The sequence below is a fragment of the Pseudophryne corroboree genome, chromosome 1 (assembly GCF_028390025.1).
Source record: "Pseudophryne corroboree isolate aPseCor3 chromosome 1, aPseCor3.hap2, whole genome shotgun sequence".
In the NCBI taxonomy this organism is placed as follows: Eukaryota; Metazoa; Chordata; class Amphibia; order Anura; family Myobatrachidae; genus Pseudophryne; species Pseudophryne corroboree.
This window is the reverse complement of record NC_086444.1, coordinates 364,528,553-364,760,196: the sequence shown is the minus strand read 5'-3', so window position 1 is coordinate 364,760,196 and position 231,644 is coordinate 364,528,553. Positions and strand designations below refer to the sequence as shown.

The 231,644-nt window shown below is 45.4% G+C and overlaps 2 protein-coding genes and 1 pseudogene across 4 annotated transcripts; 1 reads left to right on the top strand and 2 right to left on the bottom strand.

Annotated features, from left to right (window-relative positions):
* Window positions 1-1,844: 1,844 nt before the first annotated feature.
* Window positions 1,845-135,869, bottom strand: MMP11 (matrix metallopeptidase 11). Of its 3 annotated transcripts, none has more exons than XM_063912984.1 (12): window positions 135,746-135,869; window positions 135,434-135,539; window positions 127,880-128,217; window positions 88,345-88,550; window positions 56,669-56,812; window positions 54,436-54,569; window positions 54,031-54,275; window positions 42,690-42,894; window positions 12,931-13,188; window positions 7,619-7,671; window positions 7,430-7,486; window positions 1,845-7,097 (listed from the first exon to the last, which is right to left on the bottom strand). In XM_063912984.1, the coding sequence occupies exons 3-12, from the start codon at window positions 127,967-127,969 to the stop codon at window positions 6,960-6,962; spliced, it is 1,530 nt and encodes a 509-aa protein (XP_063769054.1). In that variant the 5' UTR covers window positions 127,970-128,217; window positions 135,434-135,539; window positions 135,746-135,869; the 3' UTR covers window positions 1,845-6,959. The 3 variants fall into 3 exon arrangements, with proteins under 3 accessions (XP_063769054.1, XP_063769055.1, XP_063769056.1); XM_063912985.1 differs by having other exon boundaries at window positions 135,434-135,474; XM_063912986.1 differs by lacking the exons at window positions 1,845-7,097; window positions 7,430-7,486 and having other exon boundaries at window positions 7,527-7,671; window positions 135,746-135,866.
* On the bottom strand, window positions 11,128-11,247 carry LOC134949264 (5S ribosomal RNA; annotated as a pseudogene).
* Window positions 135,870-204,942: 69,073 nt separating the features above from the next.
* On the top strand, window positions 204,943-214,439 carry CHCHD10 (coiled-coil-helix-coiled-coil-helix domain containing 10). Its single transcript, XM_063912983.1, has 4 exons — window positions 204,943-205,061; window positions 205,421-205,634; window positions 206,549-206,702; window positions 214,244-214,439. Exons 1-4 carry the CDS (start codon window positions 205,018-205,020, stop codon window positions 214,261-214,263), a joined length of 432 nt encoding a protein of 143 aa, XP_063769053.1. The 5' UTR covers window positions 204,943-205,017; the 3' UTR covers window positions 214,264-214,439.
* Window positions 214,440-231,644: the final 17,205 nt, after the last annotated feature.

Here is a 231,644-nt window from a genome sequence, read left to right as displayed (position 1 = left end):
ACTGGCCTGTCTCCTGGTAGCACCTCCATGCTCTGGACACTACGCTGACAGACACAGCAAACCTTCTTGCCACAGCTCGCATTGATGTGCCATCCTGGATGAGATGCACTACCTGAGCCACTTGTGTGGGTTGTAGGGAGGTCATACAGGCACGTGGAGGCCACACACACTACTGAGCCTCATTTTTACTTGTTTTAAGGACATTACATCAAAGTTGGATCAGCCTGTAGTGTGTTTTTCCACTTTAATTTTGAGGGTGACTCCAAATCCAGACCTCCATGGGTTAATAAATTTGATTTCCATTGATAATTTTTGTGTGATTTTGTTGTCAGCACATTTAACTATGTAAAGAACAAAGTATTTAATAACAATATTTCATTCATTCAGATCTAGGATGTGTTATTTTAGTGTTCCCTTTATTTTTTTGAGCAGTGTATATTTTTTTACATTTCCTGATAGACAATATAGCTCAAACTGTAGCATGAGCTGTTTCGCCTGCCACAACCACCTTCATTTTCCTGCCATTTTTCCTGGCCAGTTATCCATATATCTCAATATTTGTATACTTTTATTGTTATTTTACTGCAGTTTGACCCTTAATAAATCTTCGAATTTTAAAACTAACTGCAAAATAAAATCGCAAAAAAATTACAGTTTACTGAAACTCCTGCTCTGACATTTATTGTCATTGTAACCTTGTTTATACCAATGTTGTATACTAGCATGTAGCAACTAGAATGCACTTTGCTCTCTAATCTTATTTTCTAGCCTCATCGTCTTCATGTTAGAGCAGGGGTGGGCAATTATTTCTGCTGGGGCGCCGCTTAACATTTCCAGTGAATAGTCGAGGGCCACACACAAAATATCTTGTAAATCGGGTCTGAACTGCACATGCAAGGCAGTCCCTACCCCCCTTCCCCTGAACCTATATGTAGAGATGAGCGGGTTCGGTTTTACTCGGATTTACTCGGTTCTCAAAACGGCACCTTATTGGCTCACGGATGTCACGTGTTTTGGATAGCCAATAAGAAAAATCCGGATAAAACCGAACTGGCGTTAATTCTGGCGTTAAATCCGAACCCGCTCATCTCTAATATATAGCAGTCCCAACCCCCCTTCCCTGAACCTATATAGCCGTCCCTACCCCCCTTCCCTGAACCTATATAGCAGTCCCTACCCCCCTTCCCCCCCTCCCCTGAATCTATATAGCAGTCCCCCAAATCCCGGTCAGCAGACCCTGTGACGTGACTGGGATTCCTCAGCTGCGCCGCGTCTGGCAGCAGTGTAGCGCAATGACAAGCGGCTCAGCCAGTCGGGCTGCTTGTCATCTTACTTGTCTGCTTACTGCTTGTCATCTTGATGGGAGACCGTGGGCCAGGCAGGATCGGTTCGCGGGCCGCATCCGGCCCGCATGTTGCCCACCTCTGTGTTAGAGGGTGACTGTAGCTTAAATTAATTTAACAGATTTCAATTATGTTTTGTTAGATTTTTTGTTGTGACTATAATTGATCACTGGCCAGGGAGTAGAGATAGTAATGGAAGATTTTTTTATAAAAAAAAAACAAGATGAATGTTGGGGCACTAGGTTTGGTTTTGTCTCTTGTGTTCTAAGCTTTATAAAAGATCTGAAGAAAAGTCATGACTGTTTTTGTAATCTCTTACACCATTTAATACGTCTCCACTGTGTTATTGTGTTGTTAGTATGTTACAAATAAATAAGGGTGCATGGAAGAAACAGATTGACAAGACTGAATGGAGAACAAGACAAGTAATATTTAGAATCTGTACAGTGTGTGGCGGTCATCAGTAGCTAAAATTAATAAATGAAAATAAGTACATAAGAGTTTAAAAAACAATGTTTATTACCGATCATATAAAAAGTTTATATACAACACTTAAGCATAACAAATTCACATTGCTTATTTAAGTAATAACGTACAACAATAACACTGCATAATGGCTCGATTTTTGACAGGGATACAATATAAGGCCACCTTCTGAAATATTCCTAGAATATCAGTGCTCTGTCCAATAAGTGAATGATTATTATTTAACCAATAACAAGGCTAAACTGATGCTCCTGACATATAAAATGATGACGACATTTTGCACTTGTGTATTTAAGACATAACAATACCAGAATAAATTAATTGCAGCTGAGACACATCAGTGATACCTGACAATGCTTGCTGCACCCTGCTATTAGTTTGCCATTTTCCATGGATGTTTTTTTTATTAATTATTTATCTTTGTTCCTCATTTCAATTTACAAGCAGATCTTATGTAATGGCTGTGGTCTCTACAGCATGAAAGTATGCAGATAGGTGCAATAAATGCTATTATATCACAGATCAGGACTTTTTTTTCCAGATTCCAGGAGAGTTGGGAGATGCTGGCTGCCCCTTCAGTGCTCTATGTACGTACCTTCATGTGCACAGCTTTGAAGGGATGTTTTTGGTTGACGGGAAGAAGGCTGGCAGCATAACCCAATGTAACATGGCCACACCCTGTGTAGCATGATCATGCCCCTTTCTCGTGACCCATGCTGGGATACCAAAAGTTGGCAAGTATTTTAGCCTCGTAAGACAAAAATATATTACAGTATTTTCTGTTTCATATTTGTTAAACAAGAAATACAGATTTGCCCATTCGCCTGCAAAGAGCATACACAAGTAGACACCCCATTCCACCTTTTTAAGTACCTCCATGCAGATCCTTTGAACAACCACATGACCAATTGCAAAATTACATCTACTACAGGATTGCATATGCCGGCTAAAGTAAAAACATGGCTTTAAAGTCCTTTTGGAACCATCTATTACACCTTTTTAATTTATCTCTTAAAATCTTACATTGTCTTTCAGAGTTAGGGAACTCCAGGTTGCCTTTATTTAATTTGTCAAATTTCTACATATTAAACTTGTCTTAACATTGGTTATTGCACATAAACAAATGTGCTTTCCTTTGACTGGATGATGTAAAAGGTCCAAAATGCACAATCTCTACCCCAAGAATTTAATAGTCTGCATTTAATAATTTAATAGACTGCATTCATCAAAGAAATACCTGATCCTGACAGTTCTGCCCTACTCTTCTGATTAGACAGATTAAAATGAAGATACCCCACTTGCCATCACCTTCCCATGTGCTTACCCATGAAGACAGGACTGATCCTTTAAGAAAACAGATGCATGAAGTAACCAGAAAATAGAAAACAGCATTTGCGTTGTATGTCAGCAATTCTGTACATTCATAAGTGACCAAATGTTTGTTTTATATATCTTTATTAATGCTGTTTTATGTTGTCTACTGTAACAGTATTATTTATGACCATTTTATTTTTATACTTGTTTGTTAACGCAAATCACTAGATCAAACTGGCTGGTTCGCAGTGATTCTAACATGCACTGCAATTCGTGCAAGTGGGCCTAGATTCTGGTAAAGCCCATGGGTTTGTGGAGGAGCGGGTTCATACAGGGCGAGGGGAGTATATGGCCAGGGTAAAGGCGTTCCTTGGAAAGTACAAAGTAGACAGACATACAAGGGCAGCCTATTGTAATGTAGCAGTGTTATTTTGCAAGCAAATACAGATTAAGGGCCTGATCCCGCGGTGGACACAGTAGCGATGTCAAGTGGCTGTTGTTTCAGTATGCGCATGCATCACACTGTGCTGATGGTTTCTGCTCAAAGATGCAGATTGAAGGTGCACACAGAGAGGTGCAATTTCAGTGGGTGTTTCTTGGTGGTAACAGAGTGGTGGCAAGCCAGGCGCAGGTGTGTAGTTAGCGGCTGCGCCTAAACATGGACTGTGATTTGACTTTTGCACCGTGCACATCTTGAGTTTTGTCTGCCTCTCAGCACACTGGACAATAGGCTTACATTTAACTCTATCCTTAAGTACACTCCATAAGTGACACCCATTACAGGAAAGTCATCAAACAAGCAATTTAGTTATAATTGTCATTCCAAGGTAATCTAGGTTTACATTCAAACAACATGGATGCCTTCTATTTGTTTTATGGATGGGAAAATAATGAAAACGCAATATTACTGATACATTGAGTATGTTGGCCTCTAGTAACTGATTTCTTGGCTGGGTACATATTTATTTATTTTGTCTTTTCAATCTCTTGATTTCCTCCAGCAAAATGGGTGCCTTCTGTTTGGTTTGTCTTTTAAAGAATAAATACCAATGAGGGATAGGGGCAAAGAAAACCAGACAGTGTTTGCTATCTTAGTCACTTTTCTGAATGAAAACACTAGAGGCTGCTTCTTCAAGACTTATTTCAAATATCTGTGAGCAGAGTTTCTGATATGCAGCACTAATAGGTGATTCAGAAATGATCTGCTAGAGATTATTCCCCTGGCACATACCACGATTATTAAGGTTACTGGGTGGAGGTAATATTCATTCTAAAATTTGAAAGGCAATGCATTTGGTTGAGGTATGAGTGGTATGTGACCCTTTCAATGAACACTGTGATGTAACAAATACCTAAAAATAAATGTCTAATTTTTTTACAATTATTTTCTGCAAATACCATTTTCATGCTTCTTCCTCAATGGATGTGGAACTATGATAATCAGATGCTATTTTATTAAAATGATTGCTCATTTACCTGACTAGATTGTATTATTATTATTATTATTATTATTATTATTATTTTTTTAAATATATTGTATTATTGTTTTTTAATAGATTAGATTTTATTTTCAGCTAGAACACTAATTCTCACTTGCCAATATAGATGCCATAATTGTTTTCTACAAGATCCATAAATCATACTTACCTACTCTTCCGAAATGTGCAGGAGAATCACGATTTTTGGGGTAGTCTCCTATACCCCCGATAGAGTGGGTGGACGTCCTGCATCTCGCCCATTTCCTAGTGAAGTGAGCAGGATGAGAAGATAATACCTGGAATCGCAGGTCTGTATGGAGGGGACGGGGCCTAATGACATGAAGAGCCCATTCCTGCCCCCTAAGTGGTCAGCTGATCTGCTCTCTGAGCTTCTTTCGAAGAGCAGAAATCAAATTGGCAAGTATGCCATAAGTGTATTCAATAACAGCAGAATCATAAATCAAATAAATACATTTGAAGATCAAAGTGAATAATATAGATAATCACAATTACTCAGCATTAGCTTATTTTCAAAGTTTTCCCTTTTTGGTCATACATTTGTGTGACAACTGTCCTGGCATTGTACCGCACACACATTTCCTGGCACTCCGGCTGCAAATCTCAGAGCTAGTGTTACCCCATGGGGGAAGTGTCATTCACTTGGACAGGCAACATTGCTCATGGCTTTAAAATGACACATTCAGGGGCCACATCTGCAGCCTCTAAGATTTTAAAAGGACTGCATATTACAGTGTAGCTCTGGAAACAGGAAGAAGTCAGTGAAATCATTTCACAAATGGATAAAATAGCATCTGAAGTCTTGTGCAGAGTATGGAAGATATTAGAAATCTTGTATCAGCCTGTAACTGTAGGTGAGTACTGGTATCTTTTTACTGAGTACCAGTACCTTCATGGGAAAAAAGCACTGGCTATAACAATTTCATTATAGAAAGAGACACCGCTCTATAGAAACATATCAGCAGGCATTTTAAACAAGGCAATCTGACAATAAAGCAGGAAGGAGCTAAGGGCTTGTAGATGAAGTCTTTGAGGGTCACATGTGGCCCTTGGGCCGCCTCTGTCCAGCACTTTTTTTGGTTGATTCATGATCATTGGGTTATGTGACTTTGATCAAGTGCCATCAATCCACTTACCAGAACTTACCCATTATGAATTCTACAGGTCCATTCTGATCCCCAGCAGGAAGGGGGATATAAAAATACAAGGCAGAAAACTTGCCTTTACCTGCTAAAGTCAATACTAAAGGACTTCACATGAGCTGAAAATATCAGTTGGGATGTGTACAGGTGTACATGTGAACCCACTCATCAGTGAGTGCATTGCCATGTGTGAGCGGTGAGCACTCTGTGACCTGAACAACAAGGGCGTATCAAGAGAGGAGGAGGCCCATGTGCAGTCTCCGTCTGTGCCCCCTCCTCTTTAGCCGGCATGGCAATACATTCTGGGCACTAGGGTCACTAGGAGACTCTAGCACTGTCCCAAAGTCTAGTGCACATGCGCAGGTCTCTAGGAAGATTGCGCATCAGCCATTTTCCTAGTGATTTTCCTACTACAAATGTGCGAAACACTGGGAAAATGGCCGCCATTTTCACTGTTTTCGGCAGCACTGCTGCTGCCAACGTTGGTATTCCATAGGGTAAGTACTGCAAATATGGGTGCCGGGTGTACAATACGGGCCCCCCTGGACCCCGGGGGCCCGCGTGCACTGCACATACTGCATCCATTATAAATACGCCTGTGCTGAACAGCTACACTGCACAATCTCTGCAGTTTGAACCACTATATTTGTAGCCATACTGGTCCCCAATCTGGTTGTTTGGTGATTGAGACAAACAACCAGTGGCCAACATTAGGCAGAAGATAATAATTACACTGATTTACTTCAATGTACAAGCTGAGATATGGAATAACCATTTGTAAACTACAGTATCACACCATGGCTTTACACTGATATGAAATCATCTGGCAGTTTTCGATAACATAACATAATATAACAATACAATTAGTAAAAATGCAATTAGTGAGGATCACGTGGTAACAGCTGCTGTTTCCAGACAGTAAGACACATTAGCAATTCTGTACCAAAAACCTGACCATGTCAGTGTCCAGCACTGACAGAGGTATTGTATAGATACAGACGTTAAATAAAAAATAGAAAAGTCTCATTGTTGTAAATCGTATCACCATTCTCATTTTTAGCAAGGTCGAATGTTTTTCTCTTTTTATAGCAATTAATGGTTGCATGTATACTTCATGGTCATACTGCTCAGAGCTCTGTTAGATTTGTCCACTGACTCATGAAGAGCTCCGTAATGCTCTAACAGTGTCTTATTAGTTCAGTGACCCTAGATGTTGCCAGTAGCATTGACACAATGTAAAACAGACTTCTGGAAAATGCAGTAGGCCGTATGCCACAAGATTGAATGCACTCTTGTTCTCTTCTCTTGTAGGAAGGCTGAAATCAAAAGATGATGTATAGGCTCACATGAACCATTCACTGCTTACCAGCAAAAAGTAACCACATTTATTCCCTCGACTTGGCGCAGAGGTTGATACAAACCTCCAAATGCTTTATTCATAGACACGTCATGCTACAGTAGGTGTTTGGCCTTCTAACAAGTCAATGACTTGCAGTATAGTTGCTTACTAAATTGGATGTATGATAAAATGACACTATTCTGCTGTGAGAGAAAGTCGTTACTATACAAAAAGTATAATCAGGCTAAAATCTAATGGAAAAATTATGCTTTTTACAGTGTAGTATGGAACCTGGGGCCGTGGAGTTACCTCAAGGCTCTGGCAGAATGCGTGGACAGAGAGGTAAAGGAGTGTTGCTTGAGAAATCTATTGGTGAAAAGATTAAATTTTTCAGACAGTTGCCAAACTTCATTGTAGTGCGTTGACAGATGAAGATATCTCTGAGCAGTTGAAGAAATCCTTGCTGACCAGATGTGGATAACCCTCTAGTACTCGTACCTGTACTGGATCAAACTTCCAGTAGTATCGTCCCCGCAAAAAGTAAGCAAAACCTACAGAGAGCAAAAGTCAAGGGATTGACATAAAAAGTACTACGAAAATATAACATTAGTATTGTACATAAATATGATTATCATGAAAACTTATATCAATATTGTTGATATGGGACTGTTTGTAACTCATTGAAAAACAATCTTAAGTACAGTTTTGTATCTGTACCAGTGACTTGCCGTGGGGTGAGGCAGAGCCTTTCCTGTCATATTGACATCAGCGTCTGAGTTTTGACTGTAAAAGTACAGTGCATCCAGAAAGTATTCACAGCGCTTCACTTTTTCCACATTTTCTTATATTACAGCCTTATTCCAAAATGGAATAAATTATTTTTTTCCCTCAAAACTCTACACACAATACCCCATAATAACAAAGTGGAAAAAAGTTATTTTTTTTTTGATTTTTGCAAATTTATTATAAATAAAAAATGAAGAAATCACGTGTACATAAGTATTCACAGCCTTTGCCATGAAGCTCAAGTGGCCTCCATCATCCTGTAAACGGAAGAAGTTCGGAACCACCAGGACTCTTCCTAGAGCTTCCTAGAGCTGGCCGACCGTCTAAACTGAGTGATCGGGGGAGAAGGGCCCTAGTCAGGGAGGTGACCAAGAACCCGATGGTCACTCTGTCAGAGCTACAGCATTCCTCTGTGGAGAGTGGAGAACCTTCCAGAAGGACAACCATCTCCATCTCTGCAGCAATCTACCAATCAGGCCTGTATGGTAGAGTGGCAACACGGAAGTAAAAAGCACATGGCAGGCCACCTGGAGTTTGCTAAAATGCACCTGAAGGACTCTCAGACCATGAGAAACAAAATTCTCTGGTCTGATGAGACAAAGATTGAACTCTTTGGCGTGAATGCCAAGTGTCATGTTTGGAGGAAACCTGGCACCGCTCATCACCAGGCCAATACCATCCCTACAGTGAAGCATGGTGGTGGCAGCATCGTGCTGTGGAGATGTTTTTCAGCGGCAGGAACTGGGAGACTAATCAGGACATCCTGGTTGAAAACCTGCTCCAGAGCGCTCTTGCCCTCAGACTGGAGCGACAGTTCATCTTTCAGCAGGACAACAACCCTAAGCTATATCAAAGGAGTGGCTTCAGGACAACTCTGTGAATGTCTTTGAGTGGCCCAGCCAGAGCCCAGACTTGAATCCGATTGAACATCTCTGGAGAGATCTGAAAATGGCAGTGCACCGACGCTTCCCATCCAACCTGATGGAACTTGAGAGGTGCTGCAAAGAGAAATGGGCGAAAAATGCCCAAAGATAGGTGTGCTAAGCTTGTGGCATCATATTCAAAAAGACTTGTGGCTGTAATTGCTGCCAAAGGTGAATCAACAAAGTATTGAGCAAAGGCTGTGAATACTTATGTACATGTGATTTTTTATTTTTAATACATTTCCAAAAATCTCAAAAAAAGTTTTCACATTGGCCCTCCTTCCGAGTTGATCGGTCGCAAGGCGAATTTAGCAGAGTTACACACGCTAAGCCTACGCCTACTGGGAGTGTATCTTAGCTTCTTAAAATTGCGACCGATGTATTCGCAATATTGCGTTTACAAACTACTTTGCAGTTTCTGAGTAACTTCAACCTTACTCTGCCTGTGCGATCAGTTCAGTGCTTGTCGTTCCTGGTTTGACGTCACAAACACACCCAGCGTTCGCCCAGCCACTCCTCCGTTTCTCCAGCCACTCCTGCGTTTTTTCCGGAAACGGTAGCGTTTTCATCCACACGCCCATAAAACGCTGTGTTTCCGCCCAGTAACACCCATTTCCTGTCAATCACATTACGATCGCCGGAGCGATGAAAAAGCCGTGAGTAAAAATACTATCTTCATTGTTAAATTACTTGGCGCAGTCGCAGTGCGAATATTGCGCATGCGTACTAAGCGGATTTTCGTTGCGATGCGATGAAAAATACCGACCGATCAACTCGGAATGAGGGCCATTGTGATTATGGGGTAATTTATTCCATTTTGGAATAAGGCTGTAACATAAAAATATGTGGAAAAAGTGAAGCGCTGTGAATACTTTCTGGATGCACTGTATATGAAAAATATAAATATGTTAGAAGTATCTTCTTTGTATTATTCTATTTTTATAGTCAAAACTCTGAAGTAAAAAGTCTGTGACAGATGAGGCAATGCTTTTTCTGCACTTATCTGATCAAAACTCACCAAATTTCCAAGGGTTTATACCTCTGCACCTTTGCATAACGCCCACATTAACCCTTTGGCTCATATATTGTGTGTAAATCTGGCTCTTGTACTAGCCAGTGCCTCCTGAGCCATTTACCTCACCGCATGTCCCTCTCTGTTAACGTTGCTAGGAGATTAAAATGAATCATTCAAATGTTATAAACAAATTTGGTGAAGTTTGAAATCATATAAACACATTTTACTGGATTGCAAAACTCTTTTATAAAGGCATCTGTAGAATACAGTTACTGACCTCTTGACAAATGCTATTAAGAGCTCTTATTATCATACACAGGGCCATATTCAATTAGCAGTGATAACGGACTTTTCACGTGAAAAGTCCGGTTTTCGGGTGAAAAACCGGACTTTTCACATGAAATGCAATTACAGCCTATTCAATTATCCTGGAAAATTTATCGGTGATCATGTTTTCACTAATTTCACTTCACCTTCTCTGAAGCAGGTGAAAAGTTGGGAAAAGTCACTATTTTAAGGTAAAAATGTTTGGATATGGTACAGAACTCCTGGGACACCCCCCTTTATGACTAATTAGGCACGTTGAAGTTTTTAATTATTTTTAATTGGCCAATAATGACATGTAATTTTTGGGGTGAAAAAGTAAAAAGTGATGGAAATTGGGGTTCAAGGTATGGGACAGGTATATTGGGGTGCTTTATGAGTGGGACAGGTGTTTTTTAGGCTTGCAGATGTGAGTAATCGGTCTGTTTCCACTTTTTTTTTAAAGTACCCTAAAATGACCCAAATATATACTTATACCCATTTTCATGTACCCCAAATTTAGTGAGAGCATTTATTTTGCTCAAAAAAACTTGCTTTCTATCATTTTTTTGCATTTAAAAAAAAAATGCATATAACCGCCATTTCACACAATTTAAGTCCCCAAAAACTCTCTAATGTGATCTCTAACACACTTCTCTTCTGTTTTCCTATGTTAGTTTAGCATTTTTTGGGGTACAGGCTGATTTCCCCATTTTCACCTGCACTTTTCACTGCAAGAATTTTCACGTGAAACCCGGTCGGAATTGAATAGGTCGAAAAATGGAGCGTTTTCGCGGCAATTTTCGGCCGATTGCCGCGAAAAATTTTCGGGCGAAAAATTGCCGCGAATTTGCGGATAATTGAATACCCTAGACAGTGGTAGTAGGGAAAACCGCACAGGTTTAAGAAGATGTAATGTACTTGTGATAATTATTGTCTGGAAAAACTGATTTGTATTAATTAAATTACTTCATTAATTGCCATTGCAGTACAAGGGTGTTCCAAGGTGGTCTCCCATCCAAGTACTGACCCGGCCCTCCACTGCTTGGCTTCCAAGATCAGATGAGATTGGGCATCTCCAGTGGGGTATGTCCGCATACAGTACTGCGCTTAAACCTTTTGTCATGGTATTCGGATACCTATGAGCACTTCAAATCAGTAGGCGTGTGTTATTAAATACATGATCATAACACGTTTTGGGTCTCAAATATCACATTTGGAAAAATGACAAAATCCATATGCCTTATTGGGCCAGGGGAGGGCCACTTAGAGGGAAAACAGTGTGTTTTCATAAACAGTCAAGTGTGTTTGGAGACACGGTGACTTGCTATGTATAACTTTGTTGGTGATTTATAACAAGCCCAGCTGTTTTGATACTAACTTGAGAGATACTCTATTTTGTTAATTACAAGTGTCATATAATCACACATTAGTGTGCACAATTTAAACAATATAATATGCACTTATTGTTATCTCTTCAAGGGCATGCCGTATGTTGTATGATTTACATTATATGAGTCCTGCAATGCATAAGCAACAGGACCTTCTATGTCAGACATTGCATACTTGACAGCTCGACTTTTTCTCTTTCTAACCTGCTGTGTTTGGTTTTCTCACTCTCTCATTCTCCATCCTATACAGTTGGGCAAGATGGAAGAAAAGCAGAAGTGAGATACCAAAATTACACACAGGGACTTTGGTAGATTTCTTTGTGAACTTTCATCTTTGTGGCATTTACTATTACATGTTACTAGCACAGGCTGCTTTATCACACTCCTATTGAAGGAATATTTGAACTGATATTCTATATGAAAATAGCAATGGCCGACTTATCCTGATTTAATTTTAAGGATATAAGTGGCACCTATTGCTTTTTGTGTGGTATCCATATTTTGACTATTTTATCCACAAGGATATATTTTACAGTGTGATTTATCAGTGTTTTGTGAGGCGTATACTATCAGCTCCTGTATTTTCTGCACACTTGACTGTTTATGAAAACACACTGTTTTCCCTCAAAGTGCCCCACCCCTGGCCCAATAAGGCATAGGGATTTTGTCATTTTTCCAAATGTGATATTTGAGACCCAAAACGTGTTATGACCATGTATTTAATAACACACGCCTACTGATTTGGAGTGCTCATAGGTATCCGATTACAGTGACAAAATGTTTAAGCACAGTATTTGCGGACATACTCCACTGGAGATGCCCAATCTCATCTAATCTTGGAAGCCAAACAGTGGAGGGCCAGGTCAGTACTTGGATGGGAGACAGCCTTGGAACACCCTGGTACTGCAATTAATTACTGCATGCTGTACCTAGTAGTCACCAATAGGGAGCACTGCAGAGAAGTCTGATATATCCAGCATTTTGGCTTGTGACCTATGATTCAATCCCCTGCGATAATCTTTTCTTAAATATTTCATGCAGGATAAATGATGGTCATACACTTCCCAATATAAGGATACCTTTCAAGTGAATATATAGTGATATTATAATTTTCTCTATATAAGGAATCCGGCTTATTGTTTATCATAGCTTTTAGCTATACAGTGTGTATTATTATTCATAATTTCGCAATCTTCTTTGAAAACATTGGGACTCACTAATTTTAATATGATATATTTCAAGTTTATTTGATTTTATCAGCATTTATATATTTATATAATATAATACATTAATTTGTCTGGAATAGAGTTCTCCCCAACAAGAGTCTATTACTTTCTTTTCTCTTTGTATTTACCCTTATTATCATAGTAACAGTAGGTTAGGTAGTCTTACCCTGCTCATCCTGGAAGGCAGCATTGATGCCTGTAGGCACCCCTCTCCAATCACCCATACTGCGAGAGTGTCCATCTACTTGACGCATTTCGGTGTTGAGGCGCCAATATTCTGCTCCTCTGAATAAGTATGTTTTTTTGTTCTTATCCGTGCCCCACAGAAAGGTGGCATCAATACTGGGCACAGACAATCCAAGGTCTGAGATCTGGAAAGGACCTGTGGCTTGTAGCTTTCCATCAAAAATCCAATACTGCGAGCCTAGGAGACAATATACAGGAAAATGACAATGTCACTGTATCTGAAACAATAATGCATATCCTTCTTTTGTGTAACACTTTAGTTTAGCACTTGGAGCCCTTTTTGTATATATGTATATTTATATTATATATATATATAAATACGGAAAAGTTTATATTAATCTTAGACTAACCAGATACATTTAGATAATATTACATAAATACTGTCCTTAACTATTGTTTTATATTATTGCTGAAAAATATAGAAGTCAACTATGGGCTTCCAACGACGGGTATTATTTTCTAAATCCGGAAGCATATTAAGAATGGATTAATTCAAGTGAATCTGTATAATATCAACAGAATACAATTTTTCAATTTATTTAAATATATTTATATACAGTAGTGTGAGTGTCTTTCCCTCTGCGCCTTGAGCACCCTGTGTCTACTACCTGACTGTCAGTGCCCGTATCCTCTGCTACCATATATGAAATATTGTGCCCTGAGGTTTGCTGCTTCATAGGGCAGTTGAGTGCAGGGAGTTAGTTGTATCAGGAGTTGAAAGATGCTTCAATATCTGCTGTGCCTCAGGGCTAATATGACACACGGAGGCTCCAGTGTGCAGACACAAAGCAAAGGGCTAAGAATGCAAGCAGATCCACAGACCTGCCCTAGCTTGCAGGGGGGTCAGAACGTTTTTTGGTTGGGGGGTGCAAGATAAAATCTCAGTTTGGCGCCCCTAACTTCTGGACACCTTAGACAGGTCACTTGTACCTGTACGGAACTCTATAGAGTAGCTAGGAGTGAGTGGCACCTTGTACACATTATGCCAGGTAGAGCAGCTTATACACATTACGCCAGGTAGAGCCCATTATACACATTACGCTAGGTAACCGCAGCTCTGTGCTAGAGGTCTTTATTCTGGTAGAGCATCTCCTCCTCTTCTGCTCCTTTTCCCTACCCCTTTCCCCCGGGAAAACAGCTATACTGCTGCTTACCTCTGTTGTCACCGGTGGCAGCACGTCCCTGCAGAGCGCAGACACTACAGTAGATGTGATGGGGGCGGAGCACACGGGGCAGGCGCAGGCTGCTTCAGCACTGCGCGCACTGTATTAGCAGCAGTGCGTCCGGCACCACTGTTACTTTACACCAGGGCCGGTTGCTAGGGTGTTCGGAGCCCCCCTGCAAACTATAAATTTGTGCCCTGCCTCCCATATTTAATAAAGGGATAGTACACGCCGAAGGGGTGTGGTCTCAAAAGGAAGGGGCATGTCCACACAATACCAATTCAAATTACGCCACACATAGCACAATCTTATTCACATTACACAGCACATTGTGAACCTGATTCACATTACACCACATAGTAGTGTCTTCTCAATGCCCAAAGTAGTGCCCCTTATACACAAAAAGCCCACTGTAGTACACTGCACAATAGCGTCTGTTAGTCAGATTTCAACGCACAGTGGCGTCCGTTACTCACATTACAGCACACAGTGGCGTCCATTACTCACATTACACTGCACAGTAGCGTCCGCTACTCACATTTCACCACACAATAGCGTCCGTTAGTCACAGTACAGCGCACAGTAGTACCCTTATACACAGTACATCACACAGCAGAGCCCCTTATACACAATACACCACAGCAGAGGCCCTTATACACATTACGATACAGTAATGCCAGGTAGAGCTGCTTAAACACATTATGCCAAGTACAGCCCAAACACCTCCTACCTGCCACCCAAACCCACCCCCCTACTGTTATTCATTAAATACTTATTCACATTGATGCCGATTTTATTTTATTATATATATATATATTTCTCTATCGTCCTAGTGGATGCTGGGGTTCCTGAAAGGACCATGGGGAATAGCGGCTCCGCAGGAGACAGGGCACAAAAAGTAAAGCTTTACGATCAGGTGGTGTGTACTGGCTCCTCCCCCCATGACCCTCCTCCAAGCCTCAGTTAGATTTTTGTGCCCGGCCGAGAAGGGTGCAATCTAGGTGGCTCTCCTAAAGAGCTGCTTAGAAAAGTTTAGCTTAGGTTTTTTATTTTACAGTGAGTCCTGCTGGCAACAGGATCACTGCAACGAGGGACTTAGGGGAGAAGAAGTGAACTCACCTGCGTGCAGGATGGATTGGCTTCTTGGCTACTGGACATTAGCTCCAGAGGGACGATCACAGGTACAGCCTGGATGGTCACCGGAGCCTCGCCGCCGGCCCCCTTGCAGATGCTGAAACGAGAAGAGGTCCAGAATCGGCGGCAGAAGACTCCTCAGTCTTCTTAAGGTAGCGCACAGCACTGCAGCTGTGCGCCATTTTCCTCTCAGCACACTTCACACGGCAGTCACTGAGGGTGCAGGGCGCTGGGAGGGGGGCGCCCTGGGAGGCAAATGAAAACCTTTTTTGGCTAAAAATACCTCACATATAGCCTCCGGGGGCTATATGGAGATATTTAACCCCTGCCAGAATCCACTAAAGAGCGGGAGACGAGCCCGCCGAAAAAGGGGCGGGGCCTATCTCCTCAGCACACAGCGCCATTTTCCTCACACAGCTCCGCTGGTCAGGAAGGCTCCCAGGCTCTCCCCTGCACTGCACTACAGAAACAGGGTAAAACAAGAGAGGGGGGGCAAAATTGTGGCAAAACTATATTATTAAAGCAGCTATACAGGGAGCACTTATTATAAGGCTATCCCTGTCATATATAGCGCTTTTGGTGTGTGCTGGCAAACTCTCCCTCTGTCTCCCCAAAGGGCTAGTGGGGTCCTGTCTTCGTTAAGAGCATTCCCTGTGTGTCTGCTGTGTGTCGGTACGTGTGTGTCGACATGTATGAGGACGATATTGGTGTGGAGGCGGAGCAATTGCCAAATATGGGGATGTCACCTCCTAGGGGGTCGACACCAGAATGGATGCCTTTATTTATGGAATTACGGGATAGTGTCAACACGCTAAAGCAGTCGTTTGACGACATGAGACGGCCGGACAATCAATTAGTGCCTGTCCAGGCGCCTCAAACACCGTCAGGGGCTGTAAAACGCCCTTTGCCTCAGTCGGTCGACACAGACCCAGACACAGGCACTGATTCCAGTGGCGACGGTGACGAATCAACCGTATTTTCTAGTAGGGCCACACGTTATATGATTTTGGCAATGAAGGAGGCGTTACATATTGCTGATACTACAGGTACCACAAAACAGGGTATCATGTGGGGTGTGAAAAAACTACCTATAGTTTTTCCTGAATCAGATGAATTAAATGAGGTGTGTGATGAAGCGTGGGTTGCCCCCGATAAAAAAATGCTAATTTCAAAGAAGTTATTGGCTTTATACCCTTTCCCGCCAGAGGTTAGGGCGCGCTGGGAAACACCTCCTAGGGTGGACAAGGCGCTCACACGCTTATCAAAACAAGTGGCGTTACCCTCTCCTGAGACGGCCGCACTTAAAGATCCAGCAGATAGGAGGATGGAAAATATCCAAAAAAGTATATACACACATACAGGTGTTATACTACGACCAGCTATAGCGACAGCCTGGATGTGCAGTGCTGGGGTAGCTTGGTCAGAGTCCCTGATTGAAAATATTGATACCCTGGATAGGGACAATGTTTTACTGTCTTTAGAGCAAATAAAGGATGCATTTCTTTATATGCGTGATGCACAGAGGGATATCTGCACACTGGCATCACGGGTAAGTGCTATGCCCATTTCGGCCAGAAGAAGTTTATGGACGCGACAGTGGTCAGGCGATGCGGACTCAAAACGGCATATGGAAGTTTTGCCGTATAAAGGGGAGGAGTTATTTGGTGTCGGTCTATCGGATTTGGTGGCCACGGCTACAGCCGGGAAATCCACCTTTTTACCTCAAGTCACTCCCCAACAGAAAAAGACACCGACTTTTCAACCGCAGCCCTTTCGTTCCTTTAAAAACAAGAGAGCAAAGGGATATTCATATCTGCCACGAGGCAGAGGAAGGGGGAAGAGACAGCAACAGGCAGCTCCTTCCCAGGAACAGAAGCCCTCCCCCGCTTCTACAAAAGCCTCAGCATGAGGCTGGGGCTTCTCAAGCGGACTCGGGGGCGGTGGGGGGTCGTCTCAAGAATTTCAGCGCGCAGTGGGCTCACTCGCAGGTAGATCCCTGGATCCTGCAGATAATATCTCAGGGGTACAGGTTGGAACTAGAGACGGATCCACCTCGCCGTTTCCTGAAGTCTGCTTTACCAACGTCCCCCTCCGACAGGGTGACGGTCTTGGAAGCCATTCACAAGCTGTACTCTCAGCAGGTGATAGTCAAGATACCCCTTTTACAACAAGGAAAGGGGTATTATTCCACTCTATTTGTGGTACCGAAGCCGGATGGCTCGGTAAGACCTATTCTAAATCTGAAATCCTTGAACCTGTACATAAAGAAGTTCAAGTTCAAGATGGAGTCACTCAGAGCAGTGATAGCGAACCTGGAAGAAGGGGACTTTATGGTATCCTTGGACATCAAGGATGCGTATCTCCACGTTCCAATTTACCCCTCACACCAGGGGTACCTCAGGTTCGTCGTACAGAACTGTCACTATCAGTTTCAGACGCTGCCGTTCGGATTGTCCACGGCACCTCGGGTCTTTACCAAGGTAATGGCCGAGATGATGATTCTTCTTCGAAGAAAAGGCGTATTAATTATCCCATACTTGGACGATCTCCTAATAAGGGCAAGGTCCAGAGAACAGCTAGAGATGGGATTAGCACTGTCTCAAGAAGTGCTAAAACAGCACGGGTGGATTCTGAATATTCCAAAATCCCAGTTAATTCCGACAACACGTCTGCTGTTCCTAGGGATGATTCTGGACACGGTTCAGAAAAAGGTTTTTCTCCCGGAGGAAAAAGCCAAGGAGTTATCCGAGCTTGTCAGGAACCTCCTAAAACCAGGAAAGGTGTCTGTACATCAATGCACAAGAGTCCTGGGAAAAATGGTGGCTTCTTACGAAGCAATTCCATTCGGCAGATTCCACGCAAGAATTTTCCAGAGGGATCTGTTGGACAAATGGTCAGGGTCGCATCTTCAGATGCACCAGCGGATAACCCTGTCTCCAAGGACAAGGGTATCTCTTCTGTGGTGGTTGCAGAGTGCTCATCTATTGGAGGGCCGCAGATTCGGCATACAGGATTGGATCCTGGTGACCACGGACGCCAGCCTGAGAGGCTGGGGAGCAGTCACACAAGGAAGAAACTTCCAGGGCGTGTGGTCGAGCCTGGAAACGTCTCTTCACATAAACATTCTGGAACTAAGAGCAATCTACAATGCTCTAAGCCAGGCAGAACCTCTGCTTCAAGGAAAACCGGTGTTGATCCAGTCGGACAACATCACGGCAGTCGCCCATGTGAACAGACAGGGCGGCACAAGAAGCAGGAGTGCAATGGCAGAAGCTGCAAGGATTCTTCGCTGGGCAGAGAATCATGTGATAGCACTGTCAGCAGTGTTCATCCCGGGAGTGGACAACTGGGAAGCAGACTTCCTCAGCAGACACGACCTTCACCCGGGAGAGTGGGGACTTCATCCAGAAGTTTTCCACATGCTGGTAACCCGTTGGGAAAGACCAATGGTGGACATGATGGCGTCTCGCCTCAACAAAAAACTGGACAGGTATTGCGCCAGGTCAAGAGATCCGCAGGCAATAGCTGTGGACGCGCTGGTAACGCCTTGGGTGTACCAGTCGGTGTATGTGTTTCCTCCTCTGCCTCTCATACCAAAAGTATTGAGAATTATACGGCAAAGAGGCGTAAGAACGATACTAGTGGTTCCGGATTGGCCAAGAAGGACTTGGTACCCGGAACTTCAAGAGATGATCACGGAAGATCCGTGGCCTCTACCTCTGAGAAGGGACTTGCTTCAGCAGGGTCCCTGTCTGTTTCAAGACTTACCGCGGCTGCGTTTGACGGCATGGCGGTTGAACGCCGGATCCTAAAGGAAAAAGGCATGCCGGAAGAAGTCATTCCTACTTTGATTAAAGCAAGGAAGGAAGTAACCGCGCAATATTATCACCGCATTTGGCGAAAATATGTTGCGTGGTGCGAGGATCGGAGTGCTCCGACGGAGGAATTTCAACTGGGTCGATTCCTACATTTCCTGCAATCAGGATTGTCTATGGGTCTCAAATTGGGATCTATTAAGGTTCAAATTTCGGCCCTGTCGATTTTCTTCCAAAAAGAATTGGCTTCAGTTCCTGAAGTCCAGACTTTTGTTAAGGGAGTGCTGCATATACAGCCCCCTGTGGTGCCTCCAGTGGCACCGTGGGATCTCAATGTTGTTTTGGACTTTCTCAAATCTCATTGGTTTGAACCACTAAAAACTGTGGATTTGAAATATCTCACATGGAAAGTGACCATGCTACTAGCCCTGGCTTCGGCCAGGAGAGTGTCAGAACTGGCAGCTTTATCTTACAAAAGCCCATATCTGATTTTCCATTCGGACAGGGCAGAACTGCGGACTCGTCCGCATTTTCTCCCTAAGGTGATGTCAGCATTTCATCTGAACCAACCTAGGCGTGTGTCAGAATGGGCGGCTTTATCATATAAAAGCCCTTACTTAATTTTTCATTCTGACAGGGCAGAATTGAGGGCTCGTCCTCAATTTCTCCTTAAGGGGTTTTCTGTTTTTTACATGAACCAACCTATTGTGGTGCCTGCGGCTACAAGCGACTTGGAGGACTCCAAGTTGTTGGACGTTGTCAGAGCTTTAAAAATATACATTTCAAGGACAGCTGGAGTCAGGAAATCTGACTCGCTGTTTATACTATATGCTCCCAACAAGTTGGGCGCTCCTGCGTCTAAGCAGACTATTGCTCGCTGGATTTGTAGTACGATTCAGCTTGCACATTCTGTGGCAGGCCTGCCACAGCCAAAATCGGTAAAAGCCCACTCCACAAGGAAGGTGGGTTCTTCTTGGGCGGCTGCCCGAGGGGTCTCGGCATTACAACTCTGCCGAGCGGCTACGTGGTCGGGGGAGAACACGTTTGTAAAATTCTACAAATTTGATACCCTGGCTAAGGAGGACCTGGAGTTCTCTCATTCGGTGCTGCAGAGTCATCCGCACTCTCCCGCCCGTTTGGGAGCTTTGGTATAATCCCCATGGTCCTTTCAGGAACCCCAGCATCCACTAGGACGATAGAGAAAATAAGAATTTACTTACCGATAATTCTATTTCTCGGAGTCCGTAGTGGATGCTGGGCGCCCATCCCAAGTGCGGATTATCTGCATTACTTGTACATAGTTACAAAAATCGGGTTATTATTGTTGTGAGCCATCTTTTCAGAGGCTCCGCTGTTATCATACTGTTAACTGGGTTTAGATCACAGGTTGTACGGTGTGATTGGTGTGGCTGGTATGAGTCTTACCCGGGATTCATAAATCCTTCCTTATTGTGTACGCTCGTCCGGGCACAGTACCTAACTGAGGCTTGGAGGAGGGTCATGGGGGGAGGAGCCAGTACACACCACCTGATCGTAAAGCTTTACTTTTTGTGCCCTGTCTCCTGCGGAGCCGCTATTCCCCATGGTCCTTTCAGGAACCCCAGCATCCACTACGGACTCCGAGAAATAGAATTATCGGTAAGTAAATTCTTATTATATATATATATATATATATATATATATATATATATATATATATATATATATATATATATATATACACACATATACATACACACACATACACATACACACACATACATGTTATTTGTGTGGTTCTATTTATTTCTATTAAATTTCTTTTAAAACCAACACAGTTAATTCATACTTGCCTACTTTTGAAAAGTAGTTTCAGGGAGATTCTAGATGACCTGATAATGTTGTATGCGGCGCACCTCATCACTATGGGAGGGTCCATGCCCCACCTAGAGGGCGTGTCTAGCTTCACCTAACGGCATGCCTATCGGTACTAGTGCACACACACACACACACACATAGGGATCGGTACCAGCGCACTCACACACACACACACATATAGGGGTCGGTACCAGATCGCGCGCGCACACACACACACACAGGGATCGGTACCAGCTCGCACAAACACACACACATAGGGATCAGTACCAGCGTACACACACAAACAGGGATCGGTACCAGGCCACATACACAAAGGGATAAGTAGTAGACCACACACAAACAGGTCAATGCCTCCCGACACATAGTTCAAGCCTATGGAGCCGCTGTTGGTAGAATCACAGACACCCACCTTGGTATGGGCACTGCTCCTCCGGGCTCCCAGCCAGCTGCCTCCACATTGTAAAGTCTCCCGCCAGAGCTGCTCTCCGCGCGGGCAAGAATCTCTTCCAGCGACAGCTGCTACCTGACATGCTGCTACACTACTTTAACCTCTGTGTGGAGATGCGGGTGCACAGCAATCCCTTGCTCCCCGCAGACCCTAATAGTGAATGCTAGGGCAGGAACATTTGTCTCTATGTGTGCGGGGAGCAGGTGTGCTGCGAGGCTGTCCTGCAGTGACTCACCGCACATCCCTGCTATGCAAGCTCTCCTCCGCGGCCCTGTTATAGCGGGTGAGCTCTAGTTCTGAAGCGCTCTCCTCACTCCTGCAGTCACCGCCAGAGAGCACTTGCGGGCGGGATAGACTGCAAGGGTCCTTCTAGAGTCTGTCCGGGTGTCGGGTGCCACTTCCGGTTAATCAGCAGAGGGGTTGCCAGCACTTAAACCCCCGATTCCAGGTCTCTGCTTGGTCCTGCCCCAAAACTTCCTGACGCGGCAGCAGCAAGTAATCCGGAGTTTTTATGTAATTATCCAGGGCAGCTGGGGCGCCATGCTAGACGCTGACAGCACCGCTTCCTGTCATACCATTTGACAGGCGCTGCGCTTGTCAAATGGTATGACAGACAGCGGCGCTATCAGCATCTAGCAGCAGCTGCGGAATACAGCAGAGTTGCAGAGCGGGGAGAGCGCCTCTCAAGGTCAGTGCCTCCCTGCTTTGCAGACTCGCTGAGCGGTACACAAAGGTCTCCGCTGCAGCTTCTGGGTCCGGGTGGATGGCGCCTCTCTCATGTTTGGGGGGAGCGAACTGCCCCCTTGCCCCCCCCATTCCGACGCCCCTGCTAGCTTGTATGATCACACTAATATCCACAGAAAGATGTGACCACAAAGGCTAAACCCCTCTGTTTATGCTAATGTCTCCAACTGCTATTAGCTTCCCATGTCCGATCAATAGCGCCACTGTTTGTCACATGGAAAGATATTGAGGTTGAATGCATTTGTCTCCAAAATTCACTGGCACACCCTCATGGAACATTTGGGAGACTCTCAAGGATGACCTCATGTGTATGGAAAGTGTACAGACTCATGGAAACCATTGGCGTATCTATAATGGGTGCAGTGTGTGTTGGGCACACGGGCCCCAAAGTCCAGGGAGGGGCCCACCCCGCACACACTGCACCCATTTCTTTAATACTTACCTCTCTGTAGTCCCCCATTGGTGCCATCCATTCTCGGTAGCGCAACAGAGTCTGAACACTGGGGGGGGGAACAAACTGTATTGCGCCTGCTGAAAACTCCGGAAAGATGGCACAGTGGCTGCCGCGCCGCGTTTCCGGAGTTTTGCGCATGCGCAATAGAGTCTGTGCTCAGACTCTATTGCCAGTGCGGAGAAGGATGGCACCACCGGGGGACTCCAGAGAGGTAAGTATTAAAACCTGTGCATCGGTCAGAGAGGAGTGGGCCCCTGCTGCAAAAGGCTGTACACAGTCCTCCTCCTCTCTTAAAAAGCTCCTGATGGAAACCCAGGACTGTGTATGTCTAAGGCTGATGATAGGTGTGATGATGTCACTGAACGATGGAGCTCCAATATACAGTAGCCCATCCATACAGCGAATCACAGAGGACTCCCTGCTGTCTTCCTCTCCTCTGTTTGTGCAGTGCAGTTACTAGAATATCTTTGAGTATACTGCATTTGTTAATTAAGCAGCTATAGTACAGTAACTCTCACATAAGTGCTCAAGCAGCAAGGGGAACTATACCCTAATGGAAGAATTTATACCAGTAGTGGGTCCCAGTCTGGGTACCGTGGAACACTGGGGTGCCCTGGGTTGGTGATCCAGGATCAGTTCAAATTATTTATGGCCAATGTAATAGGCAAAACCAGTGCTTGTGGCTTCTCATCATAAAATATGTGGACAAACAGAAGCGACTCCTGTTTATCACCACGTAGCTAGCTGATGGTGAGGATTACATATAAACACAATTTCTCTGACGTCCTAGTGGATGCTGGGGACTCCGTAAGGACCATGGGGAATAGCGGCTCCGCAGGAGACTGGGCACAAAAGTAAAGCTTTAGAACTACCTGGAGTGCACTGGCTCCTCCCCCTATGACCCTCCTCCAAGCCTCAGTTAGATTTTTGTGCCCGAACGAGAAGGGTGCACACTAGGTGGCTCTCCTGAGCTGCTTAGTGAAAAGTTTAGTTTTAGGTTTTTTATGTTCAGTGAGACCTGCTGGCAACAGGCTCACTGCATCGAGGGACTAAGGGGAGAAGAAGCGAACTCACCTGCGTGCAGAGTGGATTGGGCTTCTTAGGCTACTGGACATTAGCTCCAGAGGGACCGATCACAGGCCCAGCCATGGATAGGTCCCAGAGCCGCGCCGCCGGCCCCCTTACAGAGCCAGAAGACAGAAGAGGTCCGGAAAATCGGCGGCAGAAGACGTCCTGTCTTCAACAAGGTAGCGCACAGCACTGCAGCTGTGCGCCATTGCTCTCAGCACACTTCACACTCCGGTCACTGAGGGTGCAGGGCGCTGGGGGGGGGGCGCCCTGAGACGCAATAAAAACACCTTGGATGGCAAAAAATGCATCACATATAGCTCCTGGGCTATATGGATGAATTTAACCCCTGCCAGAATACACAGAAAAATGGGAGATAAGGCCGCCGAGAAGGGGGCGGAGCCTATCTCCTCAGCACACTGGCGCCATTTTCCCTCACAGCTCCGTTGGAGGGAAGCTCCCTGGCTCTCCCCTGCAGTCACTACACTACAGAAAGGGTTAAAAAAGAGAGGGGGGCACTAATTACGCGCAGTATTAAAAATACAGCAGCTATAAGGGGAAAAACACTTATATAAGGTTATCCCTGTATATATATAGCGCTCTGGTGTGTGCTGGCAAACTCTCCCTCTGTCTCCCCAAAGGGCTAGTGGGGTCCTGTCCTCTATCAGAGCATTCCCTGTGTGTGTGCTGTGTGTCGGTACGTTTGTGTCGACATGTATGAGGAGAAAAATGATGTGGAGACGGAGCAGATTGCCTGTAATAGTGATGTCACCCCCTAGGGGGTCGACACCTGAGTGGATGAACTGTTGGAAGGAATTACGTGACAATGTCAGCTCTGTATAAAAGACAGTGGTTGACATGAGACAGCCGGCTACTCAGCTTGTGCCTGTCCAGACGTCTCATAGGCCGTCAGGGGCTCTAAAGCGCCCGTTACCTCAGATGGCAGATATAGACGCCGACACGGATACTGACTCCAGTGTCGACGGTGAAGAGACAAATGTGACTTCCAGTAGGGCCACACGTTACATGATTGAGGCAATGAAAAATGTTTTACACATTTCTGATAATACGAGTACCACCAAAAAGGGGTATTATGTTCGGTGAGGAAAAACTACCTGTAGTTTTCCTGAATCTGAGAATGTAAATGAGGTGTGTGATGATGCGTGGGTTTCCGCCGATAACAACTGATAATTTCTAAAATGTTATTGGCATTATATCCTTTCCCGCCAGAGGTTAGGGTGCGTTGGGAAACACCCCCTAGGGTGGATAAAGCGCTCACACGCTTGTAAGAACAAGGGCTCTACCCTCTCCTGAGATGGCCGCCCTTAAGGATCCTGCTGATAGAAAGCAGGAGGGTATCCTAAAATGTATTTACACACATACTGGTGTTATACTGCGACCAGCAATCGCCTCAGCCTGGATGTGCAGTGCTGGGTTGGCGTGGTCGGATTCCCTGACTGAAAATATTGATACCCTAGATAGGGACAGTATATTATTGCCTATAGAGCATTTAAAAGATGCACTTCTATATATGCGTGATGCACAGCGGAATATTTGCCGACTGGCATCAAGTCTAAGTGCGTTGTCCATTTCTGCCTGTAGAGGGTTATGGACACGACAGTGGTCAGGTGATGCGGATTCCAAAGAGGGAGAGGAAAAAGGCTGCAGAAATCAGCCAGTTCCCAGGAACAGAAGCCCTCTCCCGCCTCTGCCAAGCCCTCAGTATGACGCTGGGGCTTTACAAGCAGAATCAGGCACGGTGGGGGCCCGTCTCAATGAATTTCAGCGCGCAGTGGGCTCACTCGCAAGTAGACCCCTGGATCCTTCAGGTGATATCTCAGGGGTACAAATTGGAATTCGAGACGTCTCCCCCTCGCCGTTTCCTAAAGTCGGCTTTACCGATGTCTCCTTCTGACAGGGAGGCAGTTTTGGAAGCCATTCACAAGCTGTATTCCCAGCAGGTGATAATCAAGGTACCCCTCCTGCAACAGGGAACGGGGTATTATTCCACACTGTTGTGGTACCGAAGCCGGACGGCTCGGTGAGACCGATTCTAAATCTAAAATCTTGAACACTTACATACGGAGGTTCAAATTCAAGATTGAGTCACTCAGAGCAGTGATTGCGAACCTGGAAGAAGGGGACTACATGATGTCTCGGGACATCAAGGATGCTTACCTTCATGTCCCAATTTACCCTTCTCACCAAGGGTACCTCAGGTTTATGGTACAGAACTGTCACTATCAGTTCAGACGCTGCCGTATGGATGGTCCACGGCACCCTGGGTCTTTACCAAGGTAATGGCCGAAATGATGATACTCCTTCGAAGGAAGGGAATTTTAGTTATCCCTTACTTGGACGATTCCCTGATAAGGGTAAGATCCAGGGAACAGTTGGAGGTCGGTGTAGCACTATCTCAGGTAGTGTTGCGGCAGCACGATTGGATTCTCAATATTCCAAAATCGCAGCTGATTCCGACGACTCGTCTTCTGTTCCTAGGGATGATCCTGGACACAGTCCAGAAAAAGGTGTTTCTCCCGGAGGAGAAAGTCAGGGAGTTATCCGAGCTAGTCGGGAACCTCCTATAACCGAGCCAAGTCTCAGTACATCAATGAAATGGTTCTGGGAAAAATGGTGGCTTCCTACGAAGCAATCCCATTCGGCAGATTCCACGCAAGAACTTTCCAGTGGGACCTGCTGGACAAATGGTCCGGGTCGCATCTTCAGATGCATCAGCGGATAACCCTGTCACCAAGCACAAGGGTGTCTCTCCTGTGGTGGTTGCAGAGTGCTCATCTTCTAGAAGGCCGCACATTCAGGACTGGGTCCTGGTGACCACGGATGCCAGCCTGCGAGGCTGGGGAGCAGTCACACAGGGAAGGAATTTCCAGAGCTTATGGTCAAGCCTGGAGACATCACTTCACATAAATATCCTGAAGCTAAGGGCCATTTACAATGCTCTAGCTCAGCAAGACCTCTGCTTCAAGGTCACCCGGAGTTGATCCATTCGGACAACATCACGGCAGTCACCCACGTAAACAGACAGGGTGACACAAGAAGCAGGAGGGCAATGGCAGAAGCTGCAAGGATTCTTCGCTGGGCGGAAAATCATGTGATAGCACTGTCACCAGTATTCATTCCGGGAGTGGACAACTGGGAAGCAGACTTCCTCAGCAGACACGACCTCCACCCGGGAGAGTGGGGACTTCACCCAGAAGTCTTCCACATGTTTATAAAACTCGACAAGTATTGCGCCAGGTCAAGGGACCCTCAGGCAATAGCTGTAGACGCTCTGGTAACACAGTGGGTGTACCAGTCAGTGTATGTGTTCCCTCCTCTGCCTCTCATACCCAAGGTACTGAGAATTATAAGATGGAGAGGAGTAAGCACTATATTCGTGGCTCCGGATTGGCCAAGAAGGACTTGGTAACCGGAACTTCAAGAGATGCTCACGGAGGATCCGTGGCCTCTACCTCTAAAAAGGGACCTGCTCCAGCAAGGACCCTGTCTGTTCCAAGACTTACCGCGGCTGCGTTTGACGGCATGGCGGTTGAACGCCGGATCCTGAAGGAGAAAGGCATTCCGGATGAAGTCATTCCTATCCTGATCAAAGCCAGGAAAGATATAACCGCAAAACATTATCACCGCATTTGGCGAAAATATGTTGCGTGGTGCGAGGCCAGTAAGGCCCCGACGGAGGAATTTTCAACTAGGTCGATTCCTACATTTCCTGCAAACAGGAGTGTCTATGGGCCTGAAATGGGGGTCCATTAAGGTTCAAATTTCGGCCCTGTCAATTTTCTTCCAAAAAGAACTAGCTTCAGTCCCTGAAGTTCAGACGTTTGTGAAAGGGGTACTGTATATACAGCCTCCTTTTGTGCCTCCAGTGGCACCTTGGGATCTAAATGTAGTTTTTGGGTTCCAAAAGTCACATTGGTTTGAACCACTTAAATATGTGGAGTTAAAATGTCTCGCGTGGAAAGTGGTCATGCTGTTGGCCCTGGCCTGGGCCAGGTGCGTGTCAGAATTGGCGGCTTTATCCTGTAAAAGCCCTCATCTGATTTTCCATTCGGACAGGGCGGAATTGAGGACTTGTCCTCAGTTTCTCCCTAAGGTGGTTTTCAGCGTTTCACCTGAATCAACCTATTGTGGTGCCTGCGGCTACTAGGGACTTGGAGGACTCCAAGTTGCTAGACGTTGTCAGAGCCCTGGAAATATAGGTTTCCAGGACGGCTGGAGTCAGAAAATCTGACTCGTTGTTTATTCTGTATGCACCCAACAAGCTGGGTGCTCCTGCTTCTAAGCAGACTATTGCTCGTTGGATTTGTAGTACAATTCAGCTTGCACATTCTGTGGCAGGCCTGCCACAGCCAAAATCTGTAAAAGCCCATTCCACAAGGAAGGTGGGCTCATCTTGGGCGGCTGCCCGAGGGGTCTCGGCTTTACAACTTTGCCGAGCAGCTACTTGGTCAGGAGCAAATACGTTTGTAAAATTCTACAAATTTGATACCCTGGCTGAGGAGGACCTGGAGTTCTCTCATTTGGTGCTGCAGAGTCATCCGCACTCTCCCGCCCGTTTGGGAGCTTTGGTATAATCCCCATGGTCCTTACGGAGTCCCCAGCATCCACTAGGACGTCAGAGAAAATAAGAATTTACTTACCGATAATTCTATTTCTCGTAGTCCGTAGTGGATGCTGGGCGCCCATCCCAAGTGCGGATTGTCTGCAATACTGGTACATAGTTATTGTTACCAAAAAATCGGGTTATTGCTGTAGTGAGCCATCTTTTCTAGAGGCTCCTCTGTTATCATGCTGTTAACTGGGTTTAGATCACAAGTTATATGGTGTGATTGGTGTGGCTGGTATGAGTCTTACCCGGGATTCAAAAATCCTTCCTTATTGTGTACGCTCGTCCGGGCACAGTATCCTAACTGAGGCTTGGAGGAGGGTCATAGGGGGAGGAGCCAGTGCACACCAGGTAGTTCTAAAGCTTTACTTTTGTGCCCAGTCTCCTGCGGAGCCGCTATTCCCCATGGTCCTTACGGAGTCCCCAGCATCCACTACGGACTACGAGAAATAGAATTATCGGTAAGTAAATTCTTATTTCTCTGACGTCCTAGTGGATGCTGGGACTCCGTAAGGACCATGGGGAATAGCGGCTCCGCAGGAGACAGGGCACAAAATAAAAGCTTAAGGATCAGGTGGTGTGCACTGGCTCCTCCCCCTATGACCCTCCTCCAAGCCTCAGTTAGATTTTTGTGCCCGGCCGAGAAGGGTGCAATCTAGGTGGCTCTCCTGAGCTGCTTAGAATAAAAGTTTAGTTTAGGATTTTTTATTTTCAGTGAGTCCTGCTGGCAACAGGCTCACTGCATCGTGGGACTAAGGGGAGAAGAAACGGACTCACCTGAGTGCAGAGTGGATCGGGTTTCTTAGGCTACTGGACATTAGCTCCAGAGGGACGATCACAGGTTCAGCCTGGATGGGTCACCGGAGCCGCGCCGCCGTCCCCCTTACAGAGCCAGAAGAGACGAAGAGGTCCGGTGAAATCGGCGGCAGAAGACGATCCTGTCTTCAGACTAAGGTAGCGCACAGCACCGCAGCTGTGCGCCATTGCTCTCAGCACACTTCACACTCCGGTCACTGAGGGTGCAGGGCGCTGGGGGGGGAGCGCCCTGAGACGCAATATTACAGTATATACCTTAGGTGGCTAAAAAGAATACATCACATATAGCTCCTGGGCTATATGGATGTATTTTACCCCTGCCATTTTACACAGAAAAAGCGGGAGATAAGGACGTCGTGAAGGGGCGGAGCCTATCTCCTCAGCACACAAGCGCCATTTTCCCTCACAGCTCCGCTGGAAGGACGGCTCCCTGACTCTCCCCTGCAGTCCTGCTTCAGAATCAGGGTAAAAAAGAGAAGGGGGGGCACGTTTGGCAGCAAATAAATATATTAACAGCAGCTATAAGGGAGTAACACTTATATAAGGTTATCCCTGTATATATATATAGCGCTGGGTGTGTGCTGGCAGACTCTCCCTTTGTCTCTCCAAAGGGCTAAGTGGGGTCCTGTCCTCTATCAGAGCATTCCCGGTGTGTGTGCTGTGTGTCGGTACGCGTGTGTCGACATGTATGAGGAGGAAAATGATGTGGAGGCGGAGCAGTTGCCTGTGTTGGTGATGTCACCCCCTAGGGAGTCGACACCTGACTGGATGATTGTATTTAAACAATTAAGTGATAATGTCAGCAATTTGCAAAAAACTGTTGACGACATGAGACAGCCGGCAAATCAATTAGTGCCTGTCCAGGCGTCTCAGACACCGTCAGGGGCGCTAAAACGCCCGTTACCTCAGTGGGTCGACACAGACCCTGACACAGATACTGAGTCTAGTGTCGACGGAGACGAGACAAACGTAATGTCCAGTAGGGCCACACGTTACATGATCACGGCAATGAAAGAGGCATTGAACCTTTCTGACACTACAAGTACCACAAAGAAGGGTATTATGTGGGGTGAGAAAAAACTACCAATATTTTTTCCTGAGTCAGAGGAAATAAATGAGGTGTGTGAAAAAGCGTGGGTTTCCCCCGATAAAAAACAGCTAATTTCTAAAAAATTATTAGCATTATATCCTTTCCCGCCAGAGGATAGGGCGCGTTGGGAAACACCCCCTAGGGTAGATAAGGCGCTCACACGTTTATCTAAACAAGTAGCGTTACCGTCTCCTGATACGGCCACCCTCAAAGAACCAGCTGATAGAAGGCTGGAAAATATCCTAAAAAGTATATACACACATACTGGTGTTATACTGCGACCAGCAATCGCCTCAGCCTGGATGTGCAGTGCTGGAGTCGCATGGTCGGATTCCCTGACTGAGAATATTGATACCCTGGATAGGGACAATATTTTGTTAACTATAGAACATTTAAAGGATGCATTACTATATATGCGTGATGCACAGAGGGATATTTGCACCCTGGCATCAAGAGTAAGTGCTATGTCCATCTCTGCCAGAAGAGCGTTATGGACGCGACAGTGGTCAGGGGATGCGGATTCCAAACGGCACATGGAAGTATTGCCGTATAAAGGGGAGGAGTTATTTGGGGCTGGTCTATCGGACCTGGTGGCCACGGCAACGGCTGGAAAATCCACCTTTTTACCCCAGGTCACTCCACATCAGCAGAAAAAGACACCGTCTTTTCAAACTCAGTCCTTTCGTTCCCATAAGTACAAGCGAGCAAAAGGCCACTCCTTTCTGCCCCGGGGCAGAGGAAGAGGAAAAAGACTGCACCATGCAGCCGCTTCCCAGGAGCAGAAGCCCTCCCCTGCTTCTGCCAAGTCTTCAGCATGACGCTGGGGCTTTACAAGCAGACTCAGATATGGTGGGGGCCCGTCTCAAGAATTTCAACGCGCAGTGGGCTCACTCGCAAGTGGATCCCTGGATTCTACAGGTAGTATCGCAGGGGTACAAACTGGAATTCGAGGCGTTTCCCCCTCGTCGGTTCCTGAAGTCTGCTTTACCAAAGTCTCCCTCCGACAGGGAGGCAGTTTTGGAAGCCATTCACAAGCTGTATTCCCAGCAGGTGATAATCAAGGTACCCCTCCTGCAACAAGGAAAGGGGTATTATTCCACGCTGTTTGTGGTACCGAAGCCGGACGGCTCGGTGAGACCAATTTAAATCTGAAATCCTTGAACACTTACATAAAAAGGTTCAAATTCAAGATGGAGTCACTCAGAGCAGTGATAGCGAACCTGGAAGAAGGGGACTATATGGTGTCTCTGGACATCAAAGATGCTTATCTCCACGTCCCAATATACCCTTCTCACCAAGGGTACCTCAGGTTTGTAGTACAAAACTGTCATTATCAGTTTCAGACGCTGCCATTTGGATTGTCCACGGCACCTCGGGTCTTTACCAAGGTAATGGCCGAAATGATGATTCTTCTACGAAGAAAAGGCATTTTAATTATCCCTTACTTGGACGATCTCCTGATAAGGGCAAGATCCAGGGAACAGTTAGAAGTCGGAGTAGCACTATCTCAGGTAGTGTTACGTCAGCACGGGTGGATTCTAAATATTCCAAAATCGCAGCTGATTCCAACGACACGTCTACTGTTCCTAGGAATGATTCTGGACACAGTCCAGAAGAAGGTGTTTCTCCCGGAGGAGAAGGCCAGGGAGTTATCCGAGCTAGTCAGGAACCTCCTAAAACCAGGCCAGGTCTCAGTGCATCAGTGCACGAGGGTCCTGGGAAAAATGGTGGCTTCTTACGAAGCGATTCCATTCGGAAGATTCCATGCAAGAACATTTCAGTGGGATCTACTGGACAAATGGTCCGGATCGCATCTGCAGATGCATCAGCGGATAACCCTGTCACCAAGGACAAGGGTGTCTCTCCTGTGGTGGCTGCAGAGTGCTCATCTACTAGAGGGCCGCAGATTTGGCATTCAGGATTGGATCCTGGTAACCACGGATGCCAGCCTGAGAGGCTGGGGAGCAGTCACACAGGGAAGGAATTTCCAGGGCCTGTGGTCAAGCATGGAAACATCTCTTCATATAAACATTCTGGAACTAAGGGCCATTTACAATGCCCTAAGTCAAGCAAAACCTCTGCTTCAGGGTCAGGCGGTGTTGATCCAATCGGACAACATCACGTCAGTCGCCCACGTAAACAGACAGGGCGGCACGAGAAGCAGGAGGGCAATGGCAGAAGCTGCAAGGATTCTTCGCTGGGCGGAAAATCATGTGATAGCACTGTCAGCAGTTTTCATTCCGGGAGTGGACAACTGGGAAGCAGACTTCCTCAGCAGACACGACCTTCACCCGGGAGAGTGGGGACTTCACCCAGAAGTCTTCCACCTGATTGTAAACCGTTGGGAAAAACCAAAGGTGGACATGATGGCGTCACGTCTAAACAAAAAACTGGACAGATATTGCGCCAGGTCAAGGGACCCTCAGGCAATAGCAGTGGACGCTCTGGTAACGCCGTGGGTGTACCAGTCAGTGTATGTGTTCCCTCCTCTGCCTCTCATACCAAAAGTACTGAGAATCATAAGAAGGAGAGGAGTAAGAACTATACTCGTGGTCCCGGATTGGCCAAGAAGGACTTGGTACCCGGAACTTCAAGAGATGCTCACGGACGAACCGTGGCCTCTACCTCTAAGAAAGGACCTGCTACTGCAGGGGCCTTGTCTGTTCCAAGACTTACCGCGGCTGCGTGTGACGGCATGGCGGTTGAACGCCGGATCCTGAGGGAAAAAGGCATTCCAGAAGAAGTCATTCCTACTCTGGTCAAAGCCAGGAAGGACGTAACCGCAAAACATTATCACCGCATTTGGCGTAAATATGTTGCGTGGTGTGAGGCCAAGAGGGCCCCTACAGAGGAATTTCAACTGGGTCGTTTCCTTCATTTCCTGCAAACAGGACTGTCTATGGGCCTAAAATTAGGGTCCATTAAGGTTCAAATTTCGGCCCTGTCGATTTTCTTCCAGAAAGAACTGGCTTCAGTACCTGAAGTTCAGACATTTGTAAAAGGGGTGCTGCACATACAGCCTCCTTTTGTGCCTCCAGTGGCACCTTGGGATCTCAACGTGGTGTTGAGTTTTCTAAAGTCACATTGGTTTGAACCACTTTCCACTGTGGACTTGAAATATCTCACATGGAAGGTGTCGATGCTGTTAGCCTTGGCTTCAGCCAGGCGTGTGTCAGAATTGGCGGCTTTATCATATAAAAGCCCTTACTTAATTTTTCATTCTGACAGGGCGGAATTGAGGACTCGTCCTCAATTTCTACCTAAGGTGGTTTCTGCATTTCACATGAACCAACCTATTGTGGTACCTGCGGCTACCAGGGACTTAGAGGACTCTAAGTTGCTTGACGTTGTCAGGGCCTTAAAAATATATGTTTCCAGGACGGCTGGAGTCAGAAAATCTGACTCGCTGTTTATCCTGTATGCACCCAACAAGCTGGGTGCCCCTGCTTCTAAGCAGACGATTGCTCGTTGGATTTGTAGTACAATTCAGCTTGCACATTCTGTGGCAGGCCTGCCACAGCCAAAATCAATAAAAGCCCATTCCACAAGGAAAGTGGGCTCATCTTGGGCGGCTGCCCGAGGGGTCTCGGCTTTACAACTTTGCCGAGCAGCTACTTGGTCAGGGGCAAACACGTTTGCTAAATTCTACAAATTTGATACCCTGGCTGAGGAGGACCTGGAGTTCTCTCATTCGGTGCTGCAGAGTCATCCGCACTCTCCCGCCCGTTTGGGAGCTTTGGTATAATCCCCATGGTCCTTACGGAGTCCCAGCATCCACTAGGACGTCAGAGAAAATAAGATTTTACTTACCGATAAATCTATTTCTCGTAGTCCGTAGTGGATGCTGGGCGCCCATCCCTAGTGCGGATTGTCTGCAATACTTGTATATAGTTATTGTTACAAAAATTCGGGTTATTATTGTTGTGAGCCATCTTTTCAGAGGCTCCCTTGCATTTATCATACTGTTAACTGGGTTCAGATCACAAGTTGTACGGTGTGATTGGTGTGGCTGGTATGAGTCTTACCCGGGATTCAATATCCTTCCTTATTATGTACGCTCGTCCGGGCACAGTATCCTAACTGAGGCTTGGAGGAGGGTCATAGGGGGAGGAGCCAGTGCACACCACCTGATCCTTAAGCTTTTATTTTGTGCCCTGTCTCCTGCGGAGCCGCTATTCCCCATGGTCCTTACGGAGTCCCAGCATCCACTACGGACTACGAGAAATAGATTTATCGGTAAGTAAAATCTTATTTTTCCTGCATGTAATATTTTCTGAAATTCTAATTTTTGGCCTAGGGCTGCCATGACAAAAATTCTGATAATCTAGGGCACAGTTATTCAAAAAAGTTTAGGAACCACTGATTTATACCCTGTTCTACAATTCTTCAATAAAACATATTGATCTGCACCAAAAAGAATCAGAGGTAAATTATAATAAGAATTTACTTACCGATAATTCTATTTCTCATAGTCCGTAGTAGATGCTGGGGACTCCGTAAGGACCATGGGGAATAGCGGCTCCGCAGGAGACTGGGCACATCTAAAGAAAGCTTTAGGACTATCTGGTGTGCACTGGCTCCTCCCCCTATGACCCTCCTCCAAGCCTCAGTTAGGATACTGTGCCCGGACGAGCGTACACAATAAGGAAGGATTTTGAATCCCGGGTAAGACTCAAACCAGCCACACCAATCACACCGTATAACCTGTGATCTGAACCCAGTTAACAGCATGATAACAGAGGAGCCTCTGAAAGATGGCTCACAACAATAATAACCCGATTTTTGTAACAATAACTATGTACAAGTATTGCAGACAATCCGCACTTGGGATGGGCGCCCAGCATCCACTACGGACTATGAGAAATAGAATTATCGGTAAGTAAATTCTTATTTTCTCTAACGTCCTAAGTGGATGCTGGGGACTCCGTAAGGACCATGGGGATTATACCAAAGCTCCCAAACGGGCGGGAGAGTGCGGATGACTCTGCAGCACCAAATGAGAGAACTCCAGGTCCTCCTCAGCCAGGATATCAATTTTGTATAATTTTACAAACGCATTTGCTCCTGACCAAGTAGCTGCTCGGCAAAGTTGTAAAGCCGAGACCCCTCGGGCAGCCGCCCAAGATGAGCCCACCTTCCTTGTGGAGTGGGCATTTACAGATTTTTGGCTGTGGCAGGCCTGCCACAGAATGTGCAAGCTGAATTGTACTACAAATCCAACGAGCAATAGTCTGCTTAGAAGCAGGAGCACCCAGCTTGTTGGGTGCATACAGGATAAACAGCGAGTCAGATTTCCTGACTCCAGCCCTTTTTCAGGGCCCTGACAACGTCTAGCAACTTGGAGTCCTCCAAGTCCCTAGTAGCCGCAGGCACCACCAATAGGTTGGTTCAGGTGAAACGCTGAAACCACCTTAGGGAGAAACTGAGGACGAGTCCTCAATTCCGCCCTGTCCGAATGGAACATCAGATAAGGGCTTTTTTAGGATAAAGCCGCCAATTCTGACACGCGCCTGGCCCAGGCCAGGGCCAACAGCATGACCACTTTCCATGTGAGATATTTTAAGTCCACAGATTTAAGTGGTTCAAACCAATGTGACTTTTGGAACCCAAAACTACATTGAGATCCCAAAGTGCCACTGGAGGCACAAAAGGAGGCTGTATATGCAGTACCCCTTTTACAAACGTCTGAACTTCAGGGACTGAAGCTAGTTCTTTTTGGAAGAAAATTGACAGGGCCGAAATTTGAACCTTAATGGACCCCAATTTCAGGCCCATAGACACTCCTGTTTGCAGGAAATGTAGGAATCGACCCAGTTGAATTTCCACCGTCGGGCCTTACTGGCCTCGCACCACGCAACATATTTTCGCCAATTGCGGTGATAATGTTTTTGCGGTTACATCCTTCCTGGCTTTGATCAGGATAGGGATGACTTCATCCGGAATGCCTTTTTTTTCCTTCAGGATCCGGCGTTCAACCGCCATGCCGTCAAACGCAGCCGCGGTAAGTCTTGGAACAGACAGGGTCCTTGCTGGAGCAGGTCCCTTCTTAGAGGTAGAGGCCACGGATCCTCCGTGAGCATCTCTTGAAGTTCCGGTTACCAAATCCTTCTTGGCCAATCCGGAGCCACGAATATAGTGCTTACTCCTCTCCATCTTACCAATCTCAGTACCTTGGGTATGAGAGGCAGAGGAGGGAACACATACCCCGACTGGTACACCCACGGTGTTACCAGAGCGTCTACAGCTATTGCCTGAGGGTCCCTGGACCTGGCGCAATACCTGTCGAGTTTTTCCCAACGGTTTATAATCATGTGGAAGACTTCTGGGTGAAGTCCCCACTCTCCCGGGTGGAGGTCGTGCTGAGGAAGTCTGCTTCCCAGTTGTCCACTCCCGGAATGAATACTGCTGACAGTGCTATCACATGATTTTCCGCCCAGCGAAGAATCCTTGCAGCTTCTGCCATTGCCCTCCTGCTTCTTGTGCCACCCTGTCTGTTTACGTGGGTGACTGCCGTGATGTTGTCCTACTGGATCAACACCGGCTGACCTTGAAGCAGAGGTTGCTAAGCTTAGAGCATTGTAAATGTCCCTTAGCTTCAGGATATTTATGTGAAGTGATGTCTCCAGGCTTGACCATAAGTCCTGGATATTCCTTCCCTGTGTGACTGCTCCCCAGCCTCGCAGGCTGGCATCCGTGGTCACCAGGACCCAGTCCTGAATGCCGAATCTGCGGCCCTCTAGAAGATGAGCACTCTGCAACCACCACAGGAGGGACACCCTTGTCCCTGGTGACAGGGTTATCCGCTGATGCATCTGAAGATGCGACCCGGACCATATCTAGGATATCAATATTTCCAGTCAGGGAATCCGACCACGCCAACCCAGCACTGCACATCCAGGCTGAGGCGATTGCTGGTCGCAGTATAACACCAGTATGTGTGTAAATACATTTTAGGATACCCTCCTGCTTTCTATCAGCAGGATCCTTAAGGGCGGCCATCTCAGGAGAGGATAGAGCCCTTGTTCTTACAAGCGTGTGAGCGCCTTATCCCCCCTAGGGGGTGTTTCCCAACGCACCCTAACCTCTGGCGGGAAAAGGTATACTGCCAATAACTTTTTAGAAATTATCAATTGTTATCGGGGGGAAACCCACGCATCATCACACACCTCATTTTATTTCTCAGATTCAGGAAAACTACAGGAAGTTTTTCCTCACCAAACATAATACCCCTTTTTTTGGTGGTATTCATATTATCAGAAAAGTGTAAACATTTTCCATTGCCTCAATCATGCAATGTGTGGCCCTATTGGAAATCACGGTTGTCTCTTCACCGTCGACACAGGAGTCAGTATCCGTGTCGGCGTCTGTATCTGAGGTAACGGGCGCTTTAGAGCCCCTGTATGAGACGTCTGGACATGCACAAGCTGAGTAGCCGGCTGTCTCATGTCAACCACTGTCTTTAATACAAAGTTGACACTGTCACGCAATTTCAACAGTACATCCACTTAGGTGTCGACCCCCTAGGGGGTGACAACACTATTACAGACACTCTACTCCGTCTCCACATCATTTTTCTCCTCATACATGTCGACACAAACGTACCGACACACAGCACACACACAGGGAATGCTCTGATAGAGGACAGGACCCCACTAGCCCTTTGGGGAGACAGAGGGAGAGTTTGCCAGCACACACCAGAGCGCTATATATATACAGGGATAACCTTATGTAAGTGTTTTTCCCTTTATAGCTGCTGTATTGTTTATACTGCGCCTAATTTGTGCCCCCCTCTCTTTTTTAACCCCTTTCTGTAGTGTAGTGACTGCAGGGGAGAGCCAGGGAGCTTCCCTCCAACTGAGCTGTGAGGGAAAATGGCGCCAGTGTGCTGAGGAGATAGGCTCCGCCCCTTTCTCGGCGTCCTTATCATCCGTTTTTCTGTATGTTTTGGCAGGGGTTGTGCAGGGGTTGTGCGCTACCTTATCTGAAGACAGGATCGTCTTCTGCCGCCGATTTTCCGGACCTCTTCGCTCTTCTGGCTCTGTTAGGGGGCCGGCGGCGCGGCTCCGGGACCCATCCAGGCTGAACCTGTGATCGTCCCTCTGGAGCTAATGTCCAGTAGCCTAAGAAACCCAATCCACTCTGCACGCAGGTGAGTTCGTTTCTTCTCCCCTTAGTCCCTCGATGCAGTGAGCCTGTTGCCAGCAGGTCTCACTGAAAATAATAAACCTAAACTAAAACTTTCACAAAGAGCTCAGGAGAGCCCCTAGTGTGCACCCTTCTCGTCGGGCACAGAAATCTAACTGAGGCTTGGAGGAGGGTCATAGGGGGAGGAGCCAGTGCACACCAGATAGTCCTAAAGCTTTCTTTAGATGTGCCCAGTCTCCTGCGGAGCCGCTATTCCCCATGGTCCTTACGGAGTCCCCAGCATCCACTTAGGACGTTAGAGAAAAATGGTAAATCAATACAGTTATCAGCATATGAGAAAAAGAAAATCATTATTTATAATTACACATAGCAATCATGTCACATAGGGGCATAAATAGGTATTTTACATATAGCCTTCTATAATTAAATCAAAACTAAATTAAGGTCACCCGCCATTTATTTCCCAATTTTTCAAACGTAGGCAAGCATGGTCCAAATATGCAATTAACTGTATATGCAAAGTTTGGCAAATCGTAACATACAGAGGCAGATGTACTAAGCCATGGAGAGTGATAAAGTGGAGAGAGATAAACTACCAATCAATCAGCTCCTAACTGTCATTTTTTAAACACAGCCTGTGACATGCCAGCTAGTAGCTGATTGGCTGGTATGTTACCTCTCTCCACTTTATCACTCCAGGGTTCAGAACATCAATATTATTTGTGCCAGGTTTAGGTCTGGCATACTTACATCCAGATACACTTACGAACAACCAGATCATAAACACATTTAACATTTGCATGTTAATAATTATTATTTTTACAAATGCATTTTACATAATATGCATTCACTATTAGGTTTGAATAACATAAAGCAAACCTCGTATAAAGAAAAAACTACTTAACCTAAACTAACCAAATACAGTTGTAGCCATGATCGTGGCTACATCTGAGCTAATTGGGTACTCTCGGCACGGCTAGGCTGCGGCAATTGCCACTCCCATTCATGAGAATGAGTCTTGTGTGCGTCTAAGATGCGCTCGCGCCCCAGACATGCAAGCGGTCGTGCCTAACAAGATATAGCCACAATGATATTCACATAATACATGCATGAGTATTGGATAAATTACTATCAGCTTCAGAGGTCAATCCAGAAGCTGCTAGCTAGTGCTGGTAATGTCACCATCAAGACCGGCGCTACCCGCTCAGTGAAGGGATGCAAAGCAGGGAGGCACCAGGCTGGAGAGGTGCTCTCCCTGCTCTGCATTCCTGCTGCTGCACCTATCTCCCCTGCAGCTGCAGGCTGCTGCACCTGTCACTGTATAACAGGCAGCGGCGCCGGCAGCATGAAAAGCCTACTCCCTCCTCACCACCTGTGACAGCGGCAGTTTGCAGTGTGTGGGTCCAAAGAGTGTGTGGAGCTACACCGGAATGAAAGGGCAGGGCTACACAGGGTGGAGAAGCGGGGCTACACAGGACCAGGCTGCTGTACAGAGGGAGAGGAAACAGAGGTGGCTAGCCAAACTTAGGTAAGTGGAGGGAGAGAGAGAAATGAGTGTGTGTGTGTGTGTGTGTGTGTGTGTGTGTGTGTGTGTGTGTGTGTGTGTGTGTATGTATGGTGGGGGTTTGTGTGTGTGGGGTTTGTACATATTATGGACGCTACTACTGGGGGGCATTATGTATAAGGATGCTACTGGTTGGTATTATATATAAGGATGCTACTGAAGGGGCGTTATGTTTAAGGACGCTACTACTGGTTGGCATTATATGTAAGGACGCTACTACTGGGGGGCATTATGTATAAGGATACTACTACTGGCAGACATTATGTATAAGGACGCTACTACTGGCGGGCATTATGTATAAGGATGCTACTACTGGTGGGCATTATGTATAAGGACGCTACTACTGGTGGGCATTATGTATAAGGACGCTACTACTGGCGGGCATTATGTATAAGGATGCTACTACTGGCGGGCATTATGTATCAGGCTGGTACTACTGGGGAGCATTATATATAAGGATGCTACTACTTTGGGCATTATGTATAAGGGTGCTACTACTGGGGAGTATTATATATAAGGACGCTACTACTGGTAGGCATTATGTATAGGATGCTACTACTGGGGAGCATTATATATATAAGGACACTACTACTGGGGTGCATTATGTATAAGGGCACTACTACTGGGGTGCATTATGTATAAGGGCACTTCTACTGGTGGGCATTATGTATAAGGATGCTACAACTGCGAGGCATTATGTATAAGGACACTACTACTGTCAGGCGTTATGTATAAGGACGCTACTACAGGGGGGCATTATGTATAAGGACACTACTACTGGCGGGCATTATGTATAAGGACACTACTACTGGGGGACATTATGTATAAGGACACTACTACTGGGGGGCATTATGTATAAGGACACTACCACTGTGGGCATTATGTATAATGATGCTACAACTGGGCGGCATTATATATAAGCTGCACAGAGATACACAGGACCAGGCTGCTGTACAGAGGGAGAGGAAACAGAGGCAGCCAGCCAAACTTAGGTAAGTGGAGGGTGAGAGACAAATATGTGTGTGTGTATGGTGGGGTTGTGTGTGTGGGGTGTGTGTATGTGTATGGTGTGTGTGGGTGTGTGTATGGTATGGGTTTGTGCATGTGGGGTGTGTACATGTGTGTGCATGCATTATGGATGCTACTACTGGGGGTATTATGTATAAGGACGCTACTACTGGTTGGCATTATATATAAGGATGCTACTACTGGAGGGCATTATGTATAAGGACGCTTCTACTGGCAGGCATTATGTATAAAGATGCTACTACTGGCGGGCATTATGTATAAGGGCACTACCACTACCACTGTGGGCATTATGTATAAGGATGCTACTACTGGGGGGCATTATGTATAAGCAGCACTTCTGTGGCATTATATATAAGGATGTATAAGCATTATGTATGGGCATTATGTATAAGCGCCACTGCGACACTTCTGTGGGCATTACATGTAAGGATGCTACTACTGGGGGCATTGTGTATAAAGACGCTACTACTGGGATCATAATGTATAAACAGCACTTCTGTGGGCATTATGTAAAAGGATGATACTGCTGGGGGCACTATGTGTATAAATGGCATATTGGGGGCATTATGTATAAGAGGCACTTCTGTGGGCATTATGTATAAGCTGTACTACTACTGTGGGCATTATGTGTATAAGCGGCACTACTACTATGGGCATTCTGTGTATAAGCGGCACTACTACCATGGGCATTATGTATAAGCAGCACTACTACTGGGGGCATTATGTGTATAAGTGGCACTACTACTGTTGGCATTATGTGTATAAGTGGCACTACTACTATGGGCATTCTGTGTATAAGCGGCACTACTACTATGGGCATTCTGTGTATAAGCGGCACTACTACCATGGGCATTATGTATAAGCAGCACTACTACTGGGGGCATTATGTGTACAAGTGGCACTACTACTGTGGGCAATATACAGTATGTATAAGTGGCACTACTGTGGGCATTATGTGTATAAGCTTCAGTACTACCGGGGGCATTATGTGAATAAGCAGCGCAGTGCAGTGTAATGTAAATAAGATTGTGCTACTGTGTGGCATAATTTGAAATGGGATACTATTGTGTGGCCATGCCCTTTCATTGTGAGACCACACCCCTTTTCCAGATGTGTGCCAATGGCCCTTTGTGATGTATGGGAGGGTGCAAATTTATATATTGCAGGGGGGCGCCCAACACCCGAGCATCGGCCCTCGTCACCATCATCAGTGTTTATTTCTACCAACCCCAGGCACCAGCTACTGACAGGTGTATCAGCCTCTCCCTGTGGATATGTCCCACTGATTTATAATAGACATTTTTTTCATAGATGCTTAATAGAGTCAATTTAGCAATGCTTACAATTGTCCTTGTTATACAGTTAATAGATGGAGACCTGAGTTCTGAAGGTGTGAGCCAGATTGTCCACTGACACCTAGGAGGGGTGGTCTTCAGGTTGCCGACTGTCGGGCTCCTGGCGCACAGTATACCGGTGCTGGAATCCCAACAGCCGGCATACCGACAGTTTTTCTCCCTCGTGGGGGTCCACGACTCCCCTGGAGGGAGAATAAATAGCGTGCCCGCTGTCGGTATGCCGGCGGTCAGGCTTCCGGCGCCGGTATGCTGGTTGCCGGGAGCCCGGCCGCCGGCATACCATACCACACCCCCTAGGGGTGTATTTATTAAAGTGTGGGTTAGTAAATATACACCTTAAATTCTTAGGATAGTTCCCTACTGTATTTACCATGGAAGAACCAGATATTCCCAACTGAATCTTCCAAAGCAGCATCCACAGATCCCGGAATCCCTTTCCAGTGTCGGGATGCCAAGGCTGGATAGCCACTCTGTAGTTTGCCTCCTCTCAGACGCCAGACATAACCTAATTTGAAGAAGAACAGCTCTCCACGGATTGTAGATACTGCTTCAAAATCTGTGGAACAGGCGTCTGGCTGCAGAAACATAGAATCAACAATTGTGAAAATCACCAGGTATAGCAATTCAGATTTTCAAATAATCTATAATTATTTATGTTTGCTGTGCAGATGGAAAAATCAGTGAAACATTATATATCTGAAACAATTAGATTATTGGCCTCAAGGGGAAATTCAATTGTTGGCAATGTAGAATGTCAGACAAAACTTGAAATTTAGCTGGAAGTGCTGTTTTGGAATGGCAAATCGAGTCCATATCGCTTAATTAAATTCCCCATTAGGTGGGAATTCAATTCATTGGTACTGATGTGATGTGCCATTTCGGAAATGGTACATCACGTCCAGTGGCGTAAGTTTATCCCAGTTGCCCGGAGGCAAGAAAAATATTGGTGCCCCCCCTCTATATATCATCTGTGAGCCAATAAGATGCCATTTTGAGATCCGAGTAACACAGCGTAAAACCAAACCCGCTCATCTCTAATTCTAACTATATGAAGCTACTACAAAACCATTGCAACTAGGCAGATCTATGTAGGGGTCCAACCACACACTACATAGATCTGCTCAGTCACTCACAATGCTGATTATTTCTCTGACAATTATTTTGAAAGTGTCATATCCAGGATTAGAACCCACAACCTATTACACTGGAAGCATGCACCTTACTGATGGAGATATCTGCATAGGGAGTATGAGAATTCTAACTATATGAAGTTACGTGTAATTGTCAGAGAAATAACTTCATATAGTTAGAATTCTCATGTTTCCTTTATAGGAGCAAAAAAGAAAAGTTGCAGCGCATATAGATTAGAATTATTAAGAGTCTATTTATTAAAACACATATATGAATAAAAATATATATATTCAACAAACTGTGCAATTTATACCACCGGCCGGTCAGTACATTTTTACAATAATTGATGCATGCGTATACCAAATGTAACATATATTGTAACAAATTGCTTCCTATCTGTTCAATATATTTAAGCAATACCTACTAGAATAATTAAAATATAATATGATAGATCTGATAGTTATTCAGACTGAATAGTGCGCTCAATGGTTTATCCTGTGAGGTTATATAACAGTCATTTTTGGTGAAAAGAATGATGATGATAAAGTATATTCCTCACTTCAGGTGCAAATAGATGTGCTATAAATAGCTGCAACCTGTAATTGAGCCAATGCTCTCACTGAAAGTGTGTCTGGCCAGACATTAATATAATGCGGTCTCACCACTCCTGTGCATGGGTAATTTCACCCGAGATGTCCTCCCGGCTGCTGGTGCTCTCAACCCTTTATTGCGCAGTCATCTCTGGGGGATCATATAAGAAAGGTGAAGAATTCCAATCGCATCTTACTGGAGTGTATGGTTTAGCTGTAAAGACCTCCGGGCAGCGGTATATCCGTTTGAATGAGTAATTGACGCGTTTCCCCGCCTCCCTCCGGGTTCAGCGGCTTCATCAGATCGTTCTGATGAAGCCGCTGAACCCGGAGGGAGGCGGGGAAACGCGTCAATTACTCATTCAAACGGATATACCGCTGCCCGGAGGTCTTTACAGCTAAACCATACACTCCAGTAAGATGCGATTGGAATTCTTCACCTTTCTTATATGATCCCCCAGAGATGACTGCGCAATAAAGGGTTGAGAGCACCAGCAGCCGGGAGGACATCTCGGGTGAAATTACCCATGCACAGGAGTGGTGAGACCGCATTATATTAATGTCTGGCCAGACACACTTTCAGTGAGAGCATTGGCTCAATTACAGGTTGCAGCTATTTATAGCACATCTATTTGCACCTGAAGTGAGGAATATACTTTATCATCATCATTCTTTTCACCAAAAATGACTGTTATATAACCTCACAGGATAAACCATTGAGCGCACTATTCAGTCTGAATAACTATCAGATCTATCATATTATATTTTAATTATTCTAGTAGGTATTGCTTAAATATATTGAACAGATAGGAAGCAATTTGTTACAATATATGTTACATTTGGTATACGCATGCATCAATTATTGTAAAAATGTACTGACCGGCCGGTGGTATAAATTGCACAGTTTGTTGAATATATATATTTTTATTCATATATGTGTTTTAATAAATAGACTCTTAATAATTCTAATCTATATGCGCTGCAACTTTTCTTTTTTGCTTGTTTGATTTTATCTAATAGGGGTGAGTAGCCCCATGTTGCTGGCAGCATATTGATTGGAAGTGACAGAGCGCCAGATTCAGCATTTTTTTGTTTTTTCTTTATAGGAGCAAATAGCTTCATCAGTAAGGTATCTGCTTCCTGTGTATCTATAATAAAGAGGGTGTGATTTGTAAGGTGGAGTGACTAGTGGGGGAGTCTGCTACGGAAGAGATACCGGCTGCTGTCAATTAACTTAATGGATTAATGTCACTGAACACACGGAACAGGAGGAGAGGTGCCCCCCTTCAAAGCAGGATCCCGGCGGCAGCTGACTCCGTTGCCTCCCAGAGTTCTGCCTCTGATCACGTCCATTATAGAGGTGCGCATGGAAACTTGCAATGTCAGCACCACTGTATTTACCTGAAATGTGCACAGCTGGGCATACAGCACATGACATGGAATTCCCCACATACAGGGCTGCCATCAGGGGTCCTGGACAGAGAAGGGGACCTGCCCCTGGTTCCTAGCGTCAATACCTGGAGAGCTGCACCAGTCTGCGCAACAACAGCAGGCCGATGTGCAGTGCAGGGAAAACTTCTTAAAGACAAGCTGTCCCTGCGTATCAGGCCTCTGTGTATCGTTTTGCAGATCCACGACAATGACAGGGGACGGGCCCTGTCTATTTTGCCAATCCCTAGCCACATAATTTCTGATGGCACAGCTGCCCCCTTAGATGGATTTTTAAAGCATATAATTGTATATAAAAGTAAAGGAGACAGTTTATGCCTGGAAATTATAATGTATATCTAGCATGGGTAGCTACATTAGCCAGAGCACACTGACATCACTAGCTTTCCCTCTTATGCAACAGCAGAAACCGGACAGCCAGAATGCGAGCAGGACAGTATGTAATGCAGGCAGAGACACAGGAATATCAGATTTCATGAACTATTAACTGGAGCTCCCAACCAGAGGACCGATAGGAGGGTGGAGAGAGCTGTGACACAGGGTGGGATCCCTGTTTCACTTACAGATCTCTCCACACCTGGATGTCTGAGTCCTGTGTAATTTGTTATCTAATGAATGTCTAGAGAGAGAAAGACACACACACACACACACACACACACACACACACACACACAGTCCTCCTGAGTCCTGTCCCAGTGTGTAAGTAGTGCAGAGGCTGCTGCTATTTGTGCATGTGACAAGATAAATTATAGATTTTATTTTTCTATGTGTATTTTAAGGTTGTTTAAGTTGTCTTTGTTCCACTATAAGTACATTTTATAAAATAGTTGTCTTTCAATTAGGTGGAGCTATAAACAACAGTACCCAGGCAATATTAAACTATTAGTTTAAATCTAATATACACCATTGGGCTAAATTTAATATACACAATCCATACATCCCAACATGACCCATTCCAAGAGGGACAAAATTCTTAAGTTATGATTACAAGCACCTGTGTTTAAACACCTTTCTTGTCAATGAAATAGTTCAACACAGGTGACTACAATCATATATTAAGATGGAAGTCTATGTAAAGAGCATTTTTTCACTCCTGGAATAGGTCATGTTGGGAAGTATGCACATTCTTATATACACCCCCACCCCCTTCCACTTGGGCCACCCTGTCTAAGGTGCCCCGGGCACCCCCAAGGCTTAATCCGGCCCTGGGTAGCTAGCTATAAAGAGAAAAGAGATGTGCAATGCACACATATAGCAAATGGAAGAGAGGGAGCAATGAGCCAGGATTCTCTCTCAGATGGCACTCAATTACACCAAACATCAACTGCTCTACTAATGGAAAACATCTGCCTCACATATATTGTTCTCCACAGGCAACCCCCCTACTTAAACCTAATCACCCACATACCCAGGTATTATTATTATTATTATTATTATTTATTATGAGACATATCCACTGAATTATTAACAGAATTTCTCTATCGTCCTAGTGGATGCTGGGGTTCCTGAAAGGACCATGGGGAATAGCGGCTCCGCAGGAGACAGGGCACAAAAAGTAAAGCTTTAGGATCAGGTGGTGTGCACTGGCTCCTCCCCCTATGACCCTCCTCCAAGCCTCAGTTAGATTTTTGTGCCCGGCCGAGAAGGGTGCAATCTAGGTGGCTCTCCTAAAGAGCTGCTTAGAAAAGTTTAGCTTAGGTTTTTTATTTTACAGTGAGTCCTGCTGGCAACAGGATCACTGCAACGAGGGACTTAGGGGAGAAGAAGTGAACTCACCTGCGTGCAGGATGGATTGGCTTCTTTGGCTACTGGACATTAGCTCCAGAGGGACGATCACAGGTACAGCCTGGATGGTCACCGGAGCCTCGCCGCCAGCCCCCTTGCAGATGCTGAAACAAGAAGAAGGTCCAGAATCGGCGGCATGAAGACTCCTCAGTCTTCTTAAGGTAGCGCACAGCACTGCAGCTGTGCGCCATTTCCTCTCAGCACACTTCACACGGCAGTCACTGAGGGTGCAGGGCGCTGGGAGGGGGGCGCCCTGGGAGGCAATGAAAACCTATTTTTGGCTAAAAATACCTCACATATAGCCTCCGGGGGCTATATGGAGATATTTAACCCCTGCCAGAATCCGTTAAGAGCGGGAGACGAGGCCGCCGAAAAAGGGGCGGGGCCTATCTCCTCAGCACACAGCGCCATTTTCCCTCACAGAAAGGCTGGAGGGAAGGCTCCCAGGCTCTCCCCTGCACTGCACTACAGAAACAGGGTTAAAACAGAGAGGGGGGGCACTAATTTGGCGTTAGAAATATATAAAAAAGATGCTATAAGGGAAAACACTTATATAAGGTTGTCCCTATATAATGATAGCGTTTTTGGTGTGTGCTGGCAAACTCTCCCTCTGTCTCTCCAAAGGGCTAGTGGGTCCTGTCCTCTATCAGAGCATTCCCTGTGTGTGTGCTGTGTGTCGGTACGTGTGTGTCGACATGTATGAGGACGATGTTGGTGAGGAGGCGGAGCAATTGCCTGTAATGGTGATGTCACTCTCTAGGGAGTCGACACCGGAATGGATGGCTTATTTAGGGAATTACGTGATAATGTCAACACGCGCCAAGGTCGGTTGACGACATGAGACGGCCGACAAACAATTAGTACCGGTCCAGACGTCTCAAAAACACCGTCAGGGGTTTTAAAACGCCCGTTTACTTTAGTCGGTCGACACAGACACAGACAGGGACACTGAATCCAGTGTCGACGGTGAATAAACAAACGTATTCCTTATTAGGGCCACACGTTAAGGGCAATGAAGGAGGTGTTACATATTTCTGATACTACAAGTACCACAAAAGAGGGTATTATGTGGGATGTGAAAAAACTACCGTAGTTTTTCCTGAATCAGATAAATTAAATGAAGTGTGTGATGATGCGTGGGTTCCCCCCGATAGAAAATATGGGCGGTATACCCTTTCCCGCCAGAAGTTAGGGCGCGTTGGGAAACACCCCTTAGGGTGGATAAGGCGCTCACACGCTTATCAGAACAAGTGGCGGTACCGTCTATAGATAGGGCCGTCCTCAAGGAGCCAGCTGACAGGAGGCTGGAAAAATATCATAAAAAGTATATACACACATACTGGTGTTATACTGCGACCAGCGATCGCCTCAGCCTGGATGTGCAGAGCTGGGGTGGCTTGGTCGGATTCCCTGACTAAAAATATTGATACCCTTGACAGGGACAGTATTTTATTGACTATAGAGCATTTAAAGGATGCATTTCTATATATGCGAGATGCACAGAGGGATATTTGCACTCTGGCATCAAGAGTAAGTGCGATGTCCATATCTGCCAGAAGATGTTTATGGACACGACAGTGGTCAGGTGATGCAGATTCCAAACGGCACAAAGGTGTATTGCCGTATAAAGGAGGAGTTATTTGGGGTCGGTCCATCGGACCTGGTGGCCACGGCAACTGCTGGAAAATCCACCGTTTTTACCCTAAGTCACATCTCTGCAGAAAAAGCCGCTTCTGACAAGCTCTCAGCATGACGCTGAGACCGTACAGGACCCCTGGATCCTACAAGTAGTATCCCAGGGGTACAGATTGGAATGTCGAGACGTTTCCCCTGCGCAGGCTCCTGAAGTCTGCTTTACCAAGGTCTCCCTCCGACAAGGAGGCAGTATGGGAAACAATTCACGAGCTGTATTCCCAGCAGGTGATAATTAAATTACCCCTCCTACAACAAGAAAAGGGGTATTATTCCACACTATATTGTGGTACTGAAGCCAGAAGGCTAGGTGAGACCTATTCTAAATCTAAAAAAATTTGAACACTTACAAAGGTTCAAATCAAGATGGAGTCACTCAGAGCAGTGATAACGAACCGGGAAGAAGGGGACTATCTGGTGTCCCGAGACATCAGGGATGCTTACCTCCATGTCCCAAATTTGCCCTTATCACTAAGGGTACCTCAGGTTCGTGGTACAGAACTGTCACTATCAGTTTCAGACGCTGCCGTTTGGATTGTCCACGGCACCCCGGGTCTTTACCAAGGTAATGGCCGAAATGATGGTTCTTCTTCGAAGAAAAGGCGTCTTAATTATCCCTTACTTGGACGATCTCCTGATAAGGGCAAAGTCCAGGGAACAGTTGGAGGTCGGAGTAGCACTATCTCGGATACTGTTACAACAGCAGGGGTGGATTCTAAATATTCCAAAATCGCAGCTGATCCCGACAACAAGTCTCCTGTGCTTAGGGATGATTCTGGACACAGTCCAGAAAAAGGTGTTTCTCCCGGAAGAGAAAGCCAGGGAGTTATCCGAGCTAGTCAGGAACCTCCTAAAATCAGTGCATCATTGCACAAGGGCCATGGTAAAAAAATGGTGACTTCCTTCGAAGCAATTCCAGTCGGCAGATTTCATGCAAGAACTTTTCAGTGGGATCTGCTGGACAAATGGTCCGGATCGCATCTTCAGATGCATCAGCGGATAACCCTATATCCAAGGACAAGGGTGTCTCTCCTGTGGTGGTTACAGAGTGCTCATCTTCTAGAGGGCCGCAGATTCGGCATTCAGTTTTGGATGTTGGTGACCACGGAGGCCAGCCCGAGAGGCTGGGGAGCAGTCACACAAGGAAAAAATTTCCAGGGAGTGTGATCAAGTCTAGAGACTTTTCTCCACATAAATATAGCTAAGGGTAAATTTATAATGCTCTAAGCTTAGCAAGACCTCTGCTTCAAGGTCAGCCGGTATTGATCCAGTGGGATAAAACATCACGGCAGTCGCCCACGTAAATAGACAGGGCGGCACAAGAAGCAGGAGGGCAGTGGCAAAAACTGCAAGGACTTTTCGCTGGGCGGAAAATCATGTGATAGCACTGTCAGCAGTGTTTCATTCCGGGAATGGAAACTGGGAAGCAGACTTCCTCAGTAGGCACGACCTCCACCCGGCAGAGTGGGAACTTCATGGGGAAGTTTTCCACATAATTGTAAACCGTTGGGAATTACCAAAGGTGGACATGATGGCGTCCCGTCTGAACAAAAAACGGGACAGGTATTGCGCCAGGTTAAGAGACCCTCAGGCAATAGCTGTGGACGTTCTGGTAACACCGTGGGTGTACCAGTCGGTGTATGTGTTCCATCCTCTGCTTTTCATACCTAAGGTACTGAGAATTATAAGACGTAGAGGAGTAAGAACTATACTCATGGCTCCGGATTGGCCAAGAAGGACTTGGTACCCAGAACTTCAAGAGATGCTCACAGAGGACTTATGGCCTCTGCCGCTAAGAAGGGACTTGTTTCAGCAAGTACCATGTCTGTTCCAAGACTTACCGCAGCTGCGTTTGACGGCATGGCGGTGGAACGCCGGATCCTAAGGGAAAAGGCATTCAGGAAGAGGTCATTCCTACCCTGGTCAAAGCCAGAAAGGAGGTGACCGCACAACATTATCACCACATGTGGCGAAAATATGTTGCGTGGTGTGAGGCCAGGAAGGCCCCACGAAGAAATTTCAACTCGGTCGATTCCTGCATTTCCTGTAAACAGGAGTGTCTATGGGCCTCAAATTGGGGTCCATTAAGGTCCAAATTTCGGCCCTGTCGATTTTTCTTCCAGAAAGAATTGGCTTCAGTTCCTGAAGTCCAGAAGTTGTCAAGGGAGTATTGCATATACAACCCCCTTTTGTGCCTCCAGTGGCACTGTGGGATCTCAACGTAGTTCTGGGATTCCTCAAAACACATTGGTTTAAAACCAGTCAAATCTGTGGATTTGAAGCATCTCACATGAAAAGTGAACATGCTCTTGGACCTGGCCTGGACCAGGCGAGTGTCAAATTGGTGTTTTTTTTCTCAAAAAAGCCCATATCTGTTTGTCCATTCGGACAGGGCAGAGCTGCGGACTCGTCCCCAGTTCTCTCCCTAAGGTGGTGTCAGTGTTTCACCTGAACCAGCTTATTGTGGTGTCTTGCGCCTACTAGGGACTTGGAGGACTCCAAGTTGCTAGATGTGGTCAGGGCCCTGAAAATATAGGTTCCAGGACGGCTGGAGTCAGGAAAACTGACTTGCTGTTATCCTGTATGCACCCAACAAACTGGGTGCTCTTGCTTTTAAGCAGACTTTTGCTAGTTGGATGTGTAATACAATTCAGCTTGCACATTCTGTGGCAGGCCTGCCACAGCCAAAATATGTAAATGCCCATTCCACAAGGAAGGTGGGCTCATCTTGGGCGGCTGCCCGAGGGGTCTCGGCTTTACAACTTTGCCGAGCGGCTATTTAGTCAGGGGCAAACACGTTTGTAAAATCCTACAAATTTGATACCCTGGCTAAGGAGGACCTGGAGTTCTCTCATTCGGTGCTGCAGAGTCATCTGCACTCTCCCGCCCGTTTGGGAGCTTTGGTATAATCCCCATGGTCCTTTCAGGAACCCCAGCATCCACTAGGACGATAGAGAAAATAAGAATTTACTTACCGATAATTCTATTTCTCGGAGTCCGTAGTGGATGCTGGGCGCCCATCCCAAGTGCGGATTATCTGCATTACTTGTACATAGTTACAAAAATCGGGTTATTATTTGTTGTGAGCCATCTTTTCAGAGGCTCCGCTGTTATCATACTGTTAACTGGGTTCAGATCACAGGTTGTACAGTGTGATTGGTGTGGCTGGTATGAGTCTTACCCGGGATTCATAAATCCTTCCTTATTGTGTACGCTCGTCCGGGCACAGTATCCTAACTGAGGCTTGGAGGAGGGTCATAGGGGGAGGAGCCAGTGCACACCACCTGATCCTAAAGCTTTACTTTTTGTGCCCTGTCTCCTGCGGAGCCGCTATTCCCCATGGTCCTTTCAGGAACCCCAGCATCCACTACGGACTCCGAGAAATAGAATTATCGGTAAGTAAATTCTTATTTTTAATTTCAATCTATAACAACACATATGACAATGACTAATGATGCCAATGTTTTCTAATAGTCATTTACCTAACTTTTATTGTTCTCTGTGCAGTCTGTTCTGTTCTTTCCCTTTGTGTTTGCAAACCACTCCTGTTGGTGGTAGAACTTGTCTTTTTGTGGTTGATACAAACTTTTTTAACCATGTATCTTTGTACTGTAGGTACCCAAGCAAACAGCAGGAATGGTGACATATAATATGGCACAATTTCAAATACAGCTTTATTTTAGATATAGCGATTGACTTTATTAATTGCCATTCAACTAGAGCAGGGGTGGCCAACCAGTCAGAGGCAAAGAGCCAGAAAAGATCAGTAGCTGAGTGAAAGAGCCATTAACATGCGTGCGCATGTGTGAGTGGTCTATTTGTCACAAAGCCACACCCCATTTGTGTGCGCACCCCTTTCGGTATGACATTTGTAGGAGTATGATCTTGTGTCACAACCCTGTTTCTAGTCACGTTGTACAGTGCCACATACATATAATGACCCAGTACAGTGCCACATACATATAATGCCCCAGTCAGTGGTACAAGTCGAAAAAAATCTGTCAGTGGTACTGTGTGGGCCAAAAAATGGGTGCCTCCACAGTGCCAGATACATATATGCCCCTACAGTGCCAGGTACACATATGCCCCACAGTGTCAGGTACACATATGCCCCCAGTGCCAGATACACATATGCCCCATATGCTTTCCAGTTACACATATGCCCCACAGTGTCAGGTACACATATGTCCCACAGTGCCAGATAAACATATGCCCCACAGTGCCAGTTACACATATGCCCCACAGTGCCAGGTACACATATGTCCCACAGTGCCAGATACAACCCCCCAGGTGCTGCTCACCATGCTGCTGCTCTGTTCAGTCTTCTGTGTGTGAGGGGAGAGATGGCGGTGTGTCTCTCCAATCAGGCGCTAGTCCGTGAGCCAATCAAAGCTTGTGGTCCGGCAGCCAATCAGGACCCTTTGCTGCCGGTCCGCGAGCTCCGATTGGCTCACAGGCCGGCGTGCTTAAAAACGCTGTCGGGCAGCAGGAGGTGGGCAGTGAGCCGACCGAGCTGCATGCGGAGGGAGAGAGAGCTGCATGCGGCTTGAGAGCCGCGGGTTGACCACCGTTGAACTAGAGCATTACACTATTATGAGTTACAGATGGACATGTTTTGTGTATATTGGCTCTTGCAAGCAGGGGTGGATTGTACAGCCATTACTTTCTAGAGTAGCCTGATAGGGTTCAGTATGACTTACCGACATACACAATACTGACGGTTATAATCCCGACAGTCATTGACCTACGGTCAAAATCCCGCATTCATTATGCCGACATGTTCAAAATGCCGACATAGCATACCAACATTTGAAATGCCGACAATTATTATAAGCACTTAATATTTTTATTGTTTTGATTACAGACCACAAAATAATTGGCCCACATTTTTCCATTATTATATAAACTGTAAAACCCTTTAATTCCCTTAGGAGAAGTGTATTGCATTAAACACAATCTTATTGATGTACTGCCTTATACTATGTAAACCCCTTTCTATAAAATGCATATTGCTCTATATTGGGGATACACATTTGTTGATACAGAAAGCAGCATTCTACTAACCTCGGAATATGGTATCTCATTGCTTTCCAGTTCTGGCTGGCGCTTTTCTGTTCTCAGGGTTGGAGATGTGGTCGGAGGCTGTGGAGCTCCATACAAGTGCTGGATACCTTGTTTATCATCTGCACTAAGGCTGAGTGGATAGCGGAAGGTGTAAAAGGGAGACATCAGAGACTTAGATACTGTAGAATGTTGCAAACCTAGCACATGGCCAAACTCATGAGCAGCTACTTGCAGAAGATCTGTTCCTACAATGAGTAATGAGAAAGACAAACAGATAACATGATCTTGAGGCATCTTCTATCTAAATCAAACACATGTTGCAGCTGCTAGTGTGCAGCAAGAAGTTTCTTCTAATTGTGGTCTATGTAGATGTTGAATAATTAGATTTTCCTGGCCAGCACCTACCTAAATTGTTGCCAATGGTCCAAGCTTCATCATAGTCAAAATGTACATCCCCTTCACGGTGTGTTTTTGGAAAGAAAGCATGTGCAAGAATGCCCCCAGGACCATCAAAAGGCAAGTTGTCTCCATGCCAGAACCTGTAAGGTGTAATAGTCTATGTTATGTCAACACTGTTATGATTCTGCTGGTCCCACTGCTTACTTATACTGTATCTCTATTCTGATCTGAGGACCTGATTTTACTTGTCTCTTACACTGCATCTCACTCTACATAATAATTTGACAACATCATACATAGTGGCCTAAATATAATACGCTTTACATATAATGCAATACAGTACCAAAAACAAGTACATTAACAATAGTTATCAGTGGGAAAAGTCTTAGTGTAACTTTTAAAAAGGAACTTGTCAGGAAAAAATAATTGTATTTAGTTGTAAATATATAGTATGTCCTATAATCAATTTTTTATGAAATTAAAATGCAAAGTTAATATATTTTGTTTTAGAGATTTTTTTTTTTTTACGTCTGCAGGCCCATCGTGCCCTCAGAAGAGACTTGCACAGCAGTCTGTCTCACTTATGCAAGCTCTTAAGCTGGCCATAAAACGTCCTACCAGAACATTTGGCAAATGTGACAAAGTTGGTCTATAACTGTCCTGTCTGATCACCCATGTACTATGTCACTTTGCTGAATTCTCCGCTGTGAACAGCACTGTGTAACCCTTCTAGCACCATATAAATGATAAAAAAAAATAATAAATCCAGACTTTTGGTACCTGGTTAAATTTGTAGGATTGGTAGCCAGTGCACCAGTGGACTCCAAACTAAACAATTCAGTGTCTTTGTATGCAAACACCTCAACGACAGGCCTACAACACTCCTATAACATGCCCATAAAATGAACCATCTCCGTGTGCCTGTTTTGCCACATCCATGTTATTGCCCAGCAACGCCCAGTATATTTTCAAAACACTTCTACATGCATCTGAAATCGCAACTGCGACTCTGTGTGAACATTATCGGGACTAGTGACGCCTTCAGAGTTGGGGCAGCAGAACAGTTCAAAATTCAAATAGAGGAGCCACACCAACTGCCACCCCAAATGCTGCCAAACATCGCCGGCCGGGACTCACTGGCAGCTGGTGTGGCTCCCTATTTGAATTTTGGACTGTGCTGCAGCCCCACCTCTGGGGCCGCCACTAACCGGGGCGCATGCATAATAGCACATACTGGAGCTCCTAAATAGATTCTCTGTATCCAAAATAACTATGGGCAGACACCATAATAAGTACTATCATGTAATGGGGGTTAGTGGTCTAGACATATGACTCTTATCTGAGCTTTCCAAATGTCAAAATATTACTGTACTTCTGATGCTGTATCCTTGGGAATTAGAGGGTGGAGATCCTGTACGGGAGACACATGAGTAACTGGAAGGTGTATGCCCTATTCATGATTGTATAGATAATATACACAAGAAATACTTATAACTGCTATTCAGTGCTGACTGCTATAGCTACAGGCTCTGCGGAGCTCTGAAGCTCTGGATACGAGGAATTATCTTTACAGCTGTTGACAGAGTTCCCCCTTTTTGGGCTTTTCTGACTTTCCTCAAATCTGTGCTGATCATAAAGTGAGATAAAAAAATTAAGCTGTGCTGATAAACCTGAAATTATTTAGCCAGTGAGTAAAAAATAATAATAGTTTATTTTATAGATTGTTACAAACATAGAAGCTAAAATGCCTGACATAGCTGGGGTCGTATGATTACAAAAGCAGCTCTATCTGTGTGTAGTGTGTATGTTTTAACTGTGTGTGCATGAGTTGTATGTGTGTGCGTGTGTGTGAGCTCCAAACAGACGGGGGTAACTGTATGAATAGTCATCATGGGGGAGAAGTGGTATCAGCGATGTTATGTGCACTGATACCGCTTCTCCCCCATGCATTACTGCGGCAGTGTGGGCACAGTAGCGCCCCTGTCCACATTGGGGCTGCCGTCTAAAAGATAGCACGCCGATATGAGGGGGCAGTGTATGAACAGTCAGCATCATTGACCGTTCTGACACCTGCAGCTGTATATATTACTGTTATTCTCCTTTCGCAACTAATGATAAGTGGAATATCCTTGTCTGGTGCTTTGCACCTATGCCCACAATCCAGACAGTAGGCCAGCCTGAAATGGTGCTGGTATTGTTGAGCTTCAGAGAAGTATTCAGTACTGATTTACAAACCTACCGAGTGAAATCAACAATGATGTCAGCACGCCCTTCTTGCACCTCCGTGAATGTCAAAGGGGTCACCTCACTCCATACACGAAGTGCTTCAGCAAGAGTTCTTTTCACCTTTACCTTGCTGAGCTGCCATGGGAAGCGGATAATCCTAAAATATGATGATTACAATGTTAGCAAAAGTGAAGAGTGTCACTGACAAAAGCATTTTGTTCAGGAAATATCAATATTGTATGTCATTTAAATAGTATATGGCAACAAATAATTTTCCATTAAAGTTTTGCTGCAATCCTTATTTTGTTATCATCTCAGGATGGCTTCAGCAGGAAATAATGAATGAAATAAATGCTTTACTGATTCAATAAAACATTTTGCAATTGGGAATTCTTAAAAAAAAATATCTTAATATATACAGTTGCGCTCATAAGTTTACATACCCTAGCAGAATTTGTGATTTTCTGGCCATTTGTCAGAGAATATGAATGATAACTCACAAACTTTTCTTTCACTCATGGTTAGTGGTTGGGTGAAGCCATTTATTGTCAAACAACTGTGTTTACGCTTTTTAAATCATAATGACAACAGAAACTACTCAAATGACCCTGATCAAAAGTTTACATACCCTGGAGATTTTGGCCTGACAACATGCACACAAGTAGACACAAACGGGTTTGAATGGCTACTAAAGGTAACCATCCTCACCTGTGATCTGTTTGCTTGTAATCAGTGTGTGTGTATAAAAGGTCAGTGAGTTTCTGGACTCCTGAAAGACCCTTGCATCTTTCATCCAGTGCTGCACTGACGTGTCTGGATTCTGAGTCATGGGGAAAGCAAAAGAATTGTCAAAGGATCTGCGGGAAAAGGTAATTGAACTGTATAAAACAGGAAAGGGATGAAATTAGGGGAGAACATTACTTCCATGACGTAAGCACCAACAAAGCAGGGATTTTTCTAAATTTGAAAGGGGGATGTTTTCACGGATTGCTCAATATCTCTTAGGCCCAATGAGATATCAACTTACAAAGTTTCCTACACAAATACCTAAAAAATTAAATCAGGATTTTATCCTAATTCAACCCCAAAAGGGGCAAATTTGGATTTGTGCGTTAATTATAGAACCCTTTGTATCTTCTGTGTTTCTTGAGTTAGAACATTATTTTTTGGCATATAGGTGCATTTTTTATATTTATTTAAATTTCACCATTTTAGGGTGGAAAAAGGGGGTAAATTTGAAAAGGGCCAAATATTCTCTGTCAAGTGCTGTGGAATATGTGTGTGCTAAATAAATAACTGGTAATAAATAAATAAATAAATACATACATGGGCTAAGTGGTTATAATTATTGTTTTATTTCCTAGCCAAAGCTCTGAACTTCTAATTTCATGAAAATAAGTCCATAAATGAGGTAAATATGACAAGTTTAACTTTGGAGTGGCGCAACTTTCCTCTTAACCGAGGTGATTTGGTGAGGTTGGAGTCCGGTGCAAGCCAACGTTTACCATTGTTACTTTGCTTCTTCCTGTGCTTCTTTGCCACTTGATATCTTACTGTTCACTCTCTAAGGACTAAGAACTTAACACTTTGACTTGGATTTTGGATACTTCACTTGATTTGCATTTGGATTTTGAATACTTACCTTGATTTGGAATGATTTGGAATCTTTTTTTCATGTGAAAAAAGTACTAACTTGGAGTAAACAGGACATCGATAGAGACTATTTACACTCTTTGTGTACACTGAGATAACTTAAATGAAGGGACCATACCACTTTTATTGACCCATATATATATTTTCCGATTGATTTTACCCAGTTATGGTATTGCGCTAAGTGATTATTTTTCTTTGTTTATATCTGCTTGTTTAGGGTGTTGGAGGGACTACCCTTATTATCACTGCTCTAGCAGAATTCCAGTGAAGCGCAGGTTCCTACACTATATATTTCCATTACCTTGATACTCTATTTTAACCGTGCATATGCCAACACTCCAGTTGGATACGGCAACTCTGTTTCACAAATTGAGAAAACTAAAAAAAGTTGATGTCGAGCTATTGATATGTAGCATAGAGATTAAGAGCCTCTATACAGTAGGGTGTGGGTTGATAGACAATGTCTATTTAGACAGTCAATAGATAGACACCATATGTTAGACAGACATCAGGTCGACAGGGTCAAAAGGTCGGCATGAAAAAGGTAGACAGTACAAAAGGCCGACATGGTCAACAGGGTCAAAAGGTCGACATGAAAATGGTTGACACAACAAAGGTAGACACCATGTTTTCTTAAATTTTTGTGGTTTGTGTGGATAGTTTTGTCATCTGGGACCCCCAATTGTAGAAAGGCATACCCTCGCAGGGCTCGCTTCGCTCGCCACGCTTCGGGCTTGGTGGCTCGCTGCGCTCGCCACAAGGTTTATAGCCAACTCTATGCCGACATGGATAGCGAAGGTATGAAATAGTCCTAAAACATGTAAAATTTGAAAACAAAAATCTATCTTTTTTATGACGACCATTTTCGTGGCGACCTTTTGACCCTGTTGACCTTTTGTACTGTCTACCTTTTTCATGTCAACCTTTTGACCCTGTCGACCTAATGTCTGTCTAACATATGGTGTTTATCTATTGACTGTCTAACTAGACACTGTCTATCAACCAACCAACCAACCAACCAACCAACCAACCAACCAGATACCATACAGTATTACTACAGGATATGGGACTCAAAGCAATATATGATTTTATGCAATACAATGCACTGATTTGTGCTTGATTGTGTAATTATTATGCTTAATTCTCACTAGGAATCTCTTCATTTATGATGAGAGGTTTTACCTACAGCGTGTTGGTTGTGCGATGGAGTCCAGTGTGGCCCCATCGTAAGCTAACATTTATGTTTGTAGTGGAACAAGATATTTTCTTTGCCATATATTGCTGACAGGATTCTCTTTTACACTCGTTATATAGACGACATGCTCCTGCTTTAACCTGTGGGGAGGAACACTTGTAAGTCCTACACAGCATATACAAGAAAGCACATCTGCAGTAGCAGGCCTATGTTCAGTAATTAATTTAATTAATCTGAACTTTCTACCTAATGCTCACTTAAACACCAACACTTCTTATCAATATATGTATAGTGTCTTTCATATACAGTATGTTCAGTTTTCTACTCAAATAAATAAAAGGATGCTCTTACCCATCTTTGTTCTGAGACCGGATAGTGCCTATCCCTACATCTGACAAATCGGATTGCACTACAAACTCGCCTTTAAAGTCAGGCATCATCAACACTGGCTGGGTGCTACTTTCAATGCCTGAAAAGCTTTTTGACTGGCTGTTTACCCTTAGTAAGGTCAGTTAAAGGAACAGCAAAATTTGGTATAAACCTTCTGTAATACCTAATTATTCCCAAGATGGCACTCACCTGCTTATTATACAAAGGTCGGGACACATCTCTATTACCACAATTTTATTAAGTTAGAGTTTTATCAAACCATGGCCTATGATGTATCCCAGATACTTCACTTCTTCCATCCCTAAACAACACTTTTTTTGGTTAGCTGTTAAACCTGCCTCACAGATGGAGTCAAACACTATTTGAACCCTGGGAAAGTGAAACTGTGCATCAGGACTATGGAGGACTACATCATAAAGATAAGCAGCAGTATACTGTTTATGAGGCATTAGAATTCTATCCCATCATCCTCTGAAAGGTAGTAGGTGCCGCATGTAACCCAAATGACAACATCTTGTATTGGAACAACCCCTCTGGTGCAGAAAAAACTGTCTTTTCCTTTGCACTATCTGTCAATGGCACTTGCCAGTACCCTTATTGTGCTATCCCCAGCCTTTCAATAAGTTCATGCACCTGAGGCACTGGGTAGGTATCAAACTTAGACACACTGTTCAATTTACGGAACTCATTGCAGAAGCACAAGCTCCCGTCAGGTTTTGGAATGAATACAATGGTACTTGACCACTCACTATGCGACTTTTCAATTATATCTAGCTCCAACATTTTCTTTAGAACTTTAGACACTGCCTCCCATCGAGTTTTTTGTAGTACTATTATTATTATTAATAATATTCTTACCAATTATTACCAGTTATTTATATAGATCGCACATATTTTGCAGCATTTTACAGAAGGCAGTCCCTGCCCCAGTGCAGTTTATAATCCATTTTCCCTACCACATGTACATGCACACACATTCATGCTAGGGTCAATTTTTGTTTGGAGCCAATTAACCTACCAGTATATTTTTGGATTGTGGGAGGATACCCACGCAAGCACAGGGAGAATATATAAACACCACAAAGTTAGGGCCATAGTGGGAATTGATATCAGGTCTGTGAGGCAGTAATGTTAAACATTACACAGCCCATAGATTTATGTTAACCTTAACCTACTGTTTCAGAGATTATGTCATGTTTAATGGGGTATGGGTCATTGGGTCGACACAACTTAGGTCGACAGTAATTAGGTCGACCACTATTGGTCGACATGCATTAGGTCAACAGGGTCACTAGGTCGACATGTACTAAGTCGACTTGTCAAAAGGTCGACATGAGTTTTTTTACTTTTTTGGTGTAATTTTTGTCATAAAATGATGGGGAACCCCAATTAGTGCACCATGTCCCCTCGCATGGCAAGCAAGCGAGGGCAAGGTTACTATTCCCAATTGTAGTCCACGTGGATCGTAAAGTATGAAAAAGTCCAAAAATTGAAAATGTGAAAAACTCATGTTGACCTTTTGACCTGTCGACCTAGTACAGCAGTGGCTCTCGAGCTGCATGTGGCTCTTTCATATGCCGCATGCGGATCGGTCGGCTCCTGGCCACCACTGCCCCCAGCCCCAGACACACGCACACCTCTCCAGCGGCGGTGTCTCGCTTCAATTCTGCGCCGGCCCGTGAGCCAATCAGAGCTCACGGACCTGCAGCTAAGGCTCTTGATTGGCTGCCGGACCGCAAGCTTTGATTGGCTCACGGACCGGTGCCTAATTGAAGAGAGACACCGCCGCCGGAGAGTGAGCAGCAGCAGCACGGTGAGCGAGGCGCGGGGGAGCACTGGGGGACATGTGTATCTGGCACTGGGGGCATAGCAGGGACTGTGGGAACATGTGTATCTGGCACTGGGGGCATAGCAGGAACTGGGGGGCATAGCAGGCACTGGGGGCATAGTGGGCACTGTGGGGACCTGTGTATCTGCACTGGGGGCACAGCAGGCACTGGGGGCATATCTGGCACTGGGAGCATAGCAGGCACTGGGGGCATATCTGGCACTGTGGGGACATGTCTATCTGGCACTGGGGGCATAGCAGGCACTGTGTGGGCATGTGTATCTGGCACTGGGGGCATAGCAGGCACTGGGGGTATAGCAGGCACTGTGGGGACATGTGTATATGGCACTGGGGGCATATATGGCACTAGGAGCATAGCAGGCACTGTGGGGACATGTGTATCTGGCACTGGGGGCATGGCAGGCACTGTGGGGACATGTGTATCTGGCACTGGGGGCATAGCAGGCACTGGGGGCATATCTGGAACTGGGGACATAGCAGGCGCTGTAGGGACATGTGTATCTGGCACTGGGGGCATAGCAGGCACTGGGGGCATAGCAGGCACTGTGGGGGCATGTGTATCTGGCACTGGGGGCATAGCAGGAACTGGGGGCATAGCAGGCACTGGAGGCATATCTGGAACTGGGGGCATAACAGGCACTGTGGGGACATGTGTACCTGGCACTGGGGGCATAGCAGCACTGGGGGCATATTTGGCACTTGGGGAATAGCAGACACTGGGGACATGTGTATCTGGCACTGGGGGCATAGCAGGCACTGTGGGGACATGTGTATCTGGCACTGGGGACACAGCTGGCACTGTGGGGGCATATGTATCTGGCACTGGGGCATAGCAGGCACTGAGGGGACATATGTATCTGGCACTGGGGGCATAGCTGGCACTGTGGGGACATGTGTATCTGGCACTGGGGGCATAGCAGGCACTGTGGAGACATGTGTATCTGGCACTGGAGGCACAGCTGGCACTCGTGGGGGCATATATATCTGGCACTGGGGCATAGCAGGCACTGAGGGGACATGTGTATCTGGCACTGGGGGCATAGCTGGCACTGTGGGGAGATGTGTATCTGGCACTGGGGGCATATATGTATCTGGCACTGTGGAGGCACCCATTTCTTGGCATTTTTATATGTATGTAGCACTGTACTGGGGCATTAGATGTATCTGGCACTGTACAACATGATGAAAACGGGGTTATGATATGAGGTCATACTTCTACAAACATCATACCAAAAGGTGTGCACACAAAAATGGGGTGTAGCTTTGTGACAACTTGGCCACGCACCCATATTTACGCGCGCGCCTTCGGCGTGCGCATGATAGTGGCTCTTGCTCTTGTCTACAGATCTTTTCTGGCTCTTTGCCTCTGACTGGTTGGCCACCCCTGACCTAGTACATGTCAACCTAATGACCATGTCGACCCAGTGACCCTGTCGACTTAAGTGGTGTCGACCTAATGACCGTATCCCGTTTAATGACAGTCGTTTTACCTGGTAACAAATCTCTGTTTCTTATGAGAAATTATTTAGCCTCCTGCTGGTTAAGAGACTAGTCGAGAGGGTTTTAGCTTTTGTCAAAAACTTACTTTCTACTATGTGAACCAATATAAGCACTCTGTCCCCAGGAGCAAAGATGTGTACTTGGTCATTATGATTGTACACCTTTTTTGTGCCATTTGTGCCTGTTCCAAGTGCTGTCTCACTATTGGAACCACTGCAGCTATTCTCTCCTGTATGTTTAATAACCATTTTATAATGGCTGGGTTGCCACTCACATGTCTCTTTTGCAACATCCAGCAATCCGCTTGGGTGTCTCCCATATAATAAGTCAAAAGGAACTTCTGTAGTGGCCAGTGGAATAACTAGAGCAGAACGAGCAGGGCACAAGCCCTGAGCACTGTGGCAGGCACAGCAGAGGGGGGCGCTGCCAGCCAGGGCATGGTAACTGCAATCCTCGCCTGCCTGCCACTATTGCGTTAACCACTCTGCTGCCCTCTTGCCTCAGCATGCTGCCTGCCTAACAGTCCCTGCTGAGTATAATCTATTATTATTATTAATATATATTGATGACCCCAGGCAGACTTTAACAGAGATCCTACCAAATCCATAGTGATTCTTTCAAATGGCACCTCAATAATGGCCAATGGGACAAGCAGACTTTAATAGTGTGGCCTGGAAGCATGGTACTTTTGGCAGGAGGCACAATATTCTTTTATATCTTCATGTATTCCTGGCCAGAAAAACGGCTGTAACATTTTCTCAACAGTATACTCTTTCCCTAGATGTCCTGCAGTTATGTGACTATGAGCCAGGTCTAAATACAGATCTCCCATATATACCTTAGAAACTATCAATTGTTCCACAATATCTGCCCCTTTTTTGGACACTTGGTACAATATAGCTTGATGTAATGTCATGTGGGGGTAGACCAGCCTATTATACAGTTATACTGGGTTTCCAACAATCACTTTTACATTCTCTCTAGCCCTTACCATAGTAGAGCTTTATAACTGCTCTTAAGCAAAGATCTTCAAGGTCAGGCATATAATCAACCGGTACAACATTTCCTACTTCAGTAGAAGATACATCGACTTGCTCCCCACTGCTGTTCTTATTATTCTCAGACTCCCCAACCATGCTTACAAAAGGGAACACTTCAAATTCGGGAGCTACTCCCAATGCCACTGAATCCATAACATTATCAAATCGGTCTGGGTTGTTTACATCCGTAACAAACTGGCTTTCCCACTGCTTCCAGAAGTGGTAAAATTTCCCCCAACTTTGCATCATACATTAAATCATGAACTAAGCCAACAGTGACTATAGTGGGCTCACATGGTGTTTCTATGTTCACTTTCATTGTCCCTTAATGCGAGTATCTTGATGAATGCAGGCTACCCCAAGAGTTTTTTCCTGTCACTTTGAGGGGTTTACCAATTGGTCTTTTATAAGAGTCACCAGACTACCAGAATCTAACAGAGCCTCTCCTCATTTTCCTTCTACAGTGATTACACATAATTGTTTCTTTGGCTCTGCTTGACGTTTTGCTGCGCAGGCAAGCTGAGCAAAGAATGACATTCTACGATTTACATAAGGATGATCACATTGCATGGGTTCAGAGGTAACTGGCGATATGGCTCAAGCCCCCACAACAAAAACATTTGATCATATTATTATCAAGTTTTTATGTGGTGGGAACCTTCCTGGCACAGAAGGCCAGTCTCCACGTTCCAAGCTTTCTGTCTTAAGTCCAGTCAACCGCTCAGCACCCTTGTCCCCTGGAACAGTCTTACCAGAAGTCACTAGAGATCCCCATAGTGGTAATTGGGGACATTGGGGAACACTCAACAGTTCCTCGGTTGACACATACCTCTCCACCGCATCCAAGAATTGGTCTGATGTTTTAGGGTCTGTGTAGCTTGCCCACTTTCGCAGAGCTGCCAGCAGTGAATGCAGATACCGGTCCATAATGACTCTTTCAAACATCTGTGGCCCTGTAAGAGTCTTTGGTTCTAGTTAATCCTTGGTGAGGTGGAAGAGGCCATGCATTTGAGAGCAGGGTGGTTAAGCCACTTTGTATTCCCAGCAATACACTCATCGTGTCCGTACCAACAGTGTGACACTCAAAATTTCAGCTTTTCATTTATCATAGTCCAGAGCATCATTAAGGCTGAGATCATTATAGGCCATTTGTAGCCTCCCTGACAGTAAGGGTGCCACAATTCTGGCCTATCGGACTTTATGCCAACTCTCTATTTCAACAGTTCTTTCGAAAATCGTCAAATATTCTTCTACATCATGACTCTGGGTCATCTTCTGTAGGAAGTGACTAGCCCATATGGATTGGGTAGTAACACCTGTAGAAGCATTTCCAGACTGGGCTGGTAGCTGCTGTACTATCTCTCTTAAGGCCTGTCAGTGTTCCTCTGTGGCCACATCCTGTTGCCTCTGTGCCTCCTCAAAGGTCAATAGTTGCACCCTGGTGGTTTTCCTGCTGAGTTCTGGTGGATTCCTGCTGAATCTTGTTGGTTGTCTGCTGAGCTGACATAGCCTGCAGCAAGGCCTTAATAATGTCCTCCATGTTATCTCGTGGTTTAGAAGTGAAGCAGAATCTGTCTTTCATACTCGTCAATTGATGACATCACCATGAAGGTCACAGGGCAAGTATTTTCACAAAAAAAGGCTGTCTGTCACTTTTAATTTTAAACCTACTTTTTCCTATGGTAGCAATTTCAGTGTAGTGTGATCGCATTTTCCATTATGTATAAGCTGATTGGGGTAAGGATGCCGTCTCCTGGGGTAGACGGGTGCAATTTTTTACAGCAGCACAAATAGTGACAATAGTCCAGGGTATTTGGTGCAAATAGCCACAGCTGTTTTTATTTGCAGTAAAAGTAAAAATAAAACATAATCATAAATCCTAGCCTATCTGGCTGTGACTAGACATAAAGTTCCCTCTCTATGCATGAGAAGGACCTACTATCCAACTCACAAAACAGCAATACAATGCATCACTCACTTCAGGCAGTGCTACTGTCTATCTCTGCAAGTCGGCAGTTTGCTCCCCAGGCAATGAGACCATTCCTAACCAGGCTCGCAAGCTTTTACAAGACCCATGCAGGTCTGATTAGCCTTCTCTAAGGCTCTCAAGTTCCGAACTGGGCCTAATGCATGGAGCCGTCCCTCACTCTCCATCCATAACCCCAGGAACCCTTATCCAGGTTTTACAGAAGCTGAAATAGCTTCTGCCCAACCTTCTTCAAACACATTCCTGGGGTTTTAAACTCATAGAACAGGAACCTTACAATGCTGCAAAATAAGAATGCTTTCAGAAATAGAAGTGTTATTAGTTTACTGTTATCAATTAACAAAATGCAAAGTAAATGAACAGAAGATAAATAGAAATCAATTCAATATTTGGCATGACCACCCTTTGCCTTCAAATCAGCATCAATTCTTCTAGGTACACTAGGCACACAGTTTTTCAGTTTTTGAAGGAACTTGGCAGAAAGGTTGTTACAAAGATCTTAGAGAACTAACCACAGATCTTCTGAGGATGTAGGCTTTCTCAAATCCTTATGTCTCTTCATGTAATCCTAGACTCGATGATGTTGAGATCAGGGCTCTGTGGGGGGGCATTTCATCACTTCCAGGACTCCTTGTTCTTCTTTTCGCTGAAGATAATTCTTAATAACATTGGCTGTATGTGTGGGGTCATTGTCCTGCTGCAGAAGAAAATTTGGAGCAAATCAGATGGCTCCCTGATGGTACTGCAAGATGGATAAGTGCCTGCCTGTATTTCTCAGCATTGAGGACACCATTAAACTGCCTTATGTTATAGCCAAATATTTCAAATGTTCAGTCACCAGTCACCCCAGTTCCTATATTTCGTGCGTAGTTGAGTTGCTTGGCATTGTTTTCACATCGAAGATGTGGCTTTTTGGACGCAATTCTTCCGTGAAGTCCTACTTGTTTCTGCCAATTCTGAGCTGATGATTTCGACAGGAAGTAAGCATTATGTGTCTTTCATCTGAGACACTAAGTTTCCTTAGCCGACCACTGCGTCTATGGTATTCAACATTGCCCGTTTCTTTGTGCTTCTTCCACAACCTTACCTTTGTAGCAGAGTTTGGCTGTTCCTCATTCAGTTTTAGCCTACATATGAAAATGATGATTACTGTCACATGTTTGGTATGATTGGCTAATCATACACCTGACTATAATCCTACAAAATCCCTGACTTTGTGCAAGTGTACCTAGAAGAATCAATGCTGTTTTAAAGGAAAAGGGTGGTCACACCAAATATTGATTTGATTTAGATTTCTGTTCATTCACTTTACATTTCGTTAATTGATAAAAGTAAACGATTAACATTTGAAAGCATTCTTTGCAGCATTTTTTCCACACCTGCCTAAAACTTTTGCAGAGTACTGCACCTTTTTATTTATTCAAATTTAAGGCCCTGTTTTGGCAAGGGGCCATTTTTGATGAAGCAGCCTAAAACAACAAAGAATATAGTATTAAAACCAATATAATATTAACCTACTAAAACACTCATAAATAGAGTGTCCTTAAGTACATATGCTAGTGCATTGAGGTTTTTTTTTAATCTTTATTTGTGTGTTTATTGCCAAAACCTTTGATGGCTGCTCTTAAAATGCCCATCTTTAGGGACAGGTCCAAAAGGACACTGAATAGTAAAAATATTTTTAAAGATGATGAAATGGAAATAGGTGTTAATGAAGATGAGGATGATTTTTATAACCTCAATGGTATGGAAAAACTTTCAGCACGTGAATCAAAAAGTTGGTACGACATCATTACACTTGAAAAGTACTTGGAAGTAGGTAGAGTACCTAGGGGACTCTCACTTTTAAATGCTCCACATTTGGAACTACTAATGAAGAATTCATATCTAGTTGGAACAAAATATTAGAGGAAGGATCCCTTAAATTAGTGGCCTCCTAATCAATGAGAGAAAAAAAGAATTAACACACAATAATGAAGTAGAAATTGCTCAAAAAAGATTAGACACATTATAAATGATATCATAATAAGGAAACAGAGAAAATTCCTTAGAGACAAAAGGGACTATGAAAACAATAAAATTCAAAATTGGATTGAACCAAATGGTACACTTCAAGAAAGACAACATAGTAGATTGCAAGTAAGACACTATAGCGATTTCAATAGAGAGAGACCAAGGGATGATTATGAAAGCCATTATGACAATGATAGATGGCAGGAAGTAAGGTGGATCAATAGAAAAATAAACAGTAAGATATGTTCCTCATAAATATTAATATAAAAACTGGAACAAACCCCTTCTGACTAAGAATAGGTATGAACCCCTAAACACCCCCCCCCCCCCCCCCCTACCCTTCAAGGGGTAATTTTTTAGACTCAAGAAAGGAAACCGTTTCCTCGGACTCAAGAGAAGAATTACACTATATATTATACTGCAGGATACATTCCCCACGGTATAAAAAGGAGACTTCACAACGGTGAAGAGGAAAGAGGGGCAGTGGGAGGCTCGCCAATAACAAAAAAGCACAATTCAACCCACAAGAAGGGAACCGACAGGAGTCTTTAACATCTCAAGTAAACTATTATCCGAACCACATAGTAAGGTATTAGAGAAGAGGCTAAAATTTGATCCTGACTCACATATCAACAAGTTTTATTTATTTATTGATCTGAACAAGTTTGTCTGGAACTTAACCCTACAAAGGCATTTCTTGATAAACCCTATACAAAAAGAAGCTTATGAGCCTGTTAACAAACCAATAGTTTCACTTCCTTCAAAGTATTATCCTGTAGAGTCTAAAGGCAGTTATATAGACAGCTTTTATGATAAATGTAGAAAAAAAATTTAAATAGATAAGTGAAATAGCAACCTTAAACCATTGGAAAAACAAGCAATGAAACAGTTAAAAACAGATAACTCCTCAGTGATAAAACAAGCTGATAAAGGGGGGGGGGGGGGGGGGGCAGTTGTAGTTCAAAGTTGAGAACAGTATCTTACGGAGGCGTATAAAATTCTAAATGATTCTTCAACCTATGATGAGAAACTAACAGAAGATCCTACTTCAGAGTATTGGAGGGAATTTTCTCCAGTTATTGAATACAGCTAAATTAGATAAATTAATATGCGAGACTATATGAGAAACCCACACCTAGCAACATTCTATCATATACCAAAAGTTCACAAAGACAAAAACTGTTCCCCCGGTAGACCAATCATTTCAGGTACTGACTCGCTAACAGATAATTTGTCACATTTCATTGACCTCAAATTACAAAAATATGTGAAGACCATTAAATCATACCTAAGAGACTCCACTAGTGTACTAAAGAAATTAAAAGACCACAAATTAGGTCCAAGTTCCAAATGGGTAACAATTGACGTTCAAGCACTATACTCATCAACCCCTCATGAAATAGGTTTAAAAGTTGTCAAGAAAAAACTCCAACAAAATGAAAACTTAACAAGAAAAGAAAGGAATTTCCTCATCAACAGCATAAAATTTATATTAAATCATAACTATTTCAAATTTGAGGGAGAATTCTTTCTTCAATGCCATGTTACCGCAATGGGTACAAAATTTGCACCTGCGTAGCAAACAAACTAATCGGAGAGTGGGAAAATCAATTTATCTATAATTCTGATTTGGAACTAAATCACATAAAGTTCTTTAAGAGGTACATAGACAACTTAATTTTGGTCTGGATAGGGGATTTGAACAGCCTTAAGAGCTTTATTGAATACATTAATCATAATACTTATAATCTGAAATGTACCTGTAAAAGTGATGCAAGCAGCATAGATTACTTGGATTTAAAACTAGATGGTTTACCATCGGGAAGAATAGAAACCTCAGTGTACTTTAAGGAAACAGATGCCAACCGCTACATCCCAGCAGATAGCTGCCATCATCCAAGATGGAAACTCAATGTCCCATATGGACAATTTCATAGAATTAAGAGAAATTGTAGTATTATTTATTTATTTATTACCAGTTATTTATATAGTGCACACATATTCCGCAGCGCTTTACAGAGAATATTTGGCCATTCACATCAGTCCCTGCCCCAGTGGAGCTTGCAATCTATATTCCCTACCACATGTACACGAGCACACATTCATAGTTACTAGGTTTAATTTGTGTTGGGATCCAATTGACCTACCAGTATATTTTTGGATTGTGGGAGGAAACCGGAGAACCCGGAGCAAACTCATGCAAGTACAGGGAGAATATACAAACGCCGCACAGATAGAGTCATGGTGGAAATCGAACCCATGACCTCAGTGCTATGAGGCAGTAATGCTAACCATTACACCATCCGTAATGATGTCATTGTTGGGATCAATCAGAGACTTTAGCAAAGAGGTTTATTGAAAGAGGATATGACATTAAAAAAGTAGAAGAAGCAAGATCTAGAGCTTTCAATACCAACAGAACCAAACTTTTAAGTCCCAAACCTAAAATTAGAAGAGAAACTCATAACAACAGACCCTTTATGACACAATATAATAAAGAAAACAAACGAATCAAACAAGTTTTAGAAAAGAACTGGAGTATCTTACAAAAAGACCCCATACTAGGTCCATATTTCCCACATAAACCCATGAACACTTTTCGTAAAGCCTCTAACTTTAAAACTATTCTAGCCCCTAGCACATTAGGCCAATAGAGAAGATAACCACAATCCCTTTAGGAGGTTTTTTGCAACAATCAGGTTGTCATCCATGCACTACGTGCATATGCTGCAAGTTTATGGAAATAACTCAGATCATCCATGATAAAGAAAACAATAAACATTATAGGCTAAAAGGAATACATACGTGCAACTCATCATTTGTTATTTATAGAATCACCTGCGAATGCAGGTTGGCCTGCATAACTAAACGTACCGTGAAAATTCGTATACAGGAACACTTGAGGAACATTAAAAATAATATTAAAACCCATAGCCTGCCAAGACATTTTGCTGAGTTCCACAACTCTAGCACAAATGGTCTAAAATTTACAATACTTGAACACATCAAAGAAAGTGAAAAAGGGGGTAGCAGAGAACTTCAACTTTCCAAATAAGAGTCCGATTGGATATTCACACTCAATACACTTACCCCCCACGGGATCAACGAAGACATAGATATTGTGTCATACCTATAAGTAATATGCCTACATTATTTAAGACCACTCTTTAATATAGTGGTGTATCATGAAATGTTTTCTTTTATTAAGAAATGCTTTGTTAACCAATGTAAGATGCCGGTGGATTTAGAGACTGTGAGATTACAATTGAGATTACAATTTAAATATGAAGTTATGTAATAGAACACAACCTACTAAAGTAATCGTCACACTAATATGAATTGAAAATCTACTCATTTCAGTCCCTCCATTGCACTTATCTCACTGAAGAATTAACAGAATAATATAATTATGCACTTTTATGGAATGATAAAATTATTATGCACTTTAAATAATATTAATTCAGTTGATATGTTAAAATCACCATATATAAGATGACATGTTACCATGTTAAATCATCATATATATGATGACATGTCACATGTCACTATGTTAAGACTATCTTATTAATATGTGATGTCACTGTGCTAAAATCACCTCAAGTATATTGATATGTTAATATCACCATATACATACCAATACATAATGTATATATTTCTCACTTTACTATTTGCTATTAATATAATACAAAGGATTACTAATATGACATATACTTAAAATGATTTTGATAAATATAACTGTCACTCACCATGTCAAAAGCAATCATAAAACTGTTGTGATTTGTCACATATAATAATAGTGTTGGTAATTGGACTACCATGTAACACAAAGATAAAGCTATAGCTGTAAACAAATTCAGCAAACAATGAGCATGCGCTCCATGTTGCCATGGTGCTTAACTGCACCATGACAGCGATCACTACATTCACAATTAGGGATCCGTCTGCGTCATTGCGCTGGATGCACAAGCATCATGTGCGCGATACCATCGCATGGCTAAACAGAGGCCTACAATGCAAATGTTGCCATGGTGCTTGATTGCATCTTGACAACGATCACAATTCCGATTGGACCCTGTGCGTGTCATTGCCCTGGCTGCGACAGAGCCATGTGTGCAATGACGTCACGTGGCTGAAGCGAGGGCTGGAACGCAACCAGGAAGCAGGTAAACACCGCTCCTGGAACGCAAACAGGCTATTAAGCCCATTAACGGTGTTCTCTAGCACCACACAGACCACCAATGCATTTTTGGTTACCCCAGCTGAAGAGAAATAAATCCTTTTAATATATAAACACTAAATTAAAGATTAATAACATTTTAAATAACTAATTGAAAATCAACTGATACAGTAGGAAGTGATGCAATCCCCTTGAGGGATAACTAGACCGCCCAGGAAAGCAGTGAATCACTTTCACTTGGACTTCAGACTGCACAGATTTGGGAATACAAATAGCCAACAGTAAGTACTCTGATGATAATATCTTATTGGATTAAGAAAATCATCTAAATTTTATATAACAACAACAACAACAACAACAATAATTTAATTCAAATAGGTACAGCCTTATGCCTTTAGAAGCATCAGAAACTGATTGTCACTAACGAGCATTTTTCCATCAGTAAGTGACACCTTTTTGGTTATTGGTCTTAAGCATGTTGAAAAACTTATTAGATAATTATAAATCTACCAATACTGTTTAGACATAGGAGTCTAGGTGACCACAAAATCGATGCTGTTAAAGTCACGACTTGAAAGACACATTAAGGAACAGTTAACTTTCTAGTAAGTACTGATTACCATTGGTCCATGGTCTATTGTCTATAATTTCTTTGTTAGTAATTTATATTATTATTTAAATAGGCACAGTCACGCGCTATTTAGAAACATCCAGTCCAATTACAGAGTGTAACTAGTAAGCACTCTCCAATCAGTAAGTGACTATGCCTGTCTATCAATCTTAAATATAAAACAATGTAACAATAGATGGTGAACTCATAAATCTTAATGTTGTTTAGATACAAAAGTCTGGGTGACCAAAAACTGATCCTTTAGAGTAATATGATCGGAAGAATGTACTGTATTAAGAAACATTTTATTGTCATTTAGTGAGTACCCTATACCATTGCTTTAATTATTATAATTGTACTTCAAAAACCTAATACTAATATTATTTAGCAGGCTAAACCTGTAATCATTTAATCTATACTACTGTCCAAATATGAGAAGCTCGGTTAAGGATCATCAGTGAGTACTCCCTATTGGGTTTCTTTTCTTCATTAAATTATCACTGATAATTAATTTTAAAAATCAACCATTCAGAGTCTCTCAATTAACTATCATCAATTGACCATCATGGTCAATCACTTGTAACCATTGCTGTTATACAATGTAAAAATAATAACTGTTAACAGCAACAATCTTGTTTTTGATGTTTTACAATGTATGAAAACGCGTTGAGTGAAAACTTTTGTTTGCTGTATAAACTAATCTAATTGGCTAAGAACTACTGTAGTTGTATGCTGATACCAACTAAAGAAAAATCGTACTGACAATATATTCAAATTGTTTTAATATGTTTTATTGATATTAAATTGTGTACAACATTTACATATGTTTAGGAGTCACCAAATTTCTGCCATTATTGAGAATACCCACACATTGCACAATATGAGGAACTTGTGGACAATAGCTTTAGTCAACACTGACCAATCAGTTAACTGAAGCCAGGGATTTCTGGACGATTCTTTTATCAGTGTTTGGCCAAAATGATCATGTCTACACACTATGCAATAAACCAGGCCAATCACCCAGCTGTGTGACTTCCAGAGGCAATGGAGACATCTGCCTCCGGGCTCCAAGCCCTGAAGGGGTATCTGCATTTACAGCAACACCTGTGTGGTTGTGACTGCTGTTCTTCCAACAGGGCTCAATGGCACACCTGCTACTGCAGAATTAATGGGCTCTGTCCCAGGAGCCCTGCTAACACCTACAATAGGGGACAAGATGGCTCCCACCTGGTACTGCTCAGCGTGCACTGCAGCAAGTGATGGTGCACCCCTGCCACTGCTGCTGGGCTGTGAGCTGGGATATATAATATTGCAGTGATCCAGATTTTATTTGCCCCACAATATACTGATCTGTGGCTCCTTTTGGAGCCTGGCAAAACCGAACACCACTGCAAGGGTTTCCTCTCCTTCCCCAGCGGCCTAAGTGTCAAATGCTCATGCGTGGCCATGGCGGGAAACAATCAAAGGCTTTTTGGCTTACAGGTCCCCCATTATCGTGTAGAGGGTAATGCAATCTTTGAGGAAATGAGAGATCTGTAACCATTAATATAGTTATACCTCATTTCCCACATCAACAGAACCTGTTGAATATGTACTTTTTATCCCCATGTCCCTCTATATAACGATCTACATTCAGTTTGTGTTTGTTCATTCCCCATAGCTTGTCCCTGCTCATCCCCATACTGTGTTTTAACCAGTCTTAATATTAGTAATATATGACATTGTGTTATGTTTTCTGTTATAATGTATGTAGGATATTCCTGTTAGTATTAAAGCCTCCTATTGTTTACTTAAGACAAAGGAACAAGTCTGTACACCAATTATTAGATCAGGTCAGGTAGACCAGACTATTGTATAACAGAAGCAATCTTTGTTTACTTAACCCACAGGGGACACTCAAAGGTTGAGTGATTTAAGGTGCCATTGTCCATTCTGTTTACTCCCTATTGTCTAACAGTGAGCTATTCCAGACAGCCAGGAGTCGGACCCATCAGGGTGTCACCTGAAGGATGACACTAGGGGAAGTAGTGGGGGCTGAATATTGTAAAGACCCCACCAATCTGGACCTTTTGTAACTCCCCTAGGCAGGACAGTCCCACAGTGGGATTAGGAGGGTAATAAAAGAGGGCTACTCTGAGAGCTGGGAAGATGAGTCACTGACCCTAGGCTAAGAGGTGATACTCTGCCATGGATTCATTGTGGGAACTTTCGTGTTATATTGTATCACTAAAGAGTGCTGTGCTGTTTGTCACCCATTCTGTTCAATAAACCACCATTGGTTTTCAGCTACTACCATGCCCAATTGATCTGTGGACCCTGTATCTTCACAGTTAGTGGCAAGCAGTGTGGTCACTCAAGTTGCAAGCATAGAAGAAAGATTGGAAGCCAGAATCATAGCAGAATAGAGACAGCTGCACAAACAGAATGCCTGCTGAAGAGGCCGTGGAACTGGCTGGAGTAGAGGTTGCCTGCATGCTCAGCAGTGCCAGGAGAAGCCTGAGCACCACATTATCAGGTGCCTGGCTGTGAAACAAGCAGATTGCCGGTGGATATCAGCCCCACGGCAAAGATGGCATTACATAAGTGGAGAGGGCACCACAAAGATCCCATGAAAGTGGAAATAGTGGATAGAGGAACCCCATTATGCCTCCAGCATCCTGAATGGTTCTGGGCATATGAGCTGGACTGGATCCCATACCCTTAGGCATCTTTTGAGGCCACTTGGGAAGATATCCAAATTGAATGGTGGGTAAATAACAGGAGCAGATGGTAAAGCTAACCAATGCGTTCCTTGGATGCCCAAGGTAGGCTACAGCTCAAGATGTGGACCAATGGCCATCCTTAAAGTCAGCAGAAATGTGATTGGCCCAAAATGTGAATGAACAGATGGTTGCGACAAAACAGTGAGGGCAGAGATCATCCATAAATCAAGACAACCAGCACCTGTATTCTTTTTTCCCATAGCTGATCTTCCAGACGAGGAACTGGGTAGTTATTGCCAGTATGCAGTGGAGGACACTGCCCTCCAGGTAGATGCTAGGAATCACTGTCTGCAACCCCTTCTCTCCTCCCTTGGAGAAAGTCACACTCATACACTCATTGAATGACCTACCTTTGCTGCCTGTCTTGCAGGTCATGTTTACTTGCTGCACTTGTGTCATGGAGCTGATGCATAGATGTTGCCATGTTGGATTTTGCCAGCTGACTGCATCTCCTCTAGTCAGAGTGCTCTTTGCCTCAGATGACTAAAACCTGCGCTGCAGCATTACAGTTATGTTCCCATCTGGTTTACTCAGTATCCAGTTCATACCTACTCAGAAGCACTATAAACTCTAACAGTTCAAGTCCAGACTCCAGCAACTCCAGTACTCAGCAAATCTAATTTCTATCCAGTGCCCAGCATTAAGCATTGCCAGTTCCAGCCTAGTTTCTTGCACAGCCAATTCTGGTCTGACATCGAGCATTGCCAGTTCTAGTCTGGCTTCTGATACAGCTGATCCCACACAACCCAGCATCCAGACATAATCCGGTTACAGACATTATTCTGGTTAAACACATTCTGGTTCCAGCTGTCATGTATTTCCAGCCATCATCCCATTCAAGCTCATTCCAGATCCAGCCGTCATCCAGTTTCAGTTTGGTCTCCAGTGTGTACCAGCTCCCGTACTAGGAAACCCAGACAGACGGCTAAGACCTGCGTGCTGGGTGCAGTGAAGCCCACACCTCTATACCTCTGCACTGAGTTAGTCAATTCCTAGTATGAGTAAAATCCATCTATCCATCTGAGACCAGCCTGAGCTGTGTTACAACTGCCCATTTGCGAGCTAGGAGGACAAGGAATTGGCAAGTGAATGCCAGGTCACAGAAGATATATTTGAAATCCCAGATCAAAGATGTTACAATGACCAATGTGAGTATGGGTTCTACAGCTGGGTGGATGTCAGGAAACACCACCTGCAATTGCTTTTTACAGCTGAGAGAAAAGTAGCCACATAGCCTTTCACAAAGCTACAGTCCATGAGTTTCACTTATGCTGATTTTGAGTATATGGAAGTCATCGCAGAGTGCCAGAGAGACATCGGGGAAGAAGTCACCACGATCACCCTATCAGCACTCGAGCAACAGAACCTCCAGGTGAGCACCAACCAGACCTGGCTACTGAGCCATTCACAGTGTTGTGTTTGGGGAATGGGGAAGTGGCTTTCGAGGGAGAAGACTCACACAGGGATCAGTCAGTCCTGATGGCTTCTCCGCAGCTGTAACAACACCGGGATTGGCAGGGTATGTCTAAGTGGTTGAGGTATCACATGCGTTGGATGGCTATGTGACAGACCTATCTCCTGAAATGTTGTTCCCCGTACCTTGTCTCGTAGTACCATGCTTAGAGAGGTAGGATAGACTGATATGAATCAGACATGAGTTGGTAATTCCAACAGGAAGTCTTTTTATTAATCTGCAATGAATTTTGGATTTGGAATTATTGATTAAAGTACATTACTTTGGTTGTAAATCACAAAAAGAATACTTTGGCATACAAAAAGAATAGGAACATGCAATTCACTATAGGTCACACCACAATAGATCATCCAATATGCAAAAGACATGTAATTTGAATCACAGAAGAAGAGTAATTGGAATCTGGCTAAAGAACAATTGGAATCACAAACTAACATAAATTTATTGGAATCGTGAAATAATATCAGACACTGTGCATTCCATTCTATAATCTGATGGCAAGAAAAATAATAATAGCAGTATAATCAGTAATCCTAAATAATAACTTTCTACTGCTCCCTAGCCAAGGTCACACATGTCTTCACGAGCAAGTACTGTTGGTGCTCTAGTTGAAGTCTACTGCGCCTATAGCGTATCAATGGGGAAATGGGACACACATCTTGGGGGAATCCTGGGTTAGGAAAAATAGGATTTTAATTACCTTTTCTCGTAGTCCGTAGAGGATACTGGGTCCATTTAGTACCATGGGGTATAGACAGGTCCACTTTAAGAATTTGATAGTGAGGGCTGGCTCCTCCCTCTATGCCCTCCTACCAGACTCCGTCTAGGAAACTGTGCCCAAGGAGACTGACATACTTTGAGAGAAGGATATAAAGGATAGTGGTGAGATTCCGAACCAGCACACACAACAAGAGGAAAGCCAAGCTAACCAAACTTGAAACAGGAACAGAAACGGCTGAATCAACATTATTTAACCAAGTAACACTGCAGGAAGAATGAAGCATTGGGCAGGCGCCCAGTATACTCTACAGGCTATGAGAAAAGGATTTACCAATAGGTAATTAAAATCCTATTTTCTCTTAAGTCCTAGAGGATACTGGGGTCCATTTAGTACCATGGGTATGTACCAAAGCTCCCAAACCGAGTGGGAGAGTACTGTTCCTGCAGAACTGATTGACCAAACTGAAGGTCCTCAGAGGCCAAAGTATCGAACTTGTAGAACTTATCAAACGTGTTCGAACCTGACCAAGTAGCTGCTCGACAGAACCGTAAAGCCGAGACACCCCGGGCAGCCACCCGGGAAGAACCCACCAACCTAGTAGAGTGGGCCTGTACAGATTTTGGACATGAGAAACTTGCCGTGGAATAAGCATGATGGATAGTAAGTTTGATCCAGCGTGCAATAGTCTGCTTAGAAGCAGGACACCCAATCTTATTGGGATCATAAAGAACAAACAGCGAGTCCGTCTTTCTGTGACAAGCTGTTTTTTCACATACACCTTCAAAGCCCTCACAACATCCAAGGACTTTGAAGTAGCAGAGGTGTCGGTGACAACCGGAACCACAGTAGGTTGGTTGACGTGAAACGCAGACACCACTTTAGGAAGAAATAGCTGACAAGTTCTGAGTTCAGCTCTGTCCTCATGGAAAATTAAATAGGGGCTTTTGTGAGACAAAGCTCCCAGCTCCGACACTTGCTGAAGCCAAGGCCAACAGTGTTCTTCCACATAAGATATTTTACGTCCACCTCCTGTAACAGCTCAAATCAGTCCGATTGGAGGAAATGCAGCACCACATCGATATCCCAAGGTGCCGTGGGAAGCACGAAGGGAGGTTGGATGTGTAGAACACCTTTCAAGAATGTCTGGACCTCATGGAGGGAAGACAACTGTTTCTGAAAGAAAATGGACAAGGCCAAAATCTGGACTTTTATGGAGCCCAGACATAGGCCCACATCCACTCCAGCTTGTAGAAAAAGCAGGAAACGTCCCAGATGGAATTCCACCGCAGAAAATATTCTGCTCTCACAGCAAGAGACGTATTTATTCCAAATACGATGGTAATGCTTAGACGTTACCCCTTTCCTGGCTTGGATCATAGTCGGGATAACCTTGTTAGGGATCCCTCTCCTGGCTAGAATCAGCCGTTCAACTTCCATGCCATCAAACGTAGCCCTACCGTCCTGATAGACGAACGGGCCCTGTTGCAGAATAGCCACGCGAAGAGGTAGAGGCCACGGATCTTCGAGGAGCATCTCCAGAGGGTCCGAGTACCAGGCCCTTCTTGGCCAGTCCGGAGCAATTAGAATTGCTTGAACCTTTTCCCCTTTTTATTCTTTTAGAATTCTTGGGATCAGAGGAAGTGGAGAAAACACGTACACCATCTGATAGACCCATGGAGTCGTCAGGGCGTCTACCACCACCGCCTGTGAGTCTCTCGACCTGGAACAATACTGCTTGAGCTTCTTGTTGAGACGAGAGGCCATCATGTTGATCTGTGGATATCCCCATCGACTTGTTAAGCACCTGAACACTTCTGGGTGCAGGTCGTGTCTGCTGAGGAAGTCTGCTTCCCAGTTGTCTACTCCCGGAATGAAGACCGCTGACAATGCCATAGCATTTCTCTCTGCCCAGAGGAGAATTCTTGACACCTCTGACATTGCTGCTCTGATTTTCATTCTGCCCTGTCAGTTTATGTACGTTACTGCCGTCACATCGTCCGACTTGACCTGAATGGCCCGGTCTTGAAGAAGATGTGAGGCCTGCAGAAGGGCGTTGTATATGGCCCTGAGTTCTAGAATGTTGATTGGAAGGACGACTTCCTGACTTGACCATCTTCCTTGAAACTGCACCCCCTGAGTGACTGCTCCCAAACCTCTGAAGCTTGTCTGTGGTTAGCAGAATCCAGTTCTGAATCCTGAACCTCCGACCTCGATGAGGTGAGAAATCTGTAGCCACTACAGAAGGGAGATCCTGGCTTTTGGCGACAGACGGATCCTCTAGTGCATGTGAAGATGCGATCCGGACCATTTGTCCAACAGATCGAGCTGGAAGGGTCTTGCGTGAAACCTTCCGTATTGAAGAGCCTCGTAAGAGGCCACCATCTTCCCCAGAAGGCGAATGCACCGATATCTGGGTTGGCTTCAGGACATCCCAAACCATCGACTGGATTACTAATGCCTTTTCCAACAGAAGGAACACTTTCTGCAAATCTGTATCTAGTATCATTCCCAGGAATTGAAGCCTCCGAGTTGGCTCCAGGTGAGACTTCGGAAGGTTCAGAATCCATCCATGATCTGGAGAAGTTTGGTTGAGAAAGCAATGCTGTCCAGCAACCTTTCCCTGGACGGTGCTTTTATCAGGAGATCGGAATTATGTTCACTCCCTGTTTGCGGAGTAGAAACATCATCTCTGCCATCACCTTGGTGAACACCCCCGGTGCCGTGGAGAGACCAAATGGCAGGGCCTGGAACTGGTATTGACAGTCCTGCAGTGCAAACCATAGATAAGCCTGATGAGGCGGCCAGATCGGAATATGAAGGTATGCATCCTTGATATCCAGAGACATTAGGAATTCCCTCTCCTCCAGACCGGAGATCACCGCTCTCAGAGACTCCATCTTGAATTTGAACACTCGTAAGTACGGGTTCAGTGACTTTAGGTTCAAAATCGGTCTTACCGAAACGTCCGGTTTCGGCACTACAAACAAGTTGGAATAGTACCCCTTGTTTAACTGATGAGGTGGAACTGGAACAATGACGTGAGTCTGTACCAGTTTTTGGATGGCATGTTGTAAAGTTATAGTTGCCTCTTGTGAAACTGGCAAGCCCGATTTGAAAAATCTGTGAGGTGGGAGCTCTTGGAACTCCTGTCTGTAGCCCTTGGAAATAAGATTTATGACCCAGGGATCCTGGCACGAATTTTACCAGATCTGAGTGAAGAATTGTAGGCGTGCTCGCACCTGACAGCCTTCCAAGCGTTGCGGCCCACCGTCATGCTGAAGTCTTTTCCTAAGCACCTGCTGTTGCTGGTTTGTGGTTTACCTCTTGCGCCGCTGGAGGACCTCTGGATTTGCCCTTGAGCTTGGCCATCCGAAAGGACTGTCACTTAGAAGCTGAATAAGTCTTCTTGGTTGGGAGGGCTATGGAAGGAAGATACGTAGACTTACCAGCAGTAGCTGTGGAGATCCATTTGTCTAATTCATCTCCGAACAAGGCCTCACCTGAGAATGGTAGGCCTTCCACACCTTTCCTGGAATCCATGTCAGCAGTCTACTGGCATAGCCACAAGCCCCTGCGTGCCGACACTGCCATAGCGGTGGTGCGTTCGTTAAGCACTCCTATTTCCTTTATGGCTTCCACCATAACGTTTGCAGAGTCCTGTATATGCTGCAGGAGTAAGACAACATCCCCCCTAGATAAGGAATCTAACCCCTCAATTAGGTTACCTGACCATTTAGCAATGGCTTTAGTGATCCACGCACGTGCAATCATGGGTCTTTGGTCCACCCCAGCAGCTGTGTACAATGATTTGAGTGTAGTCTCAATTTTATGATCAGCCGTGTCTTTCAGGGAGGCTGCACCAGGAACAGGCAATACAATTTTACGTGACAGCCTAGAGACTGATGCGTCCACTATCGATGGATTTTCCCATTTTTTCCTATCCTCCAGAGGAAAAGGAAAAGATGAGAGCAACCTTTTAGGGATCTGAAACTTCTTATCAAGATTAGCCCATGATTCTTCAAACAGGGTATTCAATTCCTTTGACGCAGGAAAAGTGACTGAGGACTTCTTTTTTACATTAAAATAAGATTCCTCACTCTCTTCTGACACCTTATCGGGAATATGCAGAACATCTCTGATAGCCTCTATAACAGCCTCTATTCCCTGTGACAGAGCTGCGTCCCCCCTACTTCTGAGTCCACCTCTCCCTCCTCCATGTCTGACCTGTAAGCATCAGAGTCAGACTGCAGGATATGGGCCAGAGATCGCTTTTCCGGAAAAATGGGAGGGGACTCAGACGCTGTTTTGGGGACTAAGTCTCTGTTCATAAACTCATCCACAGTTTGTTTTAAGTATTGCATCTATTTCTCATTGCGGGACAATTTTGTAGACAATTTGAGATCATTTCCTTAAGAGCATTAACCCATTCCGGTTCAGCCCCGCTAGCCTGTGAACCCTGAGTACCCAGTAGTGAGCCCCCCCGGTGAAGAGGAACACTCTGCGGTACAAGACACGCACTCTCTGCCTGACATAATGTAATGTGACAGCACACACACACACACACACACACACACACACACACACACACACACACACACACACGAAAGGTTAAGCACAATTAACCCACAAAGAGCCAGCCCTGCAGGGAGACACAGAGTTGTTTGGAGCCAGCCACCACCCCACCATTATCGCTAATGCCAAGCTTAGCCAGGTCGCAGACCAAGTACCCTGATAGGGGACTTAGTACACCAATAATCTCTTTCCACCTGCTATGACCCCCTGGTACAGCTGAGGTAATCTGGAGTCACACTAGAGGAGCTGCGCGTCCCTGTCCTGTCAGTGTCTATGTCTACTGCAGATTGAAAATGGCGCTGGTGAGCTGCTGGATCCTCTCATAGTGAAGCCCCGCCCCTTCAGTGATGCACAGTCTTCCCGCCTTTTTTATACTGGCTAAGGAATCTGGTGCTTAAAATGGAGAAAAACATTTTAAGGCTGTTGTGCCAGTATGGGTACTGTGTACATTGTATGGGGACACAGTCGTGTACTGTGTCCGGAGACACATTCCGCCCCGTGTAGAAGCTATGCGTCTCTGTACCCTCATTCCGCCATAATGGCCGAGGGGCTCAGTACTCACCACTCTTCATTCTTCTGGCTCTGTTAGGGGTGGTGGCGTGCTGTGGGACTTTACGCTCGCCGTGGTGGGCTTGTGAATAGGTCCCTTCCGGAGCGCAGTGTCCTGTCAGCAGGGAACGGAACCATTAACCCTTCAAGAGGTTGGGCCCCCCCCCCCCCCCCTCCTTAAGTCCCACGAATCAGGCAGGCTGGTGCCAACCAGTCCTGCCTGAAAATAACAAACAGATAAAATAAATGCAGAAACTCTTCAGGAGCTTCCATAAGGGTGACCGGCTCCTCCGGGCACATTTTCTTAACTGAGTCTGGTAGGAGAGGGTAGAGGGAGGAGCCAGCCCACACTATCAAATTCTTAAAGTGCCCATGGCTCCTAGTGGACCGTCTATACCCCATGGTACTAAATGGACCCCAGTATCCTCTAGAATGTAAGAGAAATTTCAATGATGCTTAGTCTTTTATTTAAAGAGGCTGTAGCTGCCTCCTTCCAACGACAACTCACTAACTACAGATAGAGCCACGCTAGTCATGGCTCCGTCTGTGCCTGGGCGCGCCTGCCCGTGCGTGACTAACGTCAAGAGCGTCTCCATCCAGGCAGGCGCGCGTGCTCATGACGAGACGCACCCCATGCACTAGAATGGGAGAGCATCTCCGTCCGGGGCGCGCGTGCGCCCGTGATGGAGACACTGATGGAAACGCACCCCATTCAGCGTTTCTGTGCACTCCCGGCGGGGCTATGCAGACAGATCGCCTACTCACACTGGGAGTGCACGCCTGCGATGGAGCCGCACAAGTGCGGCTCCATCTGTGTGAGGGACTCTTGGATAGAACAAACTCTCTCCGTAGTAGGGCTTGATCTGTATTTGCACATGTAACTCGGGGGGTAATTCAGAGTTGATCGGAGATGTGCTAAATTTAGCATATCTATGATCACTTTCACAGACATGTAGGGGGACGCCCAGCAGAGGGCTAGTCCGCCCCGCATGTGTGGCTCTGCCCCGCCGCACAGGTACAAAAACATCGCTGATGAGTAGCTGGCAAAGAGCTTCTCACCGCATCCTGGGTCGCAGCGGCTGCATGTGACGTCACACAGTCCCCGCGGCCCGCCCCCCCAACGGTCCGCACACGCCTCCGTTGTTCAGACCGCGCCCACCAACAGCATTCTAATGCCATTGGCATGCCCCCTCTGCCCCACGACCGCCTCTGCCTGTCAATCAGGCAGAGGCGATTGCAGCCCAGAGATGCTGATAGCATCTCACTGGGCTCCCGTGCGCACTCCACAAAAAGATTCAGGACTATGATCGCTGCCGCTGCAGCGTTCCAGTCTGAATTACCCCCTCAGTCTTAAGCACAAATATATCTTTTGAGTTCACATTAAATTCAGTCTTTAAGCACAAAAATCTCATTTGGGTTCAGGGGGACATGTACTAAGCAGTGGTAAAAGTAGAGAAGTGAGCCAGTGGAGAAGCTGCCCATGGCAACCAATCAGCACTGACGTAACATTTATAATTTGCATACTATAAAAGTATACAGAGCAGCTAATTGGTTGCCATGAGCACTTCTCCACTGCCTCACTTCTCCACTTTTATCACTACTTAGTACATGTCCCCCTCAGTCTTTAAGCACCCCTTGTGCAGGCTTTAACTTGCAAAATATGACACAGCCTACTGTGCCCTTTAAATACTGCTCAGTCTGTTCCAAGGTGGCGGAGGCTGAAGGGTACACTGGACTGTGGCTGGGCTGCCATTTTCTTTCTGTACAGTACTCACTCAGACACAGGGAACTGAGGTATATGCTGGCTGTACCTGCTGGATGTGGCTCCTCGCTGTCTCAAGATGGCTGGAGCATCCGCACCTTTCACCCGGCCTGGCGGCATCTGGTCCCCACCTACGGTATCTCAATGCCCGCTCTCCGGCACTTGGCTTCCCTGCAGCAACCTGCTGCTCTCAGTCAGCAGCGCTGCACTCACCGCCCAGCGTCCTACAGCCGTCTCTTGGACTCAGCTACCACTCTGCTTCGCGTTCCCCTGTCTTCCAGCACCTCCTCCCTTCAACAACAGTGTTCCACCTTCTTCTTCAAAACAACCTTTGCTTCTCCCATCTGTCCTTGTCCAATCAGCTCTCCTTCCTGAAACCACGTGACCGGACCATGGGCTACACTTAACTCATCGTGTACCAGCACTTACCTGCTGCTGCGGAGCTGCGAGTAATACTTTCTTAAAGGGGCACAAACACCATTTTTCCAGGATGCCACACAGCCACATGGTGGATTACCTGAAGGAACAGTGGAAGTGGCTTTTGAGGGGGATGAGCTGAGCTCAGATAACACTACTTCCCTGCAGCCCAAGTTCAATTTGTCTTTGGCACTAGGGCAAGAGCCTCAACATGTTACTGCCATTGGGCAGATTTTGGGTATGTAATCTGGGGAGGTGAAAGGAAAGGCGCACATTGTATCAGGAGCAATGCCTGAGCGTCAGCATGTGCCCATCCTTATGCAACTAACAAATTTATGTTTGGGACAGATGTAGAAAATATACACTCCTGTAGTGCCAAAGGCAAGGGATGTAATGTACCAGCAGAAAGGAAAATGCTCCCAGCCAGCAACCCACTATTTCCTTGTTATCAGGTGGGAGCCCACAGAATTAGTGTGAGAAGCGCCAACATTTACAAATGTGATTTGGGCCCAAAGTTATTTGCTACCAGGGACATGTAATTAGGAATCTAGCGGAGAAGTTGAAAAATTGTGGACTGCTAATCTTAATTTCCACAGACCCAACAGACCATGCACTGGACTCTTTAGGCAGCATGGACCACAGCCCTTTTGACCCAGGTGGGGTTACAGCACCAGTTAATTTGTACTGCCTGGACACAGGGCTAATAAGGGGGGTGCTTTGGATATAGGAACCATTGATATGGGGAAAGGCCTACTGTGTTGTCCCAGCAGCCTGGCTTGGACATTGAGGGCTGTACCCACACCTTGCCTGGACATTGTGTCTAAACTGTGGGAGGAATGTGAGGAAATGAGAGGTCTGTGATAATTAATATAGTTATACTTAAATTTCCCACGTCAACAGAACCTGTTGAATATATACTTTTTATCCCCATGTCCCCCTATATAACTATCTACATTCAGTTAGTGTGTTTGTTCATGCATTCCCCATAGTAGCCCCTGCTCACCCCCATCCTGTGTTTGAATCAGCCTTAATATTAGTAATATATGAGATTAGAATTAAAGCTTCCTATTATTTACTTACAGTATGACAAAGGAACAAATCCGTACACCAGTAATTAGATTATCAGGTCAGGTAGACAAGACTATTGTGTAACAGAAGCAATTTATTTAACTCACAGGGGACACTCAAAGATTGCAAAACAGTGAGCTTTTTCAGGCTGCCAGGAGTCGGATCCAGCATTGTGTCACCTGAGAGAATACACTTGGGGGGGTAGTGGGGCTGGATGTTGTAAAGACCCCACCAATCTGAACCTTTTGTAACTCTCCTGAGCAGGGTGGTCCCACAGAGGGATTAGGTTGGTGATAAAGGATGGCTACTCTGAGAGTTGGAGAGATAAATCACTGACCCTAGGCTAAGAGGTGATACTCTGCCAGGGATTCACGGTGGGAACTGTCGTGTTGAATTGTATCACTGAAGAGTGCTGTGCTGTTTTATCACCCATTCTGTTCAATAAACCACCATTAGTTTACATCTACTGCCGTGTACAAGTGATTTTCGGACCCTGGGGGTAATTCCAAGTTGATCGCAGCAGGAATTATTTTAACAGTTGGGCAAAACCATGTGCACTGCAGGGGAGGCAGATATAACATGTGCAGAGAGAATTAGATTTGGGTGTGGTGTGTTCAATCTGCAATCTAATTTGCAGTGTAAAAATAAAGCAGCCAGTATTTACCCTGCACAGAAATAAAATAACCCACCCAAATCTAACTCTCTCTGCACATGTTATATCTGCCTCCCTTGCAGTGCACATTGTTTTGCCCAACTGCTAAAAAATTTCCTGCTACGATCAACTTGGAATTACCCCCCCTGTTTCTTCACACAATCTCAAGATGATTTTCATAATTTAGTAAATTACGTTAAGCCTCTGTTCCAAACTCCATTTAGTGGAATATGATGGCAGAAGTAAGGGCTCAAAATAGGATATAACAGCAAAAATCAATGATTTATCTGGGGTAAACCTCTTCTTGAACGAAAGAGAAGGTAAGAAATTTCATAAATAGACTTTAAAATGTTTGCTTTTTCCAATATTGTGATTACTGTATGCTGGGGGTCATTCCGAGTTGTTCGCTCGCAAGCTGCTTTTAGCAGCTTTGCACACGCTAAGCCGCTGCCTACTGGGAGTGAATCTTAGCATATTAAAATTGCGAATGAAAGATTAGCAGAATTGCGAATAGACACTTCTTAGCAGTTTCTGAGTAGCTCCAGACTTACTCGGCATCTGCGATCAGTTCAGTGCTTGTCGTTCCTGGTTTGACGTCACAAACACACCCAGCGTTCGCCCAGACACTCCTCCGTTTCTCCAGCCACTCCCGCGTTTTTCCCAGAAACGGTAGCGTTTTTTCACACACTCCCATAAAACGGCCTGTTTCCGCCCAGAAACACCCACTTCCTGTCAATCACATTACGATCACCAGAACGAAGAAAAAACCTCGTAATGCCGTGAGTAAAATTCCTAACTGCATAGTAAATTTACTTGGCGCAGTCGCACTGCGGACATTGCGCATGCACATTAGCGACTATTCGCTCCGTTGCGACAAAAAAATAACGAGCGAACAACTCGGAATGACCCCCGCTATGCTTTGCAAATACTACAAGCAAAGTGCTTACTTCACTGGCACAGCAAAACAATTTCTGAACTGATTAGAGAAGGGAAATACATATAATCCAGGTGCATTGTGATATTGGTGGTGAAACTTTTGCTGGAATCACTTTAATTAAACCTGTGACTTGTTTTGTTCAACATGGCCTGTACCATCTTATATTCTTGTTTTATACCATATACGTTTCAATTGCCCTAAAACACCACATATTTTCATTGATTAAATATGTTTTTGGTCACTAAATAATATGCAATATTAATTACAAGGACTTTATAGGCTTTAATACATTTTCTAATTTCTTTTGGTGCCAAAGCTTGTTATAAGAATGATTATTATTGACATGTGCATAAGGTCTTACTTGTATGTAAGGCTTGCCTTGTCCCAGCGTCCTCCAGAAAGCACAAAACGTTTTTGTCTATTTCGTCCATTTGGTGAATCAGCCGGCGCAGGGATATCAGGTACTCCACAGCGAGGAGGGTTCCATGAATTGCGAGATCTGAGCAGCCCATTTGTATTTGGGTGACGTGTCCATGGTCGTGACTTCAAGGATGGATGCTTCTGGTCCTAAAGGTAACAATAAATTAGTAAACTTTTACTATCCCACCCTTTTATCTCATTGTGGCTTTAGACATTCATGGACCCCATTCAAGAACTTCATGCTAGTACATAATTTCATTCTTGGATAGACTAGTTAGTATGACCTGACACAAACCATTCAACAATTGAAAGATACTGAATTTAAGTAAACCTGTGCATCAACATTTTGTGGCATACAGGTATAATAATAATAATAATAATAATAATAATTTTATTTATATAGCGCTCTTTCTCCAACAGGACTCAAGGCGCTTTACAGATATCAAAAACAGTGCACATGATACAGAGGATTTGAGTAATACAACAATAGACAAGCAACACAGACATAAAAGAAAACCTTAAGCACACAGAAAGCATAATGCAGGATTGGTGTAGGCATTTTGGGTAATAACTTCCAAGGGTTGTGTATTCCACCCTCACAAGGTACCAGGTGCGGCAGCCATCTTGGGCGCTCAGCATAGGATTACCCAGGGTGGAATAGTCCACCCCTAGAAGAGATGACACAAAATGGGGGTGATTTCAGAGTCCTACAGTTCAGAGTAGGGTTCCATCAAAACCACAAGGCCTATGTATTTTTCATCCCATCCACAAGTGTACCATATGGGGCAGCCATGTTGGGGGCACTTTGAAGGTTACACTGTGGGAGGTGAGCCATAAAAGGGCCAAGTTCATATATGGGAAGACTGATGCTTATGTAGTAGTATGATGATGTACCCTGCATGTAGGGCACAATGGAAAGGTGTGCAATCAGTGGGGGTAAACATTACAGGAAAAACACATGGTGGGGTGGAAGTGAGCAATGAAGAGAAGAAAAAAAAAAAAGACACAATAGCAGGTAACTAGTGGCAGAAGTAGGATTGGGATAACATTTTGATCAGACCTTAGTACGGGTGGGTAGGAGAATGTGGGGGGCATACTCCGAAGCAATGGAGATGTCCCTGCTGAGCCTGGTTCTGGTGCTGTGCCCCCACAGTTCCCTGTTCATCTTGATGGTTAGGCCCAGGGGCAGACTTGATGTTCTCAGCCAGAGAGGTGGTAAGCCTGGTCTTGGTGTTCTCATGTTTGAGGTGAGGAGAGGCCACATAAAGTTCCAGTGTTTTTTTAGTGATGTGCACCGGAAATTTTTCGGGTTTTGTGTTTTGGTTTTGGATTCGGTTCCGCGGCCGTGTTTTGGATTCGGACGCGTTTTGGCAAAACCTCCCTGAAATTTTTTTGGCGGATTCGGGTGTGTTTTGGATTCGGGTGTTTTTTTACAAAAAACCCTCAAAAACAGCTTAAATCATAGAATTTGGGGGTCATTTTGATCCCATAGTATTATTAACCTCAATAACCATAATTTCCACTCATTTTCAGTCTATTCTGAACACCTCACACCTCACAATATTAGTTTTAGTCCTAAAATTTGCACCGAGGTTGCTGGATGGCTAAGCTAAGCGACACAAGTGGCCGACACAAACACCTGGCCCATCTAGGAGTGGCACTGCAGTGTCAGACAGGATGGCACTTCAAAAAAATTGTCCCCAAACAGCACATGATGCAAAGAAAAAAAAGAGGCGCACCAAGGTCGCTGTGTGACTAAGCAAAGCGACACAAGTGGCCGACACAAACACCTGGCCCATCTAGGAGTGGCACTGCGGTGTCAGGCAGGATGGCACTTCAAAAAAATTGTCCCCAAACAGCACATGATGCAAAGAAAAATGAAAGAAAAAAGAGGTGCAAGATGGAATTGTCCTTGGGCCCTCCCACCCACCCTTATGTTGTATAAACAGGACATGCACACTTTAACGAACCCATCATTTCAGCGACAGGATCTGCCACACGACTGTGACTGAAATGACTGGTTGGTTTGGGCCCCCACCAAAAAAGAAGCAATCAATATCTCCTTGCACAAACTGGCTTTACAGAGGCAAGATGTCCACCTCATCATCATCCTCTGATTCCTCACCCCTTTCACTGTGTACATCCCCCTCCTCACAGATTATTAATTCGTCCCCACTGGAATCCATCTCCGATCCCTGTGTACTTTCTGGAGGCAATTGCTGGTGAATGTCTCCACGGAGGAATTGATTATAATTAATTTTGATGAACATCATCTTCTCCACATTTTCTGGAAGTAACCTCGTACGCCGATTGCTGACAAGGTGAGCGGCTGCACTAAACACTCTTTCGGAGTACACACTGGAGGGAGGGCAACTTAGGTAGAATAAAGCCAGTTTGTGCAAGGGCCTCCAAATTGCCTCTTTTTCCTGCCAGTATACGTACGGACTGTCTGACGTGCCTACTTGGATGCGGTCACTCATATAATCCTCCACCATTCTTTCAATGGTGACAGAATCATATGCAGTGACAGTAGACGACATGTCAGTAATCGTTGCCAGGTCCTTCAGTCCGGACCAGATGTCAGCACTCGCTCCAGACTGTCCTGCATCACCACCAGCGGGTGGGCTCGGAATTCTTAGCCTTTTCCTCGCACCCCCAGTTGCGGGAGAATGTGAAGGAGGAGCTGTTGACGGGTCACGTTCCGCTTGACTTGACAATTTTCTCACCAGCAGGTCTTTGAACCTCTGCAGACTTGTGTCTGCCGGAAAGAGAGATACAACGTAGGTTTTAAATCTAGGATCGAGCACGGTGGCCAAAATGTAGTGCTCTGATTTCAACAGATTGACCACCCATGAATCCTGGTTAAGCGAATTAAGGGCTCCATCCACAAGTCCCACATGCCTAGCGGAATCGCTCTGTTTTTGCTCCTCCTTCAATGTCTCCAGCTTCTTCTGCAAAAGCCTGATGAGGGGAATGACCTGACTCAGGCTGGCAGTGTCTGAACTGACTTCACGTGTGGCAAGTTCAAAGGGTTGCAGAACCTTGCACAACGTTGAAATCATTCTCCACTGCGCTTGAGTCAGGTGCATTCCCCCTCCTTTGCCTATATCGTGGGCAGATGTATAGGCTTGAATGGCCTTTTGCTGCTCCTCCATCCTCTGAAGCATATAGAGGGTTGAATTCCACCTCGTTACCACATCTTGCTTCAGATGATGGCAGGGCAGGTTCAGGACTGTTTGCTGGTACTCCAGTCTTCGGCACGCGGTGGCTGAATGCCGAAAGTGGCCCGCAATTCTTCGGGCCACCGACAGCATCTCTTGCACGCCCCTGTCGTTTGTTAAATAATTCTGCACCACCAAATTCAATGTATGTGCAAAACATGGGACGTGCTGGAATTAGCCCAGATGTAATGCACGCACAATATTGGTGGCGTTGTCCGATGTCACAAATCCCCAGGAGAGTCCAATTGGGGTAAGCCATTCTGCAATGATGTTCCTCAGTTTCCGTAAGAGGTTGTCAGCTGTGTGCCTCTTATGGAAAGCGGTGATACAAAGCGTAGCCTGCCTAGGAACGAGTTGGCGTTTGCGAGATGTTGCTACTGGTGCCGCCGCTGCTGTTCTTGCTGCGGGAGGCAATACATCTACCCAGTGGGCTGTCACAGTCATATAGTCCTGAGTCTGCCCTGCTCCACTTGTCCACTTGTCCGTGGTTAAGTGGACATTGGGTACAACTGAATTTTTTAGGACACTGGTGACTCTTTTTCTGACGTCTGTGTACATTTTCGGTATCGCCTGCCTAGAGAAATGGAACCTAGATGGTATTTGGTACCGGGGACACAGTACCTCAAACAAGTCTCTAGTTGCCTGTGAATTAACGGTGGATACTGGAACCACGTTTCTCACCACCCAGGCTGACAAGACCTGAGTTATCCGCTTTGCAGCAGGATGACTGCTGTGATATTTCATCTTCCTCGCAAAGGACTGTTGGACAGTCAATTGCTTACTGGAAGTAGTACAAGTGGTCTTCCGACTTCCCCTCTGGGATGACGATCGACTCCCAGCAGCAACAACAGCAGCGCCAGCAGCAGTAGGCGTTACACTCAAGGATGCATCGGAGGAATCCCAGGCAGGAGAGGACTCGTCAGACTTGACAGTGACATGGCCTGCAGGACTATTGGCTTTCCTGTGTAAGGTGGAAATTGACACTGAGGGAGTTGGTGGTGTGGTTTGCAGGAGCTTGGTTACAAGAGGAAGGGATTTAGTGGTCAGTGGACTGCTTCCGCTGTCATCCAAAGTTTTTGAACTTGTCACTGACTTCTGATGAATGCGGACCAGGTGACGTATAAGGGAGGATGTTCCTAGGTGGTTAACGTCCTTACCCCTACTTATTACAGCTTGACAAAGGCAACACACGGCTTGACACCTGTTGTCCGCATTTGTGTTGAAATAATTCTACACATAAGAGGTGATTTTTTTTGTATTTTGACCAGGCATGTCAATGGCCATATTCGTCCCACGGACAACAGGTGTTTTCCCGGGTGCCTGACTTAAACAAACCACCTCACCATCAGAATCCTCCTTGTCAATTTCCTCCCCAGCGCCAGCAACACCCATATCCTCATCCTGGTGTACTTCAACAGTGACATCTTCAATTGACTATCAGGAACTAGACTGCGGGTGCTCCTTCCAGCACTTGCAGGGGGCGTGCAAATGGTGGAAGGCGCAAGCTCTTCCCGTCCAGTGTTGGGAAGGTCAGGCATCGCAACCGACACAATTGGACTCTCCTTGGGGATTTGTGATTTAGAAGAACGCACAGTTCTTTGCTGTGCTTTTGCCAGCTTAAGTCTTTTCATTTTTCTAGCGAGAGGATGAGTGCTTCCATCCTCATGTGAATCTGAACCACTAGCCATGAACATAGGCCAGGGCCTCAGCCGTTCCTTGCCACTCCGTGTCGTAAATGGCATATTGGCAAGTTTACGCTTCTCATCAGACGCTTTCAATTTAGATTTTTGGGTCATTTTACTGAACTTTTGTTTTTTGGATTTTACATGCTCTCTACTATGACATTGGGCATCGGCCTTGGCAGACGACGTTGATGGCATTTCATCATCTCGGCCATGACTAGTGGCAGCAGCTTCAGCACGAGGTGGAAGTGGATCTTGATCTTTCCCTATTTTAACCTCCACATTTTTGTTCTCCATTTTTTAATGTGTGGAATTATATGCCAGTATCAATAGCAATGGCCTACTACTATATATACTGCGCACAACTGAAATGCACCACAGGTTTGGATGGATAGTATACTTGACGACACAGAGGTAGGTAGAGCAGTGGCCTTCCGTACCGTACTGCTATATATACTGGTGGTCATTGTCAGCAAACTGCAAAACTAAAATGCACCACAGGTATAGAATCTAGATGGATAGTATACTTGACTACACAGAGGTAGGTAGAGCAGTGGCCTTCCGTACCGTACTGCTATATATACTGGTGGTCACTGTCAGCAAACTGCAAAACTAAAATGCACCACAGGTATAGAATCTAGATGGATAGTATACTTGACGACACAGAGGTAGGTAGAGCAGTGGCCTTCCGTACCGTACTGCTATATATACTGGTGGTCACTGTCAGCAAACTGCAAAACTAAAATGCACCACAGGTATAGAATCTAGATGGATAGTATACTTGACTACACAGAGGTAGGTAGAGCAGTGGCCTTCTGTACCGTACTGCTATATATACTGGTGGTCACTGTCAGCAAACTGCAAAACTAAAATGCACCACAGGTATAGAATCTAGATGGATAGTATACTTGACGACACAGAGGTAGGTAGAGCAGTGGCCTTCCGTACCGTACTGCTATATATACTGGTGGTCACTGTCAGCAAAACTCTGCACTGTACTCCTCCTATATAATACTGGTGGTCCCCAGTCCCCACAATAAAGCAGTGTGAGCACAGATATATGCAGCACACTGAGCACAGATATGGAGTGTTTTTCAGGCAGACAACGTATACTGGTGGTCACTGTCAGCAAAACTCTGCACTGTACTCCTCCTATATAATACTGGTGGTCCCCACCCCCACAATAAAGCAGTGTGAGCACAGATATATGCAGCACACTGAGCACAGATATGGAGTGATTTTCAGGCAGACAACGTATACTGGTGGTCACTGTCAGCAAAACTCTGCACTGTACTCCTCCTATATAATACAGCTGCTCCCCAGTCCCCACAATTAAGCAGTGTGAGCACAAATATTTTTGCATCAAGAATTCAAGATTAATAAACGGAGAGGACGCCAGCCACGTCTTCTCCCTAACATTTCCAATGCACGAGTGAAAATGGCGGCGACGCGCGGCTGCTTATATAGAATCCGAATCTCGCGAGAATCCGACAGCGGGATGATGACATTCGGGCGCGCTCGGGTTAACCGAGCCATACGGGAGAATCCGAGTATGCCTCGGACCCGTGTAAAATGGGTGAACTTCGGGGGGGTTCGGTTTCCGAGGAACCGAACCCGCTCATCACTAGTTGTAATGCAGTCCTTCTGTTAATTTGTAAGTTTGTTTACCTTCTGTTTTCCTTCGGTTTAACACAGGTATAACACTGCTGTTGTTTTGAGCTGCCACTTGATAACTAGCCACTTCATATACTAGTCACTGCAGCGTCCTATGCTATACTGAGTAAATTAGTCTACAAACACAGGTCCTTTCTGATTACAACCCCCTCCCCCACACAGCAACCCTCCGACCAAAAGGTGTTAATCAACTACCAAATGTGAGGTTTGTAAACCCCAGTCAATCACTATCAGTTTTTGCACACTACAGATATTAATCCACTTATAACAATTTTCTAAACATGCAATGTTATGTGCAATGGTCTGCAATAATTACCAAGTAGATCTTTACTAAAAAAGGAGCAATGGTCTGCAATAATTACCAAGTAGGTCTTTACTAAAAAAGGAGCAATGGTCTGCAATAATTACCAAGTAGATCTTTACTAAAAAAAGGAGCAATGGTCTGCAATAATGACCAAGTAGATCTTTACTAAAAAAGGAGCAATGGTCTGCAATAATTACCAAGTAGATCTTTACTAAAAAAGGAGCAATGGTCTGCAATAATTACCAAGTAGATCTTTACTAAAAAAGGAGCAATGGTCTGCAATAATTACCAAGTAGATCTTTACTAAAAAAGGAGCAATGGTCTGCAATAATTACCAAGTAGATTTTTACTAAAAAAAGGAGCAATGGTCTGCAATAATTACCTGTTGACGAGAAGGAGAGACAGGAGTCAATTTTGAATATCAGTTGAAGATGTAGCTAATGACACACAGGTATAACACTGCTGTTGTTTTGAGCTGCCACTTGATAACTAGCCACTTCATATACTAGTCACTGCAGCGTCCTAATAGGCCTGGCGTCCTATGCTATACTGAGTAAATGAGTCTACAAACACATGTCCTTTCTGATTACAACCCCCTCCCCCACACAGCAACCCTCCCACCAAAAGGTGTTAATCAACTACCAAATGTGAGGTTTGTAAACCCCAGTCAATCACTATCAGTTTTTGCACACTACAGATATTAATCCACTTATAACAATTTTCTAAACATGCAATGTTATGTGCAATGGTCTGCAATAATTACCAAGTAGATCTTTACTAAAAAAGGAGCAATGGTCTGCAATAATTACCAAGTAGATCTTTACTAAAAAAGGAGCAATGGTCTGCAATAATTACCAAGTAGATCATTACTAAAAAAGGAGCAATGGTCTGCAATAATTACCAAGTAGATCTTTACTAAAAAAGGAGCAATGGTCTGCAATAATTACCTGTTGACGAGAAGGAGAGACAGGAGTCAATTTTGAATATCAGTTGAAGATGTAGCTAATGACACACAGGTATAACACTGCTGTTGTTTTGAGCTGCCACTTGATAACTAGCCACTTCATATACTAGTCACTGCAGCGTCCTAATAGGCCTGGCGTCCTATGCTATACTGAGTAAATGAGTCTACAAACACATGTCCTTTCTGATTACAACCCCCTACCCCACACAGCAACCCTCCCACCAAAAGGTGTTAATCAACTACCAAATGTGAGGTTTGTAAACCCCAGTCAATCACTATCAGTTTTTGCACACTACAGATATAAATCCACTTATAACAATTTTCTAAACATGCAATGTTATGTGCAATGGTCTGCAATAATTACCAAGTAGATCTTTACTAAAAAAGGAGCAATGGTCTGCAATAATTACCAAGTAGATCTTTACTAAAAAAGGAGCAATGGTCTGCAATAATTACCAAGTAGATCATTACTAAAAAAGGAGCAATGGTCTGCAATAATTACCAAGTAGATCTTTACTAAAAAAGGAGCAATGGTCTGCAATAATTACCTGTTGACGAGAAGGAGAGACAGGAGTCAATTTTGAATATCAGTTGAAGATGTAGCTAATGACACACAGGTATAACAGTGCTGTTGTTTTGAGCTGCCACTTGATAACTAGCCACTTCATATACTAGTCACTGCAGCGTCCTAATAGGCCTGGCGTCCTATGCGGTATGGCTATTAAATAACAAGACTGGTGCTATAATTTATGTTTAATTATATTAAGTACATTTAACTCCATTCCCCTTCTATGTACTCCCCTTCTGCATCCATACACCATTCTTATTTTCTATTGGTCAAAGTTGTGCTGTAGCTCATTAGCTGTCAGCTGTCTCAACAGCTCCATTGTTTCTTATTCACCTCAGTAACTGATTCAAAATGTGTTCCCTTGACTACAGATTTGACTTCAGGGAAAAGAATGACGTCACACGGTGCTAGGTCTGGTGAGTATGGAGGTATTCTAGCACTGCAATTTGTTTCTCAGCCAAACACTGCTTCACAGATAGAGCTGTATGGACTGGTGCATTGTCCTGATGGAGGTGAAATCATTTTCCCACAACTGTGGCCTTTTTCTTCTGATTCTTTCCCAAAAAGAAACTAGAATATTTTTGTACTAATGTTGATTCACAGGTAATAACTTTTCTTTGTGCTTGGCAGTGAGAGGCTTTGGAACCATCTTAGCACAAACTTTTGTCCTGTTAACATCTTGTCACAAAACTTACCTAACATATTCTGTATCGATGTTTACCATTTCTGCTATCATTCGGATGCTGAGTCGACGGTCAATTCGAACACTTTACTCAATTTTTCCATGTATTGTTTGGTTTTGATGTGCAAGGCCTTCCAATACGTTTATCATCTTTGACATCCTCACGACCATCACTAAATCTTTTGTGCCACTCAAACACATGTGCACATGACATACAACCTGCCCTGTAAGCCTCGATTAGCATACGTAAAGATTCAGTGTTTTACATTTTTAAGTTAACACGTTGCTCTACTTTTGAACTAAGCATTCTTATGAGGCACGGGAAATATGCAACTTCTTAGAACACTGTGTAACAGCAAACTATCTGTGTGAGAGGGGTGAAACTTGCAAAACTGTTTTGGGATAGTCCAAGGTCAATGCTTCTCCACTCCCATTTAACTGATGCAGTATGGTTTATTTTTTACAAGTACAGTCTCATTATTTATAGCCACACTTTGTGAATCAAAACATGAATGAAAACATTATGACCACTCAAATATGAAGTGAATGACGTTGACAATATCGAAACAACAGCTTCTGTCTAGGGATACAATAACCGTGAAGCCTCAAATAGGTTTTTGTATAGTGAATTTATTGAATGCAGGAGATATTTTTGAGAGTGACAATGAGAAGAGCTAAATTGCTGTGGCAAGAAGACTGGGTCAGAACATTTCTAAAATGGCTAGGTTTGTGGGGTGACAACCATGGCGACTACCTATTGAAAGTGATCTGAGAAGATAAAAATCACAAGTCAGCAACAGGTGTTGGGCAGCCAAGACTCCTCCATGCAAGAGGTCAACAAAGGATATCCCATCTGGTATGGACCAACAGAAGGGATACTGTAGCACAAATCACAGAAAATGTTGAGGATGGTAACGCGAGTAGTGTGTCAAGACACACCATTCATCAAACCCTGTTGCAATTGGGGCTGTATAGCCACAAGCTAGTCAGAGTGATCATGTTAACCCCTTTCCACCATCAAAAGCGGTTACAATGGGCATATGAGGGTTAGGACTGGATCTTGGGTCAACGGAAACAGGTTGCCCGGTCTGATGAATCCCATTTTCTGTTGCATCATGTGGATGACGATTACCTAGGAAAGAGATGGCACAGGATGCATTGTGGGAATAAAACAAGTCTGTAAAGGAAGTGTGATGCTTTGGGTAATGTTCTAAAAGGATACCCTGGGTCCAGTCATGCATTTGGATGTTAATTTGATGCACACATGTACACCCTTGAACGGCAATGGAAGTAGCCTCTTTCAACAAGATTATGCGCTCAGCTACTTGCATTTGTAGCAGCTGCACTGATTGTTTTAAAATGGTTTGAGGAGCACGATAAAGAGTTCAAGGTTTTGCCCTGGCCTCCACTTTCCCCAGATCTCAATTCAGTAGAGCATCTGTGGTGGCTCCACCTCCACTTAACTTACAAAAGTTAAAGGATCTACTGATAATGTCCTGGCATGAAATACCACAGGCAGGGGCAGATTTGGATGGAAAAACAGCCTGGGGAGCAGCTCTAATGGGGGTGGGGTCTGTTGAGGAGGGTGGGTTCCATCCTCATAGGGCCTGATTCTGAGTTAGATGCAGTTGCAGCCTTCCTTGCATCTTTAGCTGCAGTTGCATTTTATTTTAATGCCACAACAAACCATTCCCCTGGTGTACATCTGTGCATCTGAATGTGCAAGGATTGTGAAGTCCATTTTCAGTGTCTACAGATGTTGCAATCATGCTTTGTATGTCTTTAGATGCCACCATCAGTTGCACCATTGAAACGTGCACAATACCTATACTAGAAAACGACAGGAAAAGAAACCTAGGCGCTAATTTTGTGGAAATTGTCAATATATTTTTATAGATGTATATATATATATATATATATATATATATATATATATATATACACATCTAAGTTATTCACAACTCTGTTTCTTCCGTTCGCTGCTGTAAACAAACTTCTGTATGTTTGTATCTAAGTATAGAAGGAAAGAAAAATACAGCTGCGCCCGGGATTAACAGAGGAGATGATGAATCTTAGTTGAACAATTAATTACGTATGAGAATGCAAGCCACCGAGTGTCAATAATCAATTAAACCAATCAATATTGCACATAAATGTTTTAATATATAAATGAAAGAATAAAAATATATTTGAAATTAACTGTGCACAGTATACAATTTATATTGCTAAAAAGGAAAAAAGAATATAACATAAAAATGTGTCCAAATATGAACACTAGCACTGTAGCATATCACAGCTGATTGAACATCTCCTTTGAGATACACTGTTGCGTAATTAGTATAAACAGTAGCTAAAATAACCAGTCTCTGGAATCCACATAAATATATAATAATCGCTTTTTGTAGATCCCTCTGTTGTTCAGGTCCGTAACAATATAACTTTTATGTGACAAATAGCAGTTCATGCAATTGTGTACAGAAAACTGTAAGGTGCTTGTTTTATAGAGCAGGTACGTGTGGCGTCCCACCGTGATGTTACCTGGTCTAATTGTAGGATGAGAACCAATATTGGACTGAGCTCACCTCATGCGGCTTCTGGATTAATTGGCAATGTAGAGACCGCTGACCCTTGGTTGATAACAGGCCGAAAACGTGCAGGTGGTTAGTGCCAGACTGCGCTGGCTGCGGTGATCCCCTCGTAGTGCTCTCACCAACAAACCCGTCCTGCAGCAGAGGGGAGCTGAGCCGGGACTGTGTCTCCTCACAGAGACCTGCCGGGTCAGTTGGGATATTGTGACCAGTATGCTGCAGCGGAGGCCGGCTGGCTGCGGTGATCCCCTCTTAGTGCTCTCACCAATAAGCCCGTCCTGCAGCGAAGGGGAGCCAAGCCGGGACTGTGTGTCCTCACAGAGACCTGCCGGGTCAATTGAGATATTTGTGACCAGTATGCTGCTGCAGAGGCCGGCTGGCCGCGTCCCGTATGCACCGAGCGGTACTGGCGTAATTGTTTAGACCTCTGGGTATCTGACCAGAGGGATTGCATATAGCAAGTGTTCCAGGTGGGAACAATAGGGAGGAGTCCTAACGCGTTTCGTCACGCCCACGTGACTTTCTCAAAGTCAACAGAGGGATCTACAAAAAGCCATTATTATATATTTATGTGGATTCCAGAGACTGGTTATTTTAGCTACTGTTTATACTAATTACGCAACAGTGTATCTCAAAGGAGATGTTCAATCAGCTGTGATATGCTACAGTGCTAGTGTTCATATTTGGACACATTTTTATGTTATATTCTTTTTTCCTTTTTAGCAATATAAATTGTATACTGTGCACAGTTAATTTTAAATATATTTTTATTCTTTCATTTATATATTAAAACATTTATGTGCAATATTGATTGGTTTAATTGATTATTGACACTCGGTGGCTTGCATTCTCATGCGTAATTAATTGTTCAACTAAGATTCATCATCTCCTCTGTTAATCCCGGGCGCAGCTGTATTTTTCTTTCCTTCAATACCTATACTAGGTGCAGATCATCCATCTGAGTATGACCTCCAATGTAACCAGTGCAACATTTCTATATGCAACCACTGTCAGCAACATGTCCATGCTAAGTTACATCTGAGTCTGATTAGCCAACCCCCTGTGACTGCCCAACAAATACCTAATACACTGTTTGGTGCGTGCATCTGAATCTGTACTGCAACTCTTTACAAATACATTTGCCCCCACATACAAAAAAATACACATTGCCCACCACATGAAAAAAATACACACTGGTCCTCACAAGAAAAAATAAATAAAACACATTGGCACCCACAGGAAAACATAAAACAGATTGGTCCCAAAAAGGAAATAAATAAAACACATTAGCCCTTGCAGGAAAAATTGAAACACATTGGCCCCTACAAGAAAAAAACAGTGCCCCCACAGGAAAACAACAAACACATTGGCCATCACAAGAAAAAAATAAAACACATTGGTCCCCTGAAGAATAAAATAAAACATATTAGCTCCTACAGGAAAAAATACAACACTTTGGCCCCCACAGGACAATAATAAAACACATTAGCCCCAGCAGGAAAAAAATAAAACACATTGGCCCCAACAGGACACACTGGACCCAAAAGAAAAAAAAACACTTTGTTCCCCACGGTTAAAAACATATATAATGGCCCCAGTCCAACACAGAATACTGACCTGTCTGCAGTACTTGTTGATATGCATTGCTCTGTCCTAGAGAGCATTGTGTATTCAACAGTTAAACTTCTGGCACAAGAGCTGTCAGGAGCTGTAGTTTGTTGTGATCACTGGGGTGCCCCAGCTGGTAATAGTACCAGTGTATGTACCTTGAGTTTGGGGAGGGGGGGGGGGGAGCAGTGTCTAGGGGGCCAGTAAGTAGGGTGTCCCTTGGGCTGGACAGTAGTTTAGGTCTATGGGCCCGGGTTGGGCAAGTAGTGTACAGAGGCTGGCTGGCAATTTTCAGTCCCGGGGGCAGATACAATCGAGTGGCCCGGATTTTCTATCAGTGCATGCAATATATTTGTAGGCAGCATCGAAATAAAAACACATATTAATCCTGATGAAAAGTTTCAGTACACTGAAATGTTGCTCTTTTTGTTATGTTTACCATATAATGGGCCTGATTCTGACTCAGATGCAGACACGGCTGTCCTTGAGTCTTCTGCCGCAGTCATGTCTGCGACTTTAAACTATATACACTACAAAGACCTTCCTTAGTGTACAACCCGTGTCTATTATTATTATTTTTATTATTATTACATTTTATTTATAAGGCGCCACAAGTGTTTCGCAGCGCCGTACAAAGGACAGTACAGGGAGACAAACTTAGCATTACAGTAAATAACAAAAATAGAGTACAGGTAACAAGGAGCACCACACATTATCAAGACATAATACAGCTAAGATGTAAGTATTGAGGAAGTGATCATCGTACTACTAGGGTCTGGTGGCCATAGATGGAGATGAGCCTTTACCAGCAGGAGAAAAAGCGGTAAAGATGGTCACTGAGTAGGGGAGAGCTGCGAGTGAAATGTGTCGAGAAGAGGGCTTAGATAACAACAGGAAAGAGGGCCCTGCTCTGAAGAGCTAACAATCTAGTGGGAAGAGGCGACAGATAGATGACATGAGGTGCAAGCAAGCGGGAGGTAGCCTGATGGCAGTATGCAAGCAAAGCTGAGATGTTCAAGGCATGAGGCAGGGGGATGGAGGAGCGGCCTCAGGACTAGGTTATGCATCGGGATGGTATGCTTTGATGAATAGTTGGCTTTTTAGTGCCCGTTTGAAGCTTTGCAAGGTAGGGGAGAGTCTAATGGAGCAGGGGAGTGCGTTCCACTGAAGGGGTGCAGCACGGGCATAGTCTTGAACTCGAGCATGGGAAACAGTGACCAAGGCGGTAGAGAAGCGATGGTCATTGGTCGGCCGTAGGGGGCGGGAGGGAGTGTGAAGGAAGAGGAGACTGGAGATGTAAGGAGCAGTGGAATTAGAGTTGGCCTTGTATGTGAGGGTGAGGAGTTTGAAGAGGATTCTGTAGGGGAATGGGAGCCAGTGTAGATTTTGTCGAAGGGGAGCGGCGGTAGAGGAAGATAAGCCTAGCTGCGGAGTTCAGGACAGATTGGAGGGGAGCAAGATGGGAGCAAGTGTGGCCAGTGAGGAGAACATTGCAGTAGTCGAGTCGTGAGATGACCAGTGAGTGGATGATAAGTTTAGTTGCACTCTGGGAAAGAAATGGCCTGATACGAGAAATGTTGCGTAGCTGGAACTGACAGAATTGTGCCAGAGCTTGGATGTGGGGTGCAAAGGAGAGGGAGGAGTCAAGAGTGACGCCCAAGCAGCGGAGTTGGGGAACGGGGGAGATGGTGGTGTTGTCAACAGTGATAGAGATATTGGTAGGGGGTGTTACTCTGGAGGATGGGGGAAAGATAATGAGTTCAGTTATGAATGTGTAATATGAATTTGTAATACCTCAGACACCCACTGTTAGTGTCTTTAGACGCTCAAATACAGCTTGGTGTGTCTTCAGACGTGCCATACAATAGGTCGCACACTAAAACTTGCACCAGCCCTATGGCATGTACAGATTATCTGTCTGACCATGACCTCCCATGTGAATGAACCTGTGTCTCAGTACACAACCACCATCAGTGACACACACCATGCATTTGATTACCCACTGTCCTGTTATCTTCCTGTTGCTGCCCAGGAAGGCCCCATATATTTCCAATACAATTCTGCTAACATGCATCTAAATCTCAAAATCATTGCTTCAAGAAAAACATTGCTTCACTGTATTCAACATCGCTGCCACGTCCGACCCAGAATCAGGCTCTATGTGTCCCTATTTTGAGTACCGCCTAATATAGAAAACATGTGTCAATCCGCCACCTCAGGACTTACTTATTGGGAGGGTTCCTGGGAAGCGATATTTATTGAATTAACAAAAAATATAGAGATGCGCTATGCAGTCCACAGATCAAGCCAAGGCTCAATATCATTGAACCACTTTCTTTAAAACGCACTCAAGTCCATTAATAAGAACTACTGCTCCCCTGTACACCTATCCTGGAATCCCACGGATCTATGGATCTGTAGAAAGAGAGACAAGGGGCACCTCCATAGTGCATAAAAGTTTTAATATTGAAAACGGTTGAAATAACAACAGGTACTAGATGTGACTTGTACCAATAAAATGATCACCGTGGACTGGTTACTACATAGTTTTATAAAATCACATTACCAGGCACATTCCATCTCCGCAAGCAGGCTGTCAGTTGGGAAAGCGCATACGCTGCTGGCGCACTTAGATACCTCAGCATGCCGGTCCACGTTGAACACCGCTATGGTCTTTGAGTGCCCTGAGACAAACTACGCCAGCAAGGCCCCGTCCCAAGAGTTTTGTCACAGGCCGGCCTTACTGACGCCTCCACATCCTTTTATATGGTATTATCTACCTTTTCACTGCCAAACATTATTTTGTCATACATGAACATATGTATATATACTGTATCCAGGCATGGCACTCCAGGATGATATGAAAAGGTGTATTCAGTTTGCAAAAATAATTGTCAACATTTCTGGGCTGTGCAGGGCCCCGTCTTCAGGAAGTATACATAATAAAGAAGTAATAGGAGCTTTCATCCTGTCACCTTCTCCCCTGTCACCCTATATATATATAATATGCCACACTATTATATTCCCCCTTTTGTGGTGGCATGGACCACCACCCTAGTGGGAATAATGGGTGGCGGTCGGCGCGCCAGCATTTTGACTGCTATCGGGATTCCAGCGTCAGTATTTCGACCGCTGGGATCCCGACTGTCGGGAACTTAACTGCATCCCGATAGGAGACGGGAGGGGCCAGCCAGAAGAGGAGGTCAGCTCATTTGTTGCTGGTCTCAGAGGAGGGGCCAGCCACTGTATAGTATTGGCACAGACACAGTAGCTTGCTGTGTCTGGCCAGATGGCTCCGCCCCCCAAAACTCTGTCTTCTCCGGCCATGCCGACGCTGTGTGTGTGTGTGTTATGATCAGAGTGGCCCGGGAGCTCCCTCTGAAAGTCTCTCGGCTGCAATCTGTGCGCATGCGCACAGCACTTGGGGCCCCAAATGGCTTTATTTTGCTGGCCTGGGGGGCAGTTTGCACTCTGCCCAATCCACCACTGGTAGTGTTTGTCCCTAAGGAAAGGTGTATGATATTTGGCCAGGTAGTGAATGTCCCTGAGCTGAGGGGAGGGGGGTACTGTATGTGTAGGGAACTGGGTGTAGGGTGGGGACTAGGGAGTGTATGCCCTTGGGGCCGGGGGGAAAGGGGGTACTGTATGTTTAGGGGGTAGGGTGAGAAGTGTATGTCCCTGGTGCCAGGGGGTAGTTTAGGTGTATGGGGCTGGGTAGTGTATGTCTACTCTGCAGCCAGTCACATGCATCCAGTGTCATCAGTGATACTCTGCATCCAGTGGCATACAGGGAGCATTGATACTCTACCCGCTACAGCATGTGAGCAACATCGCCTAGTGTGTCCCCCTCTTGGCTCGGGACACCTGACGTGGGCATACACACAGTGCGATATTGCTAGCGATATCGCACAGTGACGTCATGCCACAGCTGGGCCATCCATGCAGATTTGAGTGATGAGTCCAAATTGAGCTGCCTGGCAAGGCGACAGCGAGCCTCGTTAATGAGGCCGTGCATCATTCATTGTTTACTGCGTACACACTGGCCAATATAGTAAACGATAACGATCAGGAAGGGTCAAAATGAGTGACAACGTTTACTATATCGACTAGTGTGTATGGGCCTTTACTCTTCACGGAGATGGGTAATACTCTGCAGGGAAAGTGGTAATATTGTGCAGGGAGAGGGGGTATGGGGGAAGTGATACCCTGCAGCAGAGCTGCCATCAGAAATGATGGGGCCCGGGGCTGACAAAATAGACAGGGCCCCTCCCTCCCCCAAAAAAAAGATTCTGCCACACTGCTCCACCCTTATGTGATGTCATACACTGTGACGTTACATATAGGTGGAGTGTTGCGGACCTACAGGAACAGTTTACAGAGATCTGATGCGCAGAGAAGGTTTGTTTTAAGAAGTTCTCCCTGCACATCAGCCTGCTGTTGATTTACTGGCTGGTGCATCTCTGCAGGTATTGGCGGTAGGAGCCAGGGGTGGGCCCCCACTGTCTGTAAGGGCCCGGGACACCAGTCCCCACAGTCCCCCTGTGATGGCTGCCCTGCCCTGCAGGAAGAGGGGATACAAGGGGAGTGACACACTGCAGGGAGAGAGGATACAAGGGGAGCAATGCTCTGCAGGGAGTGGAGTGACACTCTGAAGGGACAGGGGATACAGGGGGGAGTGATACTCTGCAGGGAAAGGGGACACAGGGGGGAATGATACTCTGCTGTGAGAGGGAATACAGGGAGTGCAACACTCTGCAGGGAGGCGGGATACGGGGGAGCGATACTCTACAGGGAGAGGGGGTAGCAGTTGATTTGCTGATGGACACAATCCTGACACCCATTGACCAACAGTCACAATACAGACACGTCAAAATACTGACATTCATTATGCCGACATGTTCAAAATGCAGTCAGAATATCGACATGTCAAATGCCGCCATGCAATTTTTTAAGGAATTTTTTGCGCAAAAACAGACTTACTCATACATTACCATCCCAGTGGACCTGGATGGGGGAATCTAATAGTGGGCCGAGCACAGAGAGACACTGTGCCTGAAGCACGCGAGCCATGCGAGGGAACGCGGTACACTCATATGGTGTCCATGTCGACCTATGTCGACATTGACACAAACCCCCCCCAGAAAATTCATGTCGTATGCTGACATGTTGGCATTTCAAATGTCGGTATTCTGTCTATGTCGCCATTTTCAACATGTCGGCATAACGAATGTTGGTGTGTGTGACTATGATATTGCAGTATTGATTGATTGCTCTTTTTTCAATTTAAAAATACACCCGGGCGGGGCGGGGGTGTGATTAAATTGAAGTGGGAGGGGGGGGGTGCAGGGGGGGGTGCGAGTGATGGGGCAGGGCGAGGTAATCGCCAGCTCCAGGTATTCGCCAGCTCCAGGTGATCGTCAGCCCCAAGTGGGATCGGGGGGGGGGGGGGAGGTGCAGGGGAGGCGAGTGATGGGGCAGGGCGAGGTAATCGCTAGCCCGAGGCCCCAGGTAATCGTAGCCCCAGGTAATCGCCAGCCCCAGCATTGATTCCCGGCCGACACAAATCAACATGAGCCATTTTACAGCTAACCACGCCCCCCGGTCAAGAGGTGTCCGGGGGGTGGGCTAAACTCCATAATGGAGTATGCTGATTCCCGGCCGCCGTGCACACTGCACGGCTGTCCCCGGGGTATCAATCAGTAGTATGCCCAGAAATCTTCTAGGGTTGCCAGCGCTGGCTACCGCAGAAGATTTCCGGGCATACCACTAAAGGGGTTAATATTCTTAATACAATACATCTTAGTTTATTTTATGGTACTGTGCCATGATACTCATGATTCATGATATGTCTGAATCCCTTTTTCTCTTTTTCTCTTTACTTTGCTCATGTATTTATTCACAGATAACAGTGTGTTCCATCATATTATCATTTGGGAATGTTTTATTGTTTACATTATTTATTTGTTGTTTCTGTTTAGTGTGGCTCTTCTGCATAATTTTTCAGGACAGTCCAAATTGAGCTGCATGCACGGCGGACAGCGAGGGTCATTAACGACCTGCAGGGCCGCGCATCGCTCGTCATCGCCGGCATATGCACTTGCCGAGAAAGTAAACAACGTTGCTCAGGAAGGGTGAAAATGAGCAGCGTTGTTTACTTTCTCGGCAGGTGTCTATGCACCTGTAATTTGTGTTACATTATCTAAAACAATAAACAGATTTGAAAATTAAATAAATAGTTATTAAAATAAAATAAAATTAGGACAAATGTTGAGACAAAGGCCCTCATTCCGAGTTGTTCGCTCGTTCTTTTTCATCGCATCGCAGTGAAAATCCGCTTAGTACGCATGCGCAAAGTTCGCACTGCGACTGCGCCAAGTAACTTTACTATGAAGAAAGTATTTTTACTCACGGCTTTTTCTTCGCTCCGGCGATCGTAATGTGATTGACAGGAAATGGGTGTTACTGGGCGGAAACACGGCGTTTCAGGGGCGTGTGGCTGAAAACGCTACCGTTTCCGGAAAAAACGCAGGAGTGGCCGGGGAAACGGTGGGAGTGCCTGGGCGAACGCTGGGTGTGTTTGTGACGTCAACCAGGAACGACAAGCACTGAAATGATCGCACAGGCAGAGTAAGTCTGGAGCTACTCTGAAACTGCTAAGTAGTTAGTAATCGCATTATTGCGAATACATCGGTCGCAATTTTAAGAAGCTAAGATTCACTCCCAGTAGGCGGCGGCTTAGCGTGTGTAACTCTGCTAAATTCGCCTTGCGACCGATCAACTCGGAATGAGGGCCAAGGTTACAAGATTTAGGCACTTAGGGGAGGGTTAGAGTTAAACTGCAGAAGGGGATTGTTAGGGTTAGACACCAGGGGGAAGGTTGGGTTAGGATTTGGGTTAAAATAAGAAAAAAGTGTCAACCTTTTGACCCTGTTGACTAAAGCCCATGTCAACCATTTAACTGTCAACCTTTTGACTGTGTTGGACTTTTGACCTTGTCAACCTATTGACTACCAACCATTTGTTGTCAACCTACTGACTATCAGTATCTATATACTGTTAATCAGTATGCTATCCTAATGTTTGATGTTGTCATCTAAATATTCCGACCAGGCAAAATTTTGAAAAGTCTTAAAGTTGTCAGAACAGATAAGTAAGAGGGAAGCCACCACTGAAGAGTGATAGAATGTGAGATAAAGAGGGAAAAAAACAATTTATAGAGCAGGGGAACTGATCCACACAGTTGCAGACCAAGTGTCTGCCACAACGTTGAAATGCCCACCCATGATAATGTTACTATGGTCCTTTTAGGCTAACAGTTAAGAAATGGGGGCCTAAGTGTTTGCGAGTGTATAACTGACTTGAAATATATCAATCACCAATATATCTACTGTTGAGAGTGACTTGTTGATACATTATGGTGTAGGGGAGATGAAAGCAGAAGAGAATGGCCACATTTTGAGCATTGGATTAATAAGGGGCAGATATACTATACAAGTATCAATCCAAAAGGATTGGAAAGTTGAAGTGATTCAATGAGTCTCCTGTAGGAATATAACATCCGTCTGGAAATGCTTAACATGCACAACCACAAGCCGATTGTGGCCACTAACATTCCAGGAGACAACCTTCAACTGTACTGAATGGCTATCAGAAGCAAAAATAATGAACTAAAAGAACGTCATGGCTTACACAAAATTCCAGCAAAGGCCAAAGATCCTGCAGATAGTCGTAAAAGTAAAAATAGAGAAAAATGAAAAATAAAGGAAATGCAATAAATTTAGAGTAAATATCACTATGCCTCCAAAGCGGGATATATGAAAAATTAGATCCATGGGGATTCAAGCCAGCTAAATTCAAACCCCATAATCCCCAGGAGAGACTCAGACAACAAAAACAACCGTAGAAGTAACAATGATAGAGAATAAATGGTAAATGTAGCATTACCTAGATTAACAAAACATAAAACAATTACATTGAAAATAGAAAAAAAGATTATTTTGCTTCAAACCAACATTTTCATATATTTTTTGTAAATACAGTATATTAAATTGAGACAGAGAGAGAGGGAAATGCTCCATATGGACATGCTGTCCATATGGAACAGCATGAGCCAAAAACACATACAATGAAAATAAATAGAACAAAAATAGGATAAATCCAAGAAAATTTAACACCAATATTATAAAGGAAAATGGAAGGGGATTGTCAGAAAGACTGATACAGGAAAAAGAAAGGAAAAACAGTGGGTAACAAACCTCCAATAATATTTTTTTTTTTTAGATAAAGTACAGAAGGAAAGAATAGACAGGGAAGTCCTACATTAGGGAGAAGGAGGAGGTGATCTACAAGACATAAAATGTTGCTTAGCCATGAAGGGGTCATCAGAAAATAAGGTCTGACCATTGTCTACCACTCTTAATTTGGCCAGGTATAACAGGGCAAATCGTTTGTTGTATTGGCGGGGGTGTTGACAAACCTTGGAGAATTTCTGCAACACTAAGAAGAGTTTGTTTCTTAACTTTGTAATCTAAAAAAATGGTTATAACTGTGCGTGGTTTCGTTTTGTTTGCCTCTCTCTCTGGGCCAAGGAGGTGTGCCCTATCAATATGAGGAGCATTTCCCTCTCTCTGGGTCTAGGTTGTGTGCCTGCTTGATTTGAGGAGCATTTCCCTCTCTCTCTGGGCCTAGGAATTGTGCCCACTCGATTTGAGGAGCATTTACCTCTCTCTCTGGGCCTAGGTGGTTTTCCCACCTGATTTGAGAAGCAGAGAGAGTGTCTGGAATGCCCAATGCTAATGGTAGGGATTTGTGTAAAAATCCATTAGGGACACCTATGAAATGCAGGTTGTTCTTGTGTTGACGAGTCTCTAAGTCGTCCATCAATTTCTCTTTATGCTGCATCCAACGGATAGTAACATTCTCAAATATTTTATTCACAATGGGCATAAAATAACTGGAAATTTGTCTTACAGAATCTGCTAGAGAAGATGGAATAGAGCTTAGAGGGAGAGGGAGTAGTCTCGGCTATATCCTGAGATGAATGAGTAGGGGAGCGGAGAGTGGATTTGGTAGCAGCAGACTAAGGATTTAGTTTAGTCATTTTGGAGGCTGCAGAGGACAGAGATGGCTTGATTAGGAATTTGTCCATATAACTCAAAAGCCGGGCAATAGCCAAAGGTCTGGATTGAAAATCACCTTGTTGATGGGAGCGGTCTTAAAAAAATTAAGGGTTTAAAATAGTCAGAATTCCACAAACAATCTCTTGGGGAAGAACAATGGGAGCACAAATGACACAATGATAACAGAATATAAAAGAGAGGATAGTAAAAATGTGAATGTTCCTACAGTATTATTAACCTCAATAACATTCAATTCCACTTATTTCCAGCCTATTCTGAACACCTCACAGTTCACAATATTGCTTTTATTCAGTTTAGGCCAAAAGGTGACGTTCACCAACAGTGTCGCACAATACATGCATGAGTAGGAAATAATAAACTGCGGTCTGGCGGGCAGTGTCACAGTACTTATCAAAATAAAATAAATATTGTATGGTACATCACAAATCAAAAATATATATATTTTTTATAATTATAATTTTAGGCTTTTTGTTTTTAGCTTTTATTTTAATTTTACACTGGGGCGGAGCCCCTGCATGGATGGACAGATCACCGCTTTCAGATACAGCAGACAGAGCACCCCATTTTCAGATACAGCAGACATAGCACACCTAGACTGATACAGCAGACTTAGCACCCCTGGACTGGTACAGCAGACAGGGCACCCCTGGACTGATATGGCAGACAGGGCACCCCTGGACTGACACGGCAGACAGAGAATCCCTGGACTGATACAGCAGACAGAGCACCCCTGGACTGATACAGCAGACAGAGCACCCCTTTCAGATACAGCAGACAGCGCACCCACGCCTGGACTGATACAGCAGACAGAGCACCCCTCCTGGACTGATACAGCAAACAGAGCACCTCTTTCAGATACAGCAGACAGAGCACCCTTTTCAGATACAGCAGACAGAGCACCTCTTTCAGATACAGCAGACAGAGCACCCCTTTCAGATACAGCAGACAGAGCACCCCTTTCAAATACAGCAGACAGAGCACCCGCCCCATGCCAGACAACACAGTACTGAGATGGACACGTCCGTCCAGAACACTCTCCAAAGCTGGAGTGAAGATGGCGCAGATGCATGGAGACTTATATAGAATCCAAAACCCCCAAGAAGCCGACAGCGGGAAAATGACGTTCGGCCTCACTTTGGGATCCGAGTAAGACAGGAAGTCCTCAGCCGGACTCGGATCCTGGTTCGGATCTCAATGTTCTGGTGGGTTCAGTTCTCCGAGAACTGAACCCGCTCATCTCTAAACCAGTGGCCACCGAAACACTGTGTGGGATAAGGGAAAGTTAACTAAAAAATATCTAGACAATATCGTGGAGCACATGGGCAAGATGGAGACCTCAGCAGAACAGCCAGAGACAAAGCCCAGACAATGCACTGAAGCATGGGAGAGACTGGGATATAAAACACAGATGAACCAGTCCAGGAACAGAAGGCTAGGAGTAAATTAAGAATGTTAACAAGAACCTTGTCATCAGTCTGGTCAAGGAAACACTATCAGTTGTACAATAGTACAGTGGGGTTGGAGTCCACAGCAGTCACAGATACTAATGGAGAAGGGTCAAAGGAACCCTTAAGAGTCTGGCAGGCAGAAGGAACTGAAGACTAGTCCTAGATGACAAAGACACAAAGCTCCCTCAGGGTTAGCAACAGGGAAAGGTGTACTGCAAAGAACTGGCCAGCACCACCAGGAAGAAGATTACATTTTTTTGTATTCATCCACTGTATTCATTGCATTCCATTCATTGTATTCACCCACTGCTTGCTTTCTTGCATGTGTAAAGTGCTTTGAGTCCTTCTGAAGAATAGATTTATACAAATAAATATTATTATTATTATTATTATTACTACAGCAGCAGCATATGCTGAAGCTGATGAGGCTTAGGGATGTGTACAGTTTGCATACAGATATATTAGTCTGTGCTCTTTTGTTTAGAGAACATTTTGCCAACAGTTCTGCATCTTCCGCTGTATTTGTATACTGTGCTTTCCGAAGAAGTATAACATATAAATAGAACTGGGATGCTTACAGTGTTAATTCATCCTCTTCGTGGTGTGTTTGTGGCATTATAAGGGAGAATTCTGGAAAGATCAAAAATGATGGGGAGAATTTTTGTACAGAAACATGCAAACTGCTGAGCCCAAATGCTGAAAGAGATGAATATTCCAAGGAACATTTTTCTAAATTTTGATGTTTCCAGATGTTGGTTTCAATTGATGACATTTATGAAAACTGTTGTATGTAGGGTTGCTTAATCAGCTATACAAATTTGGTCACATTCAAAATATGTAAACTGTAGGTCAGTTTCACATTTTGCTAAATGCAAAGCTGCCTCTAGTACAGTGGCGGAACTTGTGAGCAGTAGGCCCAGGCGCGAAAATATAATTTGGGTCCCCCTACTCCACCCCAACCCAAGTTCGCAATATGCCACACAGTAGTGGGTGACAAGCTGAGGCAGAGGGTGACACCGTATGGTAGGGGGAGGTAGAGGATGACAACGGAAGGCAAGTGAAGGCAAAGGGTGACAGCAGAATGCAAGGGGAGGCAGAGGGTAACGGGGAGGCAGTGAGTGACAGAGGGAGTCAGTGGGAGGCGTGCCCGGACCGCTGGGGAGGCAGCCCGTGGCAGCTGTGTGATGTCGCACGCAGCCGCTGCGACCCGAGCAGGAGCTGCACTGGTGGGGAGCTACTGTACCAGTACAAAAGCATCGTCGCTGTGCGATGCTTTTGTACTTGTGCAACGGGGCAGGGCCTGACATGAGGGGTGGACTAGCCCTGTGCCCCCCGCGTGTCAGGGAAGCTGATCGTAGATGTGCTAAATTTAGCACATCTACGATCAGGTCTGAATCACCCCCAATGTCTCCCTACCATGGTAACCAATGCAGCATTACTTCTTGTTAGCAGCAAGTTCTGAGGTGTGTATGTCAGTCTTTCCCTAGAAGCATCATGCAGATACAGTACCCCCCAATTTTTTAAGGAGCGTATAATCTCTGTGCAAGTGTGCGATCCTATTTGCACGCCGAGCTGCTAAATTCACTTTGTGCAGTCTCTGCGCAGCCCAGGATTTACTCCTCTAGGGTGATAGAATCAGGCTGATCGGGGCCGGAGCTGACGTCACACACCCACCCTGAAAACGCTTTGTCACGCCTGCGTTTTTCTGAACACTCCCAGTAAACGGTCAGTTACCAACCACAAACGGATTCCTCCTGTCAATCACCTTGCGAATGCACGTGCGATTAGAATTTTCGCACCATCCTGTCGCTGGCTGGCGATGCATGCGCAGTTAGTACCCGATCGCCCGCTGTGCGAAAACGCACAGCAGTGATCAGATCTGAATGACCCCCTAAGTTGGGGAATTGTGACCAATGTGCTTGAGAAGGGATCTTTCCGATGCACTGGACTGTCCCCCTCCTCCAGCTCTTTCCCCTCCCCTCACCTTAAATCACCTTTTGTATGCGGCATAGTGTAGCGTTAAATGAGAAACCTTACAAACATTCTGGCCCAATCGGAAAAAAATATATTACGACCCCTTTTTATTTGGTTGTTCATATTACATTGCTGTTCTGATAATCCACTGTTGTACTATCTCGATTTGTCAATTTCATTCACTGGAACACTAAAAGAATCACTGAATGGACTTTCACATTTCAGAATAATTAGTTTTGTCATGCTTGACTCTCCATCACTGGATTTTACAGCTTGTCTGTGGTAAATAGTCTGTGTTTGCATTATGTGATCCATAGACTTCAATCTTGCCTAAGGGTTCAATCCATTAAATGCTTTAAGCTCCCAACTAACTTCTCTCTTTTGTCTGTGACTGAACATATCACTGACTCAAATTCAAAGTCACCTGGAGACAGGTATCGGCTAATTAACCTTTCACATACAAAACTGAGACAGGATAAATACCAGACAGTTCCAGGGAACTATACTTTCATATAGTTTTGCAAGAAGCTAAAGGCCCGTACACACTGGTCGATATATCGTCCGTTCTCTTGAACGGCCGATATATCGCGGGACCGTCGGCCAGTGTGTACGGCCGATACGTCTGTGAACTCCGTCGTTCACAGAGGTATCGCGTCGGCCGCGCAGCACAGCTTACGGCCAATATATCTACCGATATATTGGCGCGTCGCTGTGTGTGTACGGGGCGGTCGGCCGACCGCCCGTACACATGCTGCGGCGGCCGGCGGTGATTGACAGCTGAACTGGGCGGGCGTGTGTACACGCCCGCCCAGTTCATGACGTCAGTCCCCGACGGATCGAGCAGTGTGTATGCTGAACACACTACTCGATCCGTCCATAGATATATCTGCAGATCAATTGATCTGCAGATATATCTATTAGTGTGTACCCATCTTAAGGAGAATATCTACCATTATCAGTCACAGTTACACCATAATTGCCTACCTGACCCACTCCATGAGGGAGAAAATGCTCTGTTCCTGGACTTTCCTGGTAATGTATGATTGCTATCACCTGTGGTGAGCTAGTTAATTGATAAGAAAGGTGTTTCACCACAGGTGATGGCAATCATACATTACCAGGAAAGTCCAGGAACAGAGCATTTTCTCCCTCATGGAGACGGTCAGGTAGGCAAGTATGAGTTACACTAAGTAGTATTTTTTTTTTTTTACTTATTTTCGCCACTTGTAAAAAAAAACAACCTAAAAAAATCACCAAAGCAGCTGAGAAGAAATGGATTGGAAGAATGAGGCTATAGGTTTCCGCTCCTAGATAAGTTTGAAAAAACCATTTAGGTCCAGATTTATCAAGCGTTGGAGAGTGATAAATTGCATGTTGATAAAGTACCAACCAAAGTAATCAAACAACAAGCTCCTAACTGCTGTAATGTTTTGAGGACAGCACGGAAGCTGGCCTGGTGGTAGGGTTACCACCTCATCCCTTTAATTTTGGACACATATTAATTACACAGGTTCTGTGGCTGGCTGACTTCAAGACTCCATTTCACCTGGTTTTAATCAGAACCTGTGTAATTAATATGTATCCAGAATTATAGGGATGAGGTGGTAACCCTACCTGGTGGTCATAGTGCATGTGTCGAATGAGAGCTGTGCAGCAGTGCTACCAGCCACAGCGGTTGATGGTACCCATTTTTGTCCCACTGCCGTGCAGTAGGTAAGTTGGAGAGGGTGGGCAAAAGTGCTCATCTCAGCTGCAGCACTTGCTTTGCAGCCACTGCGCAGACGGTCTTCTGACATAAAGGGAGTAATTCCGAGTTGGTCGCTCGCTAGCAGTTTTTAGCAGCCGTGCAAACGCTAAGCCGCCGCCCTCTGGGATTGTATCTTAGCTTAGCAGAAGTGCGAACAAAAGGATTGCAGAGCGGCGACAAAAAATATTGTGCCGTTTCTGAGTAGCTTCAGACCTACTCAGCGCTTGCGATCTCTTCAAACCATTCAGTTCCAGATTTGACGTCACAAACACGCCCTGCGTTCGGCCAGCCACGCCTGCGTTTTTCTTTGCATGCCTGCGTTTTTTCGAGCACTCCCTGAAAACGGTCAGTTGACACCCAGAAACGCCCACTTCATGTCAATCACTCTGCGGTCAGCAGTGCGACTGAAAAGCTTCGCTAGACCTTGTGTGAAAATACATCGGCCATTGTGAAAGTACGTCGCGCGTGCGCACTGCACCGCCTACGCATGCGCAGAAGTGACGTTTTTTTCTTTAATCGCAGCGAACATTTTCAACTAGCAATCAACTCGGAATGACCCCCAATGTTCCCTCATCCCACTCCTGTGAGATTGCAAGTAAATCAGAGAAGCCTGGGGTGAGGTTCCAGCCCACCATGGAAGGGAAGAAAATATAGACGAACATAATCAAAATGCTGGAAGTGAAGAAGAAAGTAATTAAGTAATAAATAAATTAAAGGGGTGGTGGGGTCACTGCATGGTATATTGTGTACTGGGGAGCATTTTGAGGCATATTGTATACTCAGTGGCACTTTGTGGCATATAGGACCTCAGTCACGTCCATTGTATCTGCACAACATGCCGCAAAGTACCGATGTTAGGTACTTAGCATATGCGCAGAACCTGTTCTGCGCATGAGCGAACAGGTCCTGCGACAGAGGACGCAGTATGGTATCAGACTGTCAGTGACTGACAGTCTCATGCAGTATGGGGGCGGGAAGGGAGTGGCGACAGCTTCCATTTGCCAAAACAGGTGTGCCACCACCGTTTAGGGGGAGGGAAGATGCTAGCCTCTTACAAGGATCTGTTATCGCAGTGATCCGATCCTGCGTCCAAGGAAGCAGTAGCGATAGGAACTCCATCCACATCTGAATGAGGCCCATTGTGTACTGGGAGCACTTTGGCATATTGTGTACTAGGGGCATTATGTAACATAGTGTGTCCTGGGAGGAACTGTGTGGCATATTGTGTACAGGGTACTGTGTGGCATATTATATAGTAGGGTAATGGTTCACAAACTTTCTTGAATCACTGCGCCATAGAGTGATTTGTAATTTGATTTGGTCCTAGACCACCAACCTGGGGCAGCCCTGCAAAAGCCTTGCAGCACCCGAGGTTGCCTAGGCACACCATACTAGGGGCATTGTGCGTTATCTTGTGTACTCGCTGTGTGGTATATTGTATACTGGGGCGTACACCCGGGCCTATTGGAGGAACAGCAGTCTCTCTCCCCAGACCAGCACATGCTGCTCAGTGCGGTGTGCTGGGCTGGGGAGAGAAGCAGCTGAAGTGGCAGTCAGTTCTCTCTCTGCCTGCATGGGGGAGCGATCACACCCGCACACCCCGCTGCCTGCTGCCCTCCCTGGATCGAACACACCTCCCCCGTTGGCCACGCCCACTCCCTGTAGCGGAGCCGGGCAGAGCTGTCTAACAGAGGCAAAGTCATTTGTTTCTTCATGCACGATCTCCCACCTAAAATGACGAGAGATTGTGGGGTGATAATCACATGTGGGTTATTTTTCCGCTCCCAAACAGGCCACTTTTTGCACATTTCAGCTCGACACCTCAGGAGGCTGCACCAGAGGCGTATCTAGGGTAGGGCAAGTGGGGCACGTGCCCTGGGCGCCTTGGCAGGCCCAGGAGAGGGGGGCGCCGCCGGCGGCCAGGGCATCATGCCCCACTCGCCCCCGTCAACCCTAAATGTGAGGGGAGGAGAGCACAGCGTCTCTCCCTCCCCTCACCGCCGCTGCCAGCACTAGCAGCGCTGCCAGCAGCACTGCTGTGTCCGGTCTCCGGCGTTAGCCAATCAGAGCTTGCGGACCGGCTCCTGATTGGCTGCCGGTCCGCGAGCTCTGATTGGCTAGCAAACCGGCGCCAGACACAGCCGCCGGAGACGGGACGGGAGACCTGGACAGAGCGGTGAGGGAAAGGAGAGGCGCTGCGCTCTCCTCCCCTCACATAAGCGGCCGGTGAGTGAACGGGGGGGGGGGGGGGGGGGCACGGGCACAGTGGGGCATGTATCTGGCACCAAATGGGGCATGTAACTGGCACTGAGTGGGGCCTGGCACTGTGGGGCATGTAACTGGCACTGTGGGGCATGTAACTGGCACTGTGGGGCATGTATCTGGCACAGTGGGGCAATGTAACTGGCACTGTGGGGCATGTATCTGACACAGTGGGGCAATGTAACTGGCACTGTGGGGCATGTATCTGGCACAGTGGGGCAATGTAACTGGCACTGTGGGGCATGTATCCGGCACTGTGGGGCATTGTATCTGGCACTGTGGGGCAATGTAACTGGCACTGTGGGGCAATGTAATTGGCACTGTGGGGCAATGTAACTGGCACTGTGGGGCATGTATATGGCACTGTGGGGCAATGTAACTGGCACTGTTGGGCAATGTAACTGGCACTGTGGGGCAATGTAACTTGCACTGTGGGGCAATGTAACTGGCACTGTGGGGCAATGTAACTGGCACTGTGAGGCAAGTATCCGGCACTGTGGGGCATTGTATCTGGCACTGGGGGGCAATGTAACTGGCACTGTGGGGCAATGTAATTGGCACTGTGGGGCAATGTAACTGGCACTGTGGGGCTTGTATCCGGCACTGTGGGGCAATGTAACTGGCACTGTGGGGCAATGTAAATGGCACTGTGGGGCAATGTAACTGGCACTGTGGGGCATGTATCCGGCACTGTGGGGCAATGTAACTGGCACTGTGGGGCAATGTAACTGGCACTGTGGGGCAATGTAACTGGCACTGTGGGGCATGTATCCGGCACTGTGGGGCATGTATCCGGCACTGTGGGGCATTGTATCTGGCACTGTGGGGCAATGTAACTGGCACTGTGGGCCATTTTCAGTGGCCACACCCCTTCTGGAGTGTGGCCACACCCCTTCTGGTGTGTGACTACGCCCATTTTCGGCGCGCGCACATGCTTCTTTTTGTGTGCTTTTTTTTTGGGGGGGGGGGGGGGGGGGGCGCCATTTTACATCTTGCCCTGGGCTTCAAAAACCCTAGCTACGCCTCTGGGCTGCAAGCTGAAATGTGTCCCCCAGCGGCCATTTGCATCTTAACGGATACATTTCTCCGTTGGGCGCCATCTAGTGGCAGCCATGTGGAAAAGCAATTGAATCCCCCCCCCCCCCCTTTGTGTCATGTTGTGAACTGCCCTGGTCATATAATCGGCATGCCAGTACGTGTACACATATACAGGTACATATGTCATACAAGCTCTTTCTGCCTCTTGTAAATAGGCAATAAGTTCTCCTATTTCAGTGAAGCTCATTCAAATGTTCTGGCTGGAAGTTATGTTCGGGCTTATAGATCCACAGCTGCAACTTGATTGCCTTTGTATTTGGCACTTGTCAGTCACTATGGAACAGTAGTTTGGCAACAACTCCAGGAGTGGTACGATGGAAGGGTGGGTGATGTTTTCTATCACCCATGGCGCAAAAATGTCTATTTTTTTCTCTGCTCCCCAATGCAGTGGTAGGGGAACCTCTTTGAAGAATTGGGTGAAATTAAGCCCTACCACATTGTCATAAATATGCCATCTACAAACTCACAGGGCAAATTCTATTTAGTAATGTCACATACCTAGTTTTGTGCAAATGTACCAACTTGAACAGGAAAGTGCTTGGATTATCTGCCCAAGACTGTAGCACCCATACCTCCCCACATGTCAGACAGAGAGCATGGACAAGCCAGTATGGAGGCATATTGTGCCCACGGCACAATACAGGAGTGTGCCCACAGCACAGTAGGAGTGTGGACCTATGCTACCCTTATACCCATCTGCTCCCTATCCCCTTGCAAAGTAATATTGAATGAGACATAGCTCCATGACTTCTGACCCACAGGGTAATGCAGTACAAAATGAGTTGGCACCTGCTGAAAATAACACATTTGGGAGATACGGTAGTAGTTGGTTGGACTGATGACTTTCCATGTGCTTAGCATGGGTTAGCCAAAAGAGTTTGTCTAGTTTTGCACTGAAGTGATGTGATTATTGAAGTGGATAATGCACATTTACAGGGGCTTTTCCTTTGTGAGAGGTAGCGAAGCCTTTATTCTCATAAAAGAGGGCTTTAATTTTTAATCACATCTGAGGTGTCAGAAATCTGGTCTTTTCCCTACACTCATAATGAGACACCTCTCAGTTCTCTTGGAAAGCATATTTCTTGATGTACACCAAGCAATGTAATAACAAAAGCTTCAACTGCACAAACAGAGCCGGCCCTAACCAATATGATGCCCTAGGCAAAATTTTGACTGGTGCCCCCTAGCACCATCGCTGGTTCCGCCTCTGACCTTGCACCTCTTTCCCAGTATCATCACCCCTCACCTATAGCAGTCCTTATTTTGGTGTTTGTACCCCCTATATTTTAAATAGGAACAGTTCGCACATTTGGCGCACAGCCAAAAAAGGGGTGTGTTTTTGCTGGCAAGGGGCATGGCCACACAATAGTAACCCCAATTCCAATTACGCCACACAGTACTGCAACTTTATTCACATTTGATCATGCGATAGTGTCCATAATTCAGATGACATCCCAGAGCAGTATCACTTTACCTTATAAATGTTACTCCTCACAGGAGAGCCCCTTATTCACATTACATCACACTGAATTGCTCCTTATTCACATTACACCACACTCTATTGCTCTTTATTCACATTAGATGACACAGTAGTGCCCTTTCTATATGCAACGCCACATAGTAGAGCACCTTATACCCATAATGCCACACATTAGTAATGCATTTATACACCTAATTCCACACAGTAATGCCCCTTACACATGAGACAACTTATTAATGTCCTTATAAACATAATGCGCCTTACACATTATGACAACCTTTATTAATGCCCTTTTACACATAATGTCTCTTACACATATGCCGCACATTATTAATACCCTTATACATATAATGACACACATAGTGCCCCCTACACATTTGCTGCACATTATTAGTGCCCCTATACAAATAATGACACACATACAGTAGTACCCTGTTACACATATGCCGCACATTATTAATGCCCTTATACACATAATAACACACATAGTGCCCCCTACACATATGTTGCACATTATTAATGCATTTTTACATGACACACATAATGCTCCTTACACAAATTCCGAACACTGCACAACCAACCCACTCACATGCACACAGCACTCACACTTCTGCTGATTAAAATGATATGTAGCATGCCAATATACTGTGTGAGACTGTGGCTGTATCTGCATATGAAATGCTACACATAAAATATAGGCATGCCGCATATCATTTTAATCTGCAGAAGCTGCTGATGCCCCTAGGCATACCAAATGCCCTAGGCAATTGCCTAGTTTGCCTATGCCTATGACCGGCTTTGTGCACAAAGACGACACATAAGTACAGTCAGGCTGTACTGTCATAATTAATGGAAGTCTTAGTGATGCATAACCAAGCAGTATCTTAAATGTAAAACAGAAAAGTTTAAAATATTTAAGGGGTATTTCTAAATAAGGTTACATTTTGAAAATATGGTTTTACTGTGTCCACCCTGATCGGACTGGCAGACAAGCAGCTACAGTTGTGTACATCGAGCAGCACTGCAGAGCTGCACTTTTTTTTCCCCAGTTTGCAAATGACCCATATTGCATCATATGCAGCTAAAGGTAGGACATAACAGTGCCATCACCCCTACTGACATAATGCAGTGCTCCCGATAATGAGCTCCCCCTGCCAGTCACTGTGCGGTGTTATCTGTATGTCATACAGCCACTCAGTGACGGCCGTTCTCATATACTGTGGGCTACTTTGCTGTCAATACTAATACCTGTGGTGTAATGGGCATTACTGTGTGGGGCGTAATGTGGCACAATGTGCACTAGTACTGTGTTGCATAACGTGGGGTAAGGGGCACTACTGCTGTGTGGCACAACGGGGTGTAACGGACACTACTACTGCTTGGCATAACATGAATGGGCTCTACATGAGCAAGGGGCACTACTGTGTAATGTATCGTGAATAAGGCACTACTGTGCGATGTAATTTGAATCAAGGTATGCCCCTTCCCAATAAGTTATATTAGTATAACTGACACCTCAATGTCTACCCTACCTGGCACCTCCATCAACTGTCAGGCCCCATCTGTGCTGCTCTGACTCTCATCACCTCTATCTCCCGCTCCCCATCGCTCTGGCAGAGTGAAGGAGGCCCTTTCAAAATCTTGCTATGGTGCCCACAAAGGTTTAGTTAATTATGCACTTGGAATCAGTGATGTGTGGTGGGGTGAGGCAGGTGAGGCAGAGCCTTTCCTGTCATGCTAACGTATGTGCCAGAGTTTTGACTGTATAAAGTATATGAAAAATACAAAGAATATGTTTCAAATATCTTATTTGCATTATTCTGATCATTTTTATAGCCAAAACTCTGGATCAAAAAGTCTATGGCAGATGAGGCAGTGCCTCCCCTCCCTATCTTTTCCGCAAATCTCTTATCAAAACTCCAGGAGTTTATACTGCTGCACCTGTGTATAATGCCCAGATGTACCCTTTGGCTCATATATTGCATGTAAATCTGTCTCTGGTGCTAGCCAGTGCCTCCTGAGCCATTTACCTCACCGCACGTCCCTGGTTGGAACGTGCATATGTTCTTAGTGGGATGCTTCCAAAGGAAAAGTCCTCCCATTGGTCAAGTTCCCAAAGAGACAAAATAAGCTGTGTGTTTATTTTCCCTTACGTACAGTGGAGATACCCATTTGGGAAGAAATATTATGAATGAGAATTCAGAATGATTTCAGTAGCTCAAAAAAAGTTGGATTTTTTAATTATTAAATTAGGTCAAGAACATCTGTTTAACAAACACTATTTTATGGAAAAAAATATATCTCACACACACACACACACACACACACACACACACACACACACACACACACACACACACACACAGTGGCGGAACAAGCAAGCGGTGGGCCCAGGTGCGACAAAATGCTTTGCCCCCCCCCCCCATCCCATCCGAGTCCACCCCATGGGCAGTGCGCGTCGTAGGCGCGCGCAAAAATACATAGTGGCGTGGCTTCGTGGCGAAGGGGTGTGTCCACAAAATAATACCAATTCATAAAATGGTGCACAGTAGTCTCCATTCTTCAAATTACGCCGCACAGTAGCACCACTACACCAGGTAGAGACCCTTTTACACCTTACAGCGAACAGATTCCCCTTTTTACACATAACGGCAGACAGCGTGCACTTTTTACACATAGCGGCAGACAGCGTGCCCTCGTTACACATAGCGGCAGACAGCGTGCACTTTTTACACATTACGGCAGACAGCGTCCCCATTTTACACATTACGGCAGACAGCATACACTTTTTACACATAATGGCAGACAGCGTGCCCTCGTTACACATAGCGGCAGACAGCATCCCCTTTTTACACATTACGGCAGACAGCATACACTTTTTACACATAATGGCAGACAGCGTGCCCTCGTTACACATAGCGGCAGACAGCGTGCACTTTTTACACATTACGGCAGACAGCGTCCCCATTTTACACATTACGGCAGACAGCATACACTTTTTACACATTACGGCAGACAGCATCCCCATTTTACACATTACGGCAGACAGCATACACTTTTTACACATAACGGCAGACAGCGTGCCCTTTTTACACATTACGGCAGGCAGATTCTACCTTTTTACACATAGCGGCAGGCAGATTCCCCATTTTTATACATAGCGGCAGGCAGATTCCCCATTTTTACACATTGCGGCAGGCTGATTCCCCCTTTTTACACATTGCGGCAGGCAGATTCCCCATTTTTACATTGCGGCAGGCAGATTCCCCCTTTTTACACATTGCGGCAGGCAGATTCCCCATTTTTATACATAGCGGCAGGCAGATTCCCCATTTTTATACATAGCGGCAGGCAGTCCCCCCTTTTTACACATTGCGGCAGGCTGATTCCCCCTTTTTACACATTGCGGCAGGCAGTCCCAACAAATAAAAAAAGAAAGAGACAGAAAGAAAGAAAGAAAGAAAGAAAGAAAGAAAGAAAGAAAGAAAGAAAGAAAGAAAGAAAGAAAGAAAGAAAGAAAGAAAGAAAGAAAGAAAGAAAGATTATACTTACCCTCTCTGTTGGCTCAGGCTCCTTGTGCAGCTTCCCGGGCAGTAGAGAAGAAGGAGGAGGGAGGTGAGGAGGGAGCCGCAGCAGCGCTGTGTTATTGGTGGAGGCGCTGCTGCTGCTGCCCCTCTGCTTCACTATAGGCTGTTCTCAGAGACAGCCTTTAGTGAAGCAGAGGAGCAGCAGCAGCAGCGCCTCCACCAGTAACAAAGCGCTGCTGCGGCTCCCTCCTTCACCTCCGTCCTCCACCTTATCCCGTACCGCTGCAGTGCGCGCCGCTCCTCTCCTCTCTCTCCGGGCGGCTGTGCGCTGCAGGCAGCGGTTGCCCGCAGCGCACAGCGGCATGTAATGAGTCAGTTTGACTCATTACATGCTTGGGCCCCTGAACAGAGGCGGGCCCCAGTGCAACGCACTGCCGGTAGTTCCGCCTCTGCACACAACACACACACACAGTGTATACCACAAAAATAGCAATTTTTTATGGTATACTGTCGTGATGGCCTTCGGCAGCTGTACCATAGATGGATGATGGAGTTAAATCATCGTTAGAACCCCACTGATGGTGTAGCCATTGATGGTCGTGTTATGCATATGTTCAGAGTGCAGCCATCGGGACAGCACGGCCAATGGCAAAACCGATTGTCATTGGGGCATAGATCATTGAGAAATGTAATAATAATTTTTTTATTGTTTTCCCGATGGATTGATTAATTGATAACTAGTGAAGGTCATCCCTGGTGGTCGGGGCTCTGCTATTGTTATAGGTCCCAGCAGCTGCTCCTCTCTGCAGCTCCCAGGCAAATAAAGGGGGGCTGTGTGCTGCCTGGCTGCATTTACCAGCGGCTGCTCCTCTCTGCAGCCCCCAGGCAAATACAGGGGGGCAGTGTGCTGCCTGGTTGCATTTCCCCAGCAGCTGCTCCTCTCTGCAGCTCCCAGGCAAATAAAGGGGAACAGTGTGCTGCCTGGCTGCATTCCCAGCGGCTGCTCCTCTCTGCAGCCCCCAGGCAAATACAGGGGGGCAGTGTGCTGCCTGGCTGCATTCCCCAGTGGCTGCTCCTCTGCAGCTCCCAGGCAAATGAAGGGGAACAGTGTGCTGCCTGGCTGCATTCCCCAGTGGCTGCTCCTCTCTGCAGCCCCCAGGCAAATACAGGGGGACAGTGTGCTGCCTGGCTGCATTCCCAGCGGCTGCTCCTCTCTGCAGCTCCCAGGCAAATAAAGGGGGGCAGGGTGCTGCCTGGCTGCATTTCCCCAGCGGCTGCTCCTCTCTGCAGCCACCAGGAATACTCTGGAGGCAAAGGAGCTGTGTGCACACATTTCCCCGGCAGCTGCTTCTCTCTGTGGGTATATACAGGGGACAGTGGGCTGCCTGTTTTAAAATTTTCCCGGTGGCGGCTCCTTTCTGCAGCCACCAGGTGTGGGAGTGTCGCAAGTACTCCTGATCAACAGACAATGGTGGGGATCCAAGGATGCAGAGGTGACGGGTGGTCTCTATGAGATTGGCTACTAGGCATTTTTAACTGGTAGCACCAGATGTGACCGTGTCAGGGAAAGTCCAGTCTGGTGTGGTCACATCTAATGCCACCACGCCAGGCAAGTGGTTAAAGCATGAGTAGAATGTTTCTAGTGAACAGACTGTGTTTTCATGGACATTGGTTCAGCCAACAAAACATCTGTTTCCATTGTACATCAGTAATAGGTACCCTTTACCATGTAATAACCTTTGAGAGATTTGTATCTCATTGTTGAGTACCTTTTTATGCAACTGGGAGGAGTTATACAAAACACCTATTTTATGTCCAGTATTTATTTTTAATTGGGACATTTTCAGAGTGGTGTCTCTTTAACATAAACTCCCTTCAACACCCTCTCTCTCTGTTCTTCTTCACTGAACATTCAATCTGTGCAATGTTTTCAGATCCTGTTTATATAGAGGATAAACATTTCAAAAGATCGGAAATAACGTTGAACAAGAACACAGAATTCATCTGGGCAAGTTGTACACTGGCTCCTGTAGATGCCACCATACAGTAAACTAGTGTTACACTTCTTAGACAATGATACAGACACCAAATGAGAGAACTTGCTCAAACACGGCAGCACTGGGTACCACTGTTTGCTGTGTTGCACATTAGCAGCCAAACTTTCTCTTTGTTCTGGTTATAAGCCCATCCCATTACAATCAGGCTGCATTCTAACCCCTCCTGCTCAAGCTTCTTACATTATTCACTGTGCTTCATAAGAAAAAGCATAAAGAGAAAAGCGCTCTTTGTTCTATACAGAATTTTGGCACACAGGTCTACATGAAGCCAAGTCATTGTGTGACAGTGCAATGCAACAAAGAATCAAGTGTATTCACACCTTCCATTAATGGCAAAAATTTGAATTGTGTGCTTTAAATGTATTATTATGTTTTACATTGATGTATTCACAGTATAATTAAAGAAACTGGGCAAATGCGATAGTACAGATCTTATAGTTCTTTATTGCATACATTATTTTGGTGAAAAAACATACCAGTGAATTGGCATGGTTCGACAAGCAACAGAATATACAGTCCCCATTTTAGCCACACGAGTGCCTTACAAGTAAAATCCTGATGACTGCAAAAGGGTTTAAAAATGAAATGCCGGTTTCTGTACATGTGCGCCTGTGAAAAGCTGTCAGACTGTGCTTATCACTGATATATAAAAATGCCAGCCTGCAGATTCCAAATCCCAGGCAGCTGACAGCACAGAAACACAACATCCCTTATACAAACAGGCTCTGCCAGAGTCATCCAGTGGCTGTCACACTCATCCAATCAGAAAATCATCACCCCTGAACTGCAAGGGGCCTGCAGCACATTCCTCGAAGGTGGAAACATCTGCAGAGAAACTTATGGACCTCCATTATACGCTAAGGCACCATAATAATAAATTAGTCCTATTAGAGAAAGAGCACTATATTATTATTATTATTATTATTATTATTATTATGACCCCAATGGTCCACTGCTTTTAGAAAGCAAATGAAAAAAAGGAAATGAGCAAAGTATTTTAAACACACCTCAAACACATTCGCCATCCTCTTAGATAGTATTACATGTACGGCGTATCTGCACAGGGTCAAATAATAAATAAGCAAAGCACATTTCAGAAATGATGCAACATGTGTCTAAGTGGCCCAGTACATACATGTGTACCCTAGATCATGGCATCATGCACATACACAGAGAACTGATAAGGATGGGCAGAATAATTAAGGAGTGCACTGGGACCTCTAGTCTCAGGGTCACAGGAGAGATGAACAGACTAAAGGTAGAACATAAATAATAGCTACATGGTTTTACAACAAGTTTACATAGCTGATGAAGATAGCTTGCTATCATACCACCATGACAATATCACAATAATATTTGTACCAATGCATTTATGCTGATATTAGCTAGATGCTGAATGTTCTCATAATGACATAAAACAATACCAATGAAATTACAATACCTGGAACTCACCTGTGTTCTATGTTGGTAGGTCTTCTGGGTTAAAGGTGCTGTGTGTGCACCCAGTAAGCATAGAGTAGGCAGGATAACGAGGAGATACATCCTCAGGCTGAGCACAGGTTATATGAGAGAGGTAGTACTACTGTGTATGCAGCAGATCTTTTTGTTCCACTTTCTTAGTCTTTCTTCTTTCTCTCTCTTTTTTCTGTGTGTACTGTATGTGTGGAGGAGCTGGCCGGTGCCTGTCAGCGAGCAGAGGATCCCTGCTGGGGATTTATACTCCTCTGTGCCTTTTGTTCTCTCTCTTCACTTTTATGGCCTGAAGTGACACATCTGAGCAGCATCACGTGCTGAATGTTTGGGAAGGAGAGAGAGGGAGAGAGAGAGAGAGAGAGAGATAGAGGGTTTGACTGAGGAGAGTGGTACAGTTGCAGAGGAGGAGAGAGTCTGAGAGGGGTGATCTTTATAAACAATAAAGAAATCTTAAAAATGTTACTGAAAGTTTATTCTCTGGTGCATTCAGTTCATTTGAGAACTTCAGATTTAGAATAGACAAAAGAGAGTACAACACACACAGTCAGACACACATACCCCCCAAAATATCTCAAATACATAACAAAGGTGGCCCATAATATTCACATAACATATATTCTCATTACTTGGTAGTGTTTTACTTTCATAACGTTGCCTAGAGATTCCCCTAGTTGTTATATAAATAGTAATAATAAAACATACTGTACATTATACAATATATTATTTTAAATGGTACCTTATAAAATAGGCAGAGTGGCTGAAAACTGGAGTTTTGGTGAACAAATAAAAGCAGTTGTATTAGGTGTAGCCAGAGGTGTAGCTAGGTGACATGGTGCATGGAGCAAGGGTATGTTTCAGCAACCCCCTCCCCTGTACTGAATTGGATGCATGTTACATTTGAAAATAAACAATACTGAAAAACTCTAAATTGGTGACAGGGCTGGTTCTAGACCTTCTGGATCTCAGGGCGAAAGTTTCCTTTGGGCACCAAAAATGTTTTAAACAGGGACAGTGCGCCCCGAGTGTGCACCCCCTCTGCTTCTCCTCCTGCTCTGCGGCTCATGGTATATAGCAGACAGAAGGAGGGGTGGGCAGGTGGCGACACGCCCTCTAACTTTTCCAGCGCCGGAGCTTGCGCCCGCCACAGACACCCTCGCAACACCTCTGGGTGTAGCATAACAAATACTACTTTATTTTCACTTTTTTATTTGATATCTTTCATTATAACTTTATTATCATTACAGCCACAAGGACTCTTTTTGAATTGATAATTTTTTAAATTGTCTCTTCCATCTTTTCTGCATCGAAATAAAGATGAAATAGAAAGAGAAATAGCAATCTATAAAACAGTTTGCTGAATCATTAACAATACTAATCATCATCATCATCATCATCACTTTTCGTTTATATGGAATGCAGATTAAAATCAGAATACTAAAAAGCAGTCTTCTGAGACTCAATGCTAATGAAAATCGGGCTCTCTAAGGCTTTAGCAGTTGTCCCAGGTTCCTCTGAGGCACAAAGGCTAAAGTGCAATTCATGTCTCCCCAGAGGCCCCCACAAGGGTTCTTGATCTTCTGTGAAATGCCCACATGTTGTGGCCCTCAAAATGTGTCCCAGCACGAAGCAGCCAAAGGCAATCTCTAGTACAAAATTAAGCCATTGCTCATCTAGGTAGAACAAAGGCATGGCAGGCTAATCAAATTCAATGTAAGAAAGCAGGTGAGGGTCGGGGCTACAAAAATTAGGGAGACGTCAAACAAGAAGCTGTATCACACTATGGAGTCAGAAGTATACACAGGAGGAGCAGAGGAAATGCAGGCAGTATTTACATAGAAAGCTGGTGTGTCATCACAATGCATCTGTGGGCATCCATACAAATGACATAGGGGGTCATTCCGACCTGATCGCTCGCTGCAGTTTATCTTAGCGCAGCGATCGGGTCGGGACTTCCGTCGTTGCCTAGCGATCGTCTCTGCCTGATTGACAGGTAGAGGCGGTCGCTGGGTGGGAGGGGGCCGGGCGGCGGCGTTAAGCCGCCATTTAGGGGGCGCGGCCCGGCCAACGCTGGCATGGCCGGACCGCTGGGGGGGGGGGGGGGCGGGCCGCAGCGGTGGCTGCGTGACGTCACACGCAGCCGCTGCGACCCGGGCAGCGAAGAGGTTCTCCCGGACAGCCGCAGGAGCTGCGCTGGCCGGAAGTTACTCCCCAAATGCAAAAGCATCACCGCTGTGTGATGCTTTTGCGTTTCTGCAGGGAGGGGGCACTAACATGCGGGGCGGACTAGCCCTGTGCTGGGCGTCCCCCCGCATGTCTGAGTGCCTGATCGTAGCTGTGCTAAATTTAGCATGGCTATGATCAACTCGGAATGACCCCCATAGTGGGACTGGCACAGTTATCCGCAACTGTGCCCCAAATCACTGTCACAATTGCATTCAATAAACAAATCGCATCTGAGACCGGATGCAAAGTACCACCTACATAAAGATAGGCATGCTGTTTGACAACAGTAGAATATGCACCTGTTTTACACTTCCAATAATCAAGCATCAATATACTGCAAAGCATCTGAGCACAATGGGCCTAATTCTGAGTAGCACAGATGTGTCCTCATATCTAGGGGTAAATTTATTAAAGCTTCTCAAACAGAGAATTGGTGATGTTGCCCATAGCAACCAATTAGACGCTGTCTATCATTTCTCTATTGCCTTTCAGAAATTATAGACAACATCTGATTGGTTGCTATGGGCAAAATCACCAATTATCTGTTTTAGAAGCTTTAGTAAATTTACCCCCTAGTGTCTATACACCGTGAGGCGCAAGACGCCCGGCATGACTGAGATGAGAAGGGCAGTGTTATGTCTTTTTCTTTCAACATGTGTCTTATTCACATCACAGACGCAGCAAAACACCACTCCAAGTGTTCTAGAGATACTGCACAGTAATTAGTTTTAAACATGTACAAAGTTGCAGATGAAGCACAACGGTACTTGCCATGAGAAAAATCTGCTGCTGCTACATCATAGCACTTCATACACAGATTCAGACTCAGTCACACACCGGTGTACAAATCTGTCAGTGCAATCTAGATAAATGAGAAGTAGAATCTGATTGGTTGCCATTGGGCAACATCCCATCTTAAATAGAACTTGCATCTTGGTAAATTTACCCAAGACTTTGAGCAAGAAAGTCGCTTTGAGCGTGAGAGGAGATGTTTAAAGTGACTGAAGCCACAGTGTATGAGGACACATCTGTACTACTGTACTAATATGAATGCAACTCTCGGCGCCCTCTGCTGAAGGCATGAGAATGAATCGCACAATGCACATGTCCATCTATGTGATCGCACAAGGCACAACCCAATTATTCCAGAACACATAGGCACAACTCAGACTAGTGAGTAGTACCAAACACCCACGAGACGGTCCTCTGAGGTGGGTTCCCTTTGTTGCTATCTAGTGAGCGCGGCAAAACAACTCTGAATTGTGCGCATGTTTGCAAGGATGCATATGCAGCCTGTGATGCATGCACATTATGCAAAAAATTGCTAGATGCGGCCGCATCCAAAGTTACTCAGACTCAGGCCTATATTTTGAAGAAATAGTGTTTTATATGCACACATAGGGTATATTCAATTAAGGTCGAAACTGCAGTCTTGTCGAATATTACCTGAATCGGCGGTATATCTGCTGATTTGCGTACTTCTGCGGGAAACGGGGCCAAATTCGACAGGTTTTGGCCCCGTCTCCGACCATCTCAGTTCGACTTGAAAAAAGTCAAACTGAGATGAGGGACCTGAGAGGAGGAGAGGGGGGAGAGCCGCGGGCAGATGGGGGACAGCAGCGCTACAGCACAGCGCTGCAGGAGGATGTGTCATAGCCGCCGCTCACGGCAGCGTCCACCCTGCTCCAGCAAGTGAGGTCCCGCTTGCTGGAGCCGGGTGGACGCTGCCGTGAGGTCTGGGGGCTGTGCCACATCCTCCTGCAGCGCTGCTGTCCCCCGTCTGCCAGCGGCTCTCCCCCCTCTCATCTCAATTCGACTTTTTTAAAGTCGAATTGAGATGGGCTTTGAATAGCCCTTGTCGGATCCATTCCGACAAATGCATGTTGGGATGGATCCGACCCTAATTGAATATACCCCATAGGGGGTTAGCTGCACACAAATGAGAATATGCGCTCCCCAAAATATACACAGTTTAAAAACTGCAAATATCTCTTTAATGCAGCACAACTTACTCAACGTCTCGTGTAAGTAAAAACATTAAATGTTGCTTAAACACACATAGAAATATAATAATATATGCCCAAAAACGTATTATCAGCCGACATAAGAGGGGCATTCAGAAACAGCCAGTCACAAGTAGTTCGCTAGTGCTATGACTGGCATAATCATAGTTATATGCTACTGAGACCTGACAGTGGTTTGGATAACCATTAGAGAGTGTGCATGATCTGGATCCCTTTATAAATATATTTAATGAATGATGATTTACCAGATTAGTCCACTATAGAAAATACACCAAAGTCATGTGCAGTATAATGTAACATATTTATAATGTATAATTCAAGAGCACAGTCTGGAACCTGATCCCTAGAGGAGGGGGTTGGGCCTCCGGGGGTTACCACTGTGGGCCAGTCTGCCCTGGGTAGTACTCACTCTGCACCATCCCCAGTATGTGGCCAATATATGTTTTTCTTATACACATAGCTAGAAGAACATTCATCACACATGATATGCAGGTACATTCTATGTACAATCAAATACACACACACACACACACACACACACACGCACGCACGCACACACACACACACTGATCCTGTAGGAATTCTTACAAACATACGAACACATTCCACAAAGAGAAGAAAAAAGAATCGTCCCTTTTCAGAGCCATCAAAAGACACCAGTATGAATGAAAACATCTTACAGACCCAAACACCAGGTGTCCGTTCACCGTTCACCTGACACCTGCCCGTATGTGTAAATCCGTATTTTTTTTTTAGACACTTCTGTGGCTGTATCAAGTCTCTGTTTGTATCCATCTATTGAAACCATTGTGTTTGTATGTGTAACATTAATATATAGTTTACTTTTTGAATATAACAATAATCAATAGCATTAATGCAGTGTATCGCAAAATGAGAGTTTTATCTCAAATGTATACTTATTGATGGGAAATTCTGTTAAGATAAAAAAATCAAACAGACTTCTACAATAATTGGAGTGCCAATAATTACACCCACTTTATAAGAGCCATGTAGAAGCTTAATTACCAAGAGTGACAGAGATGCTTAAGTATGGGCACATTGCTCTAGGTGGCTCAAAAACATTTACTGTATCTCCCTCACACCTTACAGCAATATACACTATAGGCCACACTGCGGTGTCTTATGTCTGTGAAGGTCCAAGTTCTGTCACTCGGTGGTACCATGCAGGCAGTCCTGTGGCTACAATATTGTTCTAGAATGAGACCAGTGCTGATTACAGAGTTCAGGCTGGCTAATCTTCATTTCAAAATGTTTCATTTCCACCTTTCCGTCCTAGCACTTTGATGTTGTGATATGGATCATCCTGCTGTGCATGCTGCTTATGCAAATCACATTTATGCTGTTTAAACTCGTGGCGGCCCTACCTACACCGTTGGTACGTGATTCGGGACCTATTTTTTTCCCGAGACCTGTGATTGCCTATTAAATATATACTGATTCATGAACTATGGAGTGCAACCTATGTTCTTATTAATTTCCTATATATATTGTGACAAGAAATCACAAATACAGGATAAAAGTCTAAAGGTATGTACACAAAGGGAGATAAATCTGTAAGATTTGGACTATATAGTCAAAATCTTAAGGAAAGTTAGTGCATATCTCAAGGTATTAGGCAGCTTGCGATACTGATTCGATCCCGATGCGCGTTCCTGTGTATCGTAAGGCTAGATAGACTGTGGAGGCGAGTGTATCTAGTACAAAGTATAGTCAAAATTGGCACTTAGTCAAAATCGTACATAGACAAAATCTCAAGCACAGATAGTCAAAATCTGTACTATCTGTGCTATCTGGGCTCTGGGGGAGTTCAAGGGAAATCGCATAGCAAAAATCGGACATAGCAAAGATCTCACTGTGTGTACACACTTTACACTCTTTATTACCAGCACAGGCAGGTTATAGCTTCATACACCAGGCTTGCAGTTCAGGTTATTAGGCAGTTCTCCAAACAGCATATGTTACAGCAGTACAGGTTTACATCAACTTATAATAGCACAGGATCATATCAGTACAGGAACATATTAGAGCACAGGTTCTCAAACTCGGTCCTCATTACCCCACACAGTGCATGTTTTGCAGGTCTCCTCACAGAATCACAAGTGAAATCATTAGCTCCACCTGTGGACCTTTTAAAATGTGTCAGAGAGTAATTAGTACAACTGTGCACCTGCTGGGTTACCTGCAAAACATGCACTGTGTGGGGTCCTGAGGACCGAGTTTGAGAATCCCTGTATTAGAGGATCAGTGGCTCTGACATCCCCACACACCCTTCTGGATGCTAATCACTATCAAAAGCCCCATTCTGGGCTCTGAACACAATTTTATTACAGGTGCAGTTTAATTAATTAGCCTAGCTTCTGGCTGACAACTGACTGAGGTAACACCTGGACTGGAGCCTTCAGTCCTGCTACTTCTGCCATGCAAAACCTGGGATATCTGGACATACCACATTAACTCGACGTGGAACTATGGTGTCCCTGTTGGGATAAGGCATTCACAGGAGCAGACACAGGGGTGCTGCTCTGGGACTTCCTCCTTTGAGCAGTCTATGTCCCAGAGCAAGGGGTGGAGGAGGTAGTCCATTACCACAGTGGCGCCTATGCTGCTGGGAGCACTGTACTGTATTCCATCTCTCCTTGGCGAAGATGTTTCAAACCTTGAAAAGTGATAAAGTGGAGAAGCTGTCTAGAGCAACCAACCAGCATCTATCATTTATTAGCATAGTCTTTGAAATGACAGTTAGGAGCTGATGGGTTGTTTTGGGCAACTTCCCCATTTTACCTCTCTCCAAGGCTTGATACATCTCCCACCTTGTGAGAGCTGCACAGAGGTATCTCTTGCTCCAAGTGGCATGAATGTCAAAAGTTGTCTTTATTTACCCCAGTCTGATAGCAGGAAAAAAATTACTAGTGACTTAAGCATAGTGCCTACTGCCATCCTTGCCACTTTATGCTTGCCATTTGAAGGGGGACACTTGTTGGCAATCCTACTCTGGGTTCTGGGGGGTCCCCTGGGAGTGGGGGACCCCTGGTGCCCCCTTATTCTGACTCTTGCTCCATTTCTTAAAAAGAAAGTCCTATTCTATGCAAGTGTCAAACACAATGATGCAAACATAGCCACCTCTGCTCCTTCACCAACGGTCAGTAAAAAATAATATAACTAGGGTAAAAAATATTTAAAACAAGTGCTGAAAGATGGGTACAACTCTTCATAAGGGTGATTTATATGCATTTTTTCATGTACCCAGTTCCGGAGCAACATATACCTGATTTACTTCCAATTCTACATCAGGCCCTTCGCGAATAGCTGGAAAAAATATATATGGGGTGGTTATACTACAGAATAGTCAAAAGTTGACAGCACTCCAAACACTGTAAAGAAAACAGAATACAAAATCAGTGTGCAAGCTATTTACTCCCCAAATAAAATCCTAGTAATATTAAAGGTTTTCACTTAAAATCGATTAATCAATATAATGTTCCACTTCTGCTTTTATCAGCAGCTAAAACAGTAGAGCCCATCCTTGTTCAATAAAGTAAACCAAGGAAATAAAGACATAACAAGACATTTCAATTACCTGTCAGCAGTGCTGAAAGTATGGTGGTACGGAGTACCATTAAGAAATATGGTGGTGGTACTCAGTACCACCAGCCCACCACTGGGGCATAATTTATAAGGGGCACTTTTGTGTGTGGGACATAAAATGGTGTCGGTGGCATAAAGGGCCTAATTCTGAGTTGATCGCAGCATCAAGTTTGTTAGCAATTGGGCAAAACCATGTGCACTGCAGGGGGGACAGATATAACATGTGCAGAGATAGTTAAATTTGGGTGGGGTGCATTCAAACTGAAATCTAAATTGCAGTGTAAAAATAAAGCAGCCAGTATTTACCCTGCACAGAAACAAAATAACCCACCCAAATCTAACTCTCTCTGTAAATGTTATATCTGCCCCCCCCCCCCCCCCCTGCAGTGCACATGGTTTTGCCTAATTGCTAACAAACTTGCTGCTGCGATCAACTCAGAATTACCCCCAATATGTAATAGGCATTAGGGTGCGTGGTGTAATATGTAAGGCACTACGGTGTGTGACATAATGTGTAATGGGCATTACGGAGTGTGGCATAATGTGTAATAAGTATTACGGTGTGTGACATAATGTGTAATGGACATTACAGTATTTGGCACAATGTGTAAGTGACATTACAGTGTGTGGCAGAATGTGGCTATGCCCCTATTGTCATGTAGCCACACCCCTAGTTTCATGTGACCATGCCCCCTCATGACACGTGACCACACCCAGTTTTACTATCATTTCTACTTGCACCACTGCATGTCAGTACCTGTATTCTTGTTCTTTAACAGAAGTTTGATAATAAAGCCTTATTACATTTGTCACCAGTTGCTTTGAAGCTGGGATGACAAGCAATGTTTCAAAGGTAAAATATGTATTTTAGTTGAATATATATTTTTGGTAAGTTATGTTGCTCTTTTTCTGATTGCTCAGATCTGGAAAGTAAAATATCATGTTTAGCACAGCACATTGTTATAGAAAATGGCAAAGGCTGGGTTTGCCAAGAGATAATCCTGAACAAGCCTCTGAGACATGAAAGTGCTGTTATTTATACAAAACATACAGCACTTCCCCGCTCTCCCTGCTGTAGCTTTTTAGTAACAGAACTGCTATCTGGTGTCTCTGCTCCCTACATTATTTGTAATAAAGTGCTGAATATAGAGTTTCCACTACATAAAAACTGGCTTTGTAACGTCATTACTCAGTAAGGGCACCAGCTCTGTGGCTTGAGACGTCTTACAAGTGGCTGAGTCAGCTCCATAAACTCCCCAGTAGAGGTGTCTGTTTGTATACAGGTCTCAAATTTAATAAGATGAAACTGGTCTCATAAAACAACAAAGAATCCTATCTTAGCAAAACTTACTACTAATAAAAGTCTGTGGTTTAGATACGATTGATCAGGACTGGGCAGCCTGTGGCTCGCCAGATGTTGTAAAAATGAACAGCCTGCTGGCACTTGTAGTTCCACAACTTTCAAAAAGTCACAGAATTACCATTGTTCCAAAAGTGTTTGCCCTGCCCTCTGCTGGGCAAGTTTGGGATTGTGCCAAGGTATATTAATATGGTACACTCGTTATCACCCTCCCCCACTTGCCTTGGGCTGCATTATTCTGGGGACGTCTGAACATGTTGCTGTTAGGATGGTGAACCTGCAATTTCTCAAGTTTGTTACCAAACACAAGGATGTATCATACAGTTCCAGGATTCATTTATAATCATCTTTTGTTTTATAAAACACATCCAGCGTGTCCAACACCTTTCCAGAGATTGCTGCAATTGATATAGTAAAATAGTATTCTATAACATCATAACAGTAAATTGTTTCAGGGGAAAGACTTGTGAGAAATAGCCATATGGCAGTAATTCAGAACTTCTGTTATCCTGTCTCAGAACCATGTTTGTGATTGTAATGTGTGATGCTTTTTGTCTGTAACCAGGCCACACTTGTATTAGATGTTTCCAGGACATTCTTGAAAATGAGAGGTGACTAATTTCTTCCAGATAATATACTATATAAATAGATATATAATGCTTGGAATGTATAGATGGGTTTACATATGAAAATAGGGTAGGATGGGATGGATATTTGTACAACTGGTGCCGCTCTTTGGGGGTGATTCAGAGTTGATCGTAGCTGTGCTAAATTTAGCACAGCTACGATCAGGCACTCTGACATGCGGGGGGACATCCAACACAGGGCTAGCCCGCCCCGCATGTCAGTCCCTGCCCCGTCGCAGAAGTACAAAAGCATCGCACAGCGGCAATGCTTTTGTACTTCCGGAGTAGCTCCCGGCCAGCGCAGCTCCTGTGCGCTGGACGGGAGCTACTCATCACTGCCTGTGTTGCAGCGGCTGCGTGTGACGTCGCGCAGCCGTCGCAGCCCGCCCCCGGCACGGTCCAGTCACGCCTGCATTGGCCAGGCCGTGCCCTTTAAACAGCGGCATAACACAGCCGTCCCACCCCCTTCCCGCCCAGCGACCGCATCTGCCTGTCAACCAGGCAGAGGCGATCGCTAGCCAAAGACAGCCGTCAGCTGTCTGGCATGTGCCGGCGCACTGCGGTGCTGGCGCAGTTCAGGCCTGATCGCTGCTGTGCGAACACGCACAGCACCGATCAGGTCTGAATTAGCCCCTTTGTCTTGGGAAGGATCAATGACTGGCAAAGACCAAGTGACAAAATAATAGGTACAGTGCTATGGAACCCTAATACAGGTTGAGTATCCCATATCCAAATATCCGAAATACGGAATATTCCAAAATACGGACTTTTTTGAGTGAGACTGAGATAGTGAAACCTTTGTTTTTTGATGGCTCAATGTACACAAACTTTGTTTAAGACACAAAGTTATTAAAAATATTGTATTAAATTACCTTCAGGCTGTGTGTATAAGGTGTATATGAAACATAAATGAATTGTGTGAATGTAGACACACTTTGTTTAATGCACAAAGTTATTAAAAATATTGTATTAAATGACCTTCAGGCTATGTGTATAAGGTGTATATGAAACATAAATGAATTGTGTGAATGTAGACACACTTTGTTTAATGCACAAAGTTATTAAAAATATTGGCTAAAATTACCTTCAGGCTGTGTGTATAAGGTGTATATGAAACATAAATGCATTCTGTGCTCAGACTTGGGTCCCATCACCATGATATCTCATTATGGTATGCAATTATTCCAAAATACGGAAAAATCCCATATCCAAAATACCTCTGGTCCCAAGCATTTTGGATAAGGGATACTCAACCTGTAAAAGGTACAAAGTGGTTGGGTAATGTGAGGATACGGGATTCTTCTAATCACTCAGACACAGATGAAACCAAAGTAAATGGTTTATTTCTCACCGCACACAGGAGTAGATATCACACAGGAAACAGCAGAAAATATAGCCCAGAAACAGTACGCAGGTAGCAGTCCAGATAGTAAGTCCCAGTAGAAGATTTAGATCCACAGCAATTCCACACAGAAGTTACAGATAAACAGGTCCACACTGCAGAACTATCATTGAATCCACACAGCAGTGATAGCAGATTAGTTCACAGGAGAATATTTGTAAATACGTATAAGTAAATACGTATAAGTCGACACAGCACTGGTGATGCGTTCCACAAGGTACCCTGGCAGAGAATCACCCCTTAGCCAAAGTCCTGCGACTAACATGAGGAGCTGACCTGCACAACCTCTTTTAAAACCTTCCAAATGCCCATGATGCCATGCTCACCTGGGGAGGACACAAAGGTTCCTGATTGGTGGAATCCCATTTCAGGTATCTCCCTCCTCCCTCCCACAGCTGGCCTTCTCCTGCTGACCACATGCTGTGTCGGGCTCCAAGTTGTCTGTCAGAGCCCAGATTTTAATAGAGGAAAGTAAACAGAAGGAACAATGATAGGGAAATTGGTTTGAGTCCTGATTGTCCCCTGTAGAGAATTTTCAGTGAGAGAATACCTTTCCCTCATATTCACTTCCTGTGTGACCATATAAGGATAACAAATAGGTTAAGCAGGCGTATCAATGATAACTTGTAACCTCATGCACAGAATGGCATCCTCCTAATGTAACACAGCAGCATGACATTACTATAGGGGTAATTCAGACCTGATCGCTAGGCTGTGTTTTCGTACAGCGGGCAATCAGGTCAAAACTACGCATGCATATGCACCGCAATGTGCAGGCGCGTTGCACTGGTACAAAGCGGAACACCGCTCAGCAATGGGTTTGTGCGAAGGATCCACTAGCACGGGCGTTCGCAAGGAGACTGACAGGAATAAGGTGTTTGTGGGTGTCAACTGACCATTTTCTGGGAGTGGTTGGAAAAATGCAGGCGTGTCCATGCATTTGCAGGGAGGGTTCCTGACGTCAATTCCAGTCCCGGAAAGGCTGAAGTGATCGCAGCGGCTGAGTAAGTCCTGGGCTACTCAGAGACTGCACAAAATCTGTTTGTACAGCTCTGCTACACATGTGTTTGCACACTTGCCCAGCTAAAATACACTCCCCCTGTAGGCGGTAACTATCTGTTCGCAGCAGTGCAAAAATCGTCTGCTAGCGATCAGGTCTGAATTAGGCCCTATGTTCCAGGTTACAACACAGCTGTATGTACCTAAGTTTACAGTACAGAATATACAGGCTAACGTAAAAGTTTTAGTCCTTTGAATAAACACGCACATGGGGTAATAGTGACACAAGCCAGAGAGCCAAGGGGACAGAAGGGATGAAAAGTACATTAATCGCTACAAAGAATGAAACATCATAAATACAGTTTTACCCTATGCCTCATATCTTCACATCCTTCCCTCTGCTTTTTAGTCCTTGTTCCCAGGTGTTCAGGAAACATTACCAACCAGGACCAGTGGGGTGCAGGGGAAAGAATCTTGTGTACGTGTGTAACGCCTGAGTCCCACAGGGTGATGTCACACTAGTCCCATCTTGTAAGAGGTGGCTGTTTTAGAGAACCATGAAGGACAGTATTATAATATAAGTTAACCATTCTCACCAACAGGGGATTTAGCAATTCCCTTACATCAGATGTTGGGTATCCCCACTCCGAACATTGCAAACTTTTACCCCCCTCACATCTATTTGGTGTAGTAATATCTTTGCCTCTGGCACAACGGGGCAGGGAGTACTTTCCACCTCCCCCTTGCACAAGGAACAGCTGCCTAAAGGCAGACCAATGTCAGGGTTCTGCCCCCGGCACTTCTGCAACTCTGTCCAGTCCTTCCTCCCTCAAACCCCAACTAGGGTGCTGGCAAATTTCAGTACAGCATGTGGTCTCAATGTCCAGGTCTGGGGATGGACCCTACCTAAGGAACAATTCATCTGGTGGCTGCAGGGTAGTCAACAGTACAGGCTGGTTCTGTACCAGCTCTCCCTCCCCAAAAGCCAGTATCTCACCTGGATCACAAGTGCTGAGGGCCATTCTGCTGGAAGAGTTTAGTGCAGCCGTTTGGATCTAGTGGAATTATGAGGAGGAGTAGTTCACAGTTTTTGAGTACTCCACCAGATTCCCAGTTAGGGGTTCCTGGTAGCAATTGTCTTTGGTCCCAAAACACCTGTGTACAAGGCTGCCCGTCGCCCACCTTTTAAAACCTGAGCCCCAGTTCTTTCTGCAGACACTGTGGCAGGTATTATGTGGTCCCCCGCAAGTTGAACCAATTTCCTGCTGGGCTGTGTGCAGCCTCTGGCATTCACTTGTTGCACTGTGTTATATTCTCGCAGCCTCTGGCATTCACTTGTTGCACTGTGTTATATTCTCGCAGCCTCTGGCATTCACTTGTTGCACTGTGTTATATTCTCGCAGCCTCTGGCATTCAATTGTTGCACTGTGTTATATTCTCGCAGCCTCTGGCATTCACTTGTTGCACTGTGTTATATTCTCGCAGCCTCCAGCACCAGTCAATTCTCAAGACCTCTGTGGGAAGTCCTGATTTCTGTTTCCAGCAGCTACTCTGAGCCCTACTGCCTGAGTGACATCTCCACTGCCTTTCCATGGTTGCCTGGGGTCCTACCTTCCTCTACCTCCACCTTTCCCAGTTCCCTTCTGCTCAGGAGTTACCCATTTCCCTGGTCTGCATCCACTTATGGATCGGCTTCTTGCGGGAATCCTTCTGCTCCCTATCCCCTACTGGGGCTACTGACAGTACCAGTGCGCAGTCCTCCCAGTCCTGCTGTCTATGCTGCCTACCCTATTATGTCTGACTGTCGCTGATGCATCTCTGTCCTAACTTATTCTGGCAGTCTGCACAGTTGGCTATGTAGCGGTCTACATCCCTTGCTAATCTTAACCACATGAAATGCTACCTGAGCTGGGCTAGTGTTCTCCCTTTTCCCCTGGTGATCGGTACCCACCTGCCCCATGGGCTTGAGCTATGAACCAACCCCGATATTCAGGTGGGACTACCAGCCTGTACCTATGATTTGTTCTAGATACCGTATACAGTAATCCATCCACCCAAGCATAATCCTCTATCACCCCTGTCTCATCTGACATATCTGCTAAACTCTGCATGCCTTCTAGTTCTGGATCTAGTAACTGAGCTTCTTGAAGTCTAAACTTATCTTCCCCCACCAGGACTAACCCAACCTCAGGAGGGTTTTCGCTACTCATCCTCAGAGGTCAGGATAGAAAAAATGGGCTGCTGGTACCTGGTTGTTGCTGGTGTGCAGGGGTGGAAGTCCTTCCTCTGCCTGTTGCTCTTCCTTCCACTGGCCACAACATTGCAAATGGCACACACCCCCCTCGCCTCTGGCGCATCAGGGTGGTAGTGTTTGTTTTCCCGGGGTGGCTCCTGCCAACAACCCTCATGAGTGATGAATGGTCTGATTGACCTTTCTTTCTGGGATACTCCCGATGGAGATGCCCCTATTGTCTACATCGGTGGCACTGCTTCCAGATTTGCATAAAGTGTGGTATCTCTGATCCTCAGTTGCTGGTTCTCCTTGGCCCCTGATTCAGCACACTTTCTGGCTTTCCCCGCGGTGATGGCTTCCACTGGGACACCCAACCTTGAAGGCTGGGTAAAATCTCAAGCATCCCTACTTTTACTGGCTCTAGCCCTTTTGTTGAATCCACCGACCAAGGATTTCCTGCAGTTCTTGACGAAGCTGACCCCAGTCATAGCTTACACTGTGTCCTGCTGACCGGCCTGCGGTGTGGGTGTTCTGTACAGTCATTGCAATCTCAGGAAGCCTTATTATCTGCTCCTGGAAAAGTATTGCAAGGTCTGAAGGCTCCCGTGCTGTCTGCTGCTCAGGCAGTGAAGTGGCATAGTAACTCACCCCAGTCTCCTTGGATCATTCTCCTACCACATCTGGGAAGTTCTCCTGACTTTCCTTAATAAAGTCCATCTCATATGGTTTTGCAAATAGCATGCCCCCATCACTCAGCACCAATATACGGGGTTGCTCCTGGTCCACACCCAACTTCCTTGCTTCTTGGATCTCTGCTACATAAGTCCCGACTTGGGCAACTTGAATACTCCTTGCAACACCTACCTTGTTAGCAGGTAGTTAATTTTTACTCCAATGCTGCTTTCTGTGCTCATTGGTTGGTGACTGAATGATTCAACCACTGCCGCCAAATGTGAGGATAAGGGGATCTTCTAACCACTCAGACACAGAGCCGATGCAACCAAAGTAACGGTTTATGTCTCACCGCACACAGGAGTAGATATCACACAGGAAACAGCAGAAAATATAGCCCAGAAACAGTACGCAGGCAGCAGTCCAGATAGTAAGTCTCAGTAGAGGATTTAGGTCCACAACAATTCCACATAGAAGTTACAGATAAACAGGTCACACAGCAGAACTATCATTGAATCCACACAGCAGTGATAGCAGATTAGTTCACAGGAGAATATTTGTAAATACGTATAAGTAAATACGTATAAGTCGACACAGCACTGGTGATGCGTTCCACAAGGTACCCTGGCAGAGAATCACCCCTTAGCCAAAGTCCTGCGACTAACATGAGGAGCTGACCTGCACAACCTCTTTTAAAACCTTCCAAATGCCCATGATGCCATGCTCACCTGGGGAGGACACAAAGGTTCCTGATTGGTGGAATCCCATTTCAGGTATCTCCCTCCTCCCTCCCACTGCTGGCCTTCTCCTGCTGACCACATGCTGTGTCGGGCTCCAAGTTGTCTGTCAGAGCCCAGATTTTAACAGAGGAAAGTAAACAGAAGGAACAATGATAGGGAAATTGGTTTGAGTCCTGATTGTCCCCAGTGGAGGAGCATTTTCAGTGAGAGAATATCTTTCCCTCATGTTTACTTCCTGTATGACCATATAAGGATAACAGATGGGTTAAGCAGGCGTATCAATGATAACTTGTAACCTCATGCACAGAATGGCATCCTCCTAATGTAACACAGCAGCATGACAGTACTATGTGCCAGGTCACAACACACCTGTATTTACCTGAGTAAGTTTACAGTACAGAATATACAGGATAACGCAGTGGTTTTAGTCCTGTGAATAAACACGCACATGGGGTAATAATGACATAAGCCAGAGAGACAAGGGAACAGAAGGGATGAAAAGTACATTAATCGCTACAAAGAATGAAACACCATAAATACAGTTTTACCCTGTGCCTCATATCTGCACAGGTATAAAATTCCAACTGCAAAAATCCTGAAGGTCAGGATGACAGTCAAAATCCAGATGGATTTAGGTAAGTAATTTAACACAAATCCTCACTCTAACCCACCCCTCCCAAAGCCTAACCCTACCCGCCCAACACACCCTAATCCTAACCAGCCTCTTCCGCAGCCTCACCCTAACTTTCCCAATACCCGCAGCCTAACCCTCCCCCTAGTGCCTAGCCCAAAGCCCAACCCCAGTACTTACCTTCAGGATCCCGTCAGTATCCTGCTGTCGGTATTCTGGCTGTCGGGATCCTGTCTGCCGGGATCCTGACCACATCCTGCACAAAGATAGTAATAAACATCTTAGTGATATTTGGTGGACCCCTTTCTTTGAAAGTAAAGCATTCATAATCATAACCAGAAATAACGACACTGAGACTTGAATTTGGCTCCTGGGTGCCCTGCCGCTGCCTTCCCGGATGGGTGGTCAAGCGGCCATAAGTCGATGGAGGTGAGTGCACCTAAACCACAACAAACTGTAAAACACTACAGTTTTCTCTACCATACGAAACTGCCGTTCTTTTCCGCCAACAGCGAAAGACTCATCCCCAAAGTCTTTCGCACCGCCACCAGAAACCTACCCTAACTCCTGCAAAGCGAAACCTAGATCCTCCAGAAAAAACATCATCTCCTCCTCGGATAGATGTACTCCATCGCACCGGAAAAGGTGGCTGTCTCTGCACCGTATCCTCGGGTGGCGGACCACCCTACCCGCCGTGGGACAGCACCCACTGTGCCACAGCTCCTTACACCATTTTCCGGGCCTCATCAATCCGGCGACCATCCGCCACACCCCTCCAACACAAATCTCGGCACCATCATGGAAAAAACCAACACACAAATTGGTCCATTGCGCGGTCACACTTGCCAGATCCTGTATCATGGCCCACCGCAGCTCCAAGGATGTCCTCTTCCCCTAGTCGCTGCCCCCTAGATGGACAACGAAAACCTTAGGGACTCCATGCTTGCTGGCCTGACTCACTAACCTACTACTCAGCTCACCCCACATCATTCCGCGCCAGCCAAGCCATCTGACACCCTGTATTCCAAACAATGCCTGAGACCCTTCTGAGGCCACAAACCTGGCCGCCCCGTAAATGTAAGAGTGGCCAACCACCCAAATGGTCAAATTGACTTAAAACCATCCTGAAGGGAAAAAGAGGGGTAGGATTGATTACTAAGAGGCTTATTCATTGTTTATACTGAAGGATCTGCCAAAAAAAGAAAACTTATGACTCGCTGTTGCAGCAGTCACGGCCTAGCCGACTGCACCACTTTTCGTTGCCAATTTAGAAGTGCAATTAAAGACACAAAGGGGGAAAATCAAATAAAATTAAACGAAATAAAAACAGGGGGGGGGGGGGGGGGGGTGGAAGGGGGGGGGGGGGTATAAAATGGGAAACACATGTAATAACTCAGCTGGAGGTGAAACGTAAAGACCTGCTGAGGGACTCTGATTAGACCAAATTAGCCGAATTATGGATTAGAATTCAGTCCGTCAAGTCAGGCAAAAAATCGCAAATAACTCCAGACCCCCGCTGCCGACTCATGCCAGCAACGGCGAGTAGCTAATCCCTGAGTAGGATAACAAACAAAAACAAAACAAAAGGGGTAACACCAACAGACGCACAACACCACAAATTCACAGAACTGTAACAGCATAATACATTGCGACTTTACGCAAAGCACCAAGCGCAAACCGACCTCTCATGCGACGGGGCGAATATATCGTCTATAACTCGCTGCTTTCCATCGCCCCACCGCCTGTATATCCGTTCTGGAGTAGCCCGCCGCAGCAGCCGACGTCACTGCGCCTATGCGAAAGGAGTGGGTACCAAAAGCAGTGGGTGGGAGGCCCAGGCCCGCCAAACAGCGACTCAGCATCCATTGAAACTGGTATTTCGTGACTGGCAGCCCATCATAATGCAACAGCCCAGACCCCTCCTTAACGGGTCGCACCCCCACGTATTGCAGTGCCAGCCTCACCGGGCAACGCTCTCTTCCAGCGCTGATACCATTGTAACCCAGCGCCCTCTCCCCACCTGATCCGTCTTGGAGCGTCGTAACCTGCACAGCCAGGATCTCTCACCCACTACCAAGTCCTCGACCAGCAAACGCGAATCTGCTCTCTTGGAAGGCGCTAACAACTCAGAAAATCGAAAGGCTCCGTGGAAAGCCATCGAGAACGCCAAACTAAACAAAAGCGTCTCAAACCTGGACGACTCAACTCGCCCTCCGGCCATTATTACGGCCGGCAACAAAGCCGCATCGATGGCCGCCTCCTATCTGGTGGCGACGGCGCAACTCGCGCCCACCCTTTCACTGCCTTCCGCAGAACTTCGCTTTTCGTTACGTCAGGGACGCCTCGCAGCTTGCAGAAAAAGAAATGCCTGCCAAGTACCGAGAAACCACTGCTCGTGACCTGTCGGAGACGTAGCGCTGCCACCTAACAGAAAGCAACAGCCGATGCCTGCTCTTACCTTGATGTTGCCGCCCCCGGACAAACTCCTCCCACTCACTCCAAGCCTGTCCGTACACCTTGCGCGTGTCCGGCGCGATTGACCGCAACGCTAACCCTTCAGTCCGGTACGGTCACCTGCCAAACATAACCGGGACAGTGAAAACCTTGCTCTTCGGCCTTGGGAGCCAAACCCCGAAATCTCTCCCACTGTCCACGCGACAACGCGTCTGCGATTTCGTTTTCCAACCCGAGCACGTGCTGCGTCCGGAACTATAGGTTCTTACGCAAGCAAGTGAAAAGCAGTTGTACAAGAACCCGTAGTACCACCAGCGATTTCGCCCTTTGGTTATTAATCGCATGTACCACGGCCAGATTAACTCCCTGAACACTATGCTGCGGTTAGCCAACCGATCGCCCCAAACTTCCAGCGCCACCATAATGGGAAAAAAGCTCCAGCAGCACCAGATCCTTTTTAAGACCTTCGCTATGCCACTTCGCCGGCCAAGATGCCGCACACCACGATCCCTACAGAAGACAGCCGAATCCAGAGGAACCCGCAGCATTGGTAAAAAACTGCAAACTCTCGCTGTCAATGGCTGGCGCTTGCCATATGCTCACCCCGTTGAATTCCTCCAGGAATGAAGCCCAAACGGCCAAATCCCTTTTTAACTCAGAGGACAAACGAACGAAATGATGCGGCCTGGCACACCCCGCTGCAGCTCTGTCGAGCTTCCTGCAGAAAACCCTGCCCATCGGTATCACCCGACAAGCAAAGTTCAGCATGCCCCGCACGGACTGAGCCTGCCGCAGCGTGACTTTACGCGAGCCGTTGAAACGGCGAATAGTTTCGCGGAGCTTTGACACTTCGTCCTGGGGCGGGCTACACTCTCCCGCCACGGTGTCAATTTCATTCCCCCAAAATTGATAGACAGGATGCCGCAGTAATCTAAAAGCTGACTCAACATCGATCCTAGCCATGAGGGCCCCGCTCCCGTAGCTGCGGACCATACCTAGCGTCTCGTCGAACGACTGATACACCACCGAGCAATGAGCCGGTGGTATGGCGTCGCTGACCGACGCTCGTGGCGGGTAAGAAAAATGCTGAATCAGCCGAAAGGCGCCCGGAGTCTTCTTTGGCACCACCCGAACCGGGGAGATGACCAAGTCATCCACCGGGATTGACTTAAACGGCCCCTCCATCCTGCTCAACCTGAGCTCCCTATCCACTTTTCCCGCAACACCATCGGCGAAGCTCGGGCGGATTGAAGGTTCTGTGCGCACGCACGGACATCTCGCTTGCAACAGGCAAGCGGAACCCGAACTTAAAAACATCTAACCAAAAATTTGCATCCCGTTTATTAGGATAAAGACCCAACCATTTACCCATAGTTTCCAACTTAACTGGCGCTGGTGCCCTGCTGAGCGGTCCCGCTCGCGGCCTGCTTAGGGTAGGGTTGTTTCCCCCGATTGCCCTGTCGTCCCCCTTTGGAACGAAAGGAGGCTGGTTGGGTTCCACCGCCCTGCTGGCAAGAGTGGCGAAAACGGCACTGTTTGTCAATGAACATGCTCCGCTGTTAAAAGCGAAGCATTTCCCCCGAGGGGCAGACCGCCCGCCCATGCGAACGGCCAATCCGCCTGTTTTGGCAAATGCCCCGTCCGCGCCCGCTCCCTGCGCTGACGACCCCCCGCGGCGCCCCCCCGTACCCTGTTCCTGGGTCTCGTCCTCCCGCTGGGATGCCCGGGTCACTTTGAGACAGACCTCCAGGTCTTTGAACGCGAAGTCCATGACCCGTAACCTGTCCTGCTTCTCCCGAAACTCTTGGTCATATCGCCGCCATTCCGAACCCCAGGATGTGCGCTGCATGTCGTGCACTAGATGAAGGTACCGGGTGATATTCACGTGCTCTTCCGGCCTGTCCTCCAAATAGCAAGCCGCAAACACCCCAATCCGGCCAGCCATTTATCAAAAGACCTGGAAGCTTCCGCCCCCATGCCCTTTGTAGCGGCCGCCGCTTTGTAATCCTTCTTCATGGCCTTAGTCAAACCAAATAGTCTACAAAGTCACCCCTACGTATCTGTTTGCGGCAGCTATCTCGCAGGCCCCGCGTCACTGCCGTATACCCGCAGCGCACTACCCCCGGAAGATCTCGCCTCTTCTTCGCCCTACGCTCCTCTTCCCACATTCGCCTGCCGCTTACGCCTCTTCTGCTGCTTTGCCGCCCTTTTGGCAAGTTTCTCAGTCTCCTTCCGTGTCCTAGCAGTACTATCAGCGTCGGACGTCTGCGATGCCCAAGAGGAGGATGAGGAGGGGGATGAAGAGTTACGCGAACTCGAGCTCGCGGCGGAATTTGATAAAGACTGTCCCAACTCACCGGATGCCGTCGACCTCTCCGACCCGGATTCTTCGTCGTCATCCTTCCAATCATCGTCAATCACGAAGTCTGCCAAATCCCTGTCACCTCGGTCCTCTGTGGAAGATAAAACAAAAAAGGGGGGGGGGGGGGCCGGCCCCCACCTGCGGCGCACGCCGGGCACCCCGCGTGGAATACGCAGCGACCGTGCTCCCCTGCCGTTACCGGTCTGATCCTAGCTTATAAATGAATATATATATAAATCTCGCAGCCTTTTTCTAGTGCTGCATGCGTGATTTTGCGATTCACCTGGAGATTCCATCTGCCAAGTCCTTTGCCATGACCTATGCGGAGCACTGTTTCCAGGTGTAGGGTCCTTGCTTTAGACATGTTGGTTAAAACCCCGTACCAGGGTATTGCACAGCACTGCCACCCTTTTAACTAGGAAGAGAAAGGCTGTGAGTGATGACGGAGCAAGGCTATCGGATCCGGCTGGAATTACTGTTCTCTTCTTTACATAGAATCCAGAACATGAGAAATGTATATATATAAATAAATGGGGGAAAAACGTTTAAACCACCAGCCGACATGCCGATATACACCCTTAACTGTAACTCAGCTACGCGGTAGAGTTGGTATCCGCTTGCTTCGTTGTATTCCTTTCAGGATCTTTATAATAGAAGTCCTTTGGACATACAATAGTCCAAAGGATTATTTTGTAAAGTAGATCCTCACATTTCTGCATATACTTTTTCGCCATTAGAGGGAGCTATTGGCACACATAAAACATCCCTCTGATCTATACAGGGGGGGGGGGGGGGCTATCCCTTCCCCGTAAATGGCGCTCGTTTGGGATATTTAAGATAGCTGACTATTAAGACCTTTTTAATAATTCTAACCATATGGGGAGGCGCGCTATTGTACTGAGCGGCCTCTCCCCCACACAAAGCTGAGGAGAACTTCTCCTACAGCCGCCCGGAAACACTGCGGCGTCTCTGGTGTGCGCATGCGCTACGAGACCGTTTCACACCAAGTCCCGTAGCGGCGCCATACAGTGTCTCCCCGCACGCTGGTAATGTCCCGGACGCGGCTCTCCCCCTGGCCGCTGGTGATTAGCACCCATTCAGTGCCTGCCCGCAGCTGAGTAAATCTCCTCAGCTGCGTGCTCACTGCCGCGTCTCTCCCCTGCTCCCCGCCTCCGGCGGCTGAGGGCATGTGCACCGCCGCACGGCATTGGGATCTCCCGCTGGCTGGGCGCGCTGGGACCGCTCGATCAGGTCCCGCAGGGCGCCTCCCTGTTAGGGGAAACTTTGCGGGAGGGATCCCGGCCGCCTCACAGCGGTGTGTCCGCTGCGATACAGAGGGGAGGGGGAAACTGACCACAATAAATGGTTTCTAAAACCTGTCATATGCAGGAAGCTGTGCTAACTGGCCCTTAATACAACCAGTACTCACAGCCAGATGATTTGCAGAGGATCGCCTGTGCCTCTCCCAGTGATGCAGATCCCTTCAAAAGGGGATCTTTGTCTCCTCTGCATTATCAGGCTTTGTCCCCCTTTTCCTAGGGAGACGCAGCACTGTCTTGCATAAAACCAAATCACCAAGAGACTTAAAATGGCCTCGCCTTCCCTATATATATCAAGCCCTCCCCTTAAAGGCTGTACTTTCCTAACAGCTAGGTCCACCCCTCCCCAGATGTTTAACTCTTTTCTCTCCTATGCAGTCAATACTCTCTTCTAAATAATTTAACTATAAGGTAAATATAAAATTGCATGAGAAACTAGCCAACGATCAAGTAAAACACAAAATAATAATAGGTAGATACAGGGTCAGAACTGTGCATTGCTGGCCCCATAGAAACATTTTATGCTACTCTAGCCTCCTGGGCCCCCTGTTCTGCTTTTAAAAGAGCAGAGCAAGTGCCTCTTCTGAGCATGTTTCCAAGGGCCACTTCTAAGAATGCCCCCAAAGCTTGGGGCCCAAGGGCCACTACTAAGCATGGATCAGAACATACTTAGAAGAGGCCTTTGGTCTTTTGATAGCAGAGTAATGGCTACAGGGAGATTGGACTGGAACCCGGTGTCAGTAGCCCCCTCTGCTGTTGTTTTATTCCTGCTTCTGCTAATAGAATTAGATTGTATCCTTTTTTTCTATTTTAATAAAAAAGCATAATACTTGAAATGTGTTTTAGTCTTTACAGTTTTCTGTTGCACAGCCATAACTCATCAAATGTCACATGCACATAGTATCATGTAGCAGAGCAAACCTAGGGAAGATATACTTCTTTTTACTGTTGTGCTTTAATGTTGGTATTTTGGTATGTTGGTTGCTTTAATGTTGATATTTGAAACAACTGTTTTTGATACAAAGTTTTTTCAAACTACACTATAACTTTTAATATAATTTATCCAACTTCCTACATATGGTCATACTGTGGTTTGTATGATTAACTAATTTGACCCATATGTACTGTGTCTCCCTATTTTTTTTATTATGAATTGCTTAATAAAGTTCATTGTTTACATTTTAAACCTCAATTTAAGCTTACACATTTGTTTGAATATGAAGGGGAGGGGGGGGGGGATAACATATATCATTGGTGAGTGCATGTGGTGATGAGGGATTACAGATTCTCTTTCAATTCAGAAGTATTTCTTAAAATATGAAAAGAGACTGTCGTACTGTCAGTTTAGGACACGCAATGACTGCAGCAACTCCTTTGTTCATGGCACTGTGATTTGTGGGCTTTTTTCCAGAGCGAAATATATTTATAAAGTTTGAGCACATGTACTGTATATGGTGAGAATATGATATTTTGTCGAAAAGCGATTTCACAGCCTGGGACCAATTTATAAAGACTTAAGCTGGGTACACACTAGACTAGGGGTGGGCAACGTGCGGCCCGCGAACCGATCCTGTCCGGCCCCGCTTTCCCACACCACTGTGCAATGACAAGCGGCCCGACTGGCTGAGCCGCTCGTCATTGCGCTACCTAACTCCAAGAAGCGGCGCCGCAGAGGAAATCCCGGTCACGTCACTGGGTCTAAAACCGGGATTTCCACTGTGAGGTCAGGCGCTGGGCGGCACTGGGGGTGGGGCCACCGCAGGAGCGGGCAGCAGGCAGTAGCAGCAGGGACTCCGTGCGGCACAGCGGGCAGCGGGGATCAGGCAGCGGGCCCCGGATCTGCCACTGTGAAAAAAGGTAAAGGAATAAATGCTCAACTTTAAAAGCTGCTATATAGGTTCAGGGGAGGGGAGGGTTAGTTAGGAGGGGAGGGACTGCTATATGGGTTTAGGGGAGGATAAAGACTGCTATATAGGTCCAGCAGAGGGGGGGAGAGGGAGGAAGGAGGGAAGGGTAGAGACTGCTATATAGGTCCAGCGCTATTTTTTTTATTACTGGATTTTTTATTACTGGATTACTTTTTTTTTTTAGACATTTTGTTTTTTGCCCGTAAAAAACTACGTATTTAATGTATATTGTGGTGTATGTTTTTATAGTGTTATATATATATATTTATATATATACACACTATGTTTTTATTGTTATATACATAACTATAGGCCTAATTCAGACCTGATCGCTAGCAGGCGATTTTTGCACTGCTGCGATCAGGTAGTCGCCGCCTACAGGGGTGGGGGTAATCGCTGTGCAGGGGTGTGATCACATCTGCAGAGAGCTGCACAAACAAAAGTTTGTGCAGTCTCTGCACAGCCCAGGACTTACTCTTCCAGTGCGATGATCGAGACCGGAGCGGACGTCAGACACCTTCCCTTCAAATGCCAGGTCCCGCCTGCGTTTTTCCGGACACTCCTCTAAAACGGTCAGTTGCCACCCACAAAGGTCCTCTTCCTCTCAATCACCTTGCGATCACCCGTGCGATCGCTTTGTTCGTACCATCCCGTCGCTGCGGACCGACGCGCCTACACATTGCGGTGCAGGTCAGACCCGATTTACAAGATATTTTGTGTGTGGCCCTCGACTATTCACTGGAAGTGTTAAGCGGCCCCCCAGCTGAAATAATTGCCCACCCCTGCACTAGACTATACATCACCCGATCCCTGCTGATTGGCACGACATATCAGGTACATCGTCTAGTGGGTACCCATGATATGTGTAATCCCGCAGGTCACTAACAACATCCCCTGGGCAGGGCTGACAGAGGATGTCGCTAATGATGACATAATGCAGCATGTTGCGTGTCTTTCCCTGTCGGACCAGACATTGGCAAGTGTGTATGCACATGCTGCATGCTGGGTACTATCGCCAGCTGGATAGGCTAGGTACACACATCGTGTAGTGTGTTCAGCTTTAGTTTTTACTGATTTTCTTTTGTGTGAAATACCCTATGTTTGTGATGCGAGAAACATGGATAGCGTTGGACAGGGGCATGAAAGGGAATGCAGGGATCGGGGCCCATGCTTAAGAGACTTGGTCATCCAATAGCGAGGACATAACCTGCAGACAACAGTGCTTGTGTCCATATATATAAAACTGAAAATATCGCTTGCACGTAAACTGGTAGGTAACCAATTTACCAAACCCAGGGGAATCAAAAGGTCTCAGCAGCAGATAGTTAACAAACTAAGGAGGTAATTCAGAGTTTTAGCACATCTACGATCATTAACTCTGACATGCAGGGAGACGCCCAGCACAGGGCTAGTCCGCCACGCATGTCAGGCCTCACCCCCGCACAGGTACAAAAGCATCGCATGGCAGCGATGCTTTTGTACCTGACAAGTAGTCCCCTGCCAGCGCAGCTCCTGCGCGCTAGCAGGGGGCTAACCGCCTCATCCCAGGTCGCAGCGGCTGTGTGTGACGTCACGCAATGGTCCGTATACGCTTCTGTTGTCTGGACCGTGCCCCGCCAATGCCATTCTAATGCCGTTGGCAAGCCCCCTCCCACCCTGTCAATCAGGCAGAGGCGATCGCACTAGTGAGATGCTTTTGCATCTCACTGGCTGCACATACGCAGTGCGCCCGCCGCGCGAGCGCTATGCACATAGTGATTCAGACTACGATCGCTGCCGCTGCAGCGATGCAGTCTGAATTACCCCCTAAAATCCCTGCACAAGATGTTCACTAAAATCCACGACCATAATTGAAAAACAAAGATAACACCAAATTTTATTAAAAGTGCAAATAATTTATATTTTAAAAATCAAACATTATCTGTCACAGAGTGTAGCTAGTGTGCAGCTGGGAGGAGACCACAAAGGTGTATGCTAACACCTCTTATATGTTTATATATGCTCAGTGCTGATTCTAATTTTTTTTTCCCTTTTGCAGTCTACACCGTTCTGCAGAGAAAAAAAAACCTAACAAATCGGAACAAATGGTGAAAGCGATGTCTACCACCTGGTTGACCAACTGCGCGTGAGATGGACTCTGCGATGCAGGCTCATGAGGGTGCACACTAGCAAATGTTCCTTGAGGCAGAAAGGGAATTGCACCAGTCCTTCATCTCACAGATAATGTGCATGCAAGAAGGCATCACTAGAGAATCCCAGAATATACAAATGGTGTTCCTGGAGAGTCTGTTTGTTAATATGCACAGGAACCCGGCATAACCACTGCACAAAGCACCACCCACATGGGAGGACACTTACAATAAAGGGCATAGTTATTATGACCCTTCTACAACACCAGCAAACCAAAAAACCCTGAACACACAGTCTATAGGTAACTGCCTTAAGTCTGTCTATACATATTTTATCCATCACATACAAAAATGTGTTTTGTGTGTGTTTGGCTCATTACTTTTTATCTTTTCTATACGATAGTAATTTATATAGCATTTTAGGTTTTTCTACATAGTGTTTTAGGGCTATATATGGTTATTTTAAAATGTTTGTACATGATATAGTGTTCATTCTAGGTGCAGTGTCCCGATTACTGGGGAGGGCAGATTTTGATATTGGTGTACCAATTTTTAGTTGTGATCGCTACAGCTACCGTGTGCTATGTATGCTCCAAAATGAATATATGTCCTCCTCTGACATCAGCACCCTGTAACTACGGGGTAATTCAGGCCTGATCGCTAGGCTGCGTTTTCTCAGCCTGCGATCAGATCCGAACTGCGCATGCATGTGCACCGCAATGCGCAGACGCGTCGTATGGGTACAAAGCGGATGGCCGCGCAGCGACGGGTTTGTGCAACGGATCCGTTTGCACAGGCGTTTGCAAGGAGATTGACAAGATGAAGGTGTTTGTGGGTGGCAACTGACCATTTTCAGGGAGTGTTTGGAAAAACGCAGGTGTGTCCATGCGTTTGCAGGGAGGGTCCCTGACGTCAATTCCGGTCCCGGACAGACTGAAGTGATTGCAGCGGCTGAGTAAGTCCTGGGCTGCGCAGAATTTGCACGAAATCAATTTGCGCAGCTCTGCTACACATGCGTTCATACACTTGCACAGCTAAAATACACTCACCCTGTAGGTGGCGACTATCTGATCGCGGCAGTGCAAAAATCGCTTGCTAGCGATCAGGTATGAATTAGGCCCCTTAAATCAACACTATTGGCCTAATTCAGACCTGATCGCAGCAGCAAAATTGTTCTCTAATGGGAAAAACCATGGCCCTCATTCCGAGTTGATCGGTCGCAAGGCGAATTTAGCAGAGTTACACACGCTAAGCCTACGCCTACTGGGAGTGTATCTTAGCTTTTTAAAATTGCGACCGATGTATTCGCAATATTGCGATTACAAACTACTTAGCAGTTTCAGAGTAGCTTCAGACTTACTCTGCCTGTGCGATCAGTTCAGTGCTTGTCGTTCCTGGTTTGACGTCACAAACACACCCAGCGTTCGCCCAGACACTCCTCCGTTTCTCCAGCCACTCCTGCGTTTTTTCCGGAAACGGTAGCGTTTTCATCCACACGCCCCTAAAACGCCGTGTTTCCGCCCAGTAACACCCATTTCCTGTCAATCACATTACGATCGCCGGAGCGATGAAAAAGCCGTGAGTAAAAATACTATCTTCATTGTTAAATTACTTGGCGCAGTCGCAGTGCGAATATTGCGCATGCGTACTGAGCGGATTTTCATTGCGATGCGATGAAAAATACCGACCGATCAACTCGGAATGAGGGCCCATGTTACATATTACACGTGCAAAGAGAGTTAGATTTGGGTGGGTTGTGTTCAAACTGAAATGTAAATTGCAGTGTAAAAATAAAGCAGCCAGTATTTACTCTGCACGGACACAAAATAACCCACGCAAATCTAACTCTCTCTGCAAATGTTATATCTGTCCCCCCTGCAGTGCACATGGTTTTTCCCATTAGAGAACATATTTGCTGCTGCGATCAGGTTTGAATAAGGCCCTATATCTCCCTTGATTTTACATTTTTAAAACTGTATACCTGCACAGGAAACCACATGTAACCCAAACAAAGGGGGTCATTCCGAGTTGATCGCTCGCTAGCAACTTTTTGCAGCGCTGCGAGCAGGTTAAATCTCTGCAAAACTGCGCATGCGTATGCACCGCAATGCGTAGGTGCGTCATACGGGTACAAAGAGGATCTGTGCTGGGCGACGGATTTAATGAAGAATCCATTCGCACAGCCGATCGCAAGGTCATTGACAGAAAGAGGGTGTTTGTGGGTGTAAACTGACCGTTTTCAGGGAGTGTTTGCAAAAACGCAGGCGCGTCCAAGCTTCTGCAGGGCGGATGTCTGATGTCAATTCCGGGACCAAAATGACTGAAGTGATTGCAGCGGCTGAGTAAGTCCAGAGCTACTCAGAAACTGCAAAAAACTTTTTTGTGCCGTGGGCTGCAACAGCGTTCGCACACTTGCAAAGCGAAAAAATACACTCCCCCATAGGCGGCAACAATCTGATCACAGCGCTGCAAAAAGTTGCTAGCGAGCGATCAACTCGGAATGACCCCCTTAAGCACTTGATAATAGGCACTTTTTGGTGGTAATATGTTAACAATGTAAACAGTTTTGGCGAAACAGATCCTGCTTTTCTGGCCCTTGGTACTGTATTTTAAAAACCTTTACAATATCTAAAATGTTCCTGTGTGTACTTTTATTGATGTTTACATTTTAAAAAAAATGTAAAAACATTGCCAAACATGCAGATATGGAACCAAAACCAGTTAGTTTCTTAAAACAAAATAAAGTTTGTTCATACTAGAAATTATTTGTGTCTTCTAATACTGAGGGAAGGTTTGCCAACAGGGTTTCCGGATGCCTTCTGCTCTGGCTCTACCTTCGTCTCCCTCATACAGCACAGAATCAAGCGGAGTGTACAGCTCTCCAGTATCCTGCACAGTCCACTCAGGAGAAAATGTTCCTTCCGTACCTGACAGATATTGTGCAGTATATAGCAGGCAGCTACAACACTGGGCATTAGTTTTTGGTCCACATCATTGTGCTTCAATAGGCAGCGCCAACATTCTTTTAAATGTCCAAAGGCATTCTCCACGACCATCCGGGCAGAACTGAGGGTGTGGGTGAAGTTAGTTTTGTCTGGCGACAACTGTACATGTTGGGTGTAACCCTTCATAAGCCATTGCCACAAAGGATATGCTGTGTCTCTGATCAGGTGTACTAACTGGCATCTCCAACCCATCCACAGTCTTCGATTTCTGTATAGAAATACATGATTATCACTATATTGTATAGGTGGCACACACTGTATATTCATATGGGGGTCATGTAGGTGACTGGACTGTTATATGTAAATCACTGCTGAATTTTTATGTGTTTTCACATATAATATACTTGGGTCTATAGTGCGCATATTCCGCAGCGCTTTACACATACTATTTTGGTCATTTACAACAGTCACAACATCAGCTTACAATATATAATGGCTATTACATGGACACACATATAGCTGTATTTCAGACTTATGGTTATAAACAGTGTTGGACTGGGCCATGAAAGGTCTCCTGGGTCAATGCAGTGGTAAGGGCACATTTTAAGGGTGTGACCAGTCTCTAAAAGGGGTGTGACCATCCATCACATTGGTTTGCCTAACCATTAGAGAGTGCACGGGCTGGGCTCCCTGACAAATATATATATAGTAAATACTGTTGGTGCATGCATGATATATACCAGATGAATTACAGCAATGCACTGTAGAAAATACACCATAGTCATGTGCTGTATAATTTTAGAGCACAGTCTGGAACCTGATCGCTAGAGGAGGAGATGGTGCCCCAGGCAGAAGGAGCCCACCAGGGGTATTTTAAGAGAGGATGGGGCTTGTGTCCAGAGTCTGGGTGGGCCCCCTCCTCTCCACAGCGCCGCAGGCTCTGACAATGCACCAGAGTGTTCTGCACATGCGCAGGTCTCCGGGAACATGCCGCCCACCATGGTCCGGAGAATATTTATCTACTGTGCATGCGCGGTGGCCATTTTGGAGTTGACTTAATGCCGTGGCAGCAGCTCCCGGTGATGGACTCCGGAAAAATGAGTATTAAAACAATATGGGTGCCACACACATTGCACCCATGATAGAAACGTCTATGGTTTCCCCTGTACCCCTGTGGACCTGTCCAACCCTGGTTATAAGTCACAGCATGTACACATGAAGGCATGGTGATTATGTATGAACAGGTAAGTGGAAGTAATGCTGACCATCACACCAACCGTTCTGCCACATTTGCTAACTAGGAGTAAAATAAAAAGAATTAAAAAAGGGAGCTGAACACACTTTGCCTGCTACAGTACAATATTACTACAGTATTGATCAGCGAGATTGAAACAAAAAAGAATCACATTTCTATTTCCTAGCTGTGCAAATTTCTACCTACCTACCCCCCCATTAAATAAATGTAAAGTTTAGGGGAGAAAATTAGAACAAGGACAATATATTCTTACCTCTCTGGCAAAAAAGCCTGCCATAGTGCTTTTCTGTGAGGCTAAATAGATCAGAATTGTCCGGAACTCTTGCATTATGTGTTTGGCCAGGCCATCTGACAAATACATCTGTGAAGCTAAAGTTAAGCCTTATTAGATTTTTTACCGAAACAAAACATACCAACCTGTGCACTGGATATGAAACACACATTGGAATAAAATGCTTACTAGTAGATATGGTCCACTACAGCCTGTAGTACAATAGAATGCCATCTTTTATGGTTGTAGTAATCGCCTGGGTTTTCATAGGAGGCGATGATGGAGGTGTGAGTCCTGTCTTTGGCACCCGCAGACTGGGGATACCTTGGTGCAGCATACTATCTAACACTGAAGATCAGGAAATCGGTACAAAACAGGAAAGTGTGCAAGGTCAAGGGTAAAGGGGCATAGTACCACAGCGCTGCCATATAACTCTATTGGACTACAAAGACAATGAACTCAGTACAAAGCCCCTTTTGGTTGGTACATAAAAAAAATCGGTACTGTACTGGTCAAAAAAGTGTAGTCGGAGGGTATGGGTCCTTGAGGCTAGGAGATGAAGTGGTTGTAGAGGGTATCCAGTATTTCCTACCTCACCTGGTACATGATTTTGCAGACGATGCTGATGCCAACGTCAAACAAACAGGAGAGTGTGTGGTACTCTCCGAGGGTAACTACCATCACAGAGCAATCGCTAGTCTCCATCTTGGGTTGATGTGCTTTCGGAAGTTGGTGGTCTTCTTTGACAGAGCTGGTGTCAGTAGGTCCAGTATATACTGAAATGCAGCATGCGACATCTGGAAGTGTACCATCCATTGCTTGTCCTTAAAGGATTCCACAGTTGTCGTGAACGCCTCTCCATGCCTGTGTTATCTGATCTAAATTCTCAGTTGTTTTGCAGTGCTCATTCTCAATATGGTTGCCAAGCTGAATGAAATCAGGACTCTCCTCCTGCACATATACTGATGGTGAGAATTAGCACTCTCTGTGAGAGATTGCACCCTCCTACTCCTGAAATAACGCTGCACTAGATATAGCATAGTGCCATAAGCTGCAACATGCTCTCACTGGCTGCATCAAACAGCAGTAAAGCACAAATATTAAGGAACTTCGGCTAACACACTGGTAACTCGATGGCTATCATTGCTGTAATGCTGTGAACAGTCCCCACCCCTACCTTTCCTCCCTTTTGTGACTTTATCTTTGTGAGCCTGAAAAAGGCTATTTTTAATGACATCCATAAGTTTTTACAGTGCAAATGGTGCTGACCTGAGAAAGACCCAGAACGAAGGTGCAGTGGAAACGGTGGTTGAGCCGAGTCCAACTAAAAACCATGTCTGAAATGTTGTGATTTTGGCGGAAAAGCGGTATAAGATGTATCACGGATCTGATTAGTTTTGCAAGGCAATGCATTTAGGAATTTAGTAAAAAAAAATGCCTGTGATTCTGGAAGTGTGAAAAGACATGGGGCTAGATTTACGAAGCAGTGGCTTCTATTAGCCGATGTTTGCCAGTGGGTTTCAGGTGAAACTTTAAGGCACCGCTCACATTAAGTTTAAAGCCTGGCATGCTTTAAACTTTATGTGAGTGCTGATGTCAATTTTTCACCTGAAACATGCCAAGAAGCGGTAGCTTAAAAAAGCTGCTGCTTCGTAAATATAGCGCAAGGCATTAAAGTTGTCTCCATCTACTCATAGGCATAGCTATAATGGGTGCAAGGTGTGCAGTGGACATGGGCCACTAGGTCCAGGGGGCCTACATTGCACAGCTGCACCCATATAATTATACCTATCCATCCGAAGTTCCACAGCAGCAGACAGCGTTGCAGACATAAACCCCTGGAAAAATGTCCGCCGCTGCCATTTTCCCGGTGATTTTGCGCATGCGCAATAGAGATGTCCCCGGGAAACAAGGCATGGGTGCCAAGTTTCCTGAGACTTACACAAGCACAATAGACTCTGGCATAAAACTACTACTCAGTGCCAGAGTGGAATGGGCCTGCATGAAGTCTACATGTGGGCCCTCTCCTCTCTTAAAACACCCCTGCATCTACTGTATATTGTGAAAGGAATACACCTCTGTACCATAATCCATGTGGTGCCTAAACTACACAATAATCAATAATGTTATTAATAATAATAATAATAATAATAATAATATTATCATCAATAATGTTAATAATAACTGTTCATAATAATTTAATTTAGACCTATGTTAACAGTAAATATGATTTCCTTCTATTCAATGTTTTAAATTATGCCAGCTTTCCCATACCTTCCAACTATCCCGCTTTTGGTGAGTCAGTACCGGTTTTCAGAGACTGTCCAAACATCAAACTCGTGGGCCACAGTGTCCTGGGGGGAGGAACATAGCATCTGTTCACAGTGCAGGCAATGCCTGAGGGCAGAACAGCATCTCTGGGAGATGAGTGATGAGCCCCTCAGAGTGATGAAAATGGGGCCTGTCTTGAGGCCATGCCACTTCCTGTGAGGCCATGCCCCTGTTTAAGTCCCAAATTACATAATGTTGGGAGGTACGGCCTGCCTACTCATCTTGTAAATTACTTTATGGATTAATAGGGCACAGAGACAAGGACTTAGTAATTGGAAGGACACACATATATCACACTATATGATTCATTAACAGTTATTTATATAGTGCACACATATTACGCAGATCTTTATAAAGAATATTTATCAGTCACATCAGTCTGTTCCCCAGTGCAGCTTAGAATGTATGGACCCCAATGTCAAACTGGGGCAACAAGGGCCGACCAGGGGAATGCATTGGTAGGGATCCGCTGAAGTGTCAGGTGCAGCAATTTGATAGATGTACAGTAGGAGTAAAATGGGGGGTGTAAACCCAACCCCCCATCCCCCCTCAACAAAGACATTGCATCATACTCTACTATGCAGACACAGTATGACTGTGTAAAATGTACTGGTGAAATCTGCCACTTGTGTTATGGTATGGCAATATAGGTGGGTGGTGGCATTATCATCCTGGGGCCAGTAAAAGCCAGGGGGTGGGATCGTGCACCTTCCTCTGGCTCTCTCTATGCATGATGGACACATCTCTCTATGCATGATGGACACAATAGCCCATACTGTAATAGATAATTCTAATTATAATGGCAACATTAAAGATATGAAGAAAGAGTCCATGGTTACTAGCTGAAAGCATTTTTTGCTTTGCAAGTAAAACAATGAGTTTCCCAAGCAGCGCACATTTATATAAACATGTGAAATAAATTATGGGCAGACTAGATGGGCCAAGTGGTTCTTATCTGCTGTCAAATTCTGTTTCTATGTAACTTAAAAGGCTGAGCTGTTAGATCAACAACTGGAAAATTCAGAGCTGATAACATCTGGATCCTAGAGACAGCAGACCTCACAGATGGCCTAAATTTGGTGGGACAGAACTGCTCTTTGGCCATCGTTCCATCGATCTACCTGCAGGCCACAGTGTCCAACATGGGAGCAAAAAGGTTGGGAGAGCTTCCTCTCACCTGCTGCTCTGCATAGCAGCGGTGAAAGGATGATGTGAGCATTTACACAGCATCAATACACTTGGGCACCCCAGCAGATTAGGAAACACTGGGCATGCCCCCCAGTGTGACAAAAAATGGGGGTGTGAAGTGAAGCCATACCCCGTACAGTGATGTCTGCTCTCCTCCTCTCTTACATTGGGAGATAACCCCCCCTTTCCTCCAACAATCCACAGACCAATGGGGTGTGCAGCACACCAAGAAGGCACCTGATGAGGGTGTACTCGGTGCACTGGAGTTGCAAGTTCAGAACAGATCCATTGAATTGCATGGTGTAAAATCAGCTGGCTGGCAGTCATAGATGGATAATTACCCTCCTGATGATCAGATTGGAGCTGCTTACCTGGAACCCACTGGCCAGCTGACATCCTTCTTCAGTCTGACACTGTAAAAAGAGCAGGCATCCGAGATAGCAAGATGGGGAAGTGGCTCAGGTAGGACCCAGGGAAGAAGCAGGTCTGATACATGCAGCCCACACAGAGCCCAGTGGTAAGGTGGCTGTCATGTGTAGTAGAGATGTGCAGTGACCATTGCTACCTTCCCCTCAGTGAAGCATTATGGGGCACTCTCCCCTCCAGTAGACAAGGCTCTTAAGCAGGAGGGCCCACCTGGAATTTATACGGTCCCCTGCTGGGCCAGTCCAACCCTGATTTCTGGGCCAGTTCAACCCTGATGGTCCCTATCACATGGACACACATACACAGTACGGTTATTGTCAGAAGTCAATTAACCTACCTGTATATTGCTTTAGATTGTGGGAGGAAACAGCATTCCCAGAGGAAACCCACTTCACACAGGTAGTGCCTTGGCCAGGAATTGAATTTATAATGTCAGAACTGTGAGGCAGTATTGCCACCCCTTTTTGCATTAGGTCACAGTAGCTCTCCGTACAATTTACACAGCCATAAGCAATGGACATATGGGTGTCTATATCCATCTTCTCATCTGGAGAAGAGATAGGTGTTCATTACCCTGATCTCTGTGGAGGGATGCTTGGGCAGATGCTGGTGCAGGAAACAGCTTTTTTTAAAAACAAAAAATAAATAGTAACTGGAGGCATAGAACTAGTACAGAATCACTGCAATTAAAGAATACATGATAAGCATCAGAATCACTTGAAAATGCTTTGGTGGGTCATCAGGCTGGAACTCTTATTGCTCTGTACTCTATGGATCAGATCAGTGCAACAGATCACCTGCTCATCTTTTTGGATCAGACATCTATATGTGTCACCTTTTCATCAGTATTTGTATGTTTTACTTCTTGTTTTATCTGTATGTTACTACATAACAAAATATACACTGTTAATGGTAATGGTGATGGAGTGCAGTCAATAGATAAAATTAATGAGAAGCATCACAAGTTTTCAGACCACCACTGAACTCAGGGCAACCTGACACTACTGTTGTCTCTCCATCCATATTATGTTCTCTGACTTTCCATGCATAGTCAGTGAGTCTCCTCACAGACAGACCAACAATCTATCTGCCACCCACATGACATTAGCTTGAATGCCCCTAAGATCAATATCAGCTTGGAGCCTGTAGTTTTCTGAGAATCAGAAGGGTCCCAACACCTCACCCTGCTCTAGGTGGGGGTTGTCTAGACAGTATTATTCTAAGAGCACTTGAGACCTGCCTTAACCTTTACCCTGCCAGAAAGGGCCATAAAGCATTGCTTCTTTTGTATAGTCAGTGATAATTATGTGCTACTTGCTTAGAACATTTTTAAACAGTCACAATTTTCTCCTTCATAACTTAAAAGTAGCTAAAAAAATGCTTTTACTAAATATAGCAGTATGGAAAAGAAAACATGAACCAATATGGATTATTGTGAGATTGCAGCATGATTGCCTCGCTTCCAGCCTAGGATGCAGAAATGCTTAAGATGTACAATGCTCCAGTAAATCCAAAGCACCACTGTACAGTCATAATAATTAATGTATAGCAGTCAAACGTTTCATACTAAAAAGATACAAAGAACATACTTAAGATCTTGTGAAGTCACAGGAAATTAATTTTTTCCTAATAATAAACATACTACAGTATAAAGGCCCACTTAGTCCACATCTTCTTTCCTGTTCCCTGCTACAGTACAGTAGGTCCACTAAACCCTAATATGCAAGTTGATCTAATAATACTGAAGCTGGAAACTCGTTGGTGGAAACAGTTAATTGGCCTGCATCTATTTCCTATTTGACACTCATGCCCAAGTTAAACAGTCAGACCGAATTGAGGACTATTAAGGCTTGGAATTATTATATATTATATACACACAGGTTGATGGCAATCATCGGCTGACTGGATTTTTAATACGTCATAATGTGGGACATCACTGGGGCAGATATTTGTGGGGGGTTTTGTTGTCATAAGAAATAAATATTTGTCAATACTGGTAACACTCGTATATAGCAATTCACATTAGGTATTTAGCTCTGTGTTATTTTCATATATGTGTTTTGCCTGTTCCTTTTGAATGTAGTGATTCAACAATTCCACCATACACAGCAACTAGTTTATCTGCAATATAATCAAATATCACTTGGAAAGGATTATTTAATGAAAAATAAATAAATAAAGAAATATGAAACCGGCAAAAGTATTCTTTGTCTGTTGAACAATAGACTTAATGACAGTAGTAATGGCAACCAATATTAGGTAGTCCAGGGCCACCATGAGAAGATTTGGCCCTCTGGTATTATGGCCCCCATTTATCAAGCCTTGGAGAGTGATAAATAACACGGTGATAAAGTACCAACCAATCGGATCCTAACTGCCATGTTACAGGCTGTGTTTGAAAAATGACACTCAGGAGCTGATTGGTTGGTACTTTATTACCGTGCTATTTATCACTCTCCAAGGCTTGACAAATGTGGGTCATATATCACTGTGATCACTCTCTGTGATGCTGGGTGGCTTGCTGAATGGCTTCTACCCAGTTTGTTATTTTACCAAGACCACTGGATCTCTCTACATGGAAAGAAGAGAAGCCCATAGAAGGATTTGGTAGTATAATAACAGTGGATTTGGGATGTTTTTTTTTTTTTAATATAAAAGATGATAAACTGTGGTGTGCAGGTCTTGTGGTCGTCATTTTAACATTTTCTTTGCAGGCAGATTACAGGTGCCAGGAGACCATTTATGTCTGGGCATGTTGTTCCACAATTGCCATCTTGCCTGTGCAGGCTTTTGGGACCTGTAATCTGCCTGTAATAATAAGAATTTACTCACCGGTAATTCTATTTCTCGTAGTCCGTAGTGGATGCTGGGGACTCCGTAAGGACCATGGGGAATAGACGGCTCCGCAGGAGACTGGGCACACTAAAAGAAAGATTTGGTACTACCTGGTGTGCACTGGCTCCTCCCTCTATGCCCTGTCAAAGTCAGAAAAATATCACGCTACACACTGCCATATATGCACCTCATGCGAGTGCCTGCTGCGTGTGCATGAGCCCTCCCATGCGCGCACATACTCTCAGTTGCGTGCACCCGCAGGCGCACGGTATGCGCATTTACGGTAGAGTTTATGTGCGTCTAGCGGGCGACTCAATCGTAACATATTTTAGTCATATAATGTATTTTGTAGATTATGGTCCCTTTGATAGAATCTGAAAGTTTAGTTAATATAGCATGTTCGGGGACAGAGAGATCCCTCTTTGTTTGATACGAAGGGTCAGACAGGGGTTACACAGTGGTGTTTAGTATCCATCGGAAGAGAATATAATTAGCAATATTCCGGTGTTGGTTTGAAGCGGATTACTCGCTCGTGCGTATAGTTATGGACATAAGAAGTTTATGGACATTTACTATATTTGCACTTTATTACCCATGCGGCGGGAAACCCAGTTTCCCTCCCACCTGAGCAGTTTGAAATAGTCACAGCCCACCTGTATGAACCAACCTATGACCTTTTGTTATAATACAGAGACGAATTCCTGTGTCCAATGAACAATAAGAATGTAGGGACCATTGTACTGTACTATGTGTAAGTGTATATAAAGACAAGCCGATCTGGGCCAGCTCTCTATTCTCTTCAACGGTTCTCATTGCTGATAATCGGGAGCTGGATATCCAGAAAGGCGCATGCGATTGTTTCCCCTTGTACGTAAGTTTCTCTGCAACCATATTTTACCTCATGTTTATTGTAAGCCATTCTCTCTCTCTTCCCCCCCCCCCCTTAAATGTAATTGTATCTGTATTGTATTTTATGTGTAGTGATTCGGTTAGGTATTTTACGTTATCTTGGTAGTGTATAACTTGTATTGTATTATTCTTTTGCAATTGAACGTTCATTCATTTCCTTAAAAGGCGTTAGACCCTTAGACTGGTATTGTGTGTTCATTATATTGCAGAGGGTAATAGGAGCGTCTCTATCGCTCATACAGCTTTAGTGTAAACAAGGTTAAGCAGCGTTATATCGCTACAGTGTTTCAGTACAAGGTCTACAGTATAAGAATATCCTTTCTGTGTGTTGCATTCAAGGTCTACTGATTGTTATCTCGTGAGCGTCTGCGCTGCTCGTGATCTCCTCGTGGTCTCGAGCGTCCGCTACGCTGATAGCGTAGCATTACGGTAGTCGCTCACCTATAGTGTGCCCGATACCAACAGCGTATTCTCGCGAGCGTTTGTGTCGCTCGAGCGGCTCGCTTCCGATACAGCGTCCGCTACGCTAAGGGCGTACTCATACGGTATTCCATACGCCAATTGCGTACTGTGTTCTTTAACCTTTTAGAGTGTTTTATACAAGGTATAAAATAGGCATTGTCAATTGGGGACTCGCCCGCTCTTCACATATCTGCACTAGGTAATTCCAGCAGACATTATCGGTCAGCAAAAGGCGGGAGGTAATATTCCTCGTAGTGCTGACCAGATAAGCGTCTGCTTCGCTTAGTAAAGAGTGCTGAAGGAATCCGGAACAAAAAGGTAGGAACAGTACGTTATTGTCTTTTAAAACCTGTTTAGTTTCTGTTTTGCGAACGTAAGCAATAAGCATACACATCTGTATTTCTTGTTTAGTATTGTTTTCGTGCCTCATTCTCCTGATTGCCACATGTGTTGAGACATTTGTTGTTATTAATAGTTAAAAGTAATATTTAAGGGAATAATTGTAAAAGGCACGCACACAATCTCGCCTAGAATACAAGGGAGATTTGAGTGGTGGTCAGTGAAGGATTACTGTTAAAGATCATTCACATTGATAAACGTGTAGTGTGTAACTGTGGACGTACTTGGTCTGTGTACACGTGTCCTTACAAGGGCAGGGCGTACGCAGCAAGGGTCGACGCACGGAGCGTGTATTACGCAACGGAGCGTACGGATACGCCCTCATGATACAAACCGCACGATAGTATTGTTTAGTAAGCGATAAGGAAATAACGCGAAAAATAACACAAATTTATCTCAAATCCAAAAGTTTAAAAGTTAAAAGAAAAAGACTTTCTCTGTTGCAATTCTTCTGGGTTAGACTATTACTGAATGAAAGGATTTCTGTGCAGAAATAAAAATTAAAGTGTACATGTGGTAAGAGTGTGTGTATATATAAGATTTCTCTTTTATTACGGAGGTGGGAACCATAGGCCAGTAGAAAGAGATACACCAGCGAGAGTGATATCGTGGGGTGGCTTGGGAGGCGTCCCTTGTTAGACTCGACACATTAATGAGCAGTAGAGTCTGCTGTACATAACAGACCAGGAGGTCACAGACCAGGAGGTCACAGATTCAGGTACAGCAGACTAGAAGTAGAGAGCACAACCGAAGAGGGGTTGGTGCGAGACCCATAAAGGCCAAAGAAGCTCATCGCTGAAGGAATTCGCAGCAGAAATTTTCGATTCCACTGATCGTTCCGCACATAAGATTAGTTGCTTATGTGCAGATACGATTGTACCGCATGTGGTTGTGTGCATTAGCGTGTCTTGAATTCAGAAGAACGCTACTTGCACATTGTTAACGTGATTTGTGTAATTTTTTTTATTTTAAGGGAAGTAGCCTGATCACTCGGGGACATTCCAACAACCGATACTTGCTGGGGACTGGAAGGTCCAACACGCCCCAGTAAATAAAGGTTCATAGGGGCCCTAGGTTGGGTACAGCAGCTCTGGGAACAGTGATTGCAGTACTGGCCAACGTGGGCGGAGTTAAGTGGGCGGACCTCGAGGCAAAACCCCCACCGCAGCCTTACCCTGGACATTTTGGTTTTCTGTGAGGGTTGCCGGAGACCCTGATTGGAAGTCAGAGGTAGTGAAAGCAACGCCTGCAGAGATGGGGGCCACTTGTTCAGGTAAGGGGCGATCAACCCAGGTTCAGGTTGATTTGAAACCGATCAATCAGGTCGGCAAGGTAATGTGTGAGAAATCAGACCAAGATGGTCATCACACAGAAATAATATGCAATGAATGGGAAAGGATGACTGTGTATGACGGGGAAAAGTTTCCCCGGGTAGGTGGTTTTAATCCAGAAGTGTTACAGAATTTAAGGAGAAGAGTTTGTCTGATTAAGTCTTCAAAAAGGCGTACTAGACATTATGATGATTTAAAATTGTGGCAACAGGAAAGTGAAATGCAAAGAAATTTAACTTACATATCTGACTCTCATCTTGGGAAGAGAGACATGGCAATGGAGAGGATTATGGTTGCAGAGAATGGCACAATGGTGTACGATAAAAAGGCACTTAGCAACTGTATTATAGATGATAAGACTAATTGTAATAAACGTAACGATGATAATTGTAATACTGTTAAATGTACAACTATTAACCCATGCAAGTTGCACCCCATGTTAAACTTCCCTCAGGATTACAAACAAGAAAGTGAGCCCAGCACGATGTCGGTACCTCTTCCAGAAGCCATCCTACAAGACATCCAGGTGGACACGACCAAATCGGTAAAGGCAGTAATCAAACCCCCTAACGGAGGGTCAGGTGAGGTCGTGTCCACAGGTACGTACGGTGTTATATATCACGCACAAACAAATGTACCTCATATTGTAGAACCAACACAAGGTGATGTAATTGAATTCAGTCCTGTCAGGGTGATCACAGTCCCCAATGGGAAGACTGACGATCAGGGAATCATTCCCGTCAAGGACAGTGCAATGCGCCGTCCCTGGTCCCGGATGGAATTGAGAGCAATTATGTCTGAATTCCCTGATCCCAGGGAAGAGTTAGTTGCATGTCAGAGATTTATTAAAGAATTAGGAAACTCCACAGAACCCACCAACAAAGATTGGAGGACAGTGCTGAGGGCATGTTTGCCCTCCAGTGTTGACCCTGCGAAATTTATTACTGATTGTAAATTAAACACAGAGGTACCTCGTACGGAGGAAAACAATCAGGAATGTATTAAGCAGATCAACCAGCAGTTAGCAGTATATTTCCCAGCCATTGCCAAGTGGAACAAAATCCTCTCCATAAGACAAGGAGAAAGGGAAAGTACTTCTGACTACTTCAATCGAGCACTGCAAGTAATGGCTAGAGACACTGGGATCACAGACATCAAAACAAATGCACAGCATAAAGAAGTAGCGGTTAAGTTATTAATGAATGGTTTAAAGGAGGTGTTGAGAACAAGGGTACAGACCACCAACCCAAACTGGAGAAATATCTCGGTGGCTACATTAAGAGAGGCCGTTATTGATCATGATCAGAACATCACCAGACACAGGGAGTCACGGAGTAATAAGCTGATGGCTGTAAATATACAGGCTCTAACCAAAAAGCCACACCAGCTTAAAACCCAAAATCCTGTGAGAAATTCAAATGTGGTAGGTTGTTACCATTGTCACAAAGAGGGACATTTTGCAAGAGATTGTAGATCAAGAAGTAGACAAAAGTCATATCAACCCCCTAGACAACAACACAACCATGGTATCCAAGGAGTCAGGGAAGTACAGGGAAAGCGGTTGATGGTGATGAGCATCCAAGCGTTTTAGGAGGCATCAAATCAACCAAGACCTCAGGTCACTGGCACTTGGAAGAAGCCCAGGGCTTGTTATCTTTGTAAAAGAGAAGGGCATTATGCCAGCAACTGCAACAGCCCACATAAAGTCTAACCCCCTAGACAAAGATATGAGCAAAGTTATGACACACCAAATTGTAATCAGAGATCACATAGGAAGGAGTTTGGGCCACACCCATGATATGTAGTCAGGAAAGGTGATCATTAGGACTGATGGTAAGCCTGAGGTAACGGTTAATAAATTGGGAGGTCATTCCCTGAAGACACAGGAATGACCGGGTAAAATTTGTAATGTATCTGTGAAATGTTTTCTTTTTCCCCATCTCTGACGATCATCGGTAGGACTCAAACATTGCATAGCTACTTGGTCTTTGCAGAAGTCTACCAAACCCCAGCATGACCTACCCGCATCAATGTATCCTGGCCAGATACAAAGGGTGGAGTATGGAGGTGCTGGTGGGAGGGACTGAGCAAGGATACCATTGGACATGTAGATATGACAACCTGATGATGAACGGCAGATCTGACAATGTTTTAAAATGTTTGAAAAATGTTTTTTTCCTGTTGTTGTTTATTGTTGGTTTATGTAATATATATATATATATATATATATATATGAATTGTTCTCTCTCTCTTTTGTTTTTTTTTGTTTTCTCTCTTCTCACCTATGTTTTCATGTTTTAAAGATGGTATGTCACACATCAGTTAGACAAATGGTGATGCAAGATTTATTCTCCTTACAGAAAGAGCGCTGGTTTGGAAGAAATATTGTATCACCAGAATGTTCGGTTGGAAGACTGAGAGACGGCACCTTTGAGATGACAGCAGAACAAGAAGAACAACAAGACTAGAGAACTAATTATCGTAACAAGTTTCTCTCCCCCTCAAACTGTTTTCCTGTACCCCCATTACAAATTTCTCCTTTTCTCCTCCTGTAAGATGGACTTACCCCAAGAGACTGTGATATGGATTTTCCTGTTGACCCTGATGTTGACCAGAGCAGTCTGTTTCGGTGAGAGTACCAGTGAGGTCGAGAAAGGATCCAGAAGGGTTTCTGATGACTAAGACGGAGGTGTAAATTTCCAATAGCAGCACAATCACAGAGCAAAGGCGAGTACCGGAAACGATCCAGCAGCCATGTGATTTATAGACATTGTGAAGGATTGTTAGCTGAAGAGAAATGTATCTGCAGACTCTGTGATAACTTAGTTGAGGATGGGTATATCAAGAAATGTCAGTCCAGTTTTAACATTAACATGGACCGGCATCCATTGAGTGACTATCATTCCTTAGTGGGTAAAGTGTTAAATCAGACAGATTGTTGGGTATGCTCTCAAGTACCTCAAGGCCATAGCAAATCAGGATTAGTGCCCTTCCCTTTAACTATAGGGGGGGTACTTGAGCTAAGTGGTGGGAGGCCGGTGGACAGGAGGTTTAATATCTCCAGTCCTCCTAGTTTGAAGCTCCACCAATATCATGTGGATAGATCCCTAGTATGTTTTAACACTTCCAATCCCCGAAAGCCGGGAAATTGGGAAGTGTCATGGAATAACCAAACCATGACCTTTTCATACAGAGCCGATAGAATGCCTACAGATACAGAACTTATACGCCACATAACCGGTAGCGGAAAATATTTCCGATATAGGTATACCCTAGGAAGTAGGACCATGAGAGTTGGAGAGGTATCACCAGGATACTGTGCACATATCGTACAAACTGATACATGTACTAAACAGATGGGAGAATTAGGGTTAGGAGATTTCATATGGAAAGTGTGTAATATGGTAATGTCCTACTCCGTCCCATATGTTCTCCCCGATGATACATATTTGATATGCGGGAGGAAGGCGTATAAGTGGCTTGCCCCAAACTCAGAAGGGTTGTGTTATATTGGAAAAGTACTGCCTGAAGTAATGACCGTATCCCACACTAAAATGAAGGATATTCACCGCAGTGCCCAAGCTCCTTATACTCACACTCATTACGAGCACATCGTTAAACGGCACCTGATAGAAAGAACAGAGCATCTGGCATCTGACCTGATCCATGAATCCACCGGGATTCAATTCCTAATCGCGTTAGATATCACTCGTACCGCCAGAGGAGTGATAAATTATAAATATATATCTGCGCTTGCAAATTTATTAGACAATATCACTGAAATGTATGATGACACATTCAGGTATACCGGAAGGGAGCTCCAAGCTTATAAAAACAGAACTGGTTCAGCATAGGATGATTCTCAATTATCTCACAGCTGTGACAGGCGGGTATTGTGTTACCCTAGCGACTCAGTATGGAATAAAGTGCTGCACATATATTACAAACAGCACCGAGGACCCGGCCGAGGTCATAGACAAAAAGATGGATGACATTTTGCAATTAAAATGGGAGTTCCGAAGGAAACACAATCTCACCCTTGCCACTGTGGGTAATGAGCTGACCAGTTGGGTGTCATGGTTGAACCCACGAAATTGGTTCTCTGGTTTAGGAGAATGGACTCAAGGAATTATCATGGATGTAGAAAAATTTCTTTTGTGTACTCTGGGTGTCATCATATTGGTCGGTCTGATATTTAGATGCGTTTGGGTTTTAACAAAGTGTAAACGTAGCGCCCGAGTGATGAGTTTAAGAAGTGAAGATACTGTAATAACAACGACTGATTTGGTTTATGACCCAACGATAGAGACAATGTTGTGATGAAAATGTGATTCCACGGTCCGTTTCTTTCACCCGTTTCTCCTTTGTTTTCCTCCAAGGTACAAAGACATCCGCTTGGAAGAAGAATTTGACAACCTTTTACACAGACAACTGATGGACTATGCCATAGACCCCCATATCCCTAGTACTTTAAATTTTACGCTAGCCCAACACTTTTTGTAAGTCTATGGACATTGATAAAGCTTTGCTTGCATTGTTGGCAAAAGCCTAAGGAGACTACAGTCAACATGTACATCGAGACAAGACAAGACAAGACACAAGACAAGACCTCAATCGGCAAATGTATATTAAACTCACATAGTTTATCACTGCATTTACCATAATTGCTTCTTATCTTCATCTCTACAACCTTCAGGTAATGACACACATAGTCGATAGGGAATATAGGCACAGATATCAGGACTCACATATCCCCCTATTCATGTATCATCAACTAAAATGTGCTCCCCCATTTTGTTGCAACCAAAAGCCGAAAAGAGCTCGGTAAAGTTTGACAGCCCATCCACAGACCCTTAATACGGGATAAGAAGGAATTCAAATGTATACTTCGCAATACCTCGAAGCTTGATTTAAAACACGTACGGCACGATGATACATGACCCCCCAAACATGGATTCATACACACATGCTTCTGCTATCTCACTAGGTCATACCGTTTTCCCACCTTCTCCTCTTCTCCCCTACCCAACCATAGAAATGTATTTACACATGACATATATTTTTCTCTTTTTGAAATGTTTTAGGAAGTGGCAGTTATTGGTGACTGCCAAAGGGTGGACTGTCAAAGTCAGAAAAATATCACGCTACACACTGCCATATATGCACCTCATGTGTGTGTGCCTGCTGCGTGTGCATGAGCCCTCCCGTGCGCGCGCATACTCTCAGTTGCGTGCACCCGCAGGCGCACGGTATGCGCATTTATGGTAGAGTTTATGTGCGTCTAGCGGGCGACTCAATCGTAACATATTTTAGTCATATAATGTATTTTGTAGATTATGGTCCCTTTGATAGAATCTGAAAGTTTAGTTAATATAGCATGTTCGGGGACAGAGAGATCCCTCTTTGTTTGATACGAAGGGTCAGACAGGGGTTACACAGTGGTGTTTAGTATCCATCGGAAGAGAATATAATTAGCAATATTCCGGTGTTGGTTTGAAGCGGATTACTCGCTCGTGCGTATAGTTATGGACATAAGAAGTTTATGGACATTTACTATATTTGCACTTTATTACCCATGCGGCGGGAAACCCAGTTTCCCTCCCACCTGAGCAGTTTGAAATAGTCACAGCCCACCTGTATGAACCAACCTATGACCTTTTGTTATAATACAGAGACGAATTCCTGTGTCCAATGAACAATAAGAATGTAGGGACCATTGTACTGTACTATGTGTAAGTGTATATAAAGACAAGCCGATCTGGGCCAGCTCTCTATTCTCTTCAACGGTTCTCATTGCTGATAATCGGGAGCTGGATATCCAGAAAGGCGCATGCGATTGTTTCCCCTTGTACGTAAGTTTCTCTGCAACCATATTTTACCTCATGTTTATTGTAAGCCATTCTCTCTCTCCCCCCCCCCTTAAATGTAATTGTATCTGTATTGTATTTTATGTGTAGTGATTCGGTTAGGTATTTTATGTTATCTTGGTAGTGTATAACTTGTATTGTATTATTCTTTTGCAATTGAACGTTCATTCATTTCCTTAAAAGGCTTTAGACCCTTAGACTGGTATTGTGTGTTCATTATATTGCAGAGGGTAATAGGAGCGTCTCTATCGCTCATACAGCTTTAGTGTAAACAAGGTTAAGCAGCGTTATATCGCTACAGTGTTTCAGTACAAGGTCTACAGTATAAGAATATCCTTTCTGTGTGTTGCATTCAAGGTCTACTGATTGTTATCTCGTGAGCGTCTGCGCTGCTCGTGATCTCCTCGTGGTCTCGAGCGTCCGCTACGCTGATAGCGTAGCATTACGGTAGTCGCTCACCTATAGTGTGCCCGATACCAACAGCGTATTCTCGCGAGCGTTTGTGTCGCTCGAGCGGCTCGCTTCCGATACAGCGTCCGCTACGCTAAGGGCGTACTCATACGGTATTCCATACGCCAATTGCGTACTGTGTTCTTTAACCTTTTAGAGTGTTTTATACAAGGTATAAAATAGGCATTGTCAGCCCCTCCTCCAGACCTCAGTTAGGATACTGTGCCCGGAAGAGCTGACACAATAAGGAAGGATTTTGAATCCTGGGTAAGACTCATACCAGCCACACCAATCACACCGTATAACTCGTGATATTTTACCCAGTTAACAGTATGAATAACAACTGAGCCTCTCAACAGATGGCTCAACAATAACCCTTTAGTTAGGCAATAACTATATACAAGTATTGCAGACAATCCGCACTTGGGATGGGCGCCCAGCATCCACTACGGACTACGAGAAATAGAATTACCGGTGAGTAAATTCTTATTTTCTCTGACGTCCTAGTGGATGCTGGGGACTCCGTAAGGACCATGGGGATTATACCAGAGCTCCCAAACGGGCGGGAGAGTGCGGATGACTCTGCAGCACCGAATGAGAGAACTCAAGGTCCTCCTCAGCCAGGGTATCAATTTTGTAGAAGTTAGCAAACGTGTTTGCCCCTGACAAAGTAGCAGCTCGGCAAAGTTGTAAAGCCGAGACCCCTCGGGCAGCCGCCCAAGATGAGCCCACCTTCCTCGTGGAATGGGCTTTTACTGATTTAGGATGCGGCAAACCAGCCGCAGAATGCGCCAGCTGAATTGTGCTACAAATCCAGCGAGCAACAATCTGCTTAGAAGCAGGAGCACCTATTTTGTTGGGTGCATACAGGATAAAAAGCGAGTCAGTTTTCCTGACTCCAGCCGTCCTGGAAACATAAATTTTCAAGGCCCTGACTACGTCCAGTAACTTGGAATCCTCCAAGTCCTTAGTAGCCGCAGGCACTACAATAGGTTGGTTCAAGTGAAAAGCTGATACCACCTTAGGGAGAAACTGGGGACGAGTCCTCAATTCTGCCCTATCCATATGGAAAATCAGATAAGGGCTTTTACACGACAAAGCCGCCAATTCTGACACACGCCTGGCCGAAGCCAAGGCCAATAACATGACCACTTTCCACGTGAGATATTTGAGATCCACGGTTTGAAGTGGTTCAAACCAATGTGATTTTAGGAAACTCAACACCACATTGAGATCCCAAGGTGCCACAGGAGGCACAAAAGGGGGCTGAATATGAAGCACTCCCTTTACAAAAGTCTGAACTTCAGGCAGTGAAGCCAGTTCTTTCTGGAAGAAAAGCGACAGAGCCGAAATCTGGACCTTAATGGAACCCAATTTTAGGCCCATAGTCACTCCTGACTGTAGGAAGTGCAGAAAACGACCCAGCTGAAATTCCTCTGATGGGGCCTTCCTGGCCTCACACCACGCAACATATTTTCGCCAAATGCGGTGATAATGGTTTGCGGTTACTTCTTTCCTGGCTTTTATCAGCGTAGGAATGACTTCCTCCGGAATGCCCTTTTCCTTTAGGATCCGGAATTCAACCGCCATGCCGTCAAACGCAGCCGCGGTAAGTCTTGGAACAGACAGGGCCCCTGCTGTAGCAGATCCTGTCTGAGCGGTAGAGGCCATGGGTCCTCTGATAACATTTCTTGAAGTTCCGGGTACCAAGCTCTTCTTGGCCAATCCGGAACCACGAGTATCGTTCTTACTCCTCGCCTTCTTATTATTCTCAGTACCTTTGGTATGAGGGGCAGAGGAGGGAACACATAGACCGACTGGTACACCCACGGTGTCACTAGCGCGTCCACAGCTATCGCCTGAGGGTCCCTTGACCTGGCGCAATATCTCTTTAGCTTTTTGTTGAGGCGGGACGCCATCATGTCCACCTGTGGCCTTTCCCAACGGTTTACCAACAGTAGAAAGACTTCTGGATGAAGTCCCCACTCTCCCGGGTGTAGGTCGTGTCTGCTGAGGAAGTCTGCTTCCCAGTTGTCCACTCCCGGAATGAACACTGCCGACAGTGCTATTATGTGATTTTCCGCCCATCGGAGAATCCTAGCGGCTTCTGCCATCGCCATCCTGCTTCTTGTGCCGCCCTGTCGGTTTACATGGGCGACTGCCGTGATGTTGTCTGACTGGATCAGTACCGGCTGGTTTTGAAGCAGGGGTTTTGCCTGACTTAGGGCATTGTAAATGGCCCTTAGTTCCAGAATATTTATGTGCAGGGAAGTCTCCTGACTTGACCATAGTCCTTGGAAGTTTCTTCCCTGTGTGACTGCTCCCCAGCCTCGAAGGCTGGCATCCGTGGTCACCAGGACCCAGTCCTGTATGCCGAATCTGCGGCCCTCTAGAAGATGAGCACTCTGCAGCCACCACAGTAGAGACACCCTGGTCCCTGGAGACAGGGTTATCAGACGATGCATCTGAAGATGCGATCCCGACCACTTGTCCAAGAGGTCCCACTGGAAGGTCCTTGCATGGAACCTGCCGAATGGAATTGCTTCGTATGAAGCCACCATTTTTCCCAGGACTCGTGTGCAGTGATGCACCGATACCCGTTTTGGTTTTAGGAGGTCTCTGACTAGAGATGACAGCTCCTTGGCTTTCTCCTGCGGGAGAAACACTTTTTTCTGTTCTGTGTCCAGAATCATCCCCAGGAACAGTAAGCGTGTGGAAGGAACCAGTTGTGACTTTGGGATGTTTAGAATCCAGCCATGCTGTTGTAGCACTTCCCGAGATAGTGCTACTCCGACCAGTAACTGCTCTCTGGACCTCGCCTTTATTAGGAGATCGTCCAAGTACGGGATAATTAAAACTCCCTTTTTTCGAAGGAGTATCATCATTTCTGCCATTACCTTGGTAAACACCCTCGGTGCCGTGGACAGTCCAAACGGTAGTGTCTGGAATTGGTAATGACAATCCTGTACCACAAATCTGAGGTACTCCCGGTGAGGAAGGTAAATTGGGACATGCAGGTAAGCATCCTTGATGTCCAGGGATACCATGTAATCCCCCTCGTCCAGGCTTGCAATAACCGCCCTGAGCGATTCCATCTTGAACTTTGATTTTTTTTTTTATGTATGTGTTCAAGGATTTCAAATTTAAAATGGGTCTCACCGAACCGTCCGGTTTCGGTACCACAAACAGTGTGGAATAGTAACCCCGTCCTTGTTGAAGTAGGGGTACTTTTACTATCACCTGCTGGGAATACAGCTTGTGAATTGCCTCTAGTACAGCCTCCCTGCTCGAGGGAATTGTCGGTAAGGCCGATTTGAGGAAACGGCAGGGGGGAGTCGCCTCGAATTCCAGCTTGTACCCCTGAGATACTACTTGAAGGATCCAGGGATCCACCCGTGAGCGAACCCACTGATCGCTGAAATTTTTGAGGCGGCCCCCCACCTTACCTGGCTACGCCTGTGGAGCCCCCGCGTCATGCGGTGGACTCAGAGGAAGCGGGGGAATAATTTTGATTCTGGGAACTGGCTGACTGGTGCAGCTTTTTCCCTCTTCCCTCGTCTCTGTGCAGAAAGGAAGCGCCTTTGACCCGCTTGCTTTTCTGAAGCCGAAAGGACTGTACCTGATAATACAGTGCTTTTCTTAGGCTGTGAGGAAACCTGAGGTAAAATTTTTTCTTCCCAGCTGTTGCTGTGGATACGAGGTCCCAGAGACCATCCCCAAACAATTCCTCACCCTTATAAGGCTCTATGTGCCTTTTAAAGTCAGCATCACCTGTCCAGTGTCGGGTCTCTAATACCCTCCTGACAGAATGGACATTGCATTAATTCTGGATGCCAGCCGGCAAAATATCCCTCTGTGCATCCCTCATATATAAGACGACGTCTTATGTTCACAAAATAGTATCCCTGTTTGACAGGGTTACAGACCACGCTGCAGCAGCACTATCTGCAGGTCTCAGTCTAGTACCTGAGTGTGTAAATACAGACTTCAGGCTAGCCTCCTGCTATTTATCAGCAGGTACCTTCAAAGTGGCCGTATCCTAAGACGGCAGTGCCACCTTTTTTGACAAACGTGTGAGCGCCTTATCCACCCAAGGGGATATCTCCCAGCGTAACTTATCCTCTGGCGGGAAAGGGTACGCCATCTGTAACTTTTTAGAAATTACCAGTTTCTTATCGGGGGAACCCACGCTTTTTCACACTTCATTCACTCATTTGATGGGGGAACAAAACACTGCCTGCTTTTTCTCCCCACACATAAAACCCTTTTTTAGTGGTACTTGGGTTAATGTCAGAAATGTGTAACACATTTTTTTTATTGCCGGGATCATGTAACGGATGTTCCTAGTGGATTGTGTATATGTCTCAACCTCGTCGACACTGGAGTCAGACTCCGTGTCGACATCTGTGTCTGCCATCTGAGGGAGCGGGCGTTTTTGAGCCCCTGATGGCCTTTGAGAGGCCTGGGCAGGTGCGGGCTGAGAAGCCGGCTGTCCCATAGCTGTTACGTCATCCAGCCTTTTATGTAAGGAGTTGACACTGTCGGTTAATACCTTCCACCTATCCATCCACTCTGGTGTCGGCCCACAGGGGGCGACATCCCATTTATCGGCATCTGCTCCGCCTCCACATAAGCCTCATCAAACATGTCGACACAGCCGTACCGACACACCGCACACACACAGGGAATGCTCTGACTGAGGACAGGACCCCACACAGCCCTTTGGGGAGACAGAGAGAGAGTATGCCAGCACACACCAGAGCGCTATATAATGTAGGGATAAACACTATCACTGAGTGAATTTTCCCCAATAGCTGCTTGTATAAACAATATTGCGCCTAAATTTAGTGCCCCCCCTCTCTTTTTAACCCTTTGAGCCTGAAAACTACAGGGGAGAGCCTGGGGAGCTGTCTTCCAGCTACACTGTGAAGAGAAAATGGAGCCAGTGTGCCGAGGGAGATAGCTCCGCCCCTTTTTCGCGGACTTTTCTCCCGCTTTTTTATGGATTCTGGCAGGGGTAATTATCACATATATAGCCTCTGGGGCTATATATTGTGATTATTTTGCCAGCCAAGGTGTTTTTATTGCTGCTCAGGGCGCCCCCCCCCAGCGCCCTGGACCCTCAGTGACCGGAGTGTGAAGTGTGTATGAGGAGCAATGGCGCACAGCTGCAGTGCTGTGCGCTACCTTGGTGAAGACTGAAGTCTTCTGCCGCCGATTTTCCGGACCATCTTCATGCTTCTGGCTCTGTAAGGGGGACGGCGGCGCGGCTCCGGGAACGAACACCAAGGACGGGTCCTGTGGTCGATCCCTCTGGAGCTAATGGTGTCCAGTAGCCTAAGAAGCCCAAGCTAGCTGCAAGCAGGTAGGTTCGCTTCTTCTCCCCTTAGTCCCTCGTTGCAGTGAGCCTGTTGCCAGCAGGTCTCATTGTAAAATAAAAAACCTAATATATACTTTCTTTCTAGGAGCTCAGGAGAGCCCCTAGTGTGCATCCAGCTCGGCCGGGCACAGAAATCTAACTGAGGTCTGGAGGAGGGTCATAGAGGGAGGAGCCAGTGCACACCAGGTAGTACCAAATCTTTCTTTTAGTGTGCCCAGTCTCCTGCGGAGCAGTCTATTCCCCATGGTCCTTACGGAGTCCCCAGCATCCACTAGGACGTCAGAGAAAACAATATTATTAACTGTCCTTCTAATCCTGCATCCACTGCCAAGCATGCAGGTAAAAGTCTTAGAGAAGCCAGTGTAGAGCACTGTGATCTGTACAGTGCCTCCTCCAAACTCGCTTGCCACAGGCAAGTCTATTGTGTTGGTGGATTTGCTGTTACTCTTTCGTCTGGTTTTTAGTCAGTTTTAAAACAGACCATTAGTAAATATGTGGTCTATTCTGCTCTATGTGAAAGTATCGATTGTTAGTTCGATGTTCTAAAGTGTTCTAAAGTCAGATTTTTGGTTGGTTTGTTGTTTAATCACCCAAAAACCCCAAACTGACCTTCAATAAATTTATCTCATGATCTTTTGCCTGTAACCTGCTTTAGACAGAAAGTCTTTTCCCACAGTCACAGATTTACCTCAAATATCTTCAATCTGGACAAGCTCCTGAAACTCTTACACACATAGTATATATGCGAATAACATTAGTAGCTCAGATGTGGTTGCTTTTAAATCTATCACCTATAAATCATTATTTATTTACAATGTGCTTTACTTTGTCATCTACCCTATGTTTTTGTATTCAGTGGAGATTAATCAGTAACAGGGCAGAGTTTACTTAACGCATTGGCTGGGAATTCTGCCCCAGGGACTAATGTTGTTGAAAAATTACACTTAGGCTTCTTTTCATAGAAACATATCCTTTAAAATGTCCCAACCAGTCAGTTGAATCACTGCCCAGCTTGTTGCAAACAATGTTCAAATTGTTATATCAATGGCCTCTGACTGTATTGCTTCGCTCTGTGTTCCTGATCATAAATGCTACATACAGTGATATACCGGAAGACGAGATGCCGGCTGTCACTATACCGACAGCGGCATCCTGTCTGCCGGAATACCGGAGGAGGGTCCCCTTGCGGGTTCACTGCGTTCACCACGCTTCGGGCCCGGCGGCTAGTTTAGCTCGTCACAGGATATATTCCCACTCGGTTGGTGGCGTGGACCCACCAACCAAGTGGGAATAACCCGCGTTTGTCGACATTCCAGCTGATGGCATTACACCGGCTGTCGGTATCCCGGTGTCGGTCTCCTGAACGCCGGGATCCTGACAGCCGGTATATTAATTGCATCCCTTTAAGTTTTTGATACAAAAGAATCTACAAAATAAGATATATCTAAAAAACAGCAAAAACATGTTAACAAATGTAGAGAATTTCACAGCATTGTACAGGAAGTAATGGAGGTGGTTAGGGCAAAAAGCAGTAAGCCCTACATTTGTTTTGCATATGAAATGGCATTTGGAAAAAACATTTTATATGTACATTTAGCAAATTGTTTGGTACATGCGTTCGGCTGACATAAACGCTTTGTCCTGGAAGAGAAGGGGTTACTTCATCCATCCAGCTCCAGCCTCAGGGTAAAATGGAGGTGAATGACGGTCTTGTGAAGGGGGATGGGTGGCGGGAAACTTGTCCAGCTCAGTTATCACAGCTTCTGACTAATAACATGTGCTGACTTCTGCAGACTCAGCAAACCCCTGTCAGAAAGAGGGAATTACTATACTGAGTGATCTGACTCACACATTGCAGGCAACCATTTCATAATAACCTACACTTTTCTTTTGTAAGTGTAAGCGGTAGTAAAATGTTGAATAAAACAAATTACAATGAAGACTATTTCAAAATAATAATAATGAAAGAAAGAAAGAAAGAAAGAAAGAAAGAAAGAAAGAAAGAAAGAAAGAAAGAAAGAAAGAAAGAAAGAGGGATATTAATAAAAACCACAAGAACTGCACATATTATTCATATGCTTTGTAGACGAAGGGGACTTAATGTAATTGCATAAATAAATAATATTATCTGTGTCACTCATCAGACTGGATGGAAGGATTCTGTATGTCAGTTTAGTGTTTGCTCAAGCAGCGTTGAGACCAATTGACCCATCAGTCTTTACGGGAACCACCTCGAGACATTATGGGCTTCAATGGCAGGAGCCCATGGCCCTCATTCCGAGTTGTTCGCTCGCAAGCTGCTTTTAGCAGCATTGCACACGCTAAGCCGCCGCCTACTGGGAGTGAATGGTAGCATAGCAAAATTGCGAACGAAAGATTCTCAAAATTGCGAATAGAAATTTCTAAGCAGTTTCTGAGTAGCTCGACACTTACTCTGCCACTGCGATCAGTTCAGTCAGTTTCATTCCTGGTTTGACGTCACAAACACATCCAGCGTTCGCCCAGACACTCCCCCGTTTCTCCAGCCACACCCGCGTTTTTCCCAGAAACTGCAGCGTTTTTTCACACACTCCCATAAAACGGCCAGTTTCCGCCCAGAAACACCCACTTCCTGTCAATCACACAACGATCACCAGAACGAAGAAAAAACCTCGTAATGCCGTGAGTAAAATACCAAACTTCTTAGCAAATTTACTTGGCGCAGTCGCAGTGCGGACATTGCGCATGCGCAGTTTGCGGAAAATCGCTGCGATGCGAAGAAAAAGAACGAGCGAACAACTCGGAATGAGGGCACATATGTCTCGGCCTTATAACTGTCCTCTAACAAGACAAGCGTTGTCATACTTGCTCCTGGCAGCACCATCTTTACAGCAATGTAATTGGAAAGTAGGCGGCACCATAGGAGAAAGTAAAGACCCTGGTACTCTGCCATCTTCTGAGCATGAGCCATATTTCTGAGTACACTGGAGGAAAGATGGTGACACCACCGGGAACACATACAGGGGCAAGGGGCGGGGGTATCGCATGGACACATTGTTTGTTGGCACAGGTACTGGGGGAGCTGCACATGGGTTCCATCATCTCTTAAAACGCTTCGAATATAACATCAATACAGATCCTCATGCCTTGAACATCTCTGCTTTGCTTGCATACTGCCATCAGGCTACCTCCCGCTTGCTTGCACCTCTCTGTCATCTGTCTGTTGCCCCTTCCCACTAGATTGTTAGCTCTTCAGAGCAGGACCCTCTTTCCTCTTGTTGTCAAAGCCCTCTTCTCGACACATTTCACTCGCAGCTCTCTCCTACTCAGCGATAATTTTTCTCCTGCTGGTAAAGGCTCATCTCTATCTATGGCCTCCAGCCCCAAGAAGTCCGATGATTACTCCCTCGCTAATTACATCTTAGCTGTATTATGTTTTGAGAATTGTGGTGCTCTTTGGTACATGTACTCTGTTTTTGTTATTTATTTACTGTAATGCTAAGCTTTGTCTCCCTGTACTGTCCTTTGTACGGCGCTGTAAAATACTTGTGGCGCCTTATAAATAAAATGTAATAATAATAATCCTTGTATTGCCCTATGTTTTCCACCCAAAATCATTAACACCCAATACATTTTCTCAAGGTTTAAGCTCCTGACCTGAACTAAATTTAGAATAGATTCCTATAACTATTTGACATTTCTTTACAAGTAGATGGCAGTTTGTGCTTATGATCTGAGCATACTGCAGGTTACATGAGTGCCCAACTCTTCAATTCCAACTTACTGGAGCTCTACCTACGTATAGTGGTGATGGACAGTTTGTGAGCTGCACATCAATTTAGAGGAGTTTTGGTCCATTCACACTTACAACACTGAGGGCCTAATTCAGACCTGATCGCTGTTGTGCGAATTTGCACAGCGGGCGATTATCAAATGACTGCGCATACGTATGCATCGCAATGCGCAGGCGTGACGCCAAACAGCAAAAAAATCCTGCAATTTTTTTGATTGTTAGGCGTACACAGGCCGATTGACAGGAAGCGGGTGTTTGGGGGTGGTAATTACACATTTTTTGGGAGTGTCAGGAAAAACGCAGGTGTTTCCAAGAGTTTTCAGAGAGGGAGTGTGACGTCAGCTCTGGCCCCGATCAGCATGTTTGTATCGCTACGCACAGACTGCGCAGACTGGAAAAATCATTAGATGGTGAGTGAATTGTGAAGGGATTTGCAGATGTCCGCTGTCTGGCTAAGTTTTCGCACAGCGTAAGCATGCATTCGCACACTTGCACGGGGCGGGTTTTCACTCCTGTCTGAGGAGCGATCAGGTCTGAATTAGGCCCTTTATTTTTTCTTCTTTAACCACTTCTACAGTATGAAGTTTGGCTTGAGTTATATTGTTGCAGGAACCACCTTCTGTTGAGCTTCAATTCAGATAGATATCCTGACTTTTTTAATTACAATTGAAACTTGCACCAGCCCTATTGCAGAAGCAGTTTCCTGCCTCCTATGTGAGCGCGTCTTGACTTCAGCCTTGCGTACACCTCTGAATCAGGCCTAATATGTTTCCATTTAAGCTGAAAAGTACTTCCAGTACTTTTATGGATATGTTCTTTAGAGAACTTTATTTTGTCAAAAAAGTTATAAAGTATAAAGTACTATCCTACTCCATGTTATACTTTCATCCTCACTAACAGGGATCTCATTAACACTGACATTAGCTGAATTGAGATTCTCTGATGTTACCCTGGGGTTCTTTGTGATCTCCCAGATTATTATGGGGAGATTTATCAAATGTTGGAGAGAGATAAAGTGGAGGCTGTTCATTGCAGCCAATGTGCTTCTAAGGAGCTACTGAATTATGCAGCATTTTCTGCGAGTAGTGCACGTTAACCTATAGATTCTGCATTAAGTGCCGAAATCTATGGGTTTCCCGGTGCATTAATCCCAGAGGATGCATTTAGGAACATATTCAAATGCAATTCAAAGAAAAACCTATGGTGCAAGGTTTTTCCTATTCAATTACAGGGCAGAACATCAGTTGCAGAAATTTCTATAGTAATAAAGAAATAGAAGCTATTTTCTCGCAGCCCCAGAGCAGGCCTAAAAAATAAGAAATCTCTTTGAAGCTAAAAATTTCAGGGGTGCGGGCGCTTTAGAGCCCCCTAGACACTCCTCTAATGACTAATTGAGCAATTGAAAATGACCAATTAGCTTAATTAGTCCAAAAATTACTTACCTACTGGCAGCATTGTGCTCCTCATCTAATGCCCCCGACATGCTGAAGTCAGTCTCTTCTCGGCTTCACAGCGTCCTCCTCAAGCTTCACCAGCGTCCTCCTGCAGCTTCACAGTCACCTCCTGCAGCTTCACAGTCACCTCCTCCTCCAACTTCACCAGCGTCCTCCTCCGACTTCACAGCGTCATCCTCCAGCTTCACAGCATCGTCCTTCTGCTTCACAGCGCCCTTCTCCATATTACACAGCATTCAGCTCTGGCTTCCACAGCGTCCTCTTCCTGCTTTCACAGAATCCTGCTCTGGCTTCCACAACATCCTATTCCTGCTTCCACAGCATCCTGTTCTGCCTAGTCCAACAGCTCCTGTAGGTGCATCCAGAAAGTATTCACAGCGCTTCACTATTTCAACATTTTGTTATGTTACAGCCTTATTCCAAAATGGAATAAATTATTTTTCCCCTCAAAATTCTACACACAATACCCCATAATAACAAAGTGGAAAAAAGTTGTTGTTTTTTTTAGATTTTTGCAAATGTATTATAATTTCCTAGCAACTGTTAACAGAGAGGGACATGCGGTGAGGTAAATGGCTCAGGAGGCACTGGCTAGTACAAGAGCCAGATTTACACACAATATATGAGCCAAAGGGTTAATGTGGGCATTATGCAAAGGTGCAGAGGTATAAACCCTTGGAAATTTGGTGAGTTTTGATCAGAGAAGTGCAGAAAAAGCATTGCCTCATCTGTCACAGACTTTTTACTTCAGAGTTTTGACTATAAAAATAGAATAATACAAAGAAGATACTTCTAACATATTTGTATTTTTCACATACAGAGCATCCGGAAAGTATTCACAGCGCTTCACTTTTTCCACATTTTGTTATGTTACAGCCTTATTCCAAAATGGAATAAATTAATATTTCCCCTCAAAATTCTACACACAATACAACATAGTAACAATGTGAAAAAGTTTTTTTGAGTTTTTTGGAAATTTATTAAAAAAAAAAAACTACTAAGAAATCACATGTACATAAGTATTAACAGCCTTTGCTCATTACTTTCTTGATGCACCTTTGGCAGCAATTACAGCCTCAAGTCTTTTTGAATATGATGCCACAAGCTTGGCACACCTATCTTTGTGCAGTTTCGCTCATTCCTCTTTGGAGCACCTCTCAAGCTCCATCAGGTTGGATGGGAAGCGTCGGTGCACAGCCATTTTCAGATCTCTCCAGAGATGTTCAATCGGATTCAAGTCTGGGCTCTGGCTGGGCCACTCAAGAACATTCACAAAGTTGTCCTGAAGCCACTCCTTTGCTATCTTGGCTGTGTGCTTAGGGTCGTTGTCCTGCTGAAAGATGAGCCATCACCCCAGTCTGAGGTCAAGAGTGCTCTGGAGCAGGTTTTCATCATTGTACATTGCTGAATTCATCTTTCCCTCTATCCTGACTAGTCTCCCAGTTCCTACCGCTGAAAAACATCCCAGCAGCATGATGCTGCCGCTGCCATGCTTCACTGTAGGGATGGTATTGGCCTGGTGATGAGCGGTGCCTGGTTTCCTCCAAACATGACGCCTGGCATTCACGCCAAAGAGTTCAATCTTTGTCTCATCAGACTAGAGAATTTTGTTTCTCATTGTCTGAGAGTCCTTCAGGTGCATTTTGGCAAACTCCAGGCGGGCTGCCATGTGCTTTATACTAAGGAGTGGCTTCCGTCTGGCCACTTTACCATACAGGCCTGATTGCTGGATTGCTGCAGAGATGGTTGTCCTTCTGGAAGGTTCTCCTCTCCACAGAGGAATGCTGAAGCTCTGACAGAGTGACCATCGGGTTCTTGGTCACCTCCCTGACTGGGGCCCTTCTCCCCTGATCGGACAGTTTAGACCAGTGATATCCAACCTTAATTGGGGTGTGAGCTACTTTCGGAAAATAAAACCTCTGAAGGAGCTACCCCCTCCCCCCAAAGCACGTGCATTCCTGCGAAAGTGGGTGTGGCCTCACAAAAGTGGGTGTGGCCTCACAACTACAAGTAATGCCCCCCGCGCGTAGTGCCAGATACACAAATAATGCCCCTCAGCAGTGCCAGATATACAAATAATGCCCCCAGCAGTGCCAGATACAATGCCTCCACCAGTGCCAGATACAATTCCCCCCGCAGTGCCATTTAAAATGCCCCCCACAGCGCCAGATAAAATGCCCCCGCGCAGTTTTCGATACAGTGCCCCATACAGCAAGCAAGGCTTCTTCTACTTTCGCCGGTGCTGCTCCTCTTGTATGAGGGATGGAAGGGGAGGAGAGCGCAGCGCGCGCCTCTCCTGTGAAGTCCGGAGAGTGGCTGCGGTGAGGGTGACAGAGTCTCTGGCAGCGGCGGGCATTTAAAATATGGTGCCAGTAAGTGAGCCAATCAAAACTCGCAGTCCGGCAGCCAATCAGGTGCCGCCACTGCCGGTCCACGAGCTCTGATTGGCTGACGGCCGGCACCATATTAAAAATGAAGGGAGGAGTGCCAGTGACTACCAAGCCTGTGCGCTCTGTGAGCTACCGAATATACTACGGCGAGCTACGGGTTGGAGATCACTGGTTTAGATGGTTGGCCAGCTCTAGGAAGAGTCCTGGTGGTTCCGAACTTCTTCCATTTACGGATGATGGAGGCCACTGTGCTCATTAGGACCTTCAAAGCAGCAGATATTTTTCTGTACCCTTCCCCAGATTTGTGCCTCACGAGAATCCTGTCTTGGAGGTCTACAGACAATTCCTTTGACTTCATGCTTGGTTTGTGCTCAGACATGCACTGTCAAGTGTGGGACCTTATATAGATAGATGTGTGCCTTTCCAAATCATGTCCAATCAACTGAATTTACCACAGGTGGCCTTCAGCTAAGCTGTAGGAACATCTCAAGGATAATTATGTACATGTGAATTCTTAGTTTTTAATTTTTAATAAATTTGCAAAAATCTCAAAAAAACTTTTAATGGAATTTATTCCATTTTGGAATAAGGCTGTAACATAACAAAATGTGGAAAAAGTGAAGTGCTGAGAATACTTTCCGGATGCACTGTAAATAGCTTCTCCTGGCTCAACCCTACAGTAATTCATATTTGCTTGTGAAGTAAGTGTATTTTTGCCAACCACATTTTTTACCTCAATTGAATAACCCTCTTAATGTGAATTTCCATGTTCAATGCACCCTCTGGGGCTTAACACACTGGGATGTGGCCCTTAATTGAACAGATCCTTTCTCACAATTAGCCACAGGGCTAAATGCATCTATACCTGCTGTAACTGTCCTTTTTCTAACATAGCCTGTAAAATGACTGTTAGAAGCTGATTGATATTTAATCTCTATCCTCTTCATGTCTCTTCATCATTTGATAAATCTCCCTCACTATGCATTGGCCTTGGAGTGTTTTTTATTGGACGACCCCTCGTAGGGAGAGTTACAATGGTGCAGAATTTTCTCCATTTGTATACATTCTGCCTTATTGACCACTCTTTCTGAGGTCCAAAGAAATGTCCTTTGATTGAGGCATGACATGGGTTCACAAATCTTTGTGGTAAACACCTGACTTTGGTAGTAAAGACTCTGGTTTATGGTTTTTAAATAGGGCAAGGCACTCCTGACGCTAATTAACCCCTTTAATGAACTGATAATGTTAGACGTTCACATAATGTTTGATCATTTTGATTAATAAAAAGTATATCCTTTTGTGTGTTATTTGATTTATTGGGCTCTCTTTATATATTTTTGTGACTTAACCGATGATCTGAACACATTTAAGGTCACGTCAAGAATAATTAAAAATATTGTAAAGGGTTCACAAATATTCTAGCACCGCTTTACAAGTATTTTGTTTTTTTGCCTCATATTTAGCATACTGGTACCAAATAATTGTAAATCAGAGATGCTCTTATTCATGAACTGCTCTCTATTTACTGTTCTACTCTTTTATCCTGTCAACACTATGATTGCCTTCTGTTCCATACACACCACTGTCTTGTATTCTGCATTACTACATCATCTTATTAGCAGACACTTTGCAATGGAATCAATAACAGGGCTATGTGTAGCAGATCTAACCACAGTAAATGAACACGCTAGAGCTCTATGGCACAAGGAATAAATGCATACAACTCCCATTCTCTCAGATGTGGTTTTCAGATGCTTTCTGAGGTCACTTTAAGAAACGCAGGGCATGGCCTAGGGACACATGTATATACATACATAGTATGTGTATGTGAGTGAGGGTCTTTAATGTGGGGGATCGCTTTGAACATGCAGATGTTCAGGCCACAGCTGGGAGGTCTGCGTGATGAAGCAGTTTGGTATGTTGTGGTAAAGCCAATATAAATACATACATGTACATTTATTTATATCTATAACAATAAGAAGATTGGACACATTACAGAATACGGAGACTGGCGGACAGATTGCTATATGTGGCTCTGAGTACAGCTGGACATAGACAAGTTTGAGAAAGCCGACTCTTTCTTGGCATCAGTTTAACTCTTTTATGTCAGGATGATATTGAAAACTGCAGTTTAATCTCAATAATAAAGCAGATACCTGAAGACTTTTTCTTTATATAGTGTGTATTAGCATTGGTTGGTCAGTGGGACCTGTATCACTGCATATTGTAGTATGTGCCCTAGTTATTGACTTGGGGCTCTTACCTGCAACCATGCAAAAGGCTGCAGTTCCCATTACAAATAGGGAGTGTGGTAATCTGACGTCTACTGCATTCTGCTTTTGTTAAATAAAGGTGATATTGCATGTGATTTTTGGTTGTGAGAAGCTTGATATAAATCCCTTATTTTGTAATATAAAAAGGTACAATGATAATAAGTTAAGTAAATTGATTGTGTCAAATAAATTGTTTTCTGAGGATTCCTGCGTGTTAATTCAGTTCTGCACTAAATGCTTGTAACCATGGGGGTAATTCTGAGTTGATCGCAGCAGAAGTTTGTTAGCAGTTGGGCAAAACCATGTGCACTGCAGGGGGGGGGGGGGGGGGGGGGGGGGGGTTCAGATATAACATGTGCAGAGAAAGTTAGATTTGGGTGGATTATTTTGTTTCTGTGCAGGGTAAATGCTGGCTGCTTTATTTTTACACTGCAATTTAGATTGCAGATTGAACACACCCCACCCAAATCTAACTCTCTCTGCACATGTTATATCTGTCCTCCCTGCAGTGCACCTGGTTTTGCCCAACTGCTAACATATGTGCTTCTGCGATCAACTCAGAATTAGGCCCCATATGGGGAAATTTATAGTGATCTGCATTACACTGAGCAGAAATCAATATGGTGATGCCATCTTCTGGTTACAGAATGAATTGCCTGTGCGAAATCTTGGAATGTGAATGGCACTGATTTGTGCCTGGTGATATTTCTATTTACAGGCAATGTAATCACAATAAAAAGTGATACACAGTACTTTCTAATTTTTTAATCCTTTTGGGTGGAATTCAGTTAGCTGAAGTAATTTACTGCGGGCTAATTGAAGCAGCGGGGCTATCCAAATAGTCCAGACGCAGCCTGCAGGCTTTGGTTAACGAGGAGTTTTTTTTGAGCATGAGCAGGCTTGAAAAGAAATCTGCATTAAATAGCCTGTTTGCGGGTGCCGCAATGATGTTAACCAATAGGTTCGGGAACTTATCCCGAATTCTATCGGTTAACGCGCATTAACATGGTCATTTACCAGGCAAGAAAAAGGGACTCTAATTGAATAGACCTGGGTGTTAAAGCCCGAGGCTACCACCCATTTTACCATTACCACCGCTAATTGAATTCCACCCTTTGTGTCTGCATAGTTTCATACTTCCATAGGTTTAATAGATCAGGTGTCTGCATTTCACAATCTACTGATTTTGTGGGGAATACAGCGTCTTTATTTCTTATGGTGGTAAATGATATTGTATATACAGTACTGAACATACAAATTTACAAAAGCTTATAAAAGTGAAAAGAGGTGATGTTGCCCATAGCAACCAATCAGATTATCTGTATCATTTCCTAGGATGCAATAAAGAAATGATAGAGAAAATATAATTGGTTGCTATGGGCAACATCACCTCTTTTCACTTTTAGAAGCTGTAGTAAATTTACCCCACAGAGCTCAAACTCATCAAAAATAGGATTTTGATAACCTACCGGTAAATCCTTTTCTCCTAGTCCGTAGAGGATGCTGGGGACGACATCAAGACCATGGGGCATTGACGGCATCCGCAGTAGACATGGGCATTCTAAAGAGTTTTCATTGGGTGTGAACTGGCTCCTCCCTCTATGCCCCTCCTCCAGACTTCAGTTATAGGAACTGTGCCCAGGGAGACTGACATTTTGAGGAAAGGAATTACTTAACTAGTGGTGAGATATCTACAACTCACACCCTCAACCATGCCGCACACATGGCATTCAACATAACACACGCCAACAGGCATGAACTAATTGCAGCAACATGCTGAAACCAAGATAACACAACTTGTGTAACTGTAATATTTAAACTGCAGGTAAAGTACGCACTGGGACGGGCGCCCAGCATCCTCTACGGACTAGGAGAAAGGGATTTACCGGTAGGTTATCAAAAACCTATTTTCTCATACGTCCTAGAGGATGCTGGGCACGACATCAAGACCATGGGGTCTATACCAAAGCTCCAGTACGGGCGGGAGAGTGCGGATGACCCTGCAGCACCGATTGACCAAACTTGAGGTCCTCAACGGCCAAGGTGTCAAACTTGTAGAACTTAGCAAATGTGTTTGACCCTGACCAAGTAGCTGCTCGGCAAAGTTGTAATGCCGAGACCCCCCGGGCAGCCGCCCAGGATGAGCCCACCTTCCTAGTGGAGTGGGCCTTTACCGACGTCGGTAAAAGCAATCCAGCCGTAGTATGAGCTTGCTGAATCGTATTTCTAATCCAAAGTGCAATAGTCTGCTTGGAAGCAGGACAGCCAATCTTGTTGTGATCATACAGGACAAACAGAGCCTCTGTTTTCAGTACACGAGCTGTTCTAGCAACATAGATTTTCAATGCTCTGAGTCTAACCACATCTAGAGACTTTGAATCAGTGAATGTGTCAGTAACTACTGGCACCACAATAGGTTGGTTTATGTGAAAAGCAGAAACCACCTTTGGAAGAAAATGTTGTCGAGTTCGCAACTCTAAATACTAATACTAGTGTCTGGCGCTATTAATAATAATTATGTTAAAACAGTTGTGGATGGGTGTCTAGATCTATACTCACACCCAATCCACACAAGACAATCTAAACTTGCTCACGCAACTCATGCAATCTGAATAGCCGCAAACAGGGTATAGTGGCCTGTGGATGTGGCCAACACAATCTCACCTGATTGAAACCAGGTGTACCAAAAGAAAAACTGAATAACCCCTTGCGCTAATTAATTGAAGGCAACATGACATGAAAACACACAAGTTAATTAATTAAGATAATTTTAATGTCTATAAAATCAATCATATATGAGTTAACTAGACACAATCATAAAAAATTGAGTTAATTAGTATGCGCATACAAATAAAAAAGCTAAATGCTAGACCTATTATTTGAGCATAAGAGGTGGATCATATAGCTACTTGTGACCACAAAGGACTGATTCAATAATCATAGGTTGACAATGTCCTGAATTTTCTTCTCAAAAAAGGACAGTCCCATTAGATGTGCTCATATAAATTTGTTTAAGTAAATACCAAATGTTAGGTTGAACCAAATAATCAATTGTGGATGGTTCTTTTACATGTAATAAAGCTATCCAGACAACATGGAGGAAATAGGTATATCACCCGGGGCTTGGTGCACGGCAAGCACCTATAGAAGAAAGCTCCCGTCTGCCACAATCCGTGAGTGGCGTACTCCGTCTCCCACTGTGTCAGGTTCTCATGCACACACCTTATAACGCTTTGAGAGATGGAGGTTGGTCCGGCTCCCGGAGCTCTGCGCACTGCAGGCGCTGATCAGATGGTTTTGCTCCCGTCTTTAAGCCGCCGCATATAGCGTCCTCCCGTCTCCCGTTAAACAGTCTCGAGCAGCGTTGCACGTCAATAAGGACCTAGATGCAATGTCCACTGGGTCACAAAAGGGCACCTTCTCTGACGCGTTTCGCTTCTAATTGAAGCTTCCTCATAGAGTAAAAACTTTATGACAATAAAAGTTGTAATGCCGAGACCCCCCGGGCAGCCGCCCAGGATGAGCCCACCTTCCTAGTGGAGTGGGCCTTTACCGACGTCGGTAAAAGCAATCCAGCCGTAGTATGAGCTTGCTGAATCGTATTTCTAATCCAAAGTGCAATAGTCTGCTTGGAAGCAGGACAGCCAATCTTGTTGTGATCATACAGGACAAACAGAGCCTCTGTTTTCAGTACACGAGCTGTTCTAGCAACATAGATTTTCAATGCTCTAACCACATCTAGAGACTTTGAATCAGTGAATGTGTCAGTAACTACTGGCACCACAATAGGTTGGTTTATGTGAAAAGCAGAAACCACCTTTGGAAGAAAATGTTGTCGAGTTCGCAACTCTGCCCTATCTTCATGGAAAATCAGATACGGGCTCTTGTGAGACAAGGCCCCCAATTCAGACACCCGCCTTGCGGATGCCAATGCCAAAAGCATCACCACTTTCCAAGTGAGAAACTTCAACTCTATCTTTTGTAGAGGCTCAAACCAATCCGATTGAAGGAACTGCAATACCACGTTAAGGTCCCATGGTGCCACTGGAGGCACGAATGGAGGCTGGATGTGCAGAACCCCTTTCACGAAGGTCTGAACCTCTGGAAGAGAGGCCAATTGTTTTTGGAAGAACACTGACAAGGCCGAAATCTGGACCTTGATTGATCCCAAATCGTAGGCCCGCCTCCACACCATCTTGCAAAAAATGGAGAAAACGTCCTAAGTGAAACTCTTCCGTAGGAGCCTTCTTGGATTCACACCAAGACACATATTTTCTCCAAATATGGTGGTAATGTTTTGACGTTACTCCCTTTCTGGCCTGAATAAGGGTGGGGATCACCTCCTTAGGAATACCCTTCCTGGCTAGAATACGGCGCTCAACAGCCATGCCGTCAAATGTAGCCGCGGTAAGCCTTGGTACACACACGGCCCCTGCTGCAGCAGGTCCTCCCGAGGAGGAAGAGGCCGAGGATCTCCTATGAGCAACTCCTGAAGATCTGGATACCAAGCCCTTCTTGGCCAGTCTGGGGCAATGAAGATTGCTCGAACCCTTGTCTTTCTTATTATCCTGAGTACTTTTGGGATCAGCGGAAGTGGAGGAAAAACATACACTGACGGAAACACCCACTGGGTCACCAGTGCATCCACTGCTACTGCTTGAAGGTCTCTCAAGCTTCTTGCTGAGACGAGACGCCATCATGTCTACTTGAGGAACTCCCCAAAGACTTGTCACCTCTGCGAAGACTTCTTGGTGGAGGCCCCACTCTCCTGGATGGAGATCGTGTCTGCTGAGGAAGTCTGCTTCCCAGTTGTCCACTCCCGGAATGAAAATTGCCGACAGAGCTTGTAGATGTTTTTCTGCCCAGCGGAGGATTTTTGTCGCCTCTGCCATTGCCGCTCTGCTTTTCGTTCCGCCCTGCCTGTTTATGTATGCGACTGCTGTTACATTGTCCGCCTGGATCTGCACGGGACGGTCTTGAAGAAGATGTACCGCTTGTTGCAGGCCGTTGTAAATGGCTCTTAGCTCCAGAACGTTTATGTGAAGGCAGGCTTCCTGTTGTGACCAACGTCCCTGGAAGTTTTCTCCCTGACAGACTGCTCCCCAGCCTCGGAGACTTGCATCCGTGGTTACCAGAACCCAGTCCTGAATCCCGAACCTGCGTCCCTCTAGCAGGTGAGAGCTGTGCAACCACCACAGGTGCGAAACCCTGGTTTCTGACGACAGGATTATCTTTCTGTGCATGTGTAGGTGTGACCCCGACCACTTGTTCAATAGGTACCACTGGAAAACTCTGGCATGGAACCTGCCAAACTGTATGGCCTCGTAGGCCGCCACCATCTTCCCCAACAACCGAATGCACTGATGGATCGACACACTTGATGGTTTCAATATCTGTTTTACCATTTTCTGGATTTCCAGAGCCTTTTCCAGCGGAAGAAATACTCTGAACTTCTGTGTCCAGAATCATCCCGAGGAAAGACAACCTTGTCGTCGGTTCCAACTGTGACTTTGGGTAATTTATGATCCACCCGTGTTGTTGGAGTATTGACAGGGAGAGGGATATGTTTTGTAATAACTGCTCCCTGGATCTCGCCTTTATCAGGAGGTCGTCCAGATAAGGGATTATATTGACTCCTTTCTGACGAAGGAGGACCATCATCTCCGCCATCACCTTGGTGAATACCCTCGGCGCCGTGGAGAGACCGTAAGGTAACGTCTGGAATTGGTAATGGCAATCCTGAATCGCGAATCTCAGATAAACCTGCTGAGGAGGATAAATGGGAACATGCAGGTAAGCATCCTTTATGTCCACCGACACCATGAAGTCCCCCTCCTCCAGACTGGCAATCACCGCCCGAAGTGATTCCATCTTGAACTTGAACCTTTTCAGGAAGAAATTCAGATCTTTTAGATTTAGGATCGGTCTGACGGCTCGTCCAGCTTCGGAACAACAAAGAGGCTTGAATAAAAACCCCGCCCTTGTTGTGACAACGGTACCAGGACTATGACCTGGTCTTGACATAATTTTTGGATTGCCGCTGTTACTGCTTCTCTCTCTGGTGGAGAAGCTGGCAAGGTCGATTTGAAAAATCGGCATGGGGGAACATCTTGAAACTCTAGTTTGTATCCCTGGGAAACTATTTGCAACACCCGGGGATCCAGGCCAGACAAAATCCAATCCTGGCTGAAGAGTTTGAGATGTGACCCCACCCGAGCGGCCTCCCGCAAGGGAGTTCCAGCGTCATGCTGAGGATTTGGCAGAATTAGGGGTAGACTTCTGCTCTTGGGAACCTGGAGCCGATGTGGGTTTCTTTCCCCTTCCCCTTCCCCTACCTGCAAAGAAGGGGGAACCTCTCGCCTTTTTGTATTTATTGAGGTGAAAGGACTGCATTTGCGGGTGATAGGTCTTTTTTGCCGATGCAGGCGCAGAGGGCAAAAATGTCGACTTACCTGCGGTAGCCGCCGAGAGTAACGCATCCAGGCCATTGCCAAATAAGGCCTCACCTTTATATGGGAGAGCCTCCATATTTCTTTTGGAATCTGCATCCGCGTTCCACTGGTGAATCCACAATGCCCGCCTAGCCGATACTGCCATGGTAGCGGCTTGTGAACTCAAGAGTCCAATAGCCTTCATTGCTTCCAGCATGTAGGCGGCAGCGTCCTTGATATTCCCTAACTTAAGGAGTATCTCATCTTTATCAATCGTGTCAATTTCTGATGACACACTTTGACCATTTTTCAATAGCGCAACTCACCCATGCGCAGGCAATAGTGGGCCTGAGCAGTGTACCATTGGTAACATAAATGGATTTCAATGTCGTTTCCATTTTGCGGTCTGCCGGCTCTTTAAGAGAAGCCGTGCCAGGAGCAGGGAGAATTACCTTCTTTGTCAACCTGGAAAGTGCACTGTCTAATACAGGGGGTGACTCCCATTTCTTCCTGTCTTCAACCGGGAAAGGATAAGCTATGTGAATCCTTTTGGGAATACGAAATTTTTTATCAGGATTCACCCACATCCCTTCAAACAGAGCATTTAGTTTGTGTAAAGGAGGGAACGTGACTTTGGATTTCCTTTCCTTACACAAATAAGCTTTCTCCTGAGGTACAGGAGTGCTATCTGTTACCTCCAACACGTCCCTTATAGCCACAATCATATATTGTATACTTTTTGCCAATTTATGATCTATGGCCCTCATTCCGAGTTGATCGGTCGCAAGGCGAATTTAGCAGAGTTACACACGCTAAGCCTATGCCTACTGGGAGTGTATCTTAGCTTCTTAAAATTGCGACCGATGTATTCGCAATATTGCGATCACAAACTACTTTGCAGTTTCTGAGTAACTTCAACCTTACTCTGCCTGTGCGATCAGTTCAGTGCTTGTCGTTCCTGGTTTGACGTCACAAACACACCCAGCGTTCGCTCAGACACTCCCCCGTTTCTCCAGCCACTCCTGCGTTTTTTCCGGAAACGGTAGCGTTTTCATCCACACGCCCATAAAACGCCGTGTTTCCGCCCAGTAACACCCATTTCCTGTCAATCACATTACGATCGCCGGAGCGATGAAAAAGCCGTGAGTAAAAATACTATCTTCATTGTTAAATTACTTGGCGCAGTCGCAGTGCGAATATTGCGCATGCGTACTAAGCGGATTTTCATTGCGATGCGATGAAAAATACAGAGCGAACGACTCGGAATGAGGGCCTATGTCTCTGGACTCACTATCGTCGACACAAGAATCAGAATCCGTGTCGGTATCAGTGTTTACAACATTTGTAAATGGTCTCTTATGTGACCCAGAGGGGCCGACCGCATAAGGAATAACAGCATCCTGAAAAATCACATCTTCCACAGATTTTCTCCAGCATGCAGCCTTAAGGCCCATACACATTAGACGATGTCACTCTGTGAGCGACATCGTCTAATGTTTCCCCCTCCTGGGCCGGCCGGCCGGCTATACACACTGAGCGATATGACTGCTCATATCGCTCAGTGACGTCACGCCCCCGCCCGCCCTGCATGAAGGTCGTGGATGACAGTCCACATCCTTCATGCATGTCCTACCGACAGCGACGATTGTTGCCGACCCGCGCATCGGTCGTCGCTGGCGGCATACACACTTGACGATAAAATGAGCGATGTCGCTCAAGGAGGGGGAAAATGAGCGACGTCGCTCATTTTATCGTTAAGTGTGTACGGACCTTTAGATTCAGACTTATCCAATCTAGAGTTAATCAGATGCATACTGTCACGTAGCTCTTTCACCCATGCAGGCTCTTGGTGTGCCGGTAGCGCCACCACTTTACAACTCTGTGTCCCTAAAATGGCTTCCTCCAGGGAGGAACTCCCTGCCTCAGACATGCCTCACACGTGCACACCACACTCACAGACACACTGGGACTTATTTTGGGGACAGACCCACAGTAAAATCTGTCAGAGGGACACAGGATAGGAGCAGCCAGTTCACAAACCCAGCGCCAGTATTGCCTGTGAACACAGTATGTCCACAGCCCAAAAAGCGCTTTTAAAAAGTAATATACACTATCAAATGCACCACAATCGCTTTGTGCCCCCCCTTTATAGCACCCTGTGCTTGACAGAAGTGGAGGAGAGGACCAGCGTGTTCTCTACAGCCTGAGGAGAGAGAGAAAATGGCGCTGAGTAGTGTGCTCGCTGCCTGAGGAAGAAGCTTCGCCCTCACAATGGTGCATCCTTACACTCAGTATATTGACTTATTATTTATACTGGCGGGGGTAGGGCTGTGCTAGCGGCATCTTATGCCCCCTTTTAGCCAGTTTGAGGTAATTTTCTTGCTGCCCAGGGCGCCCCCCCCCCCCCCCCCGCGCCCTGCACCCTGCAGTGCCTGTGTGTGTGGGCAGCAATGGCGCGCTGCGCTCCTGCCAGCCGCGCCGCACTTCAGCCGTCACTTACTTGATTGAAGATCATTCTGCTCATACTCAACTGTCTTCTGACTCCTGGCTCTGTGAGGGGGGTGACGGCGCGCTGTGGGAGTGAGCATCTAGACACGGCTAGCGTTCAGTTCCCTTCAGGAGCTAATGGTGTCCTGTCAGCCAGAAGCAGAGCCATGAAACTCTGAGGAAGTTGGTTCTGCTTCTGCCCCCTCAGTCCCACGAAGCAGGGAGTCTGATGCCAGCAGATCTCCCTAAAAATAAAAAACCTAACATGAGTCTTTTCAGAGAAAATCAGTAGAGCTCCTCAGAGTGCATCCAGTCGACCTGGGCACATTTCTAAAACTGAAGTCTGGAGGAGGGGCATAGAGGGAGGAGCCAGTTCACACCCAATAAAAAGTATTTAGAGTGCCCATGTCTCCTGCGGATCCCGTCTATACCCCATGGTCTTGATGTCGTCCCCAGCATCCTCTAGGACGTATGAGAAAATATTTCTGCCTCTGTTTTTTAATTTGGGTGGTTACTCTCAACCGTTCCAGTTACCACCCTGAGGACAGATGCAGGATAAATAAGACTTTCATTTAGTAGCATACTTAAAGAAATGTCTTATTATATGTACATTAAATAAGGGAAAATGAGCAAAAACAAATACAAAACAGAATTTTCCAGCTTCTCCCCACGTACAGTACACACGTAGCAAATCCCCATTATTTTACACCCAAATTTTGGTTTCTCAAGGTCAACAAAGACACTAGGCTAACCTGTATCCGGCCGTGATGATGTAACTCAAAGCAAATAGCACTCCCTAAACTATGTCAATCACGCAGCAGGTGGTGGGCCAGCAATATGCAAATTAGTTTGTATTCACCTTCCCTACATGCTCCTTGGCGTTTCCAGGGGGAGGTTCTGAAAGTATGAAAGTATAGTTTAACGTGGTATTTTTTTTTTACTTCTTTATTCAAAAGTTCCTTAAAAGGTAAAATATATGTATTCTCATATGGCCTGGAAGCACCAGTACTGCCTGTCTCTCACACTATGAAGGTAGCCTACTTTCCTTTGAGAACTCTGCATTTTTCCCACCCATGCTTGCTCTTAAACCAGGCGGTCAACCATGAGATTTCCGAAAGGGGAATACTGATCTCCTCCCTTGTCATCCTTGTTTACCTTATCTCTGGCCTCTCCTGCCCTGACCAAGCAGTCTAACAGTATAATAAAGTAGCTCCTAACGAACCCTTTAAGCACCAAGTGCAGTAAGGCAGGCAGTGGAAGACAGCGACAGGCCTGTGAAGATAGGGAAGATACAGCAGGTAAGGCCCCTTCCAAATCTTATAAGAATACCAAACATTTCTAGCTATGCCCCTGCTTTTAGATAACTGAAATAAGGGGGTGATTCATTCCTGATCCCCGCTGTGTGTTTTCGCACAGCGGGCGATCAGGTACTAATTGTGCATGCGTATGCATTGCAATGCGCATCGGACAGCAACAAATGGCATCGGCAGTCAGCAACGGAATGGTGCGAAAAATCCTGGGATGCGCAGAGATTGCACAAAGTGTTTTTTAGCAGCTCGGCGTACACATAGGATCGCACATTTGTATGGCGAATATACACTCCCCCTGGAGGTGGCAACTATCTGAACGCAGGACAGCAAAATTAGCAGCCCAGTGATCAGGTCTGAATCACCCCCTAAGTTTTTCCACACTCATTAACAGTGTGGAAGCTACTATAAATGTTTTAGCAAACTTTATTACTGAGCACCGATACCTTTTTTCATAGGAAAAATCACCTCTTGTATCTCTTTATTCTACATCAGTTAAGAAGACTATGGGCTCAATCCAATTAGCAACGAGGGGGACGAGTTGCAGTTGCAACAGCGTGGAAACGCTACCATCGGCACCTGGGTCCCCCTTGCGGCCTAATCTCATCCTGGACTCGTGGATTTTGTATGTGGGCTGCAAACAAAAATCTGTGAGTTTAGTTGTACTGTAAATTGAACCTAATTGGATCTAGGAGTCTGTTCAGGGGCTTATTATAACAGAACGGGGCCAGTGTGCAGGTAAGTATATTGCATGGCTACAGGGTGTGCACCCATTATAGATTTGCCAATCATCCTGTCGTTCCCAAGGCTATGGCTAAATTAACTATCACCAGGGCCGGCGCTACCACTAGGTAGCTTTAAAGTGCCGGCGCCTATGGGCACTTTAAGGGCGGTGCTGAGTTAAAAAAAAAAAAAAATGTAAGGCTACCGCGTCCCGGCTCACCAGTGTCTTTCCTCTTGCTCCTTCACTGCTGCGCCTGCGTCGCTAACTCCCCCTCCCTTATCATACCCGCCCCGATGTCCGGGGGCGGCACATTCACCCAGGGAGGAAAGGCACATCCGACACCGCCCGCCCCCGCTATTGCCGCCCGTTACTATAGCGCCGCACCGCGCTGGCGCACTATGCTGCCTCCGTCATGTGTGTGCTGGTGCTGGGAGCCGGGAGCGTGACCGCAGTGACAGCGTCACGCTCCCGGAGCTGTACACAGGCAAGCGGGCTCGGCTCCTCTTCACTTCACGGGGATAGGCAGAGTTGCGCAGCGGCTGATCCAGGAGTCCAGGACAGTATAAGTCTGAAGAGTCTGTCCTGGACTCCTGGATCAGCCGCTGCGCAACTCTGCCTATCCCCGTTAATCTCCCGCATTGCCTCCTCCTGCCTTCTGCGTCTCCTCCCGCTTATTTTATATCCCCCCCCATGGCCGCATAATGTTTTGCTGGGCTGCGGGGTCCAGAAGCATTTGAGCACTGCAAATACCGGATTGCCCAGCATGTGACACCACAGAGCTGCCTCCCCACCTGAAGGTACAGTCTGGATGTGTAACTGCTGTCCAGAGCACCTCTCCTCTGCTGAAATCTCTCCCCATTGCCTCTCTCCCTTGCGCTCTCTCCCCCCATATGCCTCTTTCTCCTCATGCCAAGCCCCCCTCCTCTCTCCCTCTTAATGCCCCATCTCTCTTCAGGCCTAGAATGTGAATTTCAGTTCACACTGTGTCCTACAAGGTGAATTTCGGCTCATTCAGTGTGCTACAATGTGAATGTCGGCTCATTCAGTGTGCTATAATGTGAATGTCGGCTCATTCAGTGTGCTACAATGTGAATGTCGGCTCATTCAGTGTGCTACAAGGTGAATTTCGGCTCATTCAGTGTTCTATAATGTGAATGTCGGCTCATTCAATGTGCTACAATGTGAATGTCGGCTCATTCAGTGTGCTATAATGTGAATGTCGGCTCATTCAGTGTGCTATAATGTGAATGTCGGCTCATTCAGTGTGATACAATGTGAATGTCGGCTCATTCAGTGTGCTATAATGTGAATGTCGGCTCATTCAGTGTGCTATAATGTGAATGTCGGCTCATTCAGTGTGCTATAATGTGAATGTCGGCTCATTAAGTGTGCTACAATGTGAATGTCGGCTCATTCAGTGTTCTATAATGTGAATGTCGGCTCATTCAGTGTGCTACAATGTGAATTTCGGCTCATTCAGTGTTCTATAATGTGAATGTCGGCTCATTCAGTGTGCTACAATGTGAATGTCGGCTCATTCAGTGTGCTACAAGGTGAATTTCGGCTCATTCAGTGTGCTACAATGTGAATTTCGGCTCATTCAGTGTGCTATAATGTGAATGTCGGCTCATTCAGTGTGCTACAATGTGAATGTCGGCTCATTCAGTGTGCTACAATGTGAATGTCGGCTCATTCAGTGTGCTACAATGTGAATGTCGGCTCATTCAGTGTGCTATAATGTGAATGTCGGCTCATTCAGTGTGCTATAATGTGAATGTCGGCTCATTCAGTGTGCTATAATGTGAATGTCGGCTCATTCAGTGTGCTATAATGTGAATGTCGGCTCATTCAGTGTGCTACAATGTGAATGTCGGCTCATTCAGTGTGCTACAATGTAAATTTCGGCTCATTCAGTGTGCTACAAGGTGAATTTCGGCTCATTCAGTGTTCTATAATGTGAATGTCGGCTCATTCAGTGTGCTACAATGTGAATTTCGGCTCATTCAGTGTTCTATAATGTGAATGTCGGCTCATTCAGTGTGCTACAATGTGAATGTCGGCTCATTCAGTGTGCTACAAGGTGAATTTCGGCTCATTCAGTGTGCTACAATGTGAATTTCGGCTCATTCAGTGTGCTATAATGTGAATGTCGGCTCATTCAGTGTGCTACAATGTGAATGTCGGCTCATTCAGTGTGCTACAATGTGAATGTCGGCTCATTCAGTGTGCTATAATGTGAATGTCGGCTCATTCAGTGTGCTACAATGTGAATGTCGGCACATTCAGTGTGCTACAAGGTGAATTTTGGCTCAGTCAGTGTGCTACAATGTGAATTTCGGCTCATTCAGTGTGCTATAATGTGAATGTCGGCTCATTCAGTGTGCTATAATGTGAATGTCGGCTCATTCAGTGTGCTACAATGTGAATGTCGGCTCATTCAGTGTGCTACAAGGTGAATTTTGGCTCAGTCAGTGTGCTACAATGTGAATTTCGGCTCATTCAGTGTGCTACAATGTGAATTTCGGCTCATTCAGTGTGCTACAATGTGAATTTCGGCTCATTCAGTGTGCTACAATGTGAATTTTGGCTCATTCAGTGTGCTACAAGGTGAATTTCGGCTCATTCAGTGTGCTACAATGTGAATTTTGGCTCATTCAGTGTGCTACAAGGTGAATGTCGGCTCATTCAGTGTGCTACAAGGTGAATGTCTGCTCATTCAGTGTGTTACAAGGTGAAAGGGGCACCAGTACTAGAGAGTATAAGGGGTATTACTACACCGAGGGACATGCCCCCTGTTTAGTGGCCACGGCCCCTCTTCCGGAGCGCGCGCGCATGATTTTAACCTTCACTTTTTTTGGGGGGGGGGGGGGGGGCATTAATGATATTGCCCTGGGCTCCAAAATCCCTAGTTACGCCTCTGATATATATATATATATATATATATATATATAATTATTATTATTATTATTTTTTTTGGGGGGGGGGGGGGGAGGTTGCTGATGATTTGCCTAGGGTGCTGGGAAACCTTGCACCGGCCCTGACTATCACTTAAAATTACATATTCAAAAAAAATAAAAAATCCCATAAGGCATTGGAACTATTTAAGTGCATGTATCTCGTATAGTATGATATTTTAGAAAGCAAACAGATACAACACAGCATCAAATAATGCAATGGGAAAAGCAGAACACTACTTTTACATTTCGAGAGTAGTGTTCTGCTTTTCGAAATGTAAAACGCGAGATGGCAGGTGCGGGGTCGGCAGACATAAGCTGCCATGATATACTGAGTGACATTAGCTAAGAACTGAGATCTAACTACTGTATCCTCAGCTGGTAAGTGTGCGTTCAGTCACCAGTGCATTGGTGGTATTAAGGCCAAGTGCCAGAGATAGAGTACTTGCAGATTGTGACGTCTTTAGAAGGCGCCCTCTGGAGTTTTCTGGAAACTGACGAACGTGGGTTTAATCCAAGTGCAGCAGCAGCAGCAGCAGGAGGAGAGCTGTCAGTGTCAGCCAGTGACTCGCAGTGTAGAGGTCACACAATGCCGAGAGGCAGCCGCAGCGCCCCTTCCCGCCCGGCACCCAGGTAATAAGACGCTGTATGGTAGACTGGAGCCTAATGATTAGAACAGTGTGTGTAGTATGTCCTTGCAGCAATGTCATTAGGATCAGTCCCTACTGTATGTCACCGATGACCGCTTGGCCGTGATTTCATGACGTATTGTGTATATGTAATTGGTGAGTTCTGATATCACCACTTTAATGTTCTGGGGAAACTTGTGTGGGGTAAGGTATATTGCACTGCACCTGCTACTGTACATTATTACTGCTCTTAGACAGTCTTGTATAATTTACACTGGGGCATACATTTAGCTTGTATAATATATCCCATTCTGAACAGAGGTGACCTGTAATATTTCTCTCTCTCCCTGTTTCCCTTGGCAGCCATGCTCCCTCTCATGCTCCGGCTCCTGCACACCCACCACCATCCGCTGTGTCCTCTGCTCCAGCTCCATCCCAGGGGCCTGGGCTGATGGCTCAGATGGCTACTACAGCGGCTGGTGTGGCTGTGGGGTCAGCAGTGGGACATGTCCTTGGTGGAGCGCTCACTGGAGCTTTCAGTGGTGGCAGCACAGAGCCAGCAAAGCCGGCAGCACAGGTCAGTAATACGGTGATATTGGTGGAGTGTGTCTGATATCTCATACAGTACAAGCATAGATGAAATCTAGGCACAAATCTATTATCTGGTATTGTATTGACTAAATATAGAGCATATACTTCTCTTGGGATGTAGTCAGCAGCCAGACAGGATGCCGACGGTAACAGTACTGACAGTGGCATCCCGACTGTCAGAATCCTGACACATTCTTCCTTTAAGTATTATGGTTAGGGATAGGCTGCAGGGGGCAGGCAGGAGGGGAGGGTTAGCATTAGGCTGTGTGAAGGGAGGGTAAGAGTAAAGCCCCATACACACGGAGGAGATGTGTGTGCTGAGCGATCTAGCACAGTCCGCTCAGCACACATCCCTCCCCCCGCTCAGCACTCAGCGCAGTGTGTGCCGAGCGAGGATGGGAAGGGGGGGGGGGGGGGGGGGCTTCTTCTCATTTCATGAAATGAGCGATCTGCTAGATTGTGCCAATCTAGTACCGGCGCACTTCGCTAACGCTGTGGGGCATTTACACAGAAAGATCCGTGGTTAATTTCTAATTACGTGTGTGTGTGTGTATAACTTATTTATTATAAAGCTCTGCCTAAAATAAGCACTTTCTAAATTATGTGTATATGTGAACAAGATATAATAGTGTGTTTCTAACTTTTGCTTGTAAGTTATTTATGTTGCTGTTGCTATTCATTTTATAGGCATCTTTTCTTCTCATCTATGCCCGTTAGGTCACTAAAGAGTTCTTTAGTGTATCACAGTGGTAGGCAACATTTTGCTGTCAGTGTACCGCAAATCATCTTAAGCTTAGTGTGTGTACTGTATATGTACCAGCCCTGTATATTGTTGCAGCTCTTGTTTTATTTACTTTTTCATCTTCTTTTTCTCTTGCACCACAATTTATATTGCTGTAGGAGGCTCCGAGGGCCCCATCCCAGCAGCCTCAGTCAACATATGGTCCCTGTCACTATGAAATGAAGCAATTCTTGGACTGTGCTACCACTCAGAGTGACCTGACTCTGTGTGAGGGGTTCAGCGAAGCACTGAAGCAGTGTAAATACAGCCATGGTGAGTGAGGAGTGGAGCTGTAACTGGGGTAAGGTATACACTGTGTTGTTGGAAAGATGCAGGTGTAACGCTTGGCACCTAGGTAAATATGTGTTGTGAAATGTAGCGTGTAACAGACTCACAGGATAGAACTGTGTACATTAAATATATTTGTTGATAACAGGTGTAATATAATAGGTGTGTGAGGCTTATCGTAGCTCTAAAGGGGATGTGGCCAAAATACCAGCAGTCAGAAAACAGTGGGATTCTGACGGATCTCGGAGGTAAGTATGGGGTTAGGCACTATGGAGAAGATTAGGGTTATGTGGCGGGTGAGGTTAGGGTTAGACTGTGGGAGGGGTGGGTTAGTATTAGGTGCTTGGGGGATGGTTAGGGTTATGCTGCGGGGTGGGGTTGGTTAGGATTAGGCACTAGTGGAAGGGTTAGGGTTATGCTTCGGGGCTGGGGGAGGTTAGGGTTATGCTGCAGGATGGGGAGGGATAGGGTTAGGCACTAAGGGGGGGTTATGGGGTTGGCGAGGGTTAGAGTTCGGCTGCAGGAAGTGTTGGTTAAGGATAGGAGTAGGGTGACTGTCTGGATTCTGCTGTCGGTCTTCTGACTGTCAGGATTTTGTACCCAACCCTCTAAAGCACTATGGTAGTAATGGTTTGTAGGTAGAGGATAATAGCTTTTCTCTGACGTCCTAAGTGGATGCTGGGACTCCGTAAGGACCATGGGGAATAGCAGCTCCGCAGGAGACTGGGCACAACTAAGAAAGCTTTAGGACTACCTGGTGTGCACTGGCTCCTCCCACTATGACCCTCCTCCAGACCTCAGTTAGAATCTTGTGCCCGGCTGAGCTGGATGCACACTAGGGGCTCTCCTGAGCTCCTAGAGAGAAAGTATATTTTAGGTTTTTTATTTTACAGTGAGATCTGCTGGCAACAGACTCACTGCAGCGAGGGACTAAGGGGAGAAGAAGCGAACCTACCTAACTGGTGGTAGCTTGGGCTTCTTAGGCTACTGGACACCATTAGCTCCAGAGGGATCAACCGCATGGAACCGGCCTTGATGTTCGGTCCCGGAGCCGCGCCGCCGGCCCCCTTACAGAGCCAGAAGCAAGAAGTGATCCGGAAAATCGGCGGCAGAAGACTCCTGTCTTCAACAAGGTAGCGCACAGCACTGCAGCTGTGCGCCATTGCTCCTCATGCGCACCTCACACTGCGGTCACTGATGGGTGCAGGGCGCTGGGGGGGGGGCGCCCTGAGCAGCAATATAAACACCTTGCATGGCAAAATCATCACAATATATAGCCCCAGAGGCTATATATGTGATAAATTACCCCTGCCAGAATTCCTGAAAAAAGCGGGAGAAGTCCGCAAAAAGGGGCGGAACTATCTCCCTCAGCACACTGGCGCCATTTCTCCCTCACAGCTCCGCTGGAAGGAAGCTCCCTGGCTCTCCCCTGCAGTCTACACTACAGAAGGGTAAAAAAGAGAGGGGGGGGCACTAAATTTAGGCGCAATATACATATATAGCCGCTATAAGGGGATATAATTTAGTTAATCCCTGTATTATATAGCGCTCTGGTGTGTGCTGGCATACTCTCTCTCTGTCTCCCCAAAGGGCTTTGTGGGGTCCTGTCTCCTGTCAGAGCATTCCCTGTGTGTGTGCGGTGTGTCGGTACGGCTGTGTCGACATGTTTGATGAGGAGGCTTATGTGGAGGCGGAGCAGATGCCTATAAATGTGGTGTCACCCCCTGCGGGGCAGATACCTGAGTAGATGGACTTGTGGAAGGAATTACGTGAAAGTGTCGACTCCTTACATAAAAAATTTGATGACATGCCAAATGCGGGACAGCCGGCTTCTCAGCTCGTGCCTGCCCAGACGTCTCAAAGGCCATCAGGGGCTCTAAAACGCCCGCTACCTCAGATGGCAGACACAGATGTCGACACGGATACTGATACCAGTGTCGACGACGAAGAGACTAATGTAATGTCCAATAGGGCCACTCGTTACATGATTGAGGCAATGAAAAATGTTTTACACATTTCTGATGTGACCCCAGGTACCACAAAAAAGGGTATTATGTTTGGAGAGAAAAAACTACCAGTAGTTTTTCCCCCTTCTGAAGAATTAAATGAAGTGTGTGAAGTAGCGTGGGCTTGCCCAGATAAAAAAATGGTAATTTCTAAAAAGTTACTAATGGCGTACCCTTTCCCGCCAGAGGATAGGTCACGTTGGGAAACACCCCCTAGGGTGGATAAAGCGCTTACACGCTTATAAAAAAAGGTGGCACTACCGTCTCCGGATACGGCCGCCCTAAAGGAACCTGCTAATAGAAAGCAGGAGGCTCTCCTGAAGGCTATATATACACACACTGGTATTATACTGAGACCAGCTATTGCTTCAGCATGGATGTGCAGTGCTGCAGCTGCGTGGTCAGATTCCCTGTCAGAAAACATTGACACCCTAGACACGGACACTATATTGCTAAACATAGAGCATATTAAAGACGCTGTCTTATACATGAGAGATGCACAGAGGGATGTTTGCCGGCTGGCATCTAAAATAAGTGCACTGTCCATTTCTGCCAGGAGAGGGTTATGGACTCGGCAGTGGACAGGTGATGCAGATTCTAAAAGGCACATAGAAGTTTTGCCTTATAAGGGTGAGGAGTTGTTCGGGGATGATCTTTCAGACCTAGTGTCCACAGCAACGGCTGGGAAGTCAGCATTTTTACCACATGTCCCCTCACAACCAAAGAAAGCACCGTATTATCAGGTACAGTCCTTTCGTCCCCAAAAGAGCAGGCGGGGTAGAGGCGCGTCCTTTCTGCCCAGAGGCAGAGGTAGGGGAAAAAAGCTGCAGCATACAGCCAGTTCCCAGGAACAAAAGTCCTCCCCCGCTTCTTCTTCTAAGTCCGCCGCATGACGCTGGGGCTCAACAGGCGGAGCCAGGTACGGTGGGGGCCCGTCTCAAAAACTTCAGCAATCAGTGGGCTCGCTCACAAGTAGATCCCTGGATCCTTCAAGTGGTATCTCGGGTACAGGCTGGAATTCGAGACATTTCCCCCCCGCCGTTTCCTCAAATCTGCCTTGCCAACAACTCCCTCAGGCAGGGAGGCTGTGATAGAGGCAATTCACAAGCTGTATTCCCAGCAGGTGATAGTCAAGGTGCCCCTACTTCAACAAGGACGGGGTTACTATTCCACAATGTTTGTTGTACCGAAACCGGACGGTTCGGTGAGACCCATTTTAAATTTGAAATCCTTGAACACATATATAAAAAAATTCAAGTTCAAGATGGAATCGCTCAGGGCGGTTATTGCAAGCCTGGAAGAGGGGGATTACATGGTATCACTGGACATCAAGGATGCTTTCCTGCATGTCCCCATTTACCATCCTCACCAGGAGTACCTCAGATTTGTGGTACAGAATTGTCATTACCAATTCCAGACGTTGCCGTTCGGCCTGTCCACGGCACCGAGGGTATTTACCAAGGTAATGGCCGAAATGATGATACTCCTTTGAAAAAAGGGAGTTTTAATTATCCCATACTTGGACGATCTCCTGATAAAGGCGAGGTCCAGGGAGCAGTTGTTGGTCGGCGTAGCACTATCTCAGGAGGTGCTACACCAGCACGGTTGGATTCTAAATATTCCAAAGTCACAGCTGGTTCCTGCGACACGTCTACTGTTCCTGGGGATGATTCTGGACACAGTCCAGAAAAAAGTGTTTCTCCCAGAGGAGAAAGCCAAGGAGCTGTCATCTCTAGTCAGAGGCCTCCTGAAACCAAAACAGGTGTCAGTGCATCACTGCACGCGAGTCCTGGGAAAGATGGTAGCTTCCTACGAAGCAATTCCATTCGGCAGGTTCCATGCCAGAACTTTTCAGTGGGACCTGTTGGACAAGTGGTCCGGATCGCATCTTCAGATGCATCGGTTGATAACCCTGTCTCCAAGGACCAGGGTATCTCTGCTGTGGTGGCTGCAAAGTGCTCATCTTCAAGAGGGCCGCAGATTCGGCATACAGGACTGGGTCCTGGTGACCACGGATGCCAGCCTTCGAGGCTGGGGGGCAGTCACACAGGGAAGAAACTTCCAAGGACTTTGGTCAAGTCAGGAGACTTCCCTACACATAAATATTCTGGAGCTGAGGGCCATTTACAATGCCCTAAGTCAGGCAAAACCCCTGCTTCAAAACCAGCCGGTTCTGATCCAGTCAGACAACATCACGGCAGTCGCCCATGTAAACCGACAGGGCGGCACAAGAAGCAGGACGGCGATGGCAGAAGCCACAAGGATTCTCCGATGGGCGGAAGGTCACGTGTTAGCACTGTCAGCAGTGTTCATTCCGGGAGTGGACAACTGGGAAGCAGACTTCCTCAGCAGGCACGACCTCCACCCGGGAGAGTGGGGACTTCATCCAGAAGTCTTCCAACTGATTGTAAACCGTTGGGAAAGGCCACAGGTGGACATGATGGCGTCCCGCCTAAACAAAAAGCTAGAAAAATATTGCGCCAGGTCAAGGGACCCTCAGGCGATAGCTGTGGACGCTCTAGTGACACCGTGGGTGTATCGGTCGGTTTATGTGTTTCCCCCTCTTCCTCTCATACCCAAGGTACTGAGGATAATAAGGAAAAGAGGAGTAAGAACTATACTCATTGTTCCGGATTGGCCAAGAAGAGCTTGGTACCCGGAACTTCAAGAATTGATCTCAGAGGACCCATGGCCTCTGCCGCTCAGACAGGACCTGCTGCTGCAGGGGCCCTGTCTGTTCCAAGACTTACCGCGGCTGCGTTTGACGGCATGGCGGTTGAACACCGGATCCTAAAAGAAAAGGGTATTCCGGAGGAAGTCATTCCTACGCTCATTAAAGCTAGAAAAGATGTAATCGTACAACATTATCACCGCATATGGCGAAAATATGTTGCGTGGTGTGAGGCCAGGAAGGCCCCAACGGAGGAATTTCAGCTGGGTCGATCTCTGCCCCTCCTACAGTCAGGGGTGACTATGGGCCTAAAACTGGGTTCCATTAAGGTCCAGATTTCGGCTCTGTCGATTTTCTTCCAAAAAGAACTGGCTTCACTGCCTGAAGTTCAGACATTTGTTAAGGGAGTGCTGCATATTCAGCCTCCTTTTGTGCCTCCAGTGGCACCGTGGGACCTCAACGTGGTGTTGGGTTTCCTAAAGTCACATTGGTTTGAGCCACTTAAAACCGTGGATTTAAAATATCTCACGTGGAAAGTGGTCATGCTTTTGGCCTTGGCTTCGGCTAGGCGAGTGTCAGAGTTGGCGGCTTTGTCATGTAAAAGCCCCTATTTGATTTTCCATATGGATAGGGCAGAATTGAGGACTCGTCCCCAGTTTCTCCCTAAGGTGGTATCAGCTTTTCACTTGAACCAACCTATTGTTGTGCCTGCGGCTACTAGGGACTTGGAGTCAGGGCCTTGAAAATTTATGTTTCCAGGACGGCTGGAGTCAGGAAGACTGACTCGCTATTTATCCTGTATGCACCCAACAAGCTGGGTGCTCCTGCTTCGAAGCAGACTATTGCTCGCTGGATTTGTAGCACAATTCAGCTTGCGCATTCTGCGGCTGGTCTGCCGCAGCCTAAAACTGTAAAAGCCCATTCCACGAGGAAAGTGGGCTCTTCTTGGGCGGCTGCCCGAGGGGTCTCGGCTTTACAACTTTGCCGAGCTGCTACTTGGTCAGGGGCAAACATGTTTGCAAAATTCTACAAATTTGATACCCTGGCTGAGGAGGACCTTGAGTTCTCTCATTCGGTGCTGCAGAGTCATCCGCACTCTCCCGCCCGTTTGGGAGCTTTGGTATAATCCCCATGGTCCTTACGGAGTCCCAGCATCCACTTAGGACGTCAGAGAAAATAAGATTTTACTCACCGGTAAATCTATTTCTCGTAGTCCGTAGTGGATGCTGGGCGCCCGTCCCAAGTGCGGACTGTCTGCAATACTTGTATATAGTTATTGTTAACTAAAGGGTTATTGTTGAGCCATCTGTTGAGAGGCTCTGTTATGTTCATACTGTTAACTGGGTATAATATCACGAGTTATACGGTGTGATTGGTGTGGCTGGTATGAGTCTTACCCGGGATTCAAAATCCTTCCTTATTGTGTCAGCTCTTCCAGGCACAGTATCCTAACTGAGGTCTGGAGGAGGGTCATAGTGGGAGGAGCCAGTGCACACCAGGTAGTCCTAAAGCTTTCTTAGTTGTGCCCAGTCTCCTGCGGAGCCGCTATTCCCCATGGTCCTTACGGAGTCTCGGCATCCACTACGGACTACGAGAAATAGATTTACCGGTGAGTAAAATCTTATTATATATAGATGTGTTAAGACAAATTAATGTTTTAATGGAATTAAAGATAGCTCCATTTTTATCACCAATTTTGTATATGATTTCCCCTGTAATAATAGAACACTCTCCACTATTTAAAGCTGATTCACACTGGCATTTTGTAACTAATAACTTTGGGAGGAGGATGAGGCAATGGAAGTGTGGGAGCCCATGTACACTGGTTGTATTCTGGGGTATCTGTTTGGATGGTCGACCATGTTATGGTCGACCACTATTGGTCGACATGGACACATGGTTGACACATGAAAAGGTCGCCATGAGTTTTTTATTTTTTTACCTTTTGTGGAACTTTTCCATACTTTACGATCCACGTGGACTACGATTGGGAACGGCAACCTGTGACGAGCGCAGCGAGGCACCTTGTCCGAGGGGACGTGGTGCACGAATTGGGGTTCCCCATCACTTTACGCAGAAAACGACACATGAATGGTTGGGTTCCGGTATTAATGGTCGACCATGTTATGGTCGACAGTCATTAGGTCGACCACTATTGGTCGACATTGACATGGTCGACATGGACACATGGTCGACACATGAAAATGGTCGACACATGAAACGGTCGACATGCATTTTTTAACTTTTTTTGTGTGTAGTTTTTTGCGTAAAGTGACCGGGAACCCCAATTAGTGCACTGCGTCCCCTCGCATGGCTCGCTACGCTCGCCATGCTTCGGGCATGGTGCCTTCGCTTCGCTCGGCACAGATTACGATCCACGTGGACTACGATTGGAACGGTAAAGTATGGAAAAGTTCCCCAAAAGGAAAAAAGTTAAAAAACTCATGTCGACCTTTTCATGTGTCGACCTTTTCATGTGTCGACCATTTCCATGTGTCGACCATGTGTCCATGTCGACCAATAGTGGTCGACCTAATGACTGTCGACCATAACATGGTCGACCATGTGAACGGATACCGAATGGTTGACCATTCATACCGAAACCGTATTCTGGAGGGGCTTGTTGTCCATGAAAACCAGCGAGAAGCTGTAGACTACATAGACTGCTTCCACTACTTCTCAATACACATAACTAGAAAAATAAAGTAGGCATGTGAGAGGGTCCATCAGAAAACAGAAATCTCAAGCACCGTAAGGAAGAGTTAGAAGATTTATATAAAAGCAGACGTATCCTGTAACTGTATGGGACACAGAGCTGGTGTGACTGTCACTTCTTGTCTCTCCTGCAGGTGTCTCTTCCCTCTTGTGAGATTTGTCAGATCTCCATCTGAACAGCTTATCTTTGAAGAGCTATACTAGACGTCACAGCATATTATAGTTCTCTACTTGGTACTTAACCACATGGCATCACATTGGTTTTAGTCTATAACGGTTTTATCTTGAAGCAGAGTAATTAATAAAGATAGATATCTATATTTTAATTTATGTATTGTGTGTAGTCTTTTATCTTCTATATAGATTTTATTTCTTTCTTTTATTTTTCATATGGTTTTGTAATGCCAGATTAAATATGTCACCACTTCCATAGTAAAGTCAGAACTCTCCCCACAACTGTCTGTGTTCTCACAGCCATTAGTCTCCTGCATGCACTCTCAGCTGCTTAGAAAAACAAACGATTGCTCTTTCACCCCATCACAGGTCATAAACTGTAACTCTGATTTCATTGTTAGAGCTTTAGTGCCACCTTGGTGCAGACTATTGGTATTGCATATTCAAGAAACTCATGTTCTGTTTATCTAAAAAAAAAGGCAGCTGAATCTAAACCATATATTGATCGCTCCATAAAATTGATCTTTCAAAAATATATAGCAAAATCCCCATAGTACAGTGGTTCTCAAACTGTGTGCTGTGGCACCCTGGGGTGCCTCGGGACACTTGTAGGGGTACCCTGGGTTGGTGGTTCAGGACAAAAATAAATTGTTTATGGTTATGTGATAGGCAAAACTAGTGCTAGTGTCTGTCAGTTCTCTAGCATCCATAAGGGATATTGGTGGAATCTAGTACGATGGGGTATAGACGGGGTCCAAAGGAGCCGGTTCACTTTAAATTTCTTCACTGGGTGTGCTGGCTCTTCCCCTCTATGCCCCCTCCCACAGGCAGTTTAGAAAAAAGTGCCCTCAGGAGAGGATGCACACCCTGAAGCTCCAGAGAGTTTTCTTCAGTTTCTTTTAAACCTTTATATCAGTGCCAAGCAATTTTCTCTTACGTCCTAGAGCATACTGGGGTCCACATTAGTACCATGGGGTATAGACGGGTCCACTAGGAGCCTTGGGCACTTTAAGGAATTAATAGTGTGCACTGGATCCTCCCTCTATGCCCCTCCTACCAGACTCAGTTTAGAAAATGTGCCCGGAGGAGCCGGTCACGCTTTCTGTTTGTTGTTTTCAGGCAGGTCTGGTTGGCACCAGACGGCCTGCTTCGTGGGACTTAAGGGGATGGGGGGGGGGATGCTCAACCTCCTTTAGGGTTAATGGTCCCGTTCCCCGCTGACAGGACATAGCTCCTGAGGGACCTATTCACAAGCCCAACTACAGCTTTAGCGAGAAGGGCGCTGTGTGGCTGGTTCCATCATACTCTGTGTCCCCCTAGAAGAGCTCAGTTTGGGTTAACTGGGCTTAACTTTTCTTGTGTGTGTGTGTGTGTGTGTGTGTACTTTCACATTACAATGGCAGGCAAGGAGTGTGTTTCATGCACTGCATAGTGTTTTTCTCCTCCACGGGGATCACTACAATGTACTCGGGTAGTACACATTCTCTGACTAGTGGATCCGAACCAGCATAGTTGATTTCTCTAAAAGGGATGATCTCAGATATTTCTACTAAATTGGCCAATACTGAGAAAGAGATGCAACAGTTAAGACAGTCTCTGGATGACCTGATGAATAGAGATTCAAGTCCCATGCCAGCATCTCATACCCCTGCCATTTGTCCACAAAAGCGTACTCGGGCCCAAATCCTGCAGGCTGACACTGATGATGATGATGTGTCAAACCCAGAGGAGGGTGGGGGGGATGCAGCCCTGTCACAAGGAATACATGCCCTGATAGAAGCTATTAGGGAGGTCCTGCACGTCAAGGATGACACAGTGACAGGAGGGGTTGAGGAATCTTATTTTAATGTGAAAAAGAAATCCTCTGTTACTTTCCCTGCATCTCAGGAATTAAATTCCCTATTTGAAGAAACTTGGGTTAATCCTGACAAGAAGTTTCAGATCTCTAAAAGGTTAATTACATCCTTCCCTTTTCCTCAGGATGATAGAAAAAAATGGGAAAACCCACTGATTGTTGATGCATCGGTATCTAGATTATCACGCAATATAGTCTTGCTTGTCCCGGGGGCATCCTCCTTAAAAGATGCGGCTGGCCGCAAGATCGAGACCACTCTCAAATCTATGTACACAGCTGCGGGAGTAGCCCAGAGACCTACTATAGCTTGTGCTTGGATCACAAGACCCATTGCAAAATGGTCAGGTAACCTACTTGAGGGATTAGATTCCTTACCCAAGGGGGAGATTATTTTACTCTTACACTATATACATGACTCTGCAAGTTTTATGGTTGAGGCCATAAAAGAGATAGGCTTACTAAATGCACACACCACGACCATGGCAGTGTCAGCACGCAGGGGCTTATGGCTATGTCAGTGGACTGTGGATGCGGATTCCAGAAAAGGTGTGGAAAGCCTACCATTCACAGGTGAGGCCCTGTTTGGAGATGAACTGGATACGTGGATATCCAAGGCTATATACCTTCCTTCCGCAGCTCCTCCACCTAGGAAGACCTACTCAGCTTCTACTCTGCAGTCCTTTCAGACAGCAAAATTTAAAAATAAGACCAAAAGTTCCTCTACAACCTTCAAAGGTTATAGAAGTAGACCCAAGAAACCAGCAACTGCAGGTTCACAGGAACAACACTCAGGTTCTGCTTCAGCATGACGGTGGACCGCACTGCCTGGAAGACAGGCAGGTGGGAGCCCGTTTAAAAGATTTCAGTCACATCTGGGTGACATGCCAGGATCCCTGGGTCATAGAGCTTATCACCCAGGGTTACAGACTAGAGTTTCAGGAACTCCCACCCCACAGATTCTTCAAATCAGGCTTACCAGCTTCTCCAGAGGCAGGTATAATTTTACAGGATGCAATCCAAAAACTGGTACAGACTCAGGTCATTGTTTCAGTTCCATCTCAGCTGCAGAACAAAGGTTATTATGCCAACCTGTTTGTGGTTCTGAAGCCGGACGGTTCGGTGAGACCCATTTTAAACCAAGTTATTGAACCCGTATTTACGGGTGTTCAAATTCAAGATGCAGTCTCTGAGAGCGGTGATCTCAGGTCTGGAGGAAGGGGAATTCTTGGTGTCTCTGGATATCAAGGCTGCGTACCTTCATATTCCAATCTGGCCGCCTCATCAGGCTTATCTAAGGTTTGCATTACAGGACTGTCACTACCAGTTCCAGGCATTGCCATTTGGCCTCTCCGCAGTACCGAGGGTGTTCACCAAGGTAATGGCAGAGATGATGTTTCTCCTCCGCAAACAGTGAACATAATTCCGTACCTGGACGACCTGCTGATCAAGGCATCATCCAGGGAGAGGTTGTTGGACAACATTGCCATCTCAACTCGACTACTCCAGCATCACGGATGGATTCTGAACCTACCAAAATCTCACCCGAACCAACACGGAGGCTTCCGTTCCTGGGGATGATACTGGATACGGAGGCACAGAAGGTATTCTTTCCATTGAAGAAGGCATTGGTAATCCAGTCGATGGTGCGGGATGTCTTGAAATCAACCCGGATATCGGTGCATCTCTGCATTCGCCTTCTGGGGAAGATGGTAGCCGCCTACGAGGCGCTACAGTACGGAAGGTTTCACGCAAGGCCCTTCCAGCTGGATCTGTTGGACAAATGGTCCGGATCGCATCTCCACATGCACCAGAGGATACGTCTGTCGCCAAGAGCCAGGGTTTCTCTTCTATGGTGGCTTCAGACTTCTCACCTGACTGAGGGCCGAAGGTTCGGGATTCAAAATTGGATTCTGCTAACCACAGTTGCAAGCCTCAGAGGTTGGGGAGCAGTCACCCAGGGGGAACAGTTCCAAGGAAAATGGTCAAGTGAGGAAGCCATTCTTCCGATCAACATTCTGGAACTAAGGTCCATATACAACACCCTTCTACAGGCATCACATCTTCAAGATCAAGCCATTCAAGTTCAGTCGGACATTGTGACGGCAGTAACGTACATAAACCGACAAGGCCGAACGACGAGCAGAGCAGCAATGTCAGAGGTGACAAGAATTCTCCTCTCGGCAGAATGACTTGCAGTGGTGTTGGCAATCTTCATTCCGGGAGTAGACAACTGGGAAGCAGACACAACCTCCGCCCAGGAGAGTGGGGCCTCCACCCGAAGGTTTTCGGGTGCTTGACACATCGGTGGGGCATTCCATAAATCGACCTAATGGCCTCTCGTCTAATCAAGAAGCTCCAGCGGTATTGTTCTAGGTCGAGGACCCACAGGCAGTGGCGGTGGACGCCCTGGTGTCCCCTTGGATCTACCAGATGGTGTATGTGATTCCGCCACTGCCATTGATCCCAAATATTCTCAAAAGAATAAAAAGGTAAAAGGTTCAAGCAATTCTCATTGCTCCGGACTGGCCAAGATCTGCTGGACATGCTCCTGGAGGATCCGTGGCCTCTACCTCTTCGAGAGGATCTCCTGCAGTGGGGTCCGGTCGTCAACCAAGACTTACCATGGCTACGTTTAACGGCATGGAAGTTGAGCATCAAATTCTAGCCCGGAAAGGAATCCCGGATAAGGTTATTCCAACTTTGATCTAAGGCAGAAAAGGGGTAACGTCTAAGCATTACCACCGTATTTGGAAGAAATACATCTCTTGGTGTGAGAACAGGAAATTTCCTATGGTGGAATGTCAACTGGGACTTTTTCTGCAGTCAGGTGTGGATGTGGGCCTACGCCTGGGCTCCAGAAAAGTCCAGATTTCGGCCTTGTACATTTTCTTCCAGAAACAATTGGCTTCCTTCCGCGAGGTTCAGACGTTCTTGAAGGGTGTTCTGCACATTCAGCCGCCTTTTGTGCCTCCCACTGCACCTTGGGATCTCAACTTGGTGTTGCAGTTCCTCCAATCAGAATGGTTTGAGCCCTTCCACGTAAGTTTCTTACGTGGAAGACCGTTACACTGTTGGCCCTGGCTTCAGCCAGGCGGGTGTCGGAACTGGGGGCATTGTCTCACAAGAACCCCTATTTGATTTTTCATGAGGATTGAGCTGAACTCAGAACTCGTCAGCAATTTCTTCCAAAGGAGGTGTCTGCGTTTCATATCAATGAACCCATTGTGGTTTCCGGTGGTTACCGACACCTCCTCTACCTCAAAGTCCCTGGATGTTGTGAGGGCTTTGAAGATCTACGTGTAGCGGACAGCTCGTCACAGGAAATCTGACTCGCTGTTTGTTCTTTATGATCCCAATAAAATTGAGTGTCCTGCTTCAAAGCAGACAATTGCACGCTGGATCAGGCTCACTATCCAGCATGCTTATTCCACGGCAGGTTTGCCATGTCCAAAATCTGTACAGGCCCACTCTACTAGGTCAGTGAGTTCTTCCTGGGCGGCTGCCCGGGGTGTCTCGGCTTTACAGCTCTGCTGAGCAGCTACTTGGTCGGGTTCGAATACGTTTGCGAAGTTCTACAAGTTCGATACTTTGGCTGCTGAGGACCTTCAATTTGGTCTATCAGTACTGCAGGAACCTCCACACTCTCTTGCCCGTTTGGGAGCTTTGGTACATCCCCATGGTACTAATGTGGACCCCAGTATCCTCTAGGACGTAAGAGAAAATAGCATTTTAATTACCTACCGTTAAATCCTTTTCTCGTAGTCCGTAGAGGATACTGGGTGCCCGCCCAATGCTTTGTGTTTTCCTGCACAGTTACTTGGTTAAGTATTGTTGTTGGTTCAGCTGTTGCTGTTCCTGTTCAAGTTTAGTTAGCATGGCTTTCCTCTTGGTTTGTGTGTGCTGGTTTGAATTTCACCACTGGCCTTTCAATCCTTCTCTCAAGGTATGTCTGTGTTCCTTGGGCACAGTTTCTAGACTGAGTCTGGTAGGAGGGGCATAGAGGGAGGAGCCAGTGCACTCTATTAATTTCTTCAAGTGCCCAAGGCTCCTAGTGGACCCGTCTATACCCAATATTACTAATGTGGGCCCCAGTATCCTCTATGGACTACGAGAAAAGGATTTACCGGTAGGTAATTAAAATCCTATTTTTTCGTCATTGCAGAAGAACCAATTCAGGGATATAAAAATATAAATGTACATAGTGAAGTACAGTTTAATAGATGAATAGAATAATACAAAATGAATCCGTACCAATCACAATGTATATACAATAGCAAAGCAGTAACCCTAGAAAGAGGCTCACACGTCACTCTGTGCAGTTCTAAAAAGTATATGGATCTATGAAGGGGATCCTGGGACTTCCCCATGAACCAAGCTGCTTTTTCAGGTAACCAACGCTTCTGAGCTGGACTGGAACACCTCCACACCGATGCATTTCTACCCCTAGCTGAGGTCTTTTTCAAGGTGTAATTTAAGAATGAACAGGGTCTGCTTCCAGAAATATTTAAATGACAATTGTCCAATACTGTGTCTCCGTTCGCAGCTGAACCCTATACATCAACTACTAGTCCCATGGTTCCTTGTTGAGAGCGGACATTGTAATAAGGTGCTATGGTAACCAGATGCTGTGAACGCAACATAATTTCCTCCTGGCGTTCCAACCCAGATACCGCTGATTTTATGATCTTCTCTTGAGTGCCTCCACCAACATATAAATGTCAATACTAAGTTGCACTTCAGGGAACTTTTTCTTTATACAACATTTCAATGATATTCCACATACCATCTCATAATATACTCCCCGAACAAAGTGTAACGTCACTTCCGGTGACGTACATTGTAAACAATTATTCATGATAGGAAACAAGAGTTGGCTAAACTAGGGACAGATATAGCCAACTATAAAACATTAATTCATCCATTTACTGATTTACAGGAGTTTAAGGACTTGGAAAAACGAATAGAGACCAATTTAAAGAAAAATTAGAAACTGTTAATTGAACGCAAAGTAAGGAAATTCAATAGAGACTGATAAAGCCAAATATTTATCTTATTTAAAACCCTTTAAGAGGTCTAAGAACACTGTACGCTATTGACGTATGGAGTACCGTAAGGGTACGCACATTGCGTAGCAATCGCTTAGCCGTAGTCGAGACGCTCAAGCGTCACGTTCGCTCACGGCCAAGAGATCACAGGCAGGCACGCTATTGGCTGCCGACTAACGTAATGGTTCGCTATAGCGTAGCGGACGCTCGGGACCACGAGGAGATCACCAGCGGCGCTGACGCTCACAATGTTAAACCTTTATATGTAAACCATGAACAATGTATTATACAGGAAAACCTTAGTGTAGTGATAGAGTGTAGATGCAACACAGTGTAACCTTATTAACTTAACAGCTGTTCGAGCGTCACCGACGCTCTGAGAATACTTAACACTATAAGAAATACACAAATACCGGGCTTAGGGTCTAACACCTTATATGAATGTTATACTTGAAAAAGAATAATACAATACAAGTCATACACTACAATATAACATAGACTAACTAACCAGATAACTACACAGGAAATACAATACAATACAATTACGTTTAAGGGAAAATGAGAGAGAAAGAGGAGGAGAGAGAGAGAGAGAGAGATATGGCTCACAATAACAATAAAGACAATATGATTGCGGAGAAAACTTACGCACAAGGGGAAACGATCGCATGCGCCTTTCTGAATATCCAGCTCCCGATTATCAGTGATGAGAACCGTTGAAGAGAGTGTACTGGATACGATCGGCTTGTCTATTTATGCCCCACACACAATACAATTCAATGGTCCCTACAATCTCATTGTTCATTGGACACAGGAATTCGTCTTCGCATTATAACAAAAGGTCATAGGTTGATTCATACAGGTGGGCTGTGTCTATTTCCAACTGCTCAGGTGGGTGGAAAACTAGGTTTCCCGCCGCATGGATAAGTAAGTGCAAATAATAGTAAAAGTACATAAACTTCTTATGTCCATAACTATTCGCACGAGCGATTAATCCCCTTCAAACCAACACCGGAATATTGCTAATTAAATACTCTTCCGATGGATACTAAACACCACTGTATGACCCATGTCTGACCCTTCGTATCAAACAAAGAGGGATCTCTTTGTCCATGAACATGCTATATTAACTAAACTTTCAGAATCTATCAAGGGGACCATGATCTACAAAATACATTATATAGTTAAAATATGTAACGATTGAGTCGCACGCTGGGCACACAGAAACTCTACCGTAAATGCGCATACCGTGTGCCTGCGGGTGCACGTAACAGCGGGTATGCGCACGCACGGGAGAGCGCACGCATGCGCAGCGCGGACCTGTATGAGGTGCAAATATGGCAGTGTGCATCGTGATATTTTTCTGACTTTGACAGTCCACCCTTTGGCAGTCAACATTAACTGCCACTTCCTAAAACATTTCAAAACGAGAAAAATATATGTCAGGTGTAAATACATTTCCATGGTTGGGTAAGGGAGGAGAGAAGAAGGTGTGAAAAGGGTATGACCTAGTGAGATAGCAGTAGCATGTGTGTATGAATCCATGTTTGGGGGGGTCATGTATCATCGTGCCGTACGTGTTTTAGATCAAGCTTCGAGGTATTGCGAAGTATACATTTAAATTCCTTCTTATCCCGCGGTACGGGTCTGTGGATGGGCTGTCAAACTTTACCGAGCTCTTTTCGGATTTTGGTTGCAACAAAATGGGGGAGCACATTTTAGTTGATGATACATGAATGGGGGGATATGTGATTGCTGATATCTGTGCCTGTATTCCCTATCGACTATGTGTGTCATTACCTGAAGGTTGTAGAGATGAAGATAAAGAACAATTATGGTAAATGCAGTGGTATTCTATGTCAGGTTAATGAACATTTGTCGGTTGAAGTCTTGTCTGGTGTCTGTTGAATGCAGTCTTCTTTGGGCTTTTGCCAAAAAGTGTGGGCAGAAAGCTTTTTCAATGTCCATAGACTTACAAAAGTGTTGGGCTAGCGTAATTTTAAAATTTCTAGGGAAACTGGGGGTCTATGGCATAGTTCATCAAATATCTGTGTATAAGGTTGTCAAAACTTCTTCTTTAATCCATCAGTTGTCCGTATACAGGTTCGTCAAATTCCTCGTCCACGTGGGTCTTTTTATCTTGGAGAAAACGGAAAAACAGGTGAAAGAAACGGACCGTATAATCGCATTTTCATCACATCATTGTCTCTACCGTTGGGTCATAAATCAAATCCATTGGAATTACAATTTCCTCACTCCTTAGACTCATTACCCTGGTACTACGTTTGCACTTCGTTAAAGCCTGAACGCATCTAAATATCAAGCCAATCGTTATGACGACACCCAAGATACATAGGAGAAACTTCCCTACATCCATTATGACTCCTTGAGCCCATTCTCCTAAACCAGAGAACCAATTTCGCGGGTTCAACCATGACACCCAACCAGTCAGCTCATTACCCACAGCGGCAAGGGTGAGATTGTGTCTCCTGCGAAATTCCCACTTTAATTGGAGAATGTCGTCCATCTTTTGGTCTATGACCTCGACCGGGTCCTCGGTACTATTCGTAATATATGTGCAGCATTTCACGCCGTACTGCGTTGCCAGTGTGACACAATATCCCCCTGTTACTGCTGTGAGATAATTAAGAACCATTCTATGCTGAACCAGTTCTGTTTTATAAGCTTGAAGCTCTCTTCCAGTATACCTAAAAGTGTCATCATACATTTCTGTGATATTGTCTAACAAATTTGCAAGCGCAGATATGTATCTATAGTTCAGCACTCCTCTAGCGGTGCGAGTGAAATCTAGCGCAAGTAGAACCTGAATCCCGGTGGATTCATGGATCATGTCAGAGGCCGAATGCTCTGTCCTTTCTGTCAGTTGCCTTTTAACTACGTGCTCGTAGTGGGTGTGAGTATAAGGAGCTTGGGCACCACGGTGTATATCTTTCATTTTGGCATGTGATACAGTCATTACTTCAGGCAGTACTTTTCCAATATAACACAATCCTTCAGAGTTTGGGGCAAGCCACTTATACGCCTTTCTCCCGCATATGAAATATGCATCATCGGGGAGAACATATGGGACGGAGTAGGACATAACCATATTACACATCCTCCATGTGAAATCTCCTACCCCTAATTCTCCCATCTGTCTAGTACACGTATCTGTTTGTACGATATGTGCACAGTATCCTGGTGATACCTCTCCAACTCTCGTAATCCTACTTCCTAGGGTATACCTATATCGGAAAGATTTTTCTCTACTGGCTATGTGGCGTATAAGCTCTGTATCTGTAGGCATTCTATCTGCTCTATATGAAAAGGTCATGGTTTGGTTACTCCATGACACTTCCCAATTTCCCGGCTTTCGGGGATTGGTAATGTTAAAACATATTAGGGATCTATCCACATGATATTGGTGGAGCTTCAAACTAGGAGGACTGGAGATATTAAACCTCCTGTCCACCGGTCTCCCACCCTTTAGCTCAAGTACCTCTCCTACCGTTAAAGGGAATGGTACTAGTCCTGATTTGCTATGACCTTGAGGTACTTGAGAGCATACCCAACAATCTGTTTGATTTAACACACTACCCACTAAGGAGTGATAGTCACTCAATGGATGCCGGTCCATGTGGATATTAAAACTGGATTGGCATTTCTTGATGCACCCATCCTCAACTACATTGTCACAGAGCCTACAGATACAGTTTTCTTCAGCTAACAATCCTTCACAATTCCTTCTATTGTCAATGCTATCGGATCGTTTTCTGATACTCGCCTTTACTTGTTGGTTAAGTTGTTCTTGGAAAACTACGCCTCCATCTTTGTCATCAGAACCCATTCCAGAACTTCTCTCGACCTCCATGGTACTCTCGCCGGAACAGACTGCTCTGGTCAACAGGAAAATCCGGATCACAGTCTCTTGGGGCAAGTCCATCTTATAGGAGGAAACGGAGAAGAATGAGAAGGGGGAAAAAAATAGTTGAGGGAGAGGGGATGGGAAGTGGAGAAAAACAATAAAAGGGAACAGGAAATCGACAACTGCTTTTGATCTTGTGATCTTCAATGCTCAGGTGCCGCCTCAGTCCTCCTGGAACAGACACTCCAGTGATACAACTTCCTCTACCGTCTGTTCCTTATCACGGGACCTCTCTGGATCAGCAACCTTCTTACAATGGGACGAATGAACCCAAGTCTCTCTCTCGGCAACCTTCAATGCTGTAGTGCTAGTCAATAAGACTTGGTATGGTCCTTCCCATCTGTCAATAAGGCAACCTGAGCGTAGAAAATTCCGTATCATTACATAATCCCCAGGTTCAATGTCATGACAATTACTATCTGGTAAATCAGGAATCATTAACTTCAAATTATCATTTTGCTTCCTTAACTGTTTACTCATGTTAACCAGGTACTTTACAGTCACTTCATTGTTACACTTCAAATCATCCTGAGGGTTAATCATAACATGCGGTTGTCGACCAAACAAGATTTCAAAGGGAGACAGATTAAGAGGGGACCTGGGAGTGGTTCTGATGCTGTATAGTACAATGGGTAAAGCTTCTGGCCATGTCAATCCTGTCTCTGCCATAACTTTGCTCAGTTTATTTTTAATAGTGCTGTTCACTCTTTCCACCTTCGCACTCGCCTGGGGACGGTATGGAGTGTGCAGCTTGCTAACAATTCCCATCAACTTACACATTCCTTGAAAGACATCACCTGTAAAATGGGTACCCCTATCACTTTCAATTATTCTAGGGATACCATATCTACATACAAATTCCTGCACAATTTTCTTAGCAGTAAACATAGCGGTGTTTGTGGCCGCAGGAAATGCTTCGACCCAATTTGAGAATACATCTATACAAACAAGTACATATTTCAAATTTCGACAAGGGGGTAATTGAATAAAGTCAATCTGTATTACCTGAAAAGGGCCGCCTGTAGGTGGGATATGAGATGGTTCTGTTGGTATTGCCTTTCCGATATTCTTTCTCAAGCAGGTAAGGCATGACATTGCTCTCTTACTCGCATGAGCTGAAAATCCTGGGGCGCACCAATATGCTCTTACCAACTTGCACATTCCCTCCTTGCCCAGATGAGTCAGCCCGTGTGCTGCCTCAGCTAAACATGGAAGATATGCTCTGGGGGCCACTGGTTTACCTTGTCCATCCGTCCAGAGTCCTGAGGACTCCTGGCCATATCCCTTTGCCTTCCAGACTGCCTTTTCCTGCGTGGAACACAAATTTTGCATTTCACACAACTTCTGTGTGTTGATGGTATTAAATACCATCAATTGTGTGGTGTCTGTCTGTCTGGGGGTACCAGCTGCTAACTTAGCAGCTTCGTCTGCTCGGCTGTTACCAAGTGATACTGGGTCCTGGCTATATGTGTGTGCTTTACACTTGATAACAGCCACTCTGTCGGGTTCCTGTATTGCTGTTAGAAGCCTTTTGATGTGAGCTGCATGCGCTACCGGTGTACCAGCTGCCGTCATGAAATTTCTGAGGCGCCATAGGGCTCCGAAATCATGGACTACCCCGAAGGCGTATCTAGAATCGGTGTAGATATTGGCTGACTTGCCCTTAGCCAATTCACATGCTCTGGTTAGGGCAACCAGTTCAGCAACCTGGGCTGAGTGAGGTGGGCCTAGCGGTTCAGCTTCTATGGTGCCTTGGTCGTCTACGACTGCGTATCCAGTACACAAGTCTCCCGAGTCTGACTGTCTGTGACAACTACCATCCGTGTAGAAGGTAAGATCTACATCTTCCAGTGGGTTGTCACTGATGTCAGGCCTTGCGGTAAAATTTTGGGTCAAATATTCCATACAATCATGCATGTCATCTTTTGTATTAAATCCTCCTTCCCCATCACTCTCATCCTCCACCCTTTGTGCCTGTCCAGGCACACCTGGGAGATATGTTGCAGGATTTAATGCACTGCATCTCCTTATGGTGATGTTTACGGGGGCCATTAGTGCCAATTCCCATCTTGTAAACCGTGCTGATGAGACGTGCCTGGTTTGGGCAGAATTTAGCAAGGCTGACACTGCATGTGGTGTATGAATTGTGAGGTTGTGACCTAGCACTACATCTTCGCTTTTCGTTACTAGCAATGCTATCGCAGCAACGCTTCGCAAGCATGTGGGGAGGGATCGCGCTACCGTATCTAGCTGAGCGCTGTAGTATGCTACCGGCCTGCTGGCATCACCATGCTTTTGGGTTAGGACGCCTGCCGCGCAACCAGCACTTTCTGTTCCGTACAGCTCAAAGGGTTTCCCATAGTCTGGCATACCTAATGCTGGTGCCTGCGTTAGGCACTGTTTAAGTCTCTGAAATGCCATTTCGGACTCGTCTGTATGCGAAATCCGATCAGGTTTGTTTGAGGAGACCATCTCCTGCAAAGGTAATGCCAGAATGGAAAATCCTGGGATCCAGTTACGGCAATACCCACACATTCCTAAAAACGTTCTGATCTGTTGCTGGGTTTGTGGCAGAGTCATGTCTCTAATTGCTTGAATTCTATCAGCGGTCAGGTGTCTCAGTCCTTGTGTTAGACAGTGTCCCAAATATTTTACTTTAGTTTGGCATAATTGCAACTTGTCTTTGGAAACCTTGTGTCCTGTGTCTGAAAGATGAAACAGGAGCTGTTTCGTATCCTTCAGGGACGCTTCCAGTGAATCTGAACACAGTAGTAAATCATCCACATATTGTATCAATACTGATCCACTCTCTGGTTGGAAAGACTGTAAACAATCATGCAAAGCCTGGGAAAATATACTTGGGCTGTCTATGAATCCTTGTGGTAATCGAGTCCATGTGTATTGGACTCCTCTGTATGTAAATGCGAACAAATATTGGCTGTCAGGGTGCAGAGGTACCGAGAAGAAAGCGGAGCAGAGGTCAATAACAGTGAAAAATTTCGCAGTGGGAGGGATTTGCATAAGGATGACAGCTGGATTTGGCACTACGGGGAACTGACTCTCAACTATTTTGTTAATCCCCCTTAGATCCTGCACTAGCCTGTAACCCCTCCCCCCACTCTTTTTCACAGGGAAGATGGGACTATTGGCAGTGCTGGATGTTCTTACCAGAATGCCCTGTTGTAGCAAGCGCTCTATTACGGGATACACTCCTAACTCCACCTCTGGCTTCAGAGGGTACTGTGGGATTTTTGGAGCTATCCTACCATCTTTTACTTGTACAACTACCGGAGCTACGTTTGCCATTAATCCAGTGTCCTGTCCATCTTTAGTCCAAAGTGACTCTGGTATCTGGGATGTCATTTCTTCTACTTGGGAGGGAGTCCTATTTGTCATAATGGTATGTGACATTAATTTTGATGGGGATTCTCAGGTATGTCCAAGAATACACCTTCAGGAGTACAATAAATGACGCACCCCATTTTACACAATAAGTCTCTTCCCAGGAGATTAGTCGGTGCCGATGCAGCCAGCAAAAAGGAATGCTTGGTATGTAAAGGCCCTATTGTAATCTCTGCTGGTTTGCTAACAGGGTAGTGCTGGACTACTCCCGTTACTCCCATGGCTGGAATTGTCTTACCAGTGGTTCTCATGCCCACTGTCGAATTTATCACTGATTTGGCCGCCCCCGTATCTACAAGAAAGTTTAATGTTTTACCAGCTACATCAATTGCAATTTCGGGTTCACTTCCAAGACTTGCAATCAATTTTACTGGCTGCAGATTACAGGTATGGCCACACCCCTATTGGGTATGGTGACCTCCCTGAATCCCGCTGGCAGCAACTACTTGTGAAGGGGTTAAATGGGAACTGCCAGAAGTTTGCCAGTCTCCTTTTGGGGGATATCTTTTTGTTTCCCCTGTATGTGGCTCATAACTCCGTCTCTGCGGACCCTGATCCCAATTTCGTGTGTCATGTCGTTGTCTAGGGGGTTGGTATGATCTTTGTGAATTTTTCGCTCTACAGTCTCGTGCTATGTGTCCCTGTTTATGACAAAAATAACATGTTACCACATTTGACTTACCCACCGGGTTTGGTGATTTAAACAAAGGCTGCTTTGTGGTCAGGGCCTGTATACTTACGGCCATTAACTTATCACCTTGTGACTCCCTGTGTCTGGTGATATTCCGGTCGTGATCAATAGCAGCCTCTCTCAAAGTAGCCACCGACAGACCTCGCCAACATGGTTGCGTGGTCTGTACCCTTGTCTTTAATGCTTCTTTTAAACCATCCATTAGCACAGATACTGCTACTTCTTGATGATTTGCATTGGTCCTAATGTCCTCTATGCCAGTGTATTTTGCCATTTCTAATAGTGCCCGGTGAAAATACTCAGCAGCTGTTTCTGACTCTTTTTGTTTAATGGAAAAAATTCTATTCCATTTGGCTACAGCTGGAAAATACTCCTTTAACTGTAAATTTATTCTTTTTACGTTGTCTTTGTTGTACACATCTGTAAGGGGTACATCCTGATCCAATCCACAGTCAGCTAAAAATTGAGCTGAGTCGACATTGGAGGGTAAACATGCCCTCAGCAATATCTGCCAGTCTTTGTTATTTGGCTCTACAGTGTTTCCTAGGTCTCTGATGTATTTCTGGCTAGCAACTAGATCTTTCCTAGGATCAGGGAATTCAGACACTATGGTTCTTAATTCCATTCGGGAAAATGGGCTATACATGGCAATGTTCCTAATGGGAGTGACTCCTGTGGTGTCTGTTTTCCCATTTGGAACAGCTATCACCCTAACGGGAGCAAGTTTAATAATGTCATTCTGATTAGATTCTACAGCCTGTGGTGAAATGGTTTCAGCATAGTGTAAGGTGCCGTACTTACCCGTTGATACGACCTCACCTGTCCCTCCGCTAGGGGCCTTTGTTACTAATCTTAAGGGTTGGGCCGTGCCTACTGTTGTTTCCGATATGGTGGCTGCTAGAGAGAGTGCCGATATTGTTGATGCTTCGTCTTCTTGATCACACTCCTGGGGAAAGTTCAAAACAGGGTACAACTTGCACGGGTTAATACTTGCATTGGTTAACTTATTAACATTTACACAGTTGCTAAGTGTTTGTTTGTTACACCCTAGTGCGTCATTCTCCGCAACCAATTTCTCTCCTGATATGTATGGTGGCGGCGGGGCCGTGGCTATCAGTTTCCTGATAGGATTAGATCCCGCCGCCTGAGCCAATCCTCTCTGTATTTCACCCTCTTGTTGCCATAACTGCAAATAATCATAATGTTTGATTCGTCTCTTTGCTGATTTAATGAGACATATCCTCCTCCTTAGATTTTGTAACACTTCTGGGCTAAAGCTGCCTACTCTTGGGAACTTCTCCCCGTCATGTACCGTCATTCTCTCCCATTCATCACATAAAACTTCTGTGTGTGAACCGTATTTTTCACACATTACGTACCTTGCCGACCCGATTGGTCGGTTCACTAAATCAACCCGAACCGAGGTTGATCGCCCCCTTCCTGAACAACTGGCCCCCATAATTTGCAGGTGTTGCTTGCTCTACCTCTGACCTTTATATCAGGGTCTTCAGCGAACCCTTACAAAAAACCAAAATATTCAAAGATAGGTTGACGGTGGTAGTTTACCGAGTACCCCACTTACTCGCCCACGCCGACCAATACGACCTCCACACTGATATAGTGCTGGCGTACTCGACCCAGGGCCCCTATGAACCTTTGTTTACTGGAACATGTGAGTGTGATCCGCAGAGCATTAACCCTTTCCAGTAACTGTGGGGTTGTTGGATAATTCCTGAGTGACCAGCGAACTTCCCTTTTAAAAATAAAAAAATACACAAATCACGTTAGAATGTACAAATAGCGTTTATGACCCCTTTCGTACACAAATGGTACTAGGTCAGATTACTAACTAATGCACACAATTACGTGCGGTACAATCGTTCAGTACATAAGCAACTAATCTTATGTACGGAGCGACCAACGGAATCGACATTCAGCAGCTGCGAATTCCTTCAGCCTGAGCTTTCTGGCCTATATGGGTTCCGCCCCAACCCTTCTTGGTGTTGGGCTACTTGACTCTATAGCGGACTTCCTTGTCTGCTGTACCTGGACCTCCTGGTCTGTTATGCGACCTCCTGGTTTGACCTCCTGGTCTGCTACAGTATGACCTCCTGGTCTGCTACACTCTAATGCTCTTTATATGTTTAACAAGGGATGCCTCCCTAGCCACCGTGCATGTCACTTACACGTATGTAATTTCACGAGAACTCGATGATTTCTGTGGTTCAATCCCCAAAATTGTAAAAACTTATATATGCAAACACTCACTCACCACATGTACACTTTTGTTTCTATTTCTATTTCTGCGCAGAAATTTCTTTCCTTTAGACCAGATGTGTTGTAAATTTGGAGAAGGATCATAGTCTAAATTTCGGACACTAAAATAGACTTGCGCTATTTATCGCGTCGCCACCTTTTCGCCTGTTAAAATAACACTAGCGTGTGA

What these genes read in the sequence shown, in the direction of transcription:
- CHCHD10 (XM_063912983.1), top strand. Translation starts at nt 205,018, where the DNA reads ATGCCGAGAGGCAGCCGCAGCGCCCCTTCCCGCCCGGCACCCAG. An exon ending in CCTTCCCGCCCGGCACCCAG is followed by an intron (nt 205,062 to 205,420) that starts GTAATAAGACGC and finishes TTCCCTTGGCAG; the next exon opens with CCATGCTCCCTCTCATGCTC. An exon ending in CAGCAAAGCCGGCAGCACAG is followed by an intron (nt 205,635 to 206,548) that starts GTCAGTAATACG and finishes ATATTGCTGTAG; the next exon opens with GAGGCTCCGAGGGCCCCATC.
- MMP11 (XM_063912984.1), bottom strand. Translation starts at nt 127,969, where the DNA reads ATGTATCTCCTCGTTATCCTGCCTACTCTATGCTTACTGGGTGCACAC. An exon ending in ATGAGATACCATATTCCGAG is followed by an intron (nt 42,895 to 54,030) that starts GTTAGTAGAATG and finishes ATGTTTCTGCAG; the next exon opens with CCAGACGCCTGTTCCACAGA. An exon ending in CATTCTGCCAGAGCCTTGAG is followed by an intron (nt 7,098 to 7,429) that starts GTAACTCCACGG and finishes TTTTGATTTCAG; the next exon opens with CCTTCCTACAAGAGAAGAGA.